The 255,458-nt window shown below is 31.9% G+C and overlaps 34 protein-coding genes, 4 long non-coding RNA genes, 1 other non-coding gene and 3 pseudogenes across 43 annotated transcripts; 27 read left to right on the forward strand and 15 right to left on the reverse strand.

The window, feature by feature from the left end:
- The first annotated feature begins 4,027 nt into the window (after positions 1-4,027).
- LOC123896585 (fasciclin-like arabinogalactan protein 21) lies at positions 4,028-5,074 on the forward strand. Its single transcript, XM_045946956.1, has one exon. It carries the CDS (start codon positions 4,028-4,030, stop codon positions 5,072-5,074), a length of 1,047 nt encoding a protein of 348 aa, XP_045802912.1.
- Positions 5,075-8,984: 3,910 nt separating this feature from the next.
- Positions 8,985-9,747, reverse strand: LOC123899059 (calcium-binding protein PBP1-like). Its single transcript, XM_045950110.1, has one exon. It carries the CDS (start codon positions 9,482-9,484, stop codon positions 9,137-9,139), a length of 348 nt encoding a protein of 115 aa, XP_045806066.1. The 5' UTR covers positions 9,485-9,747; the 3' UTR covers positions 8,985-9,136.
- Positions 9,748-14,543: 4,796 nt separating this feature from the next.
- Positions 14,544-18,450, forward strand: LOC123898142. The gene is made up of 4 exons (XR_006805262.1): positions 14,544-16,283; positions 16,716-16,788; positions 17,083-17,117; positions 17,516-18,450. It is a non-coding gene; the product is annotated as an uncharacterized LOC123898142 (long non-coding RNA).
- A 2,170-nt stretch (positions 18,451-20,620) lies between these two features.
- On the reverse strand, positions 20,621-24,575 carry LOC123899191 (G-type lectin S-receptor-like serine/threonine-protein kinase At4g03230). Its single transcript, XM_045950264.1, has 8 exons — positions 23,118-24,575; positions 22,570-23,028; positions 22,298-22,426; positions 21,984-22,186; positions 21,699-21,909; positions 21,362-21,599; positions 21,103-21,253; positions 20,621-20,999 (listed from the first exon to the last, which is right to left on the reverse strand). Exons 1-8 carry the CDS (start codon positions 24,409-24,411, stop codon positions 20,700-20,702), a joined length of 2,985 nt encoding a protein of 994 aa, XP_045806220.1. The 5' UTR covers positions 24,412-24,575; the 3' UTR covers positions 20,621-20,699.
- A 13,586-nt stretch (positions 24,576-38,161) lies between these two features.
- LOC123894628 (zinc finger protein CONSTANS-LIKE 2-like) lies at positions 38,162-39,432 on the forward strand. Its single transcript, XM_045944685.1, has 2 exons — positions 38,162-38,884; positions 39,018-39,432. The coding sequence occupies exons 1-2, from the start codon at positions 38,378-38,380 to the stop codon at positions 39,156-39,158; spliced, it is 648 nt and encodes a 215-aa protein (XP_045800641.1). The 5' UTR covers positions 38,162-38,377; the 3' UTR covers positions 39,159-39,432.
- An 8,882-nt stretch (positions 39,433-48,314) lies between these two features.
- Positions 48,315-53,795, reverse strand: LOC123894629 (universal stress protein PHOS34-like). Of its 2 annotated transcripts, XM_045944686.1 has the most exons (4): positions 52,879-53,795; positions 52,426-52,429; positions 48,860-48,906; positions 48,315-48,675 (listed from the first exon to the last, which is right to left on the reverse strand). In XM_045944686.1, exons 1-4 carry the CDS (start codon positions 53,576-53,578, stop codon positions 48,644-48,646), a joined length of 783 nt encoding a protein of 260 aa, XP_045800642.1. In that variant the 5' UTR covers positions 53,579-53,795; the 3' UTR covers positions 48,315-48,643. The 2 variants fall into 2 exon arrangements, with proteins under 2 accessions (XP_045800642.1, XP_045800643.1); XM_045944687.1 differs by lacking the exon at positions 52,426-52,429 and having other exon boundaries at positions 52,879-53,793.
- Positions 49,685-50,742, reverse strand: LOC123894630. Its single transcript, XR_006803885.1, has 2 exons — positions 50,499-50,742; positions 49,685-50,168 (listed from the first exon to the last, which is right to left on the reverse strand). It is a non-coding gene; the product is annotated as an uncharacterized LOC123894630 (long non-coding RNA).
- A 5,709-nt stretch (positions 53,796-59,504) lies between the features above and the next one.
- Positions 59,505-62,242, forward strand: LOC123894631 (G-type lectin S-receptor-like serine/threonine-protein kinase At2g19130). The gene has a single exon (XM_045944688.1). The coding sequence runs from the start codon at positions 59,659-59,661 to the stop codon at positions 62,149-62,151; it is 2,493 nt and encodes an 830-aa protein (XP_045800644.1). The 5' UTR covers positions 59,505-59,658; the 3' UTR covers positions 62,152-62,242.
- Positions 62,243-64,926: 2,684 nt separating this feature from the next.
- Positions 64,927-66,559, forward strand: LOC123894632. Of its 2 annotated transcripts, none has more exons than XM_045944689.1 (2): positions 64,927-65,422; positions 65,595-66,559. In XM_045944689.1, exons 1-2 carry the CDS (start codon positions 65,171-65,173, stop codon positions 65,961-65,963), a joined length of 621 nt encoding a protein of 206 aa, XP_045800645.1. In that variant the 5' UTR covers positions 64,927-65,170; the 3' UTR covers positions 65,964-66,559. The 2 variants fall into 2 exon arrangements, with proteins under 2 accessions (XP_045800645.1, XP_045800647.1); XM_045944691.1 differs by having other exon boundaries at positions 64,927-65,389; positions 65,595-65,997.
- A 2,200-nt stretch (positions 66,560-68,759) lies between these two features.
- On the reverse strand, positions 68,760-71,883 carry LOC123894633 (G-type lectin S-receptor-like serine/threonine-protein kinase At2g19130). The gene has a single exon (XM_045944692.1). The coding sequence runs from the start codon at positions 71,779-71,781 to the stop codon at positions 69,400-69,402; it is 2,382 nt and encodes a 793-aa protein (XP_045800648.1). The 5' UTR covers positions 71,782-71,883; the 3' UTR covers positions 68,760-69,399.
- An 815-nt stretch (positions 71,884-72,698) lies between these two features.
- Positions 72,699-74,688, reverse strand: LOC123894634 (annotated as a pseudogene).
- Positions 74,689-77,959: 3,271 nt separating this feature from the next.
- LOC123894635 (transcription factor WER-like) lies at positions 77,960-81,312 on the forward strand. Its single transcript, XM_045944693.1, has 3 exons — positions 77,960-78,184; positions 78,282-78,411; positions 80,574-81,312. The coding sequence occupies exons 1-3, from the start codon at positions 78,052-78,054 to the stop codon at positions 81,076-81,078; spliced, it is 768 nt and encodes a 255-aa protein (XP_045800649.1). The 5' UTR covers positions 77,960-78,051; the 3' UTR covers positions 81,079-81,312.
- A 5,850-nt stretch (positions 81,313-87,162) lies between these two features.
- LOC123894636 (putative cyclin-D6-1) lies at positions 87,163-90,121 on the reverse strand. Of its 2 annotated transcripts, none has more exons than XM_045944695.1 (6): positions 89,666-90,121; positions 89,329-89,409; positions 88,932-89,024; positions 88,608-88,821; positions 88,199-88,329; positions 87,163-87,695 (listed from the first exon to the last, which is right to left on the reverse strand). In XM_045944695.1, the coding sequence occupies exons 1-6, from the start codon at positions 89,843-89,845 to the stop codon at positions 87,513-87,515; spliced, it is 882 nt and encodes a 293-aa protein (XP_045800651.1). In that variant the 5' UTR covers positions 89,846-90,121; the 3' UTR covers positions 87,163-87,512. The 2 variants fall into 2 exon arrangements, with proteins under 2 accessions (XP_045800651.1, XP_045800650.1); XM_045944694.1 differs by having other exon boundaries at positions 88,932-89,027.
- A 6,582-nt stretch (positions 90,122-96,703) lies between these two features.
- Positions 96,704-96,854, forward strand: LOC123900233. Its single transcript, XR_006805885.1, has one exon. It is a non-coding gene; the product is annotated as a U4 spliceosomal RNA (small nuclear RNA).
- Positions 96,855-99,251: 2,397 nt separating this feature from the next.
- On the forward strand, positions 99,252-101,730 carry LOC123894639 (cytochrome b6-f complex iron-sulfur subunit, chloroplastic). Its single transcript, XM_045944698.1, has 5 exons — positions 99,252-99,405; positions 99,498-99,742; positions 100,676-100,793; positions 100,889-101,071; positions 101,468-101,730. The coding sequence occupies exons 1-5, from the start codon at positions 99,367-99,369 to the stop codon at positions 101,573-101,575; spliced, it is 693 nt and encodes a 230-aa protein (XP_045800654.1). The 5' UTR covers positions 99,252-99,366; the 3' UTR covers positions 101,576-101,730.
- A 3,841-nt stretch (positions 101,731-105,571) lies between these two features.
- On the forward strand, positions 105,572-109,919 carry LOC123894637 (equilibrative nucleotide transporter 3-like). Its single transcript, XM_045944696.1, has 10 exons — positions 105,572-105,628; positions 106,930-106,997; positions 107,103-107,207; positions 107,418-107,573; positions 107,669-107,812; positions 108,113-108,218; positions 108,349-108,521; positions 108,789-108,949; positions 109,071-109,329; positions 109,576-109,919. Exons 2-10 carry the CDS (start codon positions 106,965-106,967, stop codon positions 109,681-109,683), a joined length of 1,245 nt encoding a protein of 414 aa, XP_045800652.1. The 5' UTR covers positions 105,572-105,628; positions 106,930-106,964; the 3' UTR covers positions 109,684-109,919.
- A 2,052-nt stretch (positions 109,920-111,971) lies between these two features.
- Positions 111,972-115,137, forward strand: LOC123894638 (equilibrative nucleotide transporter 3-like). The gene is made up of 9 exons (XM_045944697.1): positions 111,972-112,071; positions 112,331-112,435; positions 112,559-112,714; positions 112,806-112,949; positions 113,215-113,320; positions 113,451-113,623; positions 113,896-114,056; positions 114,178-114,436; positions 114,687-115,137. The coding sequence occupies exons 1-9, from the start codon at positions 112,039-112,041 to the stop codon at positions 114,792-114,794; spliced, it is 1,245 nt and encodes a 414-aa protein (XP_045800653.1). The 5' UTR covers positions 111,972-112,038; the 3' UTR covers positions 114,795-115,137.
- Positions 115,138-115,398: 261 nt separating this feature from the next.
- Positions 115,399-117,380, reverse strand: LOC123894640 (uncharacterized GPI-anchored protein At4g28100-like). Its single transcript, XM_045944699.1, has 2 exons — positions 116,611-117,380; positions 115,399-116,128 (listed from the first exon to the last, which is right to left on the reverse strand). Exons 1-2 carry the CDS (start codon positions 117,325-117,327, stop codon positions 115,805-115,807), a joined length of 1,041 nt encoding a protein of 346 aa, XP_045800655.1. The 5' UTR covers positions 117,328-117,380; the 3' UTR covers positions 115,399-115,804.
- A 6,856-nt stretch (positions 117,381-124,236) lies between these two features.
- Positions 124,237-125,890, reverse strand: LOC123894641 (transcription factor MYB41-like). Its single transcript, XM_045944700.1, has 3 exons — positions 125,652-125,890; positions 125,414-125,543; positions 124,237-124,963 (listed from the first exon to the last, which is right to left on the reverse strand). Exons 1-3 carry the CDS (start codon positions 125,785-125,787, stop codon positions 124,237-124,239), a joined length of 993 nt encoding a protein of 330 aa, XP_045800656.1. The 5' UTR covers positions 125,788-125,890.
- Positions 125,891-134,895: 9,005 nt separating this feature from the next.
- Positions 134,896-136,766, reverse strand: LOC123894642 (malonyl-coenzyme A:anthocyanin 3-O-glucoside-6''-O-malonyltransferase-like). The gene has a single exon (XM_045944701.1). It carries the CDS (start codon positions 136,741-136,743, stop codon positions 135,178-135,180), a length of 1,566 nt encoding a protein of 521 aa, XP_045800657.1. The 5' UTR covers positions 136,744-136,766; the 3' UTR covers positions 134,896-135,177.
- Positions 136,767-137,427: 661 nt separating this feature from the next.
- LOC123894643 lies at positions 137,428-139,097 on the reverse strand (annotated as a pseudogene).
- Positions 139,098-140,922: 1,825 nt separating this feature from the next.
- On the forward strand, positions 140,923-144,559 carry LOC123894646. Its single transcript, XR_006803886.1, has 5 exons — positions 140,923-141,241; positions 143,070-143,185; positions 143,389-143,624; positions 143,727-143,835; positions 144,086-144,559. It is a non-coding gene; the product is annotated as an uncharacterized LOC123894646 (long non-coding RNA).
- Positions 144,560-145,388: 829 nt separating this feature from the next.
- LOC123894644 (coumaroyl-CoA:anthocyanidin 3-O-glucoside-6''-O-coumaroyltransferase 1-like) lies at positions 145,389-147,844 on the reverse strand. Its single transcript, XM_045944702.1, has one exon. It carries the CDS (start codon positions 147,585-147,587, stop codon positions 146,190-146,192), a length of 1,398 nt encoding a protein of 465 aa, XP_045800658.1. The 5' UTR covers positions 147,588-147,844; the 3' UTR covers positions 145,389-146,189.
- A 1,767-nt stretch (positions 147,845-149,611) lies between these two features.
- On the reverse strand, positions 149,612-151,406 carry LOC123894645 (coumaroyl-CoA:anthocyanidin 3-O-glucoside-6''-O-coumaroyltransferase 1-like; the record flags this gene model as incomplete). The annotated part of the gene is made up of 1 exon (XM_045944703.1): positions 149,612-151,406. A coding segment is annotated over one exon (1,497 nt), but the record flags the coding sequence as incomplete, so codon positions are not given.
- Positions 151,407-155,455: 4,049 nt separating this feature from the next.
- Positions 155,456-165,038, forward strand: LOC123894647 (diacylglycerol kinase 5-like). Its single transcript, XM_045944704.1, has 12 exons — positions 155,456-155,958; positions 156,046-156,168; positions 156,612-156,740; positions 157,153-157,238; positions 157,878-158,001; positions 158,314-158,362; positions 158,781-158,863; positions 159,306-159,373; positions 160,687-160,761; positions 163,960-164,047; positions 164,164-164,280; positions 164,484-165,038. Exons 1-12 carry the CDS (start codon positions 155,758-155,760, stop codon positions 164,799-164,801), a joined length of 1,461 nt encoding a protein of 486 aa, XP_045800660.1. The 5' UTR covers positions 155,456-155,757; the 3' UTR covers positions 164,802-165,038.
- Positions 165,039-165,450: 412 nt separating this feature from the next.
- Positions 165,451-169,271, reverse strand: LOC123894648 (protein THYLAKOID FORMATION1, chloroplastic-like). The gene is made up of 5 exons (XM_045944705.1): positions 168,895-169,271; positions 167,542-167,809; positions 166,742-166,958; positions 166,358-166,473; positions 165,451-165,821 (listed from the first exon to the last, which is right to left on the reverse strand). Exons 1-5 carry the CDS (start codon positions 169,100-169,102, stop codon positions 165,731-165,733), a joined length of 900 nt encoding a protein of 299 aa, XP_045800661.1. The 5' UTR covers positions 169,103-169,271; the 3' UTR covers positions 165,451-165,730.
- A 16,335-nt stretch (positions 169,272-185,606) lies between these two features.
- LOC123894649 lies at positions 185,607-186,383 on the forward strand. The gene has a single exon (XM_045944706.1). The coding sequence runs from the start codon at positions 185,725-185,727 to the stop codon at positions 185,989-185,991; it is 267 nt and encodes an 88-aa protein (XP_045800662.1). The 5' UTR covers positions 185,607-185,724; the 3' UTR covers positions 185,992-186,383.
- Positions 186,384-187,308: 925 nt separating this feature from the next.
- LOC123894650 lies at positions 187,309-187,807 on the forward strand. Its single transcript, XM_045944707.1, has one exon. It carries the CDS (start codon positions 187,425-187,427, stop codon positions 187,698-187,700), a length of 276 nt encoding a protein of 91 aa, XP_045800663.1. The 5' UTR covers positions 187,309-187,424; the 3' UTR covers positions 187,701-187,807.
- A 3,332-nt stretch (positions 187,808-191,139) lies between these two features.
- Positions 191,140-193,095, forward strand: LOC123894651 (annotated as a pseudogene).
- A 3,360-nt stretch (positions 193,096-196,455) lies between these two features.
- LOC123894652 lies at positions 196,456-196,943 on the forward strand. The gene has a single exon (XM_045944708.1). It carries the CDS (start codon positions 196,565-196,567, stop codon positions 196,835-196,837), a length of 273 nt encoding a protein of 90 aa, XP_045800664.1. The 5' UTR covers positions 196,456-196,564; the 3' UTR covers positions 196,838-196,943.
- A 2,395-nt stretch (positions 196,944-199,338) lies between these two features.
- LOC123894653 lies at positions 199,339-199,972 on the forward strand. The gene has a single exon (XM_045944709.1). It carries the CDS (start codon positions 199,558-199,560, stop codon positions 199,837-199,839), a length of 282 nt encoding a protein of 93 aa, XP_045800665.1. The 5' UTR covers positions 199,339-199,557; the 3' UTR covers positions 199,840-199,972.
- A 2,961-nt stretch (positions 199,973-202,933) lies between these two features.
- On the forward strand, positions 202,934-203,486 carry LOC123894654. Its single transcript, XM_045944710.1, has one exon. The coding sequence runs from the start codon at positions 203,097-203,099 to the stop codon at positions 203,370-203,372; it is 276 nt and encodes a 91-aa protein (XP_045800666.1). The 5' UTR covers positions 202,934-203,096; the 3' UTR covers positions 203,373-203,486.
- Positions 203,487-206,438: 2,952 nt separating this feature from the next.
- LOC123894655 lies at positions 206,439-207,119 on the forward strand. Its single transcript, XM_045944711.1, has one exon. The coding sequence runs from the start codon at positions 206,647-206,649 to the stop codon at positions 206,923-206,925; it is 279 nt and encodes a 92-aa protein (XP_045800667.1). The 5' UTR covers positions 206,439-206,646; the 3' UTR covers positions 206,926-207,119.
- Positions 207,120-208,907: 1,788 nt separating this feature from the next.
- On the forward strand, positions 208,908-224,390 carry LOC123894657. Its single transcript, XM_045944713.1, has 2 exons — positions 208,908-209,096; positions 223,931-224,390. The coding sequence occupies exon 2, from the start codon at positions 223,931-223,933 to the stop codon at positions 224,210-224,212; it is 282 nt and encodes a 93-aa protein (XP_045800669.1). The 5' UTR covers positions 208,908-209,096; the 3' UTR covers positions 224,213-224,390.
- On the forward strand, positions 209,090-209,393 carry LOC123894656. The gene has a single exon (XM_045944712.1). It carries the CDS (start codon positions 209,097-209,099, stop codon positions 209,376-209,378), a length of 282 nt encoding a protein of 93 aa, XP_045800668.1. The 5' UTR covers positions 209,090-209,096; the 3' UTR covers positions 209,379-209,393.
- On the forward strand, positions 211,835-212,555 carry LOC123896586 (protein DOWNY MILDEW RESISTANCE 6-like). The gene is made up of 2 exons (XM_045946957.1): positions 211,835-212,035; positions 212,310-212,555. Exons 1-2 carry the CDS (start codon positions 211,835-211,837, stop codon positions 212,553-212,555), a joined length of 447 nt encoding a protein of 148 aa, XP_045802913.1.
- On the reverse strand, positions 215,550-218,722 carry LOC123894659. Of its 2 annotated transcripts, XR_006803888.1 has the most exons (4): positions 218,355-218,722; positions 216,817-217,434; positions 216,342-216,423; positions 215,550-215,806 (listed from the first exon to the last, which is right to left on the reverse strand). It is a non-coding gene; the product is annotated as an uncharacterized LOC123894659 (long non-coding RNA). The 2 variants fall into 2 exon arrangements; XR_006803887.1 differs by having other exon boundaries at positions 216,342-217,434.
- Positions 221,958-222,456, forward strand: LOC123894658. Its single transcript, XM_045944714.1, has one exon. The coding sequence runs from the start codon at positions 222,079-222,081 to the stop codon at positions 222,355-222,357; it is 279 nt and encodes a 92-aa protein (XP_045800670.1). The 5' UTR covers positions 221,958-222,078; the 3' UTR covers positions 222,358-222,456.
- Positions 224,391-224,651: 261 nt separating the features above from the next.
- Positions 224,652-226,838, forward strand: LOC123896587 (protein DOWNY MILDEW RESISTANCE 6-like). Its single transcript, XM_045946958.1, has 2 exons — positions 224,652-224,852; positions 226,584-226,838. The coding sequence occupies exons 1-2, from the start codon at positions 224,652-224,654 to the stop codon at positions 226,836-226,838; spliced, it is 456 nt and encodes a 151-aa protein (XP_045802914.1).
- A 4,058-nt stretch (positions 226,839-230,896) lies between these two features.
- Positions 230,897-231,874, forward strand: LOC123894660. Its single transcript, XM_045944715.1, has 2 exons — positions 230,897-231,402; positions 231,714-231,874. Exon 1 carries the CDS (start codon positions 231,084-231,086, stop codon positions 231,357-231,359), a length of 276 nt encoding a protein of 91 aa, XP_045800671.1. The 5' UTR covers positions 230,897-231,083; the 3' UTR covers positions 231,360-231,402; positions 231,714-231,874.
- A 2,614-nt stretch (positions 231,875-234,488) lies between these two features.
- On the forward strand, positions 234,489-235,222 carry LOC123896589 (protein DOWNY MILDEW RESISTANCE 6-like). The gene is made up of 2 exons (XM_045946959.1): positions 234,489-234,689; positions 234,971-235,222. Exons 1-2 carry the CDS (start codon positions 234,489-234,491, stop codon positions 235,220-235,222), a joined length of 453 nt encoding a protein of 150 aa, XP_045802915.1.
- Positions 235,223-236,490: 1,268 nt separating this feature from the next.
- Positions 236,491-240,679, forward strand: LOC123894661 (vesicle-associated protein 4-2-like). Its single transcript, XM_045944716.1, has 7 exons — positions 236,491-237,240; positions 237,868-237,938; positions 238,662-238,743; positions 238,833-238,951; positions 239,072-239,149; positions 239,234-239,356; positions 240,398-240,679. The coding sequence occupies exons 1-7, from the start codon at positions 236,955-236,957 to the stop codon at positions 240,461-240,463; spliced, it is 825 nt and encodes a 274-aa protein (XP_045800672.1). The 5' UTR covers positions 236,491-236,954; the 3' UTR covers positions 240,464-240,679.
- Positions 240,680-255,458: the final 14,779 nt, after the last annotated feature.

Here is a 255,458-nt window from a genome sequence, read left to right on the forward strand (position 1 = left end):
TTTTCTCATGTTAACACAGATCTTCTTGGTAGCCATGGCACATGAGGTGTACTCTGAGGCACCATTGGAGCTCAAAAATCAAACTCAAGTTCATCCAAGTTATCACAAGAATGACACAATTGCTAACTCCACAGGGAAAATTTCATCAAATGAAGAGGGAAAAAGAGAATCTAAAGCTGAGGGACCAGATATTAGAAGGATGGGAAAACATCATTCATCAGACATGGCTGGTGGAGGTGTTATCATAGGTGGTCTAGTTACTGCAACTTTTGCTGTTGTCTTTTGCTACCTTCGTGTTACAAGGAAAAAGGATGATGGTGGTGGTGGTGTTCACTGAAATGCTCTCTGTTTCAATTCTTTGCTCTTTTTGATGTATACATTTTAGGATTAGTTTAGGGACTAGGAAGAAAATTGTGATTTGAAACAAATGCTATGTTTGAAGGACTTTGGGTTTATTGTGCGGTCGACAACATAGCATTATATTAAAAGATATTTTTAATTTAATGATTTGCAGTCGATTGCACCATAAAGCAAGTCCCTGATGATATATTTCATGATTGAAATATGATGTTCATATATTGTAACGCAGATTCCATTTGGTATTGTTTACATTATACTACTATGTAGGGAATATATGAAATTCATTTTTTAAGATTTTTGTTAGATAAGTATCTTCTTCTACTTCTTCTTCTCCTCTGTTTATTTCTTTTGATTTGTTAGAGTAATTAGAGTATCTTAGAATTGGAAGTTGAGCGAGTCTAACTCAATCCTACTAAATTGGATTGTAAGGGGGTAATTTTCCTCGCGCGAGGATGTGTGTTTAAGAATTTCACATTAGTTATAAGAAAGTGCTCACCAATTTTATAGAGTATAAGTAAAGTACTTTCTTTCACAAGAAAGTGTTAAAAGTTGCTAAGAAATTCACATTGCCTTTTAACGAAATATCTGGTCATGATTCCTTGTGGTTTTCTTCATAGTTAATCCATCTAGCACCATAACATTATTTTAACTAACATGGTAGAATGGTACAATATACAATGAGTTTGGTAATGTGAATTGGTAAAGACAGAAGGATTATAATAATTTTATAAAGCAAGAAGATATATATAATAGGGCTAATGCTACGGACAGTGGCGGAGCTAGCCCGAAAAATTGGGGCGGGCTGCTACATATATAAATCGAATATGCAAAAGAAATTACTAAAAAAAAAGACATATCATATTGAGAGTCTGTCTAGTATGGATATCTCAAAAATAGTCAAAAGGTGGACCATTAACATGTTTATTAAATAAATTTTAAAAATATATTATGAAATATATTTTATGTCAAATGTGTAAACTTCATACTTTTTAATTAGTTTTTGTATTTATGTTTATAATATTATATGCATCTCTCTAACAAAAATTTAAATTTTTTTAACAAAAGATTGATCAAACATGAATTTTTATGCACAAACTCTATTTTAAATAAAAATTTGAGTACTTTTTTCTCCAAAAAAATATACTTGAATACTTCGACAAAATAAATAACACATTTTAAGACATCTATAAATTATTAAACAATAAAAAATTAGAAAGGATGCTTAAAAAAATAAATTAAAAAGTATATTTGAATCATTTGAATTCTGGGACGTAACACTAGCGGGGGTTTTAAACTCCCGCAAAATGCAAACCTGTTAAAGAATCCTAGATTTTATTGTTTGAAACCCCCGCAAAACAAAATATAACAAACCACACAGACTATTTGGCGGGGGTTTATAACCGTCGCTATATAATATACCTATGAAAAAAAAAAAAAAAATTGGGGCGGGCCATGGCCCTGTCCAGCCCATGAAGGGCTCCGCCCCTGGCTACGGACCTTCACAAGTGGTCCACTATGAACAAGTGATCTACCGAATATGAATTTTATGAAATTCACTGTTGGATCGAAAGTTTATATCGTATAGATCATCCATAAATTTTTTAAAATTTTTTTAAAATCATTTGATATGTTATTGAGATCCATCAAGATTTACGTTATTTAATAAACCGTTAATCTTGATTTGTCTCAATAACATATCAAATGATTTTCAATTTTTCTATGGATGATCTATATGATATAAACTTTCAATCCAACTGTGAATTTTATAAAATTTGTATTAATTATAATGTTATTCATGACTAGTCCACCATGAACCACTTGATGAAATGGTCCATATTAAAATTTACCGTATAATAGTATCTCACTCCTTACTTTTTAAGAAAAAACAGAAAAGGCAAATGTAAAAAGTTTAGTAGTCCTATTACCTATATGACTGACTTGACCATCATGTACTCAATTTTATATGTCCCTATCCATAATTTAACAATTTTATTGAATTATTTTAGTTGTCCAAGAGGGTGGGACGGTAAATTATGACCGTATCAATTTTAACTTTCTAGTTAGAAAAAAGTAAAGGTCGGTGCCTCAATCACGTTGTAGAGGGAGCCACTAAATATTAATCTGCATGACAAACTAAAAAATTATTTTCTCCTTTTTTATTTGATTTTTTTTTGGTGGACCAAAGTAAAATATATGCTAGTTCAATATGGTTTACATTAATATAGTTATTATTATCAGAAAAAGTAATGCCAACAGCTCATACCTCATAGTATTGATTTAGGAACTTGACTGTTATATTAAGAACAACTTTTTCTTCTCCTTTTTTGAGTTTCTTTTGGGAGTAAAGAACAATACTACTACAAATGGCACATGAGCTTAATTTTAATTATTATTTCAATATATCATGAGTTTTTAACTTACTGTATTAAGTTAATATACTCCAAAAAAATTATTGTATAACTAACAACACTATATGTAGGTTTGTTCACATTCAAGATTTTAATTTGGACCTTCCTAAACCATGGTGGAACCATAAAGCCATAACAACATGGTCAAACCTCCATGTAGACATGTTGGGTCATCACGAGGGGGCAGTCGGGGATCATCCACATTGGGCTTAAGAACAACTCTACAAGTGAGTTTGGACACCACACTCTTACCCAAAACCTTAAGGTGTTAGGTTTATGGGTCATCTCACTTATAAAGTGTTCAACCTCCACTTTTCTAAGCAATGTGGGACTTAACCACTCACACTTGCCACAACAATCTCCCCCTCAAGTGTGAGTCCATCCACTCTTGGATATGCTCCCCCTCAAGCGGAAGCTTTCTTCATCCTACACTTGTACCGCCGTAAGCCACACTGCTCCACGGGACTCGCCGCCTGACCACCTTTGTCAGGAAGACTTTCGATACAAGGAGCCAGTTCAACCCTTCGTCGAACCATCGGCTCTGATACCACTGTTGGGTCATCACGAGGGGGCAGCCGGGGATCATCCACATTGGGCTTAAGAACAACTCTACAAGTGAGTTTGGACACCACACTCTTACCCAAAACCTTAAGGTGTTAGGTTTATGGGTCATCTCACTTATAAAGTGTTCAACCTCCACTTTTCTAAGCAATGTGGGACTTAACCACTCACACTTGCCACAACAAGACACAATACCTAAAGTTCACATGATTAATTCGAGTTTGGATTTTCTTCATTTTTTAAATTGTTCAATTATCTAGTTCTATAAAAATTTAGGAGGTTTCGTAAAAAAAAAAAAAATGGGAGAAATTATTCGGGAGACTCCAAATTTAATTTATGATAAAATTAATTTTTGATCAGTTTTTACTAAGTTCGTAGTCAAATTCGAAATTATCATGTCCCATTTTCATGAGAATTAAAAGGTCATTTAAAAAAAAAATTGTAGGGGTATAGCTAACAATTTTCTATAAAAAATTTCATCATTCTTAAAAGGCCATAATATTATCCAACCCAAAACATCCCAAAAAAATATAACTTCCACAAATCAAATCACTTTCAAAATAAAAAAAAACAAAAAGAAAGAAAAAAGAAAAACCATTATTTCCTCTGTTTTCTCCCTCCAAAAAGAACCATTCTTTCTTCATCTTCATCTTCATCTTCTTCTTGTTCATGACACAATCATTCATCAAATCTCAAACATGGCTTATTCATGTTGGTGTTGGTTTCCAATCTACTTCATAGCATCTATAACACTTGGTGTAATAGCAATCACTTCAGCAATACACTCAAATTCCAAAAACACCCCTCAAGAAATTCCATCACAAACTCACAAACTCTCATCAAATGCAACAGAAGCTCTCAAAAATTCAGGTTTCATTCTCATGGCTGATCTTCTTCATAATTCTCCACCATTTTATCTTCCTCCAAAAAACTCAACTTTCTTTGCTATCAAAGATTCTGCTATAAAAAACACTTCACTCCCTCTTTGGTTTCTTAAAAGTCTTCTTCGTTATCACACTTTCACTACCAAACTCACCATGGAAGAGCTTCTAAATAAGTCTCAAGGAGATTGTATAACAACCCTTTTTCGCGAAAAGAATGCTTCATTAACAAAGATTGAAACTTTGCAGAAAAGGGTAGAGATTAACAATGTTTTGATATCAAACCCTGATTTGTTTCTTGGTGAAGAATTTAACATTCATGGTGTTCTTGGACCTTTTACTTCTTTACAACGTGAAGTTTTACAAGGTGGTTCTGATTTCATTCGTTCGCCTAATTGTCGATTATTCAAGAACAACAATTCAACATATGATTTCAACAATGTTATTGAATGGAACAAGGTTGTTCAGTTACTTAGTTCAAAAGGGTATTCATCATTTTCAATTGCATTGCATTCTGTTATTGAAGGGATTCAAAAAGATTCAATGAGTTTTAGTTCTGCTACAATTTTTGCTCCACCTGATGTGAATTTACTTAATTACCCTTCAAGTGTGCTTGATAGATTTGTGAGGTTTCATATTCTGCCTCAGAAATTGACTTATAGAGAACTAAGTTCTTTTCCTGTTAGGACTCTTTTGAAGACACTTGTGCTTAATGATGATCTTGAAATTGATGGTGTTCTTGAGTTTATGTCTGGTGTTGTTGTTAATGGAATTGAGATTGTGAAACCTGATATGGTTGTTTCTGAGAAATTTGTTATTCATGGAATTTCTAGAGCTTTTAAAATTGCTGAGATTACTGCTTGAAGATGATGAAAGTTTAAGGGTCAATTTTGTCACAATTTGTATAGTTTCTACATTTTGATGTAATCATGTAAATTTGTATCATTTTTAGTTTCATTTGGTTATTCTGAATACATAAATTCTTATAGTATCTTGATTCCTTCAAGAGTGTTTTCATGTAAATTCTTATAGTTTGTTGCAACTTTTGATACAATAGATGTTCAATTCAATACTTTTACATTTCATGTCATGTGTCAATGACTTAATACAATTTGAGATCTCCTTTGTCCGATTACTCGCGCGCCCTTCGCCTTTCCCGTTTTACTCTTCCGCTACTTAAGTAGCGGACGTTATAAAGATGAGATTTTTTTAGAAAAATGTCGTCCGCTATTTAAGTAGCGGATAATGTTCGCTACTTAAGTAGCGGGTGAAGGTATTTTGATAAATTTGTAGGGCGTGCCAGAAAATGGATAAGGTGGCAAAAATAAATCTCATACAATTTCATGTCACAAGTTGGGCTCATTTGCAGCAATAGATATTCATGCATATTTCAAGTGTGATCACAAAACAAATTTAAATAGAAAAGACATGTAAAATGATTCAAATGAACTGTTGCTATAAATTTAGTAATGTAAACATGTTTGACAGTGATTTGTTTTATTTTCTTAAGTTTGAATATTGGGATAAGCCATCACAGAATTTTTGATAATGTGATTAACAAGATAAGCACACGTTATAATTTGATATAGCTTTTGATAATTTCCTAGTAAAAAAACTTGAAGGAGATAAAATAATTCATCATTTACTCAATCTATTGTTGGAGAGTAGCGCCCCTTTCCACATCAATTTTCATAGGTTTTTTTTTTTTTTTTGAACCGTGAGTCTGACATTTTGAATGTTCCTTCAACCACCACATTACCTTGCGCTCACTAAATTGTATGTTAAATAGTCTTTCTAAAGTTTTAGTAAATCTCTTTATTTTTGGATCCTCCTTGAAATAAAAAACTTCTATTGGAGATTTTAACCTTTTTTGACAAGATATTGGAGATTTTAACTTGATCTCACCAAAACTAAGATTTATTTATATTAATTTATAATTTATTTATTTAAACACACACGCTTGCACCAGTCATGCACACGGGCCCACGCACACACTAGTGTTAGTGGTGATGATGTCGTGGTGGTAGTGATGGTGTGTAGACTCAAAATGCTTAGAGTTCTACTACAAAAAACGAAAAACTCCATTTAGGTAGTATGATCAACACGTATAATTTACTTGATTGATCTTACAAAATGCCGAAGTTTTATAAAAAAATGAAAAATTACGTTTAGGTAGTATGATCAAAACGTAACTTGAAGTTCTACTACAATTTGTATTAATAGACTATGAATTTATTCTCTCTTCTTTTATCCAGAACTCTATATTTTATCGAGATTGGGTCTGTTTGGAACAATGGAAAGAAAGTGGGAGGAAAAAAAATTACGCAAACCAATGCATGAACTTGGACTAAGTTGGTACAATATATACTTAACCAATATGGTAGATTAAGTAACTTGAGATTTTATGTTATACAGTATATACTTAACCAATCATATCAATAATGGCCCAAAAAAAAAAATTTGAGGCCCCAATATGTTGGTGGCCTTGGGGCCTGGTTGCTCTGGCCCAAAACTGACTCTGATTACTACTATATACTCATTCTATTCGGTCTTAAATATAAGCAAAAGTCAAAATACTTTTGCTTATATTTAAGATTGGAGGGAGTAGGATTCAATACAAATATTAATTTTAAGGGTCTTGTTAACATGTGCCCTAAGAGCACATGTTAAGATATCCCAATATAGAAAATCAATATTTAATAATACAAGAAATTTAATACTTTAAAAGTTAAAATACACAAATTAGCATTTAATAATTTCCATTTTTACTTTCTTAACATGTGTCAAACACCTTCTAACACTCTCTATATACTCTATAAAATCCTATATCCATAGCTGAGATGATCAACACCGACGTAACTTGTGCAAACCTTACTCCATTTCAATGTGCTCTTCCTCAAATAACCCCACAAACCTTACTCCACTCCAAATTTTAGATCTATCGAAGCTTAAAATCCCTAGCAAAATCTATAACCACACAATGAGTGTAGAAACCATAAAATCTATAAAAAAAAACTTATAGAATCCTTGTACATGAAGTTTTATCGTTATTAATTTGTCATTGGAACTGTTTCCATATCCACGTAATATTTATTTATTTTATATATATTATTATATAATTACATACATATATCAATTTTAAAAAATACAACACTATTAAACTATTACACTCTTTTTTTTAGTAAAATTGCGGGTAACGGGTACAGGTATGAGTACTTAGGTACCCATAGAGTATGGGGACAGATACAAATATTGTTACCCACACGGGTATGAGGATGAGTACTATAGTACATTACCCATACCCTACTCATTGTCATCCCTTAGCGCCTGCACAGCCAGCCCGGCAGAACTCAATAAATTCAGAATAGTTTTAAGATTATTTTTTTCGGTCATCATTATAAGTAAGAATATATTTTTTAAATTAATTAAAATTGATGTATTTAATTATATTATATATTAAATTTACTTATTCAACAAACATAAAAAATAAATTTTTATTTATAATAATAGTAAGCATGATGAGAGTAAACAACATACTTTCACATTTCATGTCATGCAAACGGTGGATTCATGAATAGCGTGCGTAGTTTGACGACGGCAGAATATTCTTGACGGTGTTCATTGATATTAAACAATTTTTTAAATTTTTAATAAAATTAGAATATATTCAAACGTTCAAAGTTCAAAATATATAAGATAGATCTTAATATATAGTTTGATGATGTTTCCAACAACTTCAACTCAAAGAAATAGTTGTGTGCAAATTGACATGTAATAGAGTCGGTGAGCATATATATTATGTAATGTAACTAATGAATATTGGATAAATTTAATTAATTCTAAATTTCAAGGAAAGTTCCACCCACGACTGAATTGTTCTTGTCTTGCTATAATAAATCCTAAACAATTTAGTAAAAAAAGGTTCATGAACTGACCTACGTGCAATTGTTCCCCCACGGATCCAAGGAATGGAGTACCACTCATAATTTTCAAATTTCTTAATAATCACTGAGTTCTATTTTTTGAACTAAACAAGTCTAAGCTTTTCTTCCCAAAAAAAAAAGCTATAAAAGAGGAGTAATGGAAAGATATAAAATGTTTTCTTCTCAACACTAATTTTATCTTTTATTTTTCTTTTAGATATGTTTAACAAGTCCCCAAGAATACTATTTAGTATGACCTATATATTAATATTTTCAAGTTATATAAGGTGAGAGTTACGCTATCTCTTAATAATTTACAATTATTTATCCAACAACTAATGAGAACAAACTACATAAATAAATTTACGTCTGATACCTACAACTGACTTTTAATTAATTTTTACTTCATGCATATAACTTATTTTTATTGTTCAGATAAATACTCCTAATTCACCGGGTGAGCTACTAGTACTAATACCTATTTATGACGTTTGACTATTAATCATTGACCAGTGAGTTATTTAAATTAAAACATGCCTGCAAAAAGAATTGAACATAAAGAGTCAAATATTGACATATCACATACTCTCAGAAAAAATTGATCAAACAAAATTGATGTATTTAGTCCAAATTTTTAACCAAATACATCAACTTTCTTTGACCAATTTACCCTTATATTTTGGGACGGAGGGAGTATTTAATTGATTTTGCTACTAATATTTTATAATGAATTCTAACTTCCATCTACAAACTTGATTTTAGCTCTTAAGTTTATCATTCAATTCAATTTTACAAAATAAACGAATTGTCAAAATACATAAATGCAGAAATCAATTCAATTCACGGTTCATAAGGATAAATAGTTGTAATACATGTATAAATTTTATTCCTCTTCTAACCAATTTCAAATGCACAAAAAAGAAGAAGAAACAAAATCATAATCCATAATATAAAAGTTAACGATGACTAAATCATAAACCATATTTAAGAAGAATGATTATTGTTAATTGAGTTCATAATCCAATGCTTCTTCAAGCAAAAACCATGATTCTTCCATCAATTGAGGACTCAATCTAAACATCAAAACACAAAACTCCATTTCAGTAAGTGCACCATCACCATCAATATCACCTTCTCTCATCATACTCAAAAGTTCATCTTCCTTCAAATCTTGTAAACCCATCAATGCAGAATTTTTCCTTAAACTCTCCAAAGTAATCACACCTTTGTCTTTATCCATAAGTAACTTAAACCCATTACTTAGTTCCTTCATTAATCCTTCACCACCTAACTTATTCGCGATCACCGGTAACAAATCTTCAAAATCAATTCCTTTGCCAATTCCATCCATCACTTAATCACTTATATCAATAGGAAAAAAAAATCACTTTTTTATGAAGAATATGAATATATAAATGTGAGTTTTTTGTTTGATGAGATTGAAGAATGAAAATTGAAGTGTTTATATAGATATATAAGATGAGGGGGTTCAAGGAAATTGATGAAACGCTTATGACTTAAGAGATGACAGCAAAGGAACAGAGATTTATTAGCTTTTTGGTTGTGAAGAACAAATTCAAACATAATCGCAATTGCTTCCTTGTTTCCTAGAAGGTTGTCGAGGGTATTTTTGTCAATTTAGATTATTAATCTAATCGACTTTGACTAGGATCTTTCTTACATGTTTTTCTAATGTGGGCAATAAATTGGAAAAGGATTTACTTTTTTTTTTTTTTTTTTTTGATAATCAGGAAAAGGATTTACTTAACAACACAGTTATCAGCCGTCCGATAAAAAAGAAACGGTTGAGATTGTAAATAATTAATATTATTAATATATTATTTAGACCATCCAATCTCATTTTAACGAAGATGTAAAATTGTGTGAAATTACGTGCAAAGTGCATTGTAGTCAATCTAGACTGCAATAAATTGTGATATGATGTTCCTATGATTTATTCAAGAGACAATTTATATATTAAATATATGAATTGTTAAATTTAATGATTATAATTATTCATGGTTTGTGTAAAAAAAAAATTATTCATGGGTTTGATTAAGTAATTGTTAGATTGAACGAAGTGGTATGTTTTGCTTACTTATTCAAGGGATAATGAGCTTGAGAAAATTATATTGATTAAATTATCAAAATAACCAACAAAATTGGTTCAAGTGTAAGATATTTGGTAAAAATGGAAATTGTCGTGAGTTCGATCATCGACTCTTGCGTATAAGAAAAGTTTATTTGGGAGTGGAAAAAAATCCACCTTATGTGTTCCATATTGATTTTCTAATGAAGATTGGTCATCGTCGCTATATAGAGTGGAGACATTATTAAATATGGTAAAGGACTTCATCCTTATTTAAATAAAATCTCAATTTCGTGAAAAAAAAATATTATATGAAAATATTAAAATATGATAAAAGAATTCACAGCTAACTTTGAGGGAAGGGGATAATCTTATTCGAGGTGCATCAAACATTAAATACGATTATTAAATCTCTCAAACATTTTTTTTTTAATGGCAAAGATATCTCTAAGACATATTGATATTGAACTTATGTTAGTGGGTGTCTATGTAGCATGGGTACTTCTAAAATGGTGAAGTACCCGTACCGGGTACGTATCAGTACTGGATACTCCATGGTACTCGTATGGTACGCACCGATTCCGTACCCATTTTTATTTGGTTGATTTATGATGATGAATACGGAAAAAACATATTGGCTGTTGAAAAATCTCTTAAAATATTATAATTTTTTATTATATTTCAATTATCTCTCATTTTTTATGAAAATAGTTGAGACAGTAGACAAAAAAAATTAAATCTTCAAAGCATCAGGATAATAATTCACTTAAAAATAATTTTTCTAATATTTTATACTAACGTACCCGTACCTTAAATTTTCTAAAAATGTTGTACCGCGTACCAGTACCGGTACCGGATACTGGTACCGTACCTAGGCAACATAGGTGGGTGTCTCTTCTTCTATACTAAATCCAACTTTGACGCATGAGAAAAGTTTATTTTAGTTGTGTTAGAAGTAGAAGTCGGATTTTACTTTAACGGGAAATACTAACGAGTGTTGTGGAACTACTCAATAGTAATACTCTATTTTAAGATATGAATGATGGAGAAACACAGCGGTTAGAGGAGTTAAAGAGCAAGACTAGCATTCAAATTATGGTGAAGTAGAAATATACTAATAGTAACAACTAAATACTAATTTTGGTTGTTTTGAAAAAATATATAAAGAAAAATGTTAAACAGTGCCCCGGGGCACTAATTAAGCATATAAATAAGAAAATTCTGTTTTGAAAATTGTGCATTCAATACATTGAAAATGTAAAAAGTTATCTTATCAACATTAACTTTTTCTATTATTTCTTTCAACATTATGCTAACTAGTACCTCAAGACACTTATTAAGGATACAAAAAAAATTACAATAAAAACAACATTTTTTTTCATTTCTTATGAATATTAACGACATAAATTCTAATATAATTTTACTATATTTTTTTTATAACTAATTTTACTGTATTTAATATCCTTAACTATTTTCTTTTTTAATATATGAGAAAATTCCTAGATTGACTTTCATGAATATTTTCCTTGAAATAAAAGTAAGAATAGGAGAATTAAAAGCAAAGGCAAGGGTTGAATACCTTTTCTTGTAGACACGAGTGCTGAAAAATATACTAAGATGGAGTCGAGTCAGTCTTGCCCTTTGCCCTTTGTGTAAGGTTTAATTCGTTTCTCATTAATTGACTTTCACCAATTTTGACCATGGAGATTTTTGTCAAAGGGGAACCAAAAGATTGAATCAAATATACAAAAACACATGGTCATGTCTACAGATTATTTCCCCGTAAGTGGACGGTAGAATTGTTTCCTTCGAATTAATTGGTTCTTAAATTAGATACTGAGTTTTAAAAAATAAATAAAATGTTTACCGGTTATTCACAAAGGACCTTTTCAGTCTAATATTATGTGTTTCAATTACTTGGTTAAATTTTTTTTTTTATCTTTATAAATATATTTTTAATTGTTTTTAATACCTCTAATTTTTTAGTAAGTTTTGTTTCCAAATATTTTTTTGTCACAATTTTTAGTTCCCGTTTTTAAGTCAACTCGTGTATAACCTTTAAAATATTCTTTGCTTTTAGAACATTATAAAGATTTCTAATTTAAATTTTTTTTCCCTTAAAAGTTCGTATTTAATTAATATTTTGTTAAAAATGTTAAATTTTTGTGGAAAAAATTCTTATAATATTAAAAATATGAATATAAAAATTTATTAAAAATATAAAGAGTACAGGAAAAATTATAAGGAAAACAATTCAATTAAACTTGAGGTGTGTCATCCTTTGCAAGGACTTAGTTTTTTTTTCTTCTTTTTTGTCTCATGTTACAAAAAAAAATACTGTATTTTTTCAATTAAACTTTTACTAGGATAGCAATTTGACTCATACCCAGTGGGCGCCCGCAAAAAAACCATAACGGGTAGGGTAAAAATCCGCATTTTGGGTGTGGGCACGAGCATGGGTAATTACCCGCAAAAATCAACGGGTATGGGTGCGTACCCGTACCCGCCCCATACCCGCATAATATATATTTATTTATTTTATATATATATATTATTATATACTTACATATGTATATCAATTTTAAAAAAAATAACACTATTAAACTATTACAAATTTTTAATAAAAAAGTTTATTTATAACATAATACAAACACAATGTGAATATGTCAAGAAAGAAATGAACTTTAACATGAGGTTAGTAAAATTTTTGTTTATAATTTTGATGAGTCAACATTAAAATCTTAAAAAAAAAAATTAATTATATTAAAACGATATGATATTTTATAATTGATCGATTTATTTTTAGTAAAATTGCGGATAACGGGTACCGGTATTGGTACCTAGGTACCCATAGGGTATGGGGACATGTAGAAAGATTGTTTCCCACGCGGGTATGGGGATGAGTACGATTATTTTTTTCAAACTGCGGGTATGGGGATGAGTACTATAGTACCCTACCCTACCCATTGTCATCCCTAACTTTTACCTGCAAAAAACTTTCCGTAAAGAAAATAGTAACAGACCCGTGAGATAGCATTTGTATATAATAGTTCTAATTTAAGTATAGATTTATATGTAAATTTTGATATTAAAAGTTAGCATTAATGTTAAATAAAAAATTTGATTCGTATATGATAGTTATTTTAAATACGGAAAATGTTGAACTTTTTAATACCAAGAATTTTTCCCGTAGACATTTTTTTTAATATCAAGAATGTTGAACTTTTTATTAGTGATCATTATTATATATATTGTTGAACTTTTGAAATTTTTATCAGTGATGATTTGTCCCGTATACAATAGTTAAAATTTATCCTGTGTAAAATAGTTTTTTTTTGAAATTTTTATTAGTTATAACTTGTTTCAAATATGATAATTATTTTGAATTTTTTATCAGTGATAATTTTTCTAGTATATAATAGTTAAAATTTATATATCAGTTAAAATTTATCCCGTATAAAATAATTTTTTTGAAATTTTTATTAGTTATAATTTATCTCACATATGATAATTATTTTGAATTTTTTATCAATGATAATTATCTCGTATATTGGAACAAATTTTCATATCGGACAGATGCAGTATATTAACACCGCTTTTAATGTATTAAACGGTGATACTTATTACATTGAGAAAGAAAAAAAAAACTAAATTTAATTTAATTGTTATTTGAAGTTTTTGATGGTCCACATAAAAAGACAATTTCTTACCTATTTGCCTAAAGAAAGTATCAAGAAAAAAAATAACTCCAAAAATGATGGTCCACAAAAAACTTCCCGTAAAAATAGGAATAGTATGGAGTTTGGAGTCGTTATAGATAATTGTAAGAGGTTGTTGTATTCATTTAATAACTTACACAGTTATGTTTGAAGACAAGCTAATCGAGTAGCTCGCGAATTAACTCGGGCAGCTCGTTTATATACTAGTCATCAAATTTTTAATTATTAATCACCTTGTATCGAGACTTTTATAATGAATAAAATGCACTAAACTCCGTAAAAAAAATTCCCGTAAAGAAAATACCACATTAATTACTAAAACTACACATATAGGTACCACTTTGCCTAAATGATACCTATTTAATTTATTTCAGATTACCATCACTTAATCACATATACTATCTTCAACATCTATCACAGCCACATATTGTCATAAAAAACTATACGACAAACCATACTACTAATGTACACGCCATATGCCTTTAGGAATTGTGGTCCTCATCATATTCTCTTATTTCTTTAATTAATTGTACAAATATTTGAGTGTGAAAATGTATCTTTTGTTTCTTAAATCCCTTATTTAATTCCACATTTTTTTTCTTAGAGGCAGATTACACTAAAACTCTAGTACTATTTTCCTCTGAATTATGATGGAGGAAAATAACTCAGCAACTGATTCCAATTTGAGCGTTCCTATCATAGACCTCATACACAACACAACAATATCAATCGTGTAGAGGTAATTAACCAAATTAAAGATGCATGCAAAAAGTGGAGATTTTTCCAAGTGAGATTAATCTCTGTTGATGTCTTGGATGAGATGATTGATGGAACATGTAGATTTCATGAACAAGATATTGAGGTAAGGACAAAATTTTAATTATACTCGTTATTTGAAAAAGAAAAATCTTGTCCATGTCTTCGTTCCTTTCAATTTATTCTTTTGTTTTCACGTTTAAGAGCATGTAAATGTAAGTTGAAAAGTTATCTTCTTAAACAAATGTCATTTTTAACCATACTTAATTTCTATTAGGAAACATACTGCACGTTCAAATATGGAGAGCCTTGTGAACCATACTTAAGTTGTGGGGATCGAAATGTGGTCCTCCCACATCTTGTTATGTTTGCTCGATCATTTTATTAAATTTATTTAAAATAATTTTACACCGACCATATTAATAAATTAAATTCTTATACTCCCTCCGAACATAAATATAAGCAAAAGTGCACTTTTTAGATTCATGGAATAATGGATGTAAAGTGCATTTTTCCTTATATTTATGTCCGGAGGGAGTATGAAATATGCATTTAAGTAGTTATACCAGATTTTTAGTCAAAAAATAAAAAGTTATAGCAGATTTAAGAAAAAAATAAAGATTCATACTTAAAAATTAATTAGCCTATGACAAATCTAGATCTTAAGAATTTTTATCAAGTCAAATTTAGACCTTTCTTTCTAGCTATTCACACCCCCCTATTTTTCATTGATGCAAACCATGTGGTAAACAAGTTAAATTTGCTTTGTCTTTATGTAATATTTTTCTCACTTTGTATGTTAAATTTCTTCTTTCTTTTTGTTCTTGACGGTTTCGTTTCCACAGTGAGGCTTCATCCATATTCTTTTTTATTCCAAACAACAATATAGGGGGGTTAAAATTCATATTAAGCTAACATGCACTAACAAACAAGAATAGTATGTCACATTTGATTGCTATTTTAAATAATAAAATAATGTGATCACAAAGCATAAAATTCAAAATTCAAATTTTCCCATCTTTTATGGTGAATTCGGGCCCTGAATTAGCAAGCAGGCAAAAAAGGTTCGGCCCAATTTTGAAGGAAGTCCACTTCGGTGCTAAAAAAAAAAACCATTCCATTGCAACACAGAGAACCACTTGATGATATTGTAGTATCAGTTTGACAATTTTTTCTTCTGTCCACACCATCAACACAGAGAACCAAATCCCAAATCAGTGAAAACAACAAATTTGCTCCAGCTTAAATGGCTTTTATCATCAACCCATTATGATTTTAAGCTGAACCAAATCCCATTCTGATTTTGTCTGCAACAACAAGACAAAATTCACAATTCTACGCATTCAATCCCTCACTCTCTCTTTTTCAACTATCTCGCCATTCTCTTCTTTCTTCTCCTCCTTTTTAGTTTTTGCCATTGTCAAATCAAAAATCAATCTCAACCTCAAAACCCTAAAAACCCAATTGTCCCACTCAAAACAATAATAACTACAAAAGCTACATCACCTTCCATTCTCCAACGTCCAACCCCGTTGTATTTCAGATTACGAAATCTAACGTGGAAGAAAAAGCAAAAGCCACCGAAGGTAGTGTTTTCTTATGCTGCTTATTTTTTTTCAAACTATAGATTAAAAGGATAGTGATTTGATTAAGTTTTGATTTTAACCTTATGTTTAACACTCAAATTGTAAGCTGTTCATTTACGATGTTAATTACAAACAAACTGTTTCATCCATGTCTTGCTTTTATTTTATTTTTCCATAGTTTTCATTTATTACAATCACCTCTTTGAAAAGATTATTCACATTAGTAACTATTTTGTCTATTTTATCCTTCAAATCAGAAATTATTTACTCTCCTGAACTATAGACTATACCTTAATTGTAAGTGCTAAAATGTATTTATTATTTATAACTGTGGAATGGGGGTATTTATTTCACAGAGAATAAGCTTATGAATCTTTTGTTGCTAGAATACACAAGTACATTTTCATGATATTTCACATTGGCAAATTTCAGCGACTATCTGTTCAAGCTTTTGTTGATTGGAGACTCTGGTGTGGGCAAGTCATGTCTCCTCCCGAGGTTTGTTGTAAGTTCCGAGGCTTTATCTTTCTTATTTCTATTGATTCAAAGACCAACCATGGGTATAGTCACTACATGATCTGTAACTTTTTAGTTTGCAATAGTGGCATAATTTCTTATGTTCTTTTTGTTGAAGTGAGTTATAATTGTGTTGTGTCTGTTATTTAATTTTTTATGTCTTCGAAATATGTACATTGTTGTTTGGCCTCTTGATAATATGTATATTAAGAGTGTTTTGAAGGCATTAGAATGCAAAATCAATATCATTTATGTTACTGAAGAAGATTTCAAATTATTGCAGGTTCGTCGATGTGATGCAATTACTTACAAGAAAAGGTAAGGAGTCTACTGTTTTTCTTCTTTGAAAGATGAAGTTTAGAATACATTTTCTTTTTTTGATAGTAAAAGTTTAGATAAATACATTGTTGTTTGGCCTCTTGATAATATGTATATCATTAAAAGACTATTGTTTTTGTTTAAATAGAATATTGGGGCTGAGCTTATAAGTAGGTCCATTCACTTCTCAAAATATCCAAAATCATCTATGCATAATGTTTTGATGAATGCTCCTTGAAAATTTGCATAATTTCAATGCCCTTATCAAACTTAATTTGCATAAATATTTGTTGAAAATCAAACAATTGAACGTTTCGACTTACGTGCCATGCTTCTTCAAACAATTAATAAATCATATAAGTATAAATAAATCATGCTTTTGAATTTGTGGTATGTAGATTTGAATTTGAACTTCCCCCCTTCAATTTTCACACCAGAATGAGGTTTCCATCCAAAGCTGAGAATCTAATGTTAAGGATGAGGCACCCTGCTAAACAAGAGGAAAAGTGCTCACAATATATTGAATCTCAACTGATACAACTCACTAAGAACCATCAAATGATGAAACAACTATTAAAAGCTATTTAGTATATTTCTTCAAAATAGGATATATAGCTTTGAAAAATAGGATGAATGATTAATGAAAAAGTTATTAGGAAACTATTGTTCTTATTTCAAAACATTCAATTTTTTATTTCATTATTAGGATTCTTTTTATTAGTACCATTCTGAAAAGAAAAAAAAAACTGAACTAGAGATGTTAAGCCGGAAAAATTTCAAAGCATGAAAGTTCAGCAAAAGCTTTTTCAGAGGTCTGCAATTTAACTTATGTTATTGTTGTATTGCAATATACTAATCATTTTAGATATATATATATATATCTGCTTTATTGTTTGTGAGGTCATTTGGTTTCTTTCTTTTATTATTGTGAACGTAGTCATAAATCGAATGTGTTTTGAATGTAGTATGACTATGTATTACATTTTGATCCATCTTCGGAAGAATGATAACTTTTTAAATTATGTAATATTTAATTTTTGATATTAGGTTGTTTGTGATTTTGACAATATGTGTTGGCATGTAGTATGATTATGCATTATATTTTGGTCCTAAATAGAAATAATGCATATATTTTTTAATTGTGTGATATCAAGGCAAATTTCACGGATATTGAAATCTTAATTGCCATCAATTTGTTTATTGAATGATAGATTTATTAACTATAACATTTTGACATTACGTATTTTCACAATATATAATTATCTATTTAACTTTATCACAAATTTATATAGCAATTGCAAATTATATACTCCCTCCGGTCCTTTTTATAAGGAACAATTTGAAAAAATCACACAGATCAAGGAATCACATTTAACATAATTATTTTCATTAAATACTCTTATAAATTTAAATTTATTCCATATATACCATTATTTAATTACTCTTTATTCAACTAACTAGTATTCAGACCCGTGCCAAGCACGGGTAAAAATGCATTTATAGAATTATTGACTTATAAATAATATATTTTAATAAATTTTACTTTAAATTGAAAAATTTTAATTTTAATTGCTAATGGAAGATTGACAATTACATAAGCCACTATATTTGGTCTAGTGGTGAGGGAGTTGGGTAGTATGCATGAGGTCTTAGGTTCGATCCTCATTGTCAACATTGTAAACCAAAAAGAAGATTGACAATTACATAAATATTTATATTTATAATCTTATATAATATAATAATTAAAATAACATTGTAAAATTTATGTATAGTGTCATAGGTTTTCTTATAGAAGATTCTTATAGTTCGTATTTTTTTAGAGAAGATTCTTATTTTTAAATTCTCTCTTATAATAAATAAGGGCATAAGTGAAATTGAACATTTAAAACATTTGAAAATTGGTCAAAGTTTCTTATAAAAAGGACCAAATTTTTTACCCTAAGTGTTCCTTATAAAAAGGACCGGAGAGAGTATTTACTAAAAGAAGGTGTTTCCCGTGCGTTAGCACGGGCATCAGAACTAGTAAATAACAAATTGAAGAAGAAAAGTAAGTTGAATTGACTGACTTCATATAACATCAACGAATGGTTAAGATTAATTTAAGAAAAATATATAAAAACGAATGGCTAAGATCTTTTACATTGACTAGTATAGTTTTTTTTTTAATCGGCAAAATTTATTAAAGCTTCCTCAATAACAAGAAGTACATGAGGAGCCAAAGCAGTACAAAAACAAAAGAATAGTATAGTAATCCCTCTAATCTCCAATATAAACAACAAAAAGTTAAGAGTTAATTTTTATGCTCTTTTCATCCTACATGAGTGATCAATTTGTAAATTTATTATTTTCCCTCAAAACAAATACCATGTTAATTTTAATATAATATTAATCAATCTTTTATCTCTTAATATATATCATCTAGAAAAAATGTGTATAGTATAATCTGAATTGCATTTGCATGCACTCAAAAACTGTATACAGTCATGCAACCGTGCTCTTGATTTTTATCATTTGGGAGTTTTGGATGAACATCTTAATTTTTTTTTAGTTTTTGGACTTTTTTATGGGTTTTTAATGTAAAAAAGGATAGTAGTGTTAATATTTTAGAATGTTTTATGAGTTTTTAAGGTAAAAAAAGATAGTAGTGTTAATATTTTATAAGATAATTAGAACCGGACCGATCATTGAACCGATGTGTTTAATAGTTAAAGGTTTAACAGGTCGGACCGTGGTTCAGCCGGTCGTACCGTGGTTCAACCGGGCTGGATCGTTTTTAATTAAAAACATTTTTATACTTTTAAATAATATACTGAAATAACAATCAATAAAAATTATTCAATATTAATAGTTTTACACTATTTATTTTTTTAGGCAAAAGTTTTACACTATAAGAAACCATAAAATATCATAAATATGGAAGCTTGGTCATATGATATGAAAATTATATTTTGTTTATGCTGTTGTTATTTTGGTGGGAAGACTTTGGTTGCCAACCATGGTTTTCATGGCTGCGAGTAGTTTAATTTCATTTCTTGTTATGGTTATCTTCTTTGAAAAATGATTAATTGATTTTTATGGTTACTACTCTTGCGTTGTTCTGTCTGGCCAACGCTTGAGGGTCTGTGAGTATCATGAGCGAGAAGAGAGGAGAGAGCTGAAAGCATATGAAAGGAGACTGCGAGAATGGATAAAGGCTGAAGCAGCAAGGAAATTAGAAGAATTTAAGGCGGAAGAAGAGAGGATGAATGTGTTATTTAATTAATATACATATAATTAACAGTGTAATTGATATTGCCATTTTCTAACATCTTGTTATGTTTGCTCGAGCATTTTATTAAATTAACAAGACAGTGTCTTCTTGTGTTTTTTCAGATTGGTGTAAGGATCCATTAAAATGCATTATTAGCATGTAATGATTGCTATAAAAATTGTAAGGGTTGAGTACCGCTTGTACTCCTTATAATTCAATGTCAATATATATATAGCTTAGACATACCAATCTGTTAACATTCCATGCTAATACAAGCAGAATGAAACCATGAAGTTCTTCCAAAACTATCAATTACTCCAACATTTATTATACTAGCGACCTTGTTGATAACTAGTATCAAATTGCATATTGATTTCTAGTTTGCTAGAAGAAGAACTAGATGATTGTTGTTTGGTCATAAAAAAGGTTGGTTGTGTTGGAATTGGGATGATTGAAGTTTCACTGTCAAGCATTGTCAAAATATTTGACATGGTAGGTCGATCACCTGGTTCATCTTGTACACATAAGAGCCCAATATGAGCACACTTAATGAATTCATTCTTATTGCAAGTTTCACTAATAGCAGAGTCCATTAAATCCAGCAACTTATTCTCTGTCCATAATCTCCATGCCTAAATAAAATGTTCATGAAAAGTATTTTAAGTCGATGTATATAGTAGCATTCATCAAAAAAAAAAAAAAAAAAGTAACAAGAGTGTAGTAGAAGAAACATACATAACCCAAAAGGCTAGAAATTTGTTGGGACCGAAAGAATCCCGTGTTCTTTTTACCACTGAGAATCTCTAGTAGGACTATACCAAAGCTAAAAACATCTGATTTGATTGAAAAGAATCCATCCAAGGCATATTCTGGAGCCATATATCCGCTACCAAAAAAAAAAAGGATCGTTAAATGTAGGATTTTTTCGCAAGCATGTCTAAACAAAACTTAGAAATTATGAATTAAACATTTTGTATTTGTGTAAAGAACTTACTAGGTTCCCATTACTCTTTGTGTGCTTGCTTCAGTCTCTTTTCCGCCAAATATTTTGGCAAGACCAAAGTCTGATATCTTTGGAATCATCTCCTCGTCTAAAAGAATGTTGCTCGTTTTAAGGTCTCTATGAATCACTCTCAATCTCGAGTCTTGATGGAGATAAAGCATCCCTCGGGCAATGCCTATAATAATGTCAAACCGCAATTTCCAATCCAAAAGTACAGTTCTTGTTCGATCTTGCAACATTTCACATTTGAAAAAACAACGTTAGTATAAATTTATGAGTGTAATAATGAAAGTACCTTTTAAGTAAGTTATATGTGGAACTAACTAACCAAATATAAATGTGTCCAGGCTCTTGTTTGACATGTATTCATATAGTAGGATTTTTTCGTCTCCTTTAACACAATAGCCCCTAAGCCTAACAAGATTTCGATGTTGAAGTTTCGCAATCAAAACAACCTCATTTTTAAATTCGTGTAAGCCTTGAGTTGAAACGCTTGAAAGCCTCTTTATAGCAATATCTTGGCCTCCAGGAAACCTTCCCTGAAAATAAAAATCCAAATATTATCAATATTTTGCTGGTATGGTAAGAGAGTTAAGTTAACTGAACCAATTACCTTATAGACAGGGCCATAACCTCCTTGTCCAAGCTTGTTTGAATCTGAAAAATTATTTGTAGCTAATTGAATGCTTCTAAAAGTATAATAAGGTACTTCAATGCTTTCACCATCATTTTCTTCTAAACTTCCTAAGCCAATCAAACCTTTCACATGTTTTTCACTGTTGTACAAACTCTCCTGAATTTGAATGCTCACCTTATCTGAACTCAGTAAAGAGAAGTATAAAGTTATAACTTTGCTTACATTAAATGTACGAGAAATTCTATTTGAACATCGCTTTCAATTCAAAATGCTAAACCATAAATGATTACCGAGCTTGTGGCCTATTTTCTTTCTCCGTACATAAGCAAACACCATTGTACATGTTAGGATAATGATGACTATACAAATTACTGCTAGAATCAATCGCATTCGATTGGTTGAATGGTTTCTTGATGATTCTGTCCAAAACAAATGCAGAAAATAAGAGGGCACATATATCATTATAATTACACACTCAAAAACGCTTTTCATTCCGTACTAAAAAAAAGTTGAAATATCGACAAAAATTTAGAGATGAGAATATGACCAATTAAAAATTAACCTCGGGTACAAGTTAAACTTGAGGCGTTCCACAAATATTTTGAATCACAATAGCACCTTGTTTCTCCTCCATTTTTTGCAATGCATGTGGAATGGGGCCAATTTTTGCATTCAACATATTTATCACAATGTGGTTCGGGAGCCGGTGCCCAATCGAGCTCTATTTCATCTTCGTTAGAACACCAATTAATCACACTAAACGGTGAACTAGTTTGATAACTACTGGAACTGGAATCACCACAACGATTTGTATCATTCGTTTGGATATAAAACTTTCTACCACCTTCATCAATCACGGTAACTCGATATGATTTTCCATCTGACAACATGAAACTAAGCTGGCCTGTCAATAAGTTACAACTGAATTTGTTGTACATAGGGTCTCCACATTTTGGCCCGGTGCTTAGAGGATAAGGAATTATATATGTGCCACAAGGTTCGCACGATTTTGCAGTTGATTCTGCACAATAATGAGTAATGATTTATCTATTGTAAAACTGTTATCTTTTAACAATATGATATGTGAATTAAAAAAAATATATAAATTACCTATATCTGATCTCTTCACTAGGATTGAAAGATCGCGACCATCATCTTGATCCTCTTGAAGTGTAGGCAATTGTCGTGTCCATATCCAACATGAAAAGATGCTGCTACGATCACTATATGTAGCATTATTATACGAATAAGCATTGCACCGAGAGACAGAACACATGTTAAGGCACATAGATTGACAATTTGCTTCTGATTCTGATTGCAATCCTATGTCTGGATTTCCCACTTTTATCTTTGTTAAGTTGATGAATATCATTTCATTGTTGGCAGTGGCCATGACCTTTGGGAGACACGATGTTTGCGATTTTCTAACACATCCTTGGAACCGTTCTCCAAGCTGGTAACGAGGAGCATCATCCGACAACCTACGAAATCCTGGCAAACACTTACATGGAATCCAATTATCTTTGCTGCAGCTGCTAAAGTTACCACAATAGTTATGTATGTCGCATATATCCGATGGCTGCCCCCAAATTTTAATCCATTGAAAGTTATCCTCCCACTTCCAAAATTGTATCTCACCACTAGAATTCATCACCAACCTTGATTTATCATAATTAAAAATTTGTTGTGTCATGTTTTTCTTTAGTAACTTGCTGTAGATGGAATGTGAGGTGGTGGTGTTCTCCAACAAGAAAAGAATTATGTGAAACATCTTATCTAAATTTTGTCCATCAAATTCCCAGTAAAGTTGTGAATGGTTGTTTACTCTATAGCTTTTTTTCGCTTGTTCAAAAGCGAAGCTTCCACTTTCTGGATCATTCTCACTTCTCCAAGAACTCAAAGTTAAATTTATGTTCATTTTCATACCAGGAAGAAATGTATCTGTTGGATGTTGGAAGCTTTGCCACAACATGTAACCATCATCATCCATTAGTACTAGGTTTCCAGAATCCAAGAGCTTCACTAACCTGTTTCTTGATGAGGAAACTTTTGCTAATTCTGTGGACCAATAACTCTGTGATGCATCTGCTACTACAAGATTTCCATCCTCAGCAATTTGAAAAACTCCGTCTGAATCGACAATAGGCTTGTTTCTGTTGGCTACCCATACCACTGTGTTTTTTTCTTCCAAATTGCGATACCATATTCCCAAGTATTTCTTAAGACTAGTTGTGTTGCTACCACTTTCATTTGGTGAAAAAAAACCAAGTTGAAATTTTTTTCCAATTGAAACAAGACTCTCTTGTTGAGATATATTGTTGCCAAAGTTCAAAGTATTTCTAGCTGAACATAGTTGAAAGCATAGCAGCAAAAAATTAAGTGAAAATAGAACAATGTTTGTCATATTTAGTAGTACAAGATAATTACTTGTTCAATGTTTTTTCTCGGATTAGTCCTTAATTATAACCAGTTGAAAGGGTGATATCAACATCTTAGATGCAACTTCTGATTTGCTCACTCACTTATTCAATGATGAGAAATATCAAATATTTGAATAGTCACAACTTCAACTTAGAATTATTCGGACACGCTTATTAAATAATACTGTGATTTATGGCCCGATTGGATTTGACTTATTTTTGACCTTATATTAATTCATAAGTTTTCACTAACTAAAATTGTATTTTATAAGTTGTTTTCTCATAAACTACATTAAAAAACTTATTTATTCGCATAAGTTATTTTGCATAAGCTAAAAAATAAGTCAATCCAAATGGACGCTTAATTATTTTATAAATTATTTTATACTTTTTACTTAGACTTGTGAGAACAAGCAAATGTATTAGGCTTGCACTAAATAATAAAACAAATGTTATTTTGTAAATAAAATTAGCAAATATAGAGTAGAGAGATATTTTTGCAACACACACAGGCATTTGTTTGTATCATTAACCATTAAACTTTATGTCCTGAGGCCTTAGCTTCGTGATTAGGAAGCTGATTTGTGAAAATCATCATAATCACCATATCCTTATTAACCATGCTAAAAAATAAGACATTTAGTTGTATTGCGTTTGATTTTAAAACTATTCTTGGTACTAGACAAATTAGAGGTCAAATGAATAACCAAAAATGGAAATTTTATTCCTTACTAAACCACGAAACTACTTGTTATCAACTAAAATGATTTTTGGCTTAATTAGTAAAATGGTCCCTTAAAGATATTTTTGGTTTCAGATTGGTCCCTTAAAGAAAAAAAGGTCCAAATAGGTCCCTTAAAGAAAAAAAGTCCGAATAGGTCCCTTAAAGACATATCCGTTAATCAGTTTGGTCCTATTTAGACCTCTTTTTAGGGACCAAACTGATTAACGGAGATGTCTTTAAGAGACCTATTCGGACTTTTTTTTCTTTAAGGGACCTATTTGGACCTTTTTTTCTTTAAAGGACTAATCTGAAACCAAAAATGTCTTTAAGGGACCATTTTACTAATTAAGCCATGATCTTTTATCCACCAAACATCCTACAAGAAAAAATTTGATTAATATCTTAAATGTTTCTTGTGTTATTATGTCATGTCATGTCCATTACTTATATTTGCATATCAAACGGACACATTAACCCGAATACTATAAGGGCTCGTATGATGGCTAGGATAAGAGACAAAATATGATAATTGTATCATATCCTGTTTCAATTCAGTCCAGTTTTTGGTGAGACAACAAAATATGATAAGGTAGTCCTGAAACTTATCATTTCCTGTCTTTTGTAGTTTATATGATTATCTTGAATTTAAAATGGGTTAAAACTAGTAGGATATGATAAGAAAATAAATTACTAATTTACCCTATAAAAAATATTTATTTAACATATATAATAAAATTGCTTGTTTGATCATAATGTTTATTTAAAAATATTATAAATTTATTTTGTGTGCACCCAATACCTGATAAGATAATTGTTATCGTGTTTATATCATATCTAGCGATTTTGTGTAATTCTAGACATTTTATAAATGTGAAATAAGTGTTAATATTTTGCATTTGAGTGGTTAATTAGATAAATTAATTACCGCCTCCGTCCCCTTTTATAAGAACATTTACTAAAAATTACGGATATCAAGAAAAGTTTTTTTTTTTGAACGTATATATTAAGAAAAGTTGTTAGAGTACTAATTTTGACATAAAAACGTGTTACTATTACTAAATTATTGTCGTTGTGTATTAATACATTCATTGTTTATTTTTCATATTTCAATACAAATTGATAGTATTAATAAGTGACTTTTTTTTTGTGTAAAACGGTCTTACAATTAAGGGCGGAGTGAATATACCATTAATATTTTTTTCGTCACCAGTATCAGGCTCACTAGACCACCTAATTTGATTCGGATGTCAGTTATGGCATCAAGCGGTTTCAGATCCTTCCCGATCGCAGTTGCGCGTAGATTAAATCGTGGTCCTCCATATTAAGTTCAACGCTAATCACCACTAAACTATCTAACCATTCGAGAATATACCATTAGTACTCCACTTAACCATCTAACAATTGCGTGGAGTATTTAATTTAATTAAAGGGAGTATACAGACAAGGATTAATGTGGAATTGTGATGGTCAATGCATCATATTCAAGTCAATGTAAGAATCTTAGCAATTTTATTTTATTTTCTTATTAAAATTAATCTTATAGCCACTCGTTGATCAGTTGATGGCTTGATGCTAATATGAAGTCAGTCAAGCCATCTTACTTTTCTTCTTCAATTGTCCTTTCCTTCGTGTGGCATAAGCTCATCCTTGGGTTTTGGTCTTGAGCTATTTTGTTTTTGTTTAGAATCGGAAAAATAGATGTTTTTTCTCACGAGTCCCCGTGTTTCTTTTATACTCTCTGAATTTTCAATTTTACCCTTGAAAAAATTTCGGTTTATAGAAACCGAAGTTTTTTTTGCCTTGAAAACCATTTTCGGTTTCTAAAAACCGAAATTTACTCTGAATTTGCACTAGAAAAAATTCAATTTCTACGAACCGAATTTTTCTGCAAGGGCAAAATTGGAATATTAGGGGGTATAAAAGAATCACGGGGGGTCGGGAGAGAAAGCATCGGAAAAATATGGATGAAAACTCACTGTGGAAACGAAATACGGGCCCCAAGCAAAGCCAGCCCATCTCAAAGATTATATGTCCTTAAGTTTGGGGGTCTAAATAGTAAGCCCAAATTCTTGGCCCAAGTGTTTATTATAGCTATATTTGAGGTCCCGACAAACAACTGCATTGTTTACAGTTGTTTTTATTGCATGTACTAAAAGTACTGCAATAATTATACGAGACCTGATTTTGCCACCCTACCGATTCTAGGGCGCGCCCTACGAAATTATCAATATATTATGTCCGCTATTTAAGTAGCGGATTATACGTAGGAGGGTGTTGTTTTCTCAAAAATCTTATTTTTATAACGTCCGCTACTTAAGTAACGGATGTTATATAACATTTATATCATCCGCTACTTAAGTAGCAGACGTTATAAAAATAAGATTTTCGAGAAAACAACACCCTACCAAGATTTTTATAACATCCGCTACTTAAGTAGCGGACGTTATAAAAATTTGAAATTTTGAGGAAAAAACACCATGCCAAGATTTTTATAACATCCGCTACTTAAGGCGCGAAAGGGTAAAATGAGAAATGCATAGGATGCGCAAGTAACCGGTAGGATGGGAAAATAATTCTCTAATCATAAATGCCATATACATCATAGGCCCATAGGGTCTTCACAATATCTTGAGCCATTCAACTTTGAGAAATTTTTTTTTTCCTGAATAGTTTCATCAACAGTCCAATTTTGTTGAATTTATCAAAAGATGCTTAAGGATTTTTTTTTCACCCTCCAATAGGCCAACAAGTAAATATAAGTGGGGTCCACAAATTAGTAGGATCCACTTTTAATAGGTCCCACTAATCTTCACTTGTGTCTATCTCTTTTCATATCGAGGAATAATAAATGGAGTGAACCTAAACTCCTTTTAAACTAAGCTCCATACTAGATTCCAAATATAGTTATGATTGGTTTTTTATTGTTCATTCTTTCGATTGTCCATTTTAAACTTGCTCAAAGATAAAATTTTCCACTCTTGGGATGTCGTTCTGGTTTCTCCATGAATGCAATGATAAATTTTTTGCAGCGGTTTACTGCAATGATCATTTCTTCATTTTATTGCAATGATCATTTCTTCATTTCTTGTCCATTTGAATCTTCTCATAGGTCCAAGCTTTATCAATGGATGGGTTTGATATGTGGTAATGCCGCTGGGTGTGTGAGCATTTTTTGGGTTGATGTTGGTTGTATTGTTTCTTGGTTGTATCGGGTATCTCATGTAATCCCTCTTAAAATACTCTCTTCATTCCTATATATAAGAAAAAGTTGACTTTTTAGATTCATTGTGGAATTGATGTATCTAGACAATAATATAGTCTAAATACATTTATTCTACGATGAATCTAAAAAATGAAATGTTTCTTATATATAGGATCGAAGTTGAATGGTGAATCATTTAGAGAGTGTATTGATGGTACTCCTGTTCTTAGCTTTGACACTATTATGATGGATATGTATGCAGTTAACCGAACACTGTTTTGAGTTTTTGTAACCGAAGAAGTTCAATATAGTTTTTCGTAGCTTCCAAGTTATTATCAATTTTGGTGGCAAAATCAATTCTATTCGAGAACCAAACATGTCAAAAACAATTTTAAACCTCCATAATCAATTGTAGAGGCTCCAAACGTGGAACCAAACATAGGCTAAGTTTGCATGTCTTGTCATTTTTTCTCTCTGCAATGTTGTTCTTATTACTTGTCTTTCGTGTAGGCTTATAAACTAATTTACGGCGTGTTTATATGAATGATAATGGGGAAACCACCATTTTAGTTTATGGGTGTGCATATTGTTGTCATAGTCAGTTGCAGTACCAGGATGGGGCTGAGGGTGGAGTATAATTTACGGCTATAAAGCAAGCAACTCATGACTACCTTTTTGCATTCTCTTCGTTATCATTCATTTTGAAATATTAAATGTTTAAAAATTTTCAAGAAGATGTTATAAGAAAATATCATATATTTAACTAAGAAAAATATAAAAAATTAATTTATAAAAAAAAGAGAAAGAACAGTCTATGATGTAAGTTGATATGAATCATCGCATTTCCTGTGCGTACAATTGTAAAATCACACTCACAATTGAATTCTTAGTCACACTCACAAAATTTTAATTTTTCATTTATTCTTTTAATTATTTCATAAATTTTTAAAAAATTATGTGAGTATGTTTATATAGTTGCCAGACCATAGAAATTTTACTCGATTGCTTTTTAGTCAAGAAATTTTTTGAATGGTCTCTTTCTTAACACTTCATCTTTAGTCACATTGCTTGGTCTCTCCCTTGACATTTCATCTTTAGCGAATCTTATACATTGTTTGGATATACAAATAGATTAAAGTGGTTAAGAAATTCACCTTAATACAAATTGTTTAAAAAAAATCGAATTCAATTTTTTACATAAATATTTTTTTATCAAAATTTACTTATTTCGTGACTGAGCTCTAAATTAACTAATATATTTCCCTATAATTTGTGGCTGTTATAGATTTTGGTGGAAGATTTTACTTGAATTATGCAATATGCACATGCCATATTATTGTTACCATAAGGCTTGTAACCTTACCCCCCAAATGTAGCGATCGTGCCATTGTAAATGAATGTCATATGCTTCCCAGCATACCATGCAACCTCGCTTCCTTGGTGTTTAGTTCCTCAATTTGGACATGAGAGGTGTTTGGGTGCTCATTTGACTTGAACCTCTTGTATATAAGAATTGTACCATTAACATAAGTTTTGGCTAACATGGAACACTTGATCTGGTGCACAAGTTATAAAAAAACATTATAACGAATACAAATTTCACAAAATTCACTGTTGGATTGAAAGTTTATATTATATAGATTATCCATAATTTTTTTTAAAATAATTTGATATGTCATTGAGACCCATCAAGATTAACGATATTCAATAAAAATTCATAAACCGTTAATTTTGATCGGTATTCAATGAATTTTATAAAATTCATAAAAATCCATAAAATAATAAAATGAGTTATTTTTCTTTTTGAAAAGTAAACTTGTAAAATAATATTAATTGTCGACCATAATTACCGTAAACTCCCCTCAATGTTTTTTTTTTTCTAATCTGAAATTGTGTAATTTAAAATGGTCGACCAAAATTACACTAGTTTGATCAAAATAGAGAAATAATTTTATTTTTTTGACAATAACAAAATAATATTCATTCATTCAAATTGATAGATTACATCAAATACAACCACATAATCAACATCGCTAAAAACGTAAAGGATGAATCTGCGAACAGAACTCACAGCATCCGAGTTAATAGCATACAACGGCAAAATACCTACAACAAATAATATGATAAAGTTAAAGTCACCGAAGTATCCATGCCTGCGGATCTGCATCGTTGAAGTCTAAATCATTGGTTGAATCTGTAATTGACTGAAGCCGATCTTTTCAATAGAAATCAAATAAACACCGCACAATACGGGACAACAAAAACGTCACACAAGACGACGAACAACACAACGCCGCACTCAGACGGCGAAATCACAAAAAAGAAAACACAAAAGAAAAATTTGATCAATGTGAAGATCACTTATTTAAATAAAGAAGAAAATGAAAAACAATTATGAGGGATGATTTTGGGTCAAAAATTGACCCTAAAACCACCCCTCCTTGATAGATCAAGAAGAAAAAAAAAACTAGGTTAAGGTGGGGGGGCGGCGGCTATGAAGAAAAGGAGAAGTTAATTGTTTTTACTTGGTTTAATCACTGAAAATTAAATCATACATGATAATATGAAAATTCATCATGTGAATCCTTAAACTATAGAGAAATAATTATTTTAAAATATGATATATGGATAAAAAAAATGGAACAATAATTTTGTAGATAGAGTAGAAGAGAATAACCAATGGGAATGACTAAACGCAAGTGGTTATCACGTGGGTGTAGGTCCAAGTTGGATGCAAAGTATAACACAGTTGTTGAATGATGAATATTTGGTAGGAGAGAGAGAGAGAGAGAGAGAGAGAGAGAGAGAGAGAGAGAGAGAGAGAGAGAGAGAGGAGAGAGAGAGAGAGAGAGAGAGGAGAGAGAGAGAGAGAGAGAGAGAGAGAGAGAGAGAGAGAGAGAGAGAGAGAGAGAGAGAGAGAGAGAGAGAGAGAGAGAGAGAGAGAGAGAAAATCAAATTCTATTCCATGAATTGAAGATGAGCACATCCACATGGCTGAGTTTGAACCTAGTGAATGAAATCAAGCCACCTAAGCAAATCGTAATCTCAAAGATGCTTATATGACACGTGGACATAGAACATATCACACCGTTGCTTCTCTTCTCTTATATGGTCCAAGAATAAATAAAACAAGATATAAAGAAAAATATCCCATGAGCATTAAATATTTTTTTTTTTTATACTAAGGTGTGGTGTGTGGTGTGTGGGGCTATAGTTATTAGAGTATTTTCTTTGTGAGAGTTTAACACTACACCACACAAAAACAAAAACTTGTTGTTCCCTTGATAGCAGACACCTGGCATCCCGGCACACCACAAAGTCATTTTCCTGAATTCTTCATCATTTTGCATTTTTGCTTCTTCTTTCATTCTTCCTCCTCTCATTTCTCACATTTGTATTTTACCTCACTTTTTCTTTTTTTTTAAGAAAATGCAATATTAAAATAAGACAACAACATCCTACCTCAAAATTAGTTCAATTGATAGTATGTGTACATCCTACGCGAGAGAGTATGTGTACATCAATTGTGAGATAACGTGAATATGTGTTTATAAAGTATAGACAATCAGCACTTTATAAGTCGATTTTGTAAAGTTGAGTTATGCCTGCTCCAAATTCTAACACTATCTTTGAATTTTTCATTTATCTATATTTATAGTATAATAGTTGTAAATTATTCATGATGTTTATATCTTGATACTAGTAATTTAAAAAAAGAAAAACACACATAATATAGATTTATATTTTTTATTCTAAGAAATTAAGCAAATGTAGCCCAAATTTGTGGTTAAGATAAGACCTTCCCGTACATGCAGTGTGCATACATACATTGCACTTGTGGTGCAGTGCTGTGGCTTTATTTATTTGACATATTTTCACATTTTTTATTTTCGTTCTGTATGGGCATTTCTTTTTCTATATATCTTATCATTATGCATATAATTTATATTTTATATTTCTTATAGTTAAGATACACACACACACACCTAATTTTGGCTAACTGGTGTCAATTTTGATGCCTCTTCAATACTACAAAGAGTTTTTATTTTAGTTTTTTTTTAATGGATTTTTTCGATCGGAGATATTTATTTTGAAAACACAACTACTACTATTTTTTAAGTATATAATGATATAGAAAAACTAACATTCTAGGGGTACTTGTTATGTATTAATAAAAGAAATTTGATATTGGAACTTGTGCATTTCATCTTTTTATAAGTTAAATATTAATTTTTTCAAGATAAAATTACTATTTAAAGTAACATTAACATGTACTTTAAGGACATATGTTAGCATGACATAATGATATCATGTAGAGTGAAAATAAACCTAGTAAATATGTATATATAATATTAAGAAACCATACACCACTATTCTACTATAATATCCGGCCTATAATTTATTTAATTTAGAGTGTTATGCTCGTCTACTTTCATCAGAAAAAATAGTTATGCTTGGAAATATAAAACTGAGGTAGGATCATACTATAATATCATATGAGAAATGCTCAATTTATACATATTATTTAAGTGAATTTTTACTAAGCAATATGTAATTGAGAATTGAGAAATAGGAATAAATAGATGAGTAATGATTTATTTTGATCTTTTATACTTTTTTGACGACTCAATTCAATATAAAATTAAAACTTAAATTAGTTTCTAGTATTTTTAAACAGATGATAAATTATTTTTTTATTTCTTTTGTTTACAATGAGTGGGGATCAAACCCATAACATATAGTGTACTACTCAAATCTCTCACCATTAAATCAAACCTAGTAGTTTAATTATTTTCTTTATTATAACAAATCATATACTAGTTTGTCAATTAATGTCATGAATTAATTAATTTAATTTTTATTTTTTCCAAAGATTATATTGCACTAGCTGTTAAAAATTGTAAAAGACTAAATATATCTTCACTCAAAATTGTAATTTAATAGTATAAAATTATAGTCACCAAATAAGAGATCGACACGAGTTCTTTTGAATTATAGTACCTCCTATATAAAGCAACCATCTAACTCATGACTATCTTTCTGCTTTCTCTTCTTTATCATTCATCTTTGAAATCTTAAATGTTTAAAAATTTATTACTCCCTCCGGTATTTATTATAAAGAACACTTTGGGAAAAAAATTTGGTCCTTTTAATAAGAAACTTTGATCAATTTTCAAATGTTCTAAATGTTCAATTTCACTTATGCCCTTATTTATTATGAAAGAGAATTTAAAAATAAGTAAGTTAGTTGAATAAATAGTAATTAAATAAGGGTAAACATGGAATAAATTTAAATTTATAAGAGTATTAAATGAAAATAACTATTTTAAATGTGTTTCCTTGGTCTGTGTGATTTTTTCAAAGTGTTTCTTATAAAAAGGACCGGAGGGAGTAATAATTAATCCAATAAGATGTTATAATTAATACCATATATTTAGGGAGGTTTTTGGCATAGTCCCCCCCTTCTTTTTGTAACTCTTTCCTCATATTATTATATATATATTTTGAGGTAGTGGCCATTTGCTACTCCTCTTTTTTTTTTTAAAAAAAAAAAACTAAGAAAAATATAAAATTTAATTTAACGTTCAATAAAAGTTTACAATTAGGTTTTTTATTTGAAGGGATAAATTAACGTTCAATCCACTAAGGTGCTAGTGGTAGTTATTTTTTTATTATAACAACTAGACGCTTACCCGTGCGATGCACGGGTCTTATGCTCTATTTTATATTATAATGTCAAAAAATTATTTGTATAAGTAATAATTTCAAATTGAAATAATTGGTTATCAAAATAATAGTAACAATAAAAGTTATCTAAATGTGATATAGATGTTAAATATGTGTTTATACATTTAAAAAACTTATTTATTTATACATCACATTTGAAGTTACTTTGGTATTTTCTTCGTTAACATTGGTTAGCAATATCTTTAACTCATTCTTTAAAATAACTTTGGAAATGACAACATATAATTGATCATGAAAAACAATTAACGTTGAATAAGGCATGATTATGAGTTGGATAAACTACTTTATTATTGAATTTGTCATTTATATTAATTTGAAACTCATTGGAGCAACGATAAACCAACTTAACTCATACTCAAAATCGAATATGATAAAAATCATGCGGTGCATACCAACCATTAGTATTTATTTTTTTTTACTAACATTAGGAAGTAGTCCTAACAATCGACCAACTCCTTATATACACAAAGAATAGACAAATTTTGAACATTAACTATTTTGAAAAAAAAATATAATAAAATACACAAAATAATAAAATTTAAAAAAATTAAAATGGATAAAAACCCAAAACAATAATAATAATAATAATAATAATAATAATAATAATTATTATTATTATTATTATTATTATAATTAGTACCACACATTAAATGGATGTAAGTGATGTGGCTAAATGAAAGGTTTTGATTGGTTTGTGGATTAGGGTTTAGATAGACAATTGGACAACTATCTAGGATTTATATATATAGATAGGGATAAATTAACGAACTAAATGAGAGGCAAGAACAAATTTATAATTCAATACTAAAAGTGCATGTAGAAAATTATAATTTGGAAGAGCTAAAATTAGGGAGACAGAAGCATCAAATCATCTTCTTTTTTTCTAATAAGTCTGCACAAGAGTTGGCCTCTCTAAATCAATATTGAACAATAGGATACCAATCCTAAATGTGTAATAAATTAAGAACCTCTTCTAAGAAAAATTTGAGATAAATGGTGATAGAACGATTAACAACAATAATTACACCAAGAGTATAACGTGTTTCAAAAATAATATGATCAAGGTGAAGATAACAAGCAATATACATAGATCTATTTATGCTTCTAAAACCTGGTATCTTTCCCATTTTTAATGGACCAAGATATATTAGTTTTTGCATCTTCCCAAACATTACAAATAACTAGAGCCGTAAAAAGGGCCTTAAGGGGCCGGCCCTTTAAGGGACGGACCCACTTATTCCTGATTATTAATTTTATTTAAATTTTAAACACAGTTTTTTTAGGGTGCCGATCGTGGACAGTGCTGATTGAAGAAAAAGAGAATAAGTTCACGACACTAGAAAAATTGTTTAAAATTTAAATAAAATTAATAATCAGGAATAAGTAGGTCCGCCCCTTAAAGGGCCGGCCCCTTAAGACCCTTTTTACAGCTCTACAAATAACTCACCAAATATTTGAACATTTTTGTCTCATGCGAAAGATCAAGAGAGCATTAGGGCCACAAGCATACTTAGCCTTCATCACATTTAGGATAAAATTATAGTCACCAAAGATTATATTGCACTAGATTATATTGCACTAGCTGTTAAAAATTGTAAAGGACTGAATATATCTTCACTCAAAATTGTAATTTAATAGTATAAAATTATAGTCACCAAATAAGAGATCGACACGAGTTCTTTTGAATTATAGTACCTCCTATAAAGTAAAGCAACCATCTAACTCATGACTATCTTTCTGCTTTCTCTTCTTTATCATTCATCTTTGAAATCTTAAATGTTTAAAAATTTATTAATAATTAATCCAGTAAGATGTTATAAATACCATATATTTAATATTTAACTAAGAAAAATATAAAATTTAATTTAACGTTCAATAAAAGTTTACAATTAGATTTTTTATTCGATAGAGATAAATTAACGTTCAATCCAGTAAGGTGCTAGTGGTAGTTAACTTTTTATTATAATAATAGGGATAAATTAAAGAACTAAATGAGAGGCAAGAACAAATTTATAATTCAATACTAAAAGTGCATGTAGAAAATTACAATCTGGAAGAGCTAAAATTAGGGAGATAGAAGCATCAAATAATTTTTTTTTCTAATAAATTTGCACATGAGTTGGCCTCTCTAAACCAATATTGAACAATAACATACCAATCCTAAATATGTAATAAATTAAGAACCTCTTCTAAGAGAAATTTGAGATAAATGGTGGTAGAACGATTAACGACAACAATTGCACCAAGGGTATAACGTGTTTCAAAAATAACATGAACAAGGTAGAGATAACAAGCAATACACATAGATCTATTTATCCTTCTAAAACCTAGTATCTTTCCCATTTTTAATGGACCAAAGATATATTAGTTTTTGCATCTTCCCAAACATTACAAATAACTCACCAAATATTTGAACATTTTTGTCTCATGCGAAAGATCAAGAGAGCATTAGGGCCACAAGCATACTTAGCCTTCATCACCCGGACCCAAAGTTTGTCTTAATTAGCAACAAGATTTCAGGCTAGCTAGTTTTAACATGAACTTTAGGTTCAGCATGCACATATTTTTAAATCCAATATGTCTCCTTCCTCTTTAGGTAGACAAATTTTACTCCAAGAAATGAGATGACACTTGCTCGTACATGGATCCCCAAATAAAGTTCCTGTAATTTCTCTCTGCGGCTTCACAAATAGAAATAAGAATAAAACAAATTTGTATAACATTACCACGAATATAAGTCAAAGAAAATAGAGCTTTGATAGTTATTTTTAAAGTATAATTATAATATTGTCTTATATTAAAATACAAAGTTTTCTTGAATCACTGATTTCCCGTTCATGCAACTGTAAAATCTAGGGCCCATTTGTTACATTTTTTTTTCTCGATATTTTTTATTTTTTTCTTAAAAAAATCACTTTTTCTTAAAATTCATTTTGTTAAAAAAAAATTTGTCTTAAAATAAAAAATTAATTCTAATAGTTTTTCTAAAATCTATAATTCTATATACTCCGGTATTTATTTGATAAATAATATTTTTTTTTTTTACCAATATCTATATATTTATTTGACACATAATGAAATTAAATGTAAGAGTTTCGCATTCTTTTAAAAATATTTTATACTAAACAAATAAGAGTTTAATTTGTATGTACTGTCGGTGTATTTTTTTTTACAGATGCATCTAATAATGTGTTGCAACATCATTTAATGAATGTGACACATCATATATTTTTAAACACAATATATAATGTATATGTATTGGTATATTATTTGAGAGATATTCTTCTATAGGCACAAACTTAGGCATACACACATCAATTTAAAAAATTAAATGAAAAATAAAATTATCACATCAATCAATATCAATTTAATTATTTTAAATTTAATTTTTAATCTTGATTGTGATTGTGTCTAAACTAAATTTATTTAGGCTTATGCCCATAGTAGAATTTCACATTATTTGATGCATATGTAAAATGAGAAAGATTTACTTAGACACAACACCAAATATGATGGGTTAGGCACACATACATGATTTAAAAAAAAAATTAAAGATAAAATTAATAATTAATATAAGATGATGTGGCTAAATTATTTAATATTTATTTTTTTTCTTTTATGTATGTGTGCTTAAATGTAAATTATGTAGGATTGTGCCCAAGTAAGAATTATTGGTGTAAAATATATATATATATATATATATATATATATATATATATATATATATATATATATATGGGATTTGCTATAACACACCCACCTATTTTTATGAAGGTGTGCATTAGCAACGTACACCTTAGGGTGTATTTAATCACTTTTTAGTTATTAGTTGCTAAAGCACACCTTCTAAAAAATTAGTGGGTGTATTCTAGCAAATGCTTATAGGAGTTGCTAACGTACACCCAATTATTTTTTAAAAGGAGTGTTTTAGCAACATGCACCTCAAGGTATATGTTACCACTTTTTAGTTATCACTCGATAATACACACCTTCTAAAAAATAATTTGAACAAACAATATCAATAGCTGGATAGGATCACAAAGATTGACAATTCTCTCACTCTTATTTGATAATCTCTCATTTTTTTAATTGTTTATAAATATCAGCAAGGGGCATCTACTTTCCTCTTCTCTTTCCTTCCTTCTTATTACCCATTCTTCTTCCATACACACCAAACCATCACAAGAGAGAGAGAAAAAAAACCCAACAAAACACGAAAATTCCGCAAAAAAAGAACAACGAAACCGCGTTGATAAAATCACAAAGACTCTGATCCATGAAGAAGAATTGTGAACTTTGCAAACTTCCGGCTAGAACTTTCTGTGAGTCAGACCAAGCTAGCTTATGCTGGGACTGCGATTCTAAGGTCCACGGTGCTAATTTCTTAGTTGAGAGACACACAAGAACTCTCCTCTGTCACGCTTGTCAATCTCCCACGCCGTGGAAAGCTTCCGGTTCTAGACTCGGTAACGCGCTTTCGTTGTGTGAAAGATGCGCCGGTGGAAGAAAAGTTGATTCCGCTCAACAAGATGAAGAGAGTGAAGGTGACAATGAGGATGATGTTGAAACTGATTCCGATGAGGAGGATTCTGATGAGGATGAGGATGATGTTGACGGTGATAATCAGGTTGTTCCTTGGTCTTCAACGGCGATGCCTCCGCCGGCGTCGAGTTCTTCCGGTAGTGAAGAGTCGGTTTGCAAGTGTAACGAGAACGATGAAGTTGTTTCGCAGTTAGTTACAGCAATTACCTTGAAACGACGTCGTGTGGATCATGATTTTCAGGTAATTGATTATTATTTTCTGTTTTAATTTTAAATTATCAATTTTCTTCTGCATCTGAGTTTTTAATTTACATTTTATTTTTTTAATTTCTGTTAATTTGTTTTTGTATTAAAGTGTTGATTTTGTGTTTCAGGATTCGGATTCAAAAAACTGGAAAAATCAACGGAGAGAGGAGGTTGATTTGTTAGGGTGTGTCGGAGAACCATCGTCAAAGGCGGCGATACGGCGTTATTGTGACGGAGATGGAACGGAGCATTCTCAGCCACACGATTGATGAGGATGTACAATTAGAGATATTATTTTATTTGTGATCTCTTTGATTAACTTCCGCTAACAAAACTCTTTAGATTTTTATAATGACTATCCAATATTATTCCAATGTATGCATTAGTTTATTTTTTGTTGTTTTTTTAATTATTATTTTGTTTTGATATTTTGAGGATTATGGTTGTAGTAATATTTTTTTTAATTGCGAAAGTGATGAATTGTATGTTTTGGAAAGAAAAGAAAAACCATATGATGAAATTGTAATGTATGTTTTATTTTTATACGATTCAAGAATAATGCTAGCAACACACTCTTTAAAAAACATACTCCAACACACTTTCTTTTATTGATTGAAATTCACATGGGTCCCATAAAAAAATGTGGACCCATATAATTTTTATAGGACCCATATAAATTTTAACCAATAGAAGAGAGTGTGTTAGAGTGTGTTTGTTAAAGAGTATGTTGCTAGCACACCTCCTTCAAGAATAATACTAGCAACACACTCTTTAACGAACACAATTTAGTTTTCATATATATAATATTTAAAGTTTATTGGAAGTAAGAAGTCAATTGATTAGGTGATGAATTTTGACGGGGACGAAGAAATTAGGCTGAAATTAGATTATTTTGCATGTGTTTTTTTTCTCAATCTAAAGAAATTTTAGTTAAGCAATTTAAGAGTGAGATTTCATATCAAACAAAACCAAGTGTTTTACAAACATTTATAATAACACGTGTATAGGTATATGAAAATAGGTTTGTTAGGTCGATTACCCAGTCTAAATCTAATCTAAATAGACAAAAGGTTAACATTTTTAAAAGTTTGTTTAGTTAAAATGTAGTATGAGTGTAGGCTATATCTTTGATATGAGGTGATTAGTAAGGGTGATCACGTTGATAATAAACCCTAATAGATATCAAACAGACCTGAACGGAGTACTTAACGGTGAGACTAGCAACGCTATCATGATGCATAATGCGATGCGAGATAACGAATTTGGCGAGTGAATTATCTCTCCAGAAGCTTCTAGAGAGCGGGTTTCCAACTACGTCCTTCAATTTCCATGGTGTTAAGAAAGCTTTGGTTACCATATCCCTTTGAGAGGCGACCGAGTTCCAGACTCGGCATACGCAGCTCGCTCGAGAATTGGAAGTTTCTCGAAGATGATTTGGAGGGTGTCGATGGAGGATAGTGCTGAGAAATGAGAATTCATCGGTGAGATTACTGTTGAGGCAGGTTGAGGTGGAGATAGGGATTCGGAGGGTGAAGAAGGATTCATGAGGTGGCGGAGAATATCGCCGTCGTCTTCGTTGCAACAACAACCCATAAAGAAGGTTGGTGGAGATGATGAAGTGGTTTGTTGCACCTTCGGACCAAATTCATCCACGAATCTTTTACACGTGGAAATAGATATTCTGAATCATTATTACATTAGTTACTACAAATATGACCAGGGTGGTCGATGTCGAGCATCGTTACATTAAGGTTGAAGTTGGTGATGAAAATATCGATGCTCGGGTCATTAAAAGGTTTGAAGTGAGTGGTATTAGTTTTAGAGATTCTGTACTTTGGTTCTTCTTAAAAAAGGGTATATATAGACCCAACGCAAAGCCTTAGTCATTGTTTAAGAGTAGACGATTATGTGATCCTCTTCAATGGCACGAGGGAATCAAGGGCCCCATTAAGGTCTTGATTGTCCGAAAGGTAAGCACATACTTGATCATTTATTCAGTCCTTTGGTATTTAATGAATTTTCAAAGTGGGCATGTTAGGTACTTCGAAATTTGGGTTGAGTACATCAGGAAGCATGAACTCTAACCTAATCCAGAACAACCTCAATATCAAGATTGACGGGATGACAAATTCTTTGCACATCTCTCCAAACCTTATCATACACATAACCTTTACTTTGAATTAATAACCAACTCGAGTAATATCAAAGAGCATTGCTATATGTCGCGACACACTTTGTCACGAAAAGTTCACGAACCCCACCTAATCTATACTAGCCAATAGAATTGACGTATTAGCGGAAATAATGGCAGGAAATAAATCAACAATATCAAAAACATTATTTTTATATTTTTATTCGTTGTTAAATTAAATAAAAATTTAGGGAAATACTAGTAGTAAGTAACCGCTTCCCTTTGGCATCAATCACCGTCAAAACATCTCTCTAAATGCTTTGCTGCAAAAATTTCTTCTCATGTGTACGGGTAAGTGAGCCACCAAATCAAAATCCAAACTAGAAGCTTAGAAGAAAAACCAATATGATATTAAATTGGTAAATATTCAAGCAAAATTCCATTGTGACCATTGAACGAAAACTTCAACAACGAAACACAATTCCATCAAAGCGTGTACTGAGTCAGGTCAGCCTTACTGAGTCAAGTTGTAACCGATCATGACCTGCAATATTGCCGCAACACCCAAGCAACTGTGATGTATCACTGCAGTCTCGAGATTGAATTAGAACACCAAATTAGAGAGTAAGAGAGTCACCTACAGGTTGAAGAGGATGGGTAGATTCACTTTTCCGACGACGGTGTCGGCCGTAAATCGACGAACGGTGAAGCAGCCTTGACATTGGAAAGTTTAATTAAGGAAAGGAGTCAAGGCGGTGTACGATTTGAGTATCAGTTGAATATTCCAATTTAAGATGCAACACACGTCATTCGTGAATGATTCGTGAAGCTAGGCTTCGCGACATCCAGCATTTTCCAATATCAAAACACAAATTTTTAAATTGGTGATTGGTGATATTAATTAGACATTTAAACATCAAAATTATAGTAATGAAGATTGAAAATGTCGATTTCTCTTAAAAAAAATGAAGATGATATATGCACTCACTAGCCAACATTAGTTTTTTTTTAATATTTAAAATATTATTATTGAATAATTTAAATAGAAAACATATAAATTGTTATTAGCTTGTTAGTCTATTTTAAAACATGTCATACTCCTTATTTAAGGACGATAATTTGAAATAGATCTTTAAGAATGTCATACGAGAGTTTGAAAAAAGAGTCAAACTCAAACTAAAAGATTAATGTATGACATGTTACAAAGTTTACAAATTAACCATGTTTAGGCTTTGAATTAATTTTTTGAATTAATCCGATTTTTTAAGTATTTTATTTTATATAAAGTTTAACTCAACATTAAGACAAAAAAAAAAAAAAGTTTAACTCAACATATATAAGCCTATTTCTACTTGTACATGTAGAGTATCATTTCTGAAAGAAAATTTGATTCCAAAATCATATTTGTAGTAACTAATAATCATGTTCAATTAAAATCTAAGATCAACTATACTATTTATCGACAAAATTGAATATGCACGCCTCAATCTAAGATTTGGAGCGACAAAACTATGATAAGAAATTGGTTGTTTAGGTTGCTTGAAACAAAGTACATTTGGAGTCAATAGCAATTGTTTTTAACCAAGAAAAGATAGAAACGTGTCAGAAAATATCATCACTAGTGGTTAGACACATTTGTGGTTCTTAAATAGCAACTTCATTCATTCAAAATGTATGAGGAAATTGCATTGAAGAAGAGGTTGTGTTAAAAGCCTAAAACTAGTCATGTGCCTCACTAATCTATATATATGAACAAAACATGTGAATGAATTAGTAAGAAAGTAACGTAAACCTTCCAATCCTAATTTAATTACCATGCCATGTTTATTTCGTGTGCAACGTTTTTAAAATCATACCAAATTATTTGGTATGCATAATAATATCTGATGTCACCACTTTATTTAGCCAAACAAGGGCAATGTCGTAACTCATTGCCTAGCCACATTTTGATATGCACTATAGTAAATTAAATACATTGTTTTAATATGAGATATTTTCAATTTTTTATTTTAATGGTAACCACTAACCAAACATCTGGGAACTATGATTATTGCCTAGCCCAAAATTAGTTAGTTGGATTAGTACTAGTATTATAAAAATACAATTGATTAATTATACATGTATTAGTTGATTAATTAATTAGTTATTAGTTAATTCATATAAAGTTTGATTCGGGTTGCATGAATTGAGGAATGAGGATTATCCTTTGAATGAATAGTTGGAACAAATCATGACTTGGTGCGGCCGGCCATCACATCAAGTGAACATGGGAATGTGAATTCACCTTTATTGACATCTCACATCTGATATAAAAAAATCTATCAATTATCTTAGGGGGAGTTCGATATTGGACGTGAGATGATCTGAATGTGTGTTTATAAGTGGGGATAATTTTTATTTTATAAGTCGATTTTGTAGGGTTGAGTGAGGTCTAACTCTCAAGTCTAAAATGATATTAAAGTCTTTCAAAGATCCGTTGGGTCACCCACTATCGGGCGACTCACCATTTATATCCACGCATCAAGCCCAATAATGTTGGACATGAGGGAGGGTGTTAAGAAGTCTCACATCGTATGTGAGTTGGTCCAGACAAGAGTTTATAAGTAAGAGACAATACTCATCTTACAAACCGGTTTTGTAAGGTTGAATTAAGAACAACTCCCAAATTTAAGATGGTATCAGAGTCTTTCTACGATTCGTTGGACCACCTGTTATCAGGTTTTCGCTATTTGGCCATCCACCGTTTATATCCACGCACCAAACTCAATATTGCTGGGTGTGAATGTTTATAAGTGAGGACAATTCTCATCTTACAAGATGATTTTATTGAATTAAATTAGACCTAACTCTCGATTCTAAGAAGTTATATATAAGTTGGTTAAAAAAGAAAAGAAAAGAAGTTATATATAAGTCTTTCATAAGCATCTAAATGCGGTTTATAAAATAAGTTTTAGTTTTTCTTTTGTATAAAGTTACAAATAATTTTTAAAAGTGTTATAAACTATTTTTATAATTTTTTTAAAATTGTGTAAGATAAAATCTTTTAAATAGTCTGCAAATGCTATGCTATAGTAGTGTAACAAATAAGACCGATCCACTAACACATAAAACATTGAAAAAAAATACCATAATGATATTCTTTTGAAAAATATGAATTCAATATTTTTAAAATTTAAAAATATTTTCTTGGATAAAAAATTTCTGTTTTTTATTTTTATTTTTATATTTAACTAATGTTTTAGGATACTTGTTAGTGTAACTAAAATTGAAAATAATGAAAGATTAATAAGTTAATGTTAATTGAAAAAAAAAGTCGTACTAGGCTAGTAAAGCTATATATTTTAAGAGCCACAAAAAGAAGTTGTGGCTGAGGACGTTGTACAATAAATCAACCATCAACCAACCATTCGAATTTAGAATTACGCATGGTAATGAGGACGCAAACTAGTCTAATCAGATATTTTGAGTTGGTAATTATATTTTAATTGGTGTATTAATCAAGTCACCTACAACTACAATTGGGACATATGAAAATGATAAAATAATAAAACAAATAAAATCCATAAAAATATTACTCTTGTCAACATAGAACAAAATAAACAAATAAACAAAAAATAATATAATAAAGGGAAGGATCAATGTGTGTGGCTAAAATCTTGTGGTGTATAATTGTTAAGAGTATGTATGGTGTGCATGTGGTGTGTGGTATTGGTTCCATACTTTGGTTTCTTCTAAATATTTTTGAGATTATTATTTATTTTTTCTTGTCTTTTTTTGATGCATCATTGCATCGTACAAGTGACCTTGTGGGTGTGAAAATGACGTTGGAATTTTAACTGACTAAATTCTTGGTATTTTCATGTAGTATTATAGAGTATAAAGACTGTGTTGGTTGATTCTTCTTTGTTTGTTTTTGGACACGTTCAAAGTTTTGTGTCTAGGATGTGACTCAACACCATTTTCAAAAATGGTGCTCCATTCTTCTTAATTTTAACTTTTCTCAAATTAAGGACTTGATGAGGGATAGCTTTTTTATGTGAATGAATGGACTTGAAGATATTGTTTAAAAAAAAATTGCTATTAAGCACAATAGGCTCTGGATACCATAAAGAGGTTTGAATTGAAAGAGATTTTCATTGAATTGTATCAGTTACAAGCTGTACATTTATACACATGAATTAAGCTAAATGATAGGAACTGAATTAAGCTAAACTATAGGAACAAAGTATGATATGGTCCTATATATCAGTATAAACAAAGTAAATTCAAATTAATGGATAAACATGAACAATTGGCTTCTAGATAGTTTTTTATAGATGAAATGGTAAAGTCGGTATAAATTTATACATAATAATTAATAAGTGAAAGAGTCGAGTTTCAAATTTTAATCATAACGTTAACGTTCAGCTTAATAATTTCAATAATTTTTGCCATTTAAATTAGGACTTGTGAATGAACTTAAGGAATAGTTAATATCATGACTTGTGTGAATAGACTTAAGGAATATACTTTTTTTTTTTTTGACTAAACTTAAGGAATATACTTAATATCATGACAAAAGGGATTTAATTGACTCATCAACATGGATAAATGATTACGAGAATTTGATAACCATGAGATACTAAATTTATTTTTTCTCAATTAAAATATGAAGAATACTTTATTATGATTATTATTATGTTTGATGGATGAATACTTTAAAATTTGGGGGATGTACCGCATCAGAAATATATAGGACAAATTTGATCCTTAAAAATAAAATATGAGATTGGATTGGACAATTTCAATTATACTATAGTTTTTGATTTTAAAGTTGTTTCAGAGACCGGAAAAATATAGGATAAAAGACTAGACAAAAACTGAAATTTTTGTGATTCATTGAATTATGAGACAACTTTTGGTCCTTAGCACATATTATCTAAAATACCAAAATAACATTTTGTCCACAAAATATCGTATAAGACAATTTGATCAATGCCTCAAACTTTATTTTATCCTATGCTATTATGTACTTTTATATCCAATACTTACATTTTGTAGATCAGTCAACTCATAAATATTTTGTATATAGACGCAAATACGTATGAGTATAATTTTTTTTTATCCAATACACACAAATTATACATATTTTTTTGGAGGTTTGTGAATGAGCGATTATCAACAAAGCATAATTTGGTTTGACGTTATTTCTCAATATGAAGACTAAATGTATGTGTGTGTATAAGAGATACAACATCTATTTTTGATTGTACGTTCTTTTATAATTAAACTTGTGTATGGATGTAATGGAATGGTTAGCTATGTGATAATATCGCGGCTCATGCATATCAATTGAACGAGAAATTTAGAAATTTAGAGATCATGTCAGCATGCAATTTGGTCCATTTAGAAGTTTAGAAATAACATGATTTTTGCAACCAGGAGAACAAGTGAACAACAATATAGTGGAGCTGCAGAAAATAGAATACAAATAAGAGTCTCCAAGCCAAAAACAATACGCCGTCCCTAAGGCTAAAAAGATTTGAGTAGTATGTATGAGGTTCTGGGTTAGATTCTCTGCTCCATTGTAAACAAAAAAAAAACCACATAGAATAAAAGCCAAAACAGTAGCAGGACAGAGAAAAACTCCACAAATTAACGCCGAAGGCATTTTTCGGGGTCCCAACTCCATTCATAAAACATACAAGGAGGCACCTTCAATCTAACTAAACTTCACTTCCAACTCAAAACTTTAATTTCATCCACAATTACCTTGGGAACAAAAGAGCAGTTTGCAAAAATAGAACAATTCCTTGCCTTCCAAAGGGGCCAAAAAATAGCATGCTAAATCATCAATAAGCCTTTGTGGACCTTCAAATTTCGCGCCGATCCTCTCATTACCTCAAATAGCGTAAACAACGTTGGAGGGGTCACAATCACCACCCCGAGCCACTTGAAAATTTCACTCCACACCATCATAGCGCTCGGACAATGCCAAAAAGATGAATAGTTGATTTGACATTCCCTACACACCCCAAACACTCCCAAGGGACATCCGTAGCATGAATACAGCCGAGAATCAAGAATACTTCTAGTGGGGATCCGATCTAGAAGAAACTGCCACGAAAATGCTACAACCTTTGATGGCACCGGACTTTCCCATATTTGCTCAAACACCACCGTCAACTCATCGTCCAATGTTTGATCCGACCGGAATTCCTCTAGAAGGAGATTATATGAGGACTTTACCGAAAAAACCCCTTCCGGGTCCGGAACCCAACTCCAAGAATCATCCTCCGTAGATAAAGACACCAACTCCAAGAGTTCACACAACCGAGCCACAAGTTCTCTACACTCATTTTTTTATATAGGATCTATTCTTGACTTGGTGAAATTGCTCTCATTAAAGTCAAGGAGAAATGGTTTGCTTTTGATTTTCATCATTGAAGTTCGTACACTCTCGTTTGTTTGGGTGCCGCTTAACCATAACGCATTATGTTCTAATTATTTTGTTGTTTAGTTGGGTTTCTTGATTTTGTAATTTTGAGTTTTTTTTTAGGATACTCTATCGGCTACAGTATCATATAGTTGAATCAGACATGACTGAGGATGTATTTTGGCTTATTTTACTCTATAAGCACTTGTACGTAATAACTCTATAAGTACTTGTTTATAACTTGTTTATAACTTGTTTAGGAGGACTTTTGAAAAACAGCTTATAACTTGTTTATAAATTGTTGTCAGCTTATTTTAATAAATCCTGCAACTTATAAAAACAACTTACCACTTGCATGAAAATAGTTAAATTATATTCCTTATTTGATTATTAGAATGGCTTATAGATAAATACTTATATGATAAACAAAATCCATAGTGAAATTCATGCAGATTCCCACATAATTACTCCGTCCGGTCCTTTTTATAAGAAACACTTTGAAAAAATTACACATACCAAGGAAACACATTTAACATAGTTATTTTCATTTAATACTCTTATAAATTTAAATTTATTTCATGTATACCCTTATTTAATTACTTTTTATTCAACTAACTTACTTATTTTTATATTCTCACGCATAATAAATAAGGGCATAAGTGAAATTGAATATTTAAACCATTTGAAAATTGATCAAAGTTTCTTATAAAAAGGACCAAATTTTTTCCCCAAAGTGTTCCTTATAAAAAGGACCGGAGGGAGTATATGGTTTTCCTTCCATATTTAATGGCACCCTTCTCAAAATGATAAAAATATCACCCAATAAGTTTAAGAAATAATGTTAGAAAGTATAGTGCTAACACTTCACTATAAAACCTATAATCCCACAACAAACCCCAAATGTGTTTTGTTAATTAACATCATCCGAGACAAATGAGAATTCATAAATTGTACACCACAGTAAGGGATATTTACAAGACAAACACAAGACAATCTTTTATATTTTATGACACAAGACAATAAAACAAAGTTTTCATTGTTTCTAAATCTACACTTTGTTTCCACACATGAACTGGATCAGCTTCCAAATCCATTCACCGAAGTAGAAAGACTTCAAACCCGTCAATATTGAAGCGGTATAGAAACAAACTGATCAAATGCATACAAATTCCAACCGACCAAACAATGCTTCACAATGTAGTAAAAGTTCATACTCTTCTCCATTTGACGTACCAGTTTTCTGGAAAAATACATTAAATCACCAATTAATTTGAATGTGTATGCCATGATACATAAAGAGCATGAAAAGAGGTGACAGTTATCAATCAATATATACATTTTACAATACGATCGAAGGTATTAAACTCGAGGAAGGATAAAACGAGTTCACAAATTGCAAATATCATTCATATGCATTACATTACCTGAAGTTAGTAGGATATTTATATTGCTCTGTGATCTCATTAAGCATCTGTTCACAAACCAAAAATAGACGGGTTAAACAAGAAGAAACTTATCAAATGAAATATTATGATATATTACAGATTGCACAAGCTCTACAAATAGATAAAATCATACAATGTTTTGGTTTTTATGATTTGATGGCATATATGAACAAGAATGTTTAATATTACTCATACAACTGCAGAAAACATTTAAGCAAGATAGCATTTCATTCTAGAACCTAGAAAAGAGCTTAATGATCTCTTTCACCAAATAAAACTTTCTTAAAATGTAAATTAAATATACTTGAGGATCAATGTTATGATTTTGGTTTGGAATCTCATATTTTAAAAGACTTCAGTTTAGTAACATTTTTCTGTTTTTGGTAAATAGCAAATGGGATTCAACCTAAGTCCTCAACTAAGTTTAATAAAATTGGCTGTTAACTTCAACAAATTGTGTTGTATCAGTCATATAGAGAAGAATACAAAAGATCAAAGCGTGGGGCAAGTTGTGGATACTATTTTAAACATATAAAGGCGAGATTGGGTTTAAGTAGACGATTACACGTTGACGTTTGGTGCTAACGATGTCTCAATTGTAAAGTTGACAAACATTAAGAGTGATCTTCTTAACAGAGAAATGTATTTGATTTCTAACTTAAAAAAAGAAAAAGAAACTCTTATAAGTTCATATGTGCATATGGAAAAGCTAGATGGGAGAGCTTATGTAAAACTTAAATAAGTTAGGTATGGAAGCTAATCTCATATTATTTAGAAGACTTGGCTAACACGTGATCATTACAGTTTCTTTCCTATATGTACTTACTGAAAAATTTATCAAAACAGAGTCGGTAAAATTAATCATCATTGTTGGTTCCAAGAATTCCACCACTAAGCATATCAAACATGAGAAAAGTAATACAAAATTCATATTCAAAAGTGAAATAGTAACTATTTGGCTTTGACAAACACTTCAAATGCAATATAAACTTTTGCGTTTGAATTCAGCATAAAAAAGAAGAAGAAATAATCAAATCAGTCCTCTGATGAATGACAAAGGGCACAATTATTAGTTGTAATTAAAAAGTTACTCCCTCCATTCTTAATTATAAGCAAAAGTCAACTTTTCAGATTCATTGAACAATTTATGTATCTGGACTATAATGTAGACCAAATACTTCACTTTTTCAATGAATCTAAAAAGAGAATTTTTGCTTATAATTAAGAATGAAGGGAGTAAGGTGCTATGTTATTGTAGAGTAATATTGTTCCTGTTATTTTAGATCACCTCCTAGGCTTCTTTTTTTACTTCAATGTTTTATTGGATCTTCTCAGTTCTCCTAGAGTTTTACTCAGTGATGCTGTTCTATCTCTACTTTGGTACAATTACACTGTTATATTATTGTCAGAAAGTTTTATGACCCAATATATTCTCTAGAGCTATGATCCTATCTCCTACCCCTTTGACATCTAAAACATCTTTCATCTAATACTTATCTACAGACTACAATAATGCATGGCCATTTTCCAGGTGCATGTTTCTTTTTTTTTTTTTTTTTTGGTGGCCCGAACAAACATTTTCCTAAAAGTACAAAGAGCCAAGCTTTTTTGCCTACACCGGAACATGTGAAAACAGAGAACCATACATTAGATCTCGTTCTTCCTGTAAACATATGCTTAAACACTGATGTCTCAAATTCTTTAGTCTTCTCTTGTATTCACTGTTTCTCACTATTATTTGACTTGGGTCAATTCAGCGTTGTCAAATATTGACCATAGCGGATTGCGGTGGCGGATTACTTGAAAACCAGCATGGCCAATTTGTGAAGGATGGTGGCGCCAGGGAGATTTATGGTTGCTAAAAACAGTGGATGCGGACATCCGTAATTGATAACACGGGCCCATTTTCTTGTTAGTTACTAGAGCGGGAATCTTGGCACAACAACTAGAGTGCCTGTTAGTTTTGCTATTACACACATCCAAAGCTCTATTGGATTTGGATGCGAATGCAACAAATAGTTCATCCTAGTTCAACACATGCTCAAGGAAAATGGACGCAGAAACAAACACCGTGAGTAAGCATATGTTTGTAAATGCAAGGTAGCATGCTACCTACAACAGAATCCCATTGCAGGTCCAAGCTCAACCCTTATCAATACCCTCCCATGGTGGGAAAGGGGTCAAGGCATCAACCTGGTGGCAGTATTAGACAGCCAGGGATGTATTGGCACATGGAACAAGACGAGACAAATTTTGAATTGGGGGCAAACAATTGGAGTGAACAGTTATTAGTATTTTTCCCAACTCAGGTTTCTTTTATGAATTATTTCACATCTCAGGTGCCAAGAAACAAAATTAAATCATAATACCCTGAAGATGATGGCATTCCTCTTCCACCTACACTGCACTTTTTTTTTTCAAATAAAAAATAAATAAAAATAACTGGTAAAAACATGCTATTGCCGGTCATATAATAGGTCCAAGATGGACCAAAACATAGAATTTGTCCATGCTAAACGGACCCCATGCCCATTTTCCTGGTGCGTGTTAGTTTTTTGCGGTTGGTGGCCCAAACAGACATTTTCCCAAAAGTACAAAGAGCAAAGCTATTTAGCCTACAATGTGAAAACAGAGAACCATACACTAGATCTATATATTACCCACTTTGTTTCTCGCTATTATTTGACTTGGGTCATTTCAGTGTTGTCAAATAGTGACCATAGTGGATTGCGGTGGCGGATTACCTGACAACCGCCATGGCCAATTTGTGAAGGATGGCTGCACCATGGCGATTTATGGCGGAAGTCCACCATCGATAACATGGGGCCATTTTTTTGTTACTTACTAGAGTGGGAGTCTTGGCACAACAACTAGAGTGCATGTTACTTTTGCTATTACACACATTCAAAGCTCTATTGGATGTGAATGTAACAAATAGTTCCTCCCACTTCAACATGTGTTCAAGCAAAATGGACGCAAAAACAAACATACCGAGAGGAGTTGTCTTATGTTCAATCAAATGCTACCTCCAAAAAATATCCCATTGCAGGTTCAAGTTCAACCCTTTACCAATACCCTCCCATGGTGGGAAGGGGTCAAGGCATCAACCTGGTGGCAGTATTGTACAGCCAACTTGGATGTATGGGGACATGGAGTAAGGGCGAGTCTTGTAGTAGCAATGTAAACAAGACAAATTTCGATTTGGAATTGAGTAAACAGTTATTAGTATTTTTCACATCTCAGGTGCCAATATACAAAATAAAATTATAATACCCTGAAAATGATGGCATTCCTCTTCCACCTAAACATATTATTATCATAGCAAAATGCCAAAAATGAAAATGCAGAAAATAAAACAAAAAACAAAGAAAGCAACATGGCCTTCACCCAACCCGTCATGTAACTCCAAAAATCTAAAACAAGATGACAATCCACTCCATGCCAAAATGCCAAATGAAAAATCAATGAAGAGTTAAGGGCCCGTTTACTTTCCTGCTTTCATTTTTGCTTCAACTAATACACATGATAGAATTAAGATTCAATACCTTTCTCATTATATTCTGTTACAATTTTCAAAAATAAATTCAGCAATTTAAGAATTTTTTAAAATCCCAAACACACTGTTTGGCTGTCTAGGTAACCCAGAGTTCGGCCATAAGGTAACTAAAGTCCGGCCAAAAATTGTTTTCAAGAATGAAACTTAGGTTCTCCGAACGATTCTTACTAGAGAGAATTCATTAACCACCTGAGTCCAATTACTTGGTCACTGTTTTTATCATTTCTAAAAATGCATTATCCTTAGCTAACCTATATCTTCTCTCTATCACAACTATTCACTACACAATCTTCCATCTTGTTGTTACCAATTTAAATGAACAAAAATTCTAAAAAATGAATTTCTTTTTTACAAGTTATTCAACTTTTCATAAAAAACATAAAATTAAAATGCTTGCAAGCAAGATTAAAACTTAAGGTAAAAAAATCATTGAAAATCAAACCTTTATGTTCTTCCGAAGCATCATGATACTCCTCCTCATGTTCAACTTCTTCCTCAGGTACCGGATGAAGTTCAATCTTTTGTCCAACACCAACACTATCTTTCCCTTGAATTCCACCACCATTACTCTCCTCCTCCGGATAACGAACAACGACAACAGGACAAACACAGTGATGAACACAATAATCACTGACACTTCCAAGTCTACCAGTAGAAGCTCTTTTGGAAGCACCAAATCCACGACTTCCCATAATCACAGCACTCAATCCAAGCCTCTCAACTTCCAAACACAATCTCTCTTTCATATCATGATCTTTCACAATGTGAATCTTGAACGGAGTTTGTGATTCCACTAATGGTTGTGCTAAGTCCGTTGCTTTCGTTGATGTGAAATTGTCGAATTCATCTTCCATTTTCTGTCGCGATTCCTCTGAAGAATCACCGCCGTCACCATCGCCGTCACTGGTTAGGGTTTGATCGATGGAACCCCAATCGGCGCCGTAGAGGACACTAGTTGGACGGACGTGGAGGAGGATCACGGTGTCGCCTGGTCGGAGATAGTTTTGAACCGCCCATCGGACGGCGTAGGCACTTTCGTCGCTGAGATCAACGGCGATCGCGATTTTGCGGTTTGAACCGGATGGTAAAGCGAAACGAGCCGGGTGATCCGGTTCGGGCCGAACCGGTGATTGTGGATTCATGTTGAAAATTACGGTTTAGACTTTAGAGAGAGTTTGGGCTGAAATATAGGAAGAGAGAGTTTTCGGATTAAATCGAAAATTTTCAAGATTTATTTATTGGAGTTAGATATAGTAACGGAACGGATCAAAGTGTGAGGAAATGTTTTTTTTTTTCTTCTTTTTCTTGAAGTTATTGAATTTCTGTGTTCTTTTTTAGACTGTTTTATACATTGCGTCAGCACAACAGTTTGTGTCTGTTGAATTAAATTAAACTGGATGGCCTTTTGTAGTAGTATGTCAAAGGGTGTAATAGTCTTTTGGGAACTTAGGATAAGATAAGTTACTTAATTGAGTAATTTTATTTATTGAGTTTATTGAATAAAAATTATTTTTTAAATATTAATTTAATGTATATACATGTTTATTCTTTTATTCTTGATAAGATAAAGAAGAAATTTATTCTTTGCATGAAGATTACCCTTAGCTCAAGCTTTCTTATATACTCTCTCCGTCTCAAAAATATTGTCGTTTAAGGTTGTTTCACATATTTTAAGAAATATAATGATGTTGTTAAAAGAAATAATATTTTTACTAAATTATTCCTACAAATTATAGGTTTGTTTTCTTGGAAAAAATGCATATAATAATTATTAGGGGTACAATTGGAAAGTATTACATTGAAAAGTGAGAATGACAATTATTTTGAGACAAAATTTTATTACAATTATTTTGAGACGGAGGAAGTAATATTGTATTTCTTAGTATGTGATGCAAATAATGCACTTGTTATGTGGCTTGTAAACAAATTTGTCTTTCTAAAGAAGTTGGGCATTGCATTGGCTTTCGGTGCATGAGGACTCTAAATGATGGTTATATTGCTAAATTGGCTTAGCAACTTGTGTTGTGGCTAATGATGTGAGATTTTAGAAAGATTAATGGATTCCAAATGAGTCTGATTTGAAAGAATTTTTCTCTCAACTAATCCATCAATGATCAATTGATTTCAATGACCTTTGGAAATGGGATAATTTCGAGCCTTATGTATGTAAAAAGATATGTCAAAAGTCAAAAAATTGTTGGTATAGTGTCTTCTAATAGCAACTTATACACTGATGTGCAATGAGCCTCATGATCCTACTCCTAATCCTTAATTCAAAATAATATAGAGTTGGCAAGGTCTAATTTAGAGTTAATTCATGGTGGATGACTTTTTTTTTTTTTGTAAAAGGATTCATGGTAGATTACTAGCTGATGAAGAAATGTTGAAAAGGAAAATGACCACAAATCCTTTATGTCCTAGGTGCATGTCATAATCACTCGGTTTAGCATGTACTTTCCTACGCACCAAATTATAAATTGTTTTGAGGAAAATATTTGTATTAAATTACAAGTCGTTGTTTTGAGTAAAATATTTGAATAATTATTTATTACTCTTTCTTTTTTCTTTTAATTTTTCAATTTATACAATTATAGCTATCAATTCGTATAAGTCATGAAAACTTTATTCAAGCCCACGTATTTGAAATTCACCATTATATAGTAATTAATGGTGTTGCAAAAAAAGGTATGGTGATAGAAGCAATGAAGATAATAGTATGCATATATCTACATGGGTTTGTCTATTTTGAATCAATACTAAAATGCCCTCTATTTTGAATTAACACACGTTACTCGTATTATAGAGATGTTCTAGCTAATAAGATATACTTAAATATCATAATCGGTTGTAGTAGTATATAAGACACTAAATACGATAATACTTATGGATAAGCTTTCAAGGAGGACAAAAGAAGGCAAATGCCTAGCAAAATAAAAAATTGTATGAAGAATTTCTAACAATGGCATATCCCAGGGGAATGGAATAGGATGAAGTAGCTAGGAAGCTAACTATTTGAAATAATCAAAACCAACTTAGATGATAAGAGACCAAACAAAGAGTTGGGGGCAACATGCCATTGGTTCACTAGCAATGGGGCCAAAAGGTCTTGGGTCAATTTATTTATAGTAATCACCGTTACTAAGAATTCCGCTAACTCTATCGGAGGATATCTTTCGTGTAATATTTTACTAGAAGAGTTTATAAGTTTTAATTCAATTGATAATATCATTATTGTTAGGTTGAACGTCTTGACGCATGATCTCACAATGTGAATTTCAATGATATTTATCACTTTAGACCGAAAATAATTCTACTAAAAGGTATTTTTCGGTAGTGTATTTGACATATTTGAATAACATGGAGGAAGAAAAGCGATTACCATTTATTTATACAACAACATCAACAGTGTTGCTATGTCGTACAAGAAATCAAATGAATGACTTTTGTTAAACACAGGAGATTTTGCAAATTGTTTTCAGTGATAGCTGTTTTCTTCCATAATAATAGTTGAATGCGACATTACAGTTACATTCACAGCTAACTGATTAAGAACCATTTTGGATTTTTAGTACAGAAGTCATATTATAATTAATTGAAGGAGATACAGAAAATCCTCTAAGGTCTAATCAATTGTTGGAGTTGGAGGAATGTTAAAATCCAGTCCCCATCAATAGAAACTGCTTAACAAACTCCAAAACTCTTTATATTGTGGTATGATGTTTGTAAAATTCTACTTCATATATTATTACACTATTAATAAAGTTAAATAAAATGAAGAAAAAAAAACTATGTATCAATATGGATTACAATTACATGCCTCCCATAGTGAATTTTTCCCAACCCACACCGTGTTTCTTTTCTATCCCCATTTTTTCATTTCAAGGCAAAAAAAAAAAAAAAATTGGAAAACGCGTTCCGAAGTTTTTTTTTCTTTTCGAAACGCGTTTTTCAATTTTTTTCTTGAAATAAAAAAACCTCGGAAAACACGTTCCAATTTTTTTAACCAAGAGCAAAAATGGAAAATTGGGGGTAGAATAGAAACACGGGGTGGAAGAAAAAAAATTCTCTCATAGTGTGTGGGATGGTTAGTATTGGACCAGGCCCAATCCTCACTCTCACTCATATAGCTCACCTTGACAAAAACAAAGAAGAAAAAGAAAATAATCTCATTAGTTTATTAATACAGTTTATTAATTTAGTTTTATGTTCAATTCTAAACTCCTAACAAAATATATTATGGAGATATAAAATTAAATGATTTGCTATTTGGATTATGTTGATAAAAAATCCACGTGAATTATTTTTTTTGGGTAAGATCCTCGTTAATTTCTTTAATACAAAATAATTCATGCGACAACTCAAAAGTTTTAAGATTAACAAAAAAATTCTTATACGATCACGATATTTTAGATAACCGATATAAGCACACTTTGTAAAAATGAAAAATATAAAAATGAGAAAAGAATTAAATAATACTCCGTATATTATATTTTTCAATTAACTAAATCATATATACTTTTATATGTGATCAAATCTTGTATCTAAAATATTGTGACAACTCAAGTATTTTTCTTAACCCAATATGACATGATCATCAAGAGGGTGACACTAAAATAGGTAGCTAGTAGGAATTAAAAAATCAAAAGGCAAGCAGTTAATCTAAACACAATTACAAAGGAGGGTATTGCATGAAGATGCTAGTGAAAGTGTGGAAGCGTATTACTCAGTTTCAACACTGTTTTTTATGGGGTGGTTTGAAGGGGGCGAATAAAGTTGCATGGGTTCGATGGTCCGATTTTGCAAGCCTAAGAGTTTTGGTGGGTGGTCTCAAGGTGAGTGATATGCGTCTTGTTAATCTAGCTCTGTTGGATAAATGACGACGAGGATCATATAGGAGGCCACATCACTGTGGCAGGAGATTCTAATGAATTGATATGAATCTCAGAGGCCGCCGTTGTTCAATCTTAGTGATTGCAAGAGGGGTTTAGGGATATGTCTTCTTATATACCTAAAATTATGTATCTAAAATTAATTTTTAAATACAAATTTTAAATGTGAATGGTTTTTATATACGTTCATTGTTCAAAAAAATTAATTGATTTCAAAATACTACTTGAGCAAAGTTAATTATTTCTTAATTGTAGTCAATGATCTATACCAAGTGGAAACCTAGTGGACAATAGTTTTGCATTTAAGAATTGTGAAAGAAAAATCAGTTCATTGATTATCTTGTCACGATGTGTTAATTAATTGGAAAATATTCCCACTTAATTTTCTTCAAGAAGAGAAGAGACTTGTAATCCCAAAAGTCAAATGCCCAATTTGAAGGGTAATCATCCCAATCCTTTACTAAGATCTCAAGAGATTTTTGTTGTTGTTTTGAGCTTTGACTTGTGAGCACAACAAAGGTTGAAAAACTTGAATTTGTCAAATTAGCGTTGTCTCAAGTTGAAGAAATAAACTTTTAAGAAAAAGATGACCGGAAATAAAAGTTACTCCCTCCAGTCATTTTTATAAAGAACACTTTGAAAAAAACACACGAGCCAAGGAATTCGGTAACATATTCAGTAAAAACGTATTCGGTAAGAAATTTTTATTCAAAAGTTTGTAACATTTTTTATAATAAGTTATTTTAAAAATTTATCACTTTTATTTTATTCAGGGGCGTCTCTGGGTTTTAGGAGACCCTATGCAAAATATAAAAGTGGCCCTAAATATAAAAAATTTAATTTTTTTTTAAATTGTCGATTTAAATTGCGTATAATATAAAAAAAATCATTTTTATTCTTGTAAACATATAGATTATCAATATTAAACCAATTGCATCAAATCAAATGGGATAAGAAATACAAAATAATTATCTTTGTATGTAATGTCAAAAAAGAACCTCCTAATCTAAGTTTAAATTTTATGGAAAGAATAAATGGACTAAAACTATATTTACGAGCATATATAACTAATTTATTGATACTCATATGATATTATATGAACATTAACAATATATAACTATTAGTTTAGAGCCTAAAAATTAATCTGTTAATATACATATGATATTTTATAGGTATAAATAATATATAAGTAATATTATAGGACCTCAAAATTTTGAGGCCCGATGCCGTCGCACACCTTGCACATATATCTAAGCCGCCACTGATTTTATTCAATCAGTTATCATATTTGTTCTACTCATTTTCTTAAAGTGTTTTTCTTATATATTTGGCTCTACTCATTTTCTTAAAGTGGCTACCATTTATGTACAAAAAAAGTGGTTACCATTTATGTATAAAATATAAAACTGAAAATACATACTAGTTAAATCTTTTGAATAAAAACATTTTTTTTATTTGACAGCTATTATCATACCATCCTGCAATATTTGGATAGTGTATTCCACTGCAATAATGTGTAGAAAGTCTCAAATTGTATCATTCTAATAAAAGATTATTAAACAATAATTGACACCAAACACCGTTTATTTATTTTAAACAGTAAAAGTTAGTAATTAATCGTTAGTGTTAGTATTTTTCATCTTGTCAGGACTTGAAATCTAAACCATTATTCCTTGGCAAATGCTAAATAGTGCCCCCGGGGCACTCTTTAAGCCCTTAAATAGTAAGTTTTTTATAGAATTTTTATCGGAATGCGTAAAGTCAACGCATTGGAATTGTAGTGTTTAACTTTTTGAATAAAAAGTTTCTTTAAATGGAATGCTTAAAGAGTGCCCCGTGGGCACTCGTTAGCAAGACCCTTATTCCTTAACTCCTTTCATCCTTAGTTCAAATCAGTTAAACTATCCACCCCACTTCAAACACCCTATATTATTTTGTACGCTGTCTGACATATGGTATTTGTCTCTCTGATTTCAAAATAACATCACTCAATAGAAAATGCTACAAATACTTACAAATGTATCAAAGTAAAACAAATTTAATAAATGCTGCAACCTTTATACTACTACTACTACTACTACTACTGCTTAACAATGTTGTCCATAATATATGATAGAGTCACATGAAATTTACAACTAATGACAACGACTTAAACCAACCCACAAGGACAAAGTAATTAATGCAATTATAAGAAAAGACTTACTTGACTTAAATGCATGGAAGAGTATCCACTAGGCCCTATTAATTCATTTTCAATCACAGCTTAGACCTGTAATTCTTCCACAAATATTTTTCATAGTTTCTCCATGGAAGAGTTTTAGCCTTTGTTCAATATGATGAAACCATGGTTCTATCTTTCTTTTTTAATGTTCTTCTTTTCTTTAAACTCATATCCTTCCCTTGCAGCTATAACTACAATCTCTGCAAACCAATCTATCTCTGGTGATCAAACTCTTATCTCTAAAGGAGGAATCTTTGAACTTGGTTTCTTCAAACCAGGTAATTCTTCTAACTACTATATAGGCATATGGTACAAAAAAATCATTCAGCAAACAATTGTTTGGGTGGCCAACAGAGACAATCCTGTCTCTGACAAAAACACTGCAATCTTAGAAATTTCAGCTGGTAATTTAGTTCTATTAAATGAGTTTTCAAAACAAGTTTGGTCCACAAACACGAGTTTTCCTAAATCAGATACTGTCGTAGCTGTCCTCCTAGATACCGGCAATCTGGTTTTAAGAAATAGGCCTAATGATGAGGTATCGAAGCCTCTATGGCAGAGTTTTGATCATCCAACAGATACTTGGCTTCCTGGTGGAAAAATTAAGCTAGACACTAAAACAAAGAAGCCTCAGTATCTTACTTCATGGAAGAATAAGAAAGATCCTGCAACAGGTCTTTTCTCTTTGGAATTAGACCCGAAAGGAACAACTTCATATCTTATTCTTTGGAATAAGTCTGAACAGTATTGGACAAGTGGACCTTGGAATGGACATATTTTCAGTTTGGTTCCTGAGATGAGGTCAAATTATATCTACGATTTTTCGTTTGTGTCGAACGAGAATGAAAGCTACTTCACTTATTCTTTGTATAACCCTTCCATTATATCGCGGTTTGTGATGGATATCTCAGGGCAGATTAAGCAATTGTCATGGTTGGAAGGTATCAATGAGTGGAACCTGTTTTGGTCGCAGCCAAGAACACAGTGTGAGGTTTATGCTTTCTGTGGTGCGTTTGGGAGCTGTACTGAGAACTCGAAGCCGTATTGTAATTGTTTGAGTGGTTTTGAGCCAAAGTCGCAATCTGATTGGGATCTGGAGGATCACTCAGGTGGGTGTAAGAGAAAAACAACGTTGCAATGCGAGAGTTCTGATCACTCTAACAGAGTAAAGGAGAGGTTCCGTGCAATCCCCAACATGGCATTGCCTAAACATGCAAAATCTGTGAATTCAGGGAATGCAGTAGAATGTGAATCAATGTGCTTGAAAAACTGCTCTTGTTCTGCTTATTCGTATGATGGTAATGAGTGTTCAATTTGGGTTGAAGACCTACTGAATCTGCAACAATTTCCTTCGGATGACAGTAGCGGAAAAACATTGTATCTAAAACTTGCAGCATCAGAATTCAGTGATGCTAAAAACAAAAATGGGGTGATTATCGGTGTTGTAGCTGGTGCGGTTGTTGGGATAGGGATTCTCTTGGCCCTTCTTCTGTTTGTCATACTTAGGCGAAGAAAGCGAACAGTTGGAACAGGTAAGCCCGTGGAGGGTTCATTGGTGGCATTTGGGTACAGAGATATGCAAAATGCAACTAAGAATTTTTCTGAGAAGTTGGGAGGAGGAGGATTTGGTTCTGTTTTCAAAGGAACATTGGCTGATTCGAGTGTGGTGGCAGTGAAGAAGTTGGAAAGTGTTAGCCAAGGAGAGAAGCAGTTCAGAACAGAAGTGAGTACAATAGGGACAGTGCAACATGTTAATCTTGTTCGGCTCCGTGGATTCTGTTCAGAAGGTACTAAAAGGATGCTGGTTTATGATTACATGCCAAACGGTTCCTTGGATTTCCATTTGTTCATGAAAAAGGATTCTTCTAAGGTGTTGGACTGGAAAATGAGATACCAAATTGCTCTTGGAATTGCAAGGGGATTAACTTACCTCCACGAGAAGTGCCGAGACTGCATCATACACTGTGATGTAAAGCCTGAAAATATTCTCCTAGACTCCGATTTTGTTCCGAAAGTTGCAGACTTTGGACTAGCTAAGCTAGTCGGGCGAGATTTCAGCAGGGTCCTAACAACCATGAGAGGAACAAGAGGCTATCTTGCTCCAGAGTGGATTTCTGGGGTGGCTATTACAGCCAAAGCCGATGTTTACAGCTATGGAATGATGCTTTTCGAGGTTGTATCGGGTAGGAGGAACTCTGATCCATCAGAAGATGGCCAAGTTACTTTCTTTCCTACCGTAGCTGCAAAAGTAGTTATTGAAGGTGGCAGTGCGATCACCCTTTTGGACCCTAGATTGGATGGAAATGGCGACGTTGAAGAGGTTGCACGGATAATTAAAGTCGCTTCTTGGTGTGTCCAAGACAATGAAACTGAAAGGCCAACAATGGGTCAGGTAGTTCAAATTCTTGAGGGGATTTTGGAGGTGAATTTGCCTCCGATTCCAAGATCCCTTCAAATGTTTGTTGACAACCATGATGAGAACATGATTTTCTACACTGACTCTAGCTCAACACAAAGTTCACAGGTAAAGAGTAACATCTCAACAACTTCTCAGGCCAAAAGTAACATCTCATCAGTTAGCTCTAAGTCCTCAGTAGAAAATTAGGGAGACCAATTTAGTTGTCTTTATTGTAACTTGTTACTTAAGAAAAAAAATGTCATCCTTTGATTTTAACAAATGTAATTGTAATATATTATATGGTTTGAATAAAGTGACTCTCTCTCCAAGCTAGGTCCTGTTTGGATAAACTATTCAATTATGCGCATTATATGTAACAAAAATAAAATAAAATCAAAATGTCTTCAAGTACGCTATAATTCGTTTTCGTAAGCTATCCTGGAATATTCTCTTTGGAACTACACCCAGAAGGACCAACTACATATTTTATTGTTTGGAATAAGTCTGAACAGTATTGGACAAGTGGACCTTGGAATGGACATATTTTCAGTTTGGTTCCTGATATGACGGAAATTTATATCTACAATTCTTGAAAAAGGATTCTTCTAAGCTGTTGGACTGAAAAATGAGATACCAAATTGCTCTTGGAATTGCAAGGGGATTAACTTACCTCCACGAAAAGTGTCGAGACTGTATCATACACTGCGATGTAAAGCCTGAAAACATTCTCCTAGATGCCGATTTTTGTCCAAAAGTTGCAGATAGTTGGACGAGATTTCAGCAGGGTCTTAACAACCGTGAGAGGAACAATAGGCTATCTTGCTCCGGAGTGGATTTCCGGGGTGGCTATTACAGCCAAAGCCGATGTTTACAGCTACGGAAAGATTCTTTTCGAGGTTGTATCAGGTAGAAGGAACTATGGTCCATCAGGAGATGATAAAGTTAGTTTCTTTCCTACCTTAGCAGCAAAAGTAGTTATTGAAGGTGGTAGTGTCATCACACTTTTGGAACCTAGATTGGAGGGAAATGCTGACATTGAGGAGGTTGCGCGAATAATAAAAGTTGCGTCTTGGTGTGTGCAAGGCAATGAAACTCAAAGGCCTACAATGGGTCAGGTAGTTCAAATTCTTGAGGGGATCTTGGAGGTTAATTTGCCTCCAACTCCGAGATCCCTCCAAATATTTTATGTCAACCAATAGCAACACAAAGTTCACGGGTAAAGAGCAAAACCTTAACAACCTCTCAGGTCAAAAGAAATATCTCATCAGATGGCTCCAAGTTCTCAGCAGAAAGTTATTTGTTATTGATGCAAGAAAATGACATCCTTTGATTTTAAAAAATGTAATTGCAATATATAGTTTGAATAATGAGATTCTCTTTTTAAGTTAGTGTGCTATACTGTAATAGCATGTTTGATTAACAAAATGCCCTTTTTTCCATTGCATTTCAAATGTCAATTCAATTATTTGACACCAGAAACATGTTATAACAATGAGTTGAAATGTTGGTGTTTAACACGAGGGTTTGTTTAGTAATTTATTATTTTAGCTAGATTTAGTTTTATTATATTTTAGGTATTTCTTATTTTTATATTTCACCTAGATTAATTATTTTTATATTTTAGGTAGATTTGTTATTTTTATTTAGTTAGGTTAGTTATTTTTATTTTTACAATCTTTTAAGAGATTTGTTATTTTTATTTTTCACTGCTATTTAAGCTAAATTATAACTTTTGATTCAATAAAATTATAGAGAATTTTCTCAAATTTGGTGGATTCCAAATTACTCCTTCTGGTGGATTCTGGAAGTCTAGTGGATTCTAGATTAGTTACTCTTTCTGGTGGATTCCGGAAATCTGGTGGATTCCAGAGCCTTATCTGACAGGTTTGTTGCTTGTGAACCTGTGTTTTATTATAGGATTAGCGGTTGCTTTTGCATCCCGCTTCCGTACTGCGTCACAAGCACATACACCCGACGACACTCACACAAACACCGATAATAGTTTCACAAATTGAATTGATCGAATGCAATCATATGTGTCAGTATTGTACCAGTACACCGCCATGACTTACGTGTTACAGAGGTTTATACTCTTTTTTTAAAGAGTCAAAATTAATAATTATTTGTTAAAGTTAGTATTTTTCTTCTTTGTCTGAGTTTGAACTAAGACCCCCAACTCTTTTAACCCTTGACTCAAACTAGTTGAACTAACCACCCACCCGAGAGGTTTATACTCTTAAGTCTAAAATTTGAATTAACTACTTGAGGAGTGCTAGCAACACACTCTTTAACAAACACACTCTAACACACTCTTTTCTATTGGTTAAAATTTATATGGGTCTCATAAAAGTTATATGGGACCACATTTTTTTATGGGACCCATGTGAATTTCAACCAATAAAAGAGAGTGTGTTGGAGTGTGTTTGTTAAAGAATGTGTTGCTAGCATTATTCTTAACTACTTAGTCTACTCCACTCAAATTTCTAAGCTTAAAATACGATTTTTTTTTTCCCTTTATTTTTATTTTGAACGTTTCACATGGTGTTGAGATCATACCCGGCGGTAACGAAACGTTATTTGGAGGCTGGGCTGGCTGCAAAGAAGAAGACCGTGTTTCAATATATTTTCTCTATTGTATCATTACCCTGGGCACGCCGTACGAAATTATCAAAATCAATCTATGCAAAAAAAATCAATCTATTTAAAGAATAGATCCTAAGATATTTAATTGCAACATCACATCCTTATTACCAAGTGCTCACCTGTCCCTCGTGGATACCTCCAAAGTCCCCTGCATATGCATCATCGATTTTATATGCCTCAATCACTCTCAAAACAAATCACCTTGGTCAACAATATAGAACCAAATACACGTTATTTCTATAATTATATTATTTAAAAGACAAAATCAAAGACACTTACTTATAAGTGCTTGTTTGTCTAATTATCCAAACATACATCTTTGCAGGCCTTAACCTCAAACTTCTATTGTCAAATTCAAAGTCCTCCTCTTTATTTTCGTCCTTATTATTTATACCTTGATATTGACTCAATATTATATATATACACATTTCTTACTTATATAAACTCTCCTAAGATTCACCAAAAAAAACTCCCCTAAACCCTTCATTACTCGTTAGTACTATTTCTTATAACTGATTGTGTTCTTTAATTTCTCTTTGCTGTTTTTCTAACATTTTCTTGTAGTTACGCAACTTCGAAAACTATGAAGAACATTTCGAAGAACAAGTTCTTAACATGTTTTCGTCCAGCCGTTGATTTTGATTCCATGCTTGAGTCTGAAAGTGTCATTAATCCTTCTATTAATCGTCGTAAACATGAGAGACAAAATTCAACCACCAATTCGATGTTTTTGGACCAAAATTGTTCGAAATTGATACAAGATCAGGTTGTTGGTCATCCTCCAAAACAAACACTTGCTAAGGTGATTAAAGCTGTGGTATTTCAAACCATATTGGTTAGTCTTTATTTTTAATTTATTACTATTGGTTAGTCTTTTAAATTAACATTGTTTTAATTACTATCATTGCTTTATATAATTTGAGTTTATATGTAAAAATAATTAATACTTAATTATCAATTTTTATTATTACCATGCATCTTGATTTTTTTGTTCTTTTGCCTTGCAGAATACAATTCACAAGAAAAATCGTTATAGCCAAAGTTGTTTTGGATCAAAGCGTAGTTATTCCTTACATACAAGAAGTTCATCTTTCAAGAAAAATAAAGAAGAAATCAAAGAAAGTGAATCGTCTTTGTCAAGTTCATCGTCTTCATGCTCGCCGGTATTTGAATTAAAAAATTTATCCAAGTCTAATGAAAGTGAATTAGGGAAGCAAAAAAAGTTCCAATGGCTAGGAATATACATGATGATTCTCATAAGCTTAGTGGTTACAATCTTTTGGGGTAAAACTAATGTCATTATTTTGACATCAATGTTTTTCTGTTGTTTCTCTCTTTGGAATGCAAGCTCTCACTTGCTAAAAAGGGTTTGTTAGTTGTCCAACACAAAATCCAAAGCCCAAAAGAGTAGACATTGGCAGCAATATAATTTTTTTAGAGGTCTCTGCAATAACATCACAATCGCAATTGTGTCTGCATTTTACACCAACATTAAAATTCACGGCATAATTGCAATTGCGATCGCAATCACAATTTAGAATCATCAAGACTAGTTCAAAGGAATGCTGCTAAGAATAAAGGTTTCTTTGGCACAACCGGAAAGGGAACAAGTTCCATAAATTGGATTTCGGCATCGAAAATCCGTATTCCAACATTCTAGACATCGGTGACAGTCGGACGGTCCAAAAAAATGTAAATGTAAGTTTATATTTTTATTTTGTAATATAAAATACTGAGTTTGATTTCAAACTGTTTAATCTTGACCAACCGACGACCAATGTTCTGAATGTGCGAATGTTTGAAATCTCGACTGCATAGGAGCTAGATCACAAGTTTCTTGTGTTGTTATTTTTTTTTCCCTCATTTAGGAGGTAGTTGAGATTGGAGGAAAACTGAAACATCTGCTCAAGTTTAAATTTTCCTGCTCTTTTCTCTGTTTGGCACTGTTACTTTTATCTAAAAATGCAAGTTAGAGAAAGTGGTTATGAAATTCAATCAGAACAAGGTTGGTTGTTGCAGAAATTTAATTTGTCACAAATCTTAGAAAATGATGTATTTGAAGTCATCATATTTGGTAATTAGATTTTAAATTGTATTGATTTGACAATTCCATTCCCTTAATTTAATATCAAAGATAATCATCATTCATGCCAAGAAATTAAAGTATTATGGTCATAAACTTTAACTTCATAAAGATGTTTTAAGAAAGCAGAACATTACTTGCATGAGACGCAACGTAACTACTAGCTATTTCTTCACAAGTTCTGAAGTTCATGCGTGATCTATCTATTTTCTATTTCACTATGAGAGTTGCTTATATGAGTTAAACATATTTTTAGTTCCCACATTTTGTCTTATAGTCAAGAATGATCCCTACATTTTTATTTTTTTATGGTGAAAAAAAATTCTACACTTTTTTCTGATATCAAAATTGATACCTCCCGTTAATTTTACAAATGGAATGATGACGTTAACTTATTAAAAACAAGTGTTAAATATGTGAAAAAATAGTTTTCACATCTTAAAAACGGTGTAAAAAAAATGCTATAATTTATTTTGTTATTGAATTTGGTCCCTACTATTAATTTTTACAAATGAAATGCTTATGTGGTAATTATGGGCCAGTTTTTTGGTTAAAAAAAGAAAATGGATGGAGAGAGTGGTGGATGGAGATAGAGGGATGAAGAGAAATGGAGACAGACACAGAGAGTTAGAGAGAGACGAATGAAACCCTTAATCTTAACCCTTAACCCGAAACGTTAACCCGAAACCTCTAACCCTGTTCCAAGACTTTTTCTATATTTATTTTTCTATTATTCCAAGACTTTTTCTATTATTCCAAGACTTTTTTCCCCCTCTTGTACCACTGTAAAGAACACAACTATTGCCATCTTCTTTTGAACACAACTATATTTTTTTGAGTTTGAGTGAGATTGTTGGATCAGTATTTTATGTGAATTTTTAACTGAAAAGTGTCTCAAAATCCATTTCATAGATAAATCCATCATAATTCGTAGACTTTTGAATACCCATTAATATTTTAAAAGTGATGAGAAATCTCAATTAAATACCAAGAAATTTTGTTGCCTTAAAACAAAATTTTAATTATCTTAATTAAATACCATAGGACTTATTTAACTTTTGTAAAAATCTTGATTGAATACCACAAGATTTTATTATCAATCTTTTAAAATATTTTGAAATTTCAATCCAATACACCTCATAAATTATCCTTTGTTGAAAGTCGATTGCTAAGTAATCTCCGCGCAAAAATAGAGGCTTATCTCATTATGCACCAAAGGAAGCACCTAAAACTCATTATTTAAGAAGTTGTACGCTCCTTTGACCGAGTAACCGTCAAAAGGATCAATATTCCAAATCCATTGATTAGAAACATTAACCTGCAAAACAATTAAAACTTAAAAGAAAGAGTCTACCAATTTTCAATTAAGCACATAAGCTGCTTCCACCAACCAAAACTAAGGCACAATAAGCTCTTCTGTAGCACATGAAGAAAGTCCATGCTGAAGTACCTATGTGCATTGTGCCTGTGCTCTACTCACCACATGTAAGTTGAAGCAAAGTTATTAATTGATACTTCATTCTTCATTTGCCTGCAAAGTGTTTGTTGTTATGTCCAGCTCAATTTATTTTCATATTTTTTATCTACAAATTGTGCTCCTTATCATGTTATAGGTATGTAGTTTCTACAGTGGTTATTAATCTCCGTCGGTGGATTTATCCGGGGCATATAAGGTGAGTTCTCTTCTCCCAATCGAATTTTCCTCTATACGCAAGAGTCAGGGATTTAACTCTCATTGTGTGAAAAACATCACTCTCATCTTGCACTGGCCGGAACAGACCATGCCTGCAACTCATTTTCTACAGGTGATTATAATGTTGTGTAAATATTTTAGCAGTTGTAATTTTGTTTCAAAGATAATATCATTAGTTATTTGATTTACTACAATAACATGATTGATGTTTCTTTTTCAAGTTCAGTAATCTTTTCTGATCGTTATTAACTAGTAATTGTTATTTGTTTTCACATTCAGCATCTAATGTTTGCTTATTGCGTGCGTTAGTAGCGTTACTATGGTTTATAGTGAAAGAATTTATGTTCATGTGATTGCATTAGGCACAAACATATTACGAAGTCATGATTGTATTTTGTTGGTGCAGCATTTGTTCTCTGCATATTAAGTATAGACAATCTTATTACTATAATATAATAACACGAGCAAAATAACTTGCTTAAAAACGTAAGAGGCACGAGCAACATACTAGTTTGTTCAAAACTTTTCTAATGAAATGAAGATCTAAACTTTCTAACGGAATGGTTTTCTAATGGCAACTTTTGATGCTAGCTTTCTAAAGAAAACTTTCTTAGTGTTTGAACCAAACTTCCAAATAGCTAGTTTATGATTTTAGCTTCCTAAAGCTTCCTTTGTAATACTGATGTTCCATTCTGATCATGTTTGCTTTCTAACTTTCTATGAAGTTTTCTTCTATTGGATAACTTTTCTAATTTTGAATATTTTTTTGACATAGTTCCTTTTCTTATGCTTATTGGCTCATTCCTGTCTCAGAACAAGATTTCTGGTCTTGAGTACAATATATTCAAGAGATACAAAGAGTATATTTAATAGATGCTAAAAGGACTAAGCTACCCTTAATATATAATAACATAATATCTAACATAAACCTTACATTACAATAAAATCTAAAGATGGCAGATTTGTTGAGGCATACATTTCTTTTAACCTGTGAATTTAGATGGGGTGAGGGTGAGTGTTGGAAAAGCAAATTCTCTTAGTTATCTACAAACACTTGATTGAATCTTGGAACTGGTGGCAAATTCACATCCAATATCCCCTCAAGAATTTGAACTACCTGACGCATGGTTGGCCTCTGAGTTTCATTTTCTTGGACACACCAAGAAGCAACTTTTAGCATTTCAGTCACCTCCTCAATGTTAGCATTTCCCTCCAACCTAGGGTCCAAAAGGCTAAGGACACTACCACCTTGGTTAACTACTTTTGCAGCCAAGGTAGGAAAGAAAGTAACTTGGCCATCTGCAGATGGATCAGAGTTTCTCCTACCTGATACAACCTCAAAGAGCATCATTCCATAGCTGTAAACATCAGATTTGGCTGTGATAGCAGCCCTAGATAACCACTCCGGGGCAAGATAGCCTCTTGTTCCCTTCATTGTTGTAAGGATCTTGTTGAAATCTCGTCCAATTAGCTTAGCTAGGCCAAAGTCCGCAACTTTTGGACAAAAATCAGCATCAAGGAGAATATTTTCTGGCTTTATATCATTGTGTATGATACAATCTTCACATTTCTCATGGAGATAAATTAGTCCCCTTGCAATTCCAAGAGCAATTTGGTATCTCATTTTCCAGTCCAACACCTCAGAAGAATCCTTCTTCAAGAACAAATGGAAATCCAAGGAATGATTTGTCATGTAATCATAAACCAGAAACCTTTTGGTACCTTCTGAGCAGAATCCACGGAGGCGAACAAGATTAACATGTTGCATTGTCCCTATTATACTCACTTTTGTTCTGAACTGCTTCTCTCCTTGGCTAACACCCTCCAGCTTCTTCACTGCAATCACACTTGAATCAGCTAATGTTCCTTTGAAAACAGAACCAAAACCTCCTCCTCCCAATTTCTCGGAGAAATTCTTAGTCGCGTTTTGCAAATCCTTGTACCCAAATTCCACCATAAAACCCTCCAAGAGATTTCCAGTTGCAAGCATCCTCTTTCTTCGCCTAAGCATAACAAACAATAGAAGGGCCAAGAGTATCCCTATGCCAATAACCGCTCCCAAAACACCACCAATAATCACCCTCGTCCGATAACTGTTTTTACTAGCATCACGTAATTCTGATGTTGCAAGTTTGACATACAAAATTTTTCCACTACTATCATCAGAAGACAGTAGTTGCGCATCAATGAGGTCTGCGATCCAAATTGAACATCCATTACTATCATATGCATAAGCAGTGCAAGAGCAGTTTTTCAAGCAAGTAAATTCACATTCAGCTGCATTCCCTAACCCCACAAATTGTGCATGTTTAGGTAATGCTATGTTGGGGATTGCAAGGAACCCGTCATTATCCCTATTAAAGTGATTGGAGCCCTCGCATTCCAAACTTATTCTCCTGACACACCCACCTGAGTGATCCCCCAGATTCCAATCAGATAGCGACTTTGGCTCAAAACCACTCAAACAACTACAAGGCGGCATCAAGTTCTCAGAACAGCTCCCAAATACACCGCAGAAAGAATGAACCGCACATTGTCCTCGTGGCTGTGACCAAAAGAGGTTCCATTGTTGGGTACTTTCCAACCATGTATATTGCTTAATCTGTCCTGAGACATCCATCACAAGCCGAGATAGAGAGGAAGGGTCATACACCGAGTAAGTGAAATAGCTCTCATTCTCGTTCGACACAAATGAAAAATAGTAAATGTAATTTGACCTCATCTCAGGAACCAGACTAAAAATCTGTCCATTCCAAGGTCCACTTGTCCAATACTGTTCAGACTTATTCCAAATAATAAGATAAGAATTTGTTCCTTTTGGGTCTAGTTCCAAAGAGAAAAGACCTGTTGAAGGATCTTCATTATTCTTCCATGAAGTAAGATATTGAGGCTGCTTTGTTTTCTTGTCCAGCTTAATTTTTCCACCCGGAAGAAACGTATCTGTTTGGTGATCAAAACTCTGCCATAGAGGATCTATTGCAACATCATCATGAGGCCTATTTCTTAAAACTAGATTTCCACTATCTAGGAGAATAGCTACAACAGAACCAGTATTAGAAGAACTCATGTTTGTTGACCAAACTTGTTTTGAAGACTTATTGAATAGAACTAAATTACCAGCTAATATTTTTAAGGTGGCAGTGTATTTATCAGAAACAGGGTTGTCTCTGTTGGCTACCCAAACAATTGTTTGTTCACTGATCTTTTTGTACCATATGCCTATGTAGTAGTTAGAATATTTACCTGGTTTAAAGAAACCCAATTCAAAGATTCCCCCTTCAGAGACTAGAGTTTGATCACCAGAGAGAGATTGGTTTGCAGAGATTGTAGTTATAGCTGCATGGGAAAGATTGGACTGTAAAGAGAAGATGAGGTTGAGAAGATAAAGCCAGAAACATGGCTTCATTGTATTGAACATGGCTGTGTCTTCAATGAGTTATGAATAAGAGTCAAACTTTCAATGGAGAAACTATAGAAAATTTGTTGGCAGTAGAACAGTCAAACAAATGATTTATGAATAAGAGTCAAACTTTTGGTTGAAATTTGCGTCAAATGATTATGTTTTTTTTTGTGTTAACCGTTCCGTTCAATCTTAGAAATCACAAAATTATATCATTATGTTTCCAAAAAAATTGAAGAGCTTTTAATCTCTACGAATTATAATTTTTTTAAGTATTTTATTCTTTTAAAATTTATCAAAAATAGAAAAGACGATAATGTGTTAATAAAAAAATTTAAATAGAAATTTATATGCAAGAAACATAAAAGATTAAAATGTTAAAAAAAAACAACAAGGAAGAACATGTCAAGAATTAGATTATCTCAAAGGTAATAATGATAATATCATGATAATTTATTTATAAAATAGAATAAATACATAATTTCTTGAATTGAGAAATATAAAAGTTTCGTGTTCAGACTCCGCTAGTGTTCTTGGAGGAAGGCGGATGTGAATTCTTTTGTAAGTTCTCTTTTAGTACTAAAGTCTTCTCTGCCTTGAATTGAGGTATCATCACCTAGAGTTTGAGTTCTCTCCATTTATTATCCCTCCATTTATTCTTCATTTGGAGAGAGATAGACACATTAAGAATTAGTGGGACCCATTAAAAGTGGGTCCCACTAATTTGTGGACCCCACAAATTTTTTCTTGTGTCTATCTCCCTCTAAATGAAAAATAAATGGAGAGATAATAAATGGAGGGAACCTGAACTACATCACCTCACCCTAAATTTCATCTATGAAAGATAAATTTCTCCCATTCTTTTTAAAAAATAAACCAACATTCAAACTTTCCATAAATAATTGAAGAAAAAAAAAACTTTTCACCTTAGTATTTTAAATTAATAGATCAAACTATGTAACCGAATAAGGAGGAAGTTTAACATTCATGTCCTTGCTTGCATTTCCAAGTGAAGTTCGTTGGGGAATAATCTTCGTTGGCTTTGAGAAGGAATTTTCATCCATTATTTTGTTGGATGTAAGCACCAACATTGATGAACCACATGGTTGCACATTTGTATTTAAGCCGTTTATTAAAATCTCTAAGTTCTCGGTGACTTTACCAAAGTTTACTACCATTACTCTTACATAATTGTTCCCATCTTGAGAATTTTTATACTGAATTACTGATGCAACAATTGAGGTAGAAGAATTTTGGAGAGTTGAGTTGAGTAAGGTTGCTCCACTAGATTCAATAAAGAGTTGTTGGAGCCAATAACTCGGAGTTCCATAATTCTGATAAGAGTTAAAAACAATTGCATCTGGTTTCCATCCATTGTCATTTATGTATTGTCATTTATGTTTGAAAGGAGGGGTGCATATGCAACCATGTTGACTACATCACTATTCTTTTCAATTCCAATGAGGAATGCAGCTTCAGCCACAGCTGCATAAAGACTTCCAGCACCAGCATCTTCCTTCCAAACAACATACTCACTAACAAATGCCTTTGGACCGGATCGAGGTGAATTATCAAACTTGGTATACTTAGAAAACATGTCTTTAGAATTTGTATAAATATGGTAATCATAGATATCTGCCGGATGATTTAATGGATGCACAGAACCGTCACAATTTGAGATAACATGAATATCAGGATAAGTATGTCTTATATAGCTTCATAGAATTTCATGTAATTTCCTTCATAGTATAATTTACCAAAATCTTCATTTCCAATAGCAACAAATCTCAAATCAAACGGTTTAGGATGTCCCATGGAAGCTCTTAGAGAACCCCATCGCGACGTGGTAGAACCTCGAGCAAACTCAATACCGTCTAGAGCTTCTTGCACAAATAGTGAAATTGAAGAAGTATTAACTTCATCATGGTGGTTAATACCATTATTAAACACCCATACAGGTAATGCACCAAGATCCTCTGATAGTTGGAGACCCTCAAAATAACCAAGTCCATCATCACTCCAATAATGTCAAATGTCATTTAAGTGGTCAGGTCTCTCTTCCCATGGTCCAACCGTATCTTTCCATCTAAAAGCATTTTTTAGATAATCTCCTTCAACATAACAACCACCGGGGAACCTTAAAAATTTTGGTTTCAAATTTACCACCATTTTAAAAAGATCACTTCGGAAACCATGACCTTTATATGTATCCAAAGGCATAGCTGACACTTGATCCAACCATAATACCCCTCTAGTTTTTGTTGTTATCTGTAGACTTGAATTATGATTCGTACCTCTAGCTTCAATAGTTCTTTCCACCCTACTCCATTTTGTAACATTAAGTCTATGAGCCCTTATGTTTTTTGATCCCAAATTTACACCGTCAGCGGATCCGATAAATGAAACTTGTAAGTTAATTGGACCAAGTGATCTAACATACAACACTACTTTATATTTTTTCCCTTTTTCAATGTTCATGCCCCAATAACCAGGATTAGAGATACCAACACCACCATCTGGACAAGATTTTCCTTGACAAAGAATATCCGTGCGTAATGCAACCTTATTACGCTCAAAACAAGAGGAACGATCAGTTGATACGACAATGGATAATTGATTCTCTCCAATAATTTTCCAGCTAGGGATAAATATTTGAGGCAACATTGGAACCAACTCCTGCCTCAAAACCTCTATTATTGACAAGCTTTGCCCATAATCCCCCAGCTCCTGCATGATTAATCTCCTCATAAAATACTCCAAACAGTGTGTGTCTGGAACATGTCTTCCCTAACTTGCATCAATAACTAGTTTTGATATGATCTGGCTAGCATTAACATTAGAATTATCATCTGTGTGACATTCAGAAATGACCAAACACACAATCAAAGAGAAAAGAAATATATTAAAGGAACATGAGAAATACATTGTTTATGATATATCTTATGTAGATATTTTTTAAGGATGACAAGAATTTATAGTGGAGTTGGCTCAATTATAATTTGAAAGATTTCAGTTTTAATTTTTTTCAATGGTGTACTTATCTTCACGGGTCTTTAGGACTTTTAGGTTCTAGATTGTACTTGTTATGACTTTTGTATGCTTTGATGTTAACTCTTGTATTTTACTATTTCTGGAACACCTTCTGCAATAAATATATTTTTAGTGAATAAATATTTTGGTTTTTTAAAAAACAATTCTTATGTACAAAGTACAAAAATTTAAAATTATAATAAACAATGAATTTGAAAGGAAAGATATTTTTCAGGCAATTTGAATAAAGATTTGAAAAAGTAAAATTTTCATTTTTATTGATTAAAGTGGCACTTGATTTGAACCATCACCTCAAATGTAAAATAAAATTTACCTAATCTAAATTAGAATTGTTGATTCATTTACTTATAATTTTTTCATAATTTTTATGCAAATGTTCATCCATGTCAGTATAAGTGGTACCTTAATTACTCATTGTCAGTATAAGCGTTTTAATTTTCAAATTACATTTTCTGAAAGGAAAATGATTAACAGCACGACAAATTGTCGTACCGGTGCACGACTGCCTTGTTGCCAATTAATAATGCATTTATATACTAAATTTTGTTAAGATCCATTCCCTTTTTATTTTTACAAGAAAATATTTATCACTAATAAAAAATTGAGAAAGTCTTATTAGTTGTAAGTGTAGTAGTTCAGTTGGTAGTTTTTTTTGTAAAATATATTTTTGGTCCTTTTAAAATTATAAATTTTGGTTTTTATCTTTATAAATTTTTTTACGTATTTTAATCCATGCAAAAATTTATGTTTTGTTATTAGTCCCTAATATCGGGCTAGCCTTTATATCCACACACCAAGCTCAATAATGTCGGATGTAAGGAGTGTGTTAAGAAGTCTCACATTGGATGTGAATTGGTCTGAACCACGTTTTATATATAATATAGACAAATTTGTAGCAAGTGTAAAATTGAAAGATAATGATAAGGGAAATTGTATTGAATTTTCTGGAAAACAAGTCCAACTCTATAGTGAGTGGAAGGATACAAGATGTGAAAATAGAGAGTTTAGAGTGAAAGACTAACAAACTTCACAATTCACATAAAAATGAGACATAACTCTTAGTTCACTATCTGTAAAAACAAAAAAAAAAAAACTCTTAGTTCACTATATATACCACCCATGTGGGATAAAATCTCTTAGTGTGATATTGGCTTTGCAATTCCTATTATTCTTGTGTCTTCCTTAATAATTCGCATCAAGCTTAACAGAAAGATCTTCTGTTGCCTCTTGTGGGACCCTCCAATCCTTATTTTGCTGACTCAGCAGTTTCTAGACTTTTCCCTTTATTTTGTCTCGTTACAAAATCTTGAATATGAAAGGGTTATAATATTAACATTAAAATAAATACAAATTAGTCATTAGAGAGTAAAAATAAAAATAATTTTTTATAGAATAAAATCATGTGATTTTTTATAGTATGAAAACCAAGATTTGCTAGGGAGAAAATAAATTGGCAAGTTTTTCCCAAATAATTATTATGGACACATGGTCGTGCAATTTCAACAACTCAGCGTGTCGTGCAGATAGTATGGCTGATTTTACATTTTAAAGTAAGTAAATGGATGTGCTAAACTAGAATTCGTATCTCAATTAAGTTACTAGGTTTGGTCTAGTGGTGAGGTGTTTGGATAATACGCTATAGGTCCTGGGTTCGATTTCCAGCTCATTGTAAACAAAAAAAAAATAAAAAATTTGTACCTCAATCTTTATATATTAACAGAGTTGTATAGCGAAACTTTTCTCTCGTGAATTCCCCAAACAAACACGTGTCAAACTTTTAGAATAAAACATAAAAAAATTAGTAATTTTTTTTTATCAAGTAGTCTAGTAGCTAGAAATTTCACCTTTAAGGTGGATAAGTAGGATGATTGGGGTTCGAACCTCAACCCCCTTCATGCATAATGCAATGTCCTATCAACTGAGCTAAACTCACGGAACAGACGACACGATTTATAATTGTCATTATGGATCTAGACTGTTCCAATATCGTCTGTGCTATAGATGTTGAGGAATACTCTTTATAATCACAACAAAATTAGGATATCGTGCAACACGATCCAAAACTTGTGGACTTCAGTGGTCAATATAGAAACTAGTACTAGTACTATTAAGGATTTTTTATGATCACAAAAAAGAAAACCCACCTCCATCTCATCATTTTTTTTTGTATAACCTCCATCTCATCATTTTTTTTATAGCAAAAATTGAATTATAAGGGTATAAGGTATACTTCACCTTTATAATTCAAGCTCAATCTCTTTAGATGAATTGTAGCTGAATTGAAAGCAAACCAGTGATTGTTACACCACTCCGAAAAGAATAAAGTTATATTATTTTCTAATCGGCATATGAACCAAAACCACAATACATAAATAATTCGATCCACTAAGTAAGAAACATTAATACAAACTCTCTAAATAATGGTAAGAAAAAGATAAATTTCGGATTATTTTACAAAATAATCATTAATGATATGTGAAAAATAAATTAAAGAATTAAAAAATAGAGTAAAACAACTATTTTTAGGTTAAATTGGGAAATTGGTCCCTTAACTTATTTATTGGTTTCATATTGGTTCCTTAACTAATTAACATTATAGATTGATCCCTTAACTTTAATCGTGTTTGTCATATTGGTCATTTTTGTCAGTTTTACTCAAAAAACGTTTACTTTATGTTATTCATTATATGTACGCATAAATGATTTATTCATGAGTAATATGATTAGGTGTGCTAAAGAATATGATTATGAGTCCAAACATCTTTCTTTAGACTGAAGATAAAGTTAACGTTTCTTTAGAAAAATTAACGAAAATGACCAATATGACAAACATAATTAAAGTTAAGGGATCAATTTGTAACGTTAATTAGTTAAACGACCAATTTGTAACGTAAATTAGTTAAGAGACCAATTTTACTTATATTTTATCAGGAAAAAAGATTTTATTAAGACAACTTTTGTTTCTGAAAACAACTTATAATTTAATTTGAAAGAGAAAGAGTATCCGATTAACTAGAGATCGTGCAACACAATTGTGAACGCATATGTTACGTACGTACATTTGATGTTAGACATCGAAAACTTGTGGTCATTGTAACATATAAGAGAATGAATAGTAGACACATCACATGTATGTCTATGTCACTCTCTCTTCCAATTATATTCTCTCTTAATATATAAGACATCACACACAGCCACCACACATTCATACTAAGAAATAGAATTGCTAGAGAGAACATGATGAGAACTTCTTTTTGTGAAAAAAATGGATTGAGAAAAGGCACTTGGACAACTGAGGAAGACAAAAAGTTGATTGCTTATGTTACTAGGTATGGTTGCTGGAATTGGCGCCAACTACCTAAATTTGCAGGTATATATCTAGCTTTATGAAATGTGCAAATTGGTTTTCTTTTGGTTTATGTACTATGTTGTGGTATTATGTTTAAACATATGGAAATTGTTTTCAGGTCTTGAAAGGTGTGGGAAGAGTTGTAGATTAAGGTGGTTGAACTATCTAAAGCCAGGTATCAAAAGAGGGAACTTTAGTCAACAAGAAGAAGAAACTATCATTAAACTTCACCAAAAATTGGGTAATAGGTATCAACATGTCCTCTCACTTTCAAAAATATATAAGAGTAATGACTCCGATTCTTCCAAATCACCAATGAAGATTAAAAATTCTTAGGGGGAGTTCGTGGCACATTTGAGTCCCATGAGAATTAAGGGATTAATTTATGTAGTTTTGCGTAAAACATATCTGATTTACGTAAAAAAAAAATTACCCATAAAATGAAGATGTGTGCCAAATCAACAAAAAAAAACATTTCCTCATAGTAATATATTAATTCTTGCATATATAATATCTACATAAACATTTCGACATAGTAATATATTCTTATCACAAATAACATTACCACGATTATAACTCGACCACAAATTATTTATCACTCTACAATACTCTCACTCAAAAGTTACAAGTAATTCTATAATGTAACACACACATCTAACGTACCTAAGATTTTGACATATTTCATCTCTATTTTGTAGGAGCTAGAGGGAAAGTGAATTTCCTTCATGAATATGATATATAAAGCAAACATATTATAATAAGGATCGGCCAAAAGATAAGACAACCAAAACAAGAACTTTAAGTCGTCCTTGAAAAAGAAGGAAAAAAATCTCTCATAACTTCATAAGTCATAAGTCCATTAATCCGCGATAGGAAAAATACCTCGGAGGAAACATATATAAAAGTTCCGTGAACTTAACTCAATTAGTACGTATATAATATTTTATACGTAGAAACTGAAGTTCGAAATACATAACATTAGTCCTCGGAGGAAAACATATATAAAGTTATTTGGTATAGTCTCAACCGGGATATGTTATTGTTGCAACAACATAATAAAACTCTTCATGTTGTGACCTAGGGGTCCAAGTTCTAATGTAGAAGGATATAACTAAATTATAATGTGTTGTCACTTATTAATATTTTAAATTTGGCTTAATTAGTTATTTGGTCCCTTAAAGACATTTTAGGTTTCACAATGGTCCCTTAAAGAAAAAAAAGTCCAGAATGGTCCCTTAAAGACATCTCCGTTAATCATTTTGGTCCCTTCCGTTAATTTATCAACCACAAATGTATTAGGTGGACCAACATTGAAAGTGGTGCACCATAAACCTCATTAAAAATTCTAATTATCACCATTTGATCTTTTACTTAAAATTTATACCTTTAGATCTTGCAAATCTATGATAGCTAATAATGAAGCACAAACACTTCATTCCCTCTTCTCCTTCTTCATCTTCATCTTCATCACCATCTTCATTCAATTCATAAAAAATCCAGAAAAATCATCATCAACAAAATCTAGAAAGAAAAAAAATCAAAAAAATCACAAAACAACTCAAAAATTCATCTTTCCATTAACAAAATCCACAACAAAATCCACCATTCCCAAATTTGCACATCATTCCCAAATTTACATTTCATCTTTCCATTAACTGAGAATTGGAAAAAAAATTGCAACGACAAAAATTTTCAGGCCTTTCTCTCAGCTTTCTTTCTGGCTCTCCATCCTCTCTATTTTTCCATTTCATCTTCCCTCCCCCCAACAACAGCAACGATGAAAATCTGGCGTAGAGAGATTGCGTTCTATTTGCGGTGGTGCACGGCGGATTCGCGACGGAGGAGGGGTGGTTGCGGCGGAAACCTCTCCTTCTTTTCTTTCCTCTGCTTCTTCTCACTTGTTCTGTTTGTTCTGATTTATGTTCTTTGATTTTGATTTTGTTTGATGGTTTTTTATGTGAGTGAATGGTTTAAGATGGTTGTGATTTGTTGTTGTTGAAAAGTAAAGTCTTATGGTAGAGATGAAGAAAGGTGAGAGGTGATTAAGGTTTGGTGTTGTAAGAATGGTGGCTTGTTTTATTTTCTGGTTCTCTGCCTCACTATTTTCTGGAAGGGATGAAGAAGGTGAGATCTGTGTCGATATATTGGTGGTTGGATTAATCTGATGGATCAAAACAGTTGGAAGGTAGGATGCAATTCCTGAAAAAAGTAGAAGATCTCTTCCTTTTGCCACATGTGCAAAAGTTAACGTTTTTTTCAAAAAACTGACGGAAGGGACCAATTTGACAAACGGAGATATCTTTAAGGGACCAATCTGGACCTTTTTTTCTTTAAGGGACCATTATAAAACCTAAAATGTCTTTAAGGGACCAAAAAACTAATTAAACCTTTTAAATTTTTATGAGTGCAGGTGGATCATAATTGCTGCAAATTTACCAGGGAGAACAGATAACGAGATAAAGAATTACTGGCACACTATCTTGAAAAAACGTGTTATGAAAAATAGTATGTCAGACGCTAAATGTGGAACAAGAAAAGCCAAAGTTTCAGAGTCAAATGATCACCCTACAATGGAAGCTGAAGCCAGTAAAATTGATTGTGTATTAGAGAACAATAGTAGTCACAATATCTCAAATCCACTTTCTTCAAAATCATCTTCAAGTGAATTTTCTTGCATAACAATGGATAGTGCAGCTACCAAAATATCATATGAAAATTCTCTTTTTGATGACAATGACATTCCTTTTATGAATGAATACATGGAAGCTGTGAGTGAAAATTTCTGGACAGAGCCATATATGATAGAGAGTACTTATGTCCATCCAAGTGAAGAAGCTATATTACTTCCTGCAGGGTGTGAACATGAATACTTTAGTCCTAAGTACGATATAGAACTTTGGAGCAGTGTAGAATAACAGGAATACTTGTATGGTCACTAAACATTTAATTTGGTCATGCACATAATTGAAAAAAATAGAAATAGAAAATAATTAAATAATATATATTTTTTAAATAATATATGTATTATTATGTTTGACCAAATTAAGTGTTCCAATATTTGTAAACAAACAAGTAATTTTCCTAGAAATAAATGGTTACATGTGGGGGTTCACACTATTTGATTCGAAAATTTCTCATCCCACCTACTCACTTTCTCACCACACCCCTGGAAATTCCATTTTTGCCGCGTTTTCCGAATTTTTTTAGTTCAAATTTAGAAAAAATTCGGAAAACACATTCCGAAGTTGTTTTTAAAGGCAAAAAAAATTCGGAAAACGCGTTCCGAATTTTTTGACCAAGGGCAAAAATGGAATTTCCAGGGGTGTGGTGAGAAAGTGGGTAGTGGGATGAGAAATTTTCATTTGATTCCTACTAATTTGGAGCGTGTCTAATATGGCCCAATGATTCTTATGTGATGTGCTACTTGAACCAATATTTGAAGTAAAATAGTATTTTTTTTTTTGGCTTAAATGCAGTTTTGGCCCCCCAAGTTTCATAATTGCTTGATTTTGGTCCCCCGCATTTTAATTGCTTGATTTTAACCCCCTAAGTTTTACAATTGCTTGATTTTAGCCCTCCAAGTTTCAATTGCTCGATTTTGGCCCCCTAAGTTTATTCCTTTTGCATTTGCTAGCCCCCGTTGAATATTTTAATTAAAAATTGGTTATGTGGCATTTTAAAATTAAATAAGTATTTAAAAATAAATAAATAAATTACAAATTGTTTTTTAAAAACTAAATTATAATTTTTTTTTTTATTATATGTAGTTTGTAAAATAATTTTGTTATATAAAAAAGTAAAAAAAACATTTTATGAATTATTTTTTAAAAACTTTGTAAACTTTTTTGTAAATAAAAAATAATTATTAAACTTTTTATTAAAAAACAATATTTAATACATTTTTATAAAAGCAAATATTATTATTTTTTAATTAAATCATATTTTTAATTTTTTTAAAATGTCACACAAGCAATTTATAGTAAAAAAAGTCAACGGGGGGCTAGCAAATGCAAAATGGGGTAAACTTGGGGGCCAAAATCGAGCAATTGAAACTTGGAGGGCTAAAATCAAGCAATTGTAAAACTTAGAGGGTTAAAATCAAGCAATTGAAATGTGGGGGGCCAAAATCAAGCAATTGTGAAACTTGAGGGGCCAAAACTGCATTTAAGCCAAAAAAAAAAAATACTATTTTACTTCAAATATTGGTTCAAGTAGCACATCACATAAGAATCATTGGGCCATATTAGACAATTAAAATAGCATCTCTTTCTCTTATTTATTTTGTTTGCCATATATCTCCCACTCTTTCCTAATTTAATATTAAATTAAAGAATAATTATTACTATATATTTTTTTTATAATTAAAAACTTTAGATGTTAGAATTTTGAAATTTCATACCATTGTTCAATTTAAAGAGATATTCATAAGGAATGAATTTGAAAAAAAAGAGAAGTATGTAACATGGTTTTCTAGTCCAAATTAGAAATGTAATATTATCAAATATAATTAATTTCACATCATTAATAAAAATGTGTGTGTACTGTACATGTGTGTATATTATAAAGTAAGCAGCAAAATGGATTATCGGAAAAATTCAGAAACTCGAGAAATCGAAAGCTCTTTTATAAATTCTTAGTTGTAAAATGACCAATTGTTCCAAATGTTGCTCATGACTGCTGGACTTGATGATCAAATTGTATAATCAATTTTTCTAACACCACTTATGTTGGCACAAAAGACTAAATAACCATATAATCACATCAAATTTATCATATAAAATGTTATATATGGCTTTGTACCTTTAGTTTTTAGTTATTTATTATTGGTGTAGACGTGTAGTGTGTAGGAGTTAGTTACACTAATAAGTTACAACATAAAACCTATAATGTATGGACTAAATGTTACGTACTAAGTTATCATGACAACAATTTCTTGCCCATAAATATGAGATATATTAAAGACCATGATGATTATGGAGTTTTGGAGGCACATCATTGCTTGCGGCCACTGCTAGAAACAATGAATTGACAAGGGCCAACTATTTTATATCTTTGTCAACATTCATGTGACTTAGGGTAAAGCTGGCTGGAGGGTTCCACTACTTTAATTGCCCCTGCATCACTTGTGGCCCTAGAGTGACACCTCAACTAACAAATTCGTAGCCAAAACATTTTCTGCGTCACATTTCACTTATTATGTACTCCTATATACTAAAATGTGTAGTGCAAATTTGATCTTATTGTTACCTAGACTTCATATTCATAGCCTACATGGTTTGGTTCCTTTCAACAAAAAATAAAGCCTACAAGGTTTGGCTCCCATTGTTTTCAAGTTTTATCTTTTAGCAAGTGTTTTGGATTGTACTATAAGGCTTATTATTTACAGACAGACCGGATTACAAAAATCATGTATAGTTGCACGGACCATATCATGCACGCGCCTTATAGTTGCAAGAGATTAAAGTCATTTAGGACACACGGACCACCAGATTCCACTGTGGCGGTAATCCTCCGCTTCAGGGACAGGTGGCCAAGAAAATGTTCTATGTTCCTGAAACTCCAATTCTCTATCAATAGAAGTCTAATATTCATGGTCTAGGTCAGATATGTCACATCTAAACCCTAATACCTCTCACGTTTGACGTTTACTAACTTGATTGTCAGAGTGTTTTGCATGTATGATTTCCTCTCAATGGATTTCACCATTCAACGTTTCAAATTCAACGACGTGAAACAATCTGTAAGGAAATGAGAATAATTATAAGGTATAATTGAACATTGTTGGAATGCTTCAGTTGATTTCAATCAAAATTGTAAATACTAAACTTTGAATCAACCAACCCAATTAAACCATAAAGTTTTTATACTAGATGGTGTGACCTTGTAAGGATAATTCAACCAACAAATCATAGGTTTGAGATAAACGTATCATATAACAAAGACAATTATATATATAAACCAACCTCTTGACTATTTAGTATATAAAGCTAGTGAGAAAGTCTGCAATGTCACCATATAATCAATCCCCTATCACATGCTCCATCTAAACCTTTATCTCGAGTCAAACAAGAATTTCAACAAATGGTGCTTTCATATAACGAAACTGACAACCCAATATTCCAAAGTAAAGAAATAAAATAAAAGCATTGCATTATCAAACTTTACTATAGGAAAGAACCTAATGAAGTAACAGGTAAGAAATTTTATTACTTAATCTTACCTACTTTGGTTAACTTCTAACAAATTGAATTGAAAAGTATTTGACACATACACGGATATCATACACGACATGCAATAGTTTCGAGAAAATTGTCAAAACTGAATACCAGTGTCGGACATCAGACACACCTTTTATTAAAAGTATCAGTACTATGTTATATAGATAGATTGAAAATGGTATAGTGTATAATTGATTATTTTGTGCTGAAAAATGGCATTCATGTTGCCATTATAATACACACGAAATACACGAGAATGAAAAAAAATACTATGAGAAATAAAAACAAAGAAGTAAGAACAAACTTTAGATAATGGCATTTTTCGTTTTTTTAAATAAACCAACCCATTGTGGTCCCAATTCACTCTGTGAAGTTGCAATCAACACTTTAGGTACAATTACAGAGATGTCAAATTTGGTCCAACCAAATATCTTTGATAAAGAAATTTTGGTCGTTGGAACTTTCCAACGCCTCACATTTTTTTAAGTTTCACTACTAATTGATTTTTTTAAATTAATTTAAATTAAAAATAAAATTAATATAAAATTATGGTCGAGTTTACACTACAATAAATCTGCTTATTTTATGCAGAATTTCCTGCGAATTTGAATCAAAAATCCGCACGAAACATGTTTCCTGCAGATATTACATCAAAAATAAAATTAATGTGAAAGTACGATCGATGTAAATTAGTTTTATCATATCAATATTCAATAAAAACACATCATATTCTCATCTAAGCCTACCTTGTAATAGCATTTTATAAATCAATGCAAAATACACACTGTTCTCATTAAGTTCATGTCATCTTTTTTCAAATTTGTCTAGTAAACAACTAAATATACAAAAATTAATTTTATTTATATCAAACCGCTTTTAGTTAATCCAAAAATATATAGTAACTCTTTCAAGTACTTTTTTTCTTTGTCAAGATATAACTCTTTCACCTTATTTTCATAATAAATCAAAAGCTAAAAAATTATAGTTATCTTTCTTTTTAAATTATAATTAAAAATTTAAACAACTTGACAAAAAGATAAAAAGAACCTCCCAATAGAAAGATTAAAGAAGAAAAGAAAAGACAAACACATACACTTGAAGACACTCTTCTTAGATTCCTGATTTGTACTTTATTTTTTTACAATAAATTTGTTTTATAGATTCATCTAATTATAATTGCCAGTACATCTTAGTCTTACCACACATATTTAAAAGACATTTTTAGAACTAATATATGAACTGACATCTCTTATATTTTAAACTTATTTCGATACGCTAATCCTAAATCTAATCATTTTTCGGTTTATTTTTCCTCTCATTTTAACCCTAATTTAATTCAAATAAAATGTTAAAAAATACCACAACAAGAATTGAACCCGTGACTTAATTTTAAAAATTATTTGGTGCATTTACCACTAGGATACATCAATCAATCTGAAATAATTTGATAACCAACATGTAATAAATATGAAATTAATGTTTAATTTTGTTTAAATAGAAATCAATCCCACCATTTTTTTTATACAACTCCAATTTTTATTATGTAATACACGTTCAATTTCTTTTTATAAAAATCTTTTTTTTGTAATAGAAATCAATAAATTTCTTTTCTCTCATTTTTTACATTAATTAATTTTTCATTAGATTCTGTAATATTTACTTCCAAATTAATTTAAATAAGATGAGTTATATATATATATATTAATGTCTTCCATTCATTTTATTCATCGTAATTATCTCAAGTTCAACTATTTCCGGTCATACACTTTATTTTTCTTGCAAATTTTGACCATGTCTCAAACTTAATTGAAACAAATCTTGATATTCATTTGTTTAAGAGGTGCATATTGTTGTCATCCTTTGTTTCTTATTTTTTTTTTCTTATTCACTTCATTTAGTAATTGTTTTCTTTATGGTATAATAGGACCATTAGTACAACAATGAATTGGTCCAAGTGGTAAGGGTCTTGGTTCCCTTAAACATGTGGTCAGAGGTTTGATTCTTGGCTCATGCATATGGAGAGAATTCGGTTGGGAGGGGAGAAACTTCGTACCAATATCATGGTAACCAAAAAAAAAAAATAATAGGACCATTAGATCCAAATTTCATAACTGGTCAAAACAAATACACCAACGATGTATTTTTTGTCACATTTTTTTTTGTTTTTTATTTTTGGCACCAGTATCCGGCACACTTTTTTCTATTATTACATATGACATCTAATCAGACCCGTGCATGCACAGGTTGAAAGTTATAGTAATAGTAAAATATATTTAAATATGCATATAAAGCGTTCACAAATCCAACTAGCTGAGTCTTCTGACTTTAGCTCAATTGGTAAGAACATTGCATTATATATGTAAGGGCCGGAGTTTAAATCTCTGATATCTCACTTATCTACTTTAAATATGAATTTTTTTTCTAGCAATTAAACTATTCGAAAAAAAAATCAATTTAATCATCACCATAACTGATGTTTAATCATCAATTTAGCTGTAGAATATTTATATGTAAAAATTGATGTTTGAGCGGACTCCAACTTCTTCGCATTTAATGTGTGTAAGTATAACTATAAGATCAATTGACAAAAAAATATTTATTTTTTGACTTAAAAAAAAATACATATAAAACATCTTTTTACATTAACATTGCATGCTAATTAAATCCTTCCAACAAAATTTATTCCATCAGTATTACTATACTATTATTCCTTTGCCATAGGCTACGAGACAGAACCACACTTCACTACAAATTAGACAATACAAAAATCCAGCCATACAATTCAAAGTTACATTTTGTCTTTTTGTTTCCTCTAACATAGGAAAAAAAAAAGATATTAAAATTCCAATATTTTCTTCCATAGTCCTTTTCATAATCAGAAGATTTAATGTAAACCGTACGAGGATCACGTTACAGTGATTTTGTCCACTAACTATATAGATAAAATTTCCATTTTTCTCATTTTTCCATAAATTCCATCACACTATCTCTTCCTATTATTGATCCTCATTTTTTTCACATTAAATATATTTTATTCAACTACGTACAATAAACATTAATCATCTTGAATGGACCAGAAGAATTAAATGTTGTTATCTTCTTCAGTTTTTTGGTACTTCATCATTGATGATTTAAATTTTCCTTCTCTTAGTAGGAGTAACATTGGTTCCATTGGTTTTTTCACTTTCCAAGCTTAGAAAATTTTCGTCTAACACATTAACTGGTGTGCCTGAACTTGAATTCACATTAAACATGGATTCGTACTCCTCCTTAGCTATATCTTGTATAACATTATAGCACTCCACAACACTTTCCTGCAGTAAAAATACCATCTATTAATCTTAAAATAGAATTGTACTATTAATGATATAAAAAAAATAGTAACTTAGAGCAATTTTGTCCTAGAACTTCCGGATCACACTCCATTGTGGTCAGGAATTTTCCGCATTCACGCAATCGAGATATCAATGGTTATTCGATAATATAAAAATTTGCATATCTTTAACCATCTAATTTTGATCGAACGACTATCGATATCATGAATGCGTGATTGCAATAGTCCTTAATATTTTTGTCACATCCGTCTCGTTAATCCTTAAGGTTATAAATAAGCAAATATTAAAGGCTCATAAGATAGATTTGTCAAAAAGTTAGAAACTATTAGGAAAGATTGCAAATTCACTAACAAAATTAGTACATTACTCTATACAAATTTAAATAAAGAGAGGAAAAAACTTTTATTTTTCACCACTCATTTTATTAGAGATAATTGATGTAAAAAAAAAATAGAAAAAGAAAATGATGAGAGAATATGTACTTTATTTACATATGAACAATCGGATATTGTTCCCAAAAAGCCTGGATATTGAAATGGAAACAATTCATGAGAAGCATAAAGAAGAGATGAAGCAGCAACTATAGATGGCTTGAATTCCAAAACCTTAATATCTGCAAAAAAAAATAAAAAAATAAAAAAATAAAAAAATAAAATAAAAAAAGTAAAATATCAAACTATAAACTATAAGTTTTGGTTTTCTCTATTGTAACAAAAAAAAATACTATAAGTTTCCGTGAAGGTTGGTAGGAACATTGCAGGTAATATGAAAAGATCAGAATTCAAATCTTGGTATATCTATTATTCACCTTAAAATGTGATTTTCTAGCTATTGAACTATCCGACAAAAAACAAATTCTATATGTAGTATCAAACTATAATTCTATTATACCTTTTTGTGACTTCAATATAATTTCAGAAGCTCTATCTTTAAGAACTTTTAATGTTATATCATCAAGCCTAAACAAATTGATGAAGTAAGGAATGAAAGAGAAAGGAGTGATTGAACGCATTCTCCAATGTAATGCTCCTAAGACAAGTGCTTCCATTCTTTTTATTGTTTGTGTCTCAAATATGAAACCACCATCACTATGATTCAGAAGAGCCTATCAATAAATAAATATCATATAATAACAAAAATATCAATATCTTTTATAAAAACTTTGGATTAAAATTTTAATAATTTTTTTTACATTTAAGGTAAGATTCTTTTTACCTGAACATCAGTGGCAGAGTACTCTGTTTTCAACATCTTTATTGCTAGAGAGAAGCAAGTTACTGCAATAAGTTTATTCGCCCATGGCTTTGGCTGCTGTTACATGCATACCCATTTTAGCTTAGATCTCAAGGGAGCATAATCTAATTGAAAATTTTATTTTTCATTAATTATACTTAAGTAAAAGTTTTATACCATTTATATGATACTCCATCGGTCTCATATATAAGGAATTTTATTTTTCACGTTCATTGAATAACTGATATATTTGGTCCATAATATGAACGAGTTATTTAATGGTTTTTTTTAAAAAATACTTATATATGAGACCAGCAGTAAAGTAATAAATCCAATAATGTTATTTAATTAGATTGAGCATGGTGTTTGATTTTCTTACCAATATCCCTTGATTAGCAAGGAAGCGATCCAAATAGTTGATAGCTAGGTAAGTCACAAATGGATCAAAGTTGCAGGACAACTACATGGAACCAATTAACCCAAATTAATAAATGTTATTTTTTTCTTCAAACTACATGTTTGAATTTACGGTGATTTTGTCAGAATCAAAGTGTACCATCGTAAATTTGACAAAATAATGTATTTTGTTGCTTAAACAAAATCACGGTATTTGAGGTAATAAAACTCGCCATAAATCCAAACAGATATCGAGTAAATGTTTGGATTGACAGTGATTTTGACAGAATCAGGTTCACAAGTGAATCATAGTTAATTACCTGTGAGATTAAAGAGATGAAATCACTTCTAACCGAGGCATCAAACTCGTTTGATTTGAGACTATGAAAGTAATTTAGTGGTGGGATGTGGTCAGATTCAATGAGAAAAAGAGAAGAAACACATTGAGAATTAGGAAGGTCATGGAAGTTTTCAAGAGGGTTTTCAAGGTTAAACTCCATGGATGTGTGTGTTGTGAAGAAATTGTTGTTAGTGATGGTGAGAAGTAAGAAAGATGACAAGCATTGTTAAAGGGAAAGAAAAGAGAGCAAAGAGAAGTGATAAGGAAAAGGCAATGAGAGAGTTTTCAGCTTTTTCTCATATGAAAGCTATGGAGTTGGAGGGGGTTGAATTGTTTTAGCTTTGCTTCTACTAGTTGCTAGCTACTCATTAGTAATGTTTTGGCACAAAACACAATATCTCTATTTCCTTCCTTTGTTGTCTCTAAATTGGTGAATAAAATATGGGAAATATATAGGAGGTAGTAGGCCTTAGTGTTTCATGACTAATGCTAAATACATTTTTAACATTTTTTTTATAGGTTAAAATTCACATAAGTCCCACCAAATTATATGAGATTCGCTTAATTTTTTGAGATTTATGTGATCAAATAAAGTGCGTTAAAAAGTCCTAGCACCCTTCTTCATTGCAATGAATTTCATGAAATCATAGGATGTGACTAATACCATCCCATAAACATGTGTGTTATATAGGTAGGACCCAAGACTTGGGTTGTATGCTCCTCACTCACACAAAATATATAAATTTTTTATATAAGTATCATTTTCTCTAATTTAATATTTGAACCTGAACCTTATAAATATATAAATTTTACATTGTTCCAAGTAATAAAAGATTTCAATCCTTTAAATAAATCGTTATAAGTTCGATCCTCTTACTTTAATCATCGCTACAGATTCTCCCACTTACTCACACTTGACATCCAACAATATTCTATTCATGTGTGAGTTTAAGTTTTCATCTATACTCCTTTTCAAACATAAGTTTTTTCATTCATATACAGTACATTAATATTTTCTTCATGTACATTATTCACATAATCTACTTTGACCATTTTTTTTACCATATTTGTTTTACTAATATATAAAGACAAATATTAGTAGGGTTTGTCTTACATGTACAATATTGCACATGTTAAAGTAACCAAAAGTAGTAACTATTTAATGAAAAACAACAATTATTTATTAAAAAAATATATATTTAATATGAAATGCACAAGTTCCAATACAAACTTACTATTTTAAATTTCTTAATATGTGCAAATTTGCACATGATAGAAAAATCAATATTAGCATATAAGATGTTATTCAATTTCTCTCATTTAATATTTTCAAAATATCAATTTTATAATTTTTAATAATAGACAACTAAAAATATTTATAGCCGCCTGACCAAAAAAAAAAAAAAAATATTTATAGCCTAAATTGTGCATTGTCAATATGTAAAATGGTCAAACTACAACACTTATTTTAAAGCACCTGGAGTAAGAGGATCCTAAATATCCAATGCTCATTAGATACACAAATGGTTTGGACACCATATCTTTATCCAAACTCATAAGATACTAGATGTATAAATTCTCTTATATATTTTTCAACAATTATCAACTTTATTTTTCTCCAATGTTAAATAGCTAGAAACATTATAATACATCTTTCACTTGTTTGCAGCAGCAGGGTGACAACTATATATCTTTGTTCTGTTTAGAACAATAATTCCTCTTCCCCAGTGAATTAACCAAATCTGGGAAGACCAGACTATCAATAGGACAAATAACCATAAACGATTAAAACATAAGTAGCTAAAAGCCAAAACCACCATTTAATCTAAAGTTGTCTAATATTTTTTTATTCATGTATGCTTTTTAGAATTGTATTTTTGTCACTTGTCTCAAACCAGTCCAGTATATGGCACATGGATGAGTAATCTCTGTTTTTGCTGGAATCAAGTTGTTAATCTGTATTAAAACAAGTAATATGTTTTTATAATTTCATAAATTCTGAATACCAAATTAACTAGAAATAGCTTATTTTTTCAGTATATCAATATTAAAATATGGAACCAAAAACAGAGTACTTTGTAAACAAATAAAGAAAGACTAGTTTCTTGATAATTAGGGATTAAGAATCTTATTCCATTATTGTTTTTTAACTAAATTGTAGACATTAGACCAACCGTTACAGTTGGTCCGGTGGTGATTGACACTAAATTTAGTAGGAAAGATCACAGTTCGATCCCCCGATCGGGAGGGCCTGAAACCACGATGCCAAAATTGACCTCCTAACCAGATTTGTAATATAGTTCAAACAAGTAAATTAGTTGTAGCATTTCATATTCACCTTTTCCAAACTAAACTCATCTATATGAATAGAGAATGACATACTATATAATGTGTGTACATATATAAAATTTGTAATTTAGATCATATAGTTCCATCATTCAATGTGTCACAATAAGATAAGGTTTCAATTTGGGCATGTGTTGGAACCAAAGTTTGTGAAACTGAGAAAATGGGTAAGAATTTAAAGAGATCATGTTTATCCTAGGTTCATAATAGGAACAGCATTAAATAGTAGAGTAAATTATCATAATAAATATTGAATAAGTGCAACTGCTATAGTAGCGTGATACTTTCTTTCCTTACAGCTGTTACAAACCCTATTTTCTAACCCAAACATCAAACATGGGACCATCACAAGAACCTTAGTCTACTTGTCTAACAGATATGCACCAATCAGTGTAATGCATGCATTAGAAGCTGCTAGTGTGAAATTAGATTCACTGCACTCAGGATTTTACCGCATTCATGCCGTCAGAAATATGGGTTGACAACTTAAAATCAATTTAAATTTGAACTGTCTTATTTTAATCGAACGGTCATCGATCACTGACTGCTTATGTAGAAATATTCGACTGCAGTGGATCTGGATCATGATCCTTTTTAATATTCGACTGCATGCAGTGGACAAAACTTATGAAAACAATAAGTTATGAGATGTTTGGAAGTTGTTTTCAACTTATTTTTATAAGTTGTACATGTCCAAAATAACTTATGAACACAACTTAACTTATACTCTTTTATTGAAATAATTTATATATACATAAATATTCACTATGAAATTGTTTATAAAAATACAAGGTGATATTCACAATTAAGGGAGAAAATAGAACAGCTTATTATTATGTTTTCTTCAATTAATTGCACCAACTTTAGGTACAGTTCATTGAAAACTTTGTGCAGTAACATTTTGGGGCCGGGCCTGAAACCCACATGGAGGCATGCAGTTCCTTTTATTTACTCTCTGTAATTGTGAGAGGAACAAAAGTAACATACAAAGATAAAAGCTACTATAAAACTGATAAAAGCTTTATTCCTATAGCCAGATCTAAATCAATAATAAGAAGAGACAATATTGAAACATCTCTATACCACAATAACAGAAAATTAGAACTTTGCCTATTTTTGGTATTATGATGAGTATATCAAAATTACAGTAATCTACTATTATTTTGCAGAAGCTACATCTAAATTGTCATAATTCTGACATACTCACTGTGATACCAAACATATACTTCATCTAGTGGCTGGTCGTGAATGGAAATCGAGACTTTAAGCTCTTGGTAAGAAAATTACTAGAGATTCACCAAATATATAGAGTTAATGTTTTATTTTAAGAAAATTTGATTAAGGAGCTTTAATTTATTTTATACTAAAAATATTGTGTTGAGAAATTGTTAAAAATCGTGATTTCAATGCATAATGACTATTTTGTGGATTTCTTAAATTCTATGTTCCTTTGTATCATCAGATTCATCACTATCATGAGCAATATATTGGTCAAAGGAACATGCAATTGATTGAAGTTACTTTTCGGCTACATATTGCCTGTGGGACATGTGTGGAAAAGGTAGTAGTAGGGTGACTTTGGGATCTTGTCACCTTGACTTTCGAAATATTCACAATTTTTAAAAATATATTTATTACAATGATTTTTCAAGAGAGCAGATCCTCACCGGTTTGATTTTCATAGGAGGGAGTAAATTTTTTATCCCGGTCATTGATTCATTTCTTAATTAAATAGTTATCTTGCAATAGTAAAAAACATGTGGTAAATATCAAACAGGAGGAAATTTACACTGCAGGGAATCCTCATTCGATTTTTCTAGTTACATTCAATATTTACTAGTATCTTTTTAATATTAGGGGTGATTAGAGATGACTAATCATCAAATACAATTTGACTATTTACAATTATGATAATATAAGACCAATAATCACCGATATGGTGTAATGTGGTATTTACATAAATCATAAATGGTTTATTTGTTTAGGATCGCTTACTGATTTAAAAGAGATGATTTTTTTTAATAGCTTTTAGTTATTTTGATAAGTTAATCTTCATAGTTTCACACATACATGAACATCTTAATTTTAAAATAAAATGATAAGATAAATCATGTAAATCTCAAGTTAGATAATATAGACAAACTTTAGCCTTTTATGGCGTGAAGAGCATATATAAAAAGCAACAATACTAAGAAAAGAATGTATTCCCATCTTTCAAAACAATATTTGATTCATCATGTGACAAACCATATAATTCTTTTTTTTTAATAATAAACCATAGAATACTCTCTTCTTCATTTTTTCACTTTTTAATATTTGATTTCTATGAAAAATAAATTATAATAATTTTAAATTCGGCTGCAAAATAAGTAAAATCTGACTAAAGCTCAACTAAGAAATTTGTCTAGCAAAAAGTTTATATACTCCTTCTATCCTGATTTATAAGCAAAATTCTATTTTTGAAATTCATTCAATAATGGATGTATCCAGTGTATAATACAAGCTAGATACATTAGTTTTTCAATGAATTTAAAAAATTGATTTTTGCTTATAATTAAATATGGAGGGAGTATGATTTATCTTAATTTAGGTCAACCCCAAGCCACTTGGGATGTTCTAGTAACTACTAGCCGTAATTAAGTTGTGAGACAAAAGTTGTGGAACAATGCAAGATACAAAATATATGTTTCATCAATTCAAAACAACTTTAAAGAACGTTCTATTCTTTGGGATGCTTCAATCTTACTACTCTCTCTTTGGGAGAGGTTTCTTTTTTCATAGCTATATAGTCCTTTTGCTTTGTTTATCTTCTTTGACCAAAATAACATATTTTATTTCACACTTTCCCCGTTTTTTTTAACCTCCAGTTCTCGGATGAGTTTCATATTAGATATAAAATGGTTTGAAATTTAAGTTTATAAATAGAGATAATTTTACTTACAAGTCGGTTTTAGGGAATTGAGTTAACCTCAATATAATTTTAAGATAATATTAAAACTTCTTATCCATTGAGTCACCTACCATTAGATTTTTGTTGGCGGATACTAACATTTACATCTATGCACAAAGTTTAATAGTGTTAAACGTGAAAGGAAGAAGGATATTAAAAGAATCGTGATAATCTAAACTTCGATCACAAAATAAATAAATTTAAGTGAGAATTATGTCAAATAAGATATAAACTCGAATTTTCTAAAATAATTTATCAATTTTGTTGAGCTCATTAACCATTCAATTCAACCGTTTATTACTTTTTCTTTTTTTAATTTACAATGAGCTGAGAATCGAACACATGACCTATAGTGTACTAGCAAAATTCCTTATAAGTATATTGCAAACATATGGCTTCACGGCTTATTACTTTTACTACTTGCCTTGATTTAAGAGAAAGCATAAAGAGATACCCATTATTTGTTTCCCTTTTTATTTGAAGGCTTACTCTTTCTTTTTCATAGCTCTTTTGTTTTACTCACGTTCTCTCTATTAAGTATATGATCATCACGATACATATCCACAAATTTTGGAGATTGTAGAAATTTAATTAACAATGAGATTGCACGCTTCAAAACAATAACATTTTTTAAAATTTAGGGTGAAGAACAACTATTAATTCTTTATTAACAGAAAAATGAAGCGAAGAATAAAATCAAACACGGTACCAAACACTAAAGAGTTCCGTTTAGTCTCTTTCCATCTTGTGCAAAAACCGGCGATTAATATTTTTTTTTTGGTACATTGAAACCGATGATTATTAATAATATATTTGCCATTAAAAAAAGTATTGAAATGTGATAGTTCCTGACTCTTTTATATAAACTAAAAATCTTGATCGGTCCAAATGGTTCGATAGAGGTTATTTAATAACATATGATCAAACCTAAAATTTGTTGTGGATTTAATTTAACTTTTACAAAACTGTTTTGTAAGGTAAATTTTTTAACTACATATAAATTATTGTTCAAACCGTATCTCATAATCTATTCAATATAAAAATCTTAACAACTCTCCCGTCAGGATTTTATTACCCAGTGTGGTCGTATCCAACTCGATGAATTAATCTAGGTAATTATGTACAGAAAATACTTAAATTAAACAAAAAATTAATTTACCAAATAAACAATTAATGGTACCAACGAAATGAAAAGGCAGACAAAGGTGGAGAAGGGAATGATGATTTGATGAGTACATGTGGCACGCCATACCTCCCATGCAGATAACAGCATCATTTTATGCTTATAGTGTTTGCTATTTGCAATAGAGGGTGTAGACAAGGAATTGGACCTTTACCTAGCTATTTGGGACAAACTAAAACGCATGCAATAATTTATGTTTTAGTGGAATTAATGACATTGGCAATATGGATTCCTATTTATTTTTAATAATTTCTACGTAGAATCTATATTTTTATTAATATATATATATATATAAATTATTTTTTATAATTTTTATGGGATCTATATTTCTACGTAATAGTACTTATATAGAAATCTATATAGTAAAAGGGTAATTTATTCTAAAAAGGGACAATTAAATATGAATTTTTATATATTTTGCGGTCATGTAGCAAAATATAATTTCTATGGAACCTGTATTTCCATGGTCGGTTTTAGAGTAAAAAACTGAGTTGGGAAGATCTGTCAAGCTTTAGGATAGGTCATGTTTAAAATATTTTATCTTTGCGCTTGGGGCAATGACGCAGCTAATGAGGTTCTAACCGAGGTGCGTCTATTGCTGGTTGAAAACTATTTCTAAACCCCCTCTTAGGCCTTGGTTTATCCTTGGCCTTTGAGAATTTCTGGAAGGGCTCCCCTAGGGGTAAAGTTAAAAAAAAAAAATGTTTAAAATATTTTAGAAATTTTCTCTTGCAAAAAGTTAAGTTTATTTTATAGAGGAATAAATTAAATATGAATTTTTATGAATAATTAATATACACTATTTTATAATGAAGAAATGAAAATACTATTTTATACACATATAATTTAATTTAAAGAGGAAAATTAATTAATCAAAACAAATAATACACACAAACTTTTTATTATCAACATCATAAAAGAAATTAACAATAATAATGATCCAGCTAGCTAGTAGGCAGTGTTTGAGGCAAACAAACTGCATATCAAAGTACTAGCTTTTATTCTAATTATTCATCAATTTTCCTAGTGGAAAACTAACTTGCCTCATTAATCTTAATAAACTTTAATTAGTTATAATAGTTGAGTTATTACATGGTTCATAGCAAAACTCAGTGATATCAAGGCAATTACACTTCAAAGGCAATGACTCAAAACACCTACAAGACTTGCAATCTGAGTGACAAGTTGGTTTAACATCATCACAAGTACATTCTGGTGGGATTGATCTTGTGCAAGTACATTTGTCACAACAAACTGCATTTGTTGTTGCTGCCAAACCCAAGAAAAAAAGTAACAAAACTACCTTCATCTTCAAATCCATCTTACTTTGTATATGTGCTTATAATTAGTATATGATGATGATTGTTATGTTTTTTTTGCCTTGATTGTATATATGATGGTTGATGCAAATAAAACTTGCATTGGCCTATTATTTATAGTTACATTTGGATGAGGGCGGTTTACAAACTAGTCATGACTAAGGACAATGTCTTACTTTGTGTGCTTCCTTTGCAATTGTATGTATAGATAGATTTTTAAGATATATGTGCCATCATCATCTTTTTTTATTCATCAATTAGACTACAACATGCATAATAATTTATACTTAATTATAGGTATTGCTTTGGGTAAAAAATAATGAGGTACATATACATTGTGCGAAAAAAATAAACTAAAATAACCAAATGTTAGTTGGTTCAGTGGTGATTGGCGCTGAACTTGATAGGGAGGAGACGGTTCGATCCCCGCAACTGCATTTGGGAGGAGACTAGAACCACTTGATGCCAGAACTCGCCCCGAACTATGGACTACTAGAATCTCATTCCCCTAAGAACCAGAAGGTTAAAAAAAACTAAAATAAGGAACATATAATTGTAAAGCAGTATGTATATTGTCAAAAATAGCAAAGCAGGAAGCATTCAAGAACATTTGGAATGATATTTGCTAAAAATGAAAATAATAATTGGATGTCAACATATTCATTTTTTTAGTTTAATTTCAAATCTCAAATTTGAACTATGCAAATATAATTGGATGTCGTATTTTTGTCCATAGAAATGTATTTATATAACATAGTTTTTTTTTTTTGACCGATTATATAACATAGTTATTATAATTAAAATTCTCAACTAGGAATGTACCAAAAAAAAAAAAAAATCTCAACTAGGATAACTTATACCAAAAAATAGCAACTAGGATATATATTACGATATGCTGACTCACAATAGTCTTTTTTGGATCAAAGTCATAAGCCCAAACGGCTACGGCTGGCTGCGTCAATTAAAACGGTAATAAATAATTAGGAAAATATTTTTTTTTGGACAGACATAATGTTGCAATATCATTTCTATTTTTTTTTAAGCAAACACAATCTACTTAATTCATTAATAATAATAATAATAATAATAATAATAATAATAATAATAATAATAATAGATTTAATATAATGAAGAACACAACCAAAGAAACTGTGACAAGCTCACAAAATGTCTGCTCTAGCTATCATATCATATGAGCTCCATATTTGCTTGAAGCTTTGTGAACTTGATCTCAAAATTTGGATTACATTGTAACAACAAATTAATTGGTAAGGTAATAGAACTCAATTCCGATACACCTCTATGATTTGAAATTTTCTCATTTGAGAAAAACCCCCCACACAAACACACACACACAAACACGAAATTTTCTAATTTCTATAACATTCGCTACTTATCCGCTACTTAGGTAGAAAATTGATAAAAATGAGGTTTTTGAGAAAAAAACACGCTCCTACCATAAAATTTCCAAAATTTTAAATGTAGATTCCGCTACTTAAATAACGCAGACGGGTTTATTTTGATAAGGTTATAGGGCGTACGAGAAATGAAGTAGGGTGATAAAAGTAAATCTCCTCTTCCTAACTCTACTTACAACCCAACCCAAAATCTAGTATGGGCCATATATAAGTGGGCCAAATAAGAAACAAAAAATAGTTAAGCCCAAATTAAAGAATAAGTAAAAAAAAATACAAAAGAAAAACATAATCTGAATTTGAAGTTGCTGGTTGTGATTGGTTGAATAATATGTGGCACCTACATGGCCTTAGCACCTTATCCCATAAACCATAGTATTGACAGTTGTGGTGGTCGTTAAAAAAACCACACATCATCTTATTATTACAATCTCCTTTCATTCTCAAACTCACAAAATCTTCCTCACAATGGCTTCCACTACTCTCTCCCCTGCAACTCCTTCTCAGGTATCATTAAAATAAAAAGCAATTTTTTTTGTTAAAGTTAGTTTCTTTTGAGTATTGTGATTAAAAGGGTCTTTTTATTTTTATGATTTCAGCTATGTTCTGGAAAGAGTGGGATGTTTTGTCCCTCAATGGCTCTTGTTATGAAGCAAACAAGAACTCAGATGATTGGAAAGAGTAATAAAGGAATGAAAATTACTTGCCAAGCTACTAGCATTCCTGCTGATAGAGTACCTGACATGAGTAAGAGGAAGACCTTGAATCTGCTTCTTCTTGGTGCTCTTTCACTTCCTACTGCTGGAATGCTTGTTCCTTATGGATCCTTCCTTGTCCCTCCAGGGTAAGTTTTATTTATTTCTTAGTATTTTTTATTATTAGCTCAAATTAAGGTTTTATTCCCTATTTGGTGAGACATGTTGATGTTGTATTGACTTGTAGAATTGTGTGAATTGGTGTTTAGTTTTAATCAAATCAAGTGTTGGTTTAGGATTTTTCTGTTAACTATAATATAGTTCTATTATAGGCATGTAGCATGTAACATGTAATGTTGTATAATATATGAAGCACCGACACAAACATAAACACTGGATATGATAATGATAATTACATGTAAATAAACATTGGTAATAATTTAAAAAATTAAAGTGATTGCATGTATGTAGCCATTCCTGTTACTTGTCGGACACTGGAGCACGTTTTCAATTTGAAGTATCGGTGCTAGATAATATTTTTTTGTTGGTATTTAACCCTCTGGTTCCCAAGAGAATGGGGCATCGGTAATCCAGAATTAGGCAGTGAGGTAAGTAAAGTTTGGCTAAGAATTGTTTCCACCAGGAATCAAACTCGAGTTCTTCCGAACAATTCGTCCTAGGGGAGCTCATTAACCACTTGAGCACAATGTCTTGGTTTCGGTTCTAGATAATTTGTACTTGTCGGATACTCGAACACGCTTTCAATTCATGTATCTTACTTTTCATATAGTCATAATTTTAATGATTTTTACGGTGAGGGACTATTTGAATTGATTTTTCCCAACTCTTTGGAATATTGCCTCCATTATTTCACTTTGCTTTCTTGTCACATTAGCATCAAATTCCATAACATGTTTAAATTTATCCCATGTCTAATAAAATGTATCAAACAAGAGAACTATTAGCATTCTACTATGTTGCTCGATGCTAATTATCTGTTGCATTTGGAATCCAAAAAGTTTTATGATTCTTCATTCTCAGTTTCTTCACCTATCAAATTATTAATGAAAAACACATTACAGGTCAGGCTCTGCAACCGGTGGTACTGTTGCCAAGGATGCCGTTGGCAATGATGTAGTTGCAGCAGAATGGCTCAAGACTCATGGACCAGGCGACCGCACTCTTACCCAAGGATTAAAGGTAAGTGTAGAATTGTTAAGTCGTTAGAGCATCTCCAATGAGAGTTCTTATCAGGGTCTTTGATATTCAAATAACAGAACTTTTTTAAATAACAGGGTGATCCTACCTACCTTGTGGTAGAGAGCGACAGAACACTTGCAACATTTGCGATTAATGCCGTATGCACTCACCTCGGGTGTGTCGTGCCGTTTAACACTGCTGAAAAAAAGTTCATCTGCCCATGCCATGGATCTCAGTACAATGACCAAGGAAGAGTTGTAAGAGGACCCGCTCCCTTGGTAAGCAGTCAGGCTTCTTATGATTTGTTTCTTAGGGATTGTTTGGATTTACTTATTTAAACTTATCTCATTGACATAAACACTTGATAGACTGTTTGAGAGAGTTTATGAAAACAACAGCTTATGATATGTGTATAAACTATTTTCAGCTTAATTCCATAAACTCTCCAGGATAGCTTGTAAAAACAACTTATAGCTTATATGAATACAATTTGACTTTATTTTATCTTTTATTAAAAATAGCTACTACATAAGCTCTTGTATGACAAGCATTAGGCTATAAGCACTTAATTAAGTTGTTAATCCAAACAGGGCAGTAGTGTTCAATTCAGTCGTCAATTGTCTTTGCTTCATGCACTTTTACTAATGAATATTCTTGTTCTTTTTGTTGGACAGTCTCTTGCATTGGCACATTGTGATGTTGGTTTAGATGATGGGAAGGTTTTGTTTGTTCCTTGGACTGAAACAGATTTCAGAACAGGTGATGCTCCATGGTGGTCTTAGACTTCTTAAACTTGTCCCTATATTGTAATATATTCAAATCTGAAATTCACACATTTCTGTTTTTGTATTAATTCATAAACACATTTTGTAATCAAATTGATATTGTGTGTATTGAAGCTGGTATAAGGTGAAAACAAACCTAGATGTTGTTTTTTCGCGGTTTTGTCCATAACTTACTTTTTGTGTTAATCGTCCTACTCCTACATTTGATGATATATCATATATGACTTGAACAAATGTTTATAAGTGAAAGACAATCTTCAACGTGGTAATTAACGAAAAAATTCCAATTGCTTGAAAGACGGATTGATGAAAAGACTTGTCTAATTGTTATGGATTATGTTATTCAATGTCATTAGTCATTTAGCTACTGGAATGGTACTACCAGCAATGTGTTTTTATTAGGTTTATAGTTAAAATGATAATTCTATAAAGATGGTTGTTGCCTGAATCTAGGATTAGGTATTTCATGACCAACCCCATAGAACTCCAACTCAACTTGCACATCTTAGTCATAATTACTATCCTTTTTTATCCAAATGCAAGTTCCAATCCCATATAAGAACTCCTATGTTTAATGCTTTAATGATCAGTATTGATTGAAAGTAAAATTATTTACATGCCAATGATGCCATCACATATAATAATTTATAAATTAAATCTTTATAAAATGAAACCTAAAATGAAAAATAACATCAATCTTAACAAATTTAGTTTTTTCAAAAAATATGTTTTGCCACATCACCTAAACCATTAAATGAATAAAAATAAAAGAGTGAAGACACATTTTGATCATCACAATTTTTTGATCAATTCAATCATCAACAAAAAAAAAATCAAATTAGTCCCTAATATTTTTATGCTGAAGATAAATTAGTCTCTTTAATATAACGAATAAAAAAAAATTATCCTGAAAATGAACATATTAATTAAGGACTATTTAGGGTGCGTTTGATCTGTTAAAAATAAGGGACTGGATAGAACAACTTCAGTTGTACTGTGTTTGATTTTAAAACTGTTCCTGATACTGGACAAACTGGGGTCAAGGGACAGGACAAAAGCTGAAATTCTTGTCCCCCACAGAACCACGAGACAACTTTTTGTCCTCAGCACAAGTTGTTTAAAATAGCAAAATAACCTTTTGTCCACCAAACATCGTACAACACAAAGTTTGTTCAATACCTTAAACCTTTGTCCTGTGCTGTTCTATCTTGTACTGTCTTGTACTGTTCTGTCCAGTATTTATATTTTGCAGATCAAACAGACCCTTAAGGTTTTATTTTTTGTCAGAAATCGAATGTAGATTAAAGATAATAAAAATTAGAGTGATGTTGAATAACTGGTATACTTAATTAAGGAAATAAAAAAAAAATTGCAATGAATTTTTTTTTTATATTTTAAAAATGTTAACCATACAAACTCAAAAATAACATTATTGTATTATATTTGATTTTCTTAAATAGTGTCCGATGAACACTTATTAATATTTTCTTAAATTTTAAAATGTCATCCTAACTGGTACTCCAAGATATTAGTTAAAAAAATCAAAATAAATAAATTTTACACTGAAATAAATATTTTTTATATTTTTAAAATGTAGAATACATTTTGTCAGAAAAAAATGTATAAAGAGATAAACTAGCCGACGTAAAGGTTGGAGTAACTACTGTGGGCGTGACCATGACGGCAGAGTCAGAGTGAATATTCCCAGCAGCAAAGTGTGAAAACAAATCTCTATTGCAAAAAAAAAGTGTGAAAACAAACCATGAAACGTTGAATTCAGATTCATGAAGTTTAATATGAAATACTGGTATATATACTACAAGTCTACAACTATTTTTTTTGTTAACTCTCTAATTTTTAGGTGAAGGAGCAAAAATTTGACCTTAAAATAAATAAAATCTTACATCTTATAAAATCCTATTTTAATTCTTCCAAATAATTCATCTTAAAAATAACTTATAGAAAATGTTAAATAGTATTCCGGAGCATTGGTTAAGCATATTAAACTGTATTGAAACTTATACATTCAATATTTTGAAAGTATAAAAAGTTATCTTATAAATATTAATTTTATCTTAAGTTTACTTTTTTATGTTTAGGTATCGTTTGACCTGACTTTTTTTCCTCTTATTTAGAGGTTATGCAAATAACTTATGCAATTTTTATATATTATCATAAGTTTGTCAAGCTAGTTTATGATAAAATAGCTTATAAAATTACAATTTTCACTAGTGTGAACTTATAAAATAACATAAAATTTAATTTATATTGCATAAACTCAAAAAAAGCTAGGCCAAAGGAACCCTTAACAAGGACCCGAAAACATTTTTTAGAATACCCATAATTTTTAACAATTTGAACTCATTATACAACTCAATTTTAGGACTACTAGTACCGCGTGCAGAGATATTGAAAAAATCTTTTGGACACACTTACGTGAGTAAAAAAATTTAAAGAAGAAATGACTGGATAAGGTGACAATATTAATTTTATTTTAACTTTATTATATTTGTGAGTGTGTGTCTAAATAATTTTTTCTTGGATTTGTACCAAAGTTAGAATTTCTCCTGTGTGTAAGTCCTAAAATGCTGCTTGCGGTTTTTTTATCACAATGATTACGCATTTCCACGTTCATTGTTGACTCACAACCAATTTTTTTTATGCTCCACTTGCATTTTTTTTCCTAAACATATATGAATAATAACTGATGTATTTAATTTATGATATAGATGAAATACATTAATTATTCAATTAATCTAAAATATTATTTTTTATATTTGTAATAGGATTAGAGGAATTACCGGTAATTCTACTCCCCTGCTTTTTATATTCTTATTAATCGTAGTGTCAGGCTATCAACCAATTTTATAAGTCAATTTTTTAAATTTGATCGAATTATAGTGTCAGGCTGTCAGCTAATTAATTTTATAAGTTTGATTGAGTTACTGTGCGAACCAAAATTTTAAGGGTCTGTTTGGTGCACAGGATAAGAGACAGATAGGATAACTGTATCATATCCTGCCGCAATCCAGTGTTTGGTGATACAACATGATATGATAAGTTAATCCTGAAGCTTATCCAATCCTGTCTCTCTAGTTATAATTCTTATCCTGAATTTGAGCTGGGTTACCAGCAGGATAGGATAAGAAAAAAAAATTATTTATTTATTTTATAAAATATATTTTAAAATACATAAAATAAAATTAATAAAATAATTAATTTTTAAATATATATGTGATCTTCTCACCGGAGTAATTTTGTAATTTATATATTCTAAAAAATCAAAATTTTACTAAAATTATTAATATTTTAAAGTAAAATGATTATTAAAAAATTGACAAATAGGAAACTGATTTATATTTTTTATTTTAAAGTAAAATGATTATTATATAAAGTTATTTGATTACTTATTTATATTTTTTATTTATAAAATTCAAAGTATTACAAAATAATTTTAAAAAAATAACAATTGTTTTACAAGAGTAATTTTGTCAAATGAATATGTTATATATCTTATCATATTATTATGAGTTTAAAAACAAAATATAATAGTTATCATGATTGTTATCCTATGTGCACCAAACACAGGATATGATAACTGAGTATAACTGTTATCCTGCTGTTATCTTATCTCATCCTTATCCTGTTTTATATCCTATCCTATCACTATGCTATCCTGCGCACTAAACGGGCCCTAAGATTATATTAAAGCATTCAAGACTATCTTAAAAATTTCCGTTGAGACACTATACAAAACTAATTAAGGTGAAGATTGCCCCTTATAATATATTTATCTCATCTAATGTGAGATTTTTAACATTTTCTCACGCTCAAGATTGAATATCTAAAGCGTGATCTAATAAATCTTAGAGACACTTTAAAAACTTACCTTAATCTATGTGGAATTTGGGTTGTTTATAAAATAGAAAATGAATAAATTAATATACAAGGAAGGAGTATATATAAAGATTCTTCTCTCTAACTTTTTGCTGCTCATGTTTCTCTTTCTCAGCTATTCAGTGGTACCTTGAACCTTGAAGTAATAATATAGTAAGCTCAATCTCCCTATTCTTCTTTAATATTTTCTTTATCTTTCATTCAACTTAAGTGCTATAATAATATGATGTATCTCTATATATTTAAATTTCTTTAGTACTCATTTTCCCTTGTACCATAGAAGGAAGAAAAGAAACCTTGTTTTGTTAATATCTATTGGCTAATTTAATTGTGTCTTCTACTTTTTCTACACTTACAATTGATATTCACTTTATTTTTTAGATATTCATGGTTATTGCCTTCCTTAAAGTCTTTGGTATATCTAACGATCTGTACATTGCCTATCCTCTTATCATACTGGATGATGTAGATGTCAATATATTTTAAATCAATTATATATTTAAATTAATAATAAAAATCGTGGCAACTTTTGTCCACATACCATAATATTTTGATCGAGTTATTATAGTGCAATTATTCATCTTTCAATGTATTATAATGGTAAATATACTTACAATTGTCTGTTTTACTATTATTTACTTTGGTCATTTTTTTTTTATTTTATATTTTTTGGTTTATACCAACAATATCTGGTCTACTGGACCGCCTGATCTAATTTGGGGTCATCAGCGTCAGTTCTGACATCAAATGGTTTCAACCCTTCTTTCGAATGTAGTTGCAGAGATAAAATTTAGTTAATTTATTTTAATAATCAATTTACACAATTTATTTTCTGTTAGTCAATTTTTTTGATTAAATTAATAACAAAAGAGTATTAAAGATGTATTTACAATTTTGTCCCCGTGAGCTTAGCTCAGTTGGTAGGGACATCGTTTTATAAACGTAGGAGCCGGGGTTCGAATCCCGGACACTCCACTTATCCACCTTTAAGGTGGAATTTCTAGCTATTAGGCTACTTGACCCAAAAAAAATGTATTTACAATTTTTCATATATTTAAGCATCAAAATAATTATTTATTGTATATTTTTCATAAGTAGGGATCAAATTGACCGGTTTTTAAATTAAATGACCATACTGACCTTTAAAAATAAATTAAGGGACTAAACAGATCTTTTATAATTTAGAATATTTGATTTATTAATTTATGATCTTTTATTATGACTTAATTGATTTCTTTTTAATTACTACTATATTTATATACAAAAATCATAGGTGTTGACAGGGGTGGATAATATCTCTCTAGCTCTATATTTATTTATTTATAGTTATGTACTATGTAGGATCACATTACAAATATATACAGAATAACATGTACACATTGAATTCCACCAAAAAAAAAAAAAGTGTACACATTGAAGCCTTAAATTGTGGTTATCTTTTTAATTTCTTGCAGAAGTTTGATTGAAAAGAATAATCCACGGCAGAGCCATGGTCAACCTTGAACCTCCAACGCGTTTAGAGGTTTTATGCTTAATTGAATCTATCATTACTTTAGCTTAAGAGTGCAAATTGCAAAATGTTTTTTTTTTCCTTAATTTTTTTATAATTTTCTTTTGGTATTTATAGGGAAAATATGCTGCAATAGTGGTTTGCTTTCTTCTTGGCAATGGATGTCTTTTCTCCTGGAACAGTATGCTCACAATAGAAGATTACTACATGTACTTATTTCCAGTAAGTAATTAGTGTATTTTTAATGTTTAGGAAGGACTGCGGTTCGATTCCTCGCAACTGCGATCGGGAGGGGGCTGGAACCACTTGAGGCCAGAACTGACTCCCGAACCAGATTCAACTGGTGGTGAAAAAAAGAAAAAAAACATTTTTATTAGATCAAAAAGATTAATTGCATAAATAGATTAATTTTTTTTTTTTGTGCTTTTGCAGAAATATCACCCCTCAAGGGTGCTTACACTTGTATATCAGCCATTTGCAGTTGGGACACTTGCTATTTTGTCTTATAATGAGGCAAAAGTCAATACTAGATTAAGGAATTTGTTTGGATATACTCTATTTTTCATAACCACTTTGTTGGTGTTAGTAGTAAGTTTTATATATTCAATTGTTTGTGAACTTTGATTCAATTCCTTTAGGATGATTTTGATTTTGATGTTGTTTTTTCAATTAATTTGTTGTAGATTAATTTAGCAACATCAGGTAAAGGAGGAATTGGAACTTTTATTGGTATATGTGCAATTAGTGGTGGTTTTGGAGTTGCAGATGCACATGTTCAAGGTGGAATGGTGGGAGATTTGTCCTACATGCAGCCAGAATTTGTTCAGGTCAGTTATAGTTGTCATATTTCTAAATTGCGGTCTAACACACACTGTTTGACAACAAAATTTGGTCAATTGTGTTTACGTCTCTGACCGAGTTTACGTCTCTGACCGCAGATGGACTCTAATTGATATATAATACGAATAAAAGATTATGATTTAATTACAATGTACAACTTGTACTTATACTTAAAACTCGTTCGACCGACCTATCCACTTATCAGTAACAATGAACCATAATCAACTTCTATTATTGAAAATGCCTTTAGCAAATAAATTTAGTTAATGTGGTTTTTATTGTTACAGTCCTTCCTTGGTGGTTTGGCAGCATCTGGTGCATTAACATCTGGTTTAAGGTTAATTACAAAAGCAGCATTTGATAATTCTAAGGATGGTCTTAGAAAAGGAGCTAGTAAGTTCAGATTTTATGTGATGATGTTGTAATTCTTGTTTGTTGCTATTGAAATAGACATAATTATGACCATTTTCTTCACTCTCAATACTATTTAGTTGCTGATAATAACTATATACTTTCATTGCAGTTCTATTCTTTGCCATATCAACATTCTTTGAGTTTCTATGTGTTCTTCTCTATGCATTTGTTTTTCCTAAAATACCAATTGTGAAGTACTACCGTTCAATAGCAGCATCAGAAGGATGCAAAACTGTTTCAGCTGATCTTGCAGCTGGTGGAATCCAAACTATACCTCAAGGAGTACTATTTCTTTCTTCTGCTTTAGTTTCCAACAATGAAGCCCGGACGGCGACGCCCCTCAAATTAGGCATATTCTGGTGTCGGGCATGCACACCGACACAAGATTACATTGAATTATGTCATTTTTCAAATTATTATCGATATTGACATATCAGTGTTGTGTCCGGTGTCCGTATTTGTGTCTGTACTTCATAGATTTCCAATATGTCTCAAATTTTCTTATTGTTTATGATTCACATTATTTGATAAGAATTTTCCTGTTTTTAGGAAGAGGACTTGGCACAAAAACAAGAGAGGAAGGGAAACAAGCAATTGTTTCTTGAAAACATTGATTATTTACTTGATATGTTCCTAATATATGCATTGACACTTTCTATTTTCCCTGGATTCCTTTCTGAAGATACTGGAGCACATAGTTTAGGAACCTGGTATGTTCATTGTTCCCTGCATTATAAATCTTTGGTAATTTTGTCATTTTATTTTTCTTTCAAAACTTTTTCTTCTACCGAAGCGACAAAAATTGAAGCAAATATAATTTCATTTTTGTAGGTATGCACTTGTGTTAATTGCAATGTATAATGTGTGGGATCTAATAGGAAGATACATCCCACTCTTGGGGTTCTTGAAATTGGAGTCAAGAAAATTGATCACTGTCGTAATTCTATGTCGTTTCTTACTTGTTCCGGCTTTTTATTTCACTGCAAAGTATGGTGATCAAGGTTGGATGATAATGTTGACATCATTCTTAGGGCTATCGAATGGTTATCTCACTGTCTGCGTTATGACATCTGCACCCAAAGGATATAAGGTAAGATTATATTATTGTGTTTAATTTGGACTCGTCAACTTTGCAGTTGAGAATTCTCTGCATTCACACAATCAGCACATCTAAACTGTTTGATCCAGATTGTACGGCCACCAATATTCTGAATATGTGAATGCGGGATTCCCTTAATAAAGTGGATCTGAATTCATTTAACATAAGAAGGGTTCAGTGTTCTAGAACCTATTTAAGTTGAGATGCATTAATATTACATGTTTTGATTTATTGTAGGGGCCAGAACAAAATGCATTGGGAAACCTTTTGGTGTTGTTTCTACTTGGAGGTATTTTTGCAGGGGTGACATTAGACTGGTTGTGGTTGATAGGTAAAGGTTGGTGAGATCTCAATTAGGACTAATTAAAGAAATGGTTGTTAAAAAGGAAAATATATTGGTGTTATCTTTTTAGAGAGATTGTTTAATGGCACACAACAAAAGGGTGTAGGTGTCATTTACACAAAATACATTGAATTGTGTTGAGGAGATTTCAAGATTATTTGTAATTTTATTATGGTTTTACTTGTAGTATTGGTGTTTTTGGCAATTTGAGGAATAGATTACTCTTCACTTAGTTAAATTGTTTTCATTAGAGCAATATAGTCTTTACAAGCTATAATGTTGAGCTGGTCTACGTCAAACAGTTTTCATCAAATCTGATTTTAGATTCGGTTGAATCTCCATTCCCTAATTTCTTTACATAGATGAGATCAGAGTTGATGAAAACAGTTGTGCCTATGCGAGCTCAACATCTTAATTGACAAGAAACTCATTAAGGCATGTGAGCTCTATATATTAGAGTAGTATGTTGTATCTAAGTTAAATAATAAAATCTTGCTTTAGACTAGAGATTTTCTTTTCGCGCTCTCCGTTACACACGCGCCCCCATGACATTCCCAATTTACTCCCTCGCTACTTAGCATGCACGTGTGTAAAAATGCAAAAACTAACAAAACATCGTTGGCATGCTACACAGCAAGTAGTGTTTGCATTCCACATAATAATAATTTCTCCATTTTTTGCATTATCCTTTAAGGAGAAAATTTCTGATTAACACCATAATGGCATAATTGGGCCTTTAATTAGATCCATATCATATTGAGGAGTTATAGGACTAAAAGAATTATTTTTTCCACCCTACTGATTCTGGGGACGCCCTACAAAATTACCAGAGTACACCTGCCTGCGACTTAAGTCTCGGAATATTGTCTGCAACATAACTTATGTTACATAAGTAACGGAGGTATATTTTCTTCACAGGCTGAGGGCGCACACCCTACCATGGCAGGTGTACACCTAAGGGATTTGACCGCATATAATTTTCACAGCTTCTTCTAACTAGAGTTTTTTCACTAAAATTTGAAATTGTGTTATATATTTTTGGAGGACTGTGTTTAACACCATGCACAAATCTATTTTCATCATTGAATCAACAAATCACACCTTTAAATAATACTATAATAAGGTTTGTAAAAAAAATAAAAAATATATGATAAGATGTCCTCGTAACTCAATTGGGAGCGACATTGTACTATATATACACGGTCAGGGACAGAGCCACTTCAGGGCTGGGCAGGTCATGGTCCACCCATTTTATAGGTATATAGACATATTTTTAGTTTGTGCTTATATTATAGATGCTAATAGTTGCATGTAGTTACCAATAATATGATCTTTGTATTGTTTAAGAAGCTCTCTCAGTCAATCAGGAGGCGCTATTCGATTCCTGCGCCTAAAAAATTTTCATTTGAACTCTTTTTTTAACAGAAAAAGTCATGTTTTATTGTTATCAACCCTGTTTTTAAACTTTTTTCTTAAAAAAAAAAAAAAAGAAAAACTCTATTTTTAACAAACACAAATCACATGTGGTTTTAACAAAAGTTTATAGAATTTAATTTATAGAATTGAAAAAGGAGGTACGGTTTGAATTACGGATAGAAGGAATTTTTGTTTGTGAAGTTTATTTGAGAATTAAGGATTTATCTTGGATAATATAATTTTAATTTATTGATAAAAATTATTAATATTATTTGTAATATTTTAACTACGTGACATCTAACGTGTTACAATTGACTTCGTCATGTTATTAAGATTGATCCTAAAATAGGGTAGCGATTAAAAAGTAAAAAAATTTAAGTAATTTTTTTTTTATCAAACATGGCCCTCCACAAAAAATTATCCTAGCTCCGCCACTGTATAAACGAGTCGGGTTTGAACTCCAAATACTCATCTTATTTACCTTAAGAGTGAAATTTCTAATCACTAGACTGTTTGAAGAAGAAAAAAATGATAAGACAAAAAACTTGTGCATAGTGCAAAAGTAATTTAATGTTAAATACACTTTTACAAAAACTTTTGCTGAAACCAAATGTCAGAACTGATTGTCGAATCATATTAGGTGGTCTAGTGAGACGGATATCGATGGTGGTGAAAAGTAGAAAAAAAAAATGATACATTTATTTATTACAGGAAACTTGGAAAGGAATGTAACCAAAAATAATAATTACAGGAAAGGAAAATATACAAAGTACACACTCGGTGTTACCACGGGTGGATAGTATCTATCAACAGAGTATATATATGTACACATTGAATTGAATTTCACCCAAATAGAAAGTACACATTAAAGCCTTAAATTGGGGTTATCTTTTTAATTGCTTGCAGAATTTTGATCTAAAATAATAATCCACGGCAGAGCCATGGCCAACATTGAGCCTCCAACGCGTCTACAGGTTTATGCTTAATTGAATCTATCATTACTTTAGCTTAAGAAATCAATTGCAAAATAATAATAATAATATTTTTTTTTGTCTTGAAGTGGTAATGCACTGAAATTAAATTCACATATAATTGTGAGATATCGGGTTCGAACCCGGATCACAACGTCCGATCTAACAATTTCGGCATTTTTTCCAATTGAGCCAGGACTTATGGGACATTTTTTTTTCTAAATTTCCTTATATATTTTTAAGTTGCTTTTTGTATTTATAGGGAAAATATGCTGCAATAGTGGTATGCTTTCTTCTTGGCAATGGATGTCTTTTCTCCTGGAACAGTATGCTCACAATTGAAGATTATTACATTTACTTGTTTCCAGTAAGTAATTAGTGTATTTTTTTATATTTAACTACATTTTTTATTGTTATAAAACATTTTTTATTAGATAAAAAAGATTAATTGGACAAATAGATTAATTTATTAATTTTTGTCCTTTTGCAGAAATATCATCCCTCAAGGGTGCTTACACTTGTATATCAGCCATTTGCAGTTGGGACACTTGCTATTTTGTCTTATAATGAGGCAAAAGTCAATACTAGATTAAGGAATTTGTTTGGATATATTTTATTTTTCATAACCACTTTGTTGGTTTTAGTAGTAAGTTTTATATATATTCAATTGTTTGTGAACTTTGATGATGATTTTTTATTTTGATTTTGATGTTGTTTTTCCAATTAATTTGTTGTAGATTAATTTAGCAACATCAGGTAAAGGAGGAATTGGAACTTTTATTGGTATATGTGCAATTAGTGGTGCCTTTGGAGTTGCAGATGCTCATGTTCAAGGTGGAATGGTGGGAGACTTATCCTACATGCAGCCAGAATTCGTTCAGGTCCATCATAGAAACACACAATATTTCACAACGAAATTCGGTCAATTGTACTTACGTCTCTCAGTGCAGAAGGGCTAAAGTTGTTTTATATATTATGAGTGAAAAAGATTATGATTTAATTTTGTACTTAAGGACTCGTTCTACCAACCTGCGCACTTATCAGTAACTATGAACCATAACCAACTACTATCTATGTTAGTGCTATGGTGTTATTGAAAATGTCTTTAGCAAATGAATTTATTTAATGTGGCTTTTATTGTTACAGTCCTTCTTTGGTGGTTTGGCAGCATCTGGTGCAATAACATCTGGTTTAAGGTTAATTACAAAAGCAGCATTTGAGCATTCTAAGGATGGTCTTAGAAAAGGAGCTAGTAAGTTCAACTTTTATGTGATGATATTGTAATTCTTGTTTGTTGCTATTTAAATAGACATAATTATGACCATTTTCTTCACTCTCCATATTATTTAGTTGCTAATAATAATTATATACTTTTGTTGCAGTTTTATTCTTTGCCATATCAACATTCTTTGAGCTTCTATGTGTTCTTCTATATGCATTTGTTTTTCCTAAAATACCAATTGTGAAGTACTACCGTTCAATAGCAGCATCAGAAGGATGCAAAACTGTTTCAGCTGATCTTGCAGCTGGTGGAATCCAAACTATACCTAAAGGAGTACTATTTCTTTCTTCTGTTTTACTTTCAAAAAATGAAGCACGGATGCCCCTCAAGTTAGGCATATATTCTGGTGTCGGACACGTGTCGGTGTATGACACCGACACAAGATTACATTGAATTATGTCATTTCTCAAATTATTTTCAATATTGACGTATCAGTGTTGTCTCCAGTGTCCTGTTTGTGTCCGTACTTCATAGGTTTCCAATGTATCTCAAATGTTCTCATTGTTTATGATTCACATTAGTTGATAATAATTTTCGTGTTTCAGGAAGAGGACTTTGCACAAATACAAGAGAGGAAGGGAAACAAGCAATTGTTTCTTGAAAACATTGATTATTTACTTGATATGTTCCTCATATTTGCATTGACACTGTCTATTTTCCCTGGATTCCTTTCTGAAGACACTGGAGCACATAGTTTAGGAACTTGGTATGTTCATTGCTCCATGCATTATAAATCTTTGGTAATTTTATAATTTTATTTAAAACTTTTTCTTTTTATATGAATCAAAGCGACAAAGATTGAAGTAAATGTAATTTCACTTTTGTAGGTATGCACTTGTGTTAATTGCAATGTATAATGTGTGGGATCTAATAGGAAGATACATCCCACTCTTGGAGTTCTTGAAATTGGAGTCACGAAAATCGATCACAGTCGCAGTTCTAAGTCGTTTCTTACTTGTTCCGGCTTTTTATTTCACTGCAAAGTATGGTGATCAAGGTTGGATGATAATGTTGACCTCATTCTTGGGCCTATCCAATGGTTACCTCACTGTCTGTGTTATGACTTCTGCACCCAAAGGATATAAGGTAAGATTATATTATTGTGTTTAATTTCGACCCGGCAACTTTGCAGTTGAGAATTCCCTGCATTCACACAATCATCACATCTAAACTGTTTGATCAAGATTGGACGACCATTAATATTCTGAACATGAGAATGCGGAATTCCCTTAATATATACAGTGAATCTGAATTTGTTTAATTCGTGAAGGGTTAAGTGTTCTAACACCTATTTAAGTTGAGACACATAAATATTTAATGTTTTGAATTATTGTAGGGGCCAGAACAAAATGCATTGGGAAACCTGTTGGTATTGTTTCTACTTGGAGGTATTTTTGCAGGGGTGACATTAGACTGGTTGTGGTTGATAGGTAAAGGTTGGTGAGATCTCAATTAGGACAAACTAAAAGAATGGTCTTTGTAAAAAGAAAAAAGAATATTGGTGTTATCTTTCTTTCTACAGATAAGGTTTAATGGCACACAACAAAAAGGTGTAGGTGTCATTTACACAAAATGTAATAAGAAAAGGAAAACAATCACTTCTAGTTCAACCAAATTAACACAAAATCCATTAAATTGTGATGAAGAGATTTCAATATTATTTGTAATTTAATTATGGTTTTACTTGTAATATTGGTGTTTGTGTTGTATTGACTTTACTACTATAGCACTGTACCCATTCTTTAGTTATCTAATTTTGACTGTACTTAGATTAGAGTATATATATTTTATATCTTTTCAAAGAAAATAAATGAAAAGCAACCTTTATATTGCTGGCAATTTAATGAGTAGAATATTCATCACTTAGTTAAATTGTTTTCACTAGAGTAATATAGTCTTTACCAGAGCTAGAATGTTGAGCTCGTTTTAGGCCAAACTGTTTTCATCAAATTTGAGCTCAGATCAAAGTTGATGAAAACAGTTGTACCTATGAGAACTCAACATCTTAATTGACAAGGATTTGATTATGGTTTATTAATTCAATGATAGAAAAGAAACTTGTGCATAGTGCAATAGTAATTTAACGTTAAATACACTTTTACAAACTTTACATCAAAATAAAATTATTATATAAAGTTAATTTATAACACCATAAAATCAAACACAAAAAGAGCATGATAGATGATTGGAGTACTAAAAGGAGACTTTAGGCCAGCCCGTGACATTGTAAAATCGCATTCATTTGAATGTTGTTATTTGTCTGACTTGCATGCAGTACTCTCTCGATTCTTGAATAGCAAAAATGACAAAACTCAAACACGAACCTATTTGTCCTTGGCTCTTTGCATATGTATTATATAGTATATATTTATCCAATAATAGAGTTTCACGTGACTGACACAATCAGAGAAGAGGACCCTTTCAACTCCCCAAACAACCCGTGTAGTAGACCCTTCATAAAGACACAAGAATGATTTGGGACACAATAATAATAACTGCCCAAAATAACTTGATGAACGGTGAAGATGGTGCATGACTACTACTCTTGTGAACGAATTTGATTGAATCAACGGCTAAAGGCATGTTTTCTTGGTCTGGACTACATTTTATGTCGTGTGGATGAGCACTGTACATTATTGCGCGTAAAACCGCCGATACCGTTGGTATATACGCCGTCTTGTTCTTCCTTAATAGCCATGTTAGTGCCATCAGTTGACAGTCGCGGTTGTACATTTTCCTTTCCCGGTCACTCTCGCCCTCCTTCTTGTGCACTTTTAACTGCACATTCGAGGTTAAACACTTGATCTCAATCATTTGGTTAGAAATAATACTCCTATAAGTTACTTATTCTTTATTTATTATATCAGACATTCACGCAATTGACATATCACTAGTCATTTGAAACTACCGATGTGTCAAGTGCATAAATGTGCAATTACGAACTAACAAAAAATAATCGATATTTAAAAAATTAGCTATTAGAGATATAATTGGCTAAACTTTTCGATTGTAGGTGATGTTCAATTGATTTAACCACAATTGAAACCAATATCAAATAAATAGTATTAAAAATTATAGTAAAGGAAAATAAAAATCAGTTGATGCAAAATACAATGTAATTAGAATCAAACCAACTCGGGTGGAATAAGTAGCTCAGCTGGTTGAACGGACTAGTTCGTGTTCAACTGAAGAACCAACTCATTCGGTCTAATTTTTAAAACATTTGCGCTGTATATGTAATGTGCAATTGATTAGTTTACCTTTTGTAAGGCAGCAAGACATTTGGAGCAACCGGCATAAGAAGAGTTCCGGCAATTCTTCTCCAAATCACGAACAGCAGCAGTAGGAGTAGCTTTATGAGAACCGGAAACATTGCGATCCCTAGGAGAAACAGAGACGTTAAAAGCCGTAGGACAATTTAATGAGCTTATCTGATGAAGTCTGATTCCACAGAAGCACAATACAGCGTCACAACTAGCATTTGGTGTAGGGATTATAATGTTTCTATCGCGAAGCGAGTCTTGGAGTGAATTAACACACTTCTGAGAATCATCTGGCATCATCGGAAGGTCACCGCCAGAATTCTCCGAAGGAGAAGGAGAAATCTCCAGTGCTCTTCGCGCGTGAGCCGCGAAGAGCCAAGCTGCAAGCACTGGACAACAGCGGCTTCGGTCGAGGTTGTTTCCACAAGCGTCGTTGACGCCACCAAAAAGTTCGTTAGAGAGGTCTAGTTTGCATATTTGGGATTGAGTTGGAGTAGGATATGAAGGGACTGTGTTTGAATGTGCAAAGTGTGATATTGATGTTAAGAAAATTAAGTAAGCTAGGAAAGAAGTTAGTGATTGCATTTTTAATTTGCTATTATGTTGAGTTTGAATGTTGCTTTGAGTTTGGAGTTTGGAATGAAGGGTGAGTTGTTGCTGGGAGAATTTGTTTGGTGTTGGTACACTACTTGGATTGGGTAATAGTAATAGCATATGGATCAAAATGAGAATTAATATGGTTCACAAGGTTTTGAAAACGCTCAAGAAATGTGAGTCAGAGAATTTGACAGTTTGTGGTGTTTTTTTCACTTTTTTCATTTGTTTTTATCCTTTCTTGTGTCATTGTTATTTCTTTCTTTTGGGTGAATATGTCATTGTCATTCTCATTAGTAAATCAAAAGTACCATCCGCGTATAATTAGAGAGATTAATCATTTTGAATTAACTTAGATCCATTTGAAGAGTTTGTCTCTTCCAACAAATGATTCTCTATATGCGCTGATTGGAGAACGAACTCAGGATCAAATGATTAAGAAACTCAAGTATTTATCACTTGTGCACATATTTCATTGTTATTTCTATTCATCACATTTTATTGTATTTTAATTACCTTGGGTATACACAATTTTAATATTAGTTACCCTTCAGAGTTTTAATAAAATTTATGAGAAAGTCCATGTATAAGTGAAACAAGTTTTTATATACCATGCACAAATTTATATTTATATTTTTAACCAACTGAACTGTTAATAGATAACTTGATTAAAAGAAGAGTGTGGTGGCCCAATAAATAGTACGGTGTTAAAAAGAGTGTCTTGGAGCATCCCCAATATAGATATAATCTATGTAACTCACTTTGAATAATATTATCTCTTATTTAATGAGTTCCAATGTGTCACATCACATTTATATAAATCCATAATAATTTTACTCTAAACAACTTATAATAGGTTAATTAATTTTTTTTATAGATGATAACAATTTACAAGCATAATTAAGGCTTTAATGCACTTTTGATCCCCCTATTTTGAAAAATCTGAACTTTTGATCCCCTATTTTAAAAGCCAACTTTTTGATTCCCTTATTTTGAAAGACCTGAACTTTTGATCCCCCTATTTTAAAAACCAACTTTTTGATCCCCTATTTTAGATTTTTTTGAAATTTAGTCCCCCAACTCAATTTGGTCAAAATTTTGCTGATGTGTCAAACTTATTAATGACATGACAGTTTCCATGTTAACAAAACATTTCCATATCATTAATCTTTTTTTAAAAATCAAATATTTTAAAAGTATTAAAACAATAAAATAATTATAATGATAATTAGAAAAACAATAAGAAAACGCTGGTTCCCAAATCATGGAACCTTAAAAAATCAGAAACATAAATAATCACGCTCGTGTTAACATTCTTCGTCTTTGTTCGCTCTCTCTCAATCGTTCATTGACTTTGTTTTCAATCGTTAATTTTTTTGGGTAATTTAATGATTTTTAATTAAATATATATATTTTGGTAAGGATTTTTAATTATATATAATTATTTAATTAATTTATTGTTTAATACTTTTAAAATATTTGATGTAAAAAAATTAAAGACATGAAAACGTTTTGTCAACATGGACACTGCCACATCATTAATGAGCTTGACACATCAGCAAAAATTTGACCAAATTGAGTTTGAGGACTAAAATTCAGAAAAAACTAAAATATGGGATCAAAAGTTCAAGTTTTTCAAAATGGGGATAAAAAAGTTGGTTTTCAAAATAGGGGATCAAAAGTTCAAATTTTACAAAATAAGAGGATCAAAAATGCATTAAAGCCCATAATTAATTTGAGAAACTCTTATTAAAAATGTTTTTAATGGGTGTGACTATAATATTACTCATAGAATTTACTACTTATGGCCTTAAGATCTCATTTTGATGGAATTAAGAAAACCATAAAAGAAAGACATGGAGTTTTAATACATACATATGCAGGACAGAACCAGAAAAAACTATTGAAGGTGGCGAAAATATAACATGATAAACAACATCAATATGTAACTACTTTCTACTATTAATAATTGTATATAATTTAATTCATAATTTAATTGAAATAAAAATGAATATCATACTCCATTCGGTCTCATATATAAATAAATTTTATTTTTTAAATTCATTCAGGATATGTTTGATCTGCAACATGTAAGTACTGGACAGAACAATACATAACAGAACAACACAAAACAAAGATTAATGTATTGAACAAATGTTGTCATGTACGATGATTGGTGAACAAAAGATTATTTTGGTATTTTAGACAAGTTGAGCAGAGGACAATAAGTTGTATCGTGGTTTAGTAGGGGGCAAATATTTCGGTTTTTGTCCGATCCGTTGGCCTCCATTTTGTCCAGTCCTAGAAACAGTTTTGAAATCCAACATAATACAACTAAAATTGTCATGTCAAATCATTTATTTTTTTTTAGCTGATCAAACACATCTCTCAGTTATTAATATATTTGGTCTATTGGTTAAAATTTGTTTATATATGATACTGGTATAACAGAAAATACATACAAAAATACTCATAATTAAGATAATTGTTTTTCTAATTCAATAGTAGATATCTTTAGAATAATTTTTTGTACACATGGAGTGAAAATTGAACAAATTTAAGAAGAAGAATCATGCAGTAGTAGAAGTGAGAAAGTCCAATAGTGTTGCCTTTAGTTGAACCATAATAATGAAATAAAATATTATTTATATGCCTAGAGGTGTGGTCATTAATTAATTGAAAGGGGCGAACTCATTTTTGTACAGGGGCGAGCATGTGTATATAGAGTGGGGTACTAAAGTATTACTATGATTTAAGGGTGGCGACCGCCCCTTTCTTCATATATGTACGTAGTTCCGCCCCTAACATATGGAAATTCTAGTTCGCCTAAGCTGGAGAGTGCCACAAACTTGTGATAGTTTTTTAATTTCTACTTACATATTTACTTGAATTTTATTTTGTAGAAATACTTATATGGGCATAAGCCCAAATATATTTATTTTATGCACACTCATAATAAATGAAAAAATTAAGGAGAAAAAAATTAAAATAATATTAATTGATGTAACCATTTTATTTTAATTTTTTTTATTTGTATGCGCCCCTAAATTTATGCCTACACTAAGAATACCTCAAGGAAATGGTGGCCCCTCAAAGGCTTAGGCAAAAAGAGCACTCATAAATATAGTTTTCAAAAAATTTATGAATAAAATTTAAACTCTTGCTACTAATCTAACACCTCAAGTGTAGATGTTGATATTTTTTTATTTGTTAAACTTAAGGAAATTTAATTTATGGTGTTTGTAGAGTAGAAGTATAGCTAGGGGTATGAAGTAAATTTTTCAAGTATCTCATTTCTCAAGGGAGATATCACGGCCCAAATTGGAACAACTTGGGTTTGTCGCACTTTAAAGCCCGTTACTGTAGCGTATTTGATGCGTCATGGACCATAAAAGAGAAAAACTTCAACAAGTACTTTACATACACCAAGGTTTGACAAAACAAGTGCTTTTAATTAGTTTAAGTAAAAAAAAACCTAGTTTCTCTTCTTCATCCACCAAAAGAGGGGTGGTTTTAGGGTCAATTTTTGATCTAAAATCACCCCTCTAAATTATTTTTTCCTTTTTTTTATTTAAATAAATGATTTTCACATCTATTTAATTTTTTTTGTGATTTTCTGTTTGTGGTCGTTTGTGTGGCGTTGTGTTTGTAATCGTCTTGTGCGGCGTTGGGTTCATCGTTGTCTTGTGTGGCGTTTGTTGATTTTTTGTTTTGGTACCGTGTTTCATTGATTCAAATTGACATATCTTCCTCAACTCATTACAGTCTGATGAAGACTTGGACATCAATGTTGCAGATCTGGGAGTATGAAGATTCCGGTTACATTTATTTTGTCATATTTGTAGGCACTTTCATGATGTCGTTGTATGCTATTAACCTAGGTGCTATAAGATTGTTTGTAGATTCACATTTTTCAGTTTTTAGCAATCTTGAATCTGTAATGATCTATTTATGTTTCAATTTAAATGAATGAATATTTACTTTTAGTAAAAAAATTAGTTTAAGTCAAGAAATTAAGACACGTCAAAGCGTGCATGTTCCTCGAGCATATTGTTAGAAACATATGTAAGGTGACCTGGTCTTGGAGTTCAAGTCAAAAATATGAGAAAATTATCCAATCTTTTTTTTTTAGAACTTAGAAGGAAATTATCCAATCTCTGCATGAACCTAATTTAAGGTCACAATCCTCATTAATTACAATTGATTGATTGATATATGTGGCGCGACTTATTGCTTTATATGGTCTGATTGTCAATTTTATCACACAGACAAGAGACATTATGGTCAATATGTATAAAAGTATCATATATATATATATATATATATATATATATATATATATATATATATATATATATATATATATATATAATGCGTTCCTCTATAGTTTCTAGAATAATAATCCAAATTAAAGTGAGAGTATATTTTAATTCGTGTTTCGTATGCTTATTGCCTTTCGGATTGGAAGATTCTTTTCGTGTTTTAAATATTTCCAACAAAGGAAAATATTTATAATCGGATTTGGATCCTCTTCAATTATTCTCTCATGTTTTCTCTCCATTTGTTAATTTAATGGTTGACAAATGAGAAAACATGAGAGAATAATCGGAGAGAATATAAATCCTTTGTAATCATGCTTCTAATTTCAACCCCGCAAACATGATTTTCCTATAGTGCCTAAGGAGCCAATAAACCTTATGTCTAGTAAAAATACGAAAGTAAGTCAAATATATATTGTGCACAAAGTAAAAGGGAAAACGTATGAAACTTGTGAGGAACTATATATTGGTTGTTTTTGAACTAATTATTGGTTGTTTTTCATGATTGTTTAGAAGTTAAGTTGATCTATTTTTGTAGTTAACGGTTAACTTAACATTATTAGTGTTAACCAAGGAGTAAATAGTAACACTACAAAAAATTTGCCATTTAGTCACGGTCAAAACCGTAGCTAAAAGCCTAAAAGTGCCTTAGACCGTTGGTTATACCGGTCGCAAAATTTAGCCACGGTCAAACCGTGGCAAAATAGCTGTGATGGGAAATAAGAAAATTGATTTGGTACGGTTGTAGATGTGGCTAAATCATGCATTAAACGTAGCCACCGTTATAACCGTGGCTAACCTCGTTTTTTTTTTTTTGCCGCTGTTTCTTCTTTCATGCTTTTATTTTTACTCCTTTTCTTGCACTATTCAAACTCAGCAAATAGTGTAGAGCATGAGATGTTGGTGAAAATTCTTATTATATCTCAATTACGTGGTTATCTTCTAGACATAATTTAGCATGTAACGACAAAGATACACTTTTTAGCACCACTTCAAAAATGTCAAAGATAAACTTTAAATGATATACGACAACTCTCTAAATGTAACTTCAATTAGTTCAAAGTTCAAACCCATTTTTGTGTGGGCGGTAACAAAGAAGATAGGGAAAAGGATGAGCCGATTATGACTAGCAATCATGAAATCAAATTCATTATAGAAGATGGAAAAGGTGTACATGATTGGTTTCAATCTTGGATGATTATAGATTTGTTGGTCCATTTGTCATGTTCTACTAGCTAGTGTGTACAGCTTGAAGTTTGAATTTCACCTTTTAGCAATTTGACACGAGCAATATATTGAAAATATGAAATTTAGTGGAAAGAACAACTACACCACAAATTATGCCTTGTTCAACATAAAACCTTATAATCTAACGAGATATTGACTCAAAAGGTTAATAAGTCACTTAAAATGAAACATTTGGGAGAATTCGAATTCAATTTATGGTAAAAATAACTTTTAATTAGACTTTTTTATCATCACCACGCTACCTCAAGTTCTTTACTTGAGGGGGTTATATATGTTACCATCTCTAAGATGATATTGGTAATGAATGTTTTATAATGTTAAATTTATAAAATGGAGAGTATATGATGTAGAAAAATCATAATTAATATGACCACTTTTAAGTGATCAATATTTTAAAAATATTTGAAATTTAAACGACGACATACCTCGTTGTTTGAAAATATAAAAAGGGCTAAATTTTGAGTATGAGATTATAGAAAAAATTTATTCATTCATGATTATATCAAAAATAACATAAATTTAATGTCACTCAATCGATATAATACATCAAGAATGAACGAATGAATATGTTGAGGTTATTGAGAGTTAGGAACCTCTGATCAATTTCCTATTCTTTTTATTTGTTCCATTATTATATAGTTTTTGAAATATAAACACAAAAAATGTGATATTAAATGAGTCTCCAAATCCCTTTTATACATCCTAAAATATTTAAAAACTTTAGTAATTGAGGAAATAGAAATAATAAAAAATGGAAGTGATCTCAACTCGGTTATTGAACCTATTTGAGGCATGACTATTTTAATTTGTCACATCACGTGAGGCCAACTTATTATTTTATTTTGGCATAAATTAAAGATTCTCCTCGTGCAACCGTAAAAACTAATTATTTAAGTTTTGTGAGATTTAAATGGACGACAAACTCTATAAATTTTATCATTGTTGCATGTCCAAGTAAAAATTAAACTTATGACTTTAGATAAGCTAAAAGAAACCCGGGCCATACTTTTGGCGAGACTAACTTATTTTACTAAAACAACCCTTGAGGATTGTCAAACACATTTCTTATTTTAAGAATTATATACGATCAAATATGTGGTTTGTGATTTTTTTTGGTACAAAGTTTGTGATTGTTTTATCCTTCAATTCATTATTCCCTCCTCATGAACTATGGAAATAGTGTGGTTCTTTCTTAATTGAGACTCAAAACAAACTCTTCTTTTTTACTCAACTCAAACAAACGTTTTAGAGTGTGCAAAACAGAAGAAACATTAAGATAAAAAAAAAAAAAACCACAATGATAAAATTATACAACAAATAGTATTACTATCAACAACAAAAAAATCAATGAACAACACAACAATTTATTATTTCAAATGACCCAAAAACTAAATAACACCAAGAATAAAGAATGCAAACTAACAACCCTTCAGTTTACAAACACAGTCATATATACACATATTTACATGAAATCATTAATGTCCAAAGTACCCTCTGGAATCTCAAATTTGAATATGTCACTGCAATATGTGTCCCTTTCTTCCTCTGTGTTGCTATTCACATATGTTGATGGTGAATTCAATGGTGTTGGCGTTGGTGTTGTGGATAAAGGTGTGGACGATATAACCGATTCATACCCCGTATTATTTTTGTTTACATCGTTAAGACAATGAAACAATTCTGAATATTGTTTAGATATCAAATCTTCTCCAAAATAACCATTTGAATTTTCAGCTGAACTTGAACAACTCATGTTTCCTAATAAGCCATTATTCACATTGTGGATTTGAGTTGGTATTTGAAATTGATCTTGAGGGTAAACTTGACTTTGCACTAGTTGTTGAGTACAATTAGCAACATTATTAATTTGTTGTGGATTTTGTGAAACCAAATTCATGTTGTTGTTGTTGTTGTTTAATAGTGTGGCAGTTGCAGCTAGCTTTAACAATTCTGGATTCATCAAAGCTTGAGCACCACCTAATAGGCTCAGAAATGATGGATTGGTTCCTCCTAATAAAGCTGACCTTAGAATATTAATGGAGGATATGTCAAATAGATGATCGAGACGTGGAGTATGAGTAACGGGGTCAATTCCATTCCGAAGCAATCTCTTCCTTATGTGGGTGTTCCAGTAATTTTTTATTTCATTGTCTGTTCTTCCCGGTAATCTAGCAGCTATAGCCGACCACCTATGATAAACAATAAAAAAAACTTAGTATAAAGTCTATCAACAACTTCAAATCTTTTCATACTAGGGAGAATTTTCAACCTCTAAGATTTACAAGATAATTGGCAGCACAAAATCCTTAATTGTTTCTCTCTCTAAATTTAGGAACTCTGCACCGTCTAGCCGATGCAAAGAATCTAAACTTAATTGGTGTACGGATGACCTGAAGCGGTCGCACTCGCAAATGAAATCAAGTTTATGGTCTAGTGGGCTAGTGCAAAAAGAAGGTCTAATCATACGTGTCAACGTTGGGCCGCTAATTAAGTGAATCACTTCTAAAATTAACATATGTAGTATATAAAATAAACAAAGATTAAATTACATAGAGATATTCATTGCTATAAGTACTTAAGTTTAGCTTATAAAATAAAGTACTTAAGTTTATGAAAAACAAGAAAAATACCACACATACTTGTTTCCCAAGACACTATGGAGCTGAATGATAGTCTCTTCTTCTTCAAAGGAAAATCTTCCTCTCTTGATATCAGGTCTCAAGTAATTCGTCCATCGAAGCCGACAACTCTTGCCACATCTTTGAAGACCTATAAAATCAATTCAACCAAAACAACTTCATTAGAAACTAATTAAAGTACATTAGAGAAGACAAAGTAATTAATCAAATCAAATTCATATAATGATTTGTATTGTACCTGCATTTTTGGGAAGGTTGCGCCAATTTCCAGGTCCATGAGTATTAATGTAGTTGATAAGCATATTATCTTCTTCATTTGTCCATGGACCTTTTTTGAGTCCATTTTTATTATCACAACAAGGTGATCTTCCCATATTTAACAAAGCTTGCTATAGAAAAAATGAATTAATATTATGATTTTCAAAAGGGTGTATAGTTGAAAAGTGCAATTCAAGACACCAAAATTAGAAAGAGAAAAGTAAAATGTTGTTGGTTCTAAAGTTAAGCATCATTAACTCTGTTTTTATAGTAGAAGAAATGAAGGCTATATGTTTGAAGTCAAAAGGATTTGGTGCCGCCCAAAATGCAACGTATTTCAAATAATCTATACATATATAATTGTACTTTAAATTATAAATTATGCACATTTTTGTATTTATTTGATAATATATGCATGGTATACGTATGCAATACTTGCATACAGTATATTGAACAGTATGGACCCCTTAATCCCAACACACCTATAACGATGTCATACAGCATCAAAACTGAATAATATAGTTTTTTCTTTTAATTTAAAAGTGAATAATATAAGTGTTTTTTCTCTCCTTTAATTTAAATTAGTGGTTTTTATATATATATTAGGTTTTTTTTATTTTGTTTTGATATTTCATTGTTACGGTGTAACATTGTTTGATATCTCGTCTTTGTATGATATTTGTTTGATTTTCCTCGTTGATTTTAAATTATGGGTATGTATATGCCGTTTTATGCTGTAAATGAATATATCTTTTTATTTTAGTCTAATATATATATATATATAATTTTCAAATATTCATTGTGACAACTCTTAGAATTTAATATTTGGACTAACTCATCCTTACAAAACCGGCCCGTAAGATGGAAATTGCCTCTTACTTATAAACACAAGTACAAGCCATCTCGCAACTGGGATCTTAACAATAACTCCAAAAGCCTTGTTGATTTTTTTTTTTTGACACACCTTGTTGAAATATTTAAAACCACAAAAGGGCCTTTTCACTTACTCTGTTTGAATTTATTTAAACATAACACTGCGTACAACTTGGAAGGAAAAAAAGAAGTTAATTATTAATTTTTGCAGTGCATCATTGCTTACCTATGATGTTTTGATGCTTGTTTAAAGTTTCTTCAAATATGTCAATGTATAGTAATTAAATTTGAAAATTTCACAGAAAAATTTAATAAGATTGATAACATATTAAGGTTTAAGATTAAGAAGGGTATAGAAGAAAATGACTGTAAAAAAATAATGTATAGAAGGAAATTGAGAAAAGCATGAATTAATTGATGAAGAGTAGTGGGTCTTTCAAAACAATTGATGAAAACCTAATTGAGAAAAGAAAAGAAAAAAAATATAGGTTGCTTAAGCTAATATTGGTCACAAAAAGTTTATAATGAAATCTGCATTAATCCCCTAAACGTGAAATCAACGTACAATATGGATCTTTAGTGTACATTTAACAATCTTCATCTCTTCTCGTAATAATATTAATATTTTAGCATATGAATGAAATTTGTTTTATTGTAAAAAAAAATGTTCGATATGGATACATTAAATTTACTAACTATTTTTCTTATATAATTGTCCCTAAATATATATTTTTTTATTTAAATTACTAGATACTTCGATTTTTTTTTCCCGGATAAACTTCTAATTTATATCACCATGTGTGTCAAGATTAATTAGTGATTCCGTGAACATATCTTAGTTGTTAGGGCCATTTTTATGTGCATTGATATATATCTTTAAGCATATTTATACATAAATGGTCACATTAATTTAACTATATAAATTTTTTTTGTCAGGTAATTTAGTAACTAAAAATTCACTAGTGAATAAATGACGTGTTGAAAATTCGAACTCCAACTCCTAGATATAAAATATGATTTTTGTACTAACTAATCTAAGTTCACATGAATGTATGAACTTTTCTTAATTAGGGTAAAATATATTTAAGAACCATTTTAGTCTCTAATAAAATAAAAATTATTTTAGTATTTAATAAAAATAAACTGAGACAACTTAATGCTATATTTTTTACACTTTGTTTGGTTAATGAAGAAAAAAGATGAGAAAAAAGTGAAAGAAAATAAAGATAAAAGAAGAAAATAATTTTTAAATTTTTAAATAATAAAATAATATTTTTAATATTTTAAAATGATAAACATTCTTTAATTGTTATATATATTTTTAGGTTAAATAAGTCTTCGTCTTTATTATTATTTTTTTGTTGGAATGCTTTATGTTTTTCTCGAAAGCTTTCGGATCACTGAGTTTATGACTTGAGAGAAACTTTTTCTTGTTAAAGGTTTAAAGTTTTTGTTTGGATTGTCTTAATTTTTTTTTTTTTTTTTGCATTAGCTTCTGGACCCAAAGAAGGGAAGCCCCGATATCCAGAATTCGAGTTAAGAAAATCTTTTAAAAAATTATTCTCACTAAAGATTGAATTCGAGTTCTCCCGAACTAAAATGAGTTTATTAATCACTTAAGTCAAAGGATTATCTTAGTCTTAGATCGACCAGCTATCTCGCCTCTGTTTCTTATACAAAATTCATATACGGTAATAATGTGTGATTTCTTGGATAATAAATTGCATTTGATCGAGTTGTAGAGGGGTTGACCTTTTTCACTCCAAAAGTGAAAATGATACACTACTATAAATCTATAATTGAACGAGTTTGACTTTAGTTTTAGATGTATTCTACGGGAAAGGAGGGGTGGTAAAAGGTTGTTCGGTTCCCGTATCAAACATTTGAAAAACATGGGTGATACACTTCTATATTTTTAGAAATTAAGGTAGTTACGTGGATTCACTATGAATTTGGATAATATTTTATAGAAATACATTTATCTTTAAAGTAAAGATTTGTATTTTCAATGTAAGAGTAAATTACGTAAACAATAAATAAAAGTAAAGTATATTCTATTTTTTAAAGATATTATGTTTTTAAATCTGTTGAGATTTACAGGATTCTTTTTGAGTTTATAATGGTTTCCAAGTCTGTTGAGATTTACAAGTTTCTTTGTATCTGGTCGACCTCTTTCGCGTCGGTGTTGACTGTTTGGAGGCAGACTGCAAGCTGAGACTTATCTGTCTAGGTTTCCATTCTACAGTTGCTCCATCGATCAACTTTGACTTAATGAGTTGTTTTTTGGATTTTGATGGGCCGAACACTTTTGATTTGAGTTCCGGAGTTAGTGTCTAGTGGACAGTTTTATGGGTCGGGTTGATGTCTTCTCTGGTGGTCTAGAAGCCGAGAGTGTCTTTCTAAGTATCACTGTCTTTGGATGTTCGAAGAAATAGGAAAGAGAGAAATAAGAGAGAAGTTGAGTGGAAATTCTATGTTGTTTGGATTAATAGAAATAGAGAAGAGGATGAGTAGAAATATGAATAGAGAGAAATTAATAAAAATGAAAAAGACAAATTTATCCTTCATATTTAAAACTCAACAAAAATAAGAAGAATGACATTGTGGGAAACTACATCTCTCCACTCCTTCAACTCACAAATCTCACATTATTTCTCTCTTCATCCAAACCGAAGAAATACCTTATTTCTTTGCTATCTCTCTCTTCTTTATTTATCTCTCTCATAAATCTATCAAAACAAACATAGTGTATGAGATTAGAAGTGGATCTCTATTAGGCGATGTCTGTTTTGGTTTTTCATTGGTGTTCCATTTATATATGGTGTCTTTGTTTTGTAGTTTCTCTTACCGGTCTCTATATATTCTTCTTATGCATCAATATTTCTATATATCGAAAAGTGAACTTCTTAAATTAAGTACTAGAGGGTATTTTCCAAGCCAAACCCAACAATCCAATAAATCAATAAATAGTTAAAAAAAAAAATCTTAATACTATCATATTATTTTTATTATTGTATATTATATGCTTCAGAAAAGAAATTATATACGACAATCTTGTCAAAAAAGAAAAAATACAAAATTCAGTCCAAAAGGATTAGGGTTGATGATGATGTGTCAACGCAAAACGTATTATCTTCGCGTATTTGGACACATGTCCACTTATAACCGGACAAAAATTTCTTTGAAATAAAACATATAAAATTAACTATTAGCTAGAAGACATGTGTTCCATTCTTACTCCATGAATGAAGTCAACGATTCCTTACACTATTCAAGTGTTCACATAATAAGCTTTCTAGTAAAACAATCTTCAGGTTGCTTCCTCTATTTTAGCATCTATGGCCATATATTTTCAAAAGCCATTGAAAATCTGGTGGCAAAATTCATCAACTCTTTATCTAACAATGTAGGATTTATAAGTCAAATGCTTTTTTAGTTCATAGTTTTTGTTTTTTTCTTCAAAATAATACTATTATATTATCCATGAGATCTCAAACGATTGTTGTTCCTGTTTTGTAAGTTACAACCAGCATATTTCACTTTGATGTCATCACTTTGATGTTGCTTGCTAAATGCAAAGTCCTTGTAGTAATTCACTGTAGACATGCTGGTCTTTTTGCCACGTATTAATACAAAGAGAATAGTCCAGAAGAGGAGTATATATATTAATAATAATAATAATAATAATAATAATAATAATAATAATAATAATAATAATAATAATAACTAATTAGTTAACACATACAACAATTGTGTAGCTCAAATAGTAACTCAATTGGAGTGGTCGGGATTCGAACTCCGGATTCCACATTTCTCCACATTTAAATGTGTGGGACTCTAATCACTAGATTATTTGAAGAAAAAAAAAACACATACCACAATTATTGCTACAAGTAGTGATAAGAAATTTTAGCGTTTTAAGCATTTAATTATGAAGGATTTCCGGTTGAAGACAAAAATTATCTTGTGTGTCCGACACAATCTATCTATGACGATGATTAATTATTATTAAATAACGATGAAAATTTTATATTTATAACTCTTTTTAAAAGGTCAATGAGTACAAAGATGAGATCTAAGATATCCCAACTATGTTGGTACCATCAAGAAATCACCTATATGGTTCTCGAGAATTATATAAAACAAAAATAAGAATAAAAATAATACATAGGGACCTTGGGGGACTATACCAGAATCCAAAGTGTAAAAATATCTCTGCCTCGTTAAAAGTCTTACTAAGGAAAATTCAATAAGCTAAAACCTTGATCTTAGAAATGGGTATTGGTCCTAACTCATCCTTACAAAATTGGCTTGTAAGGTGAGGATTGTCACTTGCTTATAAACACTTGTCAAGGTCATCTCACAACAGATGTGAGACTTCTTAACACACCCCCTCACGCCCAGCATTATTGGGCTTGGTGCGTGGATATAAACGGTGGGTGACCCGATAGCGGAAACCTGATAACAAGTGGCCCAACGGATCGGGGAGAGACTCTGATACCATCTTAGAAATGAGTATTTGGTCTAACTCATCCTTACAAAACCGGCTTGTAAGGTGAGGATTGCCACCTTATAAACACTTGTCAAGATCATCTCACAACCGATGTGAGACTTCTTAACACTTGATGAAAAAGAGAGTGCAAAGATTAAAAAAAAAAATTAGGCATAAACAACAAAATTAACAAAACCTATATAAAGGTAAACATATATATATATAGCCTATTGTTATTATTAGTAGATAAACCAACGTTTGTCATTTTATCGGCACAACAATTATCTTCTATAAAAATGTGAATTACTTTGAAATCTATTTGTGAAAGAAGATACATGTGATTCTGTCATCTGTTGTAAAGAGTCCAAGGGATATTGTGTGGTTGATTGAAAGTCAATGTAACCAATTGTGAGAATTCGTTTCTAGCTAAAGATGATGTCCACCCATATATCAAAAGCAATTTTGATGGCTAAATAATAGCTCCCATAAATTCAGCTTGGAGAGCAAAAGCATAACAACCTAAAAAATTAGCTTAATGGCCACTAAGCACACCACCTCAATCTGATTGTAAGGATTAATATCATGATCAGCTCCATCTGAGTTGCATTTAGTCCAAGATATTAAAGGTGGATGCCAAAAGATCTCCTGAATTTTATGAGTCTTTGAAGGATGAATTTTCACGTTAAAAGCTTTAATAAGAATCACAAATTCTACCATGTTAGAAGCGGTTTTTCGTAAAAAAAAAAAAAAACGGTTGAAATGTTAGTATAATTTTCAGTGAGAGAAATATTAGAAATAATAGTATTAACAACAACTCTCCAATCTATTTTCTTATCCTGAAATCTACAACTATTACATACCGCAAAACCAAATAGTGTTAAAAATATTAATAATTCCACTCTGGATGGCCAGCTTACATTGGCCACACAAAACCTTATCCCAAGAGGCGAGGATATGTTCTCGACATTAGTGTCAATATGTATATCAATGATATTTTGCAACCAACTCTAAATTTGATTGGTAAAAGGACAAAGACAAAAAAGATGCAAAGAGAATTCTAGGTTAGCACCACAAAGATCACATTTAGAAACAATGCACAACCTCTAGAACAAAGGTTTTCATCGGTTGGTTATTAGCTTATCATGAATGAAGACATATTTTAGTGCTCAAGAAATTAAAACTATGAAACTTAATTTGATCTCTCTAAAAAGTGAAAACAAATTTTAGTACTTGAGAAAAGAAAAAAATAAAATTTGTCAAGAAATAATAAAACTGTTTCACACTAAAATTGCATATTCTTAGTATAGTTTCTAATGGTTTGTAACCTGACCCGAATTGCACCAAAAGCCTAATCTCATTAACACTTTAACGTGACAATGTCACATTTTTAACACGGATTTGAGTGTAGTTGGTTAAAAACGGGGTTCTTTTAATCCCCATTTTGCACTAGTAAAATTATTAGTAGTAGACGATATACGTTGAAATTTCAAAATAATATTACACCCTTAAATAAATAACGATACGTTGAAAAAATATATATTGTATATGCATGCATGGTTTCCCTTGCGTTTCGTACATGGTTATCCATCGTATCTTGACCTATTCTTCAAAATCCCAGTGTTGCTGGAGGCCTCAATAACAGTCATGCGTCACCATATCTATATATTGTGTATTTTAATTAATTATTTTAAAGTACACATCATATACATTGATCATCAATCACATAGTATATGCTTGTTTTTGGCAATCACACTTTGAGCAAAATTGGAAGCTTGGTTGCGACTTGCTTATTCTAAATTAATTTATAATTAGCTGAATAATAATAATATATATGTTTATAATGTGAATGTTGTTATATATGTTATTGTTGTGTGGTTATCAAAACTCCAACAAACTTGTAATTAATTAAAAAATAAATCCAACAAAACTTTGAATCTTTGCATGGCTTTGTTTCGTTATTGTTTTTTGTTATGTTAATGGTTGCGTGCGAGGTGCATGGCTCTGAGCTACACGTAGGATGATCACACCATAGCTTAAAAGAATATATTGCATTATGATGACGCTCTAATGTTTACTAATTGGGAAATGCATGGAACTTTAATTAAAATAAAAAATTAAACAAACTTAATTCATATCATTAACTAATAAATGTTCAATACATAAGGAAATACTCTCAAATCTATGGAAACTAGCCCAAACATTAGCCGCCCTAGCAAGAGTATAAACAACCAAATTCGCTTGTCTTCTAACAAACTTAACCTCAAAGTTTACATAAGAAGATGACATAAGAAGAATAATGTTGTTAACAATTAAACTAAATTCCGAATTGCCCCGTCTTCTCGAATGGATAGCGTCAACCAACAACTTTGAGTCACTTTCAAATTGAACTCGTTCAAATCCACAATGAATAGCCTCTTTCATAGCATGTAATAGTGTCAATGTTTCGTCTTTCACTATGGAATAAAAAAGTTGCTGCAATTGAGTCAAGTCAGCCACAAAATACCCATTAATATCATAAAAGCAAAGGGTTTGCAATGTTGGCGCTTAAACAAACTCACACGTGATACAGAGTGAGGGTATGATTACAATTTAAGAATGCAACAATAATTTTTTGGCAACTCATTCAATTTGAAGATGGGCCGAGCCCAAACAAGAGAAGGAAGTGAATATAAATTCTCTTTAGGCCTTCGTGATTTTTTGTACCCCTCGAAAATCCAATTTTGCCCTAAAAAATTCGGTTCGTAGAAATCAAAATTTTTTTTTAGTTTAAATTCAGGAAAAATTTGATAAACAGAAACCGAAGTTTTTATAGTCAAAAAAAAAAAATCCAAGGAATGAAAAAGAAACACGAAGAACCTAAAGAGAAATTTTCGAAAGTGAATGCCTTGTTAATTTCCCAATTCCCAAAACTATAACAACTTGGCTAGAAATATCTGAAAACTATTCTTTTAGCCTCCAGCATTGCTCTTAGGCTCTTTAAATATTTGAAATTATCCTTCAAATACAATCCAAACAGGTAGGATTTTGGAAGGTAATTTTTGAAACTTACTAACATAGGAATCTTTTTTAAATTTTTTTACAGGTTTCGATAAGTGAATTTGGATCTTTTAATTTTCAGCACTTTCTCTCATTTTCCTCGTACCGCCATAATCTTAACCATTCATTTAATATTTTCTCTCTCTCTTCTTTTTTTTCTTTGTAGCTGAATCAACAATTAAATTTTTTAAAAAAAAAAAGAAAAGAGAAAGTTGCACATAAAAAACTGAAAAGTATCCAAATTCAATATAAATAGGTTCTCCATGATTCTTGAAGCAATCCTTCATCCTTACAAGATCCTTCTCCATGATTTCATCATCAATGGATCTTGCAAGCTGCTTAATGTTATTTCATGTCTTGATCACATATGAATTGATTTTATAATTCAATTGACTATGAGAATAGGAATTGAATTTAGACCTAGATTAGTTGTTCAGTGTTCAATTGCTTTAGAAATAAATGGATTGTTCATTGTGAGTTATATATGGATCAATGTTTTCAAATCCTCGATTGATTAAAAATCTTACCAAGAAATTGGGCATTTGTGGTTAATCGAGAGGATTAGGTACCAAGACATTGGACTTAATCAATTAAATTGTTCTCTCTTAGTTTCATGAAAGTACTTTGTTAGAATTCGCTCAATTACCAAATTACATACAATCGAATGAATCGAAATGGATCCGACCGTTCTTACCTTTTTGTGAAATACTGAAATTTAGTCTTAATTTCAAGTATCCTTTAGATGAAAATCCCCCCTATGTCTTTTATAATTTCTTTAAGTAAGTGTTTCAATTGTGTTGTTTATAGAGTAGTACAATCCCTGAGAATCGAATATTTTATTACTTGACAGCTATAAAGTTCACTTGTTATAAAAAACTAACAGAGCATTTAACCTATAAGCTATAAATTATATGCTAGCTTATTTGTCTTCTCAAACGTAGCCATAGTAAAATGAGTTGGTGGTTCATAAGATAGCAAACTAAAATTTAAATTTTAACAAAAGAAGTATCTATATCTATATTTAAATTTAAATTCTCTAATTACATGGGACAAAAGTAAAAAATAAAAACACACAAACTATTAAAAGACAATGATAGCACCTTTGTTAGGATTTAAAAGCTTCAAGTCCTTGTTCAATAACAGAACAGAAATATTCAAATTCTCCACTTTTGAATACCAACCCAACCTCAATTCCACCATCTCTATCTCCACTTTCAGCAATAGACATACACTTAAAAGAATGCACCATTTCAACTTTAACAGGTTTTCCAAATCCAAAATCAGTCTCATAAACATTAAACTTAGGTGAACCTGTCACCAACAAAACACTTCCAAATTCAAACATATTCTTAAATGTATCTCTCCATTCTTCAACATTTTTAAAAGGTTCATTTTTCATTTCACTTATTGCCCTTTCAATTACCTTAACAGCTTTCACAAAACCATCTTCACCCTTCATATCTTTTCTCTTCACTGTTGCATGACATAGTGTTAAACAATTCCCAAAATACCCTTCTGGTATTTTGTACCCAAGTCTATCTCTACAATCACCTGCAAAACGAAAAAACTCTTCTTTTTCATCATTATTATCATTTCTATATCTTGTTTTAACCAAATTAGCCCAAACAAAACCACAAGTTACAACAAATTTAGATAAAAATTGTGGCTTTATAATTTCATGATCATTTTTATTCCATTGACTAAGTGCCCATTTTTTCATTCTCTCAATTTCTTCTTTTCCAAAAACAATAGTTGCTTTAAAATAATCTTCAACCACTTCATGATGTTCTTCAATAGTTTGAGTTTGAGTTTGACCAATGAGTTTATTCTTCCATGTTTTTCTTTCTTCAAAATAGTCTCTTAAGAAAACATTCTCAATTAACCCTTTTGGGTCCCTCAAAATATCTCTATCAAAACAAGGCGTTGACTTTAAGTCAACACTTTCACATTTTTTATGGATTAAAGACCAAGTCTTCATGAAATGACTACAACAACTATCATCCATAACATGACAATATGTGATTGCAATGCAAAGACCATTGTTAGGAAAAACAGAAGCTTGCAAAGACAACAAAGGAAAGACAAAGGTGTTGTTATCTTCATTGTCATTGTCATTGTCATTGTCATCGTGGATTGTTTTATGTGTTAATTTTGGAACAAGGTGGTTAAAGTCTTTGATATTTTTCAGTTTGTAATTGGCTGAAAGATGGTTGAAATCTTCGGAAGATTCGACGATGGTAAAAGGGACAGAGTCTTTTTCAGTGCAGAGAATGAAGGGTTTGTTTGGTGTTGGTGGAGAGATGAGATTTCCAGCAAGAGGGAAGAAATGTTGAAGAGTGAGAGATAGTGATTGTTTGAGAGATGGAAAAGTTGTTTGGCAAAAATGGTTTGTCGACTGAGGAAATCGATAGAAGAATTGGCGTCGAACATAGATTGGACCTGCTAAAGGTAAGTCAAGAAATGTAAGAGGAAGACAAATTTTTGTTGTTGATGATGGAAAAATCATAGTTTGTTCAATAAGCTTATGTTTTGTTCCTATAAGCTCTGCCATGAATTCTATGAAATTTGAAGGATGTGATGAGAAGCTATTGTAATGAAGCAATTTATATACTTTTTCAAAGGAAATTTCTGAATAACTTGAATGAAAATCAAAGGAAAAGTAACTAAGCATATACTATGATTTATTTACAATTTTTTTATATGAAATGTTATTTCCTACTAGTTAAAGTAAATATATTAAAGGATAGAATGAGTGGAAAATGTTGTTGAGTACAAATAAGTTCTTGGTAAGGGGTGGGAGGAAACAAGGAAATTTCTGAAACATATATTATAGTTACTGAGTCAAGTCTTTGTATTTATGTTTGTCTATTAGCTTTGTGATTTCATGTTTTCTAGCTAAGTCTTCTTTGCATGATTTTTTAATGCCTCAGTCTGAAAACAATCTTTAGTCTTCTTTGCAGGATAGTAGGAAACTCAGGACTGATTAAAATAACAAAAGATAAGTCTTCTTTGCATGATTATTTTTTTGCCTCTGTGTTGTGGATGTATCGAAAACAATTTTTAGTCAGACTATACTTATTTTTAGATGAAATCCGGATTATCATGGTATCATCCCTTAAAAACCGAAAGTTGTTATAAGATTAATTGACATCATGGTGTCAAAATTATTTTAACACCAAATATTATCCTTCCAATCTAATTTAATAAAATCAAAGCCGCAACTGAATGCAACTGAATGTTTTAACTTCTATCAAGAATTGTACAATCACACATTTAGCAATCGTTCTGCCTGTATTAAAGTAAATTGAATTGAATTGCTCATTACTGTATGTCAAGTGCAATTCTTGCCCGAACCTTTTTTTTTTACTAAAAACCAACTATCTTTATTCATTTAAATTCATTATATATTCAAGTTCGCTAAAAACTAAAAGGATTATATGCGAATTAGTCACTGCACCCGAGTTAATAGCATAAAACGGCATAATGGCAAAGCCTACAATTTATGACAAAATTCAAATGTCTGAAACTGTCATGCCTCTGGACCTGCAACGTTGAAGTGCTAAAGTCATTGAATTATCAAGTTCTTTGCTCATTCACATGCTACAGAAGTACAGATATCATCAAGTTGGCCTTGAAAGATGTTCATGAAATTAGCCATTTGAGACCTCTCGAGGGACAAAACAATCTCAATTCCACTTCCACCATCTCTACAATCAGATAGAGAAATAATACCGGACGAATCATGATGAACTACATCAGATTTCTTAGGCTTCCCCCACCCAAAATCAGTCCCATAAACATCAAGTTTAGGTGATCCAGAAACCAGTACAACAGACTTACCTGGTTTAAATAATTCCTTAAAATCAACAATCATCGTTTCAGATCCAAACACAGCATCACTCTTGAAATCTCTTATCCTCGTATCAATACCATTTGCCGCGACAACAATGCCATCTTTTCCAACTAACTCACATCTGTTTACAGCCACAATATAAGATGCAAGACAATTTCCAAAATAAGTTTTTGGTAATGAAAATTCAGGACGACCGCGGCAATCTGCAAAAAACAGGAAGTAGCATAGATCATCATCAACAACAATAGAATCACCTTGATCACTTTGCTCCGAGTTTACCATACAGAACCAAATCAAGGAACATGTTACCACAAAAGTTGACATGTCTTGTGATGTTTCTATACATTTATCAACTACCCACTTCTTCAATTTCTGAATTTGTTCATGACTCAACACTAAACAAGTTCGTACATTTTTAGGATACACATTCGGAACGAGATCTGCCAATTCCACTTTTTCTAATACATTCTCTTGTGTTTCTTGTAAGCAGGTTATCTTAGGATCCTTGGGGTATTAAGTATTGTATGTCTTTCATGTGAAGGAAGATCAAGAGGCAGAGAGTGTTCAAGAGATGAATTGTTTTTGTTGTTTGCTCTGTTTTTTGAAACAGAGGCCCAAAATTTCATGAAATGGTGAAGTGATTTTCCGTCTGCAGCTACATGTTTGAACGCGAGACAGATAGATCAACCAGAGTTCCGCATAATAGTTACTTGAATGGCCATTATTGGAATGACTCTTGTGTTGTTCTGCTCAGTACTAGGTGGAGGCAAATTTGGAACAAGAGAATGCCAGTTTTGAGCATCTTGTGAATCTGATATGAGAAGGTTGAAGTCTGCTGAGGATTCAGCGACGGTGAAAGAGAGAGTGTCGGTGTTGAGGTAACGTATGTAAGGGGCATCTTGGGAATTTTGAGGGATGATGAGGTTGGAGGAGAAGGGGAAGAAGTGTTGGAGAGTTAAGGAAAGAGAGTGTTTGAGAATGGGAAGTGTAGTTTGAAGGAAGTGATGAGTTGGATGAGGGAAGTGATAGAAGAATATGCGTTTAATGGGTTGTTGGCAGTAAAACCATGTAGTGTCGAAGACAGTGAGGGGGAGTGTGGTTGGTGAAGGAAGTGAACAGGGTGGTGGTGCAACTTGACTCTGCTCTATCACCTTCATGATTGTGTTGTTCATGTTTGTGACTTTGTTGTAAATGGAGGAATATATGTTATTTGGTCATGACACTCGTGGAGTATTTTATAATAATTTCCTCATATGATTGGAATGGTAGGGATTTGTATCCCTCCAATTATTCTCTCATATGGAGGGATACAAATCCTTACCATTCCAATCATATGAGAAAATTATTATAAAATAGGTTTAATTATTCAAATGGTCCCTTAAAAATATTTTAGGTTTCACAATGGTCCCTTAAAGAAAAAAAGGTCTGGATTGGTCCCTTAAAGACATCTCCGCTAGTCATATTGGTCATTTCCATTAATTTTTGACAAAAACGTTAAATGGTGCAAAAAAAACACTTTTCATCTTCTTCCTCCTCCCTTCTTCATCTTCTGCCTCCATTCTTCTTCATTAGAGCTGTAAAAAGGGCCTTAAGGGGCCGGCCCTTTAAGGGGCGGACCCACTTATTCCTGATTATTAATTTTATTTAAATTTTAAACAATTTTTCTAGTGTCGTGAACTTATTCTCTTTTTCTTCAATCAGCACTGTCCACGATCGGCACCCTAAAAAAACTGTGTTTAAAATTTAAATAAAATTAATAATCAGGAATAAGTGGGTCCGCCCCTTAAAGGGCCGGCCCCTTAAGGCCCTTTTTACAGCTCTATTCTTCATCTTTTTCATAAACATCATAAAAAATATACTCAAATCTTCAATCAACCTTCAAACAAACTCTAAAATTCATCTTTTTCCCCAAATTTCCAACATCACCTTCTTCCTCAATTTGTCTCTTCAATTTCCTTCTAAAGCTTAAACCAAGCAAGTATTGGTTGATTTATGTTCAATATCACGTTTTGAAGATTTTTCAATCGTTAATTTTGCGTGAGTTTGCTTGAATCATGTTTTGGTCATTTTTATGTTCTTAAGTTGTTGTTTCGATTTTCAAAATATAAGCATCCACTATGAAATCTAAGCATAGATTCGTGACCAGTGCTAAAAATCAAGTGAATTTGTGTATTCTTTTGTGATTTTTGAAGCCGATTTGAGTTTTTTTGTGAAAGCTCCATTGAAGGTCAATGGTGTGTTCATGGTGTCCATTGAAGAAGATGAAGAAATGGAGAGAAAAAATAGTTGTTGATGGTGTATTGCTAGATGTGGTAGGCATACAAAATCAAATGGTTACTATTTTGACAAAAGAATCAAAGGTTAAGATTAAATGATTTATTAAGATCTATGGTGGACCACATGTAATGTTGGTCCACCTAATATATTTGGTGTTAATAAATTAACGGAAGGGACCAATGTGACAAACGTGATATCAATAAGGGATCAATTCAGACTTTTTTTTTCTTTAAGGGACCATAATGAAACCTAAAATATCTTTAAGGGACCATTTAACTAATTAAGCCTATAAAATACTCCATGAGTGTCATGAGCAATGAACATATATTCCCCCATTTACGACAAAGTCACAAATTACGTTTTTGGAAAGTAGAATATTTGTTATAATGGACTAATTACATTTTTGTCCGTTATTATCTTTATTTTTGGTTTTAAGTTGATGTTATTTTTTAAAAGTTTTAAGTTGATTCTTATTTTTGCTGCCGTTGAATTAGTTAGTCCCTCCATCAATTTTTATTATTACCTTTAAACTTTAACACGTGACAAACGAAAACCACACTTGAACAAATAACATGTGTTCGCATTTAATTAAACGACAGAAAAAATATAAGAACCAACTCGAAATTTTTAAAAGATAATGAACCAATTTAAAACATAAAATAATGATAATGGAGAAATATGTAATTAATCCTTGACAACTCTTTTTAAACTCTCTCTCACACTTCCTTCTCCTATTTCTGTCAAACCGCGGGTGGGGACTCACTGCGTTTCAAAGCTTCATTGCGCGCGCGGGAATTAAGTTCAAACACAGTCTCAATTCGACTTACTCTCCGATTCGAGTTCCCATTCGTCCACCATTGTCTTCTTCAACCTCCGCAGGTAATCCTTCATCGAGTTCCCATGGCGTCGTATTCATCGATTATAACGTCTTCGCTTCTGCAATTTTACGTCGATTTGGCGTGACTCAATCATCTCCTCGATTCAGTTTGCTCTCGATCGCTGTTCTCCACGGTTTGTATCACCATCGTCTTCGCCAAAGGTAATCTCATTGTTCTGCTATATATCTTGCTTTCTTTCTTTCTTTCTTTCTTTTACTTTGCCTTTTCATGTTTGAAAAATTGTTGAATTGATGTGATGTTTTGTATTCTGTTGTAGCTCATGGTACACTGTTTATTTTCTGTTTGATCAAATGCTTCAACCAACCTTCTATGGTAGAAAAAATTGAACACTTTCTGTTTGATAAAATGCTTCAACCAACCTTATATGGTACTTTGTCAGTTCTGTACAGTGTTTAATTAATGCTGACTTAACAATTTAACATGCAACACATGTGAAAAAATGTTACGGATTGATTCTTCTCACTTAACAATTTAACACTAGTCCTTCAAAAAGTTTAAAACTAGTAATTCTTTAACATTTCTTAAAGTGTTACCCTGTTACCGATTGTAATTTTATCGTATATCACTTTTTGTGATGGAAAAAACGAATATGCTCTGTCTCCTAGAGAAAATTCATCAACCGCTTGATAGTTATGGTAGGGTGTATGGGAGAAATTAAAAACTAAAAAACTGTTTTTGAGAAGAGAATCAAACAGGCCCTTAGTTTTGGTACGGTGACTATTTTTTTAAATTGATGTGTTTTCAATTTAGTGTTAATAATTAGGGAAGTTCATCGTTTTGAATGCAGATCTTGTGTTATATGAAACAGAACGCCTTGCAGACATGAAAATCGAGATTTGCATTTATCACTTGATGCATCATTTTCTTCGGTTTGTTCATATATTTCAAATCTAACTGTTGTTTAACCACTTGACGCATATAACTACTGTAAAAATTTAGTGAAAGGATGAAGCTAATAATATTCTTAGAGTGATTAGATGAAACTCATAGTATGTTATCTTTTGGATATAATGTGTTGATCATACGAGTATTGAACTTCATGTGAATTTCAATCATAATTTAGAATAATAAAAGTATTGAACTTCGATCTGTAAATGAAGCTTAATTAATACATGATAGGATAGTACAGGTTTTGATGTGGCGTAAAGCTTGATTTTTTGCATCCTTAGTGTTGGGGAGTCTGGGGGAGCTTGAGAGAAACAATGGGGTCAATGCTTTAGGACCACAAGAGAGGGAGACGCCACATCTCCACTCAAAACCTTAAGGCATTAGGTTAATGGGTCACCTCTTGTATAAATCCAACATTCTTCCCATACATAGTCGATGTGGGACTTAACCACTCACACTTGAAAACCCAACACTTAGTTTGGTAATTGCTCGATTCAAGTTGTTCATTCTTTTTTTAAAAAAAGAATTTACCAGAATTGACTGTGCTCAAAAGTTACTTAGTTTGAAGCTATGCTAAGTTATATTTTGATTTTTAATAATATTAATATTTAGGATTTTAGACCAAAAAAATATTTGGAATGTTAGAATAGTTGTCAATTATGCTTTACTGCACCATTTTATCGATATGCCTTGTGCACTGTTTTGTTTCTATGCCCATTATGTTAACATACTAAGAGTATGTTTGGTTTCTATTTTCATTTTCTGACTTCGTTTTTAATTACAAAAACAGCACTTTGGTCTCATGTTATTTCAATTTTAAAAAAATTTATATAGGAAACAGTGTCTCTATTCTCTTGTCCTTGATCAAGTTTTCTGGTGGTGTTAGATTTGTCAAGTTTAGCAAGGTTATGGGGAAGTTAATGATTACTTATCCGGGGTTAAAATGTCAAAGTATATGTTTATTATCCATATTCCATAATGCTTATTGTGTGTGTTGCACGTCTGTCTATATTCTGTGACGATACATGGATTTGCTATAACTATTGGTTGTAAAATGGGATCGCTGGATCATTTTGGCAGGTTATGGAACAAAATAATTCAGCCTTCATGCAAAAGTTTCAAATGTCAAAGTGATACCTAATGGGGTCATTGATCAAAGAGTTTCTTTTTTGAGGGTCTGATGGATATTTTTCATTGTATCCTTTCATTTACAAATTACAATTACAACTTTATTTTAACTACCTTTTAATTTGCATGATAACTTTTGTGGGATATTAAGCCCTATTTAATTTTATGTTTGCTTATCTTTCTGTTCTTGCTTTTGAGTGAGAAGTTATAGTTGATTATGGCAAATCAGTGTTAAAGAAACGATCAATTTCCTTAACGTGTATGCTTTAAGCCACAACATGCCTGCAGGGACTCATTTAGTTGAAGTGGTAGCAATAGGCTATTTCTTTTCTCCAGTTTGTACTCAATTTGGATATTACTACATCTATAAATTTTCCCCTATGTATGCTCATGTATTAAATTATTGTGTTCATTTAAAAAAGGTATGAGTTGATGTTAGTGCAAGAAACCCTGACAAAAAGGTATGAGTTGATGTTAGAGCCATTGAAGGAGGAACAATATTATGAGGTTGGTTTAGACTACAAATTCCCAGTTCGTTCTCCCTTCCACATTCCTTAAGCATAAATTATTATCTGAATGTCTGCATGCTGTTATCTTGTTTTGCTACAGACTAGGGTGCCATTCTCTATTATGTCCATTGTGAAGCGTCCAATGGTTCTGATGATGGGATTCATGCTGATTGTTGTCTTTCTTATGCCCAAATTGATGGAGAACACGGGTATGCCTTCTAAAGTTTATATATGAACTTCTTTTGTTTCCTTTCGTGTTTATCTCATTTGCATCTCTGTGTGACTGTACTTGCTTTGAAAGGATGAACTGATTACTTATTCATAGTCGCATGATATAGCACGCTATTTAGACATACAATTTATTTTATTTTATTGCCTTCTAGTTTTTACACTGAAAGTTGAATTTGCTGCTTAATTTCCATAAAAACAATAGCAGTGATTTGATTAATGCTTCTGCAGTTTTACCAGATTTTCCCGTAAATTTCACAAACCAGCGAGCCTATGTAAACATATAGTGCTATTAAACAAAGAATAATTAAGGGCAACAATGGTATAGTTTCTCTACACTTTATTGTGAAAAAACATTATGTCCCTAAATATGACTTTCACGATTGAAACTCAATGTTCATAACTTAACTTGTAAGTTTTTTTTTTTTGGACAAAATTTAACTTGTAAGTATTAGAACATAGAGCATAGTAGTGTGTGAATTAAAAATAAAAATTCTAAATTCCCAAATTGGATAATAGAAAATATTAGTGTGTGCAGCATACTAGTATAGTATGTGAAAAAAACATTAAGTCACTCATCCATTAGATACACATTAATTGTTTAACTCCCAACACTATATATAGAGTGTTAAGCCTTTGAGAAAATCACACCAAGCTTGCGGCAATTTCAAGCTTCTCTTTTCTCCCTTTGTTGCTTGATGCACTTTCGAGCCATTCTCCCTCTTTCTTGTTGTCCCTTCAGATTATGAGTGGTCATAGAACCAAAGTTTCTTCGGTAGTAGTACTGCAGTCCCCCTCCATTTGGTTCAAGAGTGGTCCTTGTATCACATTAGAATGGTCATAGTACCATTTTAGACTGGCGAAAATCTACAGTGCAGTAGAACTCTGATATAGTTGTAGCTGGACTCTTTTATTTTAAGAATGTGGTGGTTGATAGTATGTTTGTAGTACATTATTAGGCAGTGCTGTGCAACTTAAGGAGAGCGAATAGTTTTAACTCCAATAAACAACAATTTTAAAACTTTTTTTTTCATTCTGCCATGACTACTACCAAAGAAATTATTGGCTTAGATTTTATTGTTGTAGACTACAACAAACCATTTCTGTTTGAAAGAAATCACTTTCATACATTGGCAACAAAAGATGATATTTTTCATATCAACAAAAAGTGATGCTAACATTTTGCAGAAAGATATTTCAGTTGCACTTGAAATAGATGAACTAATTGAAAAAGGATAAAAAGACTAAAGAGTATTCCCTTGAAAGTCCCATAACATGTCTTCTATACTACATTTAGCAATCACTCTACTTATAGTAAGTAAACTGAAATGAATACTGCATTACTCTATATTAAGTGCAATGTTTGCCTAAACTTATCAAACCAAATATTAGTAACAGAAAGAGTAAAAGCAAAGTGATTTGCACATTCACAAGCTACAAATATTATCAAGTTGTTCTTGAAAGATGTTGATGAAATTAGCCATTCGAGACCTCTCGAGAGCCAAACCAATCTCAATTCCGTTTCCACCATCTCTACAATCAGAAAGAGAAATCGAACCAGACGAATCAAGATGAACTGTATCAGATTTCTTAGGCTTTCCCCACCCAAAATCAGTCTCATAAACAGCAAATTTAGGTGATCCAGCAACTACTACAAGAGATGTACCCGGCTTCGTTAAATCCCTAAAATCAGACATCAATTATTCAGCTCCTAACCAAGCATTACTCTTAAAATCTCATATTCTTTTCAATACCCTTTGCTGCCACAATGATCCCATTTTTTCCGACTAACTCATCTCTCTTTAAAGCCACAGTATAAGATGCAATACAATTTCCAAAATAAGTTTTTGGTAATGAAAATACTAGTGTGTGTAGCAAACTAGTATGTGTAATTTGAGATAAATATTAATCCTCACAGTTAGATTACACACATTGTTTAGCTTCCAACATTATATACAGAGTGTTACGTCTTTTGAGAAAATCACACTAATTAACTTGCGGCTATTTCAAACTTCTCTCATCTCATTTTTTCTGCTCGATGCACTTTCAAGCTACTTTTCCCTCTTTTTTGTTTTCCCTTCAGTATAAGAGTAGGCATGGAACCACATTTGAAATAGATGAACAAATTAAAAAAGGATAAAAAGACTAAAGAGTATTTCAAGTCTCATAAACATGTCTTCTTTACTTAGCAATTACACATTTAGCAATCACTCTACTTATAGTAAAGTAAATTGAAATGAATACTTCATTACTCTATATAAAATGGAATGTTTGCCTAAACTTATTGAACTAAATATTAGTAACATAAAGAGTAAAAGGAAAGTGATTTGCACATTCACATGCTACAAATATTATCAAGTTGTTCTTGAAAGATGTTCATGAAATTAGCCATTCGAGACCTCTCAAGAGCCAAACCAATCTCAATTCCGCTTCCACCAACTCTACAATCAGAAAGCGAAATCGTACACGAAACATGATGAACCTTATCAGATTTCTTAGGCTTTCCCCACCCAAAATCAGTCTCATAAACAGCATGTTTAGGTGATCCAGCAACTACTAAAATCGACTTATCTGGTATAAATAATTCCCTATAATCAAGCATCAACGTTTCAGATCCTAACGCTTCATCACTCTTGAAATCTCTTATCTTCCTATCAATACCATTTGCCGCCACAACAATGCCATTATTTCCAACTAACTCGTCTCTCTTTACAACCACAATATAAGATGCCAGACAATTTCCAAAGTAAGTTTTTGATAATGAAAATTCAGGACGACCACGACAATCTGCAAAAAACAGGAAGTTGCATAGATCATCAACAACATCACCTTGATCACTTTGCTCTGATTTTACCATACAACACCAAATCAAGGAACATGTTACCACAAAAGTTGAAATGTATTGTGTTGTTTCTATACATTTATCAACAATCCATTTCTTCAGTTTCTGAATTTGTTCATGACTCAACACTAAACAAGTTCGTACGTTTTTAGGATACACATCTGGAATGAGATCTGCGAATTCCACTTTTTCTAATACATAATCTTGTGTTTCTTGTAAGTAGATTATTTTAGGATCTTTTGGGGCATTAAGTATTGTATGTCTTTCATGGGAAGGAAGATCAAGTGGCAGAGAGTGTTCAAGAGACGAATTGTTTTTGTTGTTTGCTCTGTTTTTAGAAACAGAGGCCCAAAATTTCATAAAATGGTGAAGTGATTTTCCGTCTGCAGCCATATGTTTGAACGCGAGACAGATAGATAAGCCGGAGTTCGGCATAATAGTGATTTGAATGGCCATTATTGGAATGACTTGTGTGTTGTTCTGTTCAGTACTAGGTGGAGGCAAATTTGGAACAAGAGAGTGCCAGATTTTAGCATCTTGTGAATCTGATATGAGGAGGTTGAAGTCTGCTGAGGATTCAGCTACGGTGAAGCAGAGAGAGTCGGTATCGAGGTAACGTATGTAAGGTTCAGTTTGGGAATCTGAAGGGATGATGAGGTTGGAGGAGAACGGGAAGAAGTGTTGGAGGGTTAAGGAAAGAGAGTGTTTGAGAATGGGAAGTGTTGTTTGAAGGAAGTGATGAGTTGGATGAGGAAAGTGGTAGAAGAATATGCGTTTAGCGGGGTATCGGCAGTAAAACCATGTATTGTCGAAGACAGTGAGGGGAAGTGTGGTTGGTGATGGAAGTGAACTGGGTGGTGGTGCAACATGACTCTGCTCTATCACCTTCATATTTGTGTTTGTGACTTTGTTGTAAATGGAGGATCAATTTATATTGGAGGAATTGATCTCCAAGATAAGAATCAAACGGAGGAATATATGTTCATTGCTCTACAATATCATCTTAAAATTGAGAGTTAAGTCTAACTCATTGTAAAGTAAAAATTACTTTTACTTTATAAACACATTTTCAGAGAATCTCGCTCAGACTTCTTAATCTTTATCATTGTATTAAACTATTTATAGACGGAGGTGGAATAGAGCTTATGGGGCACTATCTTTTAAAACTTTTTTTATTATCACTACTTTATATGGCCCTCACCCAATAGAAATGTTATAAGGTGCTCCACTCCATTTACTTATTACTCTCTCTGTCACTTAATATAAGCCTCTGTTGCAATTTTTCACGCATATTAAGAAAAATTGGTAGTGTAATAAATGTATACTTTTTGGATATTACAATTACTAAATTATCCTTGGTGAAAAGATGTATTTGTAGTTGACTTTTCGGATTTCAATATAAAGTGGGATTATGTTTGAAAAAGTAATAATAAATGTGTTTAGAGGATTACAAAGGGACTTATATTTATGGACAAATTTTATCTTTGAAAGGGTGCTTATAATTAGGGACGGAGGAAGTACAATAATACATTGTTTTGTCTCACTCTTGGTAAAGTTGGCCCATATCAAAGAAATTAAAAAATATATATATAAAACAAACACAAAAACACTACATAGTGACAAACCACACTTAATAAAGAAACATTTTTCAGACTATCTCTCTCTTCGTGCAGAAAACGCAGCAACCCATATATAGGGCTGCGCACCTTGGCGGTGCAGGACCTGCCGCGCCTCGCGCAGCCACCAGCAAGCCAACCACATTCCTGCTTCAACATTGCGCCTAGGCAGCACCCTCTGCGCCTAGCGCTGCGCAGGGGGCAGTTCCAGTTCTGATTTTCTGCCTCACAATTTGAAGGCAAATTCCAACAATGTCATTTATAGTCACATGAATTAGCACCCTATTTAATTAGACATACATTTTTTTTTTGCCTTCCATTTTTTACACTGAAAGTTGAATTTGCTGCTTAATTTCCATAAAATCAATAGCAACGATTTGATTAATGCTTCTGCGGTTGTACCAGATTTGCCTGTAAACTTCACAAACCAGTGAGCCTATGTAAACATATAGAACTACTATACAAGGAATAATTAAGGGAAACAATGGTATAGTTTCTCTACACACTATTGTGAAAAAAACATTATGTCCCTAACTAACTATGGCTTTGACGATTGAAACTCAATGTTCATAACTTAACTTGTAAGTTTTTTTTTTGGACAGAATTTAACTTGTAAGTATTAGAACACAGAGCATAGAGCATAGTTGTAGTGTGTGAATTAAAAATAAAAATTATTAATTCTCACATCGGATAATAGAAAATACTAGTGTGTGTAGCATATTAATTAGTATGGGTAATTTGAAGCATATTAATTAGTATGGGTAATTTGAAAAAAACAGTAAGTCTCTCATCGATTAGATTACACATTGTGTAACTTCCAACACTATATAAAAGAGTGTTAAGCCTTTGAGAAGATGTAGTCTACCTCAGTATGTCTTGTGCTGGGTAGACTGTTTGTGAAAACAAAAAAAAAAAAACCTTTGAGAAAATCACACTAAGCTTGCGGCAATTTCAAGTTTCTCTCTTCTAGCCTTCTCCCTTTGTTGCTTGATGCACTTTCGAGCCATTTCTCCCTCTTTCTTGTTGTCCCTTCAGATTAAGAGTGGTCATCGAACTACAGTCTCTTCGGTAATAGTACTGCAATCCCCTCCATTTGGTTTATGAGTGGTCCTCATATCATAAGGATGAACATAGTACCATTTTAGAATGGTGAAATCCTACAGTAGAACCAACAATTTTAACTCCGATAACAACAATTTTAAAACATTTTCTTCCTGCCATAACAACCAAAGAAATTATTGGCTTAGATTTTTTTGTGGTGACACAACAAACCATTTCAGTTTGAAAGAAATCACTTCATACATTGGCAATAAAAGATGATATTTTTCATATCAACAAAAGAGTTGCTAACATTTTCAGGAAGATATTTCAATTGCACTGGAAATAGATGAACTAATTGAAAAAAGATAAAAAGACTAAAGAGTATACCCTTGAAAGTCCCATAACATGCCTTCTACACTACATTTAACAATCACTCTACTTATAGTAAGTAAACTGAAATGAATACATCATTACTCTATATAAAAGGAATGTTTGCTGAAACTTATTGAACCAAATATTAGTAACAGAAAGAGTAAAAGCAAAGTGATTTGCACATTCACATGCTACAAATATTATCAAGTTGTTCTTGAAAGATGCTGATGAAATCAGTCATTCTAGACCTCTCAAGAGCCAAACCAATCTCAATTCCATTACCACCATCTCTACAATCAGAAAGAGATATCGAACCGGACGAATCAAGATGAACTGCATCAGATTTCTTAGGCTTCCCCCAACCAAAATCAGTCTCATAAACAGCAAGTTTAGGTGATCCAGCAACTATTACAAGAGACGTACCCGGCTTCGATAAATCCCTATAATCAGACATCAATGATTCAGCTCCTAACAAAGCATTACTCTTAAAATCTCTTATCTTCTTTTCAATACCCTTTGCCGCCGCAACAATCCCATTTTTTCCAACTAACTCATCTCTCTTTACAGCCACAATTAAAGATGAAATACAATTTCCAAAATAAGTTTTTGGTAATGAAAATTCAGGGCTATCACGACAATCTGCAAGAAACACAAAGTAGCATAGATCATCAACATAATCACCTTCATTTTGCTCTGATTTTATCATGCAGAACCAAATCAAGGAACTTGTTACAACAAAAGTTGACACATGTTGTGTTCCATGACTATCTTTACATTTTTCAGCAACCCATTTCTTCAATTTCTGAACTTGTTCAAAGCTTAATACTAAAGTTGTTCTTATCTTATTAACATAAGAATCTCTAACAAGACCCGTGAATTCCATGTTTTTCGAATCAAAATCTTGTAGTTCTTCTAAGTATATTTGTTTAAGACCCTTCGGATCTTTAACTCTATCTCTTTCGTGTGAAGGCAGATCGAGATGCAAAGACAGAGACTGTTCAAGAGATATATCATTGTTGTTTGCTCTGTTTTTTGAAACAGAGGCCCAAAACTTCATGAAATGGTGAAGTGATTTTCCGTCTGCAGCAACATGGTTGAAAGTGAGACATATAGAAAAGCCGGAGTTCGGCATAACTGTGACTTGTATGGCCATTATCGGAATGACTCGTGTATTGTTCTGTTCAGTACTGGGTGGAGGCAAATTTGGAACAAGAGGGTGCCAATTTTGAGCATCTTGTGAATCAGATATAAGGAGGTTAAAGTCTCCTGAGGATTCAGCTACGGTGAAAGAAAGAGAGTCGGTATCGAGGTAACGTATATAAGGGGCATCTTGGGAGTTTTGAGGGATGATGATGTTGGAGGAGAAGGGGAAGAAGTGTTGAAGGGTTAAGGAAAGAGAGTGTTTGAGAATAGGAAGTGTTGTTTGAAGAAAGTGATGAGTTGGATGAGGGAAATGGTAGAAGAATATGCGATGAATTGGGTGACAGTAAAACCATGGAAAATCAAAGAAAGTTAAGGGGAGGATGGTTGGTGATGGAACTGAATTGGGTGGTGGTGAAACTTTACTCTGTTCTATCACCTTCATGTTTGTGAAGTTATTGTGGAATGAGAAGGAGAAGTTGTGAAAGACTACTAAGGTTTGAATTTGTTGCCAGTTACTGGTCCCACCTGCATCACAAAATTACATAATTTGGAGTAATTATTTGACTAAGATACATAGTTATGTTGTTATAGATGTATAATTAACATTATAAACTAGGTGGAGGATCAATGTATATTTTGGAGGATTTGATCTGCTAAGATAAGAATCAAACGGAGGAATATATCATATATGAGTGGAACTTGTTGATGATTTTTATTTTAATATATATGTTCATTGCTCATGCAACTCGTGGAAGGTTTTATATAGTAATTTTTTATGATTTGAATGTGCAATATTCACAAAAAGAAAAAGATGATGAAGTTTGTGGTGGCTTTTACTAGGTTACAGATATGTCATGTGTGTCATATGATCATGAACATTTATTACATTGTCATAATCTTGAACATTTATTCAAATTTTTTTATCTTTATAGCTCAATTAATCATTGGATTAAAAAAATGAGAGAGGATCAATGAACATAAAATACTAGGGAGAATTCAGATCCATCCATGAGATTCTTGGTCCATGACTTTGGATGGAGAGCAGGTAGGTATTGAGTATTGCTAACTAGTGTCTTCGAAACTCTAATAATAAACTAAAAAAGAAATTAATAGAAGAAAATGTATGCATTGAAAAAGAATAATAGTATTAATTTTGAAACTTCGGACACTTCTATCTTTTTAATGTAATTTTGAAAGAAAAAAAAATCGATGCCAATTTTATAAATATAAATTATAAAAGAATAATATTAAAAGTTATAAAGTGATTTTTTCTATATAAAAAATTATAAAGTGGTTGATTGCATCAAATTATATAAAAGAGGAGCATGCTAACAAGCGTAAATAAGAAAAAAATTGTGTTGAATGACGTTTTAGACTTTTGATTACATCATTACATACTTTTCATGACATTATTACTATAATTTTTAGGCACTTGTTAACATACGGCTTGGAAAGCGCCACAAAAAGCTGATTTTCATTTCAATATGCTATTGAGATAAATTTGGAGCAAACTTACAGTGTGAAAAGCGAACAACATTTTTTTTTTTTCAAAAGAGTGAATCTAACCAAGAGTGTAATCGAAGCTATTCCTATTTATCCCACGATGACTACTAAAATTCCATCGAATTAGTTGGAAGAGGCAGAGAAGATTGAGAGAGCTTTCATATTTAGGAGGATATTGAACAAGTTCAAAAGTCGCTTGATGTCCGTTGGGACCTTGCTACAAAACCTAAAGAACTGAGAGGTTTCGGACTGCAAATATGAATGTGATCAAAGTAGCGGATTCTACCAATCGTTAGTTGGTTCGGTGGTGATTGGTGTTGAACTTGGTAGGGAGGACCACGGTTCGATTCCCCTTAACTACGATCGGGAGGGAACTGAAACCATTTTGATGCCAGAACTAATATCTGAACCAAATTTAACCGATAGTAAAAGCCAAAAAGAAAAAGTAGCAGATTCTAGCCTCCAGATCAAAAGCTCTAATGGAAGTTTTGCCTTTTCTTAATAATTAATTAATTGATTATGCATACTGGGTGGTAGGTGATGGCCAAAGTATTGTGTACCACCCTCTATTTTATTTAATTTCTTATTTTGAATTGTTTAATTATTTATTTTATGATATATTTTTATTAAATATCTAATCAATTTAGAAGTTTTAGAAATTAATTGTATTATTTTTTTACTGTGTGTGAAGTGACCAAATAGATGGGTGTTGGTGTTCACTGATTGATAAGCTTACTAATAATCAAAATATAATTTACTTTGCAAATTATTTAGTGAACCAATATTGCAACGTGATTCTTTTAAGGTTTTCCTAAACTACTCTTCATAAATTGGGAAAATTTATTCATCAACTAATAAGAATAAATCGTATGTATACAAAATAAAAGTTTGTTACAAGTTAGTTGTGGGGTATTATATGCAAATTCACTTATGTGTCCTTTTGAGTGGGTGTGCATTAACATTACCCATATATATGTGTATGTGAAAAACTAATGTAAATTAATAAACTTAAATTACCGAAAAAGTTAATAAATTTATAATTTAATCAAAGTATAAATTTTAATATATAAATAATAATAGTAGTAATAAAAATATTATTGATATTAACTTAAATAGGGGCCTAGTATGCTAAAAGGCTTTTTTAATGGCCTTCAGCCTGCCCTATTTAACTAAATAGACGTATAAAAAAGTCTTGGCCTGCTATATTTAAAGAAATAGGTTGGTCTGGCCTGAGCTTATATAAGCTAGGCCTTAAGGTCTCATAGCCCGGTCCGACCTATTCCCACTGTAGAACAAATATTTAACACTAATACATAAAAAACACTGATACATATATTTGACATTTATAAATAAATAAATAAAAATACATGGGACACATATTTCTCACATATACTTAAAAAATATGAGACAAATATTGACATTGATAAATATAAAAATAAATTGTACATATATATATATAACTATTGTCAAACAGCCTAGTGTCTAGAGAATTCATCTTGAAGATGAGTAAGTGGAGTGTCCTAGGTTCGAACCCAAACTCCTGTACAGATAGTATGATGTTCTTTACCAATTGAGATAAACTCACGGGAAAGATTGTACTTAAACATATACTAGTATAACTTACCCGTGCAAATGCACGGGTTAATGTTCAATGAAAAATATAGATATTTTTTTGACACATGAAAAATATGGATTATTAAATTTTTAATATTTTGTGGTTTTTTTAATTATTTGTAAAATTAATTTTATATTTAATGTAATAATTTATTTAAATATGATAAATGATCCAAATTTTGGATATTTTAAGGAGAAATGGTAGAACGGAGAGTGATACTTCACTCCCCGTTCCCAACCCATATGTTCGTATATTTGTTCTTTTATTTTCTTAAAAAAAAGTCATTAAGCAAAAACTAATCTAACGGTTAATATATATTAGTTCTTAATCGTCATCTCTCTCCTTTAGACATTTGTTTTCTTCTGAAGTATTTTAGCCCATGTCCCCGTGTGAAAAAATTTCACATTTGTGTAATGAACAGTAGAATTATTTATCATTTGCTTGACACAAAAAAAAATTATATCATTTTTTTTATGCATATCTCATTTGTTAATGGTGCAAATTTTAAAAAATTTATCTATTTGTTTATCTTACAGTGATGTTTGGAAAATAAAAACAAAGTAATACATGATATTATTACTTTTAATTCTTTCTTTTTTTATATATAAAATCATTGTTACTTTCCTTACTTTTCAATTGATATTTATCGTATTTTTTATATAATAAAATCTACAAATGTATGTCTCACCCCGTGTAAGTTATTTTTTGCTTAATACCTCCATGTAGATTATTTTTTGATCAATACCCCCTATTGTAATATTATGTTTGGTATAAATCACTATGTAACTTTTTTTTTATTAATAAAATTAATAAAATAATAAAATAAAATAGAAAAATAATCTATGAAGTCAATTACTTCATTCCTTTTATATTTCAGACAATCACACCATTTTTTCTGTTCGATAAGTATGAAGTTTAAGAATAACTTTTTTTGTGAATAATTAAATTACTATTTTTATTTTTTTTATATTCCTTTTAAGATGAGTATTTTTGTTCAGAGATTCTTAAGCCTTCAATTTTGTTTTGAAACATATTAAGCCTTCAATTTCTCAGTTCCACATTTGGCCAATTCGTTCTATATAATTTTTTTTGATAAGCAATTCGTTCTATAGTATAGTCCTTCGAGGATTTTCTATTATTTTATCACATGAAAAATTAGACAAACAAAAAAATAATGAGTAAAAAAAAAAGTACAACATTTATTAATAATATTAAAAAAAAACATTTATAAGTATGATTTACACCAATAAAAAATAATATGAACAAAAAGTATTTTTTAATAAGTAAACATGACTAAAAAAAATGACAATAAAATATAAAAAAATATAAATAAATACTTAAAACTCTAACATAAGTTGATAATACCTAATCAGATCGTACTTAAACATATATTGGCACTCGATAGCAATACCTTATCATATAAATATTGAAAAAATGAGCTTTGACGCGCCCGCTCAACTGGCAAACAATCAATGTTTCCGTTTACATACACTTTCCTCTTTTTATCTCATTGGCTGCCTACATTTCCATAAACTCCCTCTCAATTCCTCTCGCTCTTCTCTTCTTCAAAATCACAATCTCCTTCATATTCACGTTTCAATAATAATCATTAATCACACTCACTTAATTTCATAATCACAATTTCCACTAATAGTCAACGTCACACACGTTATCTTTGTTCCTACTTACTTTCACACCACTTTAATCGCTTTTCCCGCAATTCAATTTCAGTTACTACATTGATTGATTGCGTTTCTAGCTGAATGCAACAATGTCATCACGCAATTCTGAATTCTTGAAGAACTTTTGGATCCCGAATCACGTTCTCGTGCCGGGTTCTAAGGTTGATCATGGTGAGATTGATGGTGATGGACCAAAGTGTCCGGTGCTTGTTTTTGTTAACTCTAAGAGTGGTGGTCAGTTAGGTGGAGAACTCTTGAAAACCTACCGTTCACTTCTCAAAGAAAAACAGGTTTTTTATTTCGATTTTTCTGAATTTTTCGAATTCGATTTGATGTTGTTATGTAGGACTGAATTGAGCTTGTGTGTGTTTGTTTAGGTTTTTGATTTGGGGGAAGAGACTCCTGATAAGGTTTTGAGTAGAATTTATGCTAATTTGGAAAACTTGAAGGTTCAGGGTGATCAACTTGCTATATGGACTATGGAGAGATTGAGATTAATTGTAAGCTGAAATTCCTGTTTTTATGTGTTTTTGAATTGAAGGTTGTAATTTGATTTCTGTGGTTGCTGCAATCGTGCTTGGCGTGACTGTGAACTGCAATTTCATGGCCTATGTAGCACAGACACACCTTAGATTAGGCGTGTTCCAGTGTCGGATACTGACACTTATGATTACACTAATTATGTAATTTTCTCAAACTATTGTCGGTGTCGGTGTCAATGTCCGTGTCTGATGTCCGTGCTTCATCATGGCCATGGGGCACACCACAGTGAGCTCTAACTAGATCACAATTGACTGTAACTGCAATTATGAACTTTTTGTTTTTGGTTTATTTTTGTTGGATTTAATGTATATATTGTAAACATGTTTTACTCATATGTTCAATTTTAAATGCAAATGGTTTTGTTTTTCATTTGAGATTTTGATGTGTATTTTGTCTTTAGGTTGCAGGGGGTGATGGAACAGCTGGCTGGTTGCTTGGAGTTGTTTGTGATCTCAAATTATCTCATTCGCCTCCCATAGCCACGGTTCCCTTGGGCACCGGGAATAATCTACCATTTGCATTTGGTTGGGTAGGAAATCTTATTTCTATATTGTGTGTTTCCCATGAAACGTTCAAGTACATTTAAAACATATGCTGCCTCTGCCATGAGTTCATGACTTGATTGTTTAAAAGCTAAGAAGATTTAATTTTCCTGTTCCTAGTTTGAATGGATGGTCTTTAGGAATGTGCATTTTATGCTGGTGTATTTGAACTTTTCACATGTCTGCATTAACTAGGTTGTGCCCCCCCCCCCCCCCCCCGTATCCTATATCTGTAAAGATCATGGTTCCTTGTTTGCCTTTCAATTTGATGTTGTGGTTGAGGAAGTACTCAACAGTTGTTGTGACTGAGATAATAAATATTATTATTATTCTTTTTTAGAAAATGTATAAAGAAATGATGGATCCCATAAATCATAAATGTTTTCTGTTATATTGCAGGGGAAGAAGAACCCGGGAACAGATGAACAATCTGTTTTGTCATTTCTTGATAAAGTAATGAAGGCTAAGGAAATGAAAATTGATAAGTAATGAATTTTCCCTCCTTTTCTTTCATCTTATAATTAGGTTTTATTTTGTTATTCTGCTAGTTAAATAGTTACATTTCCTTCCTAGTATTGGGAAAATTCTAAGGAATACTTGCCAGGTTACTAATAGTACTCTGAAATTCTGAATTGATTTTGTACAAAAGTTAATGACAGTATAGTTGGAATAACTGCAGTACCCTTCAATATTAAATCAATAAATTCATTTATCCTAATTGAAAACCTATCATTTCTTTTTCAATTTAGTAATTTATTTCCACTATCTGTGTACCAGCTCAATATGATATCTTCTGTGGTGTCGTAGAATTATTAATCTCAAAGCATCATGCAGACTGTTGTTTAATATTAGTATTATTTTTATTCAATCACTCTATTGTTATCATTTTTAATGTTCTCTTATGGGGCATTTTTTAGTGGTTCCAATAGTTTAAGCCTTAAGGAGTATTGTGTCTTCTTTGGTGTTTTGATTTTCTCCCTTACTGACTAACTACTCAAGTTCTTAATGCTCCTTAACCCAAGCAAATTTGTGATGATATTTTAAGGGCTACTTTTTGTTCAAGATCTTTAGTAAATATATCAGTTGCTTGACTGATACTTTCTGTTTTTTCCCTAAACCCTCAGCTGGCACCTTCTTATGCGGATGAAGACTCCGAAACACGGTGCCTGTGATCCTATTGCTCCTCTTGAGTTACCTCATTCTCTTCATGCCTTCCATCGAGTATCTGAGGCAGATGAACTTAATATAGTAAGACACTATACCATTCACTATTTAGCAATTTCATACTACATCCAGTTCATGGTGACTGGGTACTACATTTTGCAATTCTTTTTTAGGATTAGTAGATGAACTTAAACAGCTCGTTTGGTGTGAAATTTTTGTTATGATCTATTATGTGCTTGAGCCTTGTAGTCCTCAAGTACAAACAGCAAACTAATGAAATTTACACAGTAAACTATGTAGTGGTAGGAGTTCTTTGTAAATGTTTTATTACATATGTTTTGGCTTCTTTTCTAATCAATATACTTCCTTTTGTGGTTGTTTCTCATCTCTCTTCAGGAAGGTTGCCATACATTTCGTGGGGGATTTTGGAATTACTTCAGCATGGGTAAGAATTAGTAGATTCAGTTGGTTCTTCAATATAAATTTAATTTTGTCTGTTTAACATCCTTTGACCTTGGTTAGTATTAATATTTGTGAGTAATTTCAAATTATGAGATTGCAAAATTCAATTGAAATTATTTTTTGCAATAAAAGCTTTACTTTTTTACATAAAAGCTGTGTAAAGTATAGAATATATGAAATGATGGAAACATAATTTGTATATTGTTATGTTAGTTTGCTTATTCAGTAAAACTCATTGATTATTTTCATCAGTAGTACTAACTGTTTTTAACTTGACTATTTTTGCTTCTTCTGATTGTATTTTATGTCATAGAATTTATTAGAGGGGATTTTCGTTCCCAAATTCCATCAATTCATCTTGCTTAAGCAGTGGTTGTAAAATCTTTGACTCCTGATTGTAGGAATGGATGCTCAAGTGTCCTATGCATTTCATTCTGAACGTAAATTGCACCCTGAAAAATTCAAAAATCAGTTGGTTAATCAGGTATGTTGTTGCAACTTGTTTCTGCAAAATTATAACAAGTTTTTTTTTTTGAACAGCGAAAATTATAATCACGTAAATGTATTGCACTGAAGTTAATAACAACACGACTGTCGAATGAGAGAAAAAGAGAAAAGCATATGGTGACACTGTGTGTTTACTTACAACTACACAATGGGCTCTCTTTATATAGGTTTAAAAGCAATTAATAGAATAATTACAAAATATTATATTCCTGTGAACACGATATGATATGTTGTAGGATACAATATACCAATCTTATACAATAAATATGAGATGGATCATAATCTTATTTTCAACAAGACAACAACCATGTTGACTTTCTCACACTTCATTAGAATATGTAGTTTTTGACCACTGAAATGTACTTTCATTATCCACTTTTTCCATTTTTTGTGATTGATTCTGTTTATCATTGTTTCAGAGCACTTATGCTAAGCTCGGATGCACACAAGGATGGTTTTTAGCTTCACTATCTCATCCTCCGAAAAGGTCAGTTCATGTAGATCCCTCATTGATTGCACAAAGAATTTATGTTTTCCTTTTATGATTTTTAGGTTGTTATTACCCGGCTGAGTGAATTCATGAACCATCTAATATAGGTCCTTGTTGTAAATTAATGGAAATTAGTTCTGGGGATATATATGCTACACAAATAAAAGGGAAACCTGGTGCTATAGAGCTCCCACCATAGTGTGGCCTAGGGAAGGGTTGGTCCCATTGTGGATCTTCTACTATAGACAGGCTTATCTTGCATATCAAGAGGCTGATTCCACGGCTCAAACCCGTGACCTCTGGTCACACAGTAGCAACTCCAACCAACCCATTACATCTACTATATGATACACAAATGAATTTAGAATTTTTTTTTTTTTTTTTAATTAGTTGATATTAAAATCGGCAACTTGCAAATGGTCCTTTAACTAACTATGTGGTTATTTTGAATTCATTTTTTTTACTTTGGCTTATGAAACTTCAGAATTCTAAGTTCCCCATCCCACTATTGATTTGTTAAATTGTTAGTTCATAATAGGCACGAGGAATAAACTATCAAGTACCAACATTCCCGTTTAGAACTTTCAAAAACTAGACAAATAGCATTTTCTAATTCAATCTCAAAATTACGTAAGCTATGCTACCATGGTAGAAGAAACACTGAATTCTAAAATATACCATAGTCCTATCTTCGCTATTGGTCATGTGAACTTCTAAATATATATAACCCATTCAGGCAGTTATCTTTCATGTCGGAAGTTGGTGTGGGCTTAGGTAATAATGCCGGCCTATGATCAGAGCTAGGAAGCTGTAGCAACAATGCTACGTCAGTATGATTGCATTCTCTGGTTCTTCTAAACCCACAGAATCTAGTTGTAGCCTACAAAATCATAAAATATAAACTTAGTAATCATTGCTATTTTGCCGCTTATTTGGCTCGTCATCTATGACAAGTCTTATTTAACCAAGTCCATAATTTGTAAATGATGGCTATAATTTCCTTCTGTTCAAATGTCAAATTATATAGGTTAAATGGTTATAATTTGTAAATAACGATGCTTTCTTTTTTCTCTTTTTTTTTTCTCTCTTTTCGAGATTAAGATCAAAGTTTTAATCATTTTGAATGTTATATACTATGTTGTTCTTTCCATTCTTCATACTTGTCTAGATTGGTGAATTGCACACACATTTGCACAACTACATACGCAATATCATTGTATCTTTCTTCATATCTATCTTCAGCATTTTTTTTCTACATATATGTGTTGCCGGGAATAGTTAAGTGAATTTAATTTGATGTTCGGCTGCAGGAACATAGCACATATGGGAAAAGTCAAAGTCATGAAAACACCTGGTCATTGGGAAGATCTAGAAATACCTTCAAGGTAAAACATTTTGTGAATTTGTATGTTTTTGGTTATATTGAAGTTGTTACAAGTTCGGTAGTGTAGAGAAAAATATAGTCTAGTGGAGGGTTGAAACTTCCACATTAACATCATACTGAAGTCCTACAACTTGGCAATGTCTATTAAGCTACTAGCTCATTGGCATATATCTTTAGCAAAACAAATGTTCTGAAAATTTCAGGTTAACACACAAAACTACATTTCAGAAATATAAAAAATCCATAGCCACGCATCACTATGCTCTAGGTTTTCGAAGTTATATTAGGATATAGAATATTTTAGCCTTTCTCAATCTTTCTATTGAATATGTAAATTCTGTGTGTCTTACCAGATCACACACACTGTATTTATAATGGAGATAAAATAAATACATGGAAGCCTAGGAAGTTGTAGAGACTAGGACTATTAAGATGTTTTCTCTCCCGACCCCACGTCTTTCTTTTATACCCCCCAAAAATCACATTTTGCCCCTTGTGGTTTGAAAAAATTTGGCCAACTTATTTCGGTTTATACAAACCGAAATTTTTAAACATGGAAAAAATAATTCGGTTTATATAACCCGAAATAACATAAACGTTAAGAAAAGAAGAAAGATTTATGTGAAAATTCGTGTAGAGCTACCTGTGGTAAATTTAGCATATCTCTCTGAATATAAGTCGTATGCTAATTATTTTTAATCTAATGTTAAATTTCATTAAGTATAGTATGAGAAAATCTACCTACAAGTTTGAGAAAAGTTTCTGCTCTGTTTCTGTACCAGTACCCATTATTTGGTCAAACTGAACCAATTGGATAGTTAACCCTCGAAACAAAAATTATATTTGTAATCTTGACACCCTAAGCTTTCCAACGAGTGGTCGTTTACTCAAATCGGACATCGTTTAGTATTTCAAATAAATTGTGGAAGTTGAGGGTCTGATGCTGAATTTATGCAGGAAATCTGGAAAAAAATTTGGAACACAAAATTTCGGTTTTTATTAACCGAATTTTTTGAGCATGACAAAAAAATTCGGTTCGTACAAACCGAAGTACCCCCAAGGGCAAAAACAGAAATTCAGGGTGTAGAAAAGAAAGGCAGGGGTCGGGAGAGAAAACATCTAACTAATCTAGGAAGATGTAAAGTACATAGAATATCTACATATTTTCTTGATTCTAACACGCACCAAGCTTGTTACAAATTGATTCAACCAGAGGTCCTCTAAGGGACTTAGTAAATATGTCAGCTAATTGATCATTTGAACCAAAAAAATATGGTATCAGTAGTGGTTCTTTCTAGGACCTAGGGTGTTACTGTAAACACACTATATCCTTCTAACTGTGCTATAATAACCAGTTGGCCTTGTTTCAGTGCGACCCACCACCGTGCACCACCACATACCTCCGCGAAATCCTCCAGCGAGCACCACGGTTGTCTTTCCACCACCATATTCCTCCACACACGCCGCTTCTTCCTCTGCGCGTGAGTCCCACGCGCCGTCACCAAATCAGCGCGTTCGCGTGCGTGTCTCATTTTCCGGCATCGGCCACCGCAGGTCCCTCTTTGCTATATTCCGAGGTGTTTTTCATCTTTTTGGGATTATTTTCAGCAAACTTTCTTCTCTCATATCACATATATCATCATGTCTGCATCTGGACCTGCTTCTGCTTCGTCTTCCAGTCTCAGTTTCACTACCCCTCCTCTGATTCCTTGTGAAAAATTGGTAGGTGCTTCCAATTATGCAGTTCGGCTGCTGCCGTTGAACTTTGGTTTGAAGGACAAGGTCGTGAGGACCATTTGCTCAAACAGTACAAGAATATCCCTACCAAGGATCAAGCAAGTTGCAAACAGGTTGATGCCTCCATCTGTAGTGTTCTTTGGTACTCAATTGATGCAAAACTTCAAGCCCAATTCCATTTGTTTAAGACATGCTACGATGTTTGGGCAAAGGCAAAGAAGACATATTCCAACGATGTCAATCGTTTATATAAAGTGGTCTCTAATCTTATTTCCATGAAGAAAGAAGACATGGATATGCAAAGCTACGTGGGAAACTTGATAGTCTGATTGCTGATTTTGATGCACTTATGCCTTTTACTGATAGTGTCGACAAACATGCTGAACAACGTGGAAAATTCTTTATGGTGTTAGCACTTGCCGGTCTTCCACCGGAACTTGACTCAGTTCGCAATCAAATTTGGTCTAGTGCTACTGTTCCGTCATATGACACTGTTTTCTCTCAGCTCCTACTCCAGCTGCTGCTTCTCTCAATGTGCCGGTTGACTCTACTGCACTTGTCTCAAATTCTTATCAACGGGGTGGCAGAGGCGGAGGACGTGGAAATAATCGGCATCAATCCTGTTGTACCTTTTGCAACCGTTTTGGCCACATTGAAGCAGATTGCCAAACAAAAGCTAATCAATTGCAGCCCAAAGTTGTGAATGTTGCTCAAATTGAAGCCTCTAACACCAGTGGTCAAGTCTCGCTTTCTACCACAGAGTATAATGAGTATCTCAAGCTGAAGGCACAAATGCAAACTACCATACCGGTTGCCTCTGTTCCTCAGAATGGTAATCCTATTGCTTTTGTTTCACAATCTTCTTCACTTGGACCTTGGATCCTTGACTCAGGCGGCTCTGATCATATGTCCGGTAACAAATTGCTTTTCTCACATTTGACTCATATAGACACACTTCCTAGTATTACTTAGGCTAATGGATCACAAACCAAATGTAAAGGCGCCAAACTAATCCCATACCCACACTTTCTTTGGACTCTGTGCTCTATGTTCCCGATTGTCCATTTAACTTAATATCCCATCAGTAAACTCAGTCGCACCCTACCTTGCTCTGATACCATATTGAATATGTAATTTCTGTGTGTCTAACCAGATCACACACATTGTGTATTTATAATGTAGATACAATAAATACATGTAGGAAGTTGTAGAGACTAGGACTATTGATAACTAATCTAGGAAGATGTAAAGTACATAGAATATCTACATATTTTCTTGATTCTAACACTTTCTATAAAGATGTTTATTCTTTTCAATTCAATTCTCGGTTCCTAACAAGTTCACTGTCATGTGAATCATACCCATTCATGTTTTTCAGAACTTAATCTTTCTGCTCCTGTTAACTGCTTGCATAACATCTGATTCTGATGTGTTTTTGACCTGCTTTCCATTTGATTTGCAGCATCCGATCAATTGTATGCCTTAACTTGCCTAGCTTTTCTGGTGGATTTAATCCATGGGGTACACCAAACAGCAGGAAGCAGCGTGATGTAAATTTCATAATTCTGAAATAATTTATTTATACAAGTCTTTTGCCCTGTAAGTTTTAAAGTCTAAACGTTAGTAACTGAAGTAGTAATAAATGTGCTATCTTGATCAAATGCAGAGAGCTTTTACACCTCCATTTGTAGATGATGGTCTTATTGAAGTTGTTGGATTTAGAGATGCGTGGCATGGACTTGTTTTACTTGCTCCAAATGGACATGGAACTCGCCTTGCTCAGGTAATGTGGACACGATGAAATGTTGTATACATATTTATTTTTTATATAAAGTTCTCAGGCCACAACATTTTTATCTTAATCATATTTTCCTTTTGGAATTACTTTCCAAAAGTTTACTTTGCCATCCATGATCCATCCGTACCAATTATTATTATTTTATTGATTTGAAAGTTTAAAATGGCTTGAAATGATCTTGTCATTAGGCAAAAAGAATCCGCTTTGAGTTTCACAAAGGTGCAGCAGATCATACATACATGAGGATTGATGGGGAACCATGGAAGCAACCTCTCCCAGTTGATGATGATACTGTTTTGGTAGAGATTTCTCACCATGGCCAGGTTAACATGCTTGCTACTCATGAGTCCAAGTCTAAAAGTGTGTATGATCCATCATCACCTCATCATAATGATGCTGAAGAAGATGATAATGAAGAAGACAGTTTAGCAGATGAATTTCGAAAATTTGGTGCAGCAGATACTTTCAAAATCCCTGATGAGGTAGATATTGCTCATCTTAGTTAGGCTTCTCCCTATTACACCATTCTTTAATATTATGTGGTTGACATTGCCTACTTAATTGTTTAGACATTATATGTATTTATGGTAGGCTCCATCAATTGTATCACCTGTTTGATCAATTCTAGCAGCGCATGTCTGTAAACATGGTCATTGTAATTTAGAATTGAGATGCTGTAATTGATCCGTTCTGAACCTTCTTGCAGTTTAAATAAATATTCAAAGTAACTTCTGTCCTTTGAATTATGTGCTCCTCATGTGTTAGGTTCTAGTTTCAGCATTTCTAGATTCTTTTAGACGACAAAAATGAGAGTGCTTTTTAATAAATTTTATTTGTGTAAAAACCTTAATCGAAAATCAATCTGGAATGAAGAGAGTATATGAAAATCTTCAAAAAAACATTTCAAATTCATTGTTTTTTCTGTCCATTGAATTCACAAACCTTAAATAGTTTTCTTAGAGCCTATTGGAAATTACTCTCACTTGGGGAGAGGTGACCATGGAATCTTATCTTCTTAATATGTACATTGTGGTGTGGCTGAGGGAACACCCCATGCATAAGGCCCTGTAACAAAAGAACAGACGACTGTATAACTTAAAAATAAAAAGAGAAAAATGCAAATGCTGGTGTAAACCAGTAACTGAGAATAGTAAGTTCACCGAAATATAAAATTATTTACTCAGAATGTATGCCTTTAGGCTTGCTTTTTATTAGAACTGCAAAATACATTTGTGACTGCAAAGTAAAAAATAAAAAATACATGCAAATCGTGTTAGAAGGGTGAACTAATTGTGGTTTTTAGCAGAACAAATACCACAATTTAAACCAAGTACTGTATGAGAAATCATGCTGATTCTTGCTTATCTAACTCAGTAGATTAAGAAAAGGCATGTCAAGGAAATCTTCACTTGAAGATTGTTTCCGAAGACCATAGCTACATAACAGACAATTGTTGTCCCAAACATTTTGAAACGGCCTCATTAGCCTTCTGTGGTTGCGCCCTTTCTTCTTTTTTCTTCTTCTCCCTGGAGTAAAAAAACATTTCAATGAATCAAAATCTTGCTGAGAACAACCATCAAGCTGTAACTGTAAATCTGTCACATCTATTAGACATTGACTTGTAATGGCATATTCAGATTTATAGATGGAATATCAGATTGTGTCAGATCTCGGCAGTAAAATAGCCCCATTTTCAGACTGACATTCAACACTAGAATTATAAATTTATTAGCTTGAGGCAAGTTCCCAGTTGGTTATACATAGGATAGAATGTTGGATCTGTCTCAAAAATAAGGATGTTTGTGTTTTTACTCATTGCAAACGTGACTTTTTATCATGTCTAGTCAAATTCGAGGTTTAAAAGCAATATCAACTTTACTTGATACTAACAAGATATGTACTTGATAGGAGAGAAAATCAATTATGATGATCTCTACCATAAAACGCAACACACCCTTGGCAGACTTATAAATAACCACAGTTATATCAAATTCAAAATGGAAAGCCGTGACAACAAAGAGAATGAGAACAACTGAAGGGCAATGAAGTGTTTAGTGTCTACCTGTCAATATATTCCTTTAGCAGCTCTTTGGCTTGAACCAGCTTGGAAAGAAGCATACGATACACATCCAAGTCCCGATCAACGCTTTTTTTGTCGATGTTCAAAGCCGCAGTAAGCTATTATTTTGACACCAAATATTAACTATCATAAGTCTTCCAAACATTCATTAATCATGGGAGGAAAACATATCAGGTTAAGTCCATTTTTAATCACTTCAAACTATGTTTGAATTGCTAGACTTGTCGCTTGCAAGCTTGTTAACAGGAGAACTAGACCATACATAGGTTCAACTTAAAATAATTCTAAAGCAAGAAACTATGATAAACCATTTAAATTAATTACAAAGTATAAGTCATGCATGATGGGTTGAATGAATTGGGCTACCTTGTCTAAAATTGTTGGTTCTGTCGCATTTGCCAACTCAAGAAGGCGAAAAAGTCCTACTGCAAAGAAACGACTATAACTGAATTCACCCTTTCCTCCTGCTCTTTGTGCAATATCCTTTAATATCCCTTCAATTTCTCCTTCTTTGGATGAAAACTCAACCAGGGAAGTAGAGTTTTGAGTCCTAGCCCACTCTTCCAACTTCTGTGCATCTATTCTGTAGAGTGTAAAATAAAACGTCTGCAAATTAAAGTTAATATTTTTTTTCCTGTTGGTGCTGGGTATGCATAACAGTTTGCTGATAAGTGGGCAGGTCGCAGCCGAAACGTATGTGGGTCTGCAACTAGGGGACATATGGGGTGAAGCCCCCATGGTACGGTTCAAGAGTAATGTTGTAAATTGGACCATAGTATTTAAACACGCGTTTTACTTTGTAAACCTTAAACTTCCAGTGATAATAGAAAGGTTGTTTAAGGTACTGCAGCTGCTGTGCAATTGGAGACATAGGCACAATTGGCCAAACTCCGTGTTCAAATATTATGGTCTATGTTTGCGCTGCTTTTGTATCTTTTACTTTTGAACCAGGTGGCAATTATAACAATTGGGAATAATCATCAAAGATATCAATAATAGTAATACTATCATTGAAACCTAGATTCTGGTGAACATAGTCTGCAGTGGCTTGCTTACAGTCCTTATTCTTATTATTATTTTCAATCATTAAATCAATGGTTTGGCTCAAGGATAGCGGAGGGAAATAAAGAACAATAAAGAAAAGCTAAATTAGTCAATCATATAACCTGTATTGTTCCGGATCTTCCTTCAATGCATTAATATAAGCTTTGAAGATGACATCTCGTTCCTCTTCACTAGAATACCCTTCCATGAGTTTATCATAAACAGTGACAAAACCAAGAGCAAATACAGGATCATAACGGTATGATGTCTTGTATCTCATTAAATGATGCTGGACAATGAGCTCCTGCAGCACATTGTTATAGATACTTGGGATTGGTCGTTTATATGCCTTTAGGAAATTCAACTTTGTCTCGGAAACACTTGGAACATCTGCAGTAGATGATAACCCATGACCAACTATTGATAATAAGGTGCATTTTCTTCTTTTATTCATTAATAATAATCTTCCCATTTTTGCAATAGGTGCTAGAAAAATAAACAAACCCAATGTAAAACTTTCCATGCCATGTCATGCACTCTTTTACCTAAGTTAGGCAAATTTTACTTAGATTGGAGGTTCATGGTAGACTGGTACTTGAAAATTGTTGAAAATTTCGATGACAATAGACATCATCAACTCTCGAATATAGAAGCTCTCAATCCTCTCATCATCACGATTGAGACAATGACTTGATCGGTATTGGTTCAACAAAAATAGAGGAAAATGAATATGCACCTCAAAACTCAACTTGTTCATTTTTCCTTATTTTTTGTCAAACCAACATTGATATGGTCACTGTCTCAGTTGTAAAGACATGGAGGACTGAAAGCTCTACTTCAGAGGGGCATTGTCCGTTGGCGTTAAGAGTTTTTGACTGAGTTTTGAATATTGGTCTATCATGAACCAGCTATCAACGTGGTTCGCCATAGAACTCACCATTTAGATATCTGCTGAAAATTTATGCTACCGACTTTTCTAGTTCCTTCCAATAGGGATGAAAAATAAGGTACAAATTCATCTTGCTTGGAAACCCTCTATGATACCGCCATTGGAAATGCTCTCTAATTAAACCAAAACTCGCCAAAAAGGATCCCGAAAGAGTATATATGATCTAATCAGCTTAATTCCTAATCATTAATGCAAAAAAACCAACTAAAAGAAACTAACCCACAATAGCTCAAAATAGGGTCTTGTCAACAAAAAAGTCTAAACATACTTGAAATTTATTACATAAATATTCTCTTCTAGTCTTTGGAGCCTAATGTCTAAGTAAGAGGACATTTTATTTGTATGCATAGCTCAAAACAGGATCTAAATTTTAAGGCATGAGAAAGTTCAACAACATGGAGAGAATAAAACATACTCCCTCCATTTCAAATTACTTGTCGTTTTAGAAAAATACACCTTCTTAATTTATTGTTAGTAATTTGAAACGGAGGGAGTAATTCGGAACAAAATTAACAAAGTCACAAACCTGTGACAGAAGACATGCATTGAATAACCATTTTAGATGAAGAATTGGCAGCTCTAACACCAACATGATGATAGTATGAGGAATCTATCCTAATTCCAAAGAAATCAGAACTGGAAGCAAGGAAACGAGTAGAAGAAGAAGGTAGAGTTGATTTTCTCTGTGAGCATTGAGTTGTTGCTGAGAATGACAGAGAAGTTAGAGCAGCCATAACTAACTAGAAAATGGAATACAAAGAAAGAGTAGAGTAGAGGCAATGAGTCTTAGGAAAAATCCTTCATGGAATGGAAGGACAAAATTCAGAGGAAAGGTGCATTGGTTTGAAACGAAACAAGTGTATAAGGAAAAGAAGAAGACAAAAAAGCTTATCCACACTGTGAAGTCCAAAAAAATGAAACCGAAACCTTTTTGTTGTCGACATTGTAAGGAGTCGCTCACATAATGACACGTTGAAATTTGTTAGTCACACTGATTTTTTAGCTTAAAACATCATGAAAGTATTTACTAAGACGGAGTATTGCTTTTCAAAATAATCTTTACCTGAAATTTACAATTGAGCTGAGGATCGAACCAGATTTATTATCGTGGTTAGTCTCCTTGATTTTATTTAACATCTTGTTAGTGCATGGAAACTATGTTTGACTTTATCAATCCCAAATTTAAAATATTCTCCTTTTCTTATTGGTAATTTTTATGTCACTTTTTGGGTGTGTGCCAAACTCCATAATAAAAGCCTGAAAATCATCCAATCTAACTAGATTTCCATTTTTAGTGAAAATGGAAAGAAAAATGCTAAACAGTGCCCGAGGCACTGTTTAAGGAACCAAATATAGTAATATTATATTGAAATTTGTGCAGTCAACGCCTCGAAAGTCTAAAAAATGTTATTTTCAATTTTAAAATTTCCTTTTTTGATTTCCTTAACCTGTGCCCCGAGGGCACCGGTTAGCATGACCCAAATGGAAAATACCAGTTGTTTCCTATTGTGTTATTGATTAGAAGTTCATTCTTCAAACCTTTGAAGTACAAGGTTCGACTTCGAAACCAACACACACACAAAAAAAGATGAAAATGAAAAATAGGTAGCAGAGTTTTAATTAGATTTTGTTTTTCAGACATTAAGTATAAATAAAATAAAAAATTATACATATATGATGCTACTTCTGAAGTTAATTATAAGTAAAAATATCTTCTAAATCAATGATATTTAAATGTATTCACCTTAATTTTTGGTGATTACTTCTCAACCCTCACATAAATTGAGGACATATGTCGTATGCTGATGTGGCACCAATGAAATTCATCCGCATGTCAAACATAAATAATATTTTACCACAAAGTAATTTTGACTACATTTATTTTCAATTAATTATATTTTAGGTTACTAATTTTCTTTAATTATATTCTAGGCTATTTGTGTAAACGCGTCACTTTACCATCAAATTTCATCACAACAAGCTTCAGCCACCAAATTTTACGATTAGCCACCGAATTTTTACCGCTTCTTTCTCCATTCTTATCATCGGCCACCAAATTTTACGGTGGTGGAGGCTGCGTAAAAAAGATTCACATCTTAAAAAGAAAATGTTAAAAATATTTGTGGATCGAACCCAGGAACTATAGCATACTACCCAAACCCCTCACCATAAAACTAAATCTTGTGGCTTTAGACTTCCACATTTTAAATATGGAAAAGTAAAAAATTTACAATTTAAACTTCAACTCTTGTAATAAAATTTCTAGTACGATGACTACTTCTCTACCCTTTTATAAATTGAGGGTAGTTGCCCTATGTTGACATGATACCAATCAAATTCATCCACATGTATCTAAGTCAAACATAAGTAATTTTTTACCACAAAGTAATTTTGACTACTTTTATTTTCATTTAATTATATTTTAGGTTACTAATTTTCATTAATTATATTTTAGGTTCCTAATCTGCCGCTTCACTTTACGATCAAATTTCATTGCACGCTTCAGCCACCAAATTTTACGAGTATGCTTCAGCCACCAAATTTTGACTACTTTCTCCATTCTTACAAGTACAATCATCAGCAACCAAATTGTTTGTCGCCGTCGCCGCTTCACTTGTGATTATTCCTTCAACAAGATCACCGTTTCTCTTAAATACGCTCAAAAACATCAGGAAAAAATACGCTAAAAAATATAACATCTGTGAAATTGAAAATCACTGGTTTTAGAATCTTGAAAAAATCTGGTAGATCCGTGGCGGAGGCTGCGGTAAAGATTGACATCGGATAACACAAAAGCGAAGGAGCTGGAGAATCTCCTAACATGAAGGTTGTGGAGGCTGCGGCGGAGATTGAAAGCTTTAAGAAGAAGAAGAAGAAGAAAGTTGTTTTGAGACGAAACTCATAAAAAATTTGAAGAAGAAGCAAACAAAAATTAGGAGCGATTATGACCTAAATGTAAATTCATAGAATATAATATCTAAAATATAATTAATTTAAAAATTAAATTAGTCAAAATTACTTTATGGTTAAAAAATAACTACTTGTTTGACAAAATAGTTGACTATAATTGACTGAATTTAATTGGTGTCATATGGACAATTATTCTCAATTTATGTTAGGGTTAAAGATTTGTATAAAAATAGAAAAGAAAAAAGAAATACCAGTAACACTGTACGGTGAATAAAGAAAGAGGGAAAATGAATTGGTCAAAGTATTGTAGGTGGCATGGTTTGGAATGGATAAGAGCAAAGTTTGATTGGAGTGATCTTCTTCTTCTTCTTCAGATAGGAAAGGGGCATACAATATAGACACTCACCACCACCTTGTTGGACCGCGTGATACAGGAGCTGCATCAAATTCTGAAACAACAATAATGAATGACAAGGAGTTATTTTTTTAACTTTAAAGAATTTTTTATATACTATACTAATAAAAAGACAATAGTATAGGATTGGATAGCTAAATTAATTTGAACTAAGAATTAAAAAATTAAAAAGTAAACATATCGTGATTCAAGTTCTGTAAAAATAAAAAATACTAAATTTTTTAGATTCAAGCTATACTAGCAAAGGCCAAGCTAAACGTTTTTGGTTATCTTGAGTTTTTTTTTTCAAGTGGTTTAGTAGTTATAAATTTTTTCTTTAAGGTGAGTAAGTGTAGTTGTGATTTGAAACTCAACGTTATATATATAATGTACTTTCTTTTCCCAAAATATAAAGGAAAATTGGTCAAAGAAAGTTGATGTATTTGATTAATAATTTGGACTAAATTTTGTTTGACCAAATTTTCCTTATATTTTAGGACGGATGGAGTAATGTCTATACCAATTGCACTAAGTTCACAGAGACTGAGATGTTGAGTTTTATGTATATTTATATTAGAAATAAATTAATTGAAAATAATATAAAAAATAAAGTTTTTTTTATACATAGACAAAATAGCAAGACATATGGAAAACTTAGTGGAGGAACCGATGTTCGAACCTCGGTCATAACATCCACCTAAATTACGTAAAAGTTATTAAAATAAAAATTATGAATACTCTAGTTTATGTAAAATTTAAAAAAAAAAAAATATAGTTCAATAAAACTTTTTTTTAACAAATAAATATTGATAGAATAGTATCCAACATTTTCCCTCCCACTATAGATCATTAAGTCTGTGGCTAGATCTATCTATGCTACTAACAATTTTTATTTTTTTTAGATGATATATGCTACTAACAAATTACTACCCCGCTCTATTTATATTTGCAACAAGTATAATTAGACTCAAATTTTATTTTGACTCAGTTTAGATAGACTCATATATAATGAATGCAAAAAAAAAGTGAAGAAAAATAAGTGAAGAATTTCAAATTCAAATTCAAATTCATACTTCTATAAATCAACGTCTTTACAGTTAATAACTAAATTGTACTTACGAGACAAATATCTCTCTATTTATTGGAGTAGATCATTAAAAATAAAAAGTTTAATCATGATAATTATTTAAAAAATTTAATCAGTCTTATAATAATATGCCAACTTGATCACTTGCAGTTTATTAAAATTATAACATTTTTTATAATTTATGTCTAAACAAAAAAAAAATAGCTGTATCATTTCTATTTGTGTATATAATACAAGACAATACCTCACTTTAAATGACTAAGTAGTTGATGTCTCATCTCTCTCTCTCTCTCTTTTATGTTCTTTTAGAGCAAGTGTTGTTTTCTTTAATTAATCTTCTTGGTCCCAAATCTAATCTCCATCTAGCTAGCACTCTTTCCAAAAAAATTAGGAGTGAGCTAACATAAGTGTGAAAATTAGAAAAGATTTACTAATAAGGAATTGATCATAATATATATGAGTTGAAAAAATCTACAAGTGGTTTCAAACATGGAAGAAGGAATCAAAAATGGATCACAAAGAAAAAACTTCATTAGTTCTTACAAAGGCTCCTCAAGAATAATATGTCCTTCCAAATCAAACAACCGTGATGCTAACAACAACAATGTTGATAGGTTTAAAAAAGCTGAGGAATCTCTTAGAACTGTTATGTACTTGAGTTGCTGGGGTCCAAATTAAAGGTGAAGGTTAAATTATATTATAGCTAATGTTTTATATATTGTACTTTTATATTTTGCCTAGTATCGATTGGAAATAAAGGAAAGCAACATATATTTTGCCTAGTAGCATAGTAGTGATTTTTGAAAATATATGTATGTAGTAGTAGTTAAATGTTCATAGAGCTTTGTAAATGTAAAAAAATAATAAGACAATAAAAACTAATTCCTATTTTCCTTTTATGTGAGTGTTGTGCAGGGATTTTGATCCTCTCCAATTTTTTGTCATGTTTTTTCTCTTTTTTCTTAATCAGTGCTTATAATATTTGATAGTTGTTTGTAAAAATTTAGAGACAGACTTGGATTGAGTGGTATATGTTAGCGTGTGTTTGGTTCTGCGGCGGAGAGAATTGATTTTGGCAGAATTGATTCTGTAAAATTGATTCTGGCCAAAATTGACTTTAAGCTGAAGTGGTTTATGTTTGGATATATTCATGAAAAAGTGAGTTGAACAAAAAATTTGAGTGTAAAAATCAATTCTAGAATCAGAAGCTACGATTTCTAGCTTCAAGTAGAATCAATTCTGGAGGCAGAATCAATTCTACTTTTGAAAAACCAAACAAGTCAGAATCAATTCTACACGTCCAGAATCAATTCTGGATGATCCAGAATTGAAACCAAACATACACTTAATATGTTATGGTTGTCTATATGTATTATGGTTGGGAAACAGATTTTTTTGCTTACATTGCGTCAACGCGGTTATAAACATCGGCCGTCAGATTATAATTAATGATCTGAATTATTTTAGTGCATATGTAATATGCTATTTAAACGGTTTGATGTAAAATTAATGACTGAGATTGGTTACAGCGTATAATCACATGCTTTTTCTACTTGAGCAAATCTAGATCCATGTGTGTATATAAAATAATGGAGATGGTGAGATTGAAGTACAAAAGACTAGTTGCTTGATATTTATGTTGAGCTTGTCCATCTTTATCCAAAATAGTACATAATGACTCATGTGTTGATTAATTAGTAAGTAAAATCCAAACATAATAATTGGAAAAGAGTCATTACTTAACCAGTACATTATGATTCTTTTATTCACTTTTCAAAAGATTGATATTGGAAGAGTAGACTTAGACTCCAAACCATATATTTGGGGGAATCCTCACCATTCTACTTTTCATTTATTTTCTCTCTACCGTTAATCCTGACCATTTAAACAAACTATTTTCATTTTTATTTATTTTAACTATGATATTGTTCAGATTTCACTCGATGAATTCTCATATGAGAGAATCCACTCCCTATATTGGGGATCAAGAAGACACTCTAAAAACACACATTCACACAAATGAATTGAATATAACATCTTAATTTAAAAGCTTAAGACACCATATATATAAATAAATAATGACATATATATATATGTTGTTCAATATTCTCATTTTCATTCATTTTGAGCTTCTAATTAACATAGTGGATTTGACAAAACAACACTTCACAACATCTAATCAAACATGTGAAAATAAATCTAACTCTGATAAATATTTGGAGTTTTCTAACCATTTAGTCGTGAGTTTAATTCTTGACATATATATATATATATATATATATATATATATATATATATATATATATATATATATATATATATATATATATATATACAAAAATTCGTGTATCACAAAGGATTTCTATGGTCATTACATGTAATTTTAAGTTGAGATGTTCTTTATTTCTCAGTATAAAAAATGAGAGTAGTGTCTCATAAGTATAGCTCAAATGATAGCTACTGAAGACATTATTGGAGTGGTCGGGGTTCGAATCCCGAATTACACATTTTTCCATATTTAAATGTGTGAGAGTCTAGTCACTAAGCTATTTGAAAAGAAAAAAAATAGCAATGGATCTCCCATGAAGTGAGTTCTACTATTATTACAACTTTTTAAACAAAATTTTAAAAAATTGTGTTTGTCTCTCTCCAAATAAAACTCCCCATTTTGACCAATGGAGAGGATTCCAACCCATTATTATGGACCAATGATAAATGGGCTTGGGCTAGGAAAAAAACACGGATAATTTTTATCTTATTTCTACCTACACCTTTCAATTTAAAAACCACACTTGCCTTTACTTTTTTGTCAACACACCCTCCATTCTCAAAAATGCATAAAATACAGCTATTAATAAAATGCCCAAACACTCAATTTTTTAATTTTCCGAAAATTAATTTATGAAACATTTTTTATTTCACAATTTAATATTCAAAGTTCGTTTTTTATTAATTTTAACTTCCAAAAATAATTTGTGTTTTGAAATTTTGTTTCCATTCATTTATACTCGAAATACAAAAAAATAAGTGTTCTAAAAAATGAAAAGAAGAAGTATGGTAGAATTTGATGGTTTTCAGAAGACTGAAGTATATTTTGAAAATGTGGGTATGGTATGGTATGGAGAATATAGAGATGTATGTACAATTGTCATATTATAACTTTCATTGTCGTATTATGAGTTTATTGATTTTTTAAGTTTTTTTTTTTATTTGTTTTCTACGTAAGATAATTTATGGACTATGCCAAGTGCAAAGTATTTGATCCTGTCATTATTTAAAAGGTCTCTTTCAAGCACCTTAATTTCTTTAAGTGTGTGAGCATCTCTTCAACGTTTTTCTTTTGATTATGACATTTTCTGATTTTCAGTATGGTCGGCCTAAGGGTAGACCTAATTTTTTTGGATTAAAAGCTTAAAAGTTAAATTTAGTTATAAATACGTATTATAATAAAATATAAATATAAACCAATATATATATATATATATATATATATATATATATATATATATATATATATATATATATATATATATATATATATATATATATATATATATATATATATAAAATCTTTACACCGATAGTACACAACAATTAATCTCTTTTCTAAAATATAGATTCAAATCTCATATTAAAAAATAATAATTTAACAAATTTAGTATTCTTCTTTTAAAGACTTCATTATAATTCTTTATACGGTTTTGTTTTAACAAATTTGTTTTCAGTTTTGCATATTAGAAGTAGAGTTTTTTTTTTTTTTTTTTCCTCAAATAGCCTGGTAGATTAAAAATAGAGTTTTGTCCATAAAGTAATAACTATCCGATAGGAAATATTATAAAATGTTACTATAAAGTGAAATGGGGTGCTCTAAAAGAGTTCTAATCAGAAAGTCTAGTATTTAAGCTTTTAGAAACTAATATAATCATTAATTGCCATCATATGTTTGTTTGTTTTTGTCTTTGAAAAAAAAAATATTTAGTGCAATGAATGATTAACTGGAGAGACATCAATTTCAATGTCCATTTTTTTTATAAGCAATCTTAATGTCCATTAATAAAAGTCCAATTGAAGCTAAAATTTTATTTTATATGAACCGACCTAGCACATAAAGTGACATAGAAGCATTCAAACTTCATCATATATAATAAGTACATACGTGGATTTGGATCATCTCATACTATTTCTCTCATGCGTCCATTCAGCACAAATCTCAATCATTCATCTAGTTTCTCTCTCTCTCAAATTATTTTTTTTCATTATGAATCATCACTGATAGACGATAATCCAAATGAGGTCTAAATATGAAATGTAGATAATCATATACAAGAGAATACAAATCTCTTTGTAAGTCTTTGTTAGGTTTAAAGTTTTTTTTGCATTAAACTGACTGTGACGATGTTGCTCTAAAAAATTTCTATATATATAAAAATAAAAATAAAAAAGAACTGGGGCTCCTAGCCAGCGGTTTTTGCACAACTACATTTAGAGGAATTTTGTCATCTCATATATCAAAACCCCCAAACATCTCTAATATCATATTAGATGAATAAGCAAAGACTGAAGTCATCTTGATTCCACTCCTTAATTATCATCCAATAAAGGACAAAAAATGTACAATACTAGAAGTGTATGTGACCTATCCCAGATACGTAGTACTTGTTTCAATCTTTTTCCTTCAATTCTAAACTAACACGAGACTTAATGTGACCCCTCTTAATATGCCCCCACCCCATCATCCTTTATGTCTTTATGAAATAAAGAGAGTTACTTTTGCCACCCTACTGGTTATTCGCGCATCCTATTTTTACATATCCGCGATTTAAATAGCGGATGTGTAAAAATAGGACATTTTGGGGAAAAAAAGTCATTCACTACTTAAGTCGCGGACAGTGTTTAAATAACCAGTAGAACGGTTAAAGTAACTCCCAATAAACAATGGTATCACTCCAAAAACTACGGGTCCAAATTAGCTATATTATGGGCTTATTGCAAAACCACGTGCATATCTAGCCTATATAGTCCAAAACCACTAGTATTGTAACAAAAATTAATATCAACAAAATATACATATAGTGTTACTCTAAATTTATCTATATAAGCAACAAGTCATGACTCACCACTTGTCATAGTAAACCTTTAATTCAATTATTCAAGTTTCAACTATTGATATCATAAAACAGTGAAATTATAGTTAGTTTCAATTTCAAATATGTGTGCAACAAGAGGAGCTTTGGTAGTAGCAACAAGTGTTGGATTGGTGGAAACAATGAAGGATCAAGGTTATTGCAAATTGAACAACAAAATTATGAGATCAATAACACAACATGCCAAGAATCAAATGAGATCCTTAGCTGAGACTCCTTCTTCTTCAACAATTTCAAAAAAGTTGAGTGATGAGAAACAGAGGAAAGCAGAGGAGTCTATGAGAACAGTCATGTTCTTAAGCACATGGGGTCCAAATACTTAGAATAAGATATGGAAAAAATGGCATGATTCAGCATCACAGAAAAATATGGTGTCACTGATATAAATTAAGCCATGTATTTCTGTATAAAACTTGAGAGCTAAGTGTTCAAAAGTTAAACAGCACTATTGAAATTGGTGCGTGTGTATTAGGGTTGATTAGATGCGAGTATTGTAAATTTGCTATCAATGAAAACTTGTCTTAGCTTAATTTGTTTATGAAACATTTTGTGATATGAATTTACTTTCAAATTATTTTCCTTCAATTTTGAACTCTTCAAGTTAAATTTGGATTAGATGCGGACACTATACCATGCAATCAAGTCAAGTGCAATCAGATCAGAATCATCTAATCTCGATCAAATGGTTCAAATTTATGGCAATTTTTAATTTTTGTTTAATTGAAAATTTTAGTGTTAAAATTTAGACCGTTCAAAAAACGGACAACGATGAATTTATTAACTATAATCAAACCTATAGTCTTCACATTAGATAGTATTGAAAGTAAATATTTTTGAGACATGTAATAATGGCAAGGGATTATTATCCAAATATTATCATATTCCTATGCTACCTAGAAGCTAGAAATGAGATTCACGTATAAGTGTTAAAAATAGCTTTTCAATGGAATTTGACTCAACATTTTTTAAAATAGCTTTTATCATATAGTATGAACTACACTTACTGTGACACCATTGTTTAAGGATAGCAAATATGGAGTACTAAGTAACTTGTGCAGTTTTCTTGACTTAACATGGATAATTAGTAAATCCTAGTCAATAGGAAGTTAACTAACAACACCACTAGAATTAGTTAAAAGAAAATATTGTTAGAAGTTTATTTTATTTGGTAGTTTATTTTATTTTCGTATTTTGTTTGACAAACTCATAATGCTTCTTGTTGATGCATCATGAGTTTGAGAGTAGGTGTTAGATAATAAAATAATAGTTTATGTTATTGGACCTGTTAGTTTAGAGTCCATTAGGTTTTATTATATATTCTCTAGTAACTTTTTTGTAATGTCAAGCTATTGGTATTCTATTGAAACCCTAGCCGTCTTTCTCTTTTCCTATTTGTGTATCTCTGATTCTAACAAATATAACTTACACAACTTAATTATTCCATTTGTATAAGTATAATCTAATGTTAATTTTTTAATATCTTATTAAGCTAATGACATCACAAGTTATTATTTCTCAAAAAAATATATTTATACACATTTATCTTCCAATTGAATTCTCACACCTTCCTTATCATCCACATAGGTCCAAATATATTTATATCATTGTGTTGTTTACAATGGTTTTGCGCTTTTAGTTTTTGCTCCTAAATTCCAAACCGTGGTTCCGTACAGTACTAACAGATTCTATCCTATCCTATCCTATCCTATAATAAGCAATGTGTTAGTGTGCTTTGAGGATATATATGATGGAGCACTCAGAAAAACAAGTAAGCAACATTGCACTTACATGAGCAATGAACATTTGCATAGTGCAAGTTGCATGGTCCTAGCTACAATTTCAATTCAAGTTACGACACAAATAAATTGATAATAAGTCGTAAAAATACAAAGATTTAATTAATTGATAGTAACTGATTAAATATAGAGATTAACAATTTTGGACTCCACTTATGTAATGTATTTATTTTGTCACTTGCTCACACATTGCTATAAATCATCAAATAAATACTGCAGTTTTCTTGACTTAGATTGATAATTACCAATGTCGAGCATACGATGATGCCGCTCGTTTTCATTTTGTGGAAGTCCCCGACAGAGGAAAGGGTTGTAGGTGATGGTGCGTTTCTGCTTCTTATCTAGATAGGGGTGCTAAAATCGTTCCTATTGGGTCATGCGTGGCGGGCAGCTGGTATAGATGAATAAAGGCGGGCCGCTTGAATAGGAAAGGGGCCGAGTTTTTAGCCTTAAAAAAAGGGCTCTCTGATGTGAAGCTAACATGGCTGACTACATACAAGTATAGCCAAATTAAGATGTGTTGGGAAAAATAGGCATAGAGAAAATAAGAGAGCGCAAACAACAACACAAGAATATAACGTGAAAACTCCAAAACCGGAGAAAAAACCACTGCCGCTGTCTAAACCGATAACCAGAGAATATCACTATGTAAAAATTGTTACAACACATAGACTACCCTCAACCATCTCACGACCCCCAGTACACTCACACTCTCCAAAGCAAATACCTAATTACATCTCACAACACTCTAATAAAAGAGTACAAGAAAAAAAATGAAAAAGTCAGATATAAACTTAAAGTGCTACTGACCGGTGCAATTATAAACAAAGAACTTAGGTCCAATATATAGCCTTGATTTCCCCCTTGCTTCACAAAATTAAGTAATGTGAGACTTCTCCAATAGCTAATTTTTAACCTCCTTCTTTATTTTAAAAATCGGACGATGTGGAAAATGCTACATCCTAGTCAATAGGAAATTAACTAACCTTACTGGAATTATTTAAAAGAAAACTAGCAGGACACCCGTGCGTCCGCACGGGAGTCGCGGCGTTGCCGCTCCTCACTTGGTAAGATGAAAGGATATAATATTTGGTAAAAAAAATAGAAAAAGAACAATGGTAAAATCATCACAAAAAAACTTTAGGTCTCCGTATTAATTTAGGAATATAAATATAGATAATGTAAAAATTATGAAGAAAAAAAATAGGCTACCTTATTAATATATTAGTAAAAACATAGGTGTTGAAAAATCACAAAAAAAACTTATGTCCATGTATTAATATATGAGTATAAATATAGTCCCTAAAAATTATTAAAAAATAGGCAATCATATTAAAATGTTAGTGAAAATATAGGATAGGTCTCGCCACAGTCATCAAAATAATTAGGTCATCGTATTAAATATGAGTATAACCAGAAAAATTGTAAAAAAAATAGACAACTTAATTTTTATTTTATTTTTGTTTCAAACAACTTAATTAATATATAATTAAAAGTATAAGTCCCGTAGAAACCACACAAACAAAAAAGTTTTCATATTAATATATGAGTTTAAATATAGGTCCCGCAGATATTATAAAAGAATGGGCAAACTTATTAATATGAGTAAAACACATAGGTTCCCATATGTACCAAAAAAAAAAACACATAGGTCCCCAGAAATCACACAAAAGATTAGGATCTCGTATTAATATATAATTATAAATATATGTCTAAAAAAAATAGTAAAAAATTGAAAACTTCACTTGATAACATAAAATAGTAATTTATTGGGAAGTAAATTAAAAGATTAAAAAAATAGAAAGATATAATATTTGGTAAAAAAATAGAAAAAGAACAATGGTAAAACTATCACAAAAAAACCTTATGTCTCCGTATAAATATTTGAATATAAATGATAATGTAGAAATTATGGAAAAATATGTTACCTTATTAATATATTAGTAAAAACACAGGCCTTGTAAAAACCACCAAAAAATTAGGTCTCTGTATTAAATATATGAGTATAAATATATCCTTTTAAAATTATTAAAAATAGGTAACCTTGTTAATATGTTAGTGAAAATATAGGTCTCACAAAAATCATCAAAATAATTAGGTCACCGTATTAAATATGAGTATAACCCGTAAAATTGTAAAACAAAATAGGCAACTTAATTAATATATAAATAAAAGTATAAGCCCCGTATAAATCACAAAAAAAAAGTTTCCATATTAATATATGAGTATTTTATAGGTTCCGTATATGCTATAAAAGAACGGACAACCGTATTAATCGTATTAATATGAGTAAAAAACATAGGTCCCGCATAAACCACATAGAAGATCAAGTTATCGCATATTAATATATGAGTATAAATTTAAGTTCACAAAAAATAGTTAAAAACTGTAAATTTTATTAATAAGAGTAAAAACATAGGCCCTGCGTACGTGTATGATATAAACTGTTGTTGTTTTGTTTGGCACACCTTGTGTCAATCAGGACTCATTATTAATAATAAAATTCATTTTAGTTTGTTCAAAAAAAAAAACACAGGCACCGCAGAAATCACACAAAAGATTATATCTTTCTGTTAATGCATGAGTATAAATATATGTCAAGAATGAGCAACCTTATTAATATATTAATAAAAAAAATATGGCTCGTAAAAATGAACAAAATAATTAGGTCCTTGTATTAATATTTGATCTAGTATAACCCGTAAAATTATAAAAAAATAAACAACTTTATTAATATATGATTAAAATTATAAGTCTCGTACAAATAAAAAAAAGGTTATCTTATTAATTGATGAGTATAAATATATATAGTCCTACATAAATTATTAAAGAACATAAAATCTTATTAATAAGAGGAAAAACATATGCCACTTTTTGCTTTTTCATAGTCGCCCCACAACAACAACATAGTAAACCCTACTTTTTGCTTTTTATTCTTGTTCATCTTTCAATGAGGGGTGATTTTGGATCAATTTTGATCTAAAATCACCCCTTTTTGATTGTTTTATATTTTTTTTATTTAAATAAGTGATTTTTCACACATTCTTATGTTTCATTTGAGTTTTCTTTTGTTGTTCTTGTCTGATGTTGTTTTAATCCCGTCTTAGTGCAGAGTTTTTTAGTCTTGAGTTCGGGTCTTGGTACGGTGTCCGGTTTAATTCTGTTGTAGTACAATGTTTGTTTTGTTCAGATTGCAAATTTGCTCCGATTCAGATTCAGTGCAGATTCACACGTACTCTACTTACTTGAATAAATGAATATTGTTTGTTGTTAGTCTAAAAAAAAAGAAAAACATAGGTCCCGTAGAATTCACACGAAAGATTATGTCCCCATATTAATATATGACTATAACTTGTAAAATTATAAAAAAAAATAAACAACTTTACTAATATATGAGTAAAAATATAAGACCCGTAGATATATCCAAAAAAATTAGGTTCCCGTATTAATTTGAATATAACCCGTAAAATTATTTTAAAAAATAGGCAACATAATATTTTAGTCCTTTTTTTTCTCCAATAATTTTCTTCCGCATAGAAAAATCTCATAAGAATGAAAGTCATATCTTTCTTGTGTGATTTGTTTATGGTTTTGTTTCTCTGACTCTTTGTAAACTTTTGTAGTCTACCTCGGTACGTCTTGTGTTGGGGAGGTTTTCTATGTTAATATATCTCATTTTGGTTTGTTAAAAAAAATATTAGTCCTTATATCAAAAACAAAAAATCTTTAAAAAAAAAAACTTCTAAAAAATGTCATTTATTTTTCAACTATTTTCAACTTTGTATTTAATTTTTACTGTTTTTTTTTAAACTAAATGTATCATTCACGCGCAACTGTAGAGAATAATCCTCTTGAGGTAACTGACAATTTTTATTATTTTTGTCTCACCATTTTTTTACGGGAGTTTTTCAGTTTTTCTCCCACCATATTCTTGTATTAAATTAATTAAATTTATTGAGTTGAACTACAAATTGAAAATTAACTTAATTAAATATTGGATTGAAGTCCATAAATCAAGTTGAGTGAATCTAAAATAACGAAACATAAACAATAAATGATAAAATTACACTAAAGAAAGGGTTGAACTCAAATAAAATATCATAAATAAATGGAAACAACACCATGTACCTCTATATTGTAAAAAAAAAACCATACATTTGTTGTCTTATTTGGTATAATACACTTATGACGTTGAAATAAAGAATTTCATTGAATCTCTCCTTTTATTTGTACATGAATTTTACTCTCTTATTATAAAAAAGAAAAAATAAATAAACACTTTCCTTTTCTTCTTTTAACTTAACTCATGTTGATTATATGTTGGTTCCAAAAATATAACAAATTAATTCATATGGCTTAGTGGTAAATCTAATAAGAATTGTAAGTAAAAGGTTAAGGGTTCGATTCTTACTAAGAAATTTTTTAGCATTTTTCTACTAACGTTTTTTAATAAAGACACAAAATAACCCTGAATTGATTATGTGTCAAAAAATGAAAAAAGGGTAAATTAGGAATTTCATAGGTACTTTCTTTTCTTATATAGTAGATAACTTATTCAAATTTTATAAGCTTGCATAATGTTCTTCTTTTATTATTATATTAAGTCATTGACATCACCAAGTTATCATGTTCTTAATTATATTTTTGTTTATAAATTGAATTGTCACACTCATACCTTATTACCCATACATATTCACATAAGTCCAATTAAGTACTGAATTTAAGCTGCACCAAATTATGTATCTTGTTGTCCGCTGGTTTTCATTGTGTTAACAATAACAATGGTTTTGAGCTTTTGGCTCACACCTTCCAAACCATGGTTCCATACAATACCAAACGATTATGTTTATGTCCTATAAGCAATCAATGTGTGCGTTGATAAAATGTATGAGTGATCGTATCCGAACCAATCCAAAAGTAAAATCGTAAATCAAATCAAATCAAACCGAAAATTGCATTTGATTTGGATGTATTTAGATGACTTTCTTGCTGAACCGCAAACTGTAAAAACCGCGGATACCGCAAAAACCGCATTAAGTTACTATTATATATTTATATTCCAATATACATACCTCAATTACCAAGTCAGTCGACCAAATTAATGGAACTTCAAGTTGTTTTTATTTTTTGTACCGTAATGTTATTTTGGTGTTGTAATATTATTTTAGATAAACAATCTTTTATTATTTTTATTTTTTGTACTGTAATGTTATTTTGGTGTAATGTTATTTTAGATAAACAATCTTTTATCCGTTCTGTGATGTTATTCTAATTCAAGTTCTTGTTTATGGATATTTAAAATTGTAAGATACTATAATGTTATTTTAGATAAACATTTTTTTTTTATTTTAACTTTATATCCGCCCTTAGGACCGATTAATTAGATAAACAATTTTTATTGGTACTACAATGTTATTTTGGAACTTCAAGTCTTTTTTGGATGTTTAAAATTGTTCGGTACTGAAACGTTATGTTATAAATCGCACCAACCGAACCAATCCAAACTGCATTGGTTTGATTTGGATGACTTTTTAAAAATCAACCGAATCAAACCAACCCGCATGTATTTTTATCTCGCAATTAGAATAACTTTTATGCTCAAAATCGAACTAAACGAAACCCCCAATGAAATGAATACTCAAAATAATCCATAAGTGCAATGAGTATTGGCAAAGTGCAACTTGCATGGTCCTACAATTACAAGTAAAGTCCAAATACAAGGATTGAGAAATTTTATTAGGGTCCCCCCCACCCCACAAAACCCAAACCATGTTCCCTTTTTTCCCCACCAACACACTATCTATAGAGCCTCTAGTTTTGCTTTCCTCACCAAATTAACTAAACTAAACCTTTTTAGTTTTTCATTAATGCACTTTTTTATTTATCACACACTATATATTCACAACAACTAGAGTCCATTTTCTTCATCACTACCTCATCAACAATTAATCATCAAACACATACCCAATTACTTACCACTACATTCTTCTCAAGTAATTAATCTCAACAAAACAATATTAATACAATGGGTTCAAGAAGCCGTGCATGGACATGGAGCGTAGCAACATGTGTTGGAGTGGTCGAGGCATTGAAGGATCAAGGAATATGTAGATGGAACAGTGTCATAAGATCAGCACAACAACATGCTAAACACAATATGAGATCTTTGTCTCATGCCAACAACAAGCTTTCTTCTTCTTCATCTGCAACCAAATTGAGGGATGAGAAATCCAAGCAGTCAGAGGAGTCTTTGAGAACTGTCATGTTCTTGAGCTGTTGGGGTCCCAACTAAACAAGTTCACATATTTCAACTATGTCATTTTCCATTTAGCCTATGTTTCGGTGGATACTCCACACGATGATCCACCTTGATTTTTCAAAAGCTACACTTGTAGCTTCTGTAAAATTACGGTAATCAGCGTAATTGTAGCGTATCCATCATAATACCAAACATATACTTAATCGTTGAAGGAAGATAAGAAAGGGAAAGATCAATACAAGATTAATTGAGTCCAACAAGTGAATGAATCATCATCCTATTTGTTGCTTTGGCATATGGATTGGTTTTCCAAGTGATTGATAAATTGTTGAATATAGATAGAAATTTTTCTATCTGATTATGATTATTAGTAAAGTTGGGAATTATGCTAAATTAATGTAAAATGTAAATAAATTGTAACTTAATTACTACCTGCTATATCCAAACCAGTTTTGACAAATTGCTTCTCTCACAAATTTGTCCATTGTTCTCAAAAAACCTAATTATAAACCAAGTTATTCACCTCAAGTGGTTAATGAATTTCACCCAAAAATGGATCGTTAGGAACAACCCGAGTTCAATAATTAAGTATATAAGTCACCTCTATAATACATTCAATCTTTATGAGCAATAATTTAAGTGACACAAACTACTCATACTTGAATCCTTCATCTCAGTAGATATTTTACTCTTCTTTTTTTACAACCGCATATATTGAACTAACTTTGCATATTCCAATTTTTCTTTCGTCTAAAAATTTCACCCTTAAAAATAAATAAGTAGGGTGTTCAGAGTTCGAACCTCCACTTTGATATATATAATACAATATCTCTATCAATTGAGGTAAGCTCACGGAATTGCACATTCGTATTCTTATTCCAACAAAAATATAGACAAAGAAAATTCATCACACTTTTTTTTTTAAGTTTAGTTTTCTAATTAATGATATCTTTTATAAAAAAATTAATGATATCAAGTTAAAATTAAATCCCAAAATATAAAAATAAATCATTAGTAGTAATACTTTTTTCAGTCAAAAGTATCAGTAATACTTATTTCAGTCAAAAAAATCTTTTATGAAAAATAATTGTTACCTATTTAATCATATTTCACTAGAGGGGTTTGCACATAGGATATTCATATCATAAAAGATAATTAAAAAAAATTAGGCACGTTTATGATAAGGAAGTGGTCCAATGTATATCCCCATTATAATGCTACATTCTTTTATTTTATTTTATTTGTTTTATTTATTTCCAAAACCACTAGACATAACATAATCTCTGTTTTCTCCAAACCAAGTGTTGTAGCTAGCACCTGGTATCTTATTCTACTTTTCCATATAAATAAGATAAGTCATCACTCATTTATTTCTCCATCAATTCAACAACCTCACTTTCTTATTTCCCAAAAAACCTATCTACAACTTAATTTGTTCAGTGATAACTATTCATCAATCAATCAACATGAGTCGTGCAACAACATTAAGCAAAGGCTGGATGGTGGCTGCTAGTGTTGGAGCTGTTGAGGCTTTGAAAGATCAAGCTGGTATATGCAGATGGAACTATGCTTTAAGACAAGCTCATCAGCACCTTAAAAACCGTGTTAGAACTTTTTCTCAAACAAAGAATTTCTCATCTTCTTCACTTGTTGTTAGCAAATTTAAAGATGAGAAGAAGGCAAAACAGGCTGAGGAGTCTTTGAGGACTGTCATGTACTTGAGCTGTTGGGGTCCCAATTGATTCATTTCTAAATTATATTATTGTTAGATTATATAGTTATGATAGATTAGATTAGATTAATTATGTAAAGTTTGTAATATTATTCAATGAAGAAAGCTTCTTCTTCACATCTTTGTTTCCCATTACTGCATATGACTCTTCATATCTGGCCACTAGTAAGAAGTACCCCAAATATAATAGTTTTTTTTTTTTGGTGTAAATCGCGTTTCTCTGCACGCAATTGCAGAAACTAATCTCTCGAGTCTTGTGAGACTCAAATGGGTGACAAACTCTCCCTGAAAATTTTAAAAATGCTGCATATACAAGCCAATTGGTTAAGCTAGAAAAGATTCGCCCTCTTGGTTCCAAATATATAATAGTTTTAAGTTAATTTATGTTTTAAAACAAAGAGAGTATTAACTTAATTCCTATGATTAATTTGGGCTTTAAAAAAGAAAAGATAAAGATAAGATTGAAAAAGATATGGGTCCATAAGTGACCAAAACCACATAATCTAGAAAACCAGCAACAGTTTTCCGCCCCTGGTTTTAACTCTTGCTACAGTTATTGGAGGATAGCCAGGCTGAATACAAAGGACAGCAAGGCGTTTTTATGGTTCTTGTATCACAAAATCTCATCACACTTTCTTCTTCAACGCTTCATCATCGTTAACGATGTCAGGAAGAAAGAGAACCAGATCATCAATGATCAACAGAGCATCATCATCTCGTGCTCCTCAATTCAATGCTTCCAAGTTTTTAAGAATCGAGCAACAAAGACGCTATGAGAAGATATCCGGTTTCCGTTTCACCGACGAACGAGCCTTCAGTTTCAAACCATCTGAATCAACAGAAATAACACAAGAACTCACAAGAAGAAACTGGGATTCCTTAAACTCACTAATCAAACCATCCAAATTAACCATCGCCTTAGAGTTTTTCGCCAACGCTTACCGCTTGGAAGAAGATATAGAATCTCACACAACTGTTGTGAGAGGAAAAACCGTCGATTTTAGTGCAGAAGCTATTAACAATTTACTCGGATTACCGACACCGCTGGAGTGTGGTGTGCAGCGAAGAAGAGATGAGCTTGTTGGAAAGTCGAGAGAAGAGTATGATGTGATTTTGCGAGAATTGTGTAGATCTGGAGCACAATGGCAAAATAAGACAGAAAATGGGAACCCAACAATGTTCAGACACAAAGATATGATGCCTATACCTAAAGCTTGGGGTTCTTTTTTAGTTCAAACTTTGGAAAGTTGTTCGAATTCATCGGAGTTTCGAGTACAGAGAGCGGTGGCTGTGCAAGCTATATTACATAAAGAAGAAATAAATGTTGGAAAGCTGATTAGTGATAATTTGGTGAAAATGGCAAATGAGAAGAAGAATACATGGATGTTTGGTCATTGTTGTATAATTAATGAATTGTGCAAGAATGCTGGAGTTTTGATTGATTCGAGTGACGTTGATTTGATACCTAAAGCGGTTATTGATCAAGGATGGATGGATAAATGTCCAGATACTCCGATTGATGATGAGAATGACAGAGGGCGGACGAGGAAGAGGCGACAATCATCCTCATTACAGGAGCGTCAGCTGTCACACCGTGACATGCAGGAATATCTCATGGCAAGTTTAAATTTTATGCAGGATGTGTCTCGAAACCTGCATTTGAGTGAACCAACTATGGATAAGCAATCAACATTATGGCAAGCTGCTCAGCAACATCGAAAGGAGCATGCTCCTTCGATGTATGAGCGGTTTGAGGGAAGTCATGAACGTTTAGAGCAGCATCACAAAGCGCAAATGCGCGAACTTAAACATCGACAGGCTCAAGAACTAGCGGATTTCAAATTCGAAGAGTCGCAGCATCCTCAAAAAGAGGCATAGGAATTTGGCCCTATTTTACTGACCTTGGCGTCCCATATATGTATATATATACCTAGCACCACAACCATCCTGACCAGTAGTTATTAGTAGTATTTATGTTTTAACTGTAATTTTCTGTTAATTTAGTTTTATATGTACTCCTGTTATGAACGGATGAAGTAATTGACTAGTAATTCTGCTCTAAAAATGTTCTTGCCTGTGAAATTTCATTCAGTTAGATCTCTTTCTATTTTCAGCTAAGCTAATCTCAAAGTATCTCTAAACACGAAAGACATGATTGGATTTTAACAACAAAGTCCCTACCTCAGTGGAGATTTCATCTGCAACAAGCCTTTATGTCCAAGACCTTAATGCTAAGTAACCTGCTTCTGTTATTTTTCCTATGTTAGGGGATGAAACCTATAAAAAAATGTGTTGATGCAGGATGTTTTCTTGATGGTACAACTGAATAGGGTATGGTTGTGTATTATCAACCCGATTCTGTTCCTTTTTCTGCTTGCAGAATGGAAAAAATTGCCGTGGAACCAGCCCTTGTTGAGACTCTAGGTGTCTGATGGTGTTTATAAATGGCCAAGGAAGTAAGCATATTTCAAACCGCCATTTGTTCTGATGTTAAGGTGGTTGTAAACCGTATTAATTCTGTTAGTTTTGTGGCAACTATAGATCACATCATTCAAGATTGTAAAACTCTTATGGAAGGGATGCCAAAAGTTAGTGTTTTATTTGTTAACTGATCTTTAAATTCTTCAGCTCATTATATATATATATATATATATATATATATATATATATAGTTACATAAAAAAACACTAATCCTATGATAAATTCTAAACAAATCTTAAATATTCTAAACAGAAATATAAATCATAAACCCTAATATTATTTTATTTCAAATATAAATCTAAACTATTTTTTTTTAAGAAGAAAATCTAAACTATATTTAAATATAAAATTTTCCAAAAAAAATATTCGGGCATTATTCACAACTGTCCTAACTCAGTGAAAGACTCAAACTCTTGTAATGTTGTGTTTTCAGTCTCTTGATTAATGTAGCAGCATGTTTGTCTAAAAAAACAAAACCAGAAACTTTCATTTATAATCTATTGATATCAGAGTTAAATAATCTTTTTTTTTTCTATATCTATATATAAACTATATATAAAGAGGATAGCTTATAAAAAAAAATAAAAATATATATATATATATATATATTTTTAGCAACAATACCCTTACAAAAAAATTTGGTGTGAACTTTTCATAATACCAACAATATCCTTATTTTTTTTAGCAATAAAAATCTTTTATTAACAAATTCAACATAACATAAAACATATTTTTTTTAGCACCAAAATTATTTTATTAACAAACTCACAATAACGTAACATTTTTTTTTTACATAAGTTTGCATAATAGCATCTAGTATAATATAATTAATACTTTGTCAGTAAAGAAATTCTCTTATGGAAAACATTTGAATGAATATTTATTTATCTCGCGTATCTTTTTATTTTTTTTACTAAATCAAATCTTTCTTGTTCCTTAAGTATCTCTGGTTTTGTTATTGTCAAAAAAATAACTTAATAACAATCCTCCTTCCGCCATCCATCATCAGAAATCGATTACCAGCTGCTGGAATGAAAAGGCAGAGAACAGAATTGGTGTATTGTTCAGATTTACCAGATGATTGTTGGGATTTGGGAACATGTGTTCAGATTTGTGAACGAAGATGGCGAAGAAGAAGAAGAAGACAACAACCGTAGGCACTACTTGAACTCAATCTCCCTGGTCTCAAAACAGTTCCTCTCTATAAGCAACCGTCACAAATTGTGTCTTAGAATATGTCATCCAACCCTCCCTTTCCTCCATCGCCTCCTCCATAGATTCACCAACCTCACCACCCTCGACCTCTCCCACTTAGATGTTCAACTCAACGATCTCCTCATCCAAATCTCTACTTTTCCTTTCGACCAACTCACATCTCTCAATATCTCCAACCAATCCTCACTTCCCGCAATTGGCTTGCAAGCTTTTTCCTCTACAGTTACATCTTTAACCTCTCTCACAGCCTCCAACTTAGGCGTTTTCGATATCATTCATGATTTCAAACTTATCTCCGATTGTTTTCCTTTCCTCCAACAACTCGATCTCAGTAACCCCGGAAAAATCATCGGCTGTAAATCTCTTCTAACAATTCCCTTTGCACTTTTCAAACTCCGCAAGGTAAATCTCTCTGATCATGGCTACATCAACGACCAGTTTGTTTTCTATTTATTTAAGAACTGTAACTTTCTCCAAGAAGCCATCATGTTAGGCTGTTATCGCATAACTAACCATGGTATTGCTTCTGCTCTCCCTCACACACCCAACTTGAGGTCTTTATTCCTTACTCCTTCATTATCCATGTCCGAAAAATATCCAATGTCTGTTACTTCCAATTTGATTCACTCATTCACCAGTTTAAAGGCATTGACTTGTCTTGATTTGTCCTCTTGGTGTATCTCTGATCACTTCCTCTCCTCTATTGCAAACCAAAGCCTTCCTTTGACCAGGCTTGGCCTCGGATATTGCACCGGCTATACTTATTCCGGAATCTTAGCTTTCTTATCCAAATGTCTCTCTATACAACATTTGGAACTACAACAATCCGCCGATTTTCTCACTGATCATCATGTTGCCGAGTTGTCTTCCTTTCTTCCTCATTTGGTCTCTATAAACCTTAGTTGTTGTAGAAAGCTCACAGATTCCGCCTTTTTTGCACTCATTAGGAACTGTACTTCCCTTACTGAGATCGTAATGCAATGCACGGGTATTGCAGAAAATACCGCGCCTCACAAAAGAACTCTATGGATTCCGTTGTTTACCCTCAATTCAAGTCTCTCTGTTTGGCTTACAATTCTTCGTTGGAAGATGATAAAATCATAATGTTTGCTTCACTTTTCCCCAATTTGCAACTTCTTGATTTGAGTTGTTGCTATGGCATCACTGAACAAGGTATTGGCCAGGTTTTAAGGACATGTTGTAAGATTAGACATTTAAACCTATACTACTGTCTAAAACGCATGTCTCTTGGAATCAACTTTGAACTTCCCAATCTTGAGGTCTTGGACTTGGCAACTACAAGACTCAGCGATGAAGCACTCTATGTAATCTCAATGAACTGCCCCGCCCTTTTGAAACTCTCGCTGCTACGTTGTGAGGAGATCACCGACAAGGGAATCATGGATGTCGTCACAAACTGCACAAAACTCAGAGAGATCATTTTGGGTTATTGTCGTAAAGTGCATGCTAAGGTTGTTAAATCAATGGTGTTATTAAGGCCATCCTTGAGAAAGATAGTTGCTCCGCCCAGTATTCATTTGACCAACAGAAATAGGAAATTCTTCTCGCGTCATGGATGCCTTCTTGTATGAAGATTGAACATTTAACCTTGAAATGTAAGATTTTTTTTAAAAAAAAATAATTGGCCACTGTATTCTGTAGATATTTGTGGATATGGTCATCTTCATTGGTTAGAATTGGAAATATAACAATTTAGCAGTCAAACTTCATTGTCTCTTGAATTTATTTACTAACTCTTGTTTCTTTTCTGCTTTTACTTGAGTGTTTCATTAATTTTAATTTTGTCCAATTACAAGATAAAACTAAATGATGAGATCCATTACCAACCTTAAAGTATTATTGATCGGAATTAGTTAAAGGGAGACCCCATTTATGGTCCCCAAATTAAAGGTCCATTGGTGGACCTCCATAAATTACTGGCTACAACTGATCACCATTTTCTAATAAGTTTCTTCTGGCTACAACTGATGTTTGGGTTTTCGTTTTGGTTTTAGTTCACATTTCAGCCCCTCTTCTACTCCAAACATATGTAGGGAAAAATCGACCTTCAATTCAACTCATCTCTATCATTCTTTACATGTCTCTCTTCCCCCTCAAATTCACATACCCTCACTTTGACATTAAGAGCAACCACTAATTTACCGAGGAAAGGAATGTTTCCTTGCCGCTCATTGGTGTGTTATTCAAGCATTTCTAGTCTCTAGATGAGCGAAAAACCTATTCGAGTATTTCTCCACCGAGTTGATTACGTGACAACTCTAGAATGCTGAACATTGTTATTTCTGTTGAAATAAGTTCGACCTGATGAAGTTGTCGTCAGCTGCAAAAGTGAGGTGGAAATGTGAACTTATAAGTTCTGTTTTATATGAGGAGCAACCGAGTTTATTTTGCTGGAAAAAATAGAGATGAGGTAGAATGTGGGAAGCTTGCTAACTTTGTACAATTAACTAATTAAAAATATATAATTAAAAATATTAATGATCACAGTTGTGCATTGATAAGTGTACAGGGGTCAACTGCGACACTTATTTTGAGACAGAGAAAGTACAATTTTATGTCTTTCAATTCAAAAAACAGATATACCCTTCATGGAGACCCCAAAATTCGGCCATATAAAAGCAAGGAACATTTTGAGATGTCAGAAGCTGCATTTGCTAAAATTTTCAAGAGAAACTCTGATATAATTCCAGTTCAATATAGTAGGTAAAACTAAATAAGATTATTTTAATGAGATAAATTGATTTATAAGGTTTGTTTGTTTGAATTGAATTATTTGAGCTTATTTACTGATATAGGCACTTACGAGATTGTTTGCGAGAGCTTATGAAAACACCTTATGACAATTCCATAAGCTGTTTTTAGTTTATTTCCATAAGCTCTCCTGGGTAGCTTATAATAAAACAATTTAGCTCCTCTTTCAAAAAAAATAAAATAAAACAATTTAGCTTATATTAAAACAAGAGTTTACTTGCTTATTATCAAAAAAAAAAAAAAAACAAGAGTTTACTTGCTGAGCAAGTCATCATAGGATTGATCTCAATTCTCTTTTTCCCTTATGAATTATCTGTCTTTTTACATTGTGTGTGCCATCTTGAAGAACTATGGTGCAATCATAAACAAAGAAGAGATAAATGTTGGAAAGCTGATTAGTGATAATTTGGAGAAAATGGCAAATGAGAAGAAGAGTACATGGATGTTTGGTCATTGCTGTATAATTAACGAATTGTGCAAGAATGCTGGAGTTCTGATTGATTCGACTGATGTTGATTTGATTCCTAAAGCGGTTATTGATCAAGGATGGATGGATAAATGTCCAGATACTCCGGTTGATGATAAGAATGACAGAGGGCGGACGAGGAAGAGGCGACAACCATCGTCACCACAGGAGCATCGGGTGTTACACCGTGACATGCAGGAATATCTCATGGTGAATTTAAATTTTATGCAGGATGTGTCTCAACCTGCATTTGAGTGAGCCAACTATGGATAAGAAATCAGCGTTATGGCAAGCCGCTCAGCAACATTGAAAGGAGCACGCTCCTTCGATATATTAGCTGATGAATTAATTGACTAGTATTCTAAAAATGCTTTTGTTTGCGAAACTTCATTCTGTTAGATCTCTTACTATTTTCAACGAAAGCTAATCTCAAAGTATCTCTAAACATGAAAGATTGAAAGTTTATGTTGTCGTGAAAGTCCAAAGAGATATGATTGAGATGCATGTAAATTGTAAAGAGTCCAACATGGTTTTGATTCCTGCTTGGTATATATTCACCTCAAAAATGTACACTTGTTTTCATTGGCTTCTAAAGAATTTTGCTTGTAAAGAAAATGTGGGCGTTAAACTATTCTATGTCACGAATATCCAGGCATAATTCATCCTTACAAAACCGACTTGTAAGGTGAGGATTGTCTCCTCTTTATAAACTCTTCTCAAGAGTCCTATCTATCTGATGTGGGACTAAATCCCACCGAGTGTTGGCCGCTAACATTCTAGACTCTAATGTGGAAGATATGGGAAACTAGAAATAATTGATTTTTAACAACAAAGTTTTTTGTGTCAAAAAAAAAAAACAACAAAGTTTTTAACCCAACATAGATTTCATGTGCAGCAAGCCTTTATGTCTAGGACCTTAATGCTCACACACCAATTTCAGAAGATGGGCCTGAAGTGTAGCAAACTGCTATTTTTCGTATGTTAGGGGTTTTCTTGATGGTACAAGGGTATGGTTGTGTATAACCAACCCGATGCTGTTTCTTTTTCGGCGTGCAAATCTCCTTGAAACCGGCCCTTGTTGAGACTTTAGGTGTTTGATGGTGTTTACAAATGGCCAACGAAGCAAACATATCCTTAAGCCACCATTTGTTATGATGTTAAGGTGGTTGTAAACTGTATTAATTCTACTAGCTTTATGGCAACTATAAATTTACATCATTTAAGATTGTAAAACTCTCATGGTAAAGATGTCAAAGTTAATGTTTTATTTGTTAATCCTTCTTTAAATTCTGCAGCTCATAGTCTAGCAGGGTTGTCAAAAACTGTTGAATCTAGAACTTGGTTGGGACATGTCCCAACTCAATCAAACTCTTATAGCAGAATGTTTCTGTCAAAAAAAAAAAAAACAGAAACTTTCAGTTATAATTTACTGATATCAAGTTAAATAATCTCTTAATATAATATCATTAATACTTTTTGCAGTCAAAAAAGATTCATGGAAATTTTTTGTCACCTATTTAATGTTACTTGACTAGATGGATTGCACACAGGATATTGATATCATAAAAGATCAGACTGAAAAGAAAAAAACAATTGGGCACTTTTAGGATAAGGACAATGTGGTCTAAGGTAATGTAAATAAATGTATTCCATAATCATGCACATTCTTTTGTTTTTTTCTATTATTTTATTTCCAAAACCATTAGACATAGCCTCTGGTTTGTCCAAAACCAAGTGTGTTTCCAATTATCTAGCAGCTACATAGCTCATGGTATCTTATTCTACTGACTTCTAATATCCATATAAATAAAGACCAACCATCACTCATTTTCTTCATCAATCAACAATCTCACTTTCTTATTTACACAAACATCTCTAGCTACATCTTAATTTCTTATCTGAAAATTAACTGAGATATAGTATATCATCAATTCATCATCATGAGTCGAGCAACAACATTAAGCAAAGGCTGGATGGTGGCTGCCAGTGTTGGAGCTGTTGAGGCTTTGAAGGATCAAGTTGGTATCTGCAGATGGAATTATGCTTTAAGACAAGCTCATCAGCACCTTAAAAACCGCATTAGAAATTTGTCTCAAGCAAAGAATTTGTCTTCTTCTTCACTTGTTAGCAAATTCAAAGATGAGAAGAAGGCAAAACAGGCTGAGGAATCTTTGAGGACTGTCATGTATTTGAGCTGCTGGGGTCCTAATTGATTTCTTTTTTAAAATAAAATTATTAGATTGTATAGTGATGATAGATTTGATTTAATTATGTAAAATTTGTAATACTATTCAATGAAGAAAATTTATTCTTCACACATCTTTGTTTCCCATTACTGCATGACTCTACATATTTGGCCAAATACATTACGTTTAAGGTCTTCAACGCAGATAGTTCGGTTGGTGATTTAGGATATATCATATATTAAAGGAGGTTTTAAGGAAAAGATTCCGAGTTTGATAATTGGGGAAGAAAGAGTATTGAGAGATGAACCTTAGTATTGAATAATAGGAATTTTTTATATAATGGAGAGGGCTAATGCCCAAAGAGAAACAATTACAATTCAATCAACCTAGGGGTAGAAATATCCAGCATATCATTAGTGAGGAGTTCACTAATTTGTGTTGGACAATCCTCATAAAATTCAATCTCGTAATCCAGCGTGCATCCTATATTAGCTAATGCATCTATTAGTTTCCCGATATGTGTGCAGAATCTCGACACACCAATCCTTGTCTAGATAGAAGCTTCCAAATCTGTTTCACCAGTGCATTTCCCTGAACTGTCTGTTCTTCACCAACTGCACCACTGTTGCAGAGTCGATATTCACTTCGACCTTCCTAAATCCCAACCGATGCACTTACCTCAGTCCTTCTAATACTCCCCATAACTTAGCCACAAATGGACTACATAGTCCAATACCTTTTGTGAATCCTCCTAACCACTCTCCCTGGCTACCTCGAATAATTCCTCCACACCTGGCTGATTGGTTCTTCCTATATGCGCCATCCGTATTCAGCTTAATAAAATTTTCTTTTGGAGGATACCAACCAGTCAATGCAACAACTTTTCTCTCCCTGCTACAACCTTATTATTGCGCGCTGCACTCTTGTATTCTACAGCCAGTTTCATGATGTGTTGCGCAGGCCTATACGGACGCACAAATCCATCCTCATACAACTCTTTATTTCTCCAAGACCATAGAGCATAACACGCTAGTGCCCAGTAGTCTCTCCAATCCACACTGCAGCTCCACTCAATGGAATTATTTAAGTTAAATTGCATCCAATTTTGCAATTCACTCATGAAGAACACACCTTTATGCTTCAGAGGTATTGTTTGCAACCATATCTCCTTTGCAAATGTGCAATCTCTTAGCACATAAAGAACTGTTTCCTCCACAGTTCCAAAAAAAAGCACATAGCATGGCTCAGTCCCATAGTCCTCTTTCGGGCACATTTAACTTCCAAAAATACCATTCCATATAGAAGGCTCATGTTCATTTTAAATACCACACAAATTGTTGTACATAATTGTTACAGAGTATCCAATAGCCTTGCCACCAATTCCAATTATTTCATCTGCTCCATTATCATCATGGGGAGGTAATGTTGCTGCTATTTTATGCTTGAGTTCAGCAGGCATCCAATTCCTAATCATATTCCAATTCCACTGACCATCTCCATCAACTAGATCCCTAACTTTCATTCCAATCAATTGTTGAGGGATATCAACATACTGATTAATACATCATAATCCTTCTTCATTCCAAGCATCAATGTCCTTGCCATTACCTATATTCTCTTACCAACATTAATTTTATACTTTATTTCCTTTTTAGGTTGCTTAACAAGTGCCCTGATTAACATGACTCTATAATATTTCAAATGTAATACAAGTCCATTTTACAAAGATAGAGCTATACTTATGCCCCGTTTCCTGAGATGTCACTTGGTTGAGGATTTATTCTTCAACTTAGAGATACTGAGTTCGATACCCGACACCAAGAGCTATACTTATCTTTTCAAAACAAAAAAGTACTCCCTCCTTCCCAAAATATAAGGGAAAAATGGGCAAATAAAGTTGATGTATTTATTCCAAATTTTTAACCAAATACGTCAACTTTCTTTGACCAATTTTCACTTATATTTTGGGACGGAGAGAGTAGAGCTATACTTATTGAAGTTCGCAAAACATAATTAACAATTTTGTCCTTTCATTCCTTTCTTATTTTTCATGGAATGAAATACCTCTGTGCTATGATAATAGAGATTTATTTTTGTCATCTAACCTCATTTTTCGCACGCCCTACGAATTTAACAAAATATCTCGTCCGCTACTTAGGAAGCGCATACCCCCAAAAACACCATACCAGATTTATTTTTTATAACGTTAAGTAGCGAATGATATTGTTCAAAAATGTCTAATTTTATAACATCCACTGCTTAAGTAGCGAAAGGATAAAACTGAAAACGCATATGGAGAAGGCGGCAAAAAAAAAAAAACTCACGATAAATGTTAATTTGCTAGCTTGGTATGCCAACTGGCCACTGTCTTCAATATTTTTATTTTTTTTTGGTGAGTAGCCACTGTCTTCAATATTAATCATTAGACGAATGAAATATATATAAATATAGAATATATTTTTTATTTGAGCTTTTTTATACTACTATAAGATAAGATTCAGTAAGAATTGGAAAAAATTGATATATCTTGGCACACAAAAACCATAGAAAACCACTAGCAGTAGCTTTCAGCCCCTGGTTTGTTTTCTATTCCTTGGGCGTTTCAAGCTTCCTATATATAACAACCTCCTTCACTCTTCTTTCTCCACCAAAACACAAGATACACTTACCAGTAATCAATTTTCTCTGTCATCTAAATAGCCACAAAATCTCTTATTACATTCAAGAATCATTACTTAATACACAAGATGAGTTCAACAGTAAGCAGAGCATGGGCAGCTGCAGCAAGTGTTGGAGTTGTGGAAGCATTGAAGGATCAAGGAATATGTAGATGGAATCATACACTAAAATCAGTTCATAATCATTTGAAAAACAATGTCAGATCATTTTCTCAAGCAAAGAAGCTTTCATCATCTTCTTCTACTTCTTCTGCTATGGTTTCTAATTCAAGCAAACAAAAAGCGAATGCAAAGCAATCAGAGGAATCTTTGAGGACAGTCATGTACTTGAGTTGTTGGGGTCCCAATTAAGATCAATGTACAAGATATTTTAAAATGCAATTTTCAATTGAATCATTGAAGGAAGATAATATTTTGATCAAGATTAATTGAGTCTTTGAAATGATTCAATTTTTAAGATGAATAGAAATTTCAAATTTGTATATATATATATATGATTATTTTACAGTCTTTGAAATGATCCATGAATACATTTACAGTCTCTGTCAGTATGAGTATTTGATTGGTATAATCATAATTTCATCGTTTGTGGGACTTTGCAGATCCCAAATCCTATCGTAGTAAAATATAGGGAAAGAAAATCCAATACACTTTTATTTCATAGTTTGCCTAAAATGATAAATAAATAAATAAATAAATAAATAAAGCGATTTAAATATTTAAACTAAATGGAAACAACATTTTAATTAGATGATTAAAGTGATTAACTTAAATGGTTAATGAGGTTCGGATAATGATGAATTGTTTGAGAAAAGATTTGAATTCATGACTAAACTAACCATTGACCAAATTAGGGTCGCATTTCTCAATTACATTCTGATTCTGTCTGATTCTGTTTGAGTTGGTGTTGAGTTTAAAGGTCAATTTTCATAAGAGTATGTTGGTAGATCTTAATATTGAGATTCTTGGTTGTTTGATGTGTTATTGGCGATTAATTGTATAATTGGGCGCATTCTTTGTATGTATCTAATCTTCCAATTGAAGGCAATCTCCTTGTATGTATCTAATCTTCCAATTGGAGGCAATCTCCGTTGTCACACTATGTGGTTACCTTTGATTAAGAAGATTCAGAAGAGGTTGTCTGGTTTGAAGAGTAGACATTTATCGATGGGTGTTTGGTTAGTTTTGCTCAAATTTGTGTTGTCATCGTTGTCGGTTTAGTTTCATTCCTTCATCTAGGCTTTCGCATGTATAATTATTTCCATTGAGTCGCTTTTTAAATATTTTATGGGGCAAGAATGAGGATATTAGGAAGATTAATTGGATAAAATGGAACAAATTGTCTTTTAAGATTAGAGAAGTGTGTAGGGTTAGAGAAGTTAACTTAATTCTTTTAAGGAAAGGAATTGGAGGTTGTTGGTGGATAAAGAAGGTTTGTGGTTCTGTTGGTTGTTAAATATGTTGTGGAAGATGGGAGAGTAAAGGGAGGTGGGAGAAAGGCTTCTTTGTGGTGGTGTGATGTTAGAGAAGGGGGTGAGTTGAGTGTAGGTCTGATTTAAAGATACTATTAGTAAAAATGTAGAGAATAGAGAGCAAACACTATTTTGGAAAGATAGATGGGTCGGTGAGGAACCTTTTTGTATGAGATTTAATGGACTTTTTGATTTAATCATAGACAAAAATATTACGATGGTGGAGGTTGGGGTGTGGTGTTGTGGTGAGGGTTGGAGATGGCGACGTCGTTTGTTTTTGTGGAAGGAGGATTTGTACGAGGGGTGTTGTCCGGTTTTGCATCATTTTTGCTTGCAGGTTCATGCACCAAACAAATGGATGTGGCATCCTGATCCTGATATATGTTACGTAGTTCGAGGAGTTTATCACTTGTTAACTCATTTAGTTCCGGTTGTGATGGCTGCCCACAAGGATGTTATTTAGAACAAAATTGTCGCGCTTAAGGTATTCCCTCTTTGCTTGGAGATTGCTATAAATAATAGATTACTGTCAAAGGACAATTTGTCGCGACATGGAATGGTTCTTCAGGATTTGTTATTGTTACTGGTGGTTGCGAGGCCGCCAAAACCTCCAACCATTTATTTTTAGATTTTGATTTCTCTAAATCAGTATGGATTAAAAAAAATTAAGTTGGTTAGGTGTCTTTGGTCCTTTAGTTAGTATTGTTGACTATCATGCTTTGCAATTTTGCAAATTAAGAATGTTTGGTCTGATTCTTTGTGTATGGGAGTTTTCAATGATTTTGTCATTTTCTCTATGAGACTGTGACAAAAAAACAAAATACAAGTCGCTTATATTTTAATGATATAAATTTAAAATTAAATCTCGGCATGTAATATCATTAAAACTTTTACCACTGCTTAATCCCATTTTACTAGATTGGTTGCACACAGGATCAAATCATAAAAATCAACTTGAAAACAAATTTTTTGGGCACGTTGAAGATAATGAACCATTGAGGTGAGTTGGATTGGGTTTGGGTATGCTAGAATATTTTATAGTATCATCTACTTAGCTGTGAACGTAACGACAAAGTGGTCCAAAGTAGAGTGAATGTATCATGTATCCCAATAATTATGCCACATTCTTTTTTTTTTTCTATTATTTAATTCCAAAACCACTAGACATAGCCTGTTTTGTCCAAAACCAAGTGTGTTTCCAATAATCTAGCAGCTACCTAGCTCATGGTATCTTATTTAGGCATGGCAACAGAACCCGTACCCGCGGGTACCCGCCCGAACCCACCTCGAGTTTGACGGGGAAAAACCGATTTGACTGGGTTTGGGTTCGGGTTTGTGTTTTCCCCGATTTCAAAACATGGGGATGGGGCGGGTAACGGAGATATTGGTACCTACCCCGAACCCGTCCCCGAACCCGCCCGTTTATATAAAATTACTATATTACCCCTATTTATTTATTTATAATGTCAAAGATCATATAATTTATCTACTTGAGTTAGGATTTTTAATGAACAATGGTTCTTAGTTATTTGTTTTTTTAGCAATTTCAGTGAACAATGATGTAGAACATTCTTGGTTATGTGGTTGTTTTGACGGTATTTTGGAATATTGGTTTGTACCGGTACTATTTTATGGTTTTGATAATTTTGGTTTGATATTTTGGAATATCATTTCATTTGTATGTTTAATGCATTGAAATTTTGGTTTGTACTTTATTATTTGAAATTTTTTGTATTGTATGTATGTTAGTGTTCGGGAAAATTTTGGGTTCGGGTAAGGTTCAGCAGAGCAAGGTTCGGGGATACCTGAACCCATTTGGGTATACCCGAACCCATTTGGGACGGGGATTGGGTTCAATTTTTCATCCCCGTCGGGTAATGGGCGGGGAACGGGTATTTATCAATGATTCGGGTATGGGAAACGGGGAAGGTAAAAACCGTACCCGCGGGTACCCATTGCCATGTCTAATCTTATTCTACTGACTTCTAATATTCATATAAATAAGACCAACCATAACTCATTTCTCTTCATCAATCAACAACATCACTTTTCCTATTTACCAAACTAAACATCTCTAGCTACATCTTAATTTGTTATCCAAAAATTAACTTTGATATACACATCATCATCATCATCATGAGTCGTGCAACAACATTAAGCAAAGGTTGGATGGTGGCTGCTAGTGTTGGAGCTGTTGAGGCTTTGAAGGATCAAGTTGGTATCTGCAGATGGAATTATGCTTTAAGACAAGCTCATCATCACCTTAAAAACCGTGTTAGAACTTTTTCTCAAGCAAAGAATTTCTCATCTTCTTCACTTGTTGTTAGCAAATTAAAAGATGAGAAGAAGGCAAAACAGGCTGAGGAGTCTTTGAGGACTGTCATGTACTTGAGCTGCTGGGGTCCCAATTGATTCATTTGTAAAAAATATTAGTATTACATAGTGATGATAGATTAGATTAATTATTTAAAGTTTGTAATGGAATATTATTGCAATAGTACTATTCAATGAAAAAAGTTTCTTCTTCAGATTTTGCTTTCCATTGAAAATTGCTTTTTTTTCCCCATTGTTTCCTCCAAGGCCCCCCAAAGTGATCATTTTAACCCTATAAATTCGTTTGACTCTAGAATCCGAAATTTGTTTGTTATGGACCATAGAATCCGAAATCAGTTTAAACAAGCAATTGGCTGGTTATGCCTGCCTTGTACGTGATGTTTTGCCCAGGAAAACCTGGGTTTGGACTGTATAATCCGAACGTCCTTATTTTTAACGTTTTTGGAGTATAGAATCCAAAACGTGTTTGATATGGACCATACAATCTGAAACCAGTTTAAACAAGCCATTGGCTGGCTATGCCTGGCTTGTACATCGTTGATGGTTTGCCCAGAAAAACTTGATTTTGGACTGTACAATCCGAAATGCTTTAATTTTTAAAATTTTGCATCATTTCGGATTCTACCAACCGGAAACGCTCATATTCGGTGTGTAGGATCCGAATAGAGTCTATATAACCTATATGACAGAAGTTGCACTTTCATAACCACTTGGACACTCAATTGGGAGCTTTGGAGCTAGGGCGATGTCGACAAAGAAATAGATGATGTCGACAAAGAAATAGATGACTTGCTTCCTGTCGAGGTAAAGGAACAACGTGTCAGTAACTTGCTTCAATCAGTAATGGTTGGAGGATGTCTTGTAGCCATGCCTATTCTCAAGAGGTGTAGCTGATGAATGCTGCCTTGCCTTTAATTGACATTTGACATAGCATAGTACACATAGGATCTTTGAGAGTTAGTATTAATCATATCTACTGCTAGCAATTGGTTTTCAAAGACAGAGATATGGTCTAAAAGCACCTTTATTCTCTGAATATTGATGTTACCACATCAAACTCATTCAAGCAAATTCACAAACAGATGATGCACATAAATCAAACTCTATGCCCTAAATTCAATAAAAATCCCAAATTCATGGAAATTAAGACAAAAAATTAATCACGAAAATTAATTCGATCACAAACAAACACCACCATCAATGGAATGGATTGAGGGAATGAAAGGGATTCAAAACTTACTTGTAGTGTTTTTCATTCGGAATTTGGGATCCAAAGACTCCCCTATTAGCGTCTTACTTGAGTAAGAATGGCAGGGAATCGAAGGGATTGAGATTGAGATTGAGAGAACCGAGTAATCGAAGTGTGAGAATCGAAGGGATTGAGAGAACCAAGTAATCGCTTCAGATAAACCCTAGACGGTCTAAAACAGTCCAAGCAATCTCAACGCAAATTTCTTTTATATATTTCCTCTTCGGACTGTAGAATACGAACATTCGCGTTTCTGGAGCGCATAATCCGAACATAATTGGTTTTGGATTGTAGACTCCAAACCAACGTATAAGCACAATTTTCGCCCCCCCCCCCCCCCCCCCAAAACGTGTTCCCATCTATAATTGTTTTGTTTCTTTTCCATTTGATGCATGACTCAAAACTACATATCCGGCCCAGTAACGCATTTAAGCTTAGCCCAAAGATCAAGTGAAGTAATCACTCTCACTCATAGTCACATTTGTGAAACTAATTTGTTATTTGAATGCAACTTTTAGGTTTATAATGTAACTTTTACATGCTTATTTTTCGATTGTATCCTATATTGATATTGATTAATTTTATGTGCATCACTTACAGGAATTCAGTCCAATATAGAAAAAGCAAGAAGTATAACAAATACTTCTAAAAAAACAGGTAAAATAGAAAGAAAAAGAAAAGGAGAAGCGAATTACAACACAAATCCAAACAACTAGGGCAAACACACCAAAAACATCCGTGCACCAAAATTCACCATACCGTGCTCCACCTGACATGGAAGGTGGCCCCAACTCTAACAGAAAGGCAAGGAAAATGAGTCAAACCAACCAAAGTAGAGCTTGACATTAACAAGGAAGCCCCAATCCACCTTATATATCTAAGCCAGTAGAGGAAGGGTTCCACCATCCACTCATATAAGGAGCAAGGGTCATTCGGGATCTTACTAGATAACCAAATCCAAGAGAAGCATTTAGCCCTATCCACCACACCGTCCACTGAGAAGGGCCTCCAAAGAAAATTACATCATTGCGGAACTTTCAAATGGACCACACAACATGTCAAACCAAAGATAAAAAACACTCCTAACTCTCCTATCCACCCCAACCCCACAAAAGCCTCAAAATGACCCAAAAGTCCCTCAAAGACACAAACTTCCAACCTAGCCAGTAGGACACACTATACCAAGCCGAAGACACCAAAGGACAAGAAATAGAAAGTGGACGGACAACTCTGTAGATAAACCACAAAGCGCATAGATAGCACATCAATAATTAACATGGGCAATTAGATAAAATCATCATTAATTTGTGTCAAGTGGTCAACTATGACACATTTTTTAAGACGATGAAGTATGTAGACTCTTTGTTAGTGATAACAGGTTTCAGAGTTCCGATTTTGAAAGTCCAAAAAACATAAAAATATAAGATTTTGATTAAAGATATTTTTGATCATGATAAAATTAACGAATTTCAGTTTTTATTCCAATAAAATAAATCATATGTTTTCATCTCAACATAATTTCTATTTTGTTTTTAGTCTTTTACGGACAAAATTTCACCATTTTTTTTTAAAATATGATATGAATTTATATAGGTTTTATTAACAAGAGACATATACAATAGAAAAGACAAAGGGAGGCTAAAATTTCATACAGGGAAACTAAATTTACAATTAATTCATTAAATTGCCTTGGTTCATATTTCTGGTGGTAGCTTGATGTACCCACTGGCCACTGTCTTCTATGTATTAATCATTAGATTAGATTAGATGAATGAAAATATATAAAACAAGATAAGACTAAAAAAAATGGAAATTTATTTTCTATTTAATTTAGCTAGAGGTATGTATATATATATATAAGACACATAAACCATAGTCTAGAAAACCACTAGCTTTCAGCCCCTAGTTTCTTCCCATTCTTTGGGCGTTTTTATTATCCTACTAACCTTGCCATCTCCATCTTCCTATATAACAACCAGTTTCACTCTTCTTGCTCCACCAAAACAAAACACAAGAACACTTACCAATAATCAATTTTCTCTATCATCTAAATTACTACAAAATCACTTATTAGATTTCAACAATCATTACTTAATACACAAGATGAGTTCAACAGTAAGCAGAGCATGGACAGCTGCAGCAAGTGTTGGAGTTGTGGAAGCATTGAAAGATCAAGGAATATGCAGATGGAATCATACACTAAAATCAGTTCAAAATCATTTGAAAAACAATGTTAGATCACTTTCTCAAGCAAAGAAGCTTTCATCAGCATCATCCTCTTCTACTATTGTTTCTAATTCTATCAGACAAAAAGCGAATGCAAAGCAATCAGAAGAATCTTTGAGGACTGTCATGTACTTGAGTTGTTGGGGTCCTAATTAAGGGTAGCTCTAAGTTAGATTAAGGTGTAAATTAAGTATTTGGTTATATACTTAGAGAGGTTTTAGGTGTTGTATCTTTGTATCTTTCACTTCTTAGAAAGTTTGAAATTACTTCATGTATTGTGCAATATTGAAAGAGATTGATGTAAATTATGATGAATTAATGAAGATAGCAACATTGAATTTTTCTCCAAATTATGTGTGCAAGATCAATCTAACTATGTTAACATAAAAAATAAACTAGTTATACCAAAACATGAGTACAAGAAATTTTTAGCAGACATAACTTCTTGATCAAGCATATAGCAAAGAAGTCACTACTAATATCTGCCACTAAATCCATCATCATCCACAGAGTTGGATTTATTCTCAGAATTGCATTATTGAAGATGTTTAATATTTGATGGCTTCTCCAAAGTAATTGCACTACAAAGTGATTTATGTTTTTCAATGGGGCAAAATATCAAAAATTTGTAAGGTACAATACCAATCATTTTTAAGAAAACTGCAGCAATCATTTGAGAAGTATCTAATAAAATAGAGAACCAAATGTACCAAACATAGACATAATCCAAAGTTCCAAACTATATATGAATTTTGTGGCAAATTGCATAACACTTATTAGAATTCTTAGAATCACCAAGGAAATTGAATTTTGAAAGCTTGAGAAACATGGAAAATTAGAAAATCTCACAAGGAGTCATGTTGAAAGATATTGAATTGGGCACATAATGTTAATATATGTGCAGGAGTCTGGGTTCGAACCCGGGATACTCCATTTATTCACATTTAAGATGAATTTTTTAACCAAAAATTGTCCAATTAATTGAATAAGTAATTCGTAATTGATTAACACTAACAAAATTTATTAGGGTAACAACACTCACTTTAGTTCACTTAAATTAATTCATGGTGGTTGGACTTTTATCAGAACTATTTGACTTAAGAAATTTTGACTAACTTAAACAATTTGAGAATGAGTTTGTTGCTCATTTGTCTTTCATTCATACTTAATTATTTTAAATTGATGTAGGAGGGTTTCTTTAGTAATTTATTATTTTAGATAGATTTAGTTTTATTATATTTTAGGTAGATTTATTATTTTTATTTAGTTAGGTTTGTTATTTTTTTTTTACAATCTTTTAGGAGATTTGTTATTTTTATTTTTCACCCTTATTTAAGCTAAACTATTGTAGCCTTGAAGGCAACTTTTGATTCAATAAAAATACAGAGATTTTTCTCAAGTTTGGTGGATTCCAAATTATTCCTTCAGGTGGATTCCGGAAGTCTAGTGGATTCTAGATTAGTTACTTTTTCTGGTGGATTCCGGAAATCTGGTGGATTCCAGAGCTTTTATCTAATAGGATTATCTAATAAATCTACCTAAAATATAATAAAACTAAATCTATCTAAAATAATAAATTACTAAAGAAACTCTCCTACATCATAAATTTAATTTAAGATTTTATTTGAGGAACAATTTGATAATTTTGTATGTTGTTGTTAATTGACTATTTTGCCCTTCCAACTGAAGAGTGTCATACAGCAAGTCAGCAACAACAAAAACTAGAGCAAGACTATACAGCTATTTGAAATTTATACTATACTAATACGTACGCAACAAACAATTGCACATACTGAAAGTGTGACACATCTAAGATATAGACATGTACGTGGTCCAAAGATTTGTGACATACACTGAACTTGATTGAAAAACTTTTATTTATCATAAACAAAACCATGGTTTCCACAAAAACCAATAGCTAGCTACCTCTTCATGCCAGTGGTTTTCCCAAACTTTGGTAAAATTTTGTCTATACTCTGTAGTTAATATATTTTGTGCCTTTTATATTAATCATCAGATGAATGAAAAATATATAAATAAGATAAGATTCAAAATAAATTGGAAAATTTGATATATTTAATTGATCTTAGAGATATGTCACATATCTGGCACACAAAAAACCGTAGTCTAGAAAACCACTAGCAGTAGCTTTCAGCAGTCCCTGGTTTGTTTTCAATTCTTTAGACGTTTCAACCTTCCTATATATAACAACTTCCATCATCCTTCTTGCTCCACCAAACAATAAGATACACTAACCATAATCGATTTTCTCAGTCATCTAAAAAGCCACAAAATCACTTATTTTTCAACAATCATTAAAACTCAAGATGAATTCAACAGTAAGCAGAGCATGGGCAGCTGCAGCTAGTGTTGGAGTTGTTGAAGCTTTGAAAGATCAAGGAATATGTAGATGGAATCATACACTAAAATCAGTTCATAATCATTTGAAAAATAATGTCAGATCATTTTCTCAAGCAAAGAAACTTTCATCATCATCATCATCTTCTTCTGCTATGGTTTCTAATTCAAGCAAACATAAAGAGAATGCAAAGCAATCAGAGGAATCTTTAAGGACAGTCATGTACTTAAGTTGTTGGGGTCCTAATTAATAACAATGAAGGGTTCAGATCAGGGTAGCTCTAAGTTAGATTAAGGTGTAATTATTAATAGGGGGCTGCTAACTTAGACTCAGTTGGGTCTAAATTAGCAAAGTGCACCTTTTCAGTTGGACCAAAATACTCATTCTTTTTAATTAATTAACCAAATTACCATCAATGGACGCGGATCCAGTGTCGCGCGCGTACCGCAGGACCATGGTTACAGGCCGTTGATTTCCATCAGACAGCCAAGATCTGATCTCATCAAGACTGTCTGATCAATCAGACATCCCAGATCATCCGAATCCATCAGATTCCAGCGCCTGCACCACACTGGATTACACCCTGGAGAGAGAAGAATCTACTTTTTAAAAGCAGGACACGTGTCGCTGTCTGATTGGCTGGGCGTGATTTTTTTCCATTTAATACTTTGAACTCAATTATTTCGTTGTAAATTAATTTTTTATTTTTTTTTTATACCAAAATTCATAATTTTTTTTCTCTACAAATAGAGACTTGGTTCGTTTGATTTGGACACAGAAAAAAAAAACCCAATTTTTCACTACCTTAATCTCATTTTTCACTACCTTACATCAACTCACTGAAACCATTCTACCAGGAAAATGGTTTCAGATTACAACTTTCTGAAACCATTGTACCAGATAAATGGTTTCAGAAGCAAACACAATTAATAAATTACTCACTGAAACCATTCTACCAGTAAAATAGTTTCAGAGTACAACTATGTGCAACCATTCTACAAGCTAAATGGTTTCAGAAGCAAATAACTAATAATCAACTTACTGAAACCATTCTACCAGCAAAATGGTTTCAGATTACAACTCTCTGAAACCATTGTACCAGATAAATGGTTTCAGAAGCAAACACAATTAATAAATTACTCATTGAAACCATTCTACCAGTAAAATGGTTTCAGAATACAACTATGTGCAACCATTCTACCAGTAAAATGGTTTCAGAAGCAAACATTAGTTTTTAATTACCGTTTTATCTCATTTAATTAACTAAAAATAGTTTCAGGTCTCCAAAAATTTCATAAAATATACCAAAAGTTCCAGAATATTATCTACTATTTTCCTGGTATAATGGTTTCAGTGAGTTGGTTGAGTGGTGCGTGTTAAATTACAACACACAAGTAACGTATTTAGTAGACAAAAAATGAGATTAAGGTAGTGAAAAATTGCATTTTTTTTTCGGTGTCCAAATCAAACGAACCAAGTCTCTATTTGTAGAAAAAAAAAATTATGAATTTTGGTATAAAAAATAAAATAAAATAATTAATTTACAACGAAATAATTGAGTTCAAAGTATTAAATGAACAAAAATCACGTCCAGCCAACCATTGTGTGACACGTGTCCTACTTTTAAAAAGCAAATTTTTCTCTCTCCAGGGTGTAATCCAGTGTGGCGCACGCGCTGTAATCTGATGGATCAGGATGATCTGGGCTGTCGGATTGATCAGACAGTCTTGATGAGATCAGATATTGGCTGTCTGATGGAAATCAACGGTCTGTAACCATGGTCCTTCGGTACGCGCGCGACACTGGATCCGCGTCTATTAATGGGTATTTTGGTTAATTAATTAAAAAGAATGGGTATTTTGGTCCAATTGAAAAGGTGCACCTTGCTAACTTAGACCTAACTAGGGTCTAAGTTAGAAAACCCCTTATTAATATTAATTATATGCTTGGAGAAGTGCTATGTTCTGTATCTTTCTCTTATATTGTATTGTGAAACATTGAAAGAGATTGATGTAAAAATTGTTTGTGCAATATTGAGTTGTGTTCTTACGATTTCGGATTGAGTTATCCTTACATTATTTTTTATGATTTTTTTAAAAAATTGAGTGTAATTTTCTAAATGATAGCCCAACATATTCTTTCTAAAAAACTGACCAAACCTAATTATTTTTATTCCTAAAATATAGTGTTATTTTCAGGGCCGTCTCTGACAATTTGGAGGCCCCAGGCTAATAATAAAAATGGACCCCAAATAAAAAAAAAAGAATTTTTTTTTATAAAAAGAATATTATATATTTAAATTGTAAATAATATTAAAAAATAGTCATTATAAGATGGGATAAGTAGCTAAAAGAAAATGTCACAGGTGGGATTTGAACCCACTACCACCTCCTCCAACTCTCAAACATTTGAACAGTTACTAACCACTAGGCAAATAGGCAATTCAAGATATTTAGTGTCCGAAGATGTACTTAAAGCAATAATTTAAATTATGGGCTTGAAAAAAAAAATTGAGGCCCCATGTTTTTGGAGGCCCTGGGCTAGAGGCCTGCTTGCCTTGGCCCAAAACCGGGCCTGGTTATTTTCACTATTATTTTAGCTTTGTACACTGTATATAAACAACATAGAAAGCATGAAGTAATAGCCCCCAAGAAAATTGTCATTGCCATATTTATATACATTCAGGAGATCGAGGTATTAAAGAATATGAATAACATTCTTGTCTTCAGTTGGTTTAATCTTCATTCTTCAGTGTCTTTATCTTATGTTCAACCTCTAGAAAGTAGACCCGACACAATTTCTGTACTTTCCGGCAAGACGATTCCTGTGGTGGATCTTAGGGAATATGTTTATACCGAAACATTATTGCACATTTTAAAAGATTCCAAGGAGTATGGATTTTTGCAGGTATGTACTATTGGATTTTTTTTTTATAATATTGTATTATAACGTTGTTTAATTCTAATTCAAAATGTTGAGTTAGATTCAACCTAAAGTTTTGCGAGTCTCTAAAATGACACATCACAATTTTGCCGTCATATTTATCTCAAATTTTTGAGCAAATGATACGGTGAAATTTCTTCAACTCTTCATTTGAAGTTGGTTATAAGAGTTATTCTCACTATGATGTTGGGTTTGAGTTTGTGTGTGTTTAATCAATTATTATGGATTTATACTATAGGTGATTAACCATGGAGTTTCAAAGGAGTTGATGGATGATACAATGAATATTTTCAAGGAATTTCATGTCATGCCTGAAGTAGAAAAGATAAGTGAAAGTTCAAAGGATCCAAATGGAAGTTGTAAGCTATATACAAGTCGTGAGATTAATAACAAAGATTGCATTCAATATTGGAGAGAGACATTAAGACATTTTTGTCCACCTTCAGGTGAATTTATGGAGTTTTGGCCACAAAAGCCTACATGATACCGGTAATTAAAATAAACAAACTCCTTAAGGTCTTGTTCAGTTTTTTATTAAATAAATGAAAAATAAAAACTTTGATAACAATCATGATCATATATATATATATAATTATTTTCAATTTGATTGAGATAGTGATTGAGATAGGTCTTGGTCGTATTCTTTGAATAATTATTTTTTAAAGTTGATTGTGAAAGTTACAGCTCACAAAACATCACATTCTTAGTAACATAATGTTACCCGAAAAGTTTGCTAAAATTTCAATCCAACGGTAGATTTTGTAAAATTTGTATTCGTTAAAGCGTTATTGAGCGGTGTAACATTTGAGTAATGTTACACCTGTGTAATTTGATCTCTCCCCTACTTGCTAAGTTTGAAATTTTAATAAAATACTGTGTATTCATTTTTATTTGTTTATTATTAACAAAATATCTCGTCCGCTACTTTGGTAGCGCATATCCTCAAAAACACCATACCAGATTTATTTTTTATAACGTTAAGTAGCGAATGATATTTTTTAAAAATGTCTAATTTTATAACATCCACCGCTTAAATAGCGAAAGGATAAAACTGAAAACGTGTAGGGAGAATCGGTAGGCGGCAAAAAAAAACTCACGATAAATGTTAATTTGCTAGCTTGGTATGCCAACTGGCCACTGTCTTCAATATTAATCATTAGACGAATGAAAAATATATAAATATAGAATTTTTTTTATTTGAGCTTTTTTATACTATAAGATAAGATTCAATAAGAATTGGAAAAAATTGATATATCTTGGAGTTAAAATATATTCTGATATCATGAATCATGACACATCACAGCCAGCTCATGTGTACAAGACCTGATCCCTTATTACTAGCTATTAGCATATTACTTGTTTCTATATTTAACTTACTGTTAATTATTGTAATTATAGTGTGCATGATCCTTGGATCATGATTGTACATTCTATGTGTATATAAACACAGTTTATCAATGAACAAATCAACACATTCAGAACCAATTTCTTTCTTGGTATCAGAGCACTTAAGCTTGAAGGCTCTCGATCCATTCAACCAAAATCATGTCCGCTGCAAAAACTAACCAGAAAAATGACCTTCCATCAACTGTTTCTGTCAAGCTGGACAGAGACAACTTCCCTCTTTGGAAATCCTTGGTTCTACCATTAATTAGAGGCTGCAAATATGATGGCTACATGTTAGGGACAAAGAAATGCCCAGATCAGTTTGTTACATCAATAGACAACACCGAGAAAATCAATCCTGACTATCAGGATTGGCAAGCTGATGATCAAGCCTTACTAGGTTGGCTGATGAACTCTATGACAGTTGATATTGCAACCCAAGTTCTGCACTGTGAAACTTCGAAGCAACTTTGGGATGAAGCTCAAAGCCTTGCCGGTGCACACACCAGATCGAGAATCATTTACTTGAAATCAGAATTTCACAATACGCACAAAAGGGAGATGAAGATGGAGCAATACCTTGCTAAGATGAAGAATCTTGCTGACAAATTGAAACTAGCAGGATCACCCATCTCTAGTTCCGATCTGATGATTCAGACATTGAACGGATTGGATTCTGAATACAATCCGGTGGTAGTCAAACTGTCCGACCAGACCAACATAAGTTGGGTTGATTTTCAAGCCCAATTACTAGCCTTTGAAAGCAGATTGGATCAACTCAACAACTTCAACAATATCAACCTGAATGCATCTGCAAATTTTGCTAGCAAAAATGAGTCAGGAGGCAACAAATTTGGATCACGAGGCGGTTGGAGAGGATCAAATTCCAGAGGCATGAGAGGAGGCAGAGGAAGAGCTAGGATGTCAAAACCACCAAGACCAATATGCCAGATATGCGGCAAATTTGGTCACACTGCAGCACAATGCTATTATTGTTTTGATAAGTCCTATACAGAAAAAAATCATTATGCTGAGGGTGAAGGATCTCACAGTGCTTTTGTAGCTTCACCCTACCATGGCCAAGACTATGAATGGTATTTCGATAGTGGTGCTAGCAATCATGTCACACACCAAAGTGGCCAGCTGCAGGATCTCAATGAGAACAATGGTAAGAACTCCCTACTTGTTGGTAATGGTGAAAAATTGAAAATTTTGGCATCTGGTTCCACTAAGTTAAATGATGTAAATCTACGTAATGTACTGTATGTGCCTGAAATCACCAAAAACCTGTTAAGTGTATCCAAGTTGACTATTGACAATAATGCTCTTGTTGAATTTGATGAAAATTATTGCTATGTGAAGGACAAATTGACAGGGAAGGCACTTCTAAAAGGGAGACTTAAAGATGGACTATACCAACTCTCAGCCAATAAAGAACCTCCAACAAATAAAGATCCTTGTGCCTACATCTCTCTAAAAGAAATTTGGCATAGGAAACTTGGACATCCCAACAATAAAGTACTGGAAAAGGTGTTGAAAGATAACAATGTAAAGATATCACCTAGTGACAAGTTTACATTCTGTGAAGCATGTCAGTTTGGCAAACTACACTTGCTACCCTTCAAGACCTCTTCCTCTCATGCTAAAGAACCTTTAGATTTGATTCATACCGATGTATGGGGCCCTGCTCCAATATTATCTCAATCCAATTTTAAATATCACTAGTAGAAAAAAGCTTGTTTACATCTGGCGAAAAACACTTTTTACATCTGAAAAATGTCAGATGTAGGCGCACGAGACTTAGTAAGTATACACGTTTTACATCTGGCGTAGTCAGATGTAAAAAAACATTTTTTACCTCTGACCAAGGCGAAAATCAAATATTATTTTTTAAAAATTAAATTGGACCTTTTACATCTGACCAAGTCCACCAGATGTGATATCTTAACTTTATTTAATTTTTTTTTTCAAAAACCTGCGTTTTTTTTTTTATATTTTAAATCTTTTTTTTTTATTAAAAAAATCTAACCCACAATGCCAACAATATAACATAACTACATAATACTTAAATTCAACATTCAACGTCCATAGCCAAATTCAACATTCAACATATATATAGTAATAATGTCATTGAAGTACAATCATTGAAATCCAAAATACAAATCAAAACATCATCATAATTAATACTAATTCATTGTAACTTCACACAAACCTAGCTAGCTCCTAAGCTTTCTCATCGGCATCATCATAATCTACCTCAAGATTATATAGGTCAAGGAAACAAGTTGCCCAGCGGTTTCGCAAATCATACAGCTCCTCCTCTGTTAATGTTGTGGGATCATTGAACACCTACAATATGTAAATATATAATTACTTATACATACATGGCTCAAATCCATTACATATACATTATCAACTTATTCATATGTATAATAAACATACCATGTCAGAGCAACCATGAATAACATCTAAGCTACTCATTTTAAAATGCCTAAATCTATAAAATAAGGTACTGTAACATTCTATCCAACAAAAATCCCACTTAGGCATAAATTTTCAACAACCAAATTCATCATCAATGTGTTGTTCTTTTTAACAATCAGTTTCAATACAAGTAGCAGACTTAAACCAAGATGTATAAGGGACCTCGTTCAACTAATCTACAACATAAAAAGTAACCAATTCAAGTCATGCATACTATATTTCATAAATTAGCATACTTGTCAATGGAATAATAGGCAATATAGTCTACTCTATGCATGGCCAATTGTACCTACTTATCAGAATGCAGTATCTTTCTGTTATTACTGAAAACTTACCTTTATAGAGTATAACTTATATTTAAATTATACGATGCAGATTACAATATTCTAGTGAAACGTACCCACTTATAAGAAAACTATGAGTGATACTACATTACTACGAAGTGCTTCTGCAAAATCAATCAATCTTTGCTTCTCTTGTACCTGTAATAGGAACAAACACAAATAACAGATCCAACAAAATGTAAGCAAATCCATAGTTTCAGCCGAAGAAAAAATTCAAGTCATTGAGTACAAAAACAAATAACAGATCCAACAAAATGTGTTTCATGTAACTCGATTATACTAATATTTGCAACTATGCATAAAGAGAAATGCAGTAAAGGAACCAAAAATCTCCACTACCACTAACCAGTTTTCTAATTTAATTTACTAGTTCAACATATACATAATTTGACCAATTATTAAAGTAACAAGAGAGTACATTCAAAGGGCAACCATTACCCACAGGCCACAGTAACTTTCACAATCATTCCAGGCAAAACAAAAGAAAAACAAGAAAAGGAAAACTGAGATAAAGAGAATAGGTAGCAAAACCACATCAGTCTATCACATGCATCATGAGGCGTCTTAGTCTTTGTAGCTACCGCCTTCCTGATGCTGCAATTGAAATTCTTTGAATAAGTCGAGGGTCATCAACCTGCACGAAACCCACAAATCCAAATGAAACTAAATGAGAAATAAATCAAAATAGTCACCAAATCAAAATAGTTATACACTAACCCGGTATAACCAAATAGAAAAATGACCTGTTGAAGAATATCATCACATGTCTCGGTTCGTGCCACTTGAGGAAAGACCCCCCAAAGGTCTCTGATATTGAACATATTATGGTAGGATAGAAATTCATTTTACTTAAGCTTAAAAGTTCAAACATAAAGGATTAGGAAAATATGACAACTGATTATTCTGATATAAACTAGAATTATATGACAACTGATTATGCTAAAAGATCCAGTAACAAAATGGCTAACAAGGCAACATCTGAATAAGTGTTAGTCAAACTGAAAACATACCTTGTGTACATTGTACAATCAAGGAAGGAGATTCCGGCATCACCGTTGCTAGAGACACCAATGCATGTTCCACTTGGTTATCTAAGGCACCCGCATTAAATGATAACAAAAGAACAAACTCCACTCCATGGCTGAAGTTCTGACTCCCACCCCCCAAAAACAATAATTGTTAGAATAGAAAATAGTATATTCTACTATTCTATCAATGTTCTAAAGACTAGAGTAAATAGGAACAAATACATAGAACCCAGGAGCATTTATGTTCATTTTCATTCACAATTTGTAATGAATATAGAATCTACTACCCATAGGTGAATCATATGCTTAACATAATAAACAACTTTTTTAAGTAACTTAATTGTAAGTGTATCATGTAATGAAATCCTGTAATGAAAAATGATCAATTTATATCGAAAGTTTAGGTCCTTATGTTGTTCTGGCATCCAATTTACATGTAGAAACTAGTGATGTGACCAGCAATATTTACATACATGTTTTTACTAATTAAGAAAATAATCTTCATGGATCCACTAATGTTTTTAATTTATTTAAATGTGTTATTTTCATGCTATGTATATAAACCGTTTGCCAGGTCATAAACATTTGTGAGTAAACTGAACAACAAAATACAAAGACATAATTTTCAACTAAAACTGAAAATTTTACTGCTTAGAACATTTGAGAGACCTAAAATGCAATTTAGTTTATCTTTTGTGAAATCTTCTCATGTTTTTCTTGGTGGAAATTTGCAACCATCTCATCCACTCTAGCATTCCTATATCTCATCATCAATTACAGTTCATATAGATTGCTACTAAACTAATAAACTAAAAAGAAAATTACAAAAGTTAGAAGGACAGGACTGAATTCCACATACTTGTAAATTAACTGAATTCTACATTAACTGGAATCAAGTAGAAACAGTAGAAACAAGTAGGAAAAAAAAAAGGAATCCCGTAAAAGAGCAACATTACTAGAAATAGTTCTACAAGTATTCCAGAATTAATGAATATACAGAAAAAAAAAATTTAAAAAGGAATAAAAAAGAAAGAAGAGTACCTGAATCGAAGAAGGTTTGACAATAGTGAAAGAGAAAGACAAGCTTCGATTCGTGAGAGTAGAGGCCGGAAAAAGAAGGACAATAGTGAGAGCGGAGAGAATTTTCAATTCGTTTCCCTTATAACTTCGATTTGGAGTTAGGGTTCAAGTGAGAAGCTTCGATTTGACGAGTGACAAAGAGAGAGAGAGAGAGAGAGAGGACAACTGAGATAAGGCGGTGGTGGTGAGTTGATTTTAGGTTGCTGAGGGTTCAATCGTTGTCGGCGGTAGAGGACGGCGCTGAGGGTTTGTTCATCGCGAGTTGATTTGGGTCGAGAGAGAAATATTGCGTTTTGTTTTATTTTTTTGTATTCAGATTGCGTTTTTTTAGTCTATCTACCTCATTCACTTATTGGTTCCAAAAATATTAATTTTTTTTTTTTATTCAACCTGACTTTTTACATCTGTGGCTAAATATGGCCAGATATATATATATATTAGATAATTTTCATCATAATTACAAGATTGTCACCGCGTTCAGTTATGCTTCTGGTACATTGAAACCAGATGTAAAAAGTCTTGTCTATATATTTTTCACTTCTGTGGATATTGAAACCAGATAAAAAGACTACTACATATAGCTTTTCACATCTGACATATGTTCAGCAGATGTAAAATGCTTATGTAATATGTCATATTTCTACTAGTGTATTATGTGCACTTTCTTGATGATTTCAGTAGATTTACTTGGATTTTTCCACTAAAACAAAAATCAGAAACAATTCATGCGTTTAATCAGTTCAAAAATTTAGTGGAAAATCAATTTAATAAGAAAATAAAAGTAATTCGGTGTGATGGTGGTGGTGAGTACAAGCCAGTCCAAAAATGTGCCATAGATTCTGGTATCCAATTTCAAATGTCATGCCCATATACCTCTCAACAAAACGGAAGGGCTGAAAGAAAACATAGGCATGTAACCGAACTAGGATTAACATTACTAGCACAGGCCAAAATGCCTCTTTCATATTGGTGGGAAGCCTTTTCTACTGCTGTTTATCTAATAAATAGATTGCCATCATCTGTAAATCCAAATGAAAGCCCTTACACACTAGTGTTCAAGAAAGAACCTGACTACACTGCTTTGAAACCGTTTGGTTGTGCCTGCTACCCATGCCTTAAACCATACAATCAACACAAACTTCAATTTCACACAACAAGATGTGTATTTTTGGGATACAGCAATTCTCATAAAGGCTATAAGTGTGTAAATTCTCATGGAAGAGTGTTTGTGTCAAGGCATGTGGTCTTTAATGAGAACCATTTTCCGTTCCAAGAAGGTTTCCTTGATACAAGAAATCCTATAAAAGTTGTTACTAATGATACTCCTATAGGATTTCCTTCTTTTCCTGCAGGTATCACTACAAACAACACAGCTGAGGCAACTGACAATATTGTGGATCAACAAGAGCCAGAATTAAACGATATTAACACTGTAGCAGATCAATCAGTGGAGAGTGATACTTTTGAGCATACAGATGAGAACAATTTCAGTAATGGTGAAACTGAAGACTCAACAGAAGCCGCTGGAAGAGAATCATTGGAAGAAATTTCTCAACCGATAACAGAAACCAATCCACCGCTTCAGCAGGACATCACCAACACACATTGGATGAGAACTAGAAGCAAGGCAGGAGTATATAAGCCCAAATTACCTTACATAGGGCTAACTGAGGAAGCTAAAGAAGGCAAGGAACCAGAAAGTGTAAGTGAAGCTCTAAGCATACCAGAATGGCTCAACGCAATGGATGCAGAATACAAGGCACTGATGAACAATAAAACCTGGACACTGGTACCGTTTGAGGGACAAGAAAATGTCATTAGCTCAAAGTGGATCTTCAAAACAAAATACAAAGCAGATGGCACAATTGAGAGGAGGAAAGCAAGACTTGTTGCTAGAGGTTTTCAACAAACAGCAGGTGTGGACTATGACGAAACATTCAGCCCAGTTGTCAAATCAAGTACGGTAAGGATCATTCTATCTATTGCTGTACATCTAAGTTGGGAGGTTAGACAACTAGACATAAATAATGCCTTCTTGAATGGAAATCTCAAAGAAAGTGTTTTCATGCATCAACCTGAAGGATACATAGATCAAACCAAACCACATCACATATGCAGATTGAATAAAGCAATCTATGGCCTAAAGCAAGCCCCAAGGGCCTGGTTTGATAGGTTGAGACACACTTTATTGAGTTGGGGGTTTCAAAACACCAAGAGTGACTCGTCTCTGTTTGTTCTAAAAGAAACGGATCATACTACATTTCTACTCATCTATGTTGATGACATAATAATAACTGGCAGCAACAATAAGTTTCTAGAAGCTTTCATCAGTCAACTCAATCTTGTTTTCTCTCTAAAAGATCTCGGAAACTTGCACTATTTCCTAGGAATTGAAGTTCACAGAGACAGTAGTGGGATGTACTTAACACAAACAAAGTACATAAGAGACCTACTCAAGAAATTCAACATGGAAAATGCATCATCCTGCCCTACACCAATGATAACTGGAAGACAATTCACAATAGAAGGGGAGCCAATGTCCAATCCTACACTCTATAGACAGGCTATAGGTGCACTACAATACCTAACCAACACAAGGCCTGATATAGCTTTCGCAGTCAACAAGCTCAGCCAATACATGTGCTCTCCGACCACAGATCATTGGCAAGGAATAAAGAGAATACTTAGGTATCTCCATGGTTCCACAAACCTAGGCCTGCACATCAAACCATCAACTGATCTTGACATAGCAGGGTTCTCAGATGCAGATTGGGCCACAAGCATAGATGACAGAAAATCCATGGCAGGACAATGTGTATTTCTTGGTGAAACTCTAATTTCGTGGGCTTCAAGAAAGCAAAAAGTGGTGTCCAGGTCAAGTACTGAATCGGAGTATAGAGCTTTAGCTGACCTTGCAGCTGAAGTAGCATGGCTCAAGTCATTACTAGGAGAACTCAAAGTACCAATACCTCGAAAGCCAATTTTGTGGTGTGATAACTTGAGTGCTAAGGCACTAGCTTCCAATCCAGTTATGCATGCGAGGTCTAAACACATCGAGATAGATGTTCACTACATACGTGATCAGGTCCTTCAGAATGGAATCACAATTGCATATGTACCTACTGCGGATCAAATTGCAGACTGTCTTACGAAGGCTCTTACTCATGCTAGATTCAATATCATGAGAGACAAACTTGGAGTGACCATGTCACCTTCAGTTTGAGGAGGGGAGTTAAAATATATTCTGATATCATGAATCATGACACATCACAGCCAGCTCATGTGTACAAGACCTGATCCCTTATTACTAGCTATTAGCATATTACTTGTTTCTATATTTAACTTACTGTTAATTATTGTAATTATAGTGTGCATGATCCTTGGATCATGATTGTACATTCTATGTGTATATAAACACAGTTTATCAATGAACAAATCAACACATTCAGAACCAATTTCTTTCTCTTGGCACACAAAAACCATAGAAAACCACTAGCTGTAGCTTTCAGCCCCTGGTTTGTTTTCTATTCCTTGGGCGTTTCAAGCTTCCTATATATAACAACCTCCTTCACTCTTCTTTCTCCACCAAAACACAAGATACACTTACCAGTAATCAATTTTCTCTGTCATCTAAATAGCCACAAAATCTCTTATTACATTCAAGAATCATTACTTAATACACAAGATGAGTTCAACAGTAAGCAGAGCATGGACAGCTGCAGCAAGTGTTGGAGTTGTGGAAGCATTGAAGGATCAAGGAATATGCAGATGGAATCATACACTAAAATCAGTTCATAATCATTTGAAAAACAATGTCAGATCTTTTTCTCAAGCAAAGAAGCTTTCATCATCATCATCCTCTTCTACTATTGTTTCTAATTCTATCAGACAAAAAGAGAATGCAAAGCAATCAGAAGAATCTTTGAGGACTGTCATGTACTTGAGTTGTTGGGGTCCTAATTAAGGGTAGCTCTAAGTTAGATTAAGGTGTAAATTAAGTATTTGGTTATATACTTGGAGAGGTTTTAGGTGTTGTATCTTTGTATCTTTCACTTGTTAGAAAGTTTGAAATTACTTCATGTGTTGTGCAATATTGAAAGAGATTGATGTAAATTATGATGAATTAATGAAGATAGCAACATTGAATTTTTCTCCAAATTATGTGTGCAAGATCAATCTAACTATGTTAACATAAAAAATAAACTAGTTATACCAAAACATGAGTACAAGAAATTTTTAGCAGACATAACTTCTTGATCAAGCATATAGCAAAGAAGTCACTACTAATATCTGCCACTAAATCCATCATCATCCACAGAGTTGGATTTATTCTCAGAATTGCATTATTGAAGATGTTTAATATTTGATGGCTTCTCCAAAGTAATTGCACTACAAAGTGATTTATGTTTTTCAATGGGGCAAAATATCAAAAATTTGTAAGGTACAATACCAATCATTTTTAAGAAAACTGCAGCAATCATTTGAGAAGTATCTAATAAAATAGAGAACCAAATGTACCAAACATAGACATAATCCAAAGTTCCAAACTATATATGAATTTTGTGGCAAATTGCATAACACTTATTAGAATTCTTAGAATCACCAAGGAAATTGAATTTTGAAAGCTTGAGAAACATGGAAAATTAGAAAATCTCACAAGGAATCATGTTGAAAGATATTGAATTGGGCACATAATGTTAATAGAATTAGGGACATTGCACTGTATGTGCAGGAGTCTGGGTTTGAACCCGGGATACTCCACTTATTTACTTTAAGGTGAATTTTCTGGTCAAAAATTGTCCAATTAATTGAATAAGTAATTCGTAATTGATTAACACTAACAAAATTTATTAGGGTAACAATAGTCACTTTAGTTCACTTAAATTAATTCCTCGTGGTTGGACTTTCATCCGAACTATTTGACTTAAGAAATTTTGACTAACTTAAACAATTTGAGAATGAGTTTGTTGCTCATTTGTCTTTCATTCATACTTAATTATTTTAAATTTAATTTAAGATTTTATTTGAGGAACAATTTGATAATTTTGTATGTTATTGTTAATTGACTATTTTGCCCTTCCAACTGAAGAGTGTCATACAGCAAGTCAGCAACAACAAAAACTAGAGCAAGACTATACAGCTATTTGAAATTTATACTATACTAATACGTACGCAACAAACAATTGCACATACTGAAAGTGTGACACATCTAAGATATCATGTACGTGGTCCAAAAATTTGTGACATGCACTGAACTTGATTGAAAAACTTTTATTTATCATAAACAAAACCATGGTTTCCACAAAAACCAATAGCTATAGCTACCTCTTCATGCCAGTGGTTTTCCCAAACTTTGGTAAAATTTTGTCTATACTCTGTAGTTAATATATTTTGTGCCTTTTATATATTAATCATCAGATGAATGAAAAATATATAAATAAGATAAGATTCAAAATAAATTGGAAAATTTGATATATTTAATTGATCTTAGAGATATGTCACATTCACTTATTTTTCAACAATCATTAAAACTCAAGATGAATTCAACAGTAAGCAGAGCATGGGCAGCTGCAACTAGTGTTGGAGTTGTTGAAGCTTTGAAAGATCAAGGAATATGTAGATGGAATTATACACTAAAATCAGTTCATAATCATTTGAAAAATAATGTCAGATCATTTTCTCAAGCAAAGAAACTTTCATCATCATCATCATCTTCTTCTGCTATGGTTTCTAATTCAAGCAAACATAAAGAGAATGCAAAGCAATCAGAGGAATCTTTAAGGACAGTCATGTACTTAAGTTGTTGGGGTCCTAATTAACAACAATGAAGGGTTCAGATCAGGGTAGCTCTAAGTTAGATTAAGGTGTAATTATTAATATTAATTATATGCTTGGAGAAGTGCTATGTTCTGTATCTTTCTCTTATATTGTATTGTGAAACATTGAAAGAGATTGATGTAAAAATTGTTTGTGCAATATTGAGTTGTGTTCTTACGATTTCGGATTGAGTTATCCTTACATTATTTTTTATGATTTTTTTAAAAAATTGAGTGTAATTTTCTAAATGATAGCCCAACATATTCTTTCTAAAAAACTGACCAAACCTAATTATTTTTATTCCTAAAATATAGTGTTATTTTCACTATTATTTTAGCTTTGTACACTATATATAAACATAGAAAGCATGAAGTAATAGCCCCCAAGAAAATTGTCATTGCCATATTTATATACATTCAGGAGATCTAGGTATTAAAGAATATGAATAACATTCTTGTCTCAAGTTGGTTTAATCTTCATTCTTCAGTGTCTTTATCTTATGTTCAACCTCCAGAAAGTAGACCCGACACAATTTCTGTACTTTCCGGCAAGACGATTCCTGTGGTGGATCTTGGGGGATATGTTTATACCGAAACATTATTGCACATTTTAAAAGCTTCCAAGGAGTATGGATTTTTGCAGGTATGTACTATTAGATTTTTTTTTTTTATAATATTGTACTATAACGTTGTTTAATTCTAATTCAAAATGTTGAGTTAGATTCAACCTAAAATTTTGCGAGTCTCTAAAATGACACATCACAATTTTTCCGTCATATTTATCTCAAATGTTTGAGCAAATGATACGGTGAAATTTCTTCAACTCTTCATTTGAAGTTGGTTATAAGAGTTATTCTCACTATGATGTTGGGTTTGAGTTTGTGTGTGTTTAATCAATTATTATGGATTTATAAGAGTTATTCTCACTATGATGTTGGGTTTGAGTTTGTTAGTTATTCTCACTAACAAACTCTTTAAAAAGTAAAATGGGTTTGAACCATGCAATGTGTACTTTATGTGGGGATGTGGAGGAAACAATTATTCATGTGATGAGAGATTGTCCAAGAGCTATGGAGTTATGGAGGTGTGTCATCCCAATGCACGATACAGTAAGTTTCTACAGGGGTGATTTACAACATTGGATTGATTTGAATCTTAATAACTCAATTCAATGGAATGGAAATGAAAATTGGTGTGAGTTTTGGGCACTGTGTTGTCATTGCCTTTGGAAATGGAGAAATAAGGAGTTGTTTGAAGATGAGTTTGTGAGGCCATCAAGACCATTACACTACATTATGCAATTGAGTAGTGAGTATATGGGTGCAGCTTTAAATAGCAACTTAGTCACAGATAGGGGTAAAACAGTGGCAATGATAGGATGGAGTCCTCCAAAAAAATTGTTTGTTAAGCTTAATACTGATGGGGCTTATAAGGCAAATCTTGTGGCTGGGTGTGGAGGAGTTATTCGGGGAAGTCAAGGAGAATGGTTAGGGGGTTTTGCGAAGTGTGTTGGTTTGTGTAATGCGTTCGTAGCGGAGCTATGGGGAGTCTATGAAGGGCTTCAACATGTTTACAGGATGGGATTTAAAAAAGTGGAGCTGCACATAGACTCAGAGGCTGTGGTGAGTGTTCTCAAGAAAAGAAACTCGACGAGTTCTTTAGGTTGTTCTTTGTTGAAGCAAATTTGGAAAATGTTGGAGAAGGATTGGTTAGTTGAAATCTGTCATACTTACCGGGAAGCTAATAAGTGTGCGGATGCTTTGGCTAATATCGGATGTTCGTTAGATTATAACATTGTTTTTTTATGATAGTTGTCCATCCCAAATTAGGGACATGTATAATTTTGATCTCCTGGGAAACTCCACCCCTAGATTGATTAACTTGTAATTTTCTTTTCTTGGGCTTTTGCCCTCTTCATCATAAAAAAAAATATCTTCATTCTTCAGTGCCTTTATCTTATGTTCAACCTCCAGAAAGTAGACCCGACACAATTTCTGTACTTTCCGGCAAGACGATTCCTGTGGTGGATCTTGGGGAATATGTTTATACCGAAACATTATTGCACATTTTAAAAGCTTCCAAGGAGTATGGATTTTTGCAGGTATGTACTATTGGATTTTTTTTTATAATATTGTATTATAACGTTGTTTAATTCTAATTCAAAATGTTGAGTTAGATTCAACCTAAAGTTTTGCGAGTCTCTAAAATGACACATCACAATTATGCCGTCATATTTATCTCAAATTTTTGAGCAAATGATACGGTGAAATTTCTTCAACTCTTCATTTGAAGTTGGTTATAAGAGTTATTCTCACTATGATGTTGGGTTTGAGTTTGTGTGTGTTTAATCAATTATTATGGATTTATACTATAGGTGATCAACCATGGAGTTTCAAAGGAGTTGATAGATGATACAATGAATATTTTCAAGGAATTTCATGTCATGCCTGAAGTAGAAAAGATAAGTGAAAGTTCAAAGGATCCAAATGGAAGTTGTAAGCTATATACAAGTCGTGAGATTAATAACAAAGATTGCATTCAATATTGGAGAGACACATTAAGACATTTTTGTCCACCTTCAGGTGAATTTATGGAGTTTTGGCCACAAAAGCCTACAAGATACCGGTAATTAAAATAAACAAACTCCTTAAGGTCTTGGTCAGTTTTTTATTAAATAAACAAAAAATAAAAACTTTGATAACAATCATGATCATATATATAATTATTTTCAATTTGATTGAGATAGTGATTGAGATAGGTCTTTTGGTCGTATTCTTTGAATAATTATTTTTTAAAGTTGATTGTGAAAGTTACAGCTCACAAAACATCACATTCTTAGTAACATAATGTTACCCGAAAAGTTTGCTAAAATTTTAATCCAACGGTAGATTTTGTAAAATTTGTATTCGTTAAAGCGTTATTGAGCGGTGTAACATTACTCAAATGTACACCTGTGTAATTTGATCTCTCCCGTACTTGCTAAGTTTGAAATTTCAACACTTTCCTCTATTACTAATAGTTTTCTGAAGTGGGTAAGCAGAGAGGGGAATCACGCAGCACACTCTTTGGCTAGTGGGCTTTTACTGCGCCCAACAAGTGGTGGTCCAATTATTTCCCTGATTGTATAAATCACCATACCCAAAAAGATATGGCCTTTGTATCCTAGTCTTGCTTCTTTAATAATATTTGATTTGATTAAAAAAAAATAGTTTTTGGAGAGAAAATGATGTGAGAGTTTATTTTTAATTTTTAAATTATAAGAAATTATGAAATGTTATTTTAATTTTATTTTATAATGTTTTTTATTTGAAAATAAAAATATGCCATCTGCTTATTTTTCCTCTAAAAATTAACTCACAAACAAAGCCGTAATGTTCGTTTATCCGTACATAAGTCTTCAATAATTTTTCAAAATCTAATATGAATTTGTTTAAAAGTTAATGCTACTATTTTCAACAAATTTTAATAAAATACTGTGTATTCGTTTTTATTTGTTTATTATTATAAAATTCATTTTTTGGTACAAAAAGGACCGAAGTCTAAATTATAAAATTCATTTTTAAATTAGTAATATTATAAAGTTCTGCTCTTAGGTCATTTTCAAAAAGTTCATATTAAATACATTAATTTTTTCATATAATAATATTTAAGGTTTGTTTAAAATGTGCAATATTGCACATGTTAAAGTAACCAAATGTAGTAACTTTTTATGGAAAAACACTAATTATTTATTAAATTTGTTTACATTTAATATAAAATACACAAGTTCAAATACAAACTTACTATTTTGAACTTCTTAACATATTCAAATTTGCATATGATAGAAAGAAAAAAATATTTTTGCTGCTAAAATAATATGTGTCTTATGTTATGGTGAATTTGTTGATAAAAGATTTGTTTTGTTACTAAAAAAAATCAAGGGTATTGTTGGTATTATGAAAAGCCGACATCAAGGGTATTACTAAAAAAAAATATTTTTGCTGCTAAAATAACATGTGTCTTGTGTTATGGTGAATTTGTTGATAGAATATATTTTTAAAAAAAAAAAAATCAGATGGAAAAATATTATACATGTTAAATTGACAAATTAGTTGGAGGTTGGAGGAAATATTTCTAATAATAATGATTATGTACTGTTCATTCTTCGGGGCCGAATAGACAACAGAGAGCCCAATAATATTGTTTCTTCTCTTTAATTAACTAGTACTTCTACCCGTGCGATGCACGGGGCAATGCATAGATATTATAATTTTTTTACAAATATATGATTATTATTTTTATAGAAATTATAAATTTATGAATTTGTAAATAATATTTTTATTTCAAAATAGTCTAGTTATGAAGATCCTAATCATATAGTTTATGGATTAAAAAAAAAAGTTCAATAAGTTAATAGATTGGTGGCAATTTTTTTGTTCTTAATCTCCGTTTTTTAGGAGAAGAAATTTGGTAATTTAGAGTTCGACCGTGATATAAATAACATTTTATTAAAAAACGTTACTCTTAGAAATTGAAATTCATGTTCTCCTAATTCAATGATTCGTTTTGGTCCTTACTTTTAATCAAACTCTTGTATACTTTTACATTTTTGAATATTTTTTGTATCCATGTTTATAATATTATTGTAAGAACATCTCTGATAAAAATTTAAATTTTTTTAACATAAGATGAATTATTTATGAATTTATATGTGGAAAAAGATTAAAAAAACTTCATATTTAATTTATCTCTTGTTAAAAAAATTTAAAATTTTGAAAAAGAGATACATATAGAGAAGGGAAGTATAAAACCTAATAACAAATCTAACTAAGTTGTAAAATAATGGAGATCAACATTATTTCAAGCAAACTATCAAATTATTAAATTAGAAGCAATACAATTAATAATTGAGTTGTGCATTGAGTTATCCTTACATTATTTTTTATGATATTTTTTAAAAATTGAGTGTAATTTTCTAAATGATAGCCCAACATATTCTTTCTAAAAAACTGACCAAACCTAATTATTTTTATTCCTAAAATATAGTGTTATTTTCACTATTATTTTAGCATTAGGTAGATAAAAATTTAATAAATGAGAATACAAAAAATTATAGAAACTCGTCATAAAATAGTTGCCACTAGCTTTACAAGCATTAAAATAGTCAAAGTAGGTCTAAACTTGCATAAAATGTTGCAAACATCAAAACAAAATAGGTAAGTGCAAGACCCTAATGACTCAGAACAATAAGGTTCAAGATTGGAATATATTAAGGTAAAAAGTGAAGGAAAAAAAATGATGGATTTGGTTTGAAAAATTAGAATGAAAAATGGACAAACTTTTACTAGCATTTTTTTTATCCGAGTTGAATGGTTTATGTAGTTGAATTCGAGTAAACAACGTCACCCAAATTTGATCACCGGTTTTGCAATATTGTAAACCATTAGTACCATTCATCCAACCCAAATCGTCAAATTAAATCGATCTGAACTGGTTTAGTTGATTTTTATGGTTTACCTCAACTTATGTACACCATTTTGTATTATTAGATTAAATTACATTCACACACACAAAAAAAAAAAAAAAAAAAAAGAGTAGATTACACTCTTCTTTTTCAAAAAAAGCTTAACACATTTAAGTAGACTATTTTGCCCTTCTTTTTGAACTAATGGTCTGTTTTACCCTTCTAACAGAACAACATCATACAACAACTATTTAAAAAACCAGGACAGGACTATACAACTGTTTAAAAAAAATCATTTAGAAAATTAATTGTTGCACAGAACACAACACAACAAAGCAATTGTTGAACACGGATTTGGATTCTAAAAATGAGAAATTACAAAGAATAAAATTGAGAAAAAATTAACCCTTGAATTAAAAACAAAAGAGAGAGAAAATTGGAGATGATCCAATCCCAATTAACAACACAATGTTAGTGTTAGCGCAACAATCGGGGGAGGGTCGAGCGATGAGCATTCACTTTTGTGGCACTTGTTCTTTTGAGCAACACACCTTTGTGGGAGACACACCACTTGTTCACCCAAAACCTTAAGGTAATAAGTGAGTGGGTTCTCCCACTTATAAATGCTCAAGTCACCATATTCCTATCCAATGTGAGACTATTTCCACAAACTCACACTTGCTATATTTTCAACACTCCCCCTCAAGTGTGAGTCCACAATGTTCCCCTCAAGTGGGAGCTCTTTCTTCCACATACACTTTGTACTGCCGTTAACTCACTTCAACGGGACATTCTTCTACCCACATGTGGGACACTTACCCATGACCATGTGGGGTACTTTTCGATACAAGTAAGCCGGTCCCTTTCTTGAAACCAAATGCTCGTGATACCATTTGTTAGCGCAACAATCGGGGGAGGGTCGAGTGAGGAGCATTTCACTTTTGTGGCACTTGTTCTTTTGAGCAACACACCTTTGTGGGAGACACACCACTTGTTCACCCAAAACCTTAAGGTGATAGGTGAGTGGGTTCTCCCACTTATAAATGCTCAAGTCACCACATTCCTATCCAATGTGGGACTATTTCCACAAACTCGCATTTGCTATATTTTCAACCGTTAGTGCGACATATCTTGATAAAGACATATGGTCCCACTAATTGATGATACACTGAACTTTTGTTTATCATAATAACAAAGCCATTGGTTTTCACCAAAACCAGTACCTAGCTACCTCTTCATGCCATTGGTTTTCCTTTACATTTGGCTGTTTCCTAACTTTAGAAACCTTGTCACACACATTCACTTCTCAGTATATATAAAAAAACTTCACTAAACTATACCATCAACCAAAGCAAAATCAAGCTAGAGAAACTTCTTCAATTTTCTACTAAACCACATTTATATACAAGCAAGATTTTTAATTAATTCATAATGAGTTCAACAAGCAGAATTTGGACAGTTGCAGCAAGTGTTGGAATTGTGGAAGCATTGAAGGACCAAGGCTTATGTAGGTGGAATTATGGTTTAAGATTAGCACAATATCATATTAAAAATCATTTGAGATCTTTGTCTCAAGCAAAGAACCTTTCTTCTTCCTCTAATTCTTATGCTATGGTTTGTAGTAGATTTAAGGAAAAAGAAGCAAGGCAATCAGAGGAATCTTTGAGGACAGTAATGTATTTGAGTTGTTGGGGTCCCAACAATTAGAGCCATTAATTTAACGGCTATTAAAAAAAGAACAAATATATATATATATACTTCCTCCGTCCCAAATTATAAGGGAAAATAAAAAAATCACACTTATTAAGAAAAAGTAAAACATGAGAATTTGAAGTTTGTTTTTGTGGGTTTTCCTTGGAATAAGTTGCATAGGAAGATGTAAAAACAATTTTTATTGGTTGTTGTTTATTGAGAAAATGAGAGAGAGAAGAAATTAAATGCAATTTGCATTTAATTTTATGAAAATAAGGAAAAAACATTTTTGAAAATGATTTTTTCTCTTATAATTTGGGACAAAAAAAATTGGCTTTTTTTCCTTATAATTTGGGACGGAGGGAGTATATTGTATTTTGGATCATGATGATCAATATATAGTGGTGCTTTTTAAGTATCCAAGATTGATTTTTCAATGTTCTTACTTGTGACATATATTGATGTAAATTTTGATAAATGAAAAATGGAAGTGTTAAGACAATTCAAAATTTTATGTGTGTGTTCTTTTGCATTGGTGTGTTACTTGAGTTATAATTTTTCTGCAACATTAAAGCTAGGCTCAAAGTGGAGGAAAGAGGTTTTTTATTAATATCAATTAATATTGATCCTATTTTCTTCTATTAATCATCTGGTTCTCATGGAAAACAACTTTCGGTAATTCAGAATTCGGTTAGGTAAATAAACTTTGATCAAGAATTATTCATTAGGAATCGAACTCAAGTTCTCTCAAACGATTTGTCCTAAAGAGAATATATTAACCACTTGAATCTAATTTCTTTGATTTATATCTATCCTAATTTAATTATTCTCACATGATCCTATTCAATATGAGGTCATTAATAAAAACAAATTATTTTTGGTTAGTCCTCTGTTTTGTATTATTATTATTATTATTATTATGAGATAGAAGTTGGATAATGGTAGGCAAATAAATTTAAAAGAGAGATGCTTTCTCTCCTAAGTCCTAATCTTGGGAAGAATTATCAACAAACAAAGCACTAACGATTATGGGGTCCATCTTAATATGGATGCATAGAAAGATTTGAAAAATGAACTTTTACTATTGTTAGTAAATTTTAACAACTTTTTTATTAGGATACATTTTTAGACTTTTTTGTGATGTCTAAATATTAGACTAGTTATACAATTGTGGTTTTTTAAAACGTGGTTTACTATACCTCCATTATGTTTTAAAAAGATGGGCTGAGTCTGGTGACCAACTGATTTAATTAGGAGCATTGTAAAAAAAAACACTGATTTAGGAGTTGGATTGAGGGGGGAAATACTGTATTTTTATATGTAGAATAATTATCCACTTATGTGTTCTTTATTATTAGGAGTTTTTAGGGATTTCTTTGAGTATTTTGTCTTTCAAGTTAGAAATTTAAAATACTTTTTGTACTTTTTTTTATAATTTTTGGGTGGAATTACTACTATTAAATTACTACTGTTAATATTTGAATGTATTCTTTTTTTTTAAGTCAAAGAAATACTGTCCTACGCTTTTGTGTGGACTTGCTGGGTTAGGTCTATGTTCTCCTAGTTTTGTATATATTTTTTTTCCTTTTTTTTTAATATAATAAAAAGATATAAACACAGGATGGGGACGAAGTCTGCTTTGTCCCCTGATGTCTGGATGCTCTTCACCTTATCAAAAATACCAAGTCAAAGAAATATATTAAATTAAATTAAGCACGGGATCATCCTGTGTTGAGTCTCATACAAACTTTTAGATTTAACATTCAATGATTTAGATTGAAAGAAAAACATTTTTTCCTTGCCTTAAAACCACCACCAGACTTGAATTTTGGTGGTAAAAATTAAATTGTCAATACTAACTACGTTGCCGATAAAAACTCCATCATTTATACCTTTTCTATATTTGTCTCTCTTGGATACAAGTGAGTAAAAATTAAGATGATAAGCTCCATCTAGTCTCACTCATCAAAAGAATCAACCTGCAACATAATATTAGTCTTCAACCTGCAACATAATATTAGCCACAATAGTATAACTTTCGCCCCATAATTATTCCTCCCAAACAAACAAACGACTACACCACCAGCTCTCATTCCCTCATAACTCCCGCTCGATAATATTAGCCACAATAGTACACCACCAGCTCTACTTAGACTTGAAGGAAATCAAACAATCTACTAGACTACTACATTGAATTAAATGTATTCTTAATATTGTGACTATGTAGTATTTAATTTGTTTCTTATAAATAAGAAGTACTATAAAAGATATGTGATAGTGAATTGCCCTTTTGCGTGAGGACTGAAGACATGAGAGGGAAAGTGGGTTTTCCCGTGCTGTCATTCTTAACAACACCACTAGTAGTAGGTAATATTCAACCATCATAGCAATAGTATAGCATGTCATGACTAATAATAATAATAATAATATTGGATAGGAGACTTAGCTAAAAGAAACTTTTATATGTATTCTTTTCGATCACACAATGTGAATCTAAAAAAAGTTAAGAAGAAAAAAATGATGATATAAACGTCAAGTTAGTAAAAAGCATAAATCAACGGCTTTTTCATACATCGTGTTGCTAATCTTCACCTTTTCGTGGCCAACTTGATATTAGATGCTCATTTTACTTTTGTTCTTATCTTTAATACATTTTTGCTTCAAAGAGTCCACATCATAACTCTAACACCTTTTTCTTGTGTTGCAGTTTACCACTAATTATGGATTTTTTGTTATTATCAAATAAATTAAGAAGAAATAAAAAAATAATACTATATAAAATTAAAATGGCATACATATATATGGATGCAACCATGCATGTGATGCAGCCAAATCATTTAGCAGACTGTTACAGGTCAATTCAGGTAATAGGAAATTGGAAATTATAATAAAAAAAGAAGTGGATATTACTAACACTTTTTTTATATGGGCTACTAACACTTTTATTTCAATCAATTATTAAAATGTTTATGTATTTTATTATTTTAAAAAATTAAGGGTTGAGAAAAAGGCAACCAAGTGACGACACAAATTGCCATAGCTTTGTACACTATATATAAACATAGAAAGCATGAAGTAATAGCCCCCAAGAAAATTGTCATTGCCATATTTATATACATTCAGGAGATCTAGGTATTAAAGAATATGAATAACATTCTTGTCTCCAGTTGGTTTAATCTTCATTCTTCAGTGCCTTTATCTTATGTTCAACCTCCAGAAAGTAGACCCGACACAATTTCTGTACTTTCCGACAAGACGATTCCTGTGGTGGATCTTGGGGGATATGTTTATACCGAAACATTATTGCACATTTTAAAAGCTTCCAAGGAGTATGGATTTTTGCAGGTATGTACTATTAGATATATTGTTTTTTTTTTATAATATTGTACTATAACGTTGTTTAATTCTAATTCAAAATGTTGAGTTAGATTCAACCTAAAATTTTGCGAGTCTCTAAAATGACACATCACAATTTTGCCGTCATATTTATCTCAAATTTTTGAGCAAATGATACGGTGAAATTTCTTCAACTCTTCATTTGAAGTTGGTTATAAAAGTTATTCTCACTATGATGTTGGGTTTGAGTTTGTGTGTGTTTAATCAATTATTATGGATTTATACTATAGGTGACCAACCATGGAGTTTCAAAGGAGTTGATGGATGATACAATGAATATTTTCAAGGAATTTCATGTCATGCCTGAAGTAGAAAAGATAAGTGAAAGTTCAAAGGATCCAAATGGAAGTTGTAAGCTATATACAAGTCGTGAGATTAATAACAAAGATTGCATTCAATATTGGAGAGACACATTAAGACATTTTTGTCCACCTTCAAAATTTATGGAGTTTTGGCCACAAAAGCCTACAAGATACCGGTAATTAAAATAAACAAACTCCTTAAGGTCTTGGTCAGTTTTTTATTAAATAAACGAAAAATAAAAACTTTGATAACAATCATGATCATATATATAATTATTTTCAATTTGATTGAGATAGTGATTGAGATAGGTCTTGATCGTATTCTTTGAATAATTATTTTTTAAAGTTGATTGTGAAAGTTACAGCTCACAAAACATCACATTTTAATCAAGTATGAATTCAAAAGTGAGATTAAGAAATATATATTGTCTATGTAATGTTTTTTTTTTATATAAAAACAAATTAAACTCATTTCATTAATACAACAAGGAATCGACTCGAAAATACATCGATTAATCCTAGAAAATGTCGTCCTAGCTAGGGTGTGAGCGACCATATTTACTTGACGTTTGACAAACTTTACCTCAAAGTTGAAAATTAGTAATAACAAAAACTTAATATTAGAAAATTAAAGTGCTAAATTCAGGTAAACCATGTCGTCGGGATGAAATAGCATCAATAACAATTTATGAGTCACTTTCAAATACAACACGAGAGAAGCCTCTTTGTATTAATTAACTAATTGCTTCCTCGTATGCATAGCTTCGCCTTCAATTGTATTGAGCCTTCCATTGATGATATTAGAACCTACTAAATCTATCTTGATGATCACGTAAACACCATCCTCAACTTATTGCACCATCTATGTCGAAGAAGCTTGCATTCACATAATCACATCACACTTCAAAAAACCTTCAATTAGAGGTTGACAGTTATTTTACGATATATTAACAATTATCAATAAAATTAAATAAAAGTTGTTACACAATTCTTTATGAGTTACTAGTTATGTGCTTTATGTATTTAAAATGTAGAAGATAAAAAGTAGTACAAAAAATAGAGATAAAATATAATCACATACTTCCTCTGATTTCATATATAAATAAAATTTCACTTTCTAAATTTATTTAAAAAGTACATTAATGTGTATATAGTCTAAAAATAGTACTTTCTCCGTTCCAAAATATAAGCAAAAGTTGGTCACAAAAATGAATGTATTTGGTTCAAATCTTTAACTAAATACATTAAGTTTCTTTGACTCGTTTTTACTTATATTTTGTGACGAAAAGAGTTGATTATCATTGTTATTTTATTTTACCATAGTAACCTAAAATAACCTAAAAGGGTGATGCTAATCTTAAACGTGAAAGCACACAAAACAGTAGTATCAAATCTTAAACGTGAATGAAATCTAATAAAAGTACTGTCAAATGATTATAGAGAATACAAAGTAGTAGAAACAGTAGAATCAATCAAAATTCAAAAACCAACTGTAAAAAAGAAAGAACCAATAAACATCCGGATCTCAAACAAAAACAATAAAATTCACAAAATTAGCAACATTGAGATCCGAATTGTTCATTCCATCATCATCATCACAACAGTAAAATCCACGAGAACCAATCAATCCACCATTCCCCACTGTCACCAAATTGTCTCACTCATAAAGGCACTAACAACAACAACCTGTTACAACCAACAACAACTTACACAAACAAAAACACCGTTTTCTAACAAAAACAAACAATAAACTTGTGAATCAAACAAATACAACGTTGGTGCTTTCTTTTCTATACACCATTTTTGCTACAAATGACCCATCCCTTTATTTTACAAAAAGCTTAAAACTTTTCAACTAATTCAGTGACCCATTTGCCGGAAGATTCGTTTTCCGGTGAGATTCCGGCGAAAAATGGAAGTGGAGAGTGAAAAGCCAGGATCTGATGGAAAAGTTTGGAACTTTTGTAGAATGCCATTTTGGCAATCAAGTCATAATCCTTCATCATCTTCTACTACAACTACTACTACTACTTCATCTTCATCTTACATGCACAATGTTCATCATCAAAACCAGAGTCTTCATTCTATTGATAGATCTGTTCCTCAATCTTCAGCTACAGTTTCATCTGTGGCTAAGTCTTTGCTTCCTACTAGGAGAAGGCTTCGTCTGGATCCTCCTAACAAACTCTACTTTCCTTGTATGTGACTCTTGAAACTTGTTTTTCTTGTTCCTTTTTAGGGGATCTTTTTTTGTGTTGATTTATTTATAGAGTAATGTTTTGTTTTAATTTCTTGGTATGAAGTATGGTGAATAGGTTGTTTTGTTCATGATTAAGTTACATTAAGGTTAATTCTTATGTAATGAGTAGAATCTAGAATATGGTTTGAGTTAAACAAGACATTTAACTCAAGTGGTTAATGAGGTTCACCAAAGAACGGATAGTTCGAGGGAACCCGAGTTTCATTCCTGGGTGGAACAATTTCTTAGCTAGACTTTTTAATTAGCGGCTGAGCTCCGGATTATTAGGTCCCCTTCCCCTACAAACCAGAGGGTTAACACACACACACAAAAAAAGAAGAAAGAAGAATATGGTTTGAGTTTCATGTAGATGTTATGTTTAACCTTTCCAAGTTTGGATTATCTTGTTTTTCATTTATAAAGAAGTTTATTGATGTTTCTGGGAAATTAAATTGCAGGGTTTGTGAAAAGTTAAGAGATATAGGCTAATTCCAACTTATTGAGAAGTTATTGATTGATTTCTCTTTGTATAGGGAGATTTATCTAAACTAACTCTGGTTATTTGATGTGTGGCTTTGTTTTGAAGATGAACCTGGTAAGCAAGTTAGGAGTGCAATCACAATTAAAAACACTTGCAAGTCTCATGTAGCTTTCAAGGTGTGGTTTATGTCTCCATTTACTTGTTCATTTTTGCCATTTTTTACTTGTATTCAGAATTGATTCATTGATGTTTGACAATAGAACATTATCATGTTATTCATAGGCTTAATCAATGACTACTATGTCTGTGTTTCAACCTAAAAAATTGAAAATTAGAAATGTTTCTTTACATGAATAAACTAAGTATGCTTTAACAAAAATGGCAAACTAGATTAATCCTATTTGAATAATGATAGAGAAACTTTCTATTTGAATATTGAGAAAGTTTTCATTTTTGTAGTTTTCCATCAAAAGTTTCAAAATCTTGAGAATGTTTGCTGTAGTGATAGTGACTATATATCAGGTTCCTACCTATATATCATATTTGTATAGGGCAATATGAACACTTATATTCTTGTATACTACCTAGCTATAAACTAATGCCTTTTTTTGTTGTTTTTCTATTAATCCACTTGAGGTTACTACTAAAAGCCTGTTTAGATTGGATAATTTGAGCATATCTACTGGCATATAAGCACTTATGAGATTGTTTGTGAGAACTTACGAAAACAACTTATGACATTCTATTAGCTGTTTTCAGATTATTTCCATAAGCTCTCCAGGATAGCTTATGAAAACAATTTGACTTTTTACGATAAAAGTAGCGTATACATATACACTTAGTATATAATAAGCTCTTGTGCTATAAGTGTTGATTTAACCTGTTTTCTTTTGTCTCAGTTTCAAACAACTGCACCTAAAAGTTGTTACATGCGCCCTCCTGGTGGTATTCTTTCACCTGGTGAAAGTGTAATTGCAACTGGTAATATCTCCTAAACTTTAGTAAGCCGAAAAATACCAAATGCTTGGAATTTGGTGAATCCTCTTACAATTGTCTCGCACATTTGGCAGTATTCAAGTTTGTTGAGCCACCAGAGAACAATGAAAAGCCAACTGATCAAAAAAGCAAGGTTAAGTTCAAAATCATGAGCCTAAAAGTGCAAGGTGAAATGGACTATGTACCAGAACTGGTAATTTGCTATTGCATCATTATTTATAAAAGCTTCTGTCCAAACTTTTCTCTGTAGTGTTGCTCTGATCACAATTATTATGTATCACTTTGTTCACATAAACTGTGATTCTTCCTGCAGTTTGATGAGCAAAGAGATCAAGTAGCTGTTGAGCAAATTCTTCGAGTTGTTTTTCTGGACCCTGACCGAAACAGTCCTGTAAGATTCTACATCTCTAATATATTTTGTGGCCTTAAAAGTGTAGTCTGGGGTCATAATTGAAAACTTTTGTTTCTGGTGAAGGCCATGGATAAGTTGAAACGTCAGTTAGCTGAAGCGGAGGCTGCGTTGGAAGCTCGAAAGAAACCGCCAGAGGAGACCGGAGGTCCACGAGTAGCTGGGGAGGGACTTGTTATAGATGAATGGGTTAGACATTGCATTTCTATCTTTTGGTTTACACATTTTTTCTCATCGTTTTTATGGATATTCCTTCTGTCTCATATTAAGTGTCATTTAAGATTATGCACAATTCTATAAAAAATATTGAATGTTGTTAGGTGGATTGAGATACAACTAAAATGAGCTTCATAGATTAAAATATCTTTGTTAAATTATATGATGTGGCTTGCCATATCAGTATTTTCTTAATAAAAAATTAGAGAAAGGACTTATATGTGTGAATTACAAGAGATAAAGGACCTATATGTTACAATAAAGAGATAAAGGACTAAACTGTTACAAATAAATAAGATAAAGGACCCCTGGTGTAACTTTGCCGAAAAAATGTAATCAATGCTCTTTAATATTTTAAAATGATGAATAATACGAGACATAAATATTTCAAACGTGACACTTAGGGCCTGTTTGAATTTACTTATTTGAGTTTATTTACTTCTATAAGTACTTGTGAGATGTTTGGGAGAGCTTATGGAAACAACTTGTGGTGAATTTTCATAAGTTTGTTTTCAGCTCATTTCCAGCTGGAGAGGGGCTTGTGAAAATAGTTATAGCTTATATGAAAACGGTATAACTTAACTTTATGTTATTTTTTGTTATAGAAATACCTTATATATATATATATATATAAGCACATATTTAGTGAGCGCATATGTTGTACGCACTTAACTAAGTTATTCCAACGTGACACACACTGCCAATTTGATATACTTATTTGAGTTTATCTACTTATATAAGTACTTGTGAAATGTTTGGGAGCACTTATGGAAACAACTTCTGACATTCATAAAATTTTTCAGCTCACTTTCATAAGCTCTCCAAGATAGCTTGTGAAAACTATTATAGTTTATATGAAAACAGTATAACTTAGTTATCTTTTGTTATAGAAATAACTTGTATATAAACACTTGTTTAGTAAGTGCTTATGTAGTTATGTTGTATGCACTTAACTAAGTTGTTTACGTTGTATGCTCTCACGTTCCATTTTCTCACTAACTGTTCTTTGTGTAGAAAGAAAGAAGGGAAAGATACTTGGCCAAGCAGCAGGTTGAAGGTGTTGTTGTTGATTCAGTGTAACATGTAAAGTACCTTATTTCTTTCTTTTTCTGACCTTATGTCAAAGATTTACATGTTCATCTTTTCTATGTTCTGAAATCGAATTCTTTGGAGGCACTGATCTGTCAATTATGGTTGAGTGACCTAAAAAAGTGTTATGAAGAGATATTGTGAAGACACTTGTTTCTTTCATTTCCAATAATGTTTCTGGTGTTAAATGTGAGTGAACTAATACTATCATCGGCTTTACTTACGTAATTTTTTACATAATCTCCTATAACTTGTAGATAGCTTGTTTGTTTTAATTGAAATTGTGAACTGGATTATTGTCATTGTTGAATTTTGTTCAGATTGCATACTTTTGTAGCCATGTATGTTTAAGTTGGAAAACCATTTTCAACAACTTTATAGTTATATGAAGGGATTTGGTTTCTTAAAAGTTAAAGATTCACTTTAGAGTAGAAAGTGAAGTCACATTCATTGAAAAGAAAATGAAGGAAATTAGTTTATCTTGTTTTTTCCATGCAATTTAACTTGTTTGTTAATCCATGTATCACCATTTTTTAAAGGTGAACTCACCATTTTTTAAAGGTGAACTCTCTGGTAATCCGGAGTTTAGTTGGGGACCGGTACCTTTTAAGCAAAATTTATTGTCATGTCATATTTTTATATTAACTTATATTAAAATAAATTTAAATTTTAAATGAATTTTGTTCTGAGGATACTGGTACCCAACAATGTAAATTGGGTATCTAAGAATTTACCCTTTTTTATTTGGGAAAAAGAAGTTCTGTAATTGATATTGTGATCAATGAATTCCTTGAATTGGGAAAATGAATTGTTAAGTATACTATTGAAAACCACACTTTTTGTAAACTGTTTTTTGGGGATGATAAAAGCTTATCTCAGTTGGGCCTTTTCAATGGGTTTCATACATCTTACTTATGAGAGCTTCTTTTGACGCCCTATGGGCTTCTTGTGCGCCCTTCTCATTTTCATTTTATCCTTCTGTTAGACTGTTACTTAAGTAGCGGATGTTATAAAAATAAGAAAAATCAAGCCCTAACATGAAAATTTTAAGATTTTACACGTCTGCTGCTACTTAAGTAGTAGAAAAGGGTATTTTCAGGGACGGACATAGGGGGGTAAGTAGGGGTTGAGGCCCCCCCTCTTTTCATATTATTTTTTTCATATACCTGTTCTTGTCGCATACTATATAAATTGATATTTGAAAGATGTGTTATAAGATTAGTAACCACCGTTTGGTGCAAAATATGCACTCACAACATAATAATTGTAACAATTTACTTTAAAATATTTTGATAATATAGTCCAAATTCAATTAACTAGTTCTAATTGTTTGCTACAAGTGAAAGATGATTTTCTTGCTATGAAGATTGTGAAAAATAGGTTGAGAGATAAGATAGAAAATGAATTTCAAACTTAATATGATTTAATTGTTGACGAATTTTATGATATAGAGCAATATCGTGTACAATTTAGATAAAATGTAATGTATTTTTTATTTTTTATTAAGCATATTTAAGTACTATTATAATTATTATGATTTATTTAATATTTATTATTTAATTATTTTGGCCTCCGTTTTATAGATTTCTGAATCCGTCCCTGAGTATTTTAGTAATTTTGTAGGACGCGTGAAAAAATTGGTAGGATGCCAAAAAAAAATTCCTCTTATAGCATCTGTAATAGCAAAACACATTTTGTATTCTTAACTTACTTTTATAGGGAGAATTATAATGGCAAGTAGAATTTGAGAACCCTGATAATTTTTCACTCAAATGTAAGTGGAACCTTAATCAACGACAACAACATAAAACAAGTTTTATAATTGAATCTAACTATATGATTTTGAGAACCAATTCTTTTATTAAAAAACCATTCTTATACGTGATTGATATGCAAAACCACATTCAATATTACAATGATTAAGAAATGATTTATATGTAAGCAGCTTTCAATAATGTAATCCTTATATGACTCAGTCTTTGGTAGTATTTAAACATAAGTTGTATTATGTAAATCTTAAGTTTTCGGTGATGAAAGAAATATACTCACATGTTCGAAGCAGAGATGTAGGCATATTTAGTCAAATTTTATGTTTAAATATCGCGAATTTTCTATTTATGTTGTTTGGTATTTTTTACTTTCGAACAGAGTTGTTATTATTGTCATAAACACCATCTAATATCGATCGAATGATTCAGATGTCCTGATTACATGCAATTAAACTATACATAATTCAATTTTCACCTTAATGGAGTGTCTATTTGTATGTTTGCCATGTCTTTTTTTTAAAAGTGCAACAAATAGGCCAAACCTTTTGAAGTAAAAAGCCCTCTTGCTTTATAATATTTACTAGATCGAAGATGGCAAAGCAAATTTGGAGTATTCTAATTTTTATTTTTTTTGCCTTAATTTTTTTAAAAGAAAGGTAATTGTTTGAATAGTTCAAAATTATTTGGTTTTGAGTACATATTTTTATGAAGTTGATGTGTCAAACTTGATCACTTGAAGATCTTATGAAGCTATACAACTTATCATCCACTATTTTTTATTCTAATAATAATATAATGAGTTTAATAGTTGGAAATAGACAGAAAGTGGATCAATAATAGATAATAAACTTAGCTATCACTATTGTTAATATGCTTATTTAACTAACTTCATAACACAAAGTACTCTCTATTATTTTTTATAAGGAAAAATCAAAGATAAAGTAATCTCTCAAGATCAACAAGTGGGCAGGTCCACATATATATACTAAAAGTTAAGCATTTGAGCTTATCTCCTTTTGAAAAGCAGCTTATTTAAGTGCCTATCTATTATTATGGGGAATCTTGACAATAGTCCTAATGTTACTATCGTTAATGATTCAGCTACAGGTGTGCCGTGTCAAGTAGTAGTATTCTTTTTGCTTTTTTTGTGTATAGATTTTGACATATAATCATAAATTATATGACTTAGTCAAAAAAATAAATTATATGACTTGTTTAAAATAAAATGTTATCATAAATTATAATCATAGAATTTTAGATGTTGTTCTCAACGTTTTATTATGTATTGGATGGGATCAGTAAAAAAAATTCAACACACAATCAATCAAACATGTTTTAGTTTTACACATATTTTAGGACTTGGATTTACTTAGTAGTTTGCCACACTTTAAAATATTAGACAATAATTTTAGATTAGACAATCTACATTATTCACATGTTCAAATGATCTTATCCATCAATTTAAATTGAACCGTTTACGTCCCACAATTATAATAGGAAATCTATTTCCCATATTCTATCCCTTTATGTTATGCTTTAGTAATTCAAAATACTCAAACATCGAACTTAAGTAGTTAAAAACTCATAACTAAGGAGAAAACTTCTTTCATTAGCATTCATAATCATTTGAAGAAAAGAAAATAAGAGGTAAAGGGAATACAAACAAGATACTCAATCCCATTACATAGCCAATGTAATGTTGGTGTCGACCACTTTAAAAACAAACCAACATGCTAGAGCACCAAATAGAAAAATCACATTACTCATTGTGTTGGGCAGTAGTGTGTGTGTTAAATTTTAAATTTTTTTATATACTAAATAAAATTCTAATTCATAAAAGACAAAAAGTTAACATGTGTCCTTGAGGAATTTAATGTACTCCCTCCCGTTCCAAAATAAATTGTCTAATTGACCACATTCCTTTTTCACGTTTGTCAATGCACAATATTAATAATTAATATATTAAATTATCTATTATTAAAAATTATAAAAATTATATATTTTGAAAATACTCATCGAGTCAAATCAAACAACATCTCATATGTTATTATTTATATATACATATTAATAGAAAGATCCAGTTAAATAAAAAGGTCTTGCTAACGAGTGTCCCCGGGGCACTCTTTAAGCATTCTATTAAAAGAAACTTTTTATTCAAAAAATTACACACTCCAATTTCCAATGCGTTGACTTTACGCATTTCCATAAAAATTCTATAAAAAACTTACTATTTAAGGGCTTAAAGAGTGCCCTGGGGCACTATTTAGCATTTGCCTAAAAAAAATCATATGAATAATGAATAAAGTCAAAAATAGATTATGTATTTTGGGAACGATAGAATACTATTTAAAGAAATTTTGTATAGTTATATAATTTATAATTTTAGAAGTCAAAATTTTATTTTTTTAAGAGAAAGTTACCAAAGTAACATGAGCCTTCATAAAATTATTGCTAGTCACAAAATTAAATAAAATTAACTTAGTTTTGGTTTTTTCTTGTGAGCTACCCATAATTTGACAAGTGCAAAAAAGTGCAGAGTACTAGTATTTGAACAATTGAACTTGGAGGTGTCTTCCTGCAGTCATGCTCATACACGTGATCCCATCCTTAGCCCATGAATCGAGGCTCACCTCTGCAGAAACAACAGAACAAAACCCCATTCATCATCCATAACGTGTCACTTTACTACAGTTCAACGTGTGACTGACCAATGACTAGATACACGTACCCAAAAAAAAAAGGAAAAACAAACAAATAAATTCATTCATTCAGAAGTTGTCCTCTCCTTGTGTAGTAGAAGGACAAAAACACCCCTACATAAAATGATGTTACCTGGGCCAGAGTCCATCGACATAACCAGACAGATTATTTTATTAAATGGGACCCAAACAAAAAGCCAAGAAGAATTGAAGAGAGATAATAAAGTGTGAGAGAAAAACAAATCAAGAAAAAAACAGAAACAAAAGAAAATGACGAATTTGAAATGTCAGAACATGAATGGGGTTGTTGGATTACAATTGGATGAGTCATCAAATGAAAATGCCCCATTTGTATAAATCCGCCACCTGTTTCCTCGATCCCCTCCTACTCTTGTGTACATTAATCTCACACAATAATTGGTGCAATAATCAATTTATTTGTAATTACTTTTGCAGTTCAAGAAAAAATATTAATTTAATTAAAATAAGAAAAAAAATTGGGTTTGATTACTGATTTAAATATGCAGCAGCATTTGTTGGAGTCGACCATTTGAATATATATCACAATTATTTCGAAAGAATTAATCCTACAATTACATGCAGATAATATCTTTAATTTATTAAAAAATATGCAGTAACATTAAAAATTTAACAAATTATATCTATTTAAATTTTAAAAAACTTAAAAAATAATTTCTGCAATTACGAGCTTAAAATATCCAATTTACATTAAAATAAAAAATAAACTATATTTATAAAAATGTTATGAATGGTTCCTTTATAAATAGCAAGTTTCTCTTATCTAGCTACTCACTCACTCACTCGCACATTTCTTCTAAGTTCAAACAGCTTTTGAGGAGAAAAAAGAAAACAGCTCAAAGAAAAAGATGAGTTACTTGAACCGTGTTTGGATGGCAGCAACCGTGGCAGTGGCACAAAGCCATGCGGATCCAGGCCACAAGTGCAAAACAGTTCTCAAATCTATTAACCAAAACCGAACTCGCCTTTTCTCCGTCGGTGCTTTGTTGGTACTCCGGCCGTTGTCCGGCGCCATTACATCAGACATAACGGTGAGTTCTGAGAAGGAAGAAAGGTTGAGAAGAACCAATGACTCTCTTCAAAAAGTTATGTATATGAATTGCTGGGGTCAAGGCTAAATCTTCATTAGTCTTTCTAATATCAGTGAAATTCTCGTAGTTTTTGTTCTTTCTTGGTTTGAAGAAAAGAAAGAGGGAGAAAAAAATTACATAAACCAACGAATGAACTTGATGCGGAGACTCTAGACTTACACTCTAGAAATTAGAGATATGATTGATACTTAAGTTGGGTGAATTTCAATGCCTGAAAAGACATGTATGATTGTCTTTAATGCACCACGAGATAGAATTGCGCGGGAAAACACATGTGCATTGAGCTAGTATATGGTGCTCTACAACTCATTTTCTGAGAAACATTGCGCAAGAACCCTTATTTGAGCTAAAAAGGTAGAATTTGCAAGGTTTTAACATTTGGAGAAGAAACAACTACAACTACTACGCAAGTTAGAGCTCAAGAACATAATATATTAAGATAAGATTCAATCTAGGAAATGGGAGTCAGAGCATATCATTTGATCACCTTGATGTGTAATTCATGAGTAGCTAATTAATTAAACTCTCAATTGTTATAGGAATAAGTTTAATTGGATGAAAATCTTTGTATTATGATTTGATCTAAGTCATATGAATGAATTTCGATTGTGTTGTTTATCAAATCTTTGTTTTTATTTCTTTTTGTTACTTGATCTCACTTTTAATTTATTTATTTTTTTCATTTACAATGAGTTGGGAATAGAACTAGGACCTATAATATAATACTCAAAAATCTTCATCACTAGACCAAATCTAGCGGCTTGATCTCACTTTTGATTTTTAATTGTTCTTATTATTATGTTTGAGGTGAAACTATTGAATATTTGTCCTCATTGTGATAATGCTTCTTAATTTACCATGTATATTTTGATAGATTGTTAGGAGATGATTGAGTTTTGGTCTATTATATTAATTATTATTCATTTTATATATGGGTCAAAAATTTATGCAAGCAGATTAGAATTAAATCGAGCGGACCAACTCACATACCGGTGACTCTTGGTCATTACATGTATTTTAGATAATTTCAATGAAATTTAGGAGGTATTTCGATGTATTTTTTGTCATAGTTTAGTTAAAAGTTACATAGAACTGAGATTATTTGTAAGGTAAGAAAAATGGATCAATTTGGATACATATAAGTCTGGAATTTTAGCTCGGGGAAAAATCTGAAAATTGAAGCTAAGAAAAATGCCACACGTCAATTCCGTGCTTTAGCCTGGGGCAAAAACAGCTGCGCCTGGGGCAAAAGATGAAATTGTATAAATATATGGGTTTCACGTGTTAGTTATTGTACTAATACTCTTTTGATTTAATTCAATTTTTTATTCAGTTAATCTTTGTGCTTAATGTTTTATGTGTTTACGAATGTTCATGTAATGATTTAATATTCATTAAGAGATTAATTGTATGAATTGGAGTTAAATTGACCGTTGAACCTTGTAATTGATCTGGAGATAGGAAATTAAATGTTGTGACTTATAGTTTAACGCGACTATTTTAACTATCTAATTGGTCTAAAAGATTATATGACTATCGTTTAAAATAGTGAGTTATATATACACACCATGAGAATGTGTATAACGGGTTTAGTTAAATTGTCGTGGTAATTAAATTATCATTCTAAGGATATTAAACACTAACATTTATAGTAAAATATAGAAGAGATTCGAAGCAAACTCAATAGCTTTTCTTTATTGATTTTTAATCTAAACTTTACTTTTGAAATTCTCAAGCTATGTTGCATGGGTACTCCATTTTAGACCGAGTACCGGTACCGGATACGTACCGGGTACCGGTACGCGTATGGTACTCCCCCGGTACGCACCGACGCCGTACCTAATTTTTTTTTTTTGTTTTTTGCAACGGGTACACGCGTGGTACACCTGTGGTACTCGCGTGGTACACCAATTCAAAAAAACACGATTTTTTTCTCCTTTTTCTTTTATTATTAGTTTTTTTATAGGAAGATTTACGTTTTTTATTTGTTTATAATATAAAGTAGCAATTATTGCTAAAAAACAATAACAAAGTAGCCGCCGGAATTATTCACTCATTCGTTGAAAAGGAATAGACTAAATTTAAAGAGAGATGAAGATCTAGTTTTTATTCATACCAATCTTCGTCTTCTCTCAAGAAAGAGAAATATTAATACTTATAATGAAAGTGCAACAAAAATGTGGGATATTCGTAGAGATGAATGAGATTTATTTAATATATAGTTGATATTCTTGAAATTGTTAGTCTTTCTCGCGGTGAACCTAACTAGAGGTCACTCTTTTTAGTGATGATGAAGAGGGAAATAATTGACTCTTTTTGAGCTAATTGGTTTTAATTTCATATTTTGATGTTTCGAACAATTTAAATTACATTTAAAGTGTGTTGTGATATTTTTTATGTTTAATTATTTGTTTTAACAATATAACTATATTATTTGATATATATAATTATATTTTTTTAAAAAATTATAGGGACGTACCCGTACCGTAGTTTTTATAAAAATGACGTACCCCGTACCGGTACCGGTATCGGATACCGGTACCGTACCCGCACCCGGGCAACATAGTTCTCAAGCTGAATTGCTATGCAATCCCTGCAATTGTTCTTTTATTTTCTCCTAATAATTGTTTGCTTATTTTGTTCTAAATTAATCACACCTTACGTGAATTCGATATTTTTTACTACTTAACGAAAATTGGTGGACTTGCCAAGCCAAACTACTGTGTCATGCACATGCACGTGATGCCAACCATCTTCAGCCCATGATCATGCAGGCTCAGTTCAGCGGAAACGTATAGTACAGAAGAGCATGCCACTCTATCCACCATTCATAACGTGTCACATTACTACAGCTCTACGTGTGAATAACCAATGACTACCTGCATACATGTACCCAAAAATAGAAGAAAGAGTAATTTATTCAGAAGAATTGTTCTGCAGTCAGTAGAAGGACAAAAACACACCTACATCAAATGAGGAAAAAACAAGAATGGAAATGTCAGAACATAATGGGTTGTTGCATTACAATTGGGTGACTCATCAAATGAAATGCCCCATATGTAGCATAAGCCCGACGCCTGTTTCCTCGAACTTCTACTCTCATTATTCACTGATGGTACATTAATCATTTTAACAGGTTTGATTTAAAAAAAAAAAACAGCATTTTAACATTTAAAAAGATATGCTTATAAAAAAACTCATAAATGGTTCTCATAAATAGCATGTTCCTCTTATCTAGCTAATCACTCACACATTTCTAAGTTCTAATATCTTTTGAAGCGAAAAAAAAAAATAGCTCAAAGAAAGATGAGTTACTTGAACCGTATTTGGATGGCAGCAACCGTGGCGGTGGCACAAAGCCACAGTGATCCAGGCCACAAGTGCAAAATAGTTCTCAAATCTATTAACCAAAACAGAACTCGCCTTTTCTCGGCCGGTGCTTTGTTGGTACTCCGGCCGATCTCTGGTGTCGTTGCATCAAACGTAACTGTAAGCTCTGAGGCGGAAGAGAGGTTGAGAAGAACCAACGACTCTCTCCAGAAAGCCATGTATATTAATTGTTGGGGTCAAGGCTAAACTTCATCACAAGCTCACAAACTATTGGGAGTGTTTTCAATGCACGATGCTCATACCATAGACGTGTTTGGTATCTGACATGTTTGACATGACACATAAAATTACATTATACCATTTGTTAATGATATATCGGTGTTGATATGTCGGTGTGTCAATATATGGTGTTGGGTATATGTTGGATGCATATGTGCACCAAGTATTGGAGCCATATGATCAGAATTATTTCGACATTTTTCACATTTATCATCGGTCATTTGAATGTTATTTGAATTTTGGGCCACAGCAGAAACTCTTGAAGAATGTTAAGAAAATCAATGGTGACATCATCAAGGCAATATTGATTCAAAAGGTGTACGTAGAAGCAACTTATGTTGTTTTCCATGGACAATTTGATATGTCTTTGGGAACAAGATCTTCTTCATTCAAACAGTTGGACACTTGAACCTAGAAACTTGGTTTCGATTGCAAATATGTACTTTTAGTGGGAGAGAAATTTTGTATATGATCCAATAAAATAGAGCAACAATCGTCAATAATTGATGTGCAGAGAAGTAAATGAAAATGATTTCTTTCTCTAATATTAGTATATAGTAATGACTTTTTTTTTTTAATTGATTCCAACAATAAGAAAGATAAGCAGCTAAAAAAAACTAAACACTATCAATTCCAACGCAAAATATAGGGTGCAGTGGTGCACAAAATGACTGATAGTAAATAACCTGTACATTACCTAATAGTTGTAGTTATGCTCTTAATTCTTTTCCTTTCTAACATATTTTTTTTCCATGAATCGATAATATCCTATAAGGGTGTGTATCCATTGCAGTGATAATTAAGCATAGGGTCTATTAGACCTACTAGACAGTATTGCCAGACACTTGTTAAGCATACTAAAAAAAGAAATAAAAAATAAAATTAATATTGAAATGATAACTTTTTATATTTTTGAAGTGTTGAATGCATGTATTTCGAGACAAAATTTCTATTTAGTATGCTTAATCAATGTCTTAAGGCACTGTTTAGCATTGACAACTAGAATTGATTCAATAATTCTTTGTCAAATGTCTCATGTGGACCTCTCTTAAGTAATTCCAAAACAATTGGTTGGTTTTATGATTGCTAATTTATGCAAACAACTGGTTTATGCAAACAATTGGCTGGTTTTATGATTGTTGGTTTATGCAAACAATTGGTTGATTTTATGAGAATTTGGATCCTCGGCTGCAGAGTTCTCTGCTGCTCTTTGTGCTGCACAATCCTCAACCATTAGATTCATCCAACAGTTGGGATATAAGACCCCACAACAAATAAGTTTCACACCAAATCTTTTCTTAACATCTTTCTTTCTTTCTTTCTGTATATTGTTTTTTTTTTTAAGGAAGGAATCCTTCTGTATATTGTTAAGAATGGTTTTTCTGCAGAACACAAAGAACTAAACTTTGTTAAGAATCTATCCCAATTTTCACACCAATTTTTGGCACCATCATTCACTTGTATTGTATTTAAGTTTAACCGTTCCCAATATTTTTTTTTGTTGACAATAACAAGGTTCCCAATTTGAATGATATAAAGCTTCCCAATTTTCACAACAATTTTTCACACCAACATCACCCCCTTACCACCAATCTTGTTGTAACTTTCTCAACACCATAAATTGGCAGATCCACGAATGGAGGATAAATTACAGATTGAATAAAAATTGAAGAGATAAATTTTGCAAGAGAATGAACAAGAATATCAAACCCAAAAGAAAACCAAAATTAAAAATTGGAGCTGTCAAAACTTTTGCCATTGTATAGTATTTCGACTTCCTTCATTGTGAGTCATTCTTGAACTACTCCGCCGCAACGTCTTCTGGTGTTCAACGTTTGCGTGCAAGTGGCGAAAGAAAAGGGAATAGTTTATTTTTATAATTTTATTTTAAAAAATTGTGTGCTCAATATCCTGGCGTTGGATTAATCTAAAGGGTGAAAATGTTGCAGCAGAGACAGCTGCAGAGGTAGCGGCAGCCGAGGATCCGGATCGATTTTATGATTGCTGGTTTATGCAAACAATTTATTGGTTTTATGATTGCTTTCCCAATTTTTTTTTCATTCGGAAAGAATAGCTTATTCTTCGGTATCTCATATGAGTTTCATAATTATAGGAATTGGTTCTATAACTGATATTGGGCTCGGTATAAAAGAAATATGAAAAGATCCTATAAAACTTTTTAAAATTTAAAAAGGATCAATACACCAGGTCTACGAATCTATTCTAACTATCAACAAATTCCGAGAGATTTAGGAGGAATGAGAATTGTATTTCTTTCTACTTCTAGGTTCTCTCTTTTCTCACCGTCCTCACACTTTCATCTCTCTTTACCCTCAACCATTTCAAATCTCTTCCTCTCTGCCCTCCCCAAGTTATGTGTTTATTAATTATTATTCGTTGTTTTAATTGATTCAATTTCAATTAAGTCATTATCTCAATTATAAAAATAAAAAATTTAATTTATACTTTCAAATCCGTTTCAAAAAATTTATACTTTCAAATAATAACATATGTGATATGTCAATGTAGTGGTTGAAATTTTAATTAGTTTAAAGTGATTCGTATTAAAATTTTCTTCATAATTATGTAGGGATCAAAAACAATTGTAGGACAAAAAATGAATTTAACTCTTAATAATTTAAACATTACTTAATTTTTTTTTTGTTACAATTTACAAAAGGGGACTAAACCCAACATTACTTAAATTTTAAGTTTGAAGTTTTTATAAAGAAAAAATAAATCTGCATTGTGCTCAATTTAATGACTATAGATATGTGGAATGGGGTTGTTTATTGAAGTTAGAGTTGGCCTACTCCCTCATGCAGTCACGAGCAAGCACGTGATGCGATCCTTTAGCCCATGAGAACAAGGCCCATCCATCATCCATAACGTGTCACTTTATTACAGTTCAACGTGTGAGAGAGACCAATAACCTACTACTATGATATTTTCTCTTCAGGGCCCCATGTATCTTTTATACCCCTAATATTCCAATTTTGCCCTTGATGAAAACTTCGGTTCGCAGAAACCGAAGTTTTTTCTAGTTCAAATTCAGGAAAATTTTGGTTAACAGAAACCGAATTTTTATTTCAAGGCAAAAAAAATTCGGTTCATAGAAACCGAAATTTTTATTTAAGGACAAAAAAGTAAAATCCAGAGGATGAAAAAGACCGATGGGTCTAAAAAGAAAATATCTACTACTACTATTACATACTGTACATGCACCCAAAAAATAGGAAAAGTAATTTTCATTAAGAATTGTCGTGATGCATGGTAGAAGGACATTAATACCCCTACACAAAATGATGCTAACTGGGCCAAAGTTTATCGAAACAAACAAAGTACTTATGAAACGGGACCCAACCATAACCAACCATGAAAGAATTGAAGAGAGAGAGAGAGAGAACAAACAAAGAAAGAAAGTGACAGATGAGTCATGAATGAAAATGTCCATTTTGGTTTGGATAAGCCCGTCACCTGTTTGGGTGTTTCCTCGAACCCGCACATTTCTCTCTCATTCACTCTCACCAATCTCATCCCATTTCTTAATCCCATTTCTTAATGTAATTATTGGTATACTGCTGGTAATATCGGAGGATACAAACTTAACTCATCGGTTAGCAGAACATTGTATTATATGTGCAGAAGCTCGAGTTCAAACTCAAAACATTTTATTTATTCATTTTTAAGATAAATTTTTTAGTCACTAACCTACTTAAAAATAAAAATAAAATAATAAGTATACGATACGAGTAGTATCATATACGGAGTACTATCATAATCATCAAATAACACACTACAATATTTGGTCAAAAAATCAAATAACCATAATATAATAGCTTACTTAGCTTACTAATCACTTTAACATTTAAAAACATTTTAACAAGATTCAGCAAATCTCTAAAAATAGTAAAATAATCGATACGTTAATAGGTATGATTTTGTTAATCACTTTAAAAAAATGTTGTTTTTTCTTACAAAAAACAAAGGGATAAATCATCCAAAGATGTTGTTAATTAGTTAATTAATAAATCAAACAAATTTTATCTCGGTGAACTTAGCTCAATTAGAAAAGATATCGCATTATATATACAAGAGTCGAAATTCAAATTCGGACACTCAACTTATCCGTCTTTAAACTATTTGGAAAAAAAAAAATCAAACTAATTTTAACAAGGGTTGCATATTTGTATACACCTAAAACATATATATGTAGTGAAAATTAACTATACACATATTTTCAATTTGAACCGAACACTAGTTAGAATGACTCATATTTATCATGTGTTTGGTTTTGTGAAAAGAAATCATCCATCAATTTCCGTAATTTTTTTCATTCCATTTTTTTTCCTTCAAACAAAACAAAGCATTAATTTAGTTTAAAAAATCCCATTTGTTCGTAGTTTAAGTTGGAAATGGAACCCACCAACCACTAAAAAAAGCAGCATTATTGAGCTTATCCATTAAAAAATTCACATAAATGGTTCTCATTTCTTCTATAAATACCTCCTTCCTCTTATCTTCTCATACGTTTCTAACAACTCTTGAAAGCATAAAAAAGAAAACAAAAAACATAAAAATCAAAGATGAGTTACTTGAACCGTGTTTGGATGGCGGCAACCGTGGCGGTAGCACAAGGCCACACAGATCCCGGCCACAAGTGCAAAACAGCCATCGGATCTATTCACCAAAACCGATCTCGTCTCTTCTCCACCGGAAGTTTGTCGGATCTCCGACCTTTGTCCGGCGTCGTTGTTTCGGATGTATCCGTGAGTTCTGAGGCGGATGAGAGGTTGAGAAGAACCGATGATTCTCTCCGGAAAGTGATGTACATGAACTGCTGGGGTCAAGGCTAAAAAACTGGCCTGAAACTCGGTGGAAATCGTCATAGTCGCCGGAGAATTGACTGAGTTGAATCGGATGATGGCGAGTTGACTCGATCGGAGAGAAAGCCGTGATGGTTTTTGCTTTCTGATATTGTAAATTGTAATTAACTGTACAGTGAATGAATGAATTTTACTTTCTTCTTTCACTCTTGAGCAAATTCATAGTGTTATGGATTATGATGAAATCAAATTAATTAATATTTTTAGTTAAATTTAACAAAATATCTTCCAATTATAAAAGAAAATCCCAATTTCTCGGTCAAGGGTTACATGATTTGAATTTTGAACATAGATTAACCTAAAAATATTATGGAATTGGTAAAATCTGATGCATCACAAGATTCACACATCCTTGGGTTTAATTCAAGAATCATGTACTGAGTTACTGTGCTGTCGGTGAAGCTTTGCATCATTAGGATATTATGAACAATTTAACGTATGATTATTCAATAGATATTTGTTAACAAACATAAGCCATGGTTTAAGATTCCACGCCCAACCTATTAAACTCTGAGATAAGGCCACATGTATTAGTGTTGGACATAGGTTGGACATAGGTTGGTGTCCGATATCCTGATATCAATGAACTTGTTAGAGTGAATGTTCCTGTTGGAAGGACAGAATCAAAGTATAGTGTTGGACATAGGTTGGTGTCCGATATCCTGATATCAATGAACTTGTTAGAGTGAATGTTCCTGTTGGAAGGACAGAATCAAAGTATAGTGTCAAATAAGTTGATGTCACGTTAGATCTTATGGTGGCCAACTTAATGTAACCCTTATAGCTTAGTTTTCGACTTTCCGAAATATATTACCCGATAAATTAATAGTTGTTGTTCTTGTTTCGTTAGTACATTTAGTAGTTCCTATACCTGTTATGTTATCACTTGGTTA

This window comes from Trifolium pratense, linkage group LG7 (assembly GCF_020283565.1).
Source record: "Trifolium pratense cultivar HEN17-A07 linkage group LG7, ARS_RC_1.1, whole genome shotgun sequence".
NCBI classification, from domain to species: Eukaryota; Viridiplantae; Streptophyta; class Magnoliopsida; order Fabales; family Fabaceae; genus Trifolium; species Trifolium pratense.

Coding starts and splice junctions, on each gene's coding strand:
- LOC123896585 (XM_045946956.1), top strand. CDS start 4,028: ATGGCTTATTCATGTTGGTGTTGGTTTCCAATCTACTTCATAGCATCT.
- LOC123899059 (XM_045950110.1), bottom strand. CDS start 9,484: ATGGATGGAATTGGCAAAGGAATTGATTTTGAAGATTTGTTACCGGTG.
- LOC123899191 (XM_045950264.1), bottom strand. CDS start 24,411: ATGACAAACATTGTTCTATTTTCACTTAATTTTTTGCTGCTATGCTTT. Junction 22,187..22,297: donor GAAAATAGGCCACAAGCTCG/GTAATCATTTAT, acceptor TACTGAGTTCAG/ATAAGGTGAGCATTCAAATT. Junction 21,910..21,983: donor GTTATGGCCCTGTCTATAAG/GTAATTGGTTCA, acceptor TTTTATTTTCAG/GGAAGGTTTCCTGGAGGCCA.
- LOC123894628 (XM_045944685.1), top strand. CDS start 38,378: ATGAAGAAGAATTGTGAACTTTGCAAACTTCCGGCTAGAACTTTCTGT. Junction 38,885..39,017: donor GTGTGGATCATGATTTTCAG/GTAATTGATTAT, acceptor TTTGTGTTTCAG/GATTCGGATTCAAAAAACTG.
- LOC123894629 (XM_045944686.1), bottom strand. CDS start 53,578: ATGAATCCACAATCACCGGTTCGGCCCGAACCGGATCACCCGGCTCGT. Junction 48,676..48,859: donor AAATATCCTACTAACTTCAG/GTAATGTAATGC, acceptor GTATTTTTCCAG/AAAACTGGTACGTCAAATGG.
- LOC123894631 (XM_045944688.1), top strand. CDS start 59,659: ATGATGAAACCATGGTTCTATCTTTCTTTTTTAATGTTCTTCTTTTCT.
- LOC123894632 (XM_045944689.1), top strand. CDS start 65,171: ATGAAGAACATTTCGAAGAACAAGTTCTTAACATGTTTTCGTCCAGCC. Junction 65,423..65,594: donor TGGTATTTCAAACCATATTG/GTTAGTCTTTAT, acceptor TTTGCCTTGCAG/AATACAATTCACAAGAAAAA.
- LOC123894633 (XM_045944692.1), bottom strand. CDS start 71,781: ATGTTCAATACAATGAAGCCATGTTTCTGGCTTTATCTTCTCAACCTC.
- LOC123894635 (XM_045944693.1), top strand. CDS start 78,052: ATGATGAGAACTTCTTTTTGTGAAAAAAATGGATTGAGAAAAGGCACT. Junction 78,185..78,281: donor CCAACTACCTAAATTTGCAG/GTATATATCTAG, acceptor AATTGTTTTCAG/GTCTTGAAAGGTGTGGGAAG. Junction 78,412..80,573: donor CACCAAAAATTGGGTAATAG/GTATCAACATGT, acceptor TTATGAGTGCAG/GTGGATCATAATTGCTGCAA.
- LOC123894636 (XM_045944694.1), bottom strand. CDS start 89,845: ATGGAGTTTAACCTTGAAAACCCTCTTGAAAACTTCCATGACCTTCCT. Junction 88,822..88,931: donor ACTCTGCCACTGATGTTCAG/GTAAAAAGAATC, acceptor ATTTATTGATAG/GCTCTTCTGAATCATAGTGA. Junction 87,696..88,198: donor ATTGTTCATATGTAAATAAA/GTACATATTCTC, acceptor TTTTTACTGCAG/GAAAGTGTTGTGGAGTGCTA.
- LOC123894639 (XM_045944698.1), top strand. CDS start 99,367: ATGGCTTCCACTACTCTCTCCCCTGCAACTCCTTCTCAG. Junction 99,743..100,675: donor TCCTTCCTTGTCCCTCCAGG/GTAAGTTTTATT, acceptor AACACATTACAG/GTCAGGCTCTGCAACCGGTG. Junction 101,072..101,467: donor TAAGAGGACCCGCTCCCTTG/GTAAGCAGTCAG, acceptor TTTGTTGGACAG/TCTCTTGCATTGGCACATTG.
- LOC123894637 (XM_045944696.1), top strand. CDS start 106,965: ATGGTCAACCTTGAACCTCCAACGCGTTTAGAG. Junction 107,208..107,417: donor ACTACATGTACTTATTTCCA/GTAAGTAATTAG, acceptor GTGCTTTTGCAG/AAATATCACCCCTCAAGGGT. Junction 108,219..108,348: donor TGGTCTTAGAAAAGGAGCTA/GTAAGTTCAGAT, acceptor CTTTCATTGCAG/TTCTATTCTTTGCCATATCA.
- LOC123894638 (XM_045944697.1), top strand. CDS start 112,039: ATGGCCAACATTGAGCCTCCAACGCGTCTACAG. Junction 113,321..113,450: donor TGGTCTTAGAAAAGGAGCTA/GTAAGTTCAACT, acceptor CTTTTGTTGCAG/TTTTATTCTTTGCCATATCA. Junction 114,437..114,686: donor CTGCACCCAAAGGATATAAG/GTAAGATTATAT, acceptor GAATTATTGTAG/GGGCCAGAACAAAATGCATT.
- LOC123894640 (XM_045944699.1), bottom strand. CDS start 117,327: ATGCTATTACTATTACCCAATCCAAGTAGTGTACCAACACCAAACAAA. Junction 116,129..116,610: donor GTCTTGCTGCCTTACAAAAG/GTAAACTAATCA, acceptor TCGAATGTGCAG/TTAAAAGTGCACAAGAAGGA.
- LOC123894641 (XM_045944700.1), bottom strand. CDS start 125,787: ATGGGAAGATCACCTTGTTGTGATAATAAAAATGGACTCAAAAAAGGT. Junction 125,544..125,651: donor CAACCTTCCCAAAAATGCAG/GTACAATACAAA, acceptor TTGATTTTATAG/GTCTTCAAAGATGTGGCAAG. Junction 124,964..125,413: donor CATAGTGTCTTGGGAAACAA/GTATGTGTGGTA, acceptor TGTTTATCATAG/GTGGTCGGCTATAGCTGCTA.
- LOC123894642 (XM_045944701.1), bottom strand. CDS start 136,743: ATGCTTAGTTACTTTTCCTTTGATTTTCATTCAAGTTATTCAGAAATT.
- LOC123894644 (XM_045944702.1), bottom strand. CDS start 147,587: ATGAAGGTGATAGAGCAGAGTCATGTTGCACCACCACCCAGTTCACTT.
- LOC123894647 (XM_045944704.1), top strand. CDS start 155,758: ATGTCATCACGCAATTCTGAATTCTTGAAGAACTTTTGGATCCCGAAT. Junction 158,363..158,780: donor TTGGAATTACTTCAGCATGG/GTAAGAATTAGT, acceptor TCCTGATTGTAG/GAATGGATGCTCAAGTGTCC. Junction 159,374..160,686: donor CTATCTCATCCTCCGAAAAG/GTCAGTTCATGT, acceptor GTTCGGCTGCAG/GAACATAGCACATATGGGAA.
- LOC123894648 (XM_045944705.1), bottom strand. CDS start 169,102: ATGGCTGCTCTAACTTCTCTGTCATTCTCAGCAACAACTCAATGCTCA. Junction 167,810..168,894: donor ATGCATGTCTTCTGTCACAG/GTTTGTGACTTT, acceptor CATCTACTGCAG/ATGTTCCAAGTGTTTCCGAG. Junction 166,959..167,541: donor GAAGATCCGGAACAATACAG/GTTATATGATTG, acceptor TACACTCTACAG/AATAGATGCACAGAAGTTGG.
- LOC123894649 (XM_045944706.1), top strand. CDS start 185,725: ATGGGTTCAAGAAGCCGTGCATGGACATGGAGCGTAGCAACATGTGTT.
- LOC123894650 (XM_045944707.1), top strand. CDS start 187,425: ATGAGTCGTGCAACAACATTAAGCAAAGGCTGGATGGTGGCTGCTAGT.
- LOC123894652 (XM_045944708.1), top strand. CDS start 196,565: ATGAGTCGAGCAACAACATTAAGCAAAGGCTGGATGGTGGCTGCCAGT.
- LOC123894653 (XM_045944709.1), top strand. CDS start 199,558: ATGAGTTCAACAGTAAGCAGAGCATGGGCAGCTGCAGCAAGTGTTGGA.
- LOC123894654 (XM_045944710.1), top strand. CDS start 203,097: ATGAGTCGTGCAACAACATTAAGCAAAGGTTGGATGGTGGCTGCTAGT.
- LOC123894655 (XM_045944711.1), top strand. CDS start 206,647: ATGAGTTCAACAGTAAGCAGAGCATGGACAGCTGCAGCAAGTGTTGGA.
- LOC123894656 (XM_045944712.1), top strand. CDS start 209,097: ATGAATTCAACAGTAAGCAGAGCATGGGCAGCTGCAGCTAGTGTTGGA.
- LOC123896586 (XM_045946957.1), top strand. CDS start 211,835: ATGAATAACATTCTTGTCTTCAGTTGGTTTAATCTTCATTCTTCAGTG. Junction 212,036..212,309: donor AGGAGTATGGATTTTTGCAG/GTATGTACTATT, acceptor TTTATACTATAG/GTGATTAACCATGGAGTTTC.
- LOC123894658 (XM_045944714.1), top strand. CDS start 222,079: ATGAGTTCAACAGTAAGCAGAGCATGGACAGCTGCAGCAAGTGTTGGA.
- LOC123894657 (XM_045944713.1), top strand. CDS start 223,931: ATGAATTCAACAGTAAGCAGAGCATGGGCAGCTGCAACTAGTGTTGGA.
- LOC123896587 (XM_045946958.1), top strand. CDS start 224,652: ATGAATAACATTCTTGTCTCAAGTTGGTTTAATCTTCATTCTTCAGTG. Junction 224,853..226,583: donor AGGAGTATGGATTTTTGCAG/GTATGTACTATT, acceptor TTTATACTATAG/GTGATCAACCATGGAGTTTC.
- LOC123894660 (XM_045944715.1), top strand. CDS start 231,084: ATGAGTTCAACAAGCAGAATTTGGACAGTTGCAGCAAGTGTTGGAATT.
- LOC123896589 (XM_045946959.1), top strand. CDS start 234,489: ATGAATAACATTCTTGTCTCCAGTTGGTTTAATCTTCATTCTTCAGTG. Junction 234,690..234,970: donor AGGAGTATGGATTTTTGCAG/GTATGTACTATT, acceptor TTTATACTATAG/GTGACCAACCATGGAGTTTC.
- LOC123894661 (XM_045944716.1), top strand. CDS start 236,955: ATGGAAGTGGAGAGTGAAAAGCCAGGATCTGATGGAAAAGTTTGGAAC. Junction 237,939..238,661: donor AGTCTCATGTAGCTTTCAAG/GTGTGGTTTATG, acceptor CTTTTGTCTCAG/TTTCAAACAACTGCACCTAA. Junction 239,150..239,233: donor ACCCTGACCGAAACAGTCCT/GTAAGATTCTAC, acceptor TTTCTGGTGAAG/GCCATGGATAAGTTGAAACG.